Source organism: Anopheles merus, chromosome 2L (genome assembly GCF_017562075.2).
Source record: "Anopheles merus strain MAF chromosome 2L, AmerM5.1, whole genome shotgun sequence".
Classification (NCBI taxonomy): domain Eukaryota; kingdom Metazoa; phylum Arthropoda; class Insecta; order Diptera; family Culicidae; genus Anopheles; species Anopheles merus.
This window is the reverse complement of record NC_054083.1, coordinates 7,264,610-7,486,615: the sequence shown is the minus strand read 5'-3', so window position 1 is coordinate 7,486,615 and position 222,006 is coordinate 7,264,610. Positions and strand designations below refer to the sequence as shown.

General features: G+C 40.4%; 18 protein-coding genes and 2 non-coding genes across 47 annotated transcripts; 9 read left to right on the top strand and 11 right to left on the bottom strand.

Moving 5' to 3' along the window:
• The first annotated feature begins 9,029 nt into the window (after positions 1–9,029).
• LOC121594903 lies at positions 9,030–67,195 on the top strand. 8 transcript variants are annotated; one of them, XM_041918720.1, is made up of 11 exons: positions 9,030–9,449; positions 23,108–23,171; positions 41,973–42,600; positions 49,094–49,208; positions 49,465–51,028; positions 58,743–58,984; positions 59,505–59,724; positions 61,849–62,017; positions 62,092–62,328; positions 62,386–64,010; positions 64,102–67,195. In XM_041918720.1, the coding sequence occupies exons 3-11, from the start codon at positions 42,512–42,514 to the stop codon at positions 64,200–64,202; spliced, it is 4,362 nt and encodes a 1,453-aa protein (XP_041774654.1). In that variant the 5' UTR covers positions 9,030–9,449; positions 23,108–23,171; positions 41,973–42,511; the 3' UTR covers positions 64,203–67,195. The 8 variants fall into 8 exon arrangements, with proteins under 8 accessions (XP_041774654.1, XP_041774655.1, XP_041774653.1 ...); XM_041918721.1 differs by having other exon boundaries at positions 9,030–9,476; XM_041918719.1 differs by having other exon boundaries at positions 9,030–9,563.
• Positions 67,196–90,053: 22,858 nt separating this feature from the next.
• On the bottom strand, positions 90,054–100,872 carry LOC121594905 (uncharacterized serine-rich protein C215.13). Its single transcript, XM_041918725.1, has 3 exons — positions 100,024–100,872; positions 93,154–93,295; positions 90,054–91,593 (listed from the first exon to the last, which is right to left on the bottom strand). Exons 1-3 carry the CDS (start codon positions 100,065–100,067, stop codon positions 90,913–90,915), a joined length of 867 nt encoding a protein of 288 aa, XP_041774659.1. The 5' UTR covers positions 100,068–100,872; the 3' UTR covers positions 90,054–90,912.
• A 5,765-nt stretch (positions 100,873–106,637) lies between these two features.
• LOC121594970 lies at positions 106,638–106,802 on the bottom strand. Its single transcript, XR_006005078.1, has one exon. It is a non-coding gene; the product is annotated as a U1 spliceosomal RNA (small nuclear RNA).
• Positions 106,803–107,756: 954 nt separating this feature from the next.
• On the bottom strand, positions 107,757–108,720 carry LOC121592632 (respirasome Complex Assembly Factor 1). Its single transcript, XM_041914262.1, has 3 exons — positions 108,476–108,720; positions 108,108–108,211; positions 107,757–108,046 (listed from the first exon to the last, which is right to left on the bottom strand). Exons 1-3 carry the CDS (start codon positions 108,581–108,583, stop codon positions 107,851–107,853), a joined length of 408 nt encoding a protein of 135 aa, XP_041770196.1. The 5' UTR covers positions 108,584–108,720; the 3' UTR covers positions 107,757–107,850.
• A 2,161-nt stretch (positions 108,721–110,881) lies between these two features.
• Positions 110,882–111,524, top strand: LOC121592065 (39S ribosomal protein L52, mitochondrial). 2 transcript variants are annotated; one of them, XM_041913319.1, is made up of 3 exons: positions 110,882–111,018; positions 111,079–111,209; positions 111,280–111,524. In XM_041913319.1, exons 1-3 carry the CDS (start codon positions 110,970–110,972, stop codon positions 111,463–111,465), a joined length of 366 nt encoding a protein of 121 aa, XP_041769253.1. In that variant the 5' UTR covers positions 110,882–110,969; the 3' UTR covers positions 111,466–111,524. The 2 variants fall into 2 exon arrangements, with proteins under 2 accessions (XP_041769253.1, XP_041769251.1); XM_041913317.1 differs by having other exon boundaries at positions 110,888–111,018; positions 111,076–111,209.
• On the bottom strand, positions 111,412–112,890 carry LOC121592064 (uncharacterized protein F13E9.13, mitochondrial). The gene is made up of 4 exons (XM_041913316.1): positions 112,454–112,890; positions 112,310–112,392; positions 111,907–112,247; positions 111,412–111,842 (listed from the first exon to the last, which is right to left on the bottom strand). The coding sequence occupies exons 1-4, from the start codon at positions 112,524–112,526 to the stop codon at positions 111,509–111,511; spliced, it is 831 nt and encodes a 276-aa protein (XP_041769250.1). The 5' UTR covers positions 112,527–112,890; the 3' UTR covers positions 111,412–111,508.
• Positions 112,891–113,114: 224 nt separating this feature from the next.
• On the top strand, positions 113,115–113,279 carry LOC121594971. The gene has a single exon (XR_006005079.1). It is a non-coding gene; the product is annotated as a U1 spliceosomal RNA (small nuclear RNA).
• Positions 113,280–114,283: 1,004 nt separating this feature from the next.
• On the bottom strand, positions 114,284–122,911 carry LOC121592055 (F-actin-uncapping protein LRRC16A). 5 transcript variants are annotated; one of them, XM_041913298.1, is made up of 20 exons: positions 122,667–122,911; positions 121,844–121,941; positions 121,668–121,718; positions 121,416–121,544; positions 121,263–121,346; positions 120,817–121,205; positions 120,645–120,742; positions 120,390–120,577; positions 120,227–120,304; positions 119,264–120,150; positions 118,932–119,184; positions 118,664–118,839; positions 118,405–118,567; positions 118,259–118,330; positions 118,094–118,114; positions 117,598–117,859; positions 116,757–117,533; positions 116,625–116,684; positions 116,067–116,380; positions 114,284–115,834 (listed from the first exon to the last, which is right to left on the bottom strand). In XM_041913298.1, the coding sequence occupies exons 1-20, from the start codon at positions 122,701–122,703 to the stop codon at positions 115,742–115,744; spliced, it is 4,230 nt and encodes a 1,409-aa protein (XP_041769232.1). In that variant the 5' UTR covers positions 122,704–122,911; the 3' UTR covers positions 114,284–115,741. The 5 variants fall into 5 exon arrangements, with proteins under 5 accessions (XP_041769232.1, XP_041769230.1, XP_041769233.1 ...); XM_041913296.1 differs by lacking the exon at positions 122,667–122,911 and adding an exon at positions 122,046–122,629; XM_041913299.1 differs by lacking the exon at positions 118,094–118,114.
• Positions 122,912–122,957: 46 nt separating this feature from the next.
• Positions 122,958–126,944, top strand: LOC121592062 (ubiquinone biosynthesis protein COQ9, mitochondrial). Its single transcript, XM_041913314.1, has 4 exons — positions 122,958–123,322; positions 125,737–126,416; positions 126,495–126,704; positions 126,775–126,944. The coding sequence occupies exons 1-4, from the start codon at positions 123,274–123,276 to the stop codon at positions 126,811–126,813; spliced, it is 978 nt and encodes a 325-aa protein (XP_041769248.1). The 5' UTR covers positions 122,958–123,273; the 3' UTR covers positions 126,814–126,944.
• LOC121592056 lies at positions 123,334–125,617 on the top strand. The gene is made up of 2 exons (XM_041913302.1): positions 123,334–124,340; positions 124,423–125,617. Exons 1-2 carry the CDS (start codon positions 123,653–123,655, stop codon positions 125,592–125,594), a joined length of 1,860 nt encoding a protein of 619 aa, XP_041769236.1. The 5' UTR covers positions 123,334–123,652; the 3' UTR covers positions 125,595–125,617.
• Positions 126,945–127,580: 636 nt separating the features above from the next.
• LOC121592061 (cytokine-inducible SH2-containing protein) lies at positions 127,581–130,080 on the bottom strand. The gene is made up of 3 exons (XM_041913313.1): positions 129,896–130,080; positions 127,967–129,151; positions 127,581–127,894 (listed from the first exon to the last, which is right to left on the bottom strand). The coding sequence occupies exons 2-3, from the start codon at positions 128,863–128,865 to the stop codon at positions 127,600–127,602; spliced, it is 1,194 nt and encodes a 397-aa protein (XP_041769247.1). The 5' UTR covers positions 128,866–129,151; positions 129,896–130,080; the 3' UTR covers positions 127,581–127,599.
• A 158-nt stretch (positions 130,081–130,238) lies between these two features.
• LOC121592058 (lysosome membrane protein 2) lies at positions 130,239–136,179 on the top strand. The gene is made up of 6 exons (XM_041913308.1): positions 130,239–130,634; positions 133,686–133,777; positions 133,863–134,084; positions 134,155–134,439; positions 134,516–135,110; positions 135,198–136,179. Exons 1-6 carry the CDS (start codon positions 130,457–130,459, stop codon positions 135,419–135,421), a joined length of 1,596 nt encoding a protein of 531 aa, XP_041769242.1. The 5' UTR covers positions 130,239–130,456; the 3' UTR covers positions 135,422–136,179.
• Positions 136,180–137,568: 1,389 nt separating this feature from the next.
• LOC121592057 (scavenger receptor class B member 1) lies at positions 137,569–162,638 on the top strand. Of its 5 annotated transcripts, none has more exons than XM_041913307.1 (8): positions 137,569–137,631; positions 138,403–138,787; positions 157,830–158,082; positions 158,908–159,081; positions 159,229–159,421; positions 159,869–160,244; positions 160,392–160,513; positions 160,601–162,638. In XM_041913307.1, the coding sequence occupies exons 2-8, from the start codon at positions 138,757–138,759 to the stop codon at positions 160,988–160,990; spliced, it is 1,539 nt and encodes a 512-aa protein (XP_041769241.1). In that variant the 5' UTR covers positions 137,569–137,631; positions 138,403–138,756; the 3' UTR covers positions 160,991–162,638. The 5 variants fall into 5 exon arrangements, with proteins under 5 accessions (XP_041769241.1, XP_041769240.1, XP_041769237.1 ...); XM_041913306.1 differs by lacking the exon at positions 137,569–137,631 and adding an exon at positions 137,650–137,969; XM_041913305.1 differs by lacking the exons at positions 137,569–137,631; positions 138,403–138,787 and adding exons at positions 147,040–147,133; positions 153,436–153,603.
• A 1,068-nt stretch (positions 162,639–163,706) lies between these two features.
• On the top strand, positions 163,707–173,993 carry LOC121592060 (scavenger receptor class B member 1). Of its 2 annotated transcripts, none has more exons than XM_041913311.1 (7): positions 163,707–164,060; positions 167,080–167,243; positions 167,343–167,594; positions 167,678–167,878; positions 167,960–168,359; positions 173,341–173,588; positions 173,665–173,993. In XM_041913311.1, exons 1-7 carry the CDS (start codon positions 163,985–163,987, stop codon positions 173,866–173,868), a joined length of 1,545 nt encoding a protein of 514 aa, XP_041769245.1. In that variant the 5' UTR covers positions 163,707–163,984; the 3' UTR covers positions 173,869–173,993. The 2 variants fall into 2 exon arrangements, with proteins under 2 accessions (XP_041769245.1, XP_041769246.1); XM_041913312.1 differs by lacking the exon at positions 163,707–164,060 and adding an exon at positions 164,081–164,245.
• Positions 173,994–174,207: 214 nt separating this feature from the next.
• Positions 174,208–177,131, bottom strand: LOC121592059. The gene is made up of 2 exons (XM_041913309.1): positions 175,259–177,131; positions 174,208–174,628 (listed from the first exon to the last, which is right to left on the bottom strand). The coding sequence occupies exons 1-2, from the start codon at positions 176,582–176,584 to the stop codon at positions 174,398–174,400; spliced, it is 1,557 nt and encodes a 518-aa protein (XP_041769243.1). The 5' UTR covers positions 176,585–177,131; the 3' UTR covers positions 174,208–174,397.
• Positions 177,132–177,437: 306 nt separating this feature from the next.
• LOC121592063 (J domain-containing protein CG6693) lies at positions 177,438–178,947 on the top strand. The gene is made up of 2 exons (XM_041913315.1): positions 177,438–177,672; positions 177,759–178,947. The coding sequence occupies exons 1-2, from the start codon at positions 177,582–177,584 to the stop codon at positions 178,526–178,528; spliced, it is 861 nt and encodes a 286-aa protein (XP_041769249.1). The 5' UTR covers positions 177,438–177,581; the 3' UTR covers positions 178,529–178,947.
• A 2,041-nt stretch (positions 178,948–180,988) lies between these two features.
• Positions 180,989–198,234, bottom strand: LOC121591486 (protocadherin-like wing polarity protein stan). Of its 7 annotated transcripts, none has more exons than XR_006004540.1 (10): positions 198,077–198,234; positions 193,758–195,854; positions 186,672–193,368; positions 186,372–186,592; positions 185,368–186,280; positions 185,233–185,302; positions 184,244–185,156; positions 183,988–184,086; positions 183,800–183,905; positions 180,989–183,192 (listed from the first exon to the last, which is right to left on the bottom strand). XR_006004540.1 is itself a non-coding variant. In XM_041912027.1 (8 exons), exons 2-8 carry the CDS (start codon positions 195,758–195,760, stop codon positions 183,159–183,161), a joined length of 10,851 nt encoding a protein of 3,616 aa, XP_041767961.1. In that variant the 5' UTR covers positions 195,761–195,854; positions 198,077–198,234; the 3' UTR covers positions 180,989–183,158. The 7 variants fall into 7 exon arrangements, 1 of the variants encoding a protein (XP_041767961.1); XR_006004539.1 differs by having other exon boundaries at positions 183,805–183,905; XR_006004541.1 differs by having other exon boundaries at positions 183,805–183,905; positions 183,992–184,086.
• An 862-nt stretch (positions 198,235–199,096) lies between these two features.
• LOC121591675 lies at positions 199,097–200,432 on the bottom strand. The gene is made up of 2 exons (XM_041912439.1): positions 200,258–200,432; positions 199,097–199,941 (listed from the first exon to the last, which is right to left on the bottom strand). The coding sequence occupies exons 1-2, from the start codon at positions 200,294–200,296 to the stop codon at positions 199,156–199,158; spliced, it is 825 nt and encodes a 274-aa protein (XP_041768373.1). The 5' UTR covers positions 200,297–200,432; the 3' UTR covers positions 199,097–199,155.
• Positions 200,433–201,243: 811 nt separating this feature from the next.
• On the bottom strand, positions 201,244–211,429 carry LOC121591674 (protein hu-li tai shao). Of its 5 annotated transcripts, none has more exons than XM_041912437.1 (12): positions 211,315–211,429; positions 209,471–210,051; positions 209,214–209,381; positions 208,546–208,856; positions 208,239–208,438; positions 208,028–208,151; positions 206,550–206,663; positions 206,165–206,450; positions 205,961–206,080; positions 205,804–205,875; positions 204,511–204,578; positions 201,244–204,419 (listed from the first exon to the last, which is right to left on the bottom strand). In XM_041912437.1, the coding sequence occupies exons 2-12, from the start codon at positions 210,048–210,050 to the stop codon at positions 204,306–204,308; spliced, it is 2,157 nt and encodes a 718-aa protein (XP_041768371.1). In that variant the 5' UTR covers position 210,051; positions 211,315–211,429; the 3' UTR covers positions 201,244–204,305. The 5 variants fall into 5 exon arrangements, 4 of the variants coding, with proteins under 4 accessions (XP_041768371.1, XP_041768369.1, XP_041768370.1 ...); XM_041912435.1 differs by lacking the exon at positions 211,315–211,429 and adding an exon at positions 211,031–211,054; XM_041912436.1 differs by lacking the exon at positions 211,315–211,429 and adding an exon at positions 211,031–211,053 and having other exon boundaries at positions 201,244–204,413.
• A 2,249-nt stretch (positions 211,430–213,678) lies between these two features.
• Positions 213,679–216,826, bottom strand: LOC121593709 (ras-specific guanine nucleotide-releasing factor RalGPS1). The gene is made up of 7 exons (XM_041916301.1): positions 216,327–216,826; positions 215,906–216,233; positions 215,572–215,797; positions 215,267–215,492; positions 214,953–215,201; positions 214,487–214,864; positions 213,679–214,411 (listed from the first exon to the last, which is right to left on the bottom strand). The coding sequence occupies exons 1-7, from the start codon at positions 216,689–216,691 to the stop codon at positions 214,159–214,161; spliced, it is 2,025 nt and encodes a 674-aa protein (XP_041772235.1). The 5' UTR covers positions 216,692–216,826; the 3' UTR covers positions 213,679–214,158.
• Between the last annotated feature and the right edge of the window lie 5,180 nt (positions 216,827–222,006).

Below are 222,006 nucleotides of genomic sequence, written 5' to 3'. Positions count from 1 at the left end.
ATATTTATGAATAACCTATGAGGTGCAGAGTGAGGGATTCCCAGAACTAAATGCAGTTTACTCCATGCGCCTCTTTCTCCCTACACTGCGGACTCACTGGGTTAAACATTAATAACAGAATGAAGCGTCGGCGAAAAAGTCAAATAGGAACTCCCCTTGAGTGGCCACATTAGCTTTGAATTGGACGTATGATCACGAACGGGAGCTGTAACAACCATATAGCGATCATATTTTCGACCGGAAACCACAGGATATGTACCCAACACACCACTTTGCACCATGCTCATCATACTAGGTGCGACTTTCAGCTTTTTCTATCGTGTATTTAAGCAGCCACCCCAAATTCCGGACGCCAGGTCAGCAGCCCAGCATCAGAGTCACCGAAACCGAGACAAGTTCATCGCTACGAGAACCGACCCGTGCCAAGTTAATCGAAGAGCAACCCGCACCGCCACCCCAGTGGCGCGTTAAACGGTGGGCGGACTGAGCGGCCGCCAGGGGCCCCGGCGATCTAGGGGGCCCCGTCATTGTGGATGTTCGACTTCGTATCGAATCTACCCCCCCCCCCTGGATGGGACTTTTATCATCTATTTCAAAAAGACTTATTTTTAATGAATTCATTTTTCCCATCGCTTCAAGCACTGTATTACGAGGGCCCCGAACTGCAGAAAACCGGGGCCCCATACTACTCAAAGCAGCACATAAAATGTTCTAAGAAATCTGCCAATACTTGCACCAAAGTCGCAAGCAAAGAACGCTGCGACACGCGCGCACAGCTCAAATCAATACCTCATCATCGTTGGCGCAAAGTATTGGGCTGAGCGAGAAACCTTCAATTTTTGCTGGTGTGGGTGGCCTGTGCACGAGACACCCAAACCCAAAACCACGCAGAGCAACTTGCTGCTAAAATGGAATGCACAGAACGCTGCGCTTAACTACCACCGAAAACCCATTACACAACACAAGCATACAACACACCCAAACAAAAATTTAAAGGCCCCGAAACACAATATCAATACACCGGCTTGTAGCCGGTAAAATTAGCAGGAAAAATTGACTAACACCAAGCCAGCAACGGTGCTCCAGTGGGTAGAGGTTTCATTCGAGAAACGATTCCATCGATATCGATGTGTGCGCTTTTCAATTTGGCTTGGATGAAACGTGCCTGTGCTTGTCTGGGGGCCCCTTTGCAGATGTGTGCTGAAAACAGACAGCTGTTTTCACGCGAAAAATGGTATTCACATCTCAAGCCTGAGCCGTGGAGCGTGCCTGCTTTTAACCCAAAACCTTAAACTTTCACGCGGGGCCCTACTCAACTTTTGTGGTCAACTGACAAATAGGGGAAATCGGGAAGGGGTGGTATTCATATGTCCAAAAAGGATCTGGGCCATGTTAATATTAAAATGATGTTTTATCACTATTTAGATACAACTTTTTACGTGAAGACAAGATAAAAAACCGTTACAGCTATATTGAAGCCAAATTCAAAGGTGGTTTATGGGGCCCCAACGATTATGTGGACTCTTCGATGAAGGGGCCCCGTCGGTAAGGGCCCCCGTCGGTAAGGGCCCCCGTCAATAAGGTCGTTTGGTCAACGGTGCTTCAGTGGGTTGAGGTTTCATTCGAGAAATGGTTAAATCGATGCCATTGTGTGCGCTCTTGACTGGGATGAACCGTCTTGTTCTTGTATACGGGGCCCCTGCTACCGCTTTGCGATTGTGTGCCGAAAGCAGACAGCTGTTTCACGCGAAAAATGGTATTCACATTCCTGGCCTGGGATAGTGGATTGTGTGTGTCTTTTAATGCAAAAACTTAAATTTTCATTCTTGATCCTAATCGAACACATCAAATTTGTGGACCGAAGAGAAGGGGAAATGGGAAAGGTTTCAGTTAGAAGGAAGGGGGGGTATAAAAATACTCAAGGAACCTATGGACCATGTTCATTTATATATGGTTTTTATCGACTATTTCAATTTTTGTGAATACAACAAGACCAAAAACCGTTACAGCTGCATCTACATACAGCCATATACAGCCATAATACGAAGAACAATCTCCATTGCCTCGGCCATTTGGGGGCCCCGTTGATGATCCCGTCGATTGAGGGGCCCCTTCCATTTGGTGTTGTCAACCCAATATACCCCCATTTTCCCTCCGGGGGTTATGTTTACAATCAGATTTACTATTACTACCAGACCTATCAGAAGCATATTTATTTTATTTATCAGAAGCATTTTACTATCAGAAGCAGAAAACATTTGTCTTTTTAACATGTGCAATATTTTTACCTTAGTTGGATGCGCAGAACGCTGCGATACATGCCCACAGCTCAAAACAATATCATTTCATCATCGTTGGCCCAAAGCGTTGGATCAAATGCATTGAACGCTACGCACGATTTGGGTAAAGCGAAAATCCGTTACAAGAGATACCTCACGCAAACTACAAGGACATACGACATTAAAAGGATCCGAAACCGATCTCAACACAACGGTTCGTAGCCGTAGAAATTAGGAAGAAAAATTGGCTGACACCAAACACGCTCTTTTTATCTGTTGAGGTTTCATTCAAGAAACGATACCGATGTCGATGTGTGCGCTCTTTAATTTGGCCTGTGTCTATGTTATCACGCAAAAACTAAGAACTCGTGCCCCAGCTATCTTTTGGGGACTGGACGAAGTGATGGTGGAAAAGCAAGCTGTTGAAGGGTTTGGGTCAAATTTGGAAGGGTCGACGGAAAGAAAATATCGATATGAATGATCGCGTAAAATTTGAACTAATTAAGCTATCGACAGCGGTCGGCAAAGTCCGGCCCGCCACAATATGCAGTCAGGCCCGAGAAAATATTTGCCCGATTTTGAATGATAGGAAGATCCTATTTATTAAAAAGCAACTGAACATATTTTAATATGACAATTCATATAGTTAAACTCTTCCAAATTTGATCACCATAACATGGATTGTCGGACCAATCAATATGATCAAATTTGAGGAGAAATTAGAAAATAGAAACGAATAATTCCATAAAAACCTGACTGTTGATTTTACGAGAACAATGGTTACACACTATTGATTTTTAAGGATGCAATGATTTTCTAGGAGTATTTTTTAAGGAAATGCGCTATCAATTTGTCTGACCTTGCCTTACTTGTCCGTGGCCTCATAATAGTACTGAACGATTGTACGTTTGTCTCGATAATTTTTCAGCTGTTAAGGTTTTTGTACCATCTTCAGATATATCCTGAAACAAATTTGCAACATGGAAGGAAGGGTACATTGAGAAGCGATATTGCGATTTTGCTTAATTGTTTGGAACTTTTTATGACTTTTGCACACTATGCTGCTGACTCTTAATTGAAGAATCTTTGCAATTAATTTTAGTAATTGTAAGTTAATAAAACGAATTTGAAACTTGCTTGGATGATATAATAATTTAAGAAAAACAATAATATAACCAATCGCATTGTTTAATATCATAAACCAGTTATTTTGTGTATTAACTGTAATAATATAATAACGTATGTGTAGAAGAAAAAAATGCATTCTCCTGGCCCTCTACGATCGATCATTTAGAAAGCAACTGATCTAAAGCAGTGGTCTCCAATCTGTGGTCCGCGGATCACTTGAGACAAACATACTGCAATACAGGGTATTCCCAGTTACTTTCGAATGAAAATATTGTTTTTCCCACGTGCAAAAAGTTATCGCTGTGACCGATTGAAAATGAAGTGGCCGTAATTCGAAGCAAGACGGTACTTCAGTATTCATTGTAAAGGTAAACACCAACCTAAAAGCAAACTATTGTTTTCATGTTATGCTCACGATGACGATTTTAAATCAAATCGTCCGTACTATGAAACACGAGCTGGAAACTGTAAAGTAGGAAAGAAAATATCGTTTAGAACCATCGTTCTCGTCAATAAAAGACAAACGTAACTAGCTTAGCGAAAACGATAACTTTCTGACCTTTAACTTCTTTTGAGTATAAATAAAACCAACTCCGATCATGGCAGGTCAGATTTGTTCGGATTGTCAGGATAGGACTAAGCCCATCCATCATCTATCGACTTCTCATTTAAGGAGTTTACTTATGTCCTCCTACCCACGGCAAGCCCTCTAAACTCCAACGTCCTAAAGGTTTTTATGATCGCCTAGACGATCAAGTGTCGAAAGTCCGCTTCGAAACAGTATCCACAGTACCCAAAATTTGAACATACCACAAAGCCTTTCTGATATTACTGATTGTTTAGTCATTGATATCGATTAAAAATTGGCGAAAAAAAGTATTGAAATTGGGGTTTTTATTGATGCGCAGGATGGCAGTCCTTTCTGCTCATGTTCATTTCTGTTTCATAAAGTTTTATACAGATGTGAACTGTATTTTGTCGAAACAAGTTTGTTGATTTGGTATGCACTCACGGTTACCACAAAATTTATGTGAAGATTTTTCTCAACCAAAACGTTAATTCCGCAAGCCGAATATGCACCTAAAATTTTATCGGGGTGTCTGTAACTGCAGCAAACTTAGAAAATTTGCAGTTCATGATTCGTACACCATTTCACAACCCCCCCCCCCCGTCGATGGATTTGGTAAAGGGGCCCCGTCTACCATAACGCCTAGGGCCTCGGAGAGGCTTAACCCGCCACTGCGCCACCCAGTCAAAGCCAAGGGAGTTTGAACTCACAGTGTCGTACCCGGCGGGAGGTACTTCATGAATTCCCGACATCCTAATGCACGCCGGCGTGCGCGCCAGATAGTCTGACGAAACATATGGCTACCTTCCGAGTGTCGCGTAGTCCCATGTTATGGTTTACTCACCGGATCTGGATCCGTTGGGAATGCCAAGACAGGAGTATTTACCGTCCGACTTGGCCGCTGTTTTCCTCACCGGATCTGGATCCGTTGGAAATGCTAAAACAGGAGGATTTACCGTCCGCCTTAGCTTGGACAAACAAACAAATGCGTTCCGTGAGTTCTAGTTTGAAAGACAATTTATTTCGATTTTACCCTAACTTAAATACTAAATTTCTGCTGACCGATCGCGATCAGCATATTGACAATGGGGCCCTTTCCGTTTGAAGTTCGTAGGCTGAAATTTCAGCCTGTCAGCTGTTTGCATTCTATAGCAGTTTTCGAGCAGCTATCTATGTGAGTATAATATACAGGTGGGCTTATTCCAAGGTGTATGAATTTAGAAGGCTGATTTTTATCGCTTCTGCTTCTGAATGATGAGTGTGTTGAGTATTCGTCAAGCCTCCAGAAAGCTCGTTGCAGCAAAAGTTTTCACTCGCTCTGTCAAAAAGTGATGTTCAAAATTGGTTATAAAAAATGCTATGAGTCCACCTAGACTACATACACTTTGATTCTAGATTCCACCACCTAATCTCTTTAATGTACCTTGGGATAAATGTAAACAACACCGTGTTTTCGAGCAGGTACTCGAATCTAATTCTAGCTTTGTGGCTAGAATAATCTAGACTGAAAATTGCAGGCTAGTTTTTTGTGTGGTTTTGTATGGAGTGTTTACAAGATTTCAGCCTCCAACTGTCAAACTCCATACAAAAAAAAACTAACTAGAATCGTGAAGGCCCCCAATAACGGTTTTTTGTCGCCTTTACGGTTAATTGATATTGGTCAGCACTTAATTCCCTGTCGTTGGCCGCCGCCTCTACAGTCGTTTCGGTAACGCTAAGCGCGTTATGCCGTGTCGTCGACACATGTCCATCACTAGGCCCTGCCATACCAATTTGGATCGAAATGGATCGAAACTATCGACACCCCACTGGTCCTCGGCGACTTAACACTTCGGACCGTGTATGTATCTCGGACCATTACGCGCCACTACGATGGCGAAGCGTTCGCAACCTTAAAAGGCCCAACGTTCTTCCTTGATAAATCAAGATGATATCCAATGAAGCACCTCCAGTATATGGACGAAATGTCCCATATTTTTGCACTGGCTACTGCAACTGCTATTCGTGCCTCTACAGGACGAAGTGTCCTAACAGTTCGATCACCAATGCTTCAGCAAAAGACTCCCCCGTGTTGCTAGTCAACTCCACGCATCTTCGAGCTCTGCCACTCGACTTGAACCTGTGATGCATCAAAGTCACTTGCGGGCTTACTCAACAGGCGCCGCAGTGTTACCAACAACGTCTGCCTTTGGACCCAGTAAGACTGGTGGTCCGTCATGGTTTTCGAAACCGCGACATCACTTCGTAGGCCACCAGAATACGCGCCACTTTGGCTGGTACACACACAAGTGCATATACGTTCCGCGGCGTCGCAGATTGACGCTGCCTTAAGAGATGCAGGCGGCCGAAACTCCCTGCACCTCATTCCCCAACGGAGTTACTCATCTGTGTCCTTCTCATTTAGCCTAACGAGGGGGCATATCCTCGCTAGTTACCAGAAGCACCACGGGGAGGTATGAGATTGGTCTTTGCCAATGTGGATTCATGAGGTAAGCGGGCCCTCTCACAATATGTATACGATGAGAACATATTGTGAATTGTATTACAAACTATTTCTAAAATTTTTCTTTAATATTTTCCCTAATTAATTAGAACATTTTTGGTATAAACCTCTTGAGAACTTATAACCTAATTTTATTTTTTATTTTTGTTTATTTGTTTTATTTTTTATTCGAAGTACACCTGAACGGGGACCACTCAGGACTGCCGCAAGCAGCAGAACAAGGCAACCACTACAACAGCAGAACAGCAGTAACAACAGCGACAGCATCAGCGCAGACGACGAGGTGCCCCCGCCATCTATGGTTGAGATTACCAGTGCCATCAAGCAGCTTACAAACAATCAGTCTGATGGCAGCGATAGACTAGCGTCCGAGCTCTTCAAGATACCGTCGAAATACATCAGCTGATCGTGAGAATCTGGGAGCAGGAAGAATTACCGCAAGAGTGGATGCTAGGTGTCAATAAATCAGTCTACATAAAAGGCGACAGGCTGGATTGTTCGAATTTTCGTGCCATCACAGTCCACAATACCGCCTACATGATCCTGTCCCAGATCCTGTTCTGCAGACTTGCGCCCCTTGCTACAAATTTTGTCGGCAGCTACCAAGCTGGATTTGTTTGATGCAAATCGGCCATCGATCAAATTTTCACTCTTCGGCAGATCCTCCAGAAGTGCCGAGAGCGCCAGACCCCTACGCACCACCTATTCATTGACTTTAACACTCTGGGCGCTGTGTGGCTCGCTTTGGAATCACAGCTTTCACGCCATCGCCCTGGAAGGTGTCATTCGAAACGTGGAGCTAGACAACGACTTCCTTGGTACGATATTTTACCAGTCTCTCCAATTTCTTGGCTTCGCGGATCGACATCGACATCATCGGCAAGATGACAGTGAAGGTGTGTGAGGTAAATATCCAACTCAAACATGAAGCAGCAATAACCAAGCATTATTGGTCGACTGACGGTGACGAAAGCTGCCTGGATACAATGACTGGAGCATATTGTGAGGATATCGGACTCATGTCTCACCAAGAAGGTGTTCCATAGCGACCCTCAGTTCGATACGAGGAACAGGAGCGCTAAGCCAGCTCGATGGCTGGATCAAGTGAGGCAAGGCGTGTCGGTGATCGGGTGTTTTAGCCAAACCAAACCAAAACAAAATTGTTAATCAGGACAAGATACTGAGAGCAAAACAAATACGTCGGAGATGGGGGGGAGGTCAGTTCAAGGCTCCGAACCAAAGATCTTAAATTTACGGCACCGACTACAACACTGGTTCCAACCGTTCCGACCCCATCTATCATTCCAACTAAACCTACCGTATCGGCCAAATCTAACGTTCCAATGAACCTACTAAGTTCAAACATTTTAACCTAGTTCCGATCGTTTCGTTTGAAGAACGGAACGTACCTACTAGTATTTTATCTCTCGCCTTTGTCTGCCGTTATGTACGTCATTTTTTCGTAACCTGTGCCTGTCTGATAAGACTCATGATTTAAATCCACATTATTTTTCCAATAGTTTAATTTTGGAATAATCCTAAACATGATTGTTGTGATATGGATTTTAAATTGTACCATTCGAATGATTAATATGACATCTGTTTAAAAATAAGTGCTATAGCATATTTTACCGTACCTTTCTTGAAAGATATTTAAATTTTCTGAATAAAATAATTGCCAGAAGGAGGACATGTGAACAATGAACAATGAACCAATTACCATTCAAATGAAAAATCATTTACTAATCAACACAAAGCTTCCAAATATGTCATAAGTTCTCCTCCTGAAAAATTGATACTAACTATTTAATCAAACTATCTCCAACCAAATGATTTGTATAAAAATCAAAATTTTCATGAATTACTTACGGAGAAAGTAAATCTTGTTGTCTTGCCCTTTGCAATCAATGCATTTTGGTATTGAATTATCCTACCCGTTGCACCGTGTGACGATTGAGAGAGCCCTCGATAGCTTTACGAATTTCCTGGGGTGAAACACACTGACAAATGATTGCGCAAAGCGTCAACGATGCGATTTTGAAACAAGTACGTTCGAATTGCTCACACCGGCATTTTCTGACCGATGCATCTAAGATGAACACATGACTTGTAATGGGAGCACGCTTTCCATGCAATTTTTCCAGTGGTTCATTTTATGATTTCCCCTTCGTGAATAGAATGAGATCTCACTAACACACATGTGTAACTTAACTATAGATTAAATTTGATAAAATATTGGACAAAATTTGAACATCTCTAATAGTTAAATTAAATATAAAAGTCAACTAAATTTCGGATGCTATCCGCAAGAACTATTTTGGCTTTTTCATTTTTTTATTTAATGTTCCTTGAAAGAATAAATATATTGTAATCTGACTGGTGTTATGCTTTCCCCACGGCTCTCTGTGTATGTGTGGATGAACTCGAAGCAAGCAAACACCGACCTACCGAGGGAATGCTTGAACTTCGGCCTCCGGTGGGTTCTTTATTGCGGTGTTATCAATTTTATGTTTCGGCGACTGGCGCTGATGCAGTTGCCGATTGGCGGTCGTCGTGTCCGCATCGTCTAAATCCGGCAAACCACTCAATACCAAATTGCACACCCATCTGTTTGTCCGCGGTCATTTTCCTCGATATAGGACAGCAAGCCAAAGGTGGTATTATTCAGTACAAATACCTCTTAAAAAATATTATCATCAATTGTTTTAATAGATTCGCTCTTCAGGAAAGAAGAGATGTGAAATTATGTAACGGCTAGTAGTGAACAAAACAGGTTGACCAGCAATGCAATTGATGCAATGAATACTATGCAATAGTAGATTTGTGCACGGTGAAAGTGATTGATTTTTCTTGATACTACTGGATCGGTATGTGCAGTTTAGTGAAAGTGAATAAAAAAAGACGAATTATTTTAGTTTCCTGCTACAATGCGTTCCCAGCAAGAGTACCTATCGTGTTGGATTACTTGCAGGTGAAGTGAAATACGACCTGACATAACGTAGGATTAAAGTGAAGTTTCAAGGCTTTAAATTATATTATGAATGTGATGCATATTGCTAATGCATATGTTGTAAGCGGCTTTAAGGTACACATAGCTACAATACAAATAATAATCTTTTTCCAAACTGAACATTCAAGTATTACATCAAAGTTATGATGCATAATTTTTCTATATTCTTCCATCCATTCTTCTCATTATTCATCACAACCGCTGAAAGCTCATTTGCATATTCAGCATCACTTTTTGCTGTTCAAGTTTGCCCTGATAATCCTTTCCCAAGCATTTGACGGACTGAGTTGGTCGATTTTCTCATGAACATAATTTCAACCCTTCAAACAATTTTCTCCACTGATGGGAACTGAACAAAAACGCACCCACATGCACTCTTCCCCCCCCCCCCCCCTTACGTCCACATTGTCTGAGTATGCTAATGTATAAAACAGTACTTTCCTGGACGCGGCAAATGTTTGCGAAAATTCCAACTCGTGCACAAATACTCACACATGCCAGTGGTTTTGCGTAAGGCAAACCCGCAGCATTCAAATGCTACTGCCGAAAGGGATTTGCTTCGTGACTCATGGCCAATCTGAGGCCAAGCTTCACATCAATGTTCAAAATGCACAGTAAACTCTGGTTCATGTGTCTGGTTTAACCCGCATTTTTGTATACTGCATACAAGTTCTTGCTAGCTAACAGAACAAGTCTTCGTAGCACTTTCGAATCCTTTGAACTCTGTTACAGTTTTATTTTGGTAGTTGCATCCGGTAAGAGGATTGCCTCTAATGAAGGCAAAAAGCTGATAATTTTATTTTTGCTAGAAAAGATAGCTAGAGATGTTGTATCCACGGAAAATTACGTTGGCACCAAGCTGCAAAATATTCGCGAATTGGATGATACCATCGGTCGACATCAAAGGAAAATTGCTGTTGATGCATTTCCTCTCGAACCAAACGGAAGCTGCTAAATCGATATGATTTGCATTCTGCATTCACAACGATAATGGAGCTGATGTTTCAAGACGTAAATTGAATTATAACCAACCAATTTCAATCCATCATGCGTAACGATGATTTCAATTTCACTGCATTCGAGGGTATTGCCAACAGCACGATACACCGAACAGATTTTTAATTTCAAATACTTAATTCAGTTACTCATTCATAGCAACTATAGCTTGATGTATAGCTATGATTGAAACTGAAATGAAACAGAGGCTGTTTGGAAATATTATAGTTATTAAAATTAAATTTTACGTATTTTTTTTTCTTTTACACAACAAAGGTTGTCAGTCAAGGCCTGTCTTACCTACTAGTGAGCTTGGCTTTCAGTATCTTATTGTTACCACAGCAGGATAGTCAGTCCTACATATGCGAGCACAGCATATTCGGAGCTTGAACCCATAACGGGCATGTTGTTAAATCGTACGAGTTGACAACTGTACTACCAGACCGGCCCGATGTAAATTAAAGTTTAATTAAAACATCGTATTTTTTATTAAACCTCTCTCAATCAACAGGGTGTTGTATAATAACACAGAGCACATTCTGACAGTATTAAACAGTCAATTTTTTCACTTTTTTCACATCGTAACAACTCAAAAACCCTTAATACCGAGTTAAATGTTTTCACGTCTTTGGCTTTTTATTGAAGAAGTAATAAAACTGATACACCGAACAGATTTTTAATTTCAAATACTTAATTCAGTTACTCATTCATAGCGACTATAGCTTGATGTATAGCTATGATTGAAACTGAAATGAAACAGAGGCTGTTTGGAAATATTATAGTTATTAAAATTAAATTTTACGTATTTTTTTTTTCTTTTACACAACAAAGGTTGTCAGTCAAGGCCTGTCTTACCTACTAGTGAGCTTGGCTTTCAGTATCTTATTGTTACCACAGCAGGATAGTCAGTCCTACATATGCGAGCACAGCATATTCGGAGCTTGAACCCATAACGGGCATGTTGTTAAATCGTACGAGTTGACAACTGTAGTACCAGACCGGCCCGATGTAAATTAAAGTTTAATTAAAACATCGTATTTTTTATTAAACCTCTCTCAATCAACAGGGTGTTGTATAATAACACAGAGCACATTCTGACAGTATTAAACAGTCAATTTTTTCACTTTTTTCACATCATAACAACTCAAAAACCCTTAATACCGAGTTAAATGTTTTCACGTCTTTGGCTTTTTATTGAAGAAGTAATGAAACTGTTACATTTAAAAGGTAATTTTAGGATGTTTGGTTATATCGATGCTTTATTAACAAGAAAATATATCGCCTAAATCATGAAGCAATTTTTTTAATATTTTTATCTCATACTATTCAAATGATAGAGTATTTTTTGTAATTTTTAAACACTGCATTTTCTGGGACACCACCTCTCCATGTATTAAAAAAAACCTACCCGCACCTCGACCACAAATGATTTCTTATTCGTATTCCGGTCATACTGTCGTGGAAAATCTCTTGGGAAAAGCAACTAGGCAGCTAGATATCCCTGTCATGTTGTTTTAGCAACCATTTCCTTGGGACGTGTACAACGACGGGAATGTAACCAGTTTCAGCCAATATTTCACATTTTGTCATCGTGTACACGAGTAATTCTATTGTTTTGATGGGGTTTTTGTCACCCTGCCCGGTTTCTGTCAAGAGCCCCGTTTTGCTCGAGGTTCAACTTCTGCATTAAAATGAAGAAGAATTGATCCCAATTTTGGAAGCATTTTGGCTCAGGCAGAAATACTGAAACAGGACACGCTATTTAAATTGAATTGCCAGGTCTATTGAATGATGAACCAGTAGTTCAAATACCGATAGATGGTTTCTAAACGATTGTAGATACTTCCTTTTTATCGGCTTTTCCATCCGGCACATGGAAGTTTTTCATTTTCTTGTCTACTTCATCCCGTGTTTTCTTTCCAAAATTTCCTAACCTCATCGGAACCGAATCGATATGCGAGATAAATTTAAATTTATGCACAACAACTTTCAACCAAATTATGCTCACTTAATGGCCAATTGAATTTTATAGAGCTTCTGTTCAATTTATCATACTTTGATGGCATTGAAACTAAATGATACTGAACTGCCAGAACAATTTCTCAAAATTAATGACACTTATTAGCACCAGAAAGTGCGTAAATTAATCAGCAATTATAAAAACAAGCAAAAAATGACAATTAATGCTATAACAAAATAACCATTTAGTTCTATCCTTCCGCAAAAAAAAAGTTTCGTTCAATTTCCTTAGTGTTATAAGTGTAGCTAAGCGTGTGCTAAGAGTAATGTCTGAAGTTAGGAAATATGTGTGTACCCAATGAAGTTTGTGAATGAATGAAGTCTTAATGGTTACATATTAACTAACAATCTGAAAATTATAATAACATTACAATATAAGGTCGAAGAATGCTGTTAGCCACATTTCATAAAGCGTACTTTTAAATTTCATACGACTACTTATAACAAAATATTGATACTAAATATATTGCTTTCAGTAGTATGAAACAAACTGTCCAAATGGTCAAAACACAACGAACGTCCCTAAAACCAACCACAACGAACGGTTTTGACCCATTTCCCTTCAATAAGTGCAGTTCATTTATTCAACCCAACAAATTGGATTAAACTGACAACCCCTAAGCCGCACCCACGCGTTTGGTGTTTGTTTCGGCAACTAATGACAGCCAACAGTGTGCCCACAGAAGAGTGGTCCTTAATTTCAACACCTTTTGCTATCGTGTAATGTCTTGCTCTGTTTCCTGGCCACGCACAAGAACATCGATAAGTTAGCTTGCTCGGGGTTGGCCCCTGACAAAAGACCAACCGTGTAGCTCATTAATAAAACCCCGCCGACAACCGGTATTTCCAGCTTCCATTCATTCATTTACCTGTCACCAATAAACATCAATAAACTTATAGAAACAAAAAGATTTGCTTGTCTTTTGCATAAAAGTCTAAGCAGCGTATCTCATATCTAACCAGCAATCATTTCCAATCTACGACACCATAACAAATTAATGAATGAATAATTCTGTGGGTACAAACAAAAGAAAACACTATTTTTAGTATGTTTAATTGTTATTCTTTAGCAAAATATAAAAAAAAATAAAATAATTTTAATAAACATAATTGTATATTTACTAGGCGAAGAGTTTAATACACAGATAAATTGCATGGGTAAAATAATAAGAAAAACCATCAAACGAAATGGAATACCCCAAAACACGTTTTTGATATTCCAACTTGTGTATCATACTGCTTCAACGTAAAAAAATATTATTTGATTCCTCCCATGGCGAAGGGCTGTTTCGTGGTACATTCGTCAACTCATACGAATTAGCCAGACCGTCATGTGTTCAAGCTTATAATGAACCGGCTCCCCGTAGCAAGGACTGACTACCCAACTGCGTGGTAGGAATAAGTCTCAAAAGGCATGTTCACGTAGGAAGTTACTCCTCAAAATGAAAAACTTTTAAGCTAAATCGAGCATTAGAATCAATTACTTATGTATAAAGAGTTTGGTACGATTTGATTGATTATGACCATAATTTTTAGCATTTTCCGTAGAATTTTTAAATAAAGTTTTCAATTTATTTTTTATTAACATGCATTATAATCATTTACCAATGTTTATTTTAATTAACTCTCTCGATTCACTCGAAATTAACGTCCCGAGCCTGTTTTTTGTATCAAAGGAGTATCACATATCCAAGTTTCTCATAATACACGTTTCTATATCTTAAAAAAATATCATTTTGATTTTAAAACATTGCATACTAACATACACTATTCATTTTTATCATCATTTGCGCTGCTTTTGTAGTGTAAAACTCCCATAACGCCTCTTTGCTTTTTTTAACGCGCAGCAACATGTTTCTCTTCAAGGAGTTGCGCGATGGAGCACCTCCTCTTAACGGCACTCGGTCCCACCATAGACAAGTACTCAACCATTCATCCGTCCATCCATTCAAGCGCATATTGGTTCGTCACCGTCACTGTGATATGGTTGCTTCCGATGGTTCTGCCGTCCTGCAAGGAGAGCATATTAAAATCCATAAATTAACGTCATACAGGACGCTTTCATGCTCCGTTACGAGGGAGGAACACCTCTTGTTGCTCTCATTTTTTGATGGCCATGACTGCACTAAACATCTCTGTTTCCACCCTGGCCTTTTATCTTTTATTCATATGCCTATAAATACGGAATTGCACCATTAAAGTATGAATTCTTCTTTGGACCGTTATTGCCAGGACGTTGTATTTTTGACATGCAGTGTGCCAATGTCCTGGCACACACTGTAAGTTTCTTTTACCGTGGTTAATTGTGGATGGAGTTTTGGTTGCATATGCGGTCACGTTTTTCTACCCTACTTAAATCTGCCAAAACAATTCCCTTTTCAACACCCTTTGAAAGAATCACAGTGCATTTTTTGCCAGTCCTCTTCTATCATGCCGTGTGAAACATTTTGCGTTGTTTACGTTTGTCACGAAGTGAACAACTAAGCTGACAAATATCCTTTTCAGTTTTTCAAGTGCTCTTTTAGGTGTAAGTTTGATTTGGCCGTTTTTACATGGCAATTGTTTTCTTTATTTTTAATAATTATAATACAAGAATTGATATTCTTATAGCGCCGTCGTCGCTTAGTAAGGAGTTTTAATTTGTACTTATAGTTCGTAACGTTCTTTAGAAGCTGATAAACGTTTAAATACAGCCATTTCCTTATTATACTGGTTCCTTATAAGGTACCAATCCAGGTTGTAGTTGCTCAAATCCTAGATTAATTACTGAAATTCAAAAAACTGCAAGAACTACATTGGCACTCCCTAGATAATCATTTTAGCGGAGATAACATTTCGATAGACAACCAAGCTGACAAGCACGTTAGGCAGTAAGCGAATGATAAAAGAACGATATAAATAAAAACATGGCTAGGAAATATTCAGCTCTTTTGTGACACCTTATGATAATGAAAATGTTATGACACACGCGACACATCGTCGTATTCGAAGGGGAATAACCAAAACCAAGGAAAATACGTTTTGCGGAACTCCCCCTATATTACTGCATCGACTGGTTTGGCATGCACAACATTGAGGGTTGACTAAGGTGTTTTTCTAAACCATAAAAAGGAGGAATGAAACGTCCCATGTTGCCACCCTCGTTCATAAGAAATTAAATTAAACCAACCGCCTACCACAAAAGTAGAACTACGCTAAAAAACTAGTACTGTACCAGTATACCAATCAAGCTCATTCAAAACCTTTGCAGAAAAAATGTATGCATTTCAATATAATCAACAAATTGAACAAGGGTAAAAATGCAATATTTCCAGTATATTGTACAGTATATATTGTATATGAATTTTATTTGAAACGTTTTTTTTTGCTTCAATGTAATTTAATGTATTTTTCATACGTGGATATCTATATTTGTATTTGAAGCATGTTAGTATTTTTGGGTATTTTTCCTATTTGAATAGATATTCTATAAAATATATAGGCTATAAAATAGATTCATTTAATGATATTCTGACCAGTTCATTAATTACGATGAATTAACCGCACTATTATAGCTTATACACCATATACAGCTGAACTTTGACGACCACTCGATTTGAAGTAAAGATACGTTGATCAAAACATGAAAAGTAATAATTTAGGCAAATTGGATTACACCAATCAATGCAATCAAAATACAAAAATTGTACCACATGGTCGTAAGATTGTTCAACATTGTTGTTCGAAGGATTAAGACTCTCTCGCTCTGATTACTTTTAAATCATAAATTTTATCTAGTTTTGTAGAGCAAAACTAATTATTCTTCTAACATTCTACCCATACACTTAAGCTTTGGAATATTAAGCTATTAATCATAATATAATAAATCTCCCCCATCCTTACTCTAAATAATTTAACTGTAGTTTTAATTAAACCGATCTACCCAGAATTATTCATATTCATTTATTATTTTTATTGTTTTCCCGGTATTATTTTTCATGTTTTCTTATTCCGCGCAACAACGTTGATCGGCCAATGCATCTTTTAGCCAGCGTCTGATGAGCGTGGTGAACTGATTTTACCTGCAGTTAGATTTTTAGTTTTATACATGGAGGGATCTCGATCCATACAGGGACTAAACCAATGACAGGCATATTGTTGGGTCGTACGGCTAGACGACGCGCAAAGCACTGTGCTACAATCAGTGGCGGGTCAAGCCTCTCCGAGGCCCTAGGCGTTATGGTAGACGGGGCCCCTTCACAAATCCATCGCGGGGGGGGGGGGGGGTTTGTGTTCGAATCATACACTGCAAATTTTATAAGTTTGTTGCAGTTACATTTTTTACTGATAGCTATTGAGTACTGAATATCAGTATCAATATGGTACTGAATATCAGTAAAACAAATTACTGAAAATGCAGCTATTTATTCTGCCAAAACGACATGTCTGACACTTGCTCGTGATGAACAAACATTTGATTTGGTAACCGCTTACAGACACCCCGATAAATTTTAGGTGCGTATTCGGCTTGCGGGATTAACGTTTTGGTTGACAAAAATCTTCACACCACTTTGCTGTTCTTGCTGAAATTTCATGATAACCGTGAGTGTATACCAAATCAACAAACTTGTTTCGAAAAAATACAGTTCACATCTGTATAAAACTTTATGAAAAAGAGATGAACATGAGCACAATGGACTGCCACCCGCGCATCAATAAAAACCCCAATTTCAATACTTTTTTTCGCCAATTTTCAATCGATATCAATGACTTAACAATCAGTAATATCAGAAAGGCTTTGTGGTATGTTAAAATTTTGGGTACTGTGAATACTGTTTCGAAGCGGACTTTCGACACTTGATCGTCTAGGCGATCATAAAAACCTGTAGGACGTTGGAGTTTAGAGGGCTTACCTTGGGTAGGAGGACATAAGTAAACTCCTTAAATGAGAAGTCGATAGATGATGGATGGGCTTAGTCCTATCCTGACAATCCGAACAAATCTGACCTACCATGATCGTTGTTGTTGGTTTTATCTATACTCAAAAGAAGTTAAAGGTCGGAAAGTTATCGTTTTCGCTAAGCGTAACTAGTATTTTATTGACAAGAACGATGGTTCTAAACGATATTTGCTTTCCTACTTTACAGTTTCCAGCTCGTGTTTCATAATACGGACGATTTGATTTAAATCGTCATCGTGAGCATAACATGAAAACAATATTTTGCTTTTACGTTGGTTTACCTTTACAACGAATACTGAAGTACCGTCTTTCTTCGAATTACGGCCACTTCATTTTCAATCGGTCAGAGCGATAACTTCTTGCACGCGGGAAAAACAATATTTTCATTCGAAAGTAACTGGAAATACCTTGTATTGCAGTATGTTTGTCTCAAGTAATCCACGGACCACAGGTTGGAGACCACTGCTTTAGATCAGCTGCTTTCTAAATGATCGAGCGGTGAGGGCCAGGAGAATGTATTTGTTTTAAACATACATTGTTATATTATTACAGTTAATACACAAAATGATATGATATTTATGTTATTAAACAATGCGATTGGTTATTGGTTTTCTTACATTATTATATCATTCAAGCAAGTTTCAAATTCATTTTATTAAATTACAATAACTAAAATTGATTGTAAAGATTCTTCAATTAAGAGTCTGCAGCATAGTGTGCAAAAGTCATAAAAAAATTAACACAATAAAGCAAAATCGCAATATCGCTTCTTAATGTACCCTTCCTTCCATGTTGCAATTTTTTTTTAGGAAATATCTAAAGATAGTACAAAAACCTTAACAGCTGAAAAATTATCGAGACATACTTATAATCGTTCAGTACTATTATGAGGCCACGGACAATTAAAGCCAGGTCAGACAAATTGATAGCGCATTTCTTAAAAAAAAGCTCCTAGAAAATCGTTGCATCCTTAAAAAGCAATAGAGTGTAACCATTGTTCTCGTAAAATCAACAGTCAGGTTTTTATGGAATTATTCGTTTCTATTTTCTAATTTCTCCTCAAATTTTACCATATTGATTGGTCCGACAATCCATGTTATGGTGATCAAATTTGGAATAGTTCAACGATATGAATTGTCATATTAAAATATGTTCAGTTAATTTTTAATTAATAGGATCTTCCTATCTTTCAAAATCGCGCAAATATTTTCTCGGGCCTGACTGCATATTGTGGCGGGCCGGACTTTGCCGACAGCTTAATTAGTTCAAATTTTACGCGATCATTCATATCGATATTTCCTTTCCGTCGACCCTTCCAAATTTGACCCAAACCCTTCAACAGCTTGCCTTTCCACCATCACTTCGTCCAGTCCACAATTTTGACTGGGCCCCAAAGGTTAGCCGGGGCACGAGTTCTTAGTTTTTGCGTGATAACATAGACACAGGACAAATTAAAAAACGCACACATCGACATCGGAATCGATTCTTGAATGAAACCTCAACAGATAAAAAGAGCGTGCTTGGTGTCAGCCAATTTTTCTTGCATATTTCTACGGCTACGAACCGTTGTGTTGAGATCGGTTTCGGAGCCTTTTAATGTCGTATGTGCATGTAGTTTGCGTGAGGCATCTCTTGTAACGGATTTCGCTTTACCCAACTCGTGCGTAGCGTTCAATGCATTCGATCCAAAGCTTTGGGCCAACGATGATGAAATGATATTGTTTTGAGCTCTGGGCATGTATCGCAGCGTTCTACGCTTCCAACTAAGGTGCACATGGTAAACAAAAATATTGCACATGTTAAAAAGGCAAATGTTTTCTGCTTCTGATAGTAAAATGCTTCTGATAAGTAAAATAAATATGCCTCTGATAGGTCTGGTAGTAATAGTAAATCTGATTGTAAACATAACCCCCGGGGGGAAAATGGGGGTATATTAGGTTGACAACATCAAATGGAAGGGGCCTCTCAATCGACAGAATCATCAACGGGGCCCCCAAATGGCCGAGGCAATGGAGATTGTTCTTCGTATTATGGCTGTATGTAGATGCATCTGTAACGGTTTTTGGTCTTGTTGTATTCGCAAAAATTGAAATAGTCGATAAAAACCATATATAAATGAACATGGTCCATAGGTTCCTTGAATATTTTTATACTCTTCCCCCCTTCCTTATAACTGAAACCTTTCCCATTTCCCCTTCTCTTCGGTCCACAAACTTGATGTGTTCGATTAGGGCCAAGAATGAAAATTTTAGTTTTTGCATTAAAAGACACACACAATCCACTATCCCAGGCCAGGAATGTGAATACCATTTTTCGTGTGAAACAGCTGTCTGCTTTCGACACAAAATCGCAAAGCGGTAGCAGGGGCCCCGTATACAAAAACAAGACGGTTCATCCCAGCCAAGAGCGCACACAATGACATCGATTTAACCATTTCTCGAATGAAACCTCAACCCACTGAAGCACCGTTGACCAAACGACCTTCCTAGACTTTTTAAAGCAACGCGAGCTTGGTGTCAATTTTTCCTGCTAATTTCTCCGGCTACGAGCCGGTGTATCGAAATTTTGTTTAGGGGCCTTTAAATTTTTGTCTGTGCATGATTTGTGATTGTTGCTGTTTCAAGGGGTTTTCTATGTGGTTAAACGCAGCGCTGTTCTGCGTTCCGTGCATTGGATTTTAGCAGCAAGTGTCTCCGCGTTTTTTTGGTGAGCTCGTTCACGGACCATCCAAACCAAGACACCAAATGGACGGGGCCCCTTATTGATGGGGCCTCCTTACCGACGGGGGCCCTTACCGACGGGGCCCCTTCATCGAAGAGTCCACATAATCGTTGGGGCCCCGTAAACCACCTTTGAGTTTTGGCTTCAGTATAGCTGTAACGGTTTTTTATTTTGTCTTCACACAAAAAGTTGTATGTTAATAGTGATAAAACATCGTTTTAATATTAACATGGCCCAGTTCCTTTTTGGACATATGAATACCACCCCTTCCCAGTTTCCCCTATTTGTCAGTTGACCACAAAAGTTGAGTAGGACCCCGCGTGAAAATTTAAGGTTTTTCGTTAAAAGCAGGCACGCTCCACGATCTCAGGCTTGAGATGTGAATACCATTTTTCGCGTGAAAACAGCTGTCTGTTTTCGGCACACATCTGCAAAACAAATATAGGGGGCCCCAGACAAGCGCAGGCACGTTTCATCCCAGCCAAATTGAAAAGCGCACACATCGATATCGATGGAATCGTTTCTCGAATGAAACCTCTACCCACTGGTGCACCGTTGCTTGCTTGATGTTAGTCAATTTTTCCTGCTATTGATGTTGTGTTTCGGGGTCTTTAAATTTTTGCTTGGGTGTGTTGTATGCCTGTGTTGTGTAACGGGTTTTCAGTGGTAGTTAAGCGCAGCGTTCTGTGCATTCCATTTTAGCAGCAAGTTGCTCTGCGTGGTTTTGGGTTTGAGTGTCTCGTGCACAGGCCACCCACACCAGCAAAAATTGACGGTTTCTCGCTCTGTCCAATACTTTGCGACAACGATGATGAGGTATTGATTTGAGCTGTGCGCGCGTGTCGCAGCGTTCTTCGCTTGCGACTTTGATGCAAGTATTGGCAGATTTCTTAGAACATTTAATGTGCTGCTTTGAGTAGTATGGGGCCCCGGTATTCCGGTTCGGGGCCCTCGACAAAATACAGTGAGTGAAGCGATGGGAAAAATGAGTCTTTTTGAAATAGATGGTAAAAGTCCCATTCAGAGGGGGGGGGGGGGGGGGGGGGGGGTATAATCGATACGAAGTCGAACATCCACAATGACGGGGCCCCTGGCGGCCGCCCAGTCCGCCCACCGTTTAACGCGCCACTGGCTACAATATTGTTTCTGCTTTAAGGTTGTAAAAAATACAGAATACTACGGTATTTTATTCATTTTTCTTTTTTAAAAAATGTCTTTCTAACTGTACTTGATGATTCTTGATGATACTTGATAATAAATCTTACCACATATTAGATAATTCATTATGTGCCCAACATTTAAAATGCTCAATCAATTCCCGGTCTTTTCTCAGTGCAATTGATAGTATCTCACTGACTGCATGTAAAACATGTGTCAATTGATATGATATGAATCCACTTTTTCCAAAGAACCTGTTCACACAATATGCAACGAACTGTATCCCCCGTGGCAAAATGCACTCTCAAACCAACATAAAAATTCCCTAAACATGGAATATATTTCGCGCCCATTTTCTATCGATAATCGCTTTTTGTGGATGTAGCTAAAACGCTTTTTTTATATGCGACCAAACGTTTCTGAACGCCAAATCGATTTAAATGTTAATATTCAGATCGAACTGACAACATTCTTTGTCAATCTTTGCATCTATTGTCACCTTCTGGTAGTTTTAATATCACATTTTCTCATATTCGCTGTTGTTAATGTAATTCAAAATGTTATCAGTAATATTAATTATGTACAGTCCTTCGACAAGTTACGTGAATAATGCGTGCCGGAGACAGTAGCGTAACTCGGATTTTGGCTTAAGTCAAGCATAACCTTTTCCAACCAAAAATCAAGTTGATAAATCGTTATTTTTGATAAAATTTAGTACTTTTATTCACTTTATACATACTTCTTAACACTGAAAAGACAAATATTTGTTTAAATTAAGAGTCTATGTTTGAAAAATATCATTCAATTAATTATATTAGTTTAGATAAAAAATGTGATATTAATAACGATGTGATGCAAAAATAAACTTTTTTTTTATTTCCCTCACCCATGCAGGTGATAATGAAATCGTCGTCTAATCAGCTCACGACCATACCAAACTATTTAACAATGTGCTGGAGGCAATAAATATCAATGGTCTCGCCATTCCATTGCAATCCCCAAAGCGCTATATGGTAACGATTTTTTATCACCACTCAGCTGACTCCAGCCGCTCCAGCTTTCCGTGAAGGAAATCAGCATTCATCGTTTTACAGCGTCGTAAAATTGTACTCTTGAGACAGTTTGATGTAAATAATGTAGCGAGAAAAAAAGGAGCCGACCAACATGCAGCTCCGATATGCAATAAGTTCCCGCTGCCTTTTCGCGCAAAGCACGGTTCTCTTTACGCACGCGAGCGCCGCGAAATTGAATGATAGTTTATGCGAGCAGTCCCTATTTTTGGTGTGCTCGCGGGATTTGTTTGGTTCACATTCTGGCCAGCCGTTGTGCATTTTCAAGCCTTGCTAGTGACGTTATGCTTGATCTAGCTTTTCGATGCCGTTACAATTTTCTTCATGTTTATGTGGGTTTTGTTTCCCATACTCGGTCTGTGTTTCTATGCATTGTTTTGCTACCAAACCCCCACACAAAACATAAGCGAATGGTAGCGATATGTCAACCTGTACAACGAATGACACATACAACACGCAGGCGCCAGGCGTAAAACCCAAGCGAAGTATTCTCTGCTCCACAGCTCTGCCAGCAGCATGGTTTGGCGCGTGTCTTCCGGTGTTTCCGCTTCACCAAATGTGTCTTTCAATTGCCGGGAAAATAAAACATGCTCTCGTACCTTACTCGCCAATTAGCATCATTAGCAATATTCAACGATCTGTATTTCACTACCGCAATGTAGGGCATGGTAATGAACTTCACTTAACATGCTATCGCTATCGATCTTTCATTGCAGGAGGAAACTAGTTTTCAACATGGGATAAAATAATGCACATTCGTGAACGAAAGTAACCATCTTGGTAAGTGTTTTCCACAATAGGTTAAAATCAAAATCATGACCATTTGTGCAGACAGTTCCAAATAGTTTTTCATATTTTATTTTCCAATAAACTCAACACATGAGCGAGGTTGCATTCAGATACTTCAAAAAGCTTTGATTATACTCTCACGACACATATATTCTCTTTAGCTCTCCCATGTGATGCGGTAACCATCGCAACGAGTGCCACTTCACCTTCCGACTACTTTCAGTATACGATTACATTCTCTTGCATAACTTACAGGGCAGGCGCATGGTCGTTATCACTAACATGAGGAGCAAATCGTTGTCGATATCGCGAGATAGGACATACGAGAGCATCCTGCTGGGCCTCTTGTTGGCTTCACAGCACCGGCCATGATGCGTTGAAAAAGCCTGGGAGAGTGATTCTCTCAGAGACTTTTCCTCTCGCACAAATTTATACTATTCTCCTACCCTTTTCTACTTCGCACGTTTTGTGTATTTCTGTCTCTCTTTATACACATCGATATCCACGTCGCACCCTCTTTTTCACAAACACACAGCAACTAAAGATGCTTTGCTCAGTTTGTGTTTGATCTCTGGTGAAAAGTGTACGACATACCGGGAAATTTTCCATCGTTTGGTGTAATTTCAAAAAGTTTTAGCTTTATTTCTTCAATTATAGTGAGTGTTGGTGTGAATTCAGCCAAAATAGAATATAATCAAACAGTTTGTTTAATAATTTTGTGTGATTCGGTCCAAACTAATGAAGAAAACCATTATGATAGCCTATTGTCTCACAACTTTGCTGAGCTGAAAAGACATTCCGAAACATAGCGTAACTTCGTCGTCGTGTTCCGTGTTTCATCAGTACAAGCGTCATTTTATGTTCTCTTTCTCATTCTTATAAGTTCATTCTTGATTTATTTTCTCACTCTAACTTCTAAAGCAGCGGCATAGCTGCTTGTATGTTGTTGTTACTTTTCCCGGGCATTCAATTCTAACGAGGCCGGATGTGAAGCGATAGTGTATGTTAGGTCAGAGCGTTTAATGTTTTCTGAACTTTGAAACGAACGAACAAACGAAATATAACGAATAAAAGAACGTACCGACGAGGCAAGTGGGCACCAGTAGCGTTGTTGCCCTACACTAAACAAATTGCATTGCAACTAGGACTGCCAACCAGCTCCATCGATTCCTGTCGACGTGGACAGTATTCTCCATCGATAAAGGTAGGATCAATTCATTAAATTAGACACGCTGTATCGTTCTACACTGCTGGTTTTAAATTACCTTTGTCAGCGCTTGCCCGGCTGTGCTCAGCAAGACTACTGCTTTATCGATCTGGGCTTAAAACCAGCATACATTGACGACACTAACCACCTCAAACCATCGAGATGAAGAAACCAAATTTACCACCGCTACTACCTTTTCTGTTTTCAACCCCCATATCAAACTCTACTACACATGTTATATGTGTGTGTTCATGCAGGTTTCGGTATCCAAGTCACTACTCCGTTATCCTCTGATTCGTTTACCATCAGATAACTTTTTTATTTGTTACTTCCGACGAACGGGTTAACGTCCCTCACACTGATTCGTTAACATTGGTCTTTTTTTAATATAGCTCTTAGTTACATCACTGTAACTAAACATGAAAAAAATAATGTTTTTTATGTATGGATTCATTTAGTTTTTTTTATTAACATTATTACGGGTTCGGTCGTATTTTCAATACATCGTGTATTGACAGACTTCTGTTCTCAGAGCATTTCCTCCTGTGTATTTACCTTTATGGCGGGAATACTCGGTTGAAAGTATATTTTATCATCTGTTTTTGGTCCATTATACATTAGCGATTGCAGTGTACTATTATCAAACACAAGTGCAGTGTATGGTGATACGGGTTAAAGCAGATTCATATGCAACTTATCTGCTTTATTATTTATTTCCTTATTTTCTTTACATTTGTAGCCTATTTTATCGATATGATCGTTATTAACTGCTTTTTGTGCTGTCATAATAATGGTTTTTTTTCATAACCATCATAACCATGACCTATTTACAATTAGTTTATAATTATTGCATAGTTATGAAAATTATTTTTCCATTTGAAGCATCGCTTTTTTCCCGCCTAATACTGCTTAAGGAGTTTTTTTAACTGAAAAGTTTATGGAATGAGCAATTTTTCAAATCAATCAAATAAAAACATCAAAATGTCTGTGGATGTATGTATTCATGTTAAAGTGAATTTATGTATTGTTTATTTATTACTATAAACAAGAACCGTTAGTAGTGAACTTCACTCGTTCTACTCGGTTTGCATACTTTCTAATCAGATTCAAAACCTCTAGAAACATTTTAAATTGATTTTTTTTTTGGTTTTGGACATTCTATAGAACATATTTGAACAACACTCAAAGATACAATTTGTCACAATTCTGTATGTTTATTCGCAGCCAGTAGAAACAAAATCTCTAAGGTAAAGCAGAGCTCTTCTGTTGCCTTAATGAACATCCGTTATCATTATCGTTAATTTGTTCAGTACAGCAAAAGTGGACCTAGGATTCGCATCGTCTCCATCGACCACGTCTCTGCGTTTGCGATAATTAGCAAGCCTGTCCAGTGAGCAGGAAATGATTACTTTCTATTTTATCTTTCCTTCCCATAGTCTTAAGGCTTACCGACTTTAGCAACGAAAGTTTAGGCACGTTCAATAGTTTTCTTTTAAGACGTTCGCCATGTAATCGAGAGAATAGAAGAGACAAATATATCACAATATACCCGCGGCCATGTTGTGCAACTAAGTGCCTTCTTCGTGTTAGTGGTTTTAGATGCTAATCCACCGTATTTTCATAAGTCTCATTCGCTATGTGCTAATTTATCTACAAAGCCTGTGGTATCACGAGAAATAGGCTTCTCGTGTCAACTTCTTTCGTAGGTTATGTTTACCTCATTTGCACATTCGCACAGAAGAAATTACTTGAGTCTGAAATTGGTTGCTTGGCTTCAAAAATGTTTCTCCTGACAGGTAACCTTGCTACTCCCAATATCTAAGAGTGGTAATTTTTATATCAAGCTATTCGATACTCTCATCAAACGGTAGCAGCTCCCGAATGATAAATAGTTTCCCACTTTGCATCACCATTTCAAAATTCTCACTGAACTTCTTCGGACACTCGTTGGGGCAGATAGACGAATAGGGAAAGATCGACAGACATTCGCAAGATTTGTAAAATCCGAATAAGCCAATAAACAACCTCAGTAAGATCTGACCCCACCGTTTGCAATCCATGGTTCTTTATTTTTCCCGGTGTACGTAACATCTTTCAACGAACATCAGCAAATTTTATTCGCAACTTTCTCTCCCACACTTTCGTTTTCGTACTCTGGGGTGTTTTTGCACCTCATTTGCGCCTACGTGTCGCTCCTGGATTTATGTTTAGCACAAAATTATCATGGTTTGCCACAAACAGCTATCGCAAGAGTCAGTAAAAATCATGAGCAAGAGGCTAGAGAAGAGACTGCTTGCTCTTTTTTTGCTTACTAATAACACCATTAAAACGAAACAGTACCGCGAATTTGATCTCGTTTAGCTCTCCAATTCAAAAACCTTTAGCATCCGGGATTCACTGGTAAGCTAATGACATCATACATTTTCGGGAGTAAATTAAAATCGGACTAATTGATCCCAGGAGGTACGATAGTATACACAATATTCCCCTTCAATCAGCCTTAAATTAAGATAATTTGGCTCAATCTGAATATGAATCGTTGAGTAGAACATATGTATGGTACATTTAATTTATCAAATAAGTACTTACATGTAAAATCATTTTCCACATGGTATTAAAGTCGTAAATAGAATGAAAACAATCCAAACAACTATTATATTTTAATTTTTTGTATAATATCTCTTGTAAACCAATTATGTTTTATGATACATAGTAAAACATTGGCAGTCCCATGGTACAGTCGTCAACTCGAACGACTCAATAACATGCCCGTCATGGGTTCAAGCCTAGAATGGACCGTGTCCTCGTAGCAAGGATTGACTATCCGGCTGCGTGGTAATGAATTGAGTCTCGAAAGACTGTATATGCCGGCATGTCCGGGTAGGACCAAATAGAAGAAGTAAAACATTGGCCCGATGAGAGAGGCCGCTTTGTTCAAACGTATCACGAATGTTCAACAGTGTTTGACCAACAATATGCTGTCATTAAAATACATTCTCAACAAGAACTAAAATGTTACAGGCAAGAGCCGTCGATTATCTAAACACTCATTCCTCGGTTTTTGCATGTACACTCTTTCATGAGTTTGTTTATAAGCAGACGAACAAACGTGTTATACCTTTAGCAAACATCGCACCTCAACGGTCCCTCAACGGAAATTGAATGATAATGCTATCCATACCATTTGCAAACTACATACTAGACTCTAGTAGGGTTTGGTACGGCCACAAGCGAAGCTCGAATGAGTTTGCATTTCACCTGCCAATCAGATCGGTGTTACCTACAGGACATACGCATCACCTGACACTGGCTAGCGGGACACGATACGAGCGCTCCCAAAAATAGGAATCAATTTCACTGCAGCTGTCAATATTCTCAAAGCTCCTGAAGCTTCGACTTTATCCGACGCCACTCAAATTCCACTCGGTAATCCAGCACTCCAACGACCAAAGATTGGATTTGGCTCGGATGCTTCTTCCCTTTTGTGCAATATGGCTCACCATTTCCACCAAACAGTGATGCAGCTCATCCCAGGATAAACGCGACGGAATCAAAGATCTAACAAGTAACCAGCCTCGTCTGCTACTAGCTGATGCAAGAAGGGTATTGTGGATGGTGTACAGAAAAAGACACTCACTGCAAAGTGGGTAGCCTTAAAAAGGATTCACATGTGCTTCAACTACTGTCGCCTGGGGATGAAGATGGAGTGGATTCTGTGTGTTCAAGATGATAAAAACTTACACTACTATGCTGTGGTTGCATGATCCCATACAGATATGAACAACAAAAACAATCCATATACTCTGGTTTCATGTCCTAACGGTTGCAACTCGTTGAAGAATGATAATGAATAAGTGAATGTTTGGATAGAAATCTTTTGGCAATCCGGTTAGAATTGTTTCATCCCCATGGGATCAGTTAAGTTTTGTTACAACCCAAACAAGGAGCTAAAGCATAGAACATCCATCAGTCAAAATCTCTTGCCGTGTTGATCCTTGATCCTAGCTGTTTGGTGACACATGGTTCATAGCTGCTTCATCTTGCCTTCATTCGACCAAACAATGGATTTCATGAAATGCAACTAAGTCCAACCTATTTTCCCGCAAAACCCACAAGCTAACATACAGCAACCATTGTCTCAAGAGCAGCATCTTGCTGATGATGCTCAGAGAAGAGAAAGAGGATGATGAACTCTTGTAGGCTTAAATTGATTTTGCAGTCTTGGATAAGGAATTCATGACATTGTGTACTGGTGGTAGATGAAACACTTCACTCAAACACCCAACGCTCTTCAAGCTCTCTTATGAATTCAACATAACCATTATGCCCTTTTTAACCAATGTGCAAGTGCCAACTACACTGCACAGCCTTAAAGATTATTTACACAAAGAGTAATTGTTATTTATTTCTAACTCTTAACTTTGCAAATTGAGGCTCATTTGGTGTACCCCTTTAAAACCCGAAGCTCCCAGCAAGACAGCAAGATTAATAGGTTTTCCACTCGTTCCTTCCTATAGTGAAGCTTGAGCACATTTTTCACTTCCAAGCAGAGCAACGAGCGCTTCATAAGCACCTTTCGTAACTCCCGTTTACCGACGTAACTGGGTTGTCAAAATTTTGCTACATAATGCAACGTACACGTTTTATTCCCGCTATTCAAATACAACACATACTTCATTTTACCATTATTCATCCGTTTTACGAAAAATCCAGCCTTCTGAATAAAAATATCATGGGTTGCGTATTTATGGATACGTATTGCGTATTTATGGATTTTTGTTGCTATTTTTGCTATATTTTTCAATCTCGATTGACCTTGATACATCTAGTATTTCATTTGAATAGTGAATTACGCATATTGTGTAGTGTTTTGTTATATGATATCAACCTGCAATAGCGGATTCACGGTGTTGGAGGCCGCCATACACGCCCACCTTTCAAAAAAATGTGAATGTAATTTAAATTGTTGTTTTGTTTGGGTTTTTTTCTTTTGTTATATGTAAGATAAGTGTAACAATTGTGGCTACAGCACCAATTATGTTTATAACGTACCTTATTTTCACTATAACAAAGTGAATTTACGTTTTGAAACCACGGATGGGCTTTTTATTTCAAAAGTGATCATTTTTATCCATTTGTACTTCATTAATTTTCTTGCTGGCCACTTCCGGTTGTTAATTAGCACTCTTTTAAAATGTATTGCCAAGATGTATGGCATCTCTTACCAATATGCTAAGAAAAGCTTTGGGAAATTTGAGGTTTTGAAGTAACATTCTTCACTATAGTCTATCACATCATCATTTTGATGCAAAATTTTAATTACTGAACAACTTCAGATCAAAATCTACCATCACTCCATCGAAAATGTGAATCTTGAAGATAATTTGGCAATGGCTACGATACTCCATAAAAAAATTCAAACAGACCACCCTGAGTTGAGCTCCACTGCGTCTCGTGCTGAAACGGTAGCTGACTTCGGTATAGTTTCCATATACCCTTCCATAGTTTCCCATATGTTATAAATAAAATAAGATGGTTAAGTTTTAGAAGGATTAGCCCAATTAATTTTGCGATAAATTGAGCGTAGCTATAAATACAACCAGTGATAGAAAACCGAGATTTTAAACTATTATTTTGTGTCATTTAATGATGTTTGCATACTTTTTTTTTGGTGCAGTGAACTTATTTTATATGGTGTGATTTAAACGAATGTCACAAAATAATATTTCGTGTAAATAATTACAACTTTTGCTTTCAACCATAATTGGTACAGCTATGATGAATTGCTAGGAATACTATAGCTGTTATTGTTACCTTAAGATGCAATTTATAATCGAAATGTTCCACTATTTCGATAAACACTGAGCCAAAACAAATAATACTATTGTGTTTTACACATTTTAGGCATAAAGAGAAGCAAGTAATATATGTATGTATTTATAAAAATCACGCTAAAAAGCCAAAACAATCAATCTAAAATAAGTACAAAATATTGGTGTTGACCAAAAGCTTCGACTAGATGCACAAAAGATTCCACGTATCAATCGACTATTTCAACGTTCCAACACCAATCATAACGAATCTGATAAGAAAACACACTTTTCTTCCTCTAATTAAATATTGATTGATGATTGATTTTTTCCTTTAACCTTAATTGGATAAGTTCCTTCCTAGCCAACTTACCTGTCTCCTATCGAATACTGTAAGAAGCCTTCAAAACTACCAGGTTGATAGCTCATGCTGTACGAAAGCTTCAACATTATATCAATTATCATCATTTTTTGTCCGGAAGTCCGGAAATGGTTAACGGCACCTGCATGTTGCTTATAGACCATACTACGTGTACGGTACTCAGAACACCGACACCGTAGTAGTTGAAGTATATAAAAAATAATTTAGTACACTTCGCTATAAGTATAACTGCTAAAAACATTTTTCTAACATTCATTCATAAAGACATTCCTATAAAACTTTAGTTGAGAGATAAATTCCAAATCAACTTTCCTGAAAGATAACCGTAGCATAGGTGGATAGGTAGCAGTATAGAAGATATAGGCGCAACGTAGTGACACATGATGATTGATTACAGAACGATGGATAAAGGCGTGGTGTCTCGGTGGTCACGTTCCGATTAATATATCACGACGTAAGCTCATACTACGACATGAGTTGTGAACACTTTTATTCATTTAGTATATATTTTATTAGCTTCAACTATGTATTGAAATAAGTCTGATAATTGATTATTTAACATTAAAAACAAATTGGAAAAGCTGATTTTTTTATGGATTTCTAGACAATATTTTCGTTTTATAAACTATTTCACACTTTAGATAAATATATACAAAAACAACGAAATACCCAATATACAACACTATAAAATATACGTATGCTCAACATTGTATACGACCTGAAAACTAATCATCTCTTTGACGATTGTTTGCAACTCCCTATTTCCATCAAGCATACATACCTAACACACTGCCTTCCACAGTTCTTTTGCCCCTAAGAGCAGGAAAGCTACTTGTATCGCATAAAATATTCAAACATAATTTACCCTTTTCACTCAACAGTCACACACAACAGCCCAAAAAACGTATAACGGAAAATATACACCGAAAATATAAACCTTCGCCATGATGCTTTAAGTTTAAAAAATATGTGCAAAGCAGGAAATGAGTTCAAGCTAATTTTTCACAGAATGAGCTCAAGTTATTTTTATATAACAAGTATCACTGGTACTTGAACATGACTCAATTGACAGTGAATTCAAATGTATTTCAATAATGGAACACATTGAAATATTTTTATTTCACCGCAAACAAACTATTCTTATTAATTAGAACAAAAAATATAAATAACAAAGTCACTGTATACCAGGGCGCACTCTTTTCTTAACCCAATTTGATTTTTCTACCTAATTTACCATACTATATATAACATATACGTCCCACCTCCCTGTGCTGTATGTGTTACGGAAGGGCTCGATTATACATCATAATCAGCAAATCAGTGAAAGAAATAAAAAGACGCAAACCAAGCATCTGACCATCCCGAGAAAATTTCCCTACTCTACTCTAATCCAATTTGCTCCCGAAATTGACTCAGTAAAAATAAATAAACCTTTACTCGCCTGTCTTTCATAGAACGAAATATGAAACAGGAAAATAAATAATGAAAAACATCGCACAACTTCCTCTCAATTGTTCGTTTTCCAGCACGATTCTTGCATTCTGATGCTTCACTCACTTTGCCAAACAACATTCCAAATTCTTCATTCATTTGACACGACGCATAAAAAATAAATATCAATTTATGCCTTTTGCTACATACCTGCCTCATAAGTGTAACAGCAGCTGCCTTCCGCATTTCCTGAAACTGGGAACGAGAAAAATTAATTAATCGAATAATAAAAGCTTTCACGTAGCACACATAGCTTTCTGATGTAGCAAGCTTCCTGTAAAAATGATTTGTGGGTGCTTGAAACAGGATGAGAAAGCCTATGTTCTGTGGAGACGCATTTCGTGTGTTAATAACAACAGCACATCGTATCTGTCGTAAAACGTGAAGTAGTAAAAAATAGGCTCATGAAATTAGACAATTCAAATTCATTCCTAAGCCTTATGCTAGCTACAAACAATTATGCTAGTTATACAATGCTTATTCGTCTTCTTCAATTTGGCATAAACGCCCTACGCCGGTATGTCCGCGTACAGGTTTTCCAGAGTTTATTCAGTTCCATGCAGCCGAATAGTCAGTCCTTGCAATGGGGGGACGGTCCATTAGGGGCTTGAACCCATGACGGGTATGTTATTGCGTCGTTCGAGTTAACGACTGTACCACGGCACCACTCTTGCTTACATGGTTTTCCAAGTCACTTTCGAATGTGCAAAAAATTATTCACCGCATCCAAGGTGTTTTTCATCAACTGTCAAATGGTTTATTACCTCAGAATAAAATTTTATTTTTAACACATTACTTTCAACACATCACAAAGAACTGTCAAACTAAATGCAGCTTAACACGTATTGAAAATGCATGCTGTAAAAATTTTAGATTATGATGATGGAAATGAATCATCAGATTCTTGTAGATTAACATCTAGCACGCAGTGAATAGCATCGTTTGCATTCGAAACTGACTTTAGAAACCCTGTAAGCTTCTGGATAAACGAAACCCGTTCAATGGAGGCGCATGGTGCTTAAATTTTGGGAAGACCTTTGAATAGGTCAGACAATCCTACGGTTCTAATTTCTAGATTTCGTGGTATCATATACCCATAGAATTAGCTAACATAAAAGCTTACGTTGTAAATCCAAGAACAATAATTTGGACGATGTTTTCTTTTTATAACTTAATTGATTAACATTCATAATTACTATGGTCTTTACGAAGGAAGGATTTTTCATTGTCTAAGCAAGTGAGGAATTTCTTTTATCGATTTTTAATCAAATGTTACTAACCTGCCAAATGCTAAATGAAATGCTATAAGCTTTCCGTTTTTTTAATTTATGATTAAGGCGTTCCTTTAACAAATAACAAATTGTTTATTTAAGCTAGCAAGAAATTATTATCATTATTATTATTAAAAAGTGCGACGTCTGCATTTTGACTATCTTGCACATCGTAGCATGGCAATTTTCAAGCTATAAGTTTTACAACTTCTTTCACGACTGAGAACTGTCTCGTTGGCTTCCGTTTTAATTTTGCTTAATTGTGATGAATTTGTCCGCTGGTCCGCTGTTTCAATTTCGTGTCACCCTTAGAGCTTTTGTTATCTATTCATCTTTTTCATACGAATTACTTGTCATTGGGCCCTTCTTTAAACCATACTTCCCTGCTATTCTTGAATAAATGAAATAGTCATCTTTCTTCTCCGTGGTTTACTAACATTTAAAATAAATTGAGAATATAAAATTATTATCACTATACGTCAAGGAGTCCTGAATAATCTATTTCTTTTACAAATCTTAGATTCAAGCGTTTTTTCCTATTTACAATTGAATAAAAACATTTCTGACATAAAGATTAAATAAAAAAATTAAAAATCTTTAACGTATAATACATATGCTAAACAAATCTTAATAAACATTCCAGATGAAGATATATTGTACATTATTGTAGAGAAACTGTACAGAATTTTACCCCACCATGTCATTGGACCATTTTTGTGTAATAAATTGTTTTCGAAAATATCTTATTTTTACGTGCTTTTGAACTTGTACGTTCATTGTATGTAAAATATAAGAATGTAAAAAGGTGTATATGTATGTAAAAACATTGCACTTATTTTACTTTAGTCAAAATTCTACAGTCAACACGATACACTATTAATCGGATATCAATGCGGCGTGTATCAAAGCAGTAACTATTATCAAAATAAAATAGATAATCTAATAATCAAAAAAATAATGAAAATAAAACAATCCATCCTTTGCCATTTCATGCAATTAAAAGACATTCTAAATCGTAATACCTACAATCTTCTTGCTCAGAACAGATTCAGCATATCATATTATATGAGCTGTTCTATGTTCAAACTTGTGTTCAGCAGCTTGGTGGTTCATCAATCGCACTTCTTTAGCTTTTCGCATTCTAGATAACCGTCTCTCATGAATATTTCAACTATAGCTAACCATCTAAAACAGCGCTTTTTGGAAGCTTATGTTACGCCAAATTGCGCTATGGTCGCTTTTCTAAGATTGAGTAACGATCTTGGACAGTAACCTTTTCTAGCATTATTTCCTGAACTACATGCCTGGAGAGTAATCACATGGAAAAATAATCGCATTCCACTCGGAAGGAAGGTTTACGTTACATAAGCTTATTGGTGGCAAACGAAAAGCATCTCGTTAAATTTTTTGGTAGTGCTCTACCGACATTGACGGAAAATACATCGGAACAAAAAGCAATTTCAGGGCTAGAAAATCGGTTATGTGGTTTACACTCTTTTCAGATTTCGACCTTATGTCAAAGTGAATAAATCACTGCTGTGAATTAAATGCCGAGGCATATTGCTGTACACCGAGCGAACAGTTTTTGTAAGTTTACGAAAATTGACATACATTTAATGCTTACAGAGTTTTTTTTTCAGTTCTTTCGCATGACTTTTAACACGCCAAAAGCTGACCTGAGTTTGACAGTTATGTTTATCATTTTGAAAAATATGTGGAACAAATGAAAAAATATTGTGATGCAAGTACAACACGTGGCAACTATAGAAACACATCATGCGAGCGATACATGGTGTTGTTCATATTGCAAAGTGACTCGGAAAGATGTTACATTTTTAATGAATCTTCACAAACTTTGCTACGCAACAGAATGATGTCCACGTGAATCATGAAAGCATAGGCTATTTATTCTACAACCACCAAATAAACGAAACTGTCAAGTATAATAACTTAGTAAATCATTCCAACTATAAATACATGTTACACTCGTCAGTCATTTTTATTTATCTCTCTTATACATCACAAGTTAATATTTATAAATTGTTTTTTATTGTTCAACTTCATTTTGAAAATTATTTCAAGGTATTCTACAAACATTAGAAATCAATTTTTCTTTATATGTTTTTACCACGAATACCTTATTGATTTTTTATTAGATCCAAAAGAAAAAAGGTTGAATCAAATCCTGTCATGTTATGCTATCTGTCAATCCTTCTTCACTAGCCATATAGTACGTATACCATTCTTTTTCAGTCAGCGTATCATGGCGTTTAGATGCGTTTTGCTCTGTGTTTATGTGAATAATCATCGATTTTAATACGATATTTATCGCCATTCTTGGGGAGGTCTAGACTGCTTTCTATAACTTAAAGAACCAGATCAACATTTCTTCTTCAACAACCACTCCATGTTGTTTGATGTTTGATAATCAATAATGTCGCAAAATTCAGTTTCTTAAACTTTTTCATGACTTCGTCAAAATCCTCAAGCTTAAAAAAATTTGTTTACGCAGCCTAAAAAATATTCAGCTTATTTGTCGAAGCATGGCTTGGTTTAGTGACATTTTCGTAAAATGCTCATCGAAAGTAATGATTCTGATGTAAACAAATATAGTAACTACATTCAATCTTAAAATTGATTTTTTTTTATTTGCATATCTCGCATACCTTGTGTATCTTTCCCTTTGATTACATTTATGCTTCGATCCATGTTTTTTTGACGTTTAAGTCAAGAAGTAGCGGAACTTGGGGCAAGTGTGCCACCTTAAGCATTTCAAGTCATAACTCACTAAAACGTGTTTTTCAAAAGCCGATTTAAATCTCATAACCATTTTACATCTATTTCCTCACTTATAAATGAGTTTCGCTTGAAAAAAGTGCAAACAAAACAGTTTTTGAAGCGTTTTAAAAAGGGTCCAAAAAGACGTTGTTTTTTGGGCTGTGGGGCAAGAGTGCCACTCGTATGGGGCAAGACGGCCACCTGGTTAAAATAACCGTGTTTCTTAGATAATTGGAAATTATTACGTTTGTACCACTAGTGTATATATTCCTACATGTATTTAGTCACCAATGAACCCTTTTTGACCACCAACTGTACCACAATATGGTTTGTTACTGTTCTGTTTTTCTGGCGTGGAATCCGCTCACAATAGCGCACCATTCCGCAGCACGCTACAACAATGTTTACATTTTTGACAGCTCGTGCCTATGAAAGATAGTGGCACACTTGCCCCAAATAGAGATGGCTCTTTTGCCCCAAAAGTTGTAACTTTTTTGAAATGGAATTTTTCAGTGACAAAAAGAAAGTTTTTTTCAACTAACCCCACAAAAAATTTCACATTTTCTCAGCTATACGGTGGTGTAAATATTTTCTCGGTTGATTGTTCGCATGATTTTTGAGAGCTTATTTGGTTGGATTAAAAAATTATAATATTTTGCTCAATTTTGAAACTCAATATAAATCAGTTTAAAACAATGGGAAATATCAATTGGGCTATATGAAATTAGGCTCAGAATACCTAGTCATTGGAAAGCAACCAACTGTATACACAATTGATCATTAAACTCAAGTTTTTAAGGAAAAATGCTTGGTGGCACTCTTGCCCCGTATGGCACACTTGCCCCAAATTCCGCTATAAAGTTGGAACAGCACTGAGTTGAAGCAATACAAATTCATTTAGAAATCCACATGTTTATAAACTCACTAAAAGATCTCCAAATATAGAAATGTTTCTATATTATATTTATAGAAATACAATCACTCATTTTATTCAATTATTATCATCACTACCTACACGTAGAAGATGCGAGGGTGGGAATGGGAGTGATTTGGACACCACGGACTAAGACCTTGTGTTTCGTATGAATTTGCTTTCATCGACCAAGTGATTCAATGTTTACTCTTCTTTTGGGAATAAATATTCACATTCAGCGATCGAACAGGATATTGCATAGCAAACCAATGGAACCTGTTTACCTACCCAGCACAGACTTTATTGTATTGCCTAACATTCCTCAACGACTAAATGAACACTTGGCAAACACTCGCAGATAATGTATTTCATTTCGATAAAATGAATGACAACTAAAACTCATGGAATTGTTTTCACATCATCCATATAGATTGCTTTTATTCGAAGTCATGTAAAAAGAGTAATAAAAGACTAATCATCAGTAATCAAGTCAACCATGCAGGGTTTAAGAAATGCTTGAATTCCATTCATATCAAGTAAGGTTTCGTTTCCTATGTGTCTAATTTGATGGTGGAACACATCGATACATTGTTATACATTTTTCTGGTTAGTTGGATTTTTGCAGGGTTTTTCAAGTCACTTTCGAATGTGGACATAATTATTCACCACCTCCAAGATGTTTTTCAACAGCAGTCAAATGGTGTATTTGCTTCACAATTAAATTTCAGTTTTTGCAAGCTGAACACACGACAAATGATTTTCAACACATCACAAAGGACTTTCAAACTAAATCCAGCTTAACACGTATTGAAAATTTATGCTGAAGAAATTAAAAATTTTGATGATAGAAATGAAACATCAGATTGATGTGGATTTGAAACTAACTTGGAAAACCTTGTATGAAATTAATCAACTATATTTTCCCGATGCTGTAACGCGGTGTTTAAAACAGAAAAATCCTTCACTTCCATTTTAATGTAATAGATTAAAGCTATATGGAACAAGTTGAGGTTATTTTTTATGTCTTTTAATTACCTTCAGAATATATCGATTTTTAATTCAAAATAACTAGCGTAGTATCCAATATTACCTTCGATAATGCCATTGCCATAACGTGAACAGTCCACCAAACCTGTAGAGTATGAAAAATCATCATCTTTTTAATGGCGGTGCTACACGACTAACTTTCTACCCTTGGCCAAGCAAACTATATTCACTGTCTGCCTTTTCGGTCAACACAGATTTATTCGCAACACCTCAAAATACAGCCTGTTTGGTTTTGTAATATCCGGTCTCGAATATTTACGACACTTGCTACCTCGAAAAAGGCGGAAATAACTCTGCAAACGTGCCTGTGGTGAGAAACAAACCATCGTGAAAAAAAGTTTCCCACCATACACGACACTAGCCCCTTCGCACGTAATAACTGTCCGGGAAGCAACTTTCAGTGAACCAAAATGACGTCCCACGGGTACCAACACCTGTACCGAGTTTAACCTATACGCTGCTGGTCAGGAGTGTTATCGTTGGCAATTTAATGCACAACAGAACTTTTGCGCGTTTCGAAAATCATGGACATTCAATTGAACACAAGTGTCTGACAACTTTTTACGCGCCTCCGTCTTAATAGCTTCGGCAAAACTTCACTGTTCTTTGAGTATTTCCGCTCCAAAATATGTTTTCCTCCACATTTTGCCGATCTTTTTAACCACAGAAAATGCTTTTCATCTTGCAATTAACCACACATAATGGTGCCTGATGCGTCACTTTCATCGTTCTTGTAACCACCAAACGAGCTCATGAAAGCAAACATCTCACACAGCTGGTGCTTTTCACAATTACTTTCGTTCTGATGCTGAAGCAGTTTACAACAAGTATCTTTCACATGGCGTTAAGCGGTTTTATAAAACTTCTCAAGTATCAAAGATACATCTAGTACGCAATTACATCTGTCTGCTACACATGGGAAATGTGACACTGAACGATTATCTGTTATTTTAAAGATGTATAGAATTTATCACATGGAGGATTACGCCTAAAAATTGTTTTAGTTTTTTTTTTAATGTTTTCAAATCTATCAATTACACGTGTTGCGCAGTTGTCCATAATGCCCTTCCTTAAATATACACAATAACTAGAGTTTTGATTCCTTTGTTTTTATGTTTGCCATGCATTAATTATATTGATATAAGCGTTGCAAAAATGCCGTTACTTTCTATAACTTAGTATTGAAGGTAAACATATTTTCCTGTACATGTTCATACGCTTCGAACATGTTTAACATTTCCCATGCCTTCTTTGCTTCATAATTAAAATTAGAAGAGATCGCAAATTGCTCTAAAATGAACGTTCATCATCGTTCTTATCTACCTAACCGGATCTTAGCGATGGTGGTTGTAGGCAAAATCGATTTCACCTCATTCTGAGCCCTGAACGCTGCCGTTTAATACTTCCTTTGCACGATAACCCGTAGGAGACCAATTCAATTTTAACTTTCCAGTCACGGCCGCTGCAACCTGTATTCTGAATCCAGCTGTATTCAGGCGCAAATTTTCCACCGGTTTCTAGGGCCCTAAAGGCAACCTCTGTGGCTCCTGGTCGTTTTAAAGCAGGATGCTCATTCTGATGATGAACGTTTTACCGGTACCGAGATTGCTCTCTAATGAAATGGAAAATTGCGATGATAATGATGTTGTGCACAACGCGAAATAACTCCACAATGTTTATTCATTGAACCCCCGTTCATCTTTCAGCTTATTTCACACGTAATACTATTTAAACTCAGCATAGGTAAGGAAAATACTATTAATTTTTAAATAAGCAGTCAAGGTATCCTTGTTTGTACGCGCTCAAAACCATAAAAATGATTTATAGCAGCTCCAGTGATAGTAATTGAAAACCTTAAAACATCCCATGCTTATCAGTTTTCATTTACAAATCAACGGCCAGGCTGGTGTCTTGGGGGGCTCTGAACTGCCTTGACTGAAATTTTACGACACCTCGTTTTTCATGTAATCCAACGTAAGTCAGTAGTTAACACTTTATCGCTGCAAGGCTTTTCGACCCCAAAAGTTCAACGTCCAGTTATATTTTCCAACTCGCCGGGATGGGCCTATTTATCTGTAGAAACGAGAACCGAGGGGGATTCTTTTGAGTCCGCCGTCCTTATTACTCTAAGCGCTTTGTCTTTTGTACCATCCTTGGTAAAGCAGTAAAACCATCAACGCTTTTGGTAGCTTTACGGGAGTTTATTTTATTTTATCTACACTTACAACCGACACCCAGGAAGGAAAAAATCGAATGTCTGCCGTCATGGGTTCTGTCTTACGATCGTTGTCAAATATCATTCTTTGCTGGCCATTTTTTTCTATAAAACTGTAATTAAATTAAAAGTCTTTTATGTTAAAGTTTAAATGTGTTCATGCCATAAGACTTTATAGAAAGGAAAATGGCAAGTTTTGTTTATCGTCCTACATAACATTTCGTAGAAAGTGATTTGATTTTAAATCAATTTTATATCAATAGTCCATCACAAATGTACAAAGCACTTATAATGCATCTACGATGGATTATTTTGAAACTGATTGATAGATTATGCAAATGGATCGATATCGCTGGAATTTGTTTTTTTTTTTGTTTCATTTAATTCAAAATATGTTCTTCTTCTTCTTCTTTATGCTCAGCAACTGATGTCGGCCAAGGCCTGTTTGTGTTTGGCTTTCAGTGACTTGTTGATTTACCATAGCAGAATATTCAGTTCTTCGTATAGGAGCACGGTCCGGTCGGGGCTTGAAGCCATGGCTGATATGTTGTTAAGTCGTGTGAATAGTCGACTGTACCACGATACTAGCCCTTAATTTTCTTCTTTTACCTTTCTTTACTGCTACACCTACCAAAATCTCACCAACTTCACATAATCGTTACGAATAGTCTACATTGTGTGCAAGGAAATCCTTAAATTGAGCTACAGTGCTGGGTACACACAATCCGACACTTCGAATTCGGCCGCTGTTCTTACTATGAAGACTTTTTTCATTTGCCCTGTTTTTTCCTAGAAAAGAGTATTTTCGATTCTCATTATCGTGTAGATATATATTTTCGTGAAAGAAAGAAGACAAAATAACCCCACTGCGCAGTTTTCGCGACGTTTTATAATTCTAGGATATTTATATATACAACGCAAACTATCCATCGAATACTGGTGTTCCGATTTTGAATACCCAGTACTATATACATTTAAATTCAAACGATAGTAAACTTAATGCAGTGAGATTCGACAGAAAAAAGTACATTACCTTACATTTCAATAATACCACAACATATATGAAGTATTTGTTTCACTATTATGCAATGTAGAGTCGTATGTGACGATTTTCGTTAAATTCAAACATTCACTAAAGATACACTTGAATTGATGTTATTGTATTATTGTTAATTAAAATATAACCAAGTGTCTATCTCAGTCCATTATTCAACCAAAATTCGGTTTATATAGTATGTAAACTCTAAACTATCTAGTATGTTAACACCAAACTGTTGACTTGGTAGTTTCAAAACTTTGCTTTATCTTTGTCAGTATCATTTAAAAATAAGTATCTACTGAAAATGGTCGCTCAACAAAAATGCCGGAAGGCAACTTTTTGCTTCAACGGGAATTTCAAGACTCTTATTAATCTCATTGATGTCGGTCTCCTATGGAATCCTTTACCGTTTTGTTCTCCTCAAACGAACCCTACAAACCTGATAATAACGATACAAAAAATCTAGAGAATGTGAATAGTTCAGACAAAAATTTGCCCAAACAACAATACTCGACGTCAGCTCGGCGTTATCAAAGAAAGGGCCTTACAAAAAAATTAATCGTATTTACGAAGAAATGCAATTCATGTGAAATGGGTAGAAATTAAACATATTTTTTCCTTTATTCTTTTCATTTTCAGGTTACTAGCAACACGAGACGCCAAAGGCTATTCCTCTGCTCCATATCTAAAGTGGCTGACAAGCTGCCAGTGAATTAAGTGTAGCTCTTCGTATTTCATTTCGCATCGTCTGTGTTTGTTTGTTCGCGTATTTTTCGTTTACTCGCTCGGATAAAGGAAACGTACAATCACATTCAATGTAGGAAGTGTAGATTGTATAAAAATGTATGTACGAAAAAGTGCGGTTGCGTGTGCCAAAAAATAAGAGCACGTTTGACGAAAGAAAAGAGTACACTGCGAACAAAGAACGGTTACTAAAGCAAACAAAAAACATTAGCAACTTGCAGAACATTTCTAGTCTACCGAATACAGTGACACTTAAGCCAATACTAACCAACTACATTTAGCAGTGACATCACAAAACGTGCCACGAGCTCCAAGTGTTCGCTACTCTAAGTGATAGTTCGAAAAATAAGACATTCATTTTAACACAACAGCCACCATTCCAGATAAAACAAAAAGATTTATCTGCTGTGTATGAGTCTACTGGGAAACGAAAGATGTTTGGTTCCAAATTACGATCATGGATGGAAAATCATATTGTGCGACCGAGAAAAAAGGGAAACAAAAATAAATCCGGAAACAACGGGTAAGTCGAATCGGATATTACGAAAAGGATACGATGCTGGGATTCACTGATATACGCCATTGTATAACCTTCTGTCATGGAAGAGTAGAAATCTGATATTTGTAATCAAGACGAGCCTTGTGTACTAAAAAAGAACAGTTTTATCGAAAAGGATGAAGAATGCAACTTTTTTTTACAACAAATTGAAGTAGAGGTATCATTTTTATTTATAGCTTTTTGTTTGGATAGCTCTGTTTTTGTATACCTAATTTAAAAACACTGTAACCCATTGTTTATTTCACAAGCTCTAGTGTAGATATTAGCTTTTAGCCACATCACGTACAAATTCAAACATTTGCTTCGGCAGAAAGGATATATTTCAAAATAAATGCTTGACATAGAGGCTTTTGTGGTGACTTCAATTGAAACGTTCATCTGGTTCTTAAATAATTATATTTATAATTGTTTAGTTATGCTTCATGCAACAAAATTTTCTGCTAAGAGCGGTGAAGGAGCTCAATTCTGATAATAGTTGTTATAGTTATTTAAATTGTAATTATAATTTATTAAAAAAAACGGCGACTTTCGATCATAACATAACTTAATATACGTTTATACTTTAGAACAGGAAAATCGTTGATTCCAATCCTCATTTCCACAAATTTCATTTTTGAAGTAAACTGAACTAATCTGCTAAACTAAACTAAACTATGTTTTTCATATTGCTCCCGAATATGGACTCCCGTGAAAGCTTACTCTGCGTTTCTAGCAGATGGTGTCAAGTAATTTCACAAACAAATAATGAAAACGAAAGTTTAACAGATATAGATAGATAGATAAGATATGACTATGCAAAAAAAAACTCATGTCACATTCATTCTGAGCCATCATTTGCTACCGATGCACGTGCCATACGGACTCGTTCAACTTTCACTTCCCAAATGTCCTTAGCCTCTGCAACTACGCTGCATTTACCTTTCGTTGTTGCAATGCAGATTGACAAAGAGCAATTTTGCTTCACCGCACATAACATGATCAAAACATCTAACGACTATAATCAGCTTTTATGTTTTTACGTCTTGATTGGTTTCAACGTTACTCAAACTTTATTGGAATACACGTCCAAAACATAACAGACTTACTTCATAGATACAGTCTGTTGAGAGCGTTTTATAAAGATAAAATATACTTTTTACACCATTAACATCAGGCAAGCCTATACTGATTACGCCTATACTGATTAAATTGCATAAAATAAAAACTAAAATAGTTCGATTTCCATCCCATTACCATTCTTTACTTTACAAACTTCATTTTTAATGCTGTTTCATCGCCAAAAACTAACACCACTAGTTATTCAAATGTGTAACTCTTAGGTGAAATGTATATTAATATTTTTTAGTTTGTATAAACTACTATTTTTTTTACCATACTCAAAGCTCATTCGACATACTGAAAGTTTCTTAAGTTTGCCATAACAACTACTCTCACAAAAAACGAGATCCGCAGAAGCAGACTCACGACAAGTTTTCATTACTCAGCATTTCATGATTGTAGGAATAACGTACGTTGCAGATACAGACCATTTATGTACCGTTCAACATGGAACCACATTGCAAAGCGACAAGATACTTTTTGCTGTCAAGTCTGTCTTTTTATTAGACCTTGAAATGTTCACCCCAAAAGCCTTCAACAAACAATTGCGGTTTTGTCTGGAATGACTACATCTTTGGAATGCACCACATGATTACGATGAGAATGATGATGTTGATGAAAAACTGGCCAACGAATAGAATATTTTACCAACAATACTCTTCGTATACAAACGTGTGCCGACGTACTGTACGACGTAGTTATGGTGGCATGTACTCTATAGTTCCGTAAACAATTCTCAAGCTTACCCGATACTCAATAGAAAATATGTGTACCACAATGCACAAGTCACAAACTTTAAGGATATCCATAAACTGTTCCGAGCTCGCTGGAATAGTCCGTGCTATACAAGATGGAACTTTTGCTACCCAGACAATGTCTCTTATTCAAGCATCATATCCTTCCCTATCCTTGCGCTAAACAGTCCGTTGCGCAAGCTTTTCGAGACAATTCTGCAAAGGCAATCCATCATTGCTGTGCCTATGCACACACAGTTGCTCGTACTTTTGCATACCTTCGTGTATTTTTGTCTCTTTGTACAGGTTTCGATTGTTATACGTCGCAGAGTTTACCAAATATTTGCTTTCAAGCTCACAATAAAGGAATAACGACCGCGATATCGACAGTTCTGCACCATTTTTACCTTTTCTTCGAGCCGCAAAAATAGAAACTGCTGATGGCTCAAAACAATTCCGTCCTTGTTTTTTTTCAGCAAGTTCCATTCATACCGGCTTATTCCAGTCTTTATGTGTCACTAACTCGATTTGGAGCTGCCATGAGTGTTGATGGAGGACGCTTTCGTCTTTCTGTGAAGAATCTACTCACGTTGTTTTCTCCTCAGCCAGAAAATAGAAAACCCATTTTAAGCTGACAGATGTCAGCTCGCAGACGGTACGATTTGATTTTACGCCTCAATTAAGTGACATCTTTCAACACTTCAGCACAAACGATCGGGACGAGTGCGAAAAAAAAAATCGAAAAAAGCTAAGCACAACTCCCATGGAACATTTTATGAGCCAATAATAAATGAAATCGATTTCCTGATTATTTCTAACGCAAGGCCATGTCTTCTGTGTTTTAGGCTAACATCGTCTGGAACAGCGTTGAATGTGCTTCGAATGGATGATTTAAAATCGCTAGATGCTTTCTCTTCTCTTCATTCCTTTAGCCACGGCAATAAAGCCAAATTCATTGCAGAAAATCGGTTTCAGCACAATTATTTCATGGGACTGTCGATGTACCAAGAGATTTGCCAAAAGATTCCATTCCCTCGATAGCATCGAAGGCAAACCTATTGTACATTGTCTAGACAGATTTGTATTGGTATCCAATCATCCATCCTGCTGACAGTTAGCGGTTCGTTGCTGTGTTTGGCAATTTACCAATCGCTTCTATTTATCATTGACAGTAGGCGAGTAATTTCTGTCTAAATGACTCTTGATTCTTGAGCTTTATTTATTAGCAACTTTTCTTTCTCCATCTTTATGCTTGTTCATGAATGCAACAAAACACGAACTCTAAAAGTGATGCGCTGGCATTTTAAGTAAACACTTCATAACTATACATGTTATAAACAAGTTCCCAGACATCCAGGGTAATTTCAAACTATTTCAGAATGTATTCAACTCTATCCTTTTTAATTTTTCCTTTTCTATAGAATATTTACTTATTTTAAAGATTTTTTTCAAAATGGTCAGATGTATCCGAAAACACAAATATATGTATTCATATTTTTTACTACGTTTAACTAAATTTGCTTATGAGATAGCCGGTAGACTATGATACGAAATGTTATTTAAATACGAGGTTTCATCGTATGACATCTCATATTCATAGCATATATGATCAATAGCATCAATAGCATAATGACCATATACTAAATACATCAGCCCCTATGACGTAAAATTGTAAATCATGTGTATTATAATTATTCTTTCCTTCTATCTGCTACATACACACATGTAGAGTGAAACAGTCATACCCTTCTCGATTGTTACATTTTCACTAAGACCCCACACCAGCTTCAATCCAAAAAGCTAACGAACCTTTAGCCAAAACGACAACGCCGATACACTCATTCCTCCTGGTTTATACGTCATTTCTCGTGCATGAGCAACGATTCGCGACTATGATTCCATGTGTAAATGAAATCCGATTACCATTTCTGTTCCGTCACGTCGCATTTCAACTGCGTTGACATCTGCATGGATCATTCTGAAAAATTGGATGAGCGCGATGAATTTCATGTTGGATAAAATTTAATTTCATGCAGCTATGTGTGTATGATGATATTGACCGAGCTTGCATCCACTACTGATTCTAGAAAGCTTCATTAAAATCAAATGGTGTAATTTACCATTTTACGCTGTAATGCAATTTAACACATTGAATAACGTCGTGTGAATATTGATCTGAGCACGTTGCTACTTTGGTTTTCATTAATCAACACAGCTTGTTATACAAAGATAAGCATATGTTTTACAAACATCAATAAAATGTTAAAGATGTGAATAGAAATATGTCTACCTCCATAATAACTATTAGGGATTTTCCTGAATGTTCCTTTCAAGAACTCATGTCACAGGATTGCTCTTGACATCTTCCACAACACTTTTTTAATTAACGTAATGGTTTAGATACTGAGTGGTGATGGTTTCTTTTTCTCGTGAACCTCAAGTGATAACATTTATGAGCATGTTGTGATTCTTTTGTACACATGAGCTTTCTAACAAACCTTCAGCAGACTCACATACCAATACACACACACACTCACACACATACACTATATTCCAACGGTAATAGCCGACAGCAAGCTTTACACTGTTTCACTCAATGTGTATATTCTCAATCCACCAATTATTGTTCCTCCTTTGTAAGGTATTCTGATTTAATTCGTTTCATTTGTGTGACTTCACATTGTGTGTCTACCGAGGCTTCATTTTCCATTTCTAATTATTCTATCAGCTGATCACGTATTTTCAAATCATAGCTAATATCATGGTGCGATTGGTTGGATTTCAAATAACTTCATTTATTTGTATGTAATGTTCGTATCGTAATAATATCGTAGTAATTTAAAACACAAAACAAAACCTATAAAGGCATATGAAATATATAAAAATACAGAAAAACTCAAGGTTTTTCAAATGAGACAGCCATAATACTTGCCTAATGTTTTCGTTGTTGCACATTATTCTACAATATGAAGTCAGTGACAGTGTAATACAGAATTTAAATATTATTATATTTCCCTTTTGCGGTTCTTGAAAAGATGATACTCCAATCACCGAGAAAGAGTTTTGATATGAATCATATAGTACAATATTTGTCATTTATCAAAAACTATGAAAAATTTGCATGGAATCTTTCCAAGAAGTATTACAACTAGTTTTATTCTACGCATTAGTTATAATTACACGGTATACTCCGACCAGCTCTCTTCACCGTTCACTCCACTCAGAGTAGTCCCTTTGGTCTGTTTTTTATTATCTATTCCCTAAGACCCGTGCATATCGAGGGAAAGGGTTCTAGGGGGCATCTAGGTTTTATTTTTCCACTGGGAAATGTGCTTAAAAAAAATTATCGACCGGTCGGTCATGGGATCGAAATACTTTCTCTATTCATTGTCTTCTTTTCACTATCGCTCTACTGTAAACGATAAAACCAAAGAGAAAACTCGAATAGCCGCAATACAAAACTAAAACCACGAAAAAAGAGTAGTGTGAGTGCTTGCCATAGCTAAGCTAAGAATAGTGTCGAGAAAGTTTCCCCACAGAATCCGTAAAACAGGAAGTTCCTTCTAGACCTGTTTTAATCTAGGCTCTCTTGTTTGTTGCTATGTGCTCGTTTTTCTATGCTTGCACTATAGAGTAATCTAAAGGGTTGGTTTACTCGAAAAAAGATCACGAGTGGAAACGATGTATTTAACGATCCTTGTTATATTTTAGGGTACTTTTCTTCATGCTGCACAACGACGCCCAATAGATATAAGAATAAATTTCGTAACCACTACACTATGTTTGGCATTTCATTTTAAATATTTGGTAAAATAATGTGTGCAAACCATTATAAATGATTTTATTTCCTATTTTGAGCAATGTTTTTTAGGACGACAACTCAGGCCATATGTATTTTGAACAAATGTTGACATCTGGTCATACTAAAATTGTTCTAAGAAATGCTTGCCGCTTTAATATCTAACATTACGTGCTTCTAACCACACGTACTCTCTTTATGACACGTACATTCTTGTACACCATGCGGAAAACTTTCTGAAACTTCTGCAGATCCTACTCGACAAGCGGCCACAATTTGATGATACACTTGATAAGTTTTTCACTTTCACAACCAATTGAGTTAACGAATGTGAAATGCTCATAGGGGAAAGCTTTGAACAAATGCAGTTGTCGGATTCCCGATTCCCTAATCCCAGATGAGACCGTTTACACATAATAGAAAGCACGAACAATTTTTTATTTCGTTAGTAGAACTGCTACAGCTATTCTTTGCACAATTGCTAAATTTAATCATTAAAGTTAGCGTTTACTCTCTACAACCAACCAGCTACAGATTAGAAGTCAATGTTGGGCATTCATAGGGTATGTTATGCTGTGCTGTGTGCTGTATTGCTGTGTGTTGCATAATTAATTTCATGTCATTTGTTTTCCGGCGTTGAAAAATGACCACAGCACCGATAATGTATACCACTACATTTCAATTAATCCTCTTAACTATACATTTGGTAGCAATACTTAATCTTTAAACTCAAGAAGAATGCAAACATTAAGTGAATACTATAGCTCTTTCTTGTTCGACTGCTCCAATAGTTAATGATTTTTTCAATTCTTTTTTTTTTTCACAGCAATAACTTCAGTGTCTTGACGTCCCAAAATGGATACAAAAGCAGTACCTTTGGTACAGATTCCAACATCGGCAGTCCTGCAAGACGCAGTGAAGTTTCCCCTATCCAAAGTCATGTAAGTTTGATAATATTCTTACTCTAATGCAATGCAGCTACTCCTTCTTCTTCTTTTACTCTGTGCAATAAAGCTTTTAGCATCGCAAATTTGTGAAACAAATTGACTATAGTTTTAAATGAATATTGAAACATATAGCAGAGCAATTCAATTGTTCTAGCATTAGATCTGTCATTTTCTTTGGACGACATCCCGCCAATCAGATTAAAATGTTGAATTATCTAGTTAACCTAGTAATACTATCTTTCGTTTACAGACAACCAGTCGCCGTGGTTGGCATTCGCCAAATCAGGATAATGTGCCGATTTCTCCAAAATCTGATCACTATCCCGTACATCACCGAATTCACAATAAACAAGCGCATGATGGAGGTGCCGAGCTCGTTACGACCGGATATGGTGCCGTGAATGGCCTATCTGGGGCAGCGTCATTTCACAATCAACAACAGCACTACCAGCAATACAATTGTGGTGTCTCATCGCCAAAAAGCATTTCGCGCAACGGCTCATCTTACACACTAGAAACGGGCCCAACGAACGTGTACTACTCGAAGAGCGTCGATTCGTATGCAGCTGACTGTGCGCTCCCCTATTCCATGCCCGAGTTTGACTTCCACGCCGGAAACACCGGCCCCTCTAGGGGTATCATGACCGGTACGGGGTCAGTTTCCACCGGGCACAATGGACACCTGATGTCACACACGTCCAATGGTACGCGAGGCAACTACTCGGCTGCCACAAGCTCAAGCAATGAACTGCTAGAAGAGCTGCATTCTTTCGAAAGTACCCGAAACAAGCGACAGCATCCAACCTCAACACGCATCAGTTCGTCTTCCTCCTCGTCTGTTAACTCTATTCATTATAGCGTCAACAACAACAATAACAACAATAACCATCTGGCCACTGGAACGCTTTCTTCTCATTATGGTAGTTTGAATGGACAGCAACCACAACCAACTGCCAGGGCCACCATTCAAACGGCTGGATCGGGTGGAAACAGCGAAAATAAGTATGGTAAACTCCTGCAGCAACAAAATCCACCCTCGAAGCAATTCGATCCTTACTATGAACAACATCAACAACAGCACAATAACAACAACTTAGTGTACTCCTCCAACAATCAGCCAACAAATTCCACTAATGGTAACCGTGCACCAACCAGCAGCAAAAATGCTTCCCCACTTCCAGCGCGAGGCACTTCAACCAGTACCTCACCTGTCCAACGTTCAGCTGCATCTAGCGCCGGGAGTAATCGTATTGTCAATGGCAATAATAATAACAATAACAATAGCTTTCCCGTCGACGCGTCGACTTCCGGAGGTGGTAAATCGATCCTCGGTGGAAGCGCATTGACGTCCAGCTTTGCCAACAAGTTCCACAAACTGACAGGAAGCCGCTCCACCAGCGGATCGAACGCACCCGATAGTGGCACCATCAATGTTAGCAACAGTAAATTGAATCATGTAAATAACAATAATACCAACGCAGCCACCAATTCAACCGGCTGCTCCCCTAGCACGGTTCCGTACCATCACCCGCACCAGTACCAAATCAATAGCGTCACGACACATCTGCATCCACCGCTGCAACCACTTCCGCCGGGAAAGCAGCCATTGTCATCGTCGCCATCGTCATCTTCACCACCACCAGCATCGCAAGCTGGCGCCCATGGACCAACACCTTCACCGAGCGTACACCATCTGCATCATCCATCAACACACGGCCACCACCATCACCATTCGCATGGCCCGATGGGTCATACGCTTTCATCGCCGGAAAGTGCTTACTCGACCGGATATTCCACCGATGGCACGTCACCGGGTAAGTGTGTCACGGAACAACTTTTCTTCTCCATTACCTTTTTGTGGCGTCTTTGTTGTAGTTCTTCCCACTGTTCCTCGTGTCCTTTTTGTGGCCCTATGCTTTATCGACATATGGCGGTTTATCGTTCAGTAAGTCATAATTTTTATATGCAAGATAAGCTGCAGTATACTTATCGTCGGCAGAACAACGTGCTCAGCTGTTGTCTGAACTATAATGAATTTATACTATGCTTCTTTCTATCGTCAATTGCTTAAGACGGAACGGGCAGAGTTTTGGCTTCGATAGCAAAACATACTCACTTTGAACGGGATAGTATTCGTCAGAGATAAAAATGTATCTACTTCTAATCAACGTTGTAATAAATACGGCCCAAAATGTGTCGTAAACTATTCTACTTTCAATATGTCGAACACTTTTGTTTCGGTTACTAACCGGACAGCCGTTCATCGTCCGAGCTATTCACTAGCTACTGCTGGACGAAAAGCATAATAATGCTCTTCAGCTCTGTACTGCCGTGCGCTTTAGATGAATCGCTGTGTTTTCTTTTATGTTGTGCCATTATTTTTTTATGTGTCTGGGGTTGGTTCAATCAGCGAGATATGATGGATTCCAACGTTGACGAAGTCGCCAGAACAGGAAGCTCGTTTCATTTTCCTAATTTGAATAGATCGTTATAAAAAATATGAGGGACGGTACGTGCCTGATTTACGATTGCATCAAAAATCACTGTTAAGGAATCACAGCTTTTACACATAAGTAATTGAAAACGTATTGCCTATGAGGATTCATCATAATCCTTATCCCTAAAAATCATAATGTTACTACTTTTGTATTGTTTCGCTGAACGTATAATTAACTCTAAAATAACTTTTTGCTTTCATTAATTAAAAGATAATTTAAATACTATATTCCAGTTAAAAAACTCGTGTTTTTAATATATTTTTATTCTTGTTTCGCGAGAAGCGTTCGGTCTTGTATGTTTCTCGGTCTTTTATTTCGCCTAAATATACTAATTACATTTCACTGAAACGGTATCGATAGAGCAGTGTAATAGAAAACAATCATTTTTTACAGTAAATCCAACGCCAATAAAGCCGATCAGTAAAAAGGTCATGTTAAATAAAGTCAATAATATATAATAAAGTTATATCAATATAATATAAAAGGTAATATTATAAAAGCCTAAATCTGGGAAAACTCGATTTACATATGATAATTTGACTCGTAATTTGTTGTATTATCATCCTTTTTTCCACCGCTTTACTTCGCTAATTCTACCTAACATAAATCCACGAAATCCATTGCAGAATGCCGGGTTCACTTATTTTTGACTCGCTAATGTGATTCATCCACAATGAGCGTAGTGTGCTCCGAGTTTGACGTTCGAAACGGGACCCGTAGCAAATTTCCTAGCATTGTACTTCGTGTAACGCTACTACATTCCGCAATAACTGACCAGAAGTTTCTTAGTTATCCAGTCTTTTAGATGCCTGAACCATGCCTGGGGCAAAGGGTACTATTTTCCATCATCACTCATCTTGTATTTACCCAAGATACTAGGGGCCGCTTCCTGCGTTTGTTACATGATTTGCATTTTTTTTTTGCCCTTGGCATAGGGTATAGGGTATAGGGTGCGTATACTACTTCAGATTCACTGCCAGTTATAGAACGCAAGGTACGGCCTTTATGCTAATGCGATTTACTTGACTACCTTTAATGTTGGCAACATTCTCAACTATAGACGGTTATTCCGGAACGCAAGGAACAACTGGCAGACTCACTTCTTCTACAATTCCGCTTGGCATCTTTCGTGTATTGAAGATACGATAAGAAACACCAAAGATCCCCCTATTTTGCTGACTTCTATTCTATTCTGGGAATAAACCTCATTTCCGTTTGGTACAATTTTCGTTTTCCATGCCAAGCTCTACTGTGCTCAACAGTGACCTAAAGAAAACTAAAGACACTTATGTGTCTCCAGGGTATTCTTCCCTTAAATAAGCAAGGCAGATAATCTCAGCTCCCAGAGCTAGTAGATCAACACCTTCATACACGAAACAAGAACATTATCATTACCAGTTGAAGCGGTTAGCAGCGAACTAGCAAATTTACTGCTCTTCACTATCCTCAGGGACAACTATAGATTGATGAACTTCTCAGAATAGAAATAAAACAACACCAAAGACTCAACTGTTTGTTGGCGTATCAAAAAGAAAATCTTCTTTAGTTGGAATACTGAAACACGCACCGATCCCAGTCGAACGATGATTGTAGCACTTTTCCAAGCAATCAATCAAAATTCAACAAACGCAATACTGCTGCGTCACGCGCGTCGCACGCACGATTTCCATTGTCGTTGTGATTCAGTTTCTATCGGCGCCGGTCATCTTCTTTAATGATACGTTTCATTCGCTACTGGCACATTACACATTTAATTGAATTCTTCGTTCTGGAAGGTGGCCAGTCAAGTCATGTAAAGCAAATAAAATTAGCCAAGGTACTGTATCAATTGGATTAGCATTTTAGTTACTAGCAAGTCGGTAATTACTGTCCTTACCACGTTCTATCATGTTTACGGGTCTCAACGTTAAAACTGTACTGATGTAATTTTTGAACTCAGCAATTCTTTTCACGGATGGCGTTTTCAATTATCACTCAACTTTTTATCACCAGTATTCCTTTGATTATTCACTGGAATAATATTTGGCTTCACAAGTCATGCACAACTGTTGCCGAGTAAAAAAAAACGATGATACGATTAAATGCAAGCTATATTGATTTGCTTTAATCATTCTTCGTTCTGGAGATACCTTTTCAGCTACGTACATAGGCATTGATATGGTATCATACGATGCTAAATTTAGAAAATAATGGTATTTAATTTTTCTTTTTTATTAAAGAGGAAATAGTTCCTCTTTAGTTCGGATGTAAAACGAAACGACGAACTATTTTAACAGTAGAACCGTACGATTTTTGTGGGGCAAATGGGTTAATTACTTTAATTTTTATAACAGGAATGAGCTATGCAATATTTGCTCATTCATATCTCTATTATGTAAGCGTACAATTCAATGTAAATATTCATCAAAACTTAGCTTTCAGTGACGTACTGATTACACATGGCAGGATAGTCCTACATATGGGGGCACGCTCTATTCGGAGTTTGAACCCATGACGGGCATGTTGTTAAGTCGTACAAGTTGACGACTGTACCAGGAGACCGGCCAAATTTAATACTAAATATATATTTTTCGGATATATCTTTAAATAGAATATTATTATCTCTAAAATACAACACTCATTTAATTTAACTACCATCAGACTGGCACCGAAAACTTACACGTGTCTTCCACAACTTTTATTCCATTCCAAACTCATATCATAACATTACAATATATTTGAATACCAATTTTCAATCCCAAACGTACAAACTCATTCAACCCTCTGCAGGGCGTCAAATTTCAATCTTATGCTTATTGCTTATTGTTACCAAAAGTCGACAATCACTTCATTCTTCGATGTTGATGAGCCTGTCGAGTGCCTCTTTGCATGCACATGGCCATACATTAAGGCTTATTGGAAAGCATCAAAGGCATTGCCTACATGCTTTGCTAGAAGGCAAATGTTTCCATCTCTTTATGATACTTTAAGTTCTCTCCTTGCCTTTCACCATCAACCCAACCGAAACAAAACACTTCATGGAACATTTGCTGTATACTACCTAAAACAGATTCTACCCCGAATGGTGCAGGCGACATACGGAAACAGCAAAACATTCCTCAAACCATCGTGCTCGGTCGAAGTTACTGCTGGCTTCCGAGCTCTCGATACAGGTGGGAAGCGAAATGCCTATACCTTTTCAAATATAATAAAAATAATAATAACTTGTCAGAACGTAAAGGATCCCAATCTCCAGACCCATTACGCCGCACCATCATTCCCGTCTTACTCCATACAATCCGCACAATGTTGTGGAATGTATTCTACCACTGAGAAAGTTTATCGGGTACGGGAATGAAAAAAACGCATGGAGCAGAATATTTGGGAGAAGGTTTGTGACATTCATACATACTTGGAAAATTCCCTCCATTGCTGCGAAAATGAACACCCCTTTCACTGCATTGAAAGACGTAAAGAAAAATCACAGCTAACTTATCAACATTTGTATGCTAATAAACTGTTTACTAGAAACATTCTCTTGCTGTTGCCATCTGCCAACTTGCTCCTTGTACGAGGCAAACACAGTGAAACCCCAACGAACTTAGTCGACAAACCGAGTTGAAGCCATCCCTTACTGCCTACCATAAACAAAGCGCAGGATGTTACCACCTCGGATGGTTACAGACGAATAGCTTTGACCCGGGCCCAACTGCTGCTAGTTTGCTATTTTAGCACTGATGTTGACGTGTCGCTTCGTATTTAGGCTTCGGTGGAAACTGTAACTACAGCCGCGAATATCGTGAACCATTCCTTGCTCCAACGGTGACCAATGTTACATCGAGCGCTCAAATTTGTCAGCTCCTAGCTCCTAGTTGGAAACCAGGGAAGATGTTGCGTTATCCCAGGCAATAGAGGGACACGATGATTTGGGTCAGCACGTCCAAGCAAAGCCATGTTATGCAAATAACCTATCATGTTTTCATGGATCATGCCATGGTGTTGAAAGTGAATCTCCCACTCAAAATCAGAATGAGCTTCAAACAACCTACCGATGAAAGAGAGTACAAAGTGTGGGAGGTATGAGGCAATCTGAGTAACACTCATAGCCTATAAAGCGGAACATTAGCTAGGAAATAAATTTATCCTTTTGGGTCCCGAACTCGTTCCAATTCCTCGCTAAAGTATGACGAGCCTTAGAGCACTGCTTTAAACTTTGCGATGTCTGCATCGATCGACATAAATTAGGATTATGTTACATGCCCAACTACGATGCGCAACGATGTGATAGTGCCGCAAATGATACAACTTCGAAATTACACTTGTAATCGTAGTGTGTTGAATGCACCGATTTCATTTAGAATTATATGCTTACATTGGATTGGAATACATTAGAATGTTGTGCAGTGCATATTCGATGATTTTTTGGTCTTTACTCCGTACACTTTTTAGCTTTAGTTCAACACAATTGAACAATCAAATACACGAAATGAAATTGTGAATGGTCAAATTTAACAAACGAAATATGTAACGTGTGTTGTTTGAAGCAGTGGTCTCCAACCTGTGATCCGTGGCGTTAACGGATGTGGTCCGTGAAATTTTTTTTAAGAAGATTATTACTAGGTAATTACTATTATTAAGAAGCTAATTACTATACATATCGCACAATTTTTTCCCATAATCAGGATTAAGTACTCAACAGGCATGCCTAGAATAAGATAAAAACCTATTTTTGAAAAAAAAAAGAAACGTTAAACTAAGTCTTCAAAATGCCTCATGTCCTCAATCGATGTGGGCTGCGGCAAATGTATTTTCAAAGGCAAGTGGTCTGCGATCTTAAAAAGGTTGGAGAGCACTGGTTTAAAGGACACGTCCGCATGTTTTCGGATAATTCCTCCGCAATCTAGTGAAAAGACTAATTATTAGTTTAAGTTAGAATCTACCATTTATTTAATTGATCATTCGATCCGCACACTAAGACCGTCACCAGTTAAGAGCGCTGCAGTTTCTCTCCAGCTCGTTGATCACCCCGATATATTCTCCTCTTCGTCATCTTCGGCTTCGATTATCCGATCGGTCGAGCTCGTTGTCGTTGTCCGCCTCATTATCATCGGCCGCCGTATTCGTAGCCGCCGCATTACCAGCCGAAATCGTTGCGGCCAAGCCAAGGTCGCTACACTAGTAAATATGAGCTGTGTTATATTCCTTATGTATTATATATATTCTTCAGTATATTCTTGTTTTGGGTATCTCGAACCGAGATCTCTTTATTATATTGTTGAAAAAAACATAAGGCAATTAGCATTATTGACATTAGGTATTACTGGCAAGACAAGACAAACATTTTACAGTCCTAATATAAACCTACTTTATCTCCTTCTTTATCACAATAATCATTCCTAAGATTATGGTCTGGCAAATGATTATTTCACTCCAAGTACAGTATTGTTGCAGTCTTGTAGGGATCAGCAGATATGCTTAACAAACCTTCTAATTCTATACTACATAAAACTGTATCAGGGGCGGATTTAGGGGCATCTCGCGGCCCTAAGCGGGGGATCGAAATGGGGTCCCTAGTTTCCTTAAAATTTGTTTTTTTATTTATTTATTATACTGAATATATTTTTACAAATGCCAAGTATATTATCCTAAATTAGTTAAGAGTAAATTTTGTTCATCCGTGCTACCGGTAGTGATTTTTTATGTTTTTTTTTTTGATATATGGGTTTTATGTTTTTCTTTTCTAAAATAGAAGTGTGTGAAAATATGTCGAGTTTGTCTAAGCCTTCAAACATTATCTCTTAAGTTTGTTACAACTTTTGATTGCTATCAACGTTATCAACGCATTCCACAAACTTGTTTGTAAGAATGTACTACTTTGGGATAGATTTTGTTTTCTGTTCGTACGTGCATGAATAGAAAATCAATTGCTTGTAAAAGCGATCTAACATGTGGAGGTTTAAGTACAGGCCTTGTTACCCTTTAGGCCGACTCATTTTCTAAAGCGCCCCCCGCGGCCGCTCAGTCCGCTTTTAGGAAAATCCGCTGATAAATTCGAGAATGACCAACAAAAGTTATTGCTACCAACTTCAGCCCCATGGTATAGTCTTGTGTAGCTTCACTAATTCACACACCTTGATAACAATAAAGCTACAAAAAATAGTATGCAGACATCTGATCGGACCATTTTTAAAACGATTACGATTCACAACCGTATCGTTCGCTATCACTTCTATTGTATAACAAACACATCCTTATTAAATTGCATTTATTCCTACTGCCTTCCGCCACTCTTTTAGCTTCTTCATTCTCACGGGTTTTTCAAAGTATTTTTCTCACCTTGGTTGATTTAATGCTCCCTATCGTCCTCCTAGTCGTTTCAGCAATCGAACCAAAATGGCACTTTGGTCCTATACACTCGTGTAAACAAAAAAAATGCCAATATACATACACGCAATTGGAACATTTCTGGATCCTTGTTCAATTTTATTACCCTTCCCCAATTCCTCATCGACAGCCACACTCCGGGGAAAAACCGCGAGCTTTCGGAAGCCGACTACTGTGTACGAACGATGATAACAAAGCGTTTTCCTCTGCTCACATGCAGCTCGCAAGATAAAACGCTTGTTTGTGGTCGTTTTGTGCCACATCCTCAGTAAGTCACGATGAATGGTTTTATTACTTCGTTCGTCCGTTGCTCACTGGAACAGTCGCATTTCTTCCGGTGTGATTCTACATCCCCCTACGAGTAACAAGAAAAGATTCCAACGTGTCCCAACGTTTTATTGTGCCATAAAATGTGAAAACACACCCATTTGTCAACTGAAAGCTGAAGGTGGTAACGAAATTGAATAAACATCGCCAACATTTAGGATTGGTTTCCTGTTTTCCAAATAGTCCCATTCCAGATCTGCGCTATGTCATTGATCATTCCGTTGGAAAAAAAATTAGTCTTGGCTCTTGAAGCTGCTGTTTCTAGGATCAGAACAGCCCCTTCTTATGCCCTTTATAATCTATACCGATTAAATATTTGTATTCATTTTATCTTTGGCAGGTGGCTGCTCTTACACGCCCGAATACTACATCAACATCCGTACGGGGACGCACTACTTTCCCAAAGGCACGACGTTACCGGGAGCACTGCATGGGCGTACCTCGGCTGGGTTTGATCGCACTGGACCCGCGGTTTCTGCTAGTGCAGCTGCTCCAGGCCATCATGAGAACGGTTCCAAATTCAAATGTGCCCTTAATCGCATCGAGGAAAAGCACGTGGAGTTTTGTGTCGACGCGGAATCGGTAAGAAACAGATCCTTTGCGTCACGCAGTGAACAGTCCAGCAAACAGCTCACAAAAGCATGCTCTAGTTCTTATTCTGAATGCATTTCAAAACGGCTTTAATATTCTCTCCAGACATCCTTCAGCATTTTCTGTGTATGTATGTTCAAACACTTTATTTACTACTTCTATTGAGGGAATTTAATTTTCGTTTGCAAAACCTGTCTATTTTTTGTACTGCATTATCTGCTCTCGTCCAGTGTGCGTTCTATTCGTGCCCTGTTGCATTCTTTTCTTTCCTGGTTTGGTTTTGTTTAATATCACACTTTAACACTCTCCACTGCTACGAGCACGTGAATAACGTGGCATTTGTTCCGTTTGCCCATTCCCACTTCCTCCCGATGATTTCACATAAACAGACGACCAATTTACGCGTCTCTCGAAACTTCTCCCCATTTCGCACCGTGTCTCCAGTGTTGCGAAAGGATTCAATGATTGGTTTGCTCTGTTTCGTTTCTTTCCTCACACGTTTGGCTTTCAGCACGTTTCCGTACCACGAGCTCCAGTTCCGAATGCACCCAATCTGTCTAGCTTCAAGCCCACGCTCGGTGCAGCAAGCGGAAATGGCACGGGCGTTTTATCTCAACTTCAGCAACCGTCAGCGACAGTCCAACCGCAGTCAAACCAGCCTCCGAATGCAGTTGCAATGAGTCCCATTATGCAGAAGAACCTCGGCATGCAGCATTACCGTAGCATTGAATGTGAGTATAATGCAAATAAGTAACATGGCATTTGTTGCTGTTCTTTCTCCTCGCAAAGTTTCATCGTGTCATGGCGTGTATTGTTCAATAGAATTTATCAAAGCCAAACCAACGTCATTTGCATTGTGTACTACAGATTTATAGGTTATGCACATGATGTACTATTTTCCACTGTACGACAAAATGCTGCAAATGCATCCTGGAGCTACCCAAACAGTTGGAAAAAACTCTCGTACCGGGATGAGAAATATGATCCTTCCATAAGATTTCACTTGGAGGGCTGAAGAAAATAATTTTAATGCGCACATTACGTTACAGCGAGCCGAAATGAACTTTTCCAACTCTAAAGCCATCGTGGTAGCTAAAAAACTGTGGTAGCTAGCATCATGGTAGCTACCTCCATCGAACCCAACTTTTCCCCATGAAGCTGGTAGAGTAGTTTTCAACTTGTTACACCATGTGCAAAAGATGCCACATAGCTGTTAAGTTGCTCCGTCGGCTATGCATACCGGTGTTTAAATGCATTTCGCTGTAACTTGCCTTTTTGAGGAGTTTGCTCTTCCATTGCATTGAATTTAATTATACGCCCTTTAGCACAGTACCATGACGTGCCTAGAAATTCCTGATGTTTGAACAAAAAGGTGTGAACATTGCTAGCATCCCTCAAGTAGCATCATTTTGGAATATGCAAACGATACGCTTGTAGGAGAGTCCTCCAGATGGGACCATTTTTAAGCCTGAACTGTTTCTGTGCTCATAGCAATTTTTAATTTGCCGCTAGAGTACAGGTACCAATAGTGGGGTAGTTTTCAGCGATACAAATACTTTATATTGAATAACTTTGAAACGGAAAAGGTTTTACTTTCTCACTGTTTTTTACTGTTTTACATAACAAAACCAAAATAACAAGAAAAAACCAATTTTGTTTAATTGTTACGAAAATGTTTTGAAAAGAAAATATAATATAAATGTGTCTGAGTTTTGAACCTTGTTTGGTGTGATAAGCAAAGATTACTCATTTATATATGAATTATGTATTTGATTTAATTTGATTATTTTGTATGTATTAGTGATGGATCATACGACTACACTAACAGATCGACCCGGAGTCGGGTGTAGCTAGGCCGAAATCGATTCCGACACGTGGGTGCAACGAGTTTGGTAGGTTCATACGAGTTTGGTAGGTTCATACGAGTTCAATAAGTTTAGTAGGTTTGGTGGGTGCATATGAGTTCAATAGATTCAGTTGAATCAGTGGGATCAAGCAAGTTAGAAGCCGTAATAGGTTTAATGGGTGTCTTCAAGTTCAGTAGTAATATGGTATGACCTCCCTGGTACGATTGCGTGCTTACTAAGAAGTTTACTCTCTAAAGTTGGCTGTTTGCTTCTATTCATTACTTTCACCGTCTGTTAAATAACTCAACCTACTGAACACGTTTGCACCTACCGAACTCGTATGATCCTATTGAACTCGTATGAACCTACCGAACTTGTACAAACCTATTGCACTCGTACGAACCTATTTAACTCGTTGCACCCACGGGTCGGAGTCGCATATGCCTTGACGAACCTACTGAACTTACTGGAACCAAAATTACGTCCCGGAGCGCACGGATGGTTCCGACCCGGTAGGTTCGGGTCAACCCGTCCATCACTAGTATGTATGAATGTATAAAAAATATATGATTTTATTTGATGGATTCGTATAAAGAAACCCATGCGATTTTTGTTAACCGGGCCACGTCATAACGACGTCTTGGACTTGCAGACCAACAACACAAACAGAAAGAGAGAGGTAGAGAAAGGGGTAGAGAGAGAGAGAGAGAGAGAGAGAGAGAGAGAGAGAGAGAGAGAGAGAGAGAGAGAGAGAGAGAGGGATTTAAGTGGAAGTTTATTTTTACTTTGATCTTTAAACGTTGACCTGTTCTTCAACTTAATACATCAATTATGCACTAGAACAACTAAGCTAAATACTTCCAATTTATACATTAAATTGCAGAAAATTTAAAAACAATTCATGGTTTGGAATGGTTTTGCAATAATTTCCCCATCAAGTTATTGCAAACGCTTCAGTACATTTCTCCTTTCTATCACTAAACAACGCTCTATTATTTTCTGATGCAGCACCATCACCTCGCCAACGGTGCCGAATTAGAACGAACCCTTGGTTGACGACAGCCGATGGAGCTCTTGCTAGTGCAAACTGCGTCAAGCGAACGGAACCGGATTCTGGATCTACTTCCTCCGGCATCAAATCAAGCAGCGGTACAGATGACAATAAAAATAATAATAAGTAAGATACATCGGCAATTATATTTATGGCTCTTTTTCACTGAAAACAATCTAATGTCAATCGCATAATTGCAGCAAATCAAACGCACTTTCCGACACAGATTCAAGCTCGTCTACGGAGAAGATCGTTGACAGAAAGCCATTTACGCCGAAAACTCTTAAAAAGATGGCAGACCTCTCTCGCCTAGATAGTAGGTCAGCACCGGTAACGATTGGCTCCAACCAGGACAGTGACGAAGATGCTACCCTTAACGAAATGATGGGCAAGTTTGACGAAAGTTACCACTATGAAAAGGAGACTGACATTTTGAGGTGAGCAACTTTTATTCATCGGTCATTGTCACGGATTTTACATCTGTTTCCTTCCAGTTGTAGTGACTCCGATCCGACGGACTGTCCAACAGACATTGATACCGGTCAGGATGCGGGCGACGAGTGTGATACGGATGATCTTCTCGATCTCGACTTTATCGATACGGGCTCGGTGCAGGAGGTACCGGACAAGGAAACTTATCGACACACGACCAGCTGCTCGATCCATCAGTTCCCGGAACGAAAGGCGTCCTGTAAGCAGCAACGCATCCAGCGCAGTAAACGTAGTAACGAAAGTGGCGGTGGCTCCAAACGTCGAAAGAAGCTGGTACGTACGAGGAAGAAAAGTGCGGCTGATCACTCCGCCCTGAGTGTCGGGTCGGGTGCAGGAGACTCAACGGCCGTTGTGAGCCGTGGTTGTCGCAGTTTAGGCGGTACTCCTGTGTCGTTGAGGCGAAACCAGCAGGACCAAGAATTGCGTACACCCACCAGGGGCTCTCCCCTCACCAACCGATGCAACTCGCTCACCTTCACCGAAGTGCATTCGCTGCACAGCCGAATATTGGCAATTTCCGAGAGTGAAAAGGCGCTGCTTCGGGCAGACCTGGAGGCGGATGTTAAGTACAAACAATTGATTCACGAAGCAGAATCTATCCTGTTTTCCATGAAGAGCAATAGCTCCATTTGCATCAAGGACCTAGCCACAGTGCCGCCACCATTGCCTCCGCGTGAGCCGCAGCCTCCACCAACGCCGTCGCTCTCGAAAGATACGCCCGTTACCTCAACCACTATTTCCAGCCCGCGTCGCGTTTGTAACCCACCGGCCAACAAGCGGGTCGAAATGCTGCGCAACTGCGAGGCTGACTTAAAACGAGAGCTGGCCAAAACATGCTCACAAAAGTGTACCGATGGGGCGGGCAATCCTGCAGAATTAAACCCCGCCGAAGGAGTTATCGTAAATAAGCGCTTGGAGGTGTTGCGCTATGAAACTTCCTGCTCACTGTCGGCTCCAAACAGCCCCAAAAATACGCGTGTTCTGGTGCCTCGCAAAACACATGTCTCAAACTTCATCCACCATCAAGCTAGACCGCCTTGTTCACCGGAGGCACTGGCAAACGATCTTAAACAAAGTGCCAATCTTTCCCCGCCTCCGCCACCTCCGCGGCGAATGATACCAAAATCACCGACCATCATGCGAAGACGGTTCCGCAGCCAAAGCCCACATCTGAATATTGAATCAGATTCTGATTCAGACGAAGTCAGTCGAAATCTGGACAGCAAAGCTCATGGTAAATCGTATCGTTCCGGTACAACCAATAACAATAACAAGGAAAACTTAGTCATCAATCCTCAGCCAGCGACATTTCAGCAACCAACGGTCAAACCCGTCGTAGGAAAGCAGATGAATAACTTTCGCCACACGATACACGGTCCTGCCTTCACAAACGGTGAGGATGGGCAAAATGGTTATGGTTACCCAGAAGACACCAATGCTATCAGCAACCATGCATCGAGTGCCGTGGGAATGCACAAATCGCCGCTTATTTCGTTCCGCTCAGTGGACATAGGCTCCCCAGTTACCGATGATAGCTACTGTCCTCAGAGTGAGCCACTCAAACGGAAGATATACACCTGCAGTGCAGCGTTCGAAAAAATACAGCGAAGCCTTCATCATGATACAGGTAAACAAACAACCAAAAACAATACGTTGAAACAAAATATATTTCACCATTTAAGGCAGTGCAGAAACTAAATCATTTATTTTACTTACAGATGCAAAACAACAACTTCTCATCGATGCATTAGCTGAAATAAAACGCAGCCTCGAAGACCAAAGTGTGGAGTTGCACGAGCTTAACAAATCAGAAAAATAAAACAACTGCAAGCGACATCTAGTGGTCAGTCACCGTATCTCTACGCTCCGTTTTACTGCGTCATCTAGCGAGCGTTATGTTGTACGAACTGTGTCTTCGCTAAACTGCTCGAACTAATACAAAATATACATACAATCGAGCAAAGTTCCGGTATGAGCGGCTCAGTGTCGTTTTTATTAATTCTTTAGTAACTTCGTTAGTAAGTAGAAAATTTTGGAATGTTTTGTAGTGAAACCCTAAATTGGCGAAATTTCGTTTCTATTAGATTGTAGCAAAAATCTACCATACTAAAACTTCAAAAGACTATTCTACTTTAGAATTACGATATCCATCCATCCATCCATTAGGTTGTAGCAGTGTTGTTTCAATGCGCCAATAAGTCAACCAACTCTACGCAGGAAACATAATCTCGACCTCTAGATATTATCCTTAGGATAAAAAGCCACCCTTATTCGACATTACCTTAGTAATTACCAACTACTAGTTATCTTACCTTACTACATTACATTTCAATGGTATCCTCGAAAATGACGATGCGATATTAGTTTATAGAAAAGTAGCATTTATTATTATGAATGCAATTAACACAGTTATCCAGTTAGATTCCAGGCGGGGTAAGTTATTTTTCATTGCTGTGGGTTATGTTGTTAAGATTAGAATAGTACATCAAACCACAATAACATTCCTGAGTGATTTTGTTATGTATAAGTAACTATTTTATTTTTTCATCTGTAAGTAATGCGTAGTGTTGAAAAGACATTCAAATGGATTTGTTTTACAAATTCTTTTGTTTTTTATTATCTTACCATTAAATTATGTTTACATATTTTCGATAAAATCCGACCTATAGTGAATATCTAGTTTTGTGATTTTAGATTTTATTACCATTTTTTAGATAACGAGTCAATGATTATTTAGCTCAATGAACCAATTGATTGTAGGTTCCATTTTGTTATCCATTCCATATTTAATCTAACACAAAAGGACCCCAAACTATGGCGCGAGACCCAAAAGCAGTCCTTTAGTTTGAAGCAACGCGGTCTGCGCTGTGGGGAGTTTGGAGACCCCTGATCGAAAAACAAGCATTCTATGTTAATACTTAATATTGTTTAGTGGTGTTGGTAGACATTTTAGAAATAATCTTCCTTTGACCAACGCTTTTTTCCTTTTGTCTTTTAATATTTCATCGTTTAGATAAAACTCTTTTAGAGTTTTAATTAAAGTAATTATAACACACATTTTGTCTGCATTCAAAATGAATTTACAAGTAACGTTGCCTTGTAATACAGACTTGTGCATTAGCTGCAATAACGTTGCAAAATTATTCTTTGTTTAAAATTTATTCTAACAATTTTTCTGATGCCATTAGCGATCATTCCAAAATAACTGCAACCCCAATTTGAAGGACCAAGCAATGCGAGCTTATGTGCTTATTTGCATAACCGGAAATGCCTTTCCATTACGCTGCTATTAATATCTAAAATCACAAAACTATTTATTGCTATATAAGTCATGCAAACAGTGCAAGATTTGATTAATAAAAGACATCGGACGTTCTTTACATAGTTGTATAAGTTTGTATAATACAGTATAATGCCATGGCATACAAATAATAACTATAGATTTCGTAACACTATTTATTACCAAAAATGAAATGGCATGTGACGAATCAATGATAAATTATGTGGTGCATTAGAACACAAAACTAGGAACAACCAGGGCATACGCAATTAAGCGCATTTATTCGTACTAATTAATTATACACTCGAGAACAAGCGTATTGTTATTACATTAATTGTATAAAATAAGCAAAAAACACTCACAACAACAACCAATCGAAAACGCTAGTGCTTTTCCAGGACTTCCCTTGCAGTCGTAACAAGTTAGCAACATTGAAGTGCGATACTAAAACCGAAACAAAAAACAAATGATGTCATCAAGCAAAAGCTACAAAATGATAGCTGTCCAATGAGGGGCTGCGAATCCTTACCAAAACTAATTAAATCCTGATACAAAAGCATAGTGTAATATGTTACTCATCCCCGATACAAAAAAATAAATGGGGCAATAAGGAAACAAATCACACAGACAAAGAAACTCCTAAAACCGCAACAATGAAACCTTAAAAGCTAACGTACATCGTTTACATTGTAACTGTACTCATTTCATGATCGTATACAATGGCGTTCGTGCGCTACATTACACAAATAAAGTCATCCACACCATGTATTTAATAAAAAAAAGACTATTCAACTACCCGAGAAACATTTAGTTTTACTAGCTGCTATACTCTGATGATGCCACACATTTTCTTTATTTCAGTATTATATATTTGAAAAGCTCAATAGTAATCGATAAACAAGTTTGCATTCTTCATTTTTTCTTACTAAAAACTATTTGAATTCAACATAAAATCAAACCTAGCTTGATGGCAAATTTTCCCGAAATAAAGCAATAGATGAGATTTTACAATTTTCCCCCAATCTCGTACATTTCTCCTCAGATTTGATCTTTAAGATATCGAAATCTTGTATCCCTCGCTTTGGACGTCTTGATTTTTTCCAGAATAATCTACAACTTCCCAAGAACACAATACCATTTTATATGTGACAAACTTATGCCTTACGACTCAATGATGTCACAAACGGATTCGGTGTTTGAAACCGGATTTCGCACATGATCACGAGCAGCCCATGGGCATTGCCAGTGCAGACAATTCCTTTTGTAACACAGTTTTATCAGCAGTGTAAATTCTACTTACAATAAGCAACTTTGGTAACATAAAAAATATATATGTTTAGTGCTAACAATTCTAATAGTAGACGCCTATTGAGCGTTTCTTGAACTCAGAATCTCAGGGAATGATAATTTTTGAGCAAATGTTAAATAAATAAAAACCTACGGTCACGACAACAAGACCTACGTGACGAGCCACTTTTACTAATACCATCATACAGGCAGTTTGTTAAAATATTATCAAATTTACAAAATGCAAATTGGATGCAATTTTATTTTGTTTCCTTTTTCATTCTGAACTGCAGTTTCTTTATATTAAATTTGATCTTTTCAAACGAAAATTCATTCGAATTCAATTTTAATTCAAGTTCAAAAATAAACAAATGTTTTATCTTTTACGATTGTTTTAAAACAGGATTGCTACACCAACTTCCATCGTCAACGATTTAAATAGTTGCTTGTAGCCTGACTATTGCTCTTTTGTTTATTGAATTCCATTCGACTAAAATAGATACTCCTGCAGGTGGTCGCATCATCGCGCAACTTTTCTCGAATCTTTATCAAAGCCGGTTAGACGGTAAAAATGGTCAACTCAACGAGAAGCTACTAAAAACAGGATTTGGCGAGTTTATCTTCTTGTGCTGTCTTTCTTGTTATGTATAGCGACAGTTCAGCAAACAGAAAATGTGTGATGGAACACGGGAGGTAAATAATAAGCTAATAATATGGTTATATTTTCCTTCACAATTTAAAACATAAAAATAAAAACCCATACAATTGATGCGATTTTTTTTTAATTTTATATTCTGAAGTACTCTTTGTATCTGGTAAAGTCCAATTTGTGCTAATACTTTCCACTTGTAAACAATATCAAGTAGGACTTTCCTTCACGGGTGGCAACATCATAGTCTGTTGCCATTCTCATCGAACAGCTGATTCCTGGTGGGTTACGGATTTTGTTATTTATTTGGAAAGCTTACATTGGTTGCCCTGAACAAAGGGTAGTCTTGCCAGCACAGCTCGTGCAGCCTTTCTATCGGTACGGCCCTCTCTAGTTGCCAACGGTTTATTGATAAGAAAAGCGAATAAGCGACTCACCCTAAATCCCCATGTCCAGCATGGTAACAGGTGTAAGGCAATCGCAAAACCCATAAAGCAACTGCACAGGGAAGAGTATCTGCATTCGCCGATTATCTCGCCTAACTGTCTACGCTACAAGCACATCTTTGTACTGGTTTCTTGTCATGTCATTCTGCCTAATCCCAAGCATTTATACATTTAAAAGATAATTATTAAATTATGCACGTGGCTTAGAGACCTTGGTTAACAAAAAAAACCACAATACTGAACGTTTTGCATCCCATAGCAATATCGAATAAACGAAATCATACGAAAGAACCCAGGTGCATCATGATTGCATGCATACACGTTGGATCCCGAATGGTGTGTGCCCCTTATCAATAATTCTCTCTAATCATGCAAACATTTTCCGGACTCGTGCACCAAACACGTTTATTGTACAAACCTTTATGATTGACATCGGCTGCTGTTTTGTCTAATCTAATGGTTTGTAATGATTGGTGTGTAATCAAATTACTAAATCAACTTACAATATATCCATTCAATACGTTTGATCCGCGCACTCTTGGGACACTTGAAACGATTATCGAACAAAATTGCGTAAGCTATATCTCACACTATTTTTCGTCAACATTATTGTGTTGACATAGAAATTGGAAAATGGAATAGCAAATAGACCACCACAACTTGACCATACCGTACTTATGCTATATTAGGACTTTACGGGGTAGATTTACCGGTTCTATGCGTATTTACCAATAGCTGGCTAATATGTGTTTCTGAACATCTCGCAAAGTTTGCCGTTTTAGTGGCTCTCCTCCATTGATCTTTGAAATACACGCGGACGAATTTTTTTCTTAGCATTTCCGCCCCACTCTATTTCGATACAGTTGACGATGCTAACTTGTAACCCAAAATAGATAAACCCTAGACGGAAGTGAAGTCACAGTCAACACGAACAAAATAAAGCACCGGTAGCAAAAACTATTAACCGGTAGCTTAAATTTGTATATGAAACTATTTTGAAACTAAGCGATAATTAATCTTAATCCATCACAAAAATAAACCTAATTAAGGGACAAGCTCTTTTCCAATTTCAATATCAATTTCAATAATTCAAGAGTTGCTTAGACATTGCTACAAACATTAACTGAATGAATCGAATTCTCGATATTTATTTCCAATCAATTTGAAAATGCACTTTGGAACGCCTTTAGAATATCTCGTACTATACTGATTTGTAAAAATGACAGACAACAAAACTGCTGAAATGATCATTCTGCTCATAACAGTTAACAAAGCATAAATGATCATTCTTCTCATAAATAGTTCTCGTAGACAAATCAAGCACAAGTCTCCGTGATATCTTCGAAGTAATCCCGAAACATGCGACAAACATCACGTATACCTTCGAAAGGACCTCGAATAATACCTTAAAGGCGTATGCTTGCTTTCAGGTGCTATAGTAAACCATCCGATCCACCTTGATCAGAAACTTCAAACAACTCTGAAGAAAACATGAAACATAACCTATACCTATGTTGAAGGGTGCTGCCGCTGGAAGTCCTTCGGTCAACACCGAATGTGAGATTAAAACCGGACCCAGCCCACTAGGCCAGTTGCTAAAAGCCCACCATCAACACCGATACATGAGATATGTGCACTGCATCGTTGAACCAGCCTCCGGTTTTTCATGCCAGATTGTAACAGTTTCGATAAAGCCGTAGTAATAGTGATGCATCGAGTGCCCGCTACTAGCCTCATTCGGAATTCGAAAAGCGCATTGTTGTTTTACAACGAATACATTCGGCTGGGTCTCATCATAGTGTCCCCCGCTGAAGCATTAGCAAAAAAGTATTGGGTACATTAGAAGATCATTAAATTTGATCATTCACGCTAGAAACGGCTTTGATCACGCGACCTTCTCATCGACCTGACAGCTAAACCTTTCACGCTTGCAAGCATTCCAATGGAAGCTAATTATCACGAGGCCAACCTGCTATGCAAGGGAGGGGAAATCATAGTCTAGAAATTCGGTGGCCAAATAACCGTTGCCCCAAACAGACTCTTTACGTCCAACCTTCGAATCCAAGTTCATTGTCGAGATGGTTGATTGCTTCTCTCTTTGTATAGTACGATACAAACGTTCATGTTGTTACAGCACTCCAAGAACTCGTCAGTACCATGTGCTACAATTGATTCAAGGTGATGACACTTATATTTTGCCTGAAAATCGGTATTGTTAAAATCGTTATAAAAACAGACAGTTGGTACAAAAATCGATCTTGCCTCAATGGACGATTCATTCCCGCAGCAGATTGTCTAGTCTAGTCAAACAACTTCCACCCTCAATACATAGATAGTCCCCCCCATTAGGCTATCTTGAATAAACTGCACCAGCCCATAAAACGACAGATGACGCACATCAATTGAGAGCCTGGGATGGCAACACTTAAACGCAACAGCGGATGATATTGCCAGTCGCATGTTCACTCTCAATGAATAATGCAAATTAATCAATTCTCAATGTTCGAGAAGATGCCCGTGCATGATCGCCGCTGTCTTTATCGTTTGGTAGATGCCAAAACCGGAAATACAACCATACATGGAATAGTTTCTTTTTCCACTTTTGACGCTCTCGGTATGCTCTGTGAATTTCCAAACAGAAAGCAGCATACCGACAACTTCACGTGAATATTAAATTGTCGCGCCGGCATTTTTTGGCCTCGATCCATATTCCTTCCAGGAAGCACTAGACAGATGACTGATTTACATCTAATACATTATTACATTAGTATTTGATGGCGACCTTGGAAAGCATTGTTCAATGTCCAATATTTGTAATAAGAACTCTATTACGTTAGATTAGACCTGTAATGTGATTGAACAGCGAACTTAAATTGTATTGCGGACGGGGGGGGGGGGGGGGGGGGGGTATGAGGTGATGCAAATGGTTCGGCAGACTTGGGGTCCCAACGTCCACCGTCCAGGGTTTCAGTGTCCCTTGTCGCTAATACCCTGTCAATACATACTAGATACTATAGACTACCGATCAACGGGGTACCCAAACCGACGCGGCCCAGGTGACCTAGTCCGCCCACCGTTTGATCTGCCACTGAGCAAGTGCTGAATATGATATTTTAACACTTCGACGACTGCGCACACCACGGTGGAGCGATCAAAAATATATTGGTTGACAATCGAACACACCAATATGGTGTGATGCAGTTATTCGCTTCGCGTAGGTTATTGTATTGTGCGTTTTTCATTATTTCACGGCATTCCTATAGTAAATGTACTTTTACAGCTAAATCCTGCCCAAATTACTCAGACCAGAATAGAAAAGGAGAACATCCTGACGAACCGCGCAGTTTTTACAACAATAGCTTCGGCGCCTGGCGAAGAAACGAGTGCGAATCGTGCGGCCGACAAAGTATTAATTAAATAACCACATCTATATTGAGTACAGGCATTCAAAGGCATCCTATAAATGCTACGAAACACGATAAGAACTGTTTGAACAGGTACGGCGCACGTCACAGACTTTCTCACTCAATTCTGTTTTACTATATCACCACTCTTTATCGAATCATAGATTACACTTGCGTTATGGATTCCTTACTCGAATAATGAAAAACACGCATCTGCGACTTCCCTGAACAATGATCTATCGATCACACCACTGGTCGTACGATTCGACAACCGTTGACCAATCGTAACTGGTCCCATACTGCGCAAAAGCTCGCCGCGTCTTCACTTTCGTTTCATCACACCATATCAGTGTGCGTTGACCGCGATGATTTTGTAACGAAAGCACCCTTTCAAAAACGCTAAGCTCGTCAGCAAACAACCTTGACCGATCGTGCGGCGGTGGATGCTTTTGCTTTAGACCTCAGCTCAGCCGACACGCCCTAAAACATACGCATTACAGCAAACTGGTCTTCCAGCAACAACAAAAGCTCGTGTGTGAGCGTTATCTCTGATATAGTGTATTCCAGTTGCGTATGCGATGTGTCACCGTAAGTTACTTGCACATTGCATTGCTAATGGGAATGCACATACAGATTTATCGCAAACAATTCGCCGAATACGAAGGATGCGAATGATGCAACAAAAGATTAATAAAACCATTGCCGAAAACTTATTCGAGAAATGATTGAATGTTCATTTACAGTTTTAGCAAAAAAAAATGAACCAAACAATATTATTACAGTTTTTATTTTTATTGTTTCATTCATCAGGTTTGAGATCTACATCAAAACTTAAAATTAATACATGCAGAGTCGATTAATCAAAAATAGGACAGAACGTGAAAGACATTTGATTGCAGTAGTCAAGAAAGAAGTTCATAAATAGCAAAGATAAAATTATGCAACGGTATATGATACAATTCTTAAATGTAAATGATCATCTACGATAGGTGATGTACAGTATGATAGTATTCTGGATACCGCGTACCTGTCAATTTACATTATGCTGTGAAACATGGCAATACGCCTCAACTGTTTTACTTACTCACCTTCTTGCAGCTGATCAAATACTATGACCCACGATCATTTACAGTGCGTTGCTAAATGATTTGTCATAAAGGATAAAGCGCAAAAAAGCCCACGGGTTTTCAATCTTCCGCTTAGGAGCAACTTTCGCGATCTGAAGCAAAATTTACCAGTCTTTGACGTCATCTCTTTAGCATCATCTGGACACACATCACAATTACTCTTCAGGCGATCTTCAAACGATCCTGCAAGCTATGGCACGCTACTTCCAAGAGCCGGTACAAGTGCATACAACTTCTCACCACAAAATATACCTCATTATTTCTCTATACAATCCGCTGATGGGAGTCAATTGTGCTGTTAGTAATTATCCATGACTAAATGATTTAGCAGTGGTCGGTTTGGACGAGCTTAATAAAAATATCAACACCAAAATCGATTGCTTGAATACTCTCGTAATTTTTTGTTCTAATTTATAGCTGTGGAAACAAAAACAATCTATTGACGTCAAATGACACTCCTGGCCATTGCTAGATTTCAGCATTAAGTACCTCTTTATAAGATTAACTTAAATCTGTAGATCGTTCCAGTGTGCGGTCAAATTGAAACAATGGTCCCAGACATCTGAAATTGCTAAGGTGATTGTGTGCCACGAACGACATCCGACATCGACAATTAAAGATTACTTATCACGCAGCACTCAAACTTTTAAGTCTCGCTTAAATATAGACCAACATCTATCTTCGCCAGGTGTTCATAAATTCCTTGACATCATTAATTGCACTGTTACCACTGTCCGTTGATATTTCTACGTATGCCAGACGATCCAATACATAAGCCAGAAGCTTTAATCTGATGCAATCTAACCGATCGATTGCGATGAGGCCATCAATCTTGAGCGTGCAACTTTCGCGAAACACACCATCTCAGCGATGCCCCGCACGCGTTTGACGACCATTAACCTCTTTGTTGACAGGCTGGGCTCACGTGGGGTCGAATTGTTGAAGATCGCAACTAAACAAAATAAACATCCGACTTAACAACGCAACGAAAACAAACGATGAAGGAAATGTTACTAACGCATACGAAAACGGAGGCCTCGTTCCCGACCCAGCCTACGTGGGCTCTGTGTTCTTATCTTGACTAGTCTTCCGATAGTTAAAAGCCAAGCAAACCGGGTCACCAGAAATTGCACATTGTCAGGCAAACAAACAACACAAAGCCCCCCTGCGAACATGAACGCTGATTAGCTCACCAGCACGTACCTTGCATCCTGCGAACCACGCTGACCTTCTCAGCTCCCTTCCCGATCTTTGAAGTTGAACGAATAACACACCCCCAAACAACACACACACATCTACACTGCGGTACAGCAAACAAATATACGAGAAATCAAAAGTCATCATCGCATGGCATCTCTTTGATGACGAAATGGCGCAAAGTCTCTGCTTGCCCACGGCAACGGTAAACCACGAAATTATCACGCTATGACGACCAGTGTGACGTTTTCCCATCCGACGATTGATTAGACTGGGAATAAATATTATTATTGGTATTCTTCCTACACAATTACATGTGCTGCTTGTTTCCATGCCTTCCATCTTCCATGTTGTACATTTACAATCGACGGTTGCATACATCGGTGAGCTTTATGCAACTTTTCCAACGTTTTATTTACCAAGGGTTTATTTACCAATTTGTTGATGCCTTCTACTAATTCACAAACATGAATCTAATCCATTAAAAATAATAACATGAAATTCTATAATTGTACCTTTGATTATCTTACTTACTTTACTTAAAATTTTATTTTCTATGCCGCGAAGCGAACACAACCTTTTAGCTACAAACTAACTAAACGCCCATGTGTAATTAGGAGGTCTATCTTTTTGTGCCCCTTTTTAATATACCCGATTGACCTTCCATGATCAGCACTTGCACTTAAAACATTAACGTCACACAAGCTTTTATCTGCCCATCGTTCAAGATAAAGAAATTAACACTAATTCATGGACCTGCGTGCGGCTGACCTTCCACAGGGCAACTAACATTGTACAATTACCTCAATATGAAAGGACAAAAACTGAGCAAATTTAAATTAAAACAAGCTCTAATTGATGTCACACGGCATTCTATGAGTCTTTGCCATCAACGGAGATGGTTTTTGCGAAAAACAGTGTCGTGTGGGCCACTCAGTGTTTATACTTCCTGGATTTTTAAAAAATAAAAATACAAGCGTCATGCTCGTGAAATCTTTTCCTATCATGGTCCCTAAATTCACGACGTAAGAACGCAAATTGAAGCTAAAACGTACCAACACTAAAGTGCGCCATTATACGATCATTTCTATCAAAACAAAAACAACATTCTAAATTTCTTTTTGTGCGTCATGTATTTACCATTCATCGTCGGAAAACCCGTCCAACTTTTGATCGTAACAACTAACCACCACGCAAAACATGAGTGTGCCAAAACTAACAACATACCGTTGACGATCCCTCTGCAATGTTTTCGTTCGTTTGGAGCAATGTCTTATGCGCGATTGTTCAGACATAAAATGACGTCACAGTGAACGAGATTCGTGCCTTGGGAAAGCCCGTCTCCGACAGAAAAACAATGCAAGCCATCAAATCGACGCGGAAAGGCGATGAAGTATCTATCTATCGGCGCGGTCCAAGGACGCCCAGAAAAACAACGCCACGAAATCACACTCCGCTGACAGTGGATGAATGTATTCGTGTGCGATCGCGAACGCTCATCGACTGCTGTAAATACACGCCGCAGCCAATCCGCATGCAATCCGATTCACGATGATGGTGGAAGCTTCTCGAATGCGTATCGGGCCAAATGGCCTGCAGACAAAAGCTTTGCGCTTATTTGGCGAAAGCAATAGATGCTGAACTTTGGACTGGAGTATTTGAGCAATGTGCCAAAGCAAATGCTGAAGATTCCCCACTGTGCTAAGATAGCATTGAAACACACATTTCTAGATTCTTTTTAGGGGATTTAGGGGATGAGGGAGAGGGGGAAAGCGAATCTTATTCGAAAACATTCAAAAGCGAATAACAAATTAGCAAGCGATCATTCGATCCCTATACACGAAAAAAAATAATTTGCATTGATACGCTAAAACCAGTAAACGATACTAAGATAGTAAAGCTCAGCGATACCGAATACTCGGAAATGAAACAGGTCCCATTAAAGCTCAAACTGGACATTAATACTCCCTTCTTATCATACTTGTTTATTCTTCACATTATAGAAATCACAATCAGTTTTCCATCCTTCTATTCAACTGCAAAATCAAAGTAAATTACAGCTTAAAACCATCCACGCTTTGCGGAAGTACGATGCGTCTACGGAGACCTTCATCTCTGCCCAAAATTGTTCTTGGGTCAACGATCGAAATGAAGATCAAGTCAAGATCACCTGACTTCGTCAGTTTATTTGATATACCAAGCAAATTGAGCAATGTCCCCTGGAAGCTGCAACGTATCTACATCAACCAGGCAAGTATGCCGGATAACCGATCATTCAGATTCACAACATAAACATACCGTTCTGTTGTTCCGAGTCCGGAAGTGATAAACCGCTACGTAGCATCTCAAAGCGAACTCGAACCGGTATGGTCTAGAGATTACTTCCGCATTTGAAGTCCATAGATTCAGTTAAACTGGCAGTTGTATCTTTTATGTATATGGGTAAGGTATGTCACCAAAACCCGCTGCCACCGGCACACCAGTAAAAGGACAAAGACAACTCAACGATTTGCCACTTGAAGCAGGCACGCAAGATCACACCGTAAAATCGCGCGTTATTTTGTACTCTTGCTAAACTTCTCCGCACTCTAAATATGCTACCAATTTCTGTGCTACAACTATTGTGTACGTCAGTAGATACCCTTATTAGGGTTCAAGTTTTAACATTCCACAAAATAACTCTTGAGTGGGTCTTCGAGCCCACAACCAACCCGAAGAAAGCCATTTTGAACGGATTTGCGCAATAATACAAGTTGGCTTCAGATTTTCTGCAACTGACCTCCATCCGGAGAAGCGTCAAGAGAGAGCCAGAGAGAGAGAGAGAGAGAGAGAGAGAGAGAGAGAGAGAGAGAGAGAGAGAGAGATAGAAAGAGAAACAGATAGCGAAACGGAGGAAAATCTTCGAGGTCTACAATCTCAAGGCTTTCTTAACCATCTTTCAGTGGAATACCCGTGAGGTAAGTACTTCACTTCAATTACGCTACACCATGGGACCGTTTGCGTCAGCCAAAATTACCCATCACCGTCTCTAGACCTGAGCGAGCTAAAATAAACCCCGCATGAACGCGCAAAAAACCGCACCACGAGCCACTTACCCTCAATATCCCACCCTCGCGTAATTCCTGTCGATTCAGCGATCATCCCCAGTAGCTACATGGACGAATCTACGGATTGGATCTAATATCCCTAAAAGAGTTGATGCCAAATCACGCTGACAACTAATAGAAAAAAATGTACCCCACGTCTAATTTACGCTCAATTCTCCACAATGAAAAACTATGCATTCCAAACACGTCTTACTGTGCTGTGTCGTTTGCTCTACGTTCTAGCCAGTGACGTGTCCGTGCGTAATATTGATCGTGCTGTAAAATAACACGTACAACAAACTACACATCGGGATCTGTTCATTGTCAAGAATAATAACATTTGCAATTAATCGGAACAATTATTTTAAAGTGTAAACCACTCCATAAAAACTTAAAAAGAAGCGGCTTCACAGAAGATGCCAACAAATTCGCCACCACACCTCTGAGGTGCGCCCGTTGACGTAGGCAAAAGCAGACTTCCGGCTCAACGTAGCGCTAAACTATCTGCATGGTTTATTTACAGATGTTCCAAACGACAGCAGCAAATTACTTCGCAGTTTTTATACGGCCAGCATCTAACACCTGGCATCAACACTTGTTAGCAGTGAATGGTTTGCCAAGAGAATGTAATGATACTAGAAAATATCAGAAACTAGCTAATATTACAGGGTTTCGAATCATATAAGGGAATAGTTCAATCACTTAGGGGAATGTTGCAAATCGGTAGGGGAATGTTGCAAGCAAGCTGTGGATGTTTGCAATCACTTAGGGGAGTTTTGCAATCGATTAGGGGAATGTTGCAATCGTACTGTGGAGCTGTCATCAGACTGTGGGTGCCGATGTAAAAAGCAACGAATTGGTACCGATGATGTTTTTTTATAAAACATCGTTTGGAGTTGTTTTCGTGTGGGATTCTGCTGTACATATGATAAACTAAATAAATCCTGCTGCAGAGCCATAATTAAACATGATAAGTTAGTAAGATTGACGAAAATATTTTAAGGTATTTACAGCGGTACCCACAGTCTGATGACAGCTCCACAGTACGCTTGCAACATTCCCCTAATCGATCGCAAAACTCCCCTAAGTGATTGCAAACATCCACAGCTTGCATGCAATATTCCCCTACCGATTTGCAACATTCCCCTAAGTGATTGAACTATTCCCTTATATGATTCGAAACCCTGTATTGGATACTAAATAATATTATTCTAACTTTGCATCTGATTCAGTTTAATAGTATAGAACTCGATCATGGCAAAATAGTGGAGTATATGTAGCGTATGTATTAAAGTGTTCAATACAACATACAGAAATATCGTATTACCTCATTATGCATACAGGGTTTCGAATCATATAAGGGAATAGTTCAATCAGTTAGGGGAATGTTGCAAATCGGTAGGGGAATATTGCAAGCAAGCTGTGGATGTTTGCAATCACTAGGGGAGTGTTGCAATCGATTAGGGGAATTTTGCAAGCGTACTGTGGAGCTGTCATCAGACTGTGGGTGCCGCTGTAAATACCTCAAAATGTTTTCGTCAATCTTACTAACTTATCATGTTTAATTATGGCTCCGCAGCAGGATTTCTTTAGTTTATCATGTGTACATCAGAATCCCACACGAAAACAACTCCAAATGATGTTTTAAAAAAACATCATCGGTATCAATTCGAAGCTTTTTACACCGGCACCCACCGTCTGATGACAGCTCCACAGTACGCTTGCAAAATTCCCCTAATCGATTGCAACATTCCCCTAAGTGATTGCAAACATCCACAGCTTGCATGCAATATTCCCCTACCGATTTGCAACATTCCCCTAACTGATTGAACTATTCCCTTATATGATTCGAAACCCTGTATCTTCAGATACATACCACAGCAAGACCGAACCAAGACAAGAGAAATGCTAAGATGTACCTTGCTTATCTTTGGATATTGTTGTATGATTGTTGTTTTGTTTTACTATTCATACATGACGCCAATTGATACATGACATATACGCACATTTATAAGGATATGGTTCAAATACTAGTCTAATCCCTTCTATTTGCAACATGGAGAACTACATATCGAAAAGAGTTCCACCCAAGTAGTCACATCCGCCGCAGCTATCAATTGGGGAGGGTTTGCAAATACACATAGCGAGAAAATAAATGATTTTTAGTGGGTTAGGTAATGTTCATTTAAATACAAACAATTAAAAATAACATATATGCCCATATCAATTTCCTATCATCATCAATCATCCTAATAATCTATCATAACGACCTTCACAATCATTCTTACATTATTTCACGCAAAATTAATCATTTCAATAAATATAGCCATACAACAATTTATTTATTTAATAATTATTAACCTATTGCAAATATCAACGACGCAATTTAGTTCCAATTAAATAATTGTACCAATAAATAATGTTTGCTGTAACTCAAAGGCAGCTCTGCTTCCATATAACCAACGCCATGGGAATCAATCTTATTGTTTGAAACCAAACAAATATTCAATAAACATCCTCATCGTGTTGCCATAAAGCAAATTTCAAATTTCTTCGATCGTATCACGTCTTCTCGAAAATGAATAAAATGATTTCATTGTGGTTGTTTGGATTTACGAAAACGATTTTGGCAATGATGACAAAGGTGTATTTCTTATCCTAACTGTAACATTAAAAACGAATTGATTCTAACAATGTTTACAGCAACATTACGTGCTATAATAGATTAAAATGTCAGGGGATGAAATAAATCTGTACTGTTTTTCCTTACAAACATGCCATGGAAAATAAGCAATTAACTTTGTCGAACGATAATATAAAAAAATTACATTTGTTACCAAGTTTGAGCTAGATCTTGTTTGATCATCGGTTGATTAACACAGAACAAAGTAATCCTAGCCGCTCATTTGCTGATTTAAATGGTTCACATAACTTCCATCTCCATAAAACACATTGCGACTCATCCCTGAGACGGTGAGTAATTGTTTATGTGCGTGTGTGTGTGTGTTTTTTTTTTCTTTGTACCTCATATTTAATCCCATTCAGCATTCACACCCTACTACATCCGATAGCTGATCCGCACCCGTTAGTTTGATGGTAATTAACTATAGCCTTCTTTCTTTCCGCTGTCACAACGTAACTGCGGTAGAAAGGTTGCAGTTGACAAATCATGGTGGGGTTTCGAAGGCAAACTACCTACCACAATTTAATCAAACGTGCTGAATGGGTAATTTTCCGCATAAGTTCTCCGCAGTGAAACTTGATCATGTATCACCAACAGTATGTCTGGCTACCGGCTAATGTATTGTATTGTGTCTGGATGTTTAAAGTTAAAAATGTTATATATTAAAAAAAAAGCTGTCGAAAGCCAAAATGTAATGTAATCTTAAGCAAATTTCAATTCTTATAGGATGTATAAAATGACGAGAAAAGACGAAATTGTATAGTTTTATGTTTACTTTCTACTTCCCCTTGTAACCGTGATTTTTCTGAATGAATAAAACTTACGCTTCCGCTTCAAATTTATTGAATTTTTACTGAAAGATATATGTTTTACATGAACCTTTAACAACCTGAAAGCACCAACGTTATAATATTATAATTATATATACTATTATAATAAAAAAAAAAGTTTCCAGTGGTTTCAATTCATACGTTTCGCAAATACAGTCATCGTTTAACGTTAAGTTAAGTTTAACGTTATGTAAATTTGCATGTTGTAGGACACTCAATATTTACTGAGAGCTGTAATTAATTCTCCCATGTATGTATCATGGTTTAAATAAAACACCTACTTCATATTTTAGATTAAAATAATTAAGTTTCATTTTATTCCTCATTCTTAAAGGAATGCTTAAACTCTGTTTGTTGTCCAAATATATGTGTTCTTTTATGTGCAGCTTTGTGCACCGTGCATGTGCATCATTGTTCGTCGCGCTGGAATTGAAGCACCTAGTGTAACCTAGGAACTAGTGTTACGATCAATGACGCTAGTTGTCCCTTTTTCGTATCCCAGTTTGACTGGGTGCAAGGTGCATTCCGAACCAGATCACGCTTTCGCTGTGTGTCTCGTGCATTCCGTTCGATTTTACTACACGATTATGTTCTGTGCCATGCTGCGTGCACATGTTTGTAGCGCCATCACTCTCGAAAACTCAATCTTGTATGAATCGATCTAGCCTTCGACCGAAAACTGGCCGCCGATGGAATGTTGTTCCCAGCCGTGAAGAAGCCATCCTTCGATTCGAGGGTTCAAAGTCCAACATATTTTGTTGCCCGCGATGCATTCTTGCTTCTCTGCCTTCCCCTATCATCGTAAGAAGGTTCAAACTAATGATAGGCGGTAGCCGGCTAGTCAACATTAGGCTTGTCAGGCCTTTGCTGGATATTTTCAAATGGTAAACGTAAAGTCGTACCCCGAAAGAAAAGTGATGAGGACAGAATTATGTTTTGGGTCGGGTCTAGTTCAAAATTCGTTATCGCTTTCGATTTCGGACTCCGTTCGTTAGTCTGGTTTATGATTTTTTTTTCATTCTCTCTCGCACACACACACTCTTTAGATATTTATCTCTCCCTCTCTATTGCTGAATTATTTTACCCTCCATCTACCCGAATTGACCATCAATTGCATGCACTTCGTTTTGGCATACACCCGATGCTGCTCCGTAAATGCTACGTGATCAGTTCGTGTTGTCAATATAAAACGTATGTACCACCAACCAGCATCCAATTCAATCACACGCTCTTGAAGGTCAACTGCTGATTAGACATCAGCTGCATTCATTGCTCGGAGAAAGCATGCCCGCATCACATGCCCATCAAAAACCACCGAAGTCCAAAAACTACCCCAGAAAATAAGTCCAAACAAAAATTATTACCATGCGATCGCTTCCGGATCGGTGCATAGCCTTCGTGTACACAATCATTCGAACGACAACAGCACGAACCAATACGGATGTAGCTTTGAATGCACACCCCACTTCTACGATAAGCACACACACCCCGAAGATGCCTGGAGCCACGTGATCTTCACGTGCTCTTCGATGCGTTCACGAACAGCGTGAAGAGGAGCGTGTGTGAAAGCTACACGGAGATGTCGCACTCCGGTTTAAGACGCTTACTGCTCCCTTTTGTGAATAGGACTTTGATTCCGGTCGTCATGTTATTAATATTAGTCTTGTTTTTCTCCCCACCCGGACCGGCAAGGTTAGGGCATAGACCCGAACCAAATTTCGGCTGTGATGTAAGCCGCTTCCTAAGCCTTGAACAATAACCGTGAGTATCGCTAGATGCTAAACCAACAGAACCGGTCCGAACCAGTCGAACATGGAACACTCCGACTGATAAGATCATTGTTTTGAAACGTCCCTTAAAACTGAACACAGCACCAAACCCCTTCCGATGAAACTCGGTTCTAGCGGGCAATGTTTTATTTAAAAACGTTTTTATTTTTCGTACAGCTAATGTTGATGTATTATTTCCAAGAACTTTATTCAACCACTTTACGAGGCCTTGAGCCGTGTGCAAGGTGTAATTATGATCAAGGCGATACACGAACGATCAAAAAGGTTACACGTTATCAGGGCTACCGCGAACATCATGCGTGTAAAACAATTACTTGGCGTACTAATTCGATAAAAAAAACGCAAGCCCTATTCAATCATTGAAAAGATTGCAAGTTCCGGACTGAATAATTCGATTGCCTCATATCCATGCACTTTTTTAGCAATGCAACTTGCGGATCAAATCCATATAAGCGGTTCAGTGTTCCTAGGTCAGTAAAAAATTAAACTATTAATACTCATATTCATTTGGGGTAATTTTATCATCAGCAGTGCAAGTCGTAGTTGCACAAACGGTTTTAGTTACATATACAGTGGCGGCCGCCTAAAGTCGGATACCTCATATTGTCACCTTTTATCTGACTTTGTGGCACCCTGGGCAGTTCTCTAGACGACTTATCGGACACTCTTCACCTATGTCCCTGCAAAAAATCAGACCGATGTCGTTAAAAATCTTGGAACACTATGCATAAATGTGATGAACGGTATGAAATGTATACGGTCCACTGAAAGTCGGATTATTTTCATTTCATAGCAAAATGATCACGTAGCATGCCAATATTGACCTATATGGTTCCAAAACCATTTGATATCAGTCATTAAAGATCCATAGACTAAATTGGGTGGTCATGTGCGTATTACATAACCTAGGCCAAGTGCTTTACGGTCTGAATCAGCCAAATACCATTGGTGGAAGGCTCCAACAAAAGTAGCATAGTGATTTTGAAGAGAGTGTTATTGTTTTTCATAATTTTAGAATTACTTAAACCTTTAAAAGAGTCAAAAATGAAGGAGTAGTGGAAATTTGCTGCCTTACCTATCACTAAATACCTAATTGCCTCAATGGCGTTGGTCTTTATTTAGATAGAATAACTACTGCTTCGAATTGGTAGAACATTATTGTTCCTGGCTTGGTTACTGAGTATGTTTGAACATGTTAATATCACGAATCGTATTTAGCTTGAGCAAGGTAATGATTAAGAGTTTGTGATATAAGCGCTCATGCATCCCCAAACTTTCTAGATACCCGAACAAGTTCAATGTGTTTAAGTATGAATATTCCTTTTGCTAGACACTTTCTACATCAAAACTATTTTTTTTTTATTGATGCATAAATTCTAAATAAATAATAAAAATTTGAGGATTCGTTGACAGTTCGCCTTAACGTTTGAACAAAATGTCACTGCCTTACTAGCGTAAAGCCTATCGTTATAAATTTGTTACAACCGATAGCTTTAAGGCGGTCTTCAACCTTTTTTTATTGTTGTTATCAATTTATTATGCTCACGTAGTTTTAAGCTCGATGTCTGAAACATGTATCATATTTTTTTGTATTCAAACTCCCTCTAAAACGGTTGCTTTTGAAGACATGGTTTATCCAAATATTTTCTAAATATTCATTTGTCTATCGTCGTTTACTTGTATTAATTAAGGTATTATGTAGAAAAAGTGACAAAAATGTCTCTATAACTTCATTCCTGATACTATTACAAGATTTAATAACTTTAAAATAATGAATAACAATAATAACTTCTTCATAATTACGCTGCTATTTAAATTGGTTAATCCGGACCGCATAGCTCTTGGCCTAGGATATGTAATACATATCTGGCCCCCCAAAATAGTCGATGGAGCAATAATAACTAATATCAAATAAATAATAAACCTTCTTCTATTTGGCGTAACGTCCTGCGCGGACATTCCGACCTATACACAGGCTTTCGAAACTTAATTCATTACCACGTAGCCGGATAGTCAATCCTTGCTACGGGGGGACGGTCCATTCTAGGCTTGTACCCATGACGGGTATGTTATTGAGTCGTTCGAGTTGACGACTGTACCACGGGACCGTCCCCATATATATAAAAAACCATATAGGTCAATATTAGCATGCTGCGAGGTCATTTTGCTACGAAATGAAGACTGTCCGAATTTCAGTGGACCGTATACATTTCATACTTTTTATCACATTTATGCATAGTGTTCCCAGATTTTAAACGACATCGGTCTGATATTTTGCAGGGACATAGCTGAAGAGTGTCCCCACCGTTGGGTGAAAAAAAAATCCGATAAGTCGTCTAGAGAACTGTCCAGGGTGTCGCAAAGTCAGAAAATAGGTGAAAATATGGGGTGTCCGTGGTTTTGATTTGATGAAACAAGATAATCATATCTTTTTTGGTTAATATATCGATGTGAGGTGAGTATCTTTGTATGCTTGTTATTTAATGCATCAACCGTAGGACCGCCAAGGTAAATGGTCCTTAATGATCAACTTAACTTAATGATTCTACCAATGCCATTTGGGACCCTGTAAAAAAATCGAAAAACTAACTTCATCGTAGATAAATACAGTACGAGGTACTTAAACTTAAATGAAAACTATACATCTTTAACGTTACCATTTTGAAGTATAGACCTTCAGAGTACAAACTTATAAAATACATTTATTTAATTAATTTCTTTTTTTTACCAAACATATACCATTGTATCAAAACATTACAAAAGCACCATAGATTTGATACACACGCAAGTAAAGTAGACTATAAACATGGATCAAGCCAATGAAGATCATTGGACATAGTGGCACCTGATTGGATTATTTCAAATCACATACACGTTATTAATTGAAAAGTAATAAATATAACATATATAAATATAATTTCATCCTTCTCGAATCTATAAAGAGAAATCTATGAAAGGAAAAAAACTATGCACCCGTTGTTGCAGAGAGTTCGAGGGGGGTCGGATCATAGTAGGTTCAATAACCGACCCAAACTCGCTGCTCCAACGGGTCGGAGTCGCCTATGCTTTCTCGCACCTACTCATCATTCGAGTCAACTCGAACTCGCGACACCCGCGGATCGGATTTTATTCCGACTCCGACCTAGCGCACCTGCTACACCCATGAGTCGGAATCAATTCCGGCTGGCTCGCACCAGACTCCGGGTTGGGTCGGGAAATGAATTGTATGTCACACCACTAATACTTACTAAAAAAAATTATTTTTGCCCATGATAATTGTATTAAAATGGAACGAGTTTCATGTATTAGCAGTCTTTTATTCTGATATTTTAAATAATACGTTTCATATGAAATCTTAATTAGAAAAATGCTATAGCATGAAATGATTGTAATGGGAATAAACATTTTTAACTTTTAATCGCTTCATACAAGATAAGAAAACATTTCGTAGTAGCATAGACACCTTCATTGTATTTATTTTGTTGCAGGATATATATTTTATAACACTATAACCACTATCGATACGTTCCCTCATTGATGCTTATTGATATCCACATTACCCAAACTCATCTATGATACTAACAATACAATATATGTAAATTAAATTGCGAATATAAATTAGTTTACTTACCAATTAAACAAGCCGCAATGTCTTGCGGTTTGGTTCAAAAAAACGCACCCGTTCCTACAAGTCCAATCGGTAAAAAATTACATCTAATTCCTAAAAAAGAATTAGTAAACCAGTAACCTGTAACCAGCACGACCGCACGTAAAAACGAAAAGAAAATACACTTCCGCAAATACTGTTTTTTTTTTTATTATTTAAAAATGCCCATAATCTTAACCCGCTCCGATTCTCAATTACAAATGCACATTTAAACAAGACACCAACGTCCCAACGTAGTTGCCACGAAGCAGCCAACATGACATTTAACCTTTGCTTTGGCACCTTACCCGATTACTAGCACAATGCATCGAACGCACGGTGTAGTATGCAGCGCAGTGGCACGCAAAACGGGTTTCGTCTTGCCAATACTCATTTGCAGCAGTGCATTCCGCCTCGCTCATGTCGCAAAGGACGCTAAGTAACGCTCAACCAAGCAGACCACAGTATCCCCATGTATTGGTATGGTATTCTGACACACGCACACAGCCACACACAGCCACACACACAGCCACACACTATTTGTACGATCTGTATCACCCTACCTAGAATGCGATGCCACTTAACCAGGCCAATGGTCACACCACCAACGGTTATACGCACCTGCACGCACTTGTAGTGCTTGGTGCATTCAACAACAACAAACCACTTTTCACCTACCAACTATGTACTACTGTCACACTCCTCCATCTACACCATCTCAATGAGACGGTGCATATCGGACTTTTGGATACAGTTTTGCTGGTATTCCTTGACCCAGCTACTCATTATCTTTTGCTAGATTTATTCCTTCTCACTAGTGTACCGAAGCTAAAATAATCATAATAACAACAAAACCCCTTACTATTCCGTATAAGCAAACATTGAACGAACCCTGTGTTAGGTTTTGTTTAGTTTTTTTTTTTATTAAAATCAAGCAAAGACTAGCTATTCGGCTGCGTGGTACTGATAAAGTTTCGAAAGCCTGTAATGGCAAGCATGTTCGCATAGGACGTTACGCCAAGTAGTAGAAGAAAAAGAAGAAGGAGCCAGTACATATGAAAAAATATTCACTGTACACGTCACCGATTTTTTGAATCTATACTACAAATTCAGTTCACCAGTTACGCGGTGAATAATTTCCAAATAAACAATGGCAAGCAATATCAGCTAATGCGAGTAGTATTAATTGATGTTGTAAGTTTGTATAAAATAATGATGTACCACTAAAAGCTGTTTAGTAAATCCATGTTGCTACCGAATTCGTTACGTGCCTGATCTCAATGTAAAAAATATTTTGTTTGTTTTCTTCAATTCAATGTAATATTAAAATAAAAAGACAATTCATTTTGTATTTTATAATGCACTAGTGCAGCTTTCTCAAAAAACTATAAATTTTGGAAAAAAAACTCGCTTTACTGCAAATAACTGCGTAACTTGGGAACATACCGTACTCATATTTGAAAAATAACTATAATTCCAGACAGACAGTTTCTTTCAGTTTGTTTAAAAATCAAATCTAAATCGCATATATTAGCACATTAAATATGTTTCTCTTTAACTAGTTTTATATTGGGATGTTTCGAATGTGATACTTATCTCCAAAAATAAATCAATACAGATCAATGTAACACATTAAACTTTCTTCTTGCACACGGTTAATTCGAATATATACACAGAGATAAGGCCATTAAAATATATAATGTTTCGCTATGCCACGTTTTATTTTTCCATTTCATTTCAGATTCTTTTCACTAGTCTACATTTTTTCATTAAGATAGACTAACAATCTTTACACGATTTGACTTACATTGTCGGTGTTTTGTGATCATCGTGATCGCGCTGTCAATGACATCGGTTTGCAGTCGTTTGCTTTGCTTGGAATTTACGTTTGATTACTTTAACCCTCTTTTTAGCCAATTGTGGTTTTGTGTTCATCAGTTTTTATGCTCTTGCGATACATGCTTGTTTTAACGTTGCCCGAGAAGTTTTCTTCCATATAAAAGCCGGACTCAAAGCCCATTCTTCTGGCAACGAACGAACCTGAACCAATTAAAGGCAATATAGGCAAACATTACAAGCCTACAAGATATTGATATTAAAGATAATATGTCGCTCTACAGTTGTGCCATCTCAGCCACGAACACTACCTAGCTTTTGATGTTGTTTTGCACTAAGTTGATTCAAATTTATTTGCTCGCTTCTGTCCCTTTCTTTACATTGCTGTATTATCCATTTTCTAACTTTTCCCCCCCTTATCACCATCTTATCACGGTCTTTCCCTTTAGTTTTGTCCCAATTAATCAAATGTAAACAATCTAATACATTCCGTTTTTATTATTTTTCTTGTTAGTTCATTGGTTGTTTTCAATTATTTGTATTGTGCTCCAAACGTATTGTTTTCTTTAATAATTCTTAACGGAATGATTTCTTATCTTTTTGGCGCTACTTTGAACCACGAATGGAAAGAAACAATTTCTTTCCTCGGATAAACGCTTGTGTAATATTTCAGTATGCCGTTTAGCGCAACCGTGAATCGCATAAAGCACATATATACCTAACTTCTCTTCAAAACAGGCGTAAAACAATCAATTGAAAATCGAACACTTCCATTGTTATCAAAAGCATACCTACCCAGTCAGCGAAACACATCAAGCATTTTGCAGAAGAAAAAAATCCAATTATCATAACACACATTTGGAACCTTGGAAAACTCCCCTTCAGAAACATTGTCTCAGTAAATAGCTCATCACCGCATATCTATGCTTCACTTAACCATATCCCGATTTGACCCAACGACCAAATTCAAACATATTATAGTTTAATTCTATGGATTAAATCACCTTTACTGAATGTCTCCGGTTACACGTATTTATGGTGAACTTTCTCAATCCTACCATCATACGGATAGCGAAGAGACAAACAGACGAATAAAACTATAATGAATTATTTGGATTAATGAAAACTACACTAACGATCGATCATCTATGCATGACGCACAAGCATATGAATAGTGCAAACAAATCCTGAGGTGTTTTAGCGTACTCTGAGCGCTCGGTTTTTGTTACACAATTTAATTTTTGTCTCACTTATTAAATGCTTTCGTGTCTCAAATGCTGGACCTATGACCGATATGAAAGACTGGGGGCTTGGGGCTGCCTGGTTTGCTACATGAGTAGAGTTCTGTCTTTATAGTTCACTTGACGAACAAATCCATTTTAAGGGTTTTTTGCCATATTCTGACCGCTCTTATAAGCTTTCCATCGATGTTGGGTCTCGTAGCTATAGCATTATCAGTCGCATATGAGATATTTTCCAACAGCTGTCACGTATTTTGTTTCCATCAAAATAGTTTCTTTTATATTTTCCACAAGAATTTCAACACATTAGAGTAAACATTTCCTTTGCAAATTGAAATAAGTTTAAATAAGTCTGCAAGTAACGGTAACATTAATTTTGAAAATATGCTTTAAATCTTTATAGGATTCAAATCCCTGTGAATAATCGATGGAAATTCGAACTACAAATGTTTGAAAATCATGTAGAAGAAATTAAAAAGAGATAATTGTAATTAATATAAAACATGTGATAGCTGTTCGCAACAAGTCTCACGAGGGGCGAATAATTATGTTCACATTGGAAAATGACTCGGGCAAACTTGTATGAAGTTCGGTTCCTCAGAACTAAGTGCTAGACGAAAATATATCGAATATTGGAACAACAAAAGAAAATCATACATATTTTATTGACCATCACATTTGTTTGTATTCCGAATAGTGATTGGAAAAGAGTATTTTGTAACTGGGATAGGCAATCTAATAAGCCGGAATAAATAAATTATTATCTGCAAATTAATACCTTCCATATTTTGCAGCTTCTAGAAGTGTGGGATATGAGCAGTACTATTCCTTTACTCCAGAGTTTGTTGTACATACAAGGAATTCAATTCAAATGATTCGGCAATCTCATTATCTAGGACGTTGATCACTGCACTGCGAAAATCCTAAAACATCCTAAAATAGTAACTGATAATGCAAATCTCTACATATAAAGTCAGACTATCCTACTATCCGTTTTGCAGATGTTGCAGTTCGAAGGATAACTTATACCTCAATGTGTCCCCACAACCCAAGCATGTGTATTCAATGACGTATTCGAAAACATGCACCCAAACAAATCAGCGCCGGTCACAAATATCTAGCACTTCCAATATGATCAACTTTTTTGCCACAAAGGAAACAATTTACAAGAGCTATAAATAATTTAATATACGTAAAGCTTGAAGAAGAAAGTCTCAAGTACGCAACCTTTTCGTGAAAAGATCGCTATTTAGGATTGTTTCACCAAAGCACGCATGTGGGGTACATAGTAGTTTATGAAAAGAAACAACACTACATGAACTCTATCAAACAAGATTCGAAGAAAAATTTAGCAAACGCAGTAACATTGCCTATGCAACAGCATTACAGGGTTTGCACTTATATGCTTTCATGATGTTTGTTTTTACTTCCGATACTGACCGACAGATTTTGATCTCACTTCGATTTCTCTGAGCCAATCCACCTGAACCAAACATACGTCCTTTCTCTTTCTTAACCCAATCCCTCACATGCACACATCGCACACATACGAAAAAACGAACATACATTCATCAAATCTATCACCACAGTTTTGTGACATATTGCGTACCTCATTCCTTTCTTTTGTTGCTGATCAGGCACTAAAGATCATCATATCCGGTTGGTCAACAATTTGCAAGATCTTAATTTCATTGTTACACGCACACACTTTATCCATTACACATGATACATATGATCATTCTGCCTACATAGATGATGATATTTTACATCTGCTGTGCAATTACACTGCACGTCGTGCTAATGGATCCTCTTAGCAAATGCAAGTGAGTTTTCCTTATGATGAGGTCATTGAATTGAATAGCACAGATGATTGCTTTAGAAATGTACAGAATATGATCCAGCCGGGAATGTGAACCTCATCTCTGGTCACGAGAAACCAACAACAATCTCGCTTAACAGTGTACTATCAATATTAGATGTGAGCTGACAATCTGCTACAAACTCGAACAGAAAATGCAAGACCCTGTCTAAACCGGCCCAACATCGCTCTGGTACCGAGCCGTCAAATAGTTGGCTGCTTCACTCATCTGTTCAAGCGACCGGTACAGCCCGATCAGATGCATACGAAACTGTTTGGCAAGCTCAGCGCTACGATCCTGCTCTTGATTGCCCTCCGACTCGATACCTGAATCGTTTTCCGCCGACGTTTCACTGTCGGAATCGCTCAGCGTGCTCGCCGAGTTGGAGGAAGCTACTGATACCGTGCTCGGGCGTCGAATATGGCCCTTCACCGATGTCACCGTCGTCGTGGCAGGACTGATGCTGTTGTTTGCTTCTACTTTTTCACTTCCGGCCACTGAGGATCCGGTGCTGTTATTGGTGTTCATGGTCACGTCCGAGGTTGTGTTACTGCTAGTGCTACTTGTGGTGGAGCTGTTCGTAACATTGGTGTCTGTGTTATTGCTGTTAACCTTTGACGAGGTTGATTTCGTCGAACCCATAACAACCGACTCTTCCATATTATCTTCCGCATCCTGGCGACCCCAAAGCAAATCTACTTTAACTATTTTCAACATGTTGTAAATTTGAAACAGTTCCGCCGTGTTCAGGACTTCACGTATCGAAGTACGGTTTGATTTCTTTCCATGATGTGCTCCATGGTGTTGTGCTTTTGGTGCAACCGGTACCGTATCCGTAGCATCACCAACCTAAGAAAATAGAAAATATAAACAATATGTAAAGGTTGAAAGCCAGCTGTATGCATACAATTTTATAATGTATCTAAATCAGATTTATATTTATAGTAGGGCATATATTATTCAAACGGTTCTTCTGGCCAAATTTCTTCCTGCCACTATGTCTTTCTAATCTATAAAGCATTTTCTGCCAGTAAAAAAAACTAAGATTTTACAGTCATAATACACTATTAGTTAACTTCTTTTTTGTGAGGCGCATCAGTCGTAGTCAATTAAGGGCCTTATTATCACAAATGTTTGCTATACTATAAGCTAATCTATTTTTGCTGAATTATAAGCTAAAATGACTTGTTGGTTTATCCAGTCAAAGCAGGATAGTCAAACCTGCATGTAAGGCATTCGGTATGTACGAGGCTTAACCCTTGTAAAGGCATGCAGTTAGGTTGGTAACTGCAAGGATGACTTATATAGGACTTTCACTTAACAAAAGAAAGACATTTCTGAAATTCAAACTGATGTTGCGCATGATCAGCTACATATGTAGCTGCGCATGATCATTGTCTGTAGTATGCCTGCACGGCATCTTGCCATCACCTTACAATGTGCACCTACGGACTAATGGCACAAAATAACACAATGCATCTATATGAAAAGGTTTCACTTTCGTTTTGTCAAAACTCATTTTGTACAAAAGCTCTTCGGTAGCATTAATATAAACAACAAACTAGAGAAAAGAGAAATCATTCGACCATGCAACAATCGGTTAATAACTGCGGCTGTGAAAGTTTTATCAGTGTTCACAAAGTGTTTTAACTGCTTTTCTTTCTGGAAAATAGTCCACTAAGCAAATTTTATTCCTTGTAGGTGAGTTTTCCTAATGATGACGTCATTGAAGAACAACATTGGTCATAAGAAGTGTCCTCCCAACTGCTTCTGACTCATAAATGGTTAAACTTAAACATTCTTTGTTTCTACCTAATCTGCTCAAACGCCTTCGCCCAGGCAAACTATTGAATCTTTCACAATTATATTATAAATTAATTATATTTTTTTTAATCTATATTATATTGCACATCTATAGACAAAAATCACAGTGAGTGAAAGGAGGAAGGAAATACAATGCATAAGGGCCAATCAAGCTGATGCAACAATCCACATTAACCAAGCTGGCTGAAAAGAGTGTTGTAGATGTGGATTGCAAAAATGCCTCTATGGCTCCATTAAGAAGTGAAAATTGCACGCGGAACAGCCCCGGCAAAGAAAAACAAAAAACCTGCAATGGCTCGCCAAGGCCCGTGAAGCAAAACAGTCGCTATATGAGCCACATGAACAGTTTCTTGACTTTCTTGTTGTGGTGGTGGTCACCATATCGCTACTGACATCACAAGCATACTTTCTGCAAACGTTTTATTCATCGCCAAGTTTTCTACCACATTACAAGACTGTTGAAAATGGTATACAATTTTATTTATATGGATGATGATCACTCTTAAAAATGACGTTATTTATTTATTTATTTATTTATTCATTAAAGCTTAACATTATCAGCTATTTCAATGATTTTCAATTTACCTTTCGATCCATCAATCTGCAGGGAACTAATATCGTTTCATCCATCGTGTTGACAGTCTTGACAAACGTTTCCATCGCATTCAATATGCTTTGGTTAGAGAATTCTTGGTCATCGTGGCGGGCGATTCGTCGCAAGCAATTCCTAAAGTGAAACAAGAAATAAAAATATGTACTAAAACGTAAGTGTTACATGCATCGCCCACATTTACTTCATTGATATTAGAAACTCATTATGCATATAGTCAATGGGACGTGAGAATAACAACACTTGGCATATCTGATTTCAAGTGTGATGGGTGCAATAATTAATGTCATAAAATATGAAATATGTACTAGTGAATGATAAAGATATAAAGACGTATCACCTACAACATTTGTCCTTCGACGAGCGAGTTCTATTTAAAGGCGGTTAATGAGTTATTTTTTCGAGCTTCGTGAAAAACAACAATTTGTTTGCTATCACATTTCATAACATAACCTTCCGATAATTTCGACCAAATCGGGATCATAAATCAACTTTGTACAACATATTTAATAAATGTATGTAAAAAAGGCATAATTTTATTCAGAAAATAATACCAAACAATTAACGTAACGTAAGGAATAATGTAACTCAATATTAAACAAGACACTGTAATTAATGTTGATATTGTACAACTAGGGTTACAGCCATTGTGTTTGTTTTTAATCTGAAAAATTGTACAGCCAAATTTTGCAGTTTCCAGCACAGTTTATCGACTGCCAGGCTCAGAATGTTTTTAATTCTTCACAGTGTTTATTTTGCACACATTAAGAAAGCGAAAACAAAACTCGTGGAACTGTTGAACTAACCCCAACGAAAACAAGTTCAAAAGTAGCACAAGTAGTTACCATATGTGTTTTAAGTGTACAGTGAGCATACAGTCCTTGGCAAGGAATGGTGATACACCATACAACTGCCCTTAAGAAATATAATTTGGCAAACTTTGCTATCCATTTGAATCCAATGCAAGCGAATGAGATAACAAATACCTGCTTAAAAGGTACTTCAATAATAAGATCATCATTGCAGGTGAAAGATCGTTATAGATTAATTTCAAACAAGCAATGAAGAACTACCAATTTGCCTTTGGTCTGCCATGTCCAGTCACTATTTTATTAATTAATTCATGTTTAGTAGATATCCGAATGAGCTTGTAAGCCAATCAATGTGCCAATTGCATCCACAGCACCCTGGAACGTAACTAAACGAGTTGCTTTGACATAACCAACCAGGAACGACGCCTAACTACCACATGTACGACTTGTAATGGGGAGCTGCTATTTCCAGTGAGAACACGTAAATATATATAAAATAGAAAATAAGGAACTGTTCAACTGTTTTATATGAACTGTCCAAATTATTAATCTGTATGCCTTAAACCAGGGGTCTCCAAACTTTTCAGTTCGCGGGCCGCATTGCTTCATAAATAATGGTGTTGAGGGTCATTTTTCCATTGCCTGCAGCTAATGCTAACGTTTAAATTTCGTCTTTATAAGAAAATACTAACGTATAATACACAAAACTTCTAAAGCTTTCTACTTTTTAAGCTTGGTCTACGTCTCTGAAAAGCAGCAATTGCATTTTCTTTAAAAATAGTCACAATAATTAACTATTTATTAAGAAATGCGGCCGTAGTTTGGAGACCCCTTCCTTAAAACATGGATTATGCAATTTCACAGGTATTCATACGCCATGAGCATTTATTTTGTCTTCGAATAACAAGCACGTACCTAACACGTATGAACAATTATTCGTTCAAGTTCAAAATTGAACTTGGCGCATTATCATATCTTGCAAATACATTCAATCGAAACACGATTGACCTTCTCTAGTTTTGGTAGTGTGTGACGAAAATACAGTTTTACAGCCAAACGTACGTTAATTGCTCAACAAACACACGTCGCATTGCTATTGCTTGTATCGTTCCTTCACCTGTCTTGTCTACCCGCACAAGTAGCATTCAAAGTACCCGATGAAAGTGTACCTATTCCCCCGAAATGGCTAACTTTGCCGCGTTGGCACGCAGTTTTGCTGGAGGTCAATCGTCCAATTGTGTCGCCACCGAAAATCAAGTACACTCACCACAAAAGTATGAAATTCCAAAGTCCAACCATTACCATGTCGCGCTACCTACCTCCAAGGAAATGGCTTCACCAAAAGCACGCATAGGAGAGCCTGCTCTACGAATTTTGAGGCCGTTTGTGTTGTACCGTGCGTACCATTTCTGCTGAGGTCGTGACAATTTGATGGTTACCGTTGGAGGAGGACCAACAGTGCCTTCTTTTACCTAACGGACAAACCAGCCCCTTCCATTCGCCGCTGTCTCAAGGTCCGGCAGAGCAATACACTAAGTGGTGGAATAATGAGAGCCACGACCATACCCTAATCATCGCGGAACAGGTGGGATGGTTATTTTGTTTTTGATAGCAAAGGCTGTGTGCCACACGGTTCGCCAAACAAGGAAGGTCGAGGTGCAAGTGAATGTCGCGATACTGCACACATAATTTGGGGAAGTGTCTGGAATATCAAACACCTATTCCGAAATAACGGCACGCTAGCAGCAGCAGACATGTTTAAGGTTATATTAGTAATAGCAAAATTCAACCCTAGGCTAGTGGTAAGGTTCAACAACATTAAGCTAATTGCTAAATTATCATCAAACACATTAGCTTTATGCATGTACAAAGCTAGAGACCACATTGAAGCTAGAAACACATTCAAAATCCCTTATCTCTAGCAGCCTTTGGTCAGGACAGGACACCTTTTCTCATTCAATATCCCCTCAACTTGTCAAGACACTCTCACTTTCATTTACGATCAAAACAAAGTTTCCACCACCAGTGTTCGATCCCATCTCAATGTATTGGACTGGCTGGCTGCATTGTCCAGATGGTGGCGTTGAGACTATGGTGCAATGCTACAAAGATTTTCCCCACCATCTCGCTTAGACACAGAGTGCAATGCAGCAGGGGAACCGCTTTATTCGGAGTGACGATGTTGGGTTTGGGAGAGGACAGGTCGTATGATTGCTTCATCGTCGCCTCTCGCGGTACCCTAGTGGTCTGACCGGTCCACCTTTGTATGCTGCGCGCGCGCGCGCTCACACACACTCGTCGGTAGGGAACGACGTTCACTCGGTCGACCTTGGCAAAAATTAACTGTGAATGAACGAGACGCGATCTGATCGACGAACGTGCGCCACTATACAACTCACAGCCTTCTGTGACGCCGCCCTCCTAGGTCGTACGACACGACGTACGCCATGGACTGACTAAATCGGTGCTGAATTCATTCGACAGGTGAGTTGGCTCTGGCACGAGTCGTGAAAACACGCCATCGATGCACACAAAAATAAAACCATGACACACAGGATAACATGCTGCATTTGCATGCTCCTCGATGTCTAAAATATAGTGTCAGGATGATATTGCTTTCTCCGTTAACAATTAATGAGGAAAGCCATTTCTCATCATACTAGTTACTGTCCTACCATTACTAACCTATTATATTTACTGCTACTGCTATGGCATTTTGCATAGAGTGAATTTTGTATTCAATGAACAATGGGTTATCATATCTTTGATCATAATACATCTCTATCCTGCCAACTATCTCGTCGCTCTACATATCACAGCCTAACATGTGATCAAGGCATTGCACGGCATGTATGTGTGGCTATATCTAAGCGGTTACATAAAAGATTGACCAGTCAATACCGCTTAGGTGGGGAATTGGGAGCGAAAAGAGGTGTAATGCCACAAGCGCAACCCATACTCCAATGATCAGGCAATCGATGGAAACTGAAATCTTAACTGCCAGGCGAGAACAGCTTCGTCGAAGAGTCGTCGTCGTCGTGAGACCTATCCCACCATTTTGGACCACAACAGATCGGTGTATTGCGAGTCCCACTAATTTGGAACGGCACAACAAAACCCCAGGACGTAACCGGGTTACGGTGCAGTGACTTTTGCGAAACTTTCGGACAACTTTCGATGCTCTAGACATCCCGTCTCTGGCGGGAGTGTCCTCGACATGCTTAGCGAAACGAAATGCTATGAGGTGACGAAAAAAAATGCTCGTCTCAGGCATTAACTGCGGGCAATCTGAGGTGACACAACAGCTTAATGGTTGTTTACAAACAAAACATATTCTCCATCATCCACGTAATGTTCCTAGTTCCAGGAGGTAGGTAGGTGTATCAAAAACATGTCAAAAAAAACTTGGACTTAAATAAAATTGTAGGCAGTCTCCGAGCTTTACGGTTTAGAAAGTACGCGATTTGCACAGTTCAGCAGATGTTTTAATGTACAAATTCTGCTGATTTGACAGAACAATTGTCAAACGCGCAATAATATCGTAACTTTAAAAAAAATATGTATACATTATTTAAAGCCTACTAAATAAACAATTTACGGACTAAAGCCTCGATGTACCTTGGGGACAACCAGTATATTGAAATATCATTGCAGACAACAAAGTCTAGAACGGCGAGGGATTATTTCACACCACAGAAGCATTCCGGGTAGTGAGGTTTTCACATTCGCGTTGAGAAGTAAAAGTTGTTTCGATTTATTTCAACCCAAGTTTCCGTTTCTTCAATGTCCTCCCGGAGGGGTCGTTCCATTCTTCCAAGGACAGATGGTCCTTATAAACCACTGTATCATAAAGATGCCTGAAGATATTGCCGACGTCCTTCATAGATCATTTCCTACTATTCATTGCGCACAAAATTGAAAAAAAAATAATTCAATTTTTCTCATATCACAGTAACGATAGAAATGTTAAAAACAAAAAAATCAGTAATGGAAAAACGAACGAATATATCGCTCCTGCTTCACAAAGAATCGATTATTCATTTCTATACCGTGCGTTATCTACATAGACCGGAATTGGAACAGAGGTTTAATAGGCATTTAAATTTAAACTATTCAACCTGCGGGTTGATGACAACAGGTCACCATCGTTCAAACGCAAAAAGTTTCAAAACAATATTAATTATGCATACGAACTCCCCAGGGTAAGGTTGGCCTTTGTTTTGCCGTATTAAAATATCACTTAACCACAGCGAAGAACATGCTTTGAGCAGTTTGACCCAGTGATCGTATAATTAATTCACCTGCCGATTGTACACAGTCCATTTGATGTGTTGGCTCTGTTGGTCATTCTATCGTCAATACGTTTATTGTTTTTACTTTATATTGTGCAATTGAGTTGCCTTGGCCTCAAAATATAACACGCTTTCGATCAATAGAACTAAGCTATGCTTCAAGAGGACTTAAAAAACAAATCGATTAATTAGCGGATGATTTAGCAACTTAGTGTTATCAAAAATTATTTTCCGAAACTGGTTTTGCCGGTTGGATCTCTAACACGACACACACCCGTATTCCATCTGGGACACTGCCCACGTTTGTAAATTGGTAATGCTCCATAGCTACACAGACACTAATCACTCTTATCGTACTTCCCATTGCACCGCTCGGTTCGACCAGACAATTACCTCAGCGTTGACAGGTAAGTTATAAAAGGGGTTTATTTATTCTTCTTTTCTCTTCTTTTTTTACAGCAAATACCATTAAACGAAGCACCTGCGTTCGACATAACTCAAGCCATGGGCAAGCAATCTGGCAATTTCCCCTAAAGCCTGTGGGAAGCCAAAAAGTGCGGAACATTCCAGTGCCATAATATTGATGCGAACAAAAAAGCGCCGATACAGCGTGAAGCCGTTTCCGTTTGGAAAATGGAACGTTTCTCCACCACATAAGCAGTAGGATACATGCACGTGATACCCGCTTCTAGAAGGCTTTTACACACACAATATTTTTTTGTAGCCCCACCGTTTTGTAATCTATTCTTCTTTATCCTCTTGATTTTCCGTCGGACGGTCGGCTGTGCGAAGCGACTGAAGAAAATCATCTGATCGACGCGGAACCCCAATACGCAACGGCCTGTGCAGCAATAGCGTTGGTCGTATTGGTGTTAGGCGTTTTTTACACAACTAGCGTCATAGCAATCTTTGTATGTGTTCGTATCCGGCAACGGTGCAACGTATCCAGTGCGCATGCACCAGACCACACCACCATCAAGTGGGCACAGAAAAACCTTTACAGCAACCAACGCACACGCACACACATGCACTGTTCCGTCCCTGGCAAAGGTGAGGCAATTTTTGACACTTCAAAACCGCCAGCCGGGCGTTATCTCATCTGATGATACGATATCATATACCGTTTCCTAACTCATCCCATGAACTTTATAAGTACCTTTTAGGCACTAGCAAGATAGGGGCTTCCCGTTATTGAATCATCTTCTGAATCATCGTTGTAAAAATTCCCTGAACCGACACATACAAAAATGGTTATATTCTCTGCAATAACATCATTAATTTGCTTTCCACAAAACTTACATACACTTATGTGCATCGAGTTTTATCCGCACTCAAACAGCTCACTTAAAAAAAATCATTGCTATATCACCACCCCATGGCCATCGCTGAGGCATAAAGTGTATCCGAAATTCCATTTGCAACGAACTGAAACAAAACGTAGTTGCACAATTACTGGTGTTTGCGGACGGGTTTGCAATCCGTTTGCACTACCTTGATCAGTTGTACATAAGTGTTGACCTTAAGCAACGGGAGGCACACATGTCGAGCTCCGTGCATCCTCGGATCTATCGAGTCGAAGATACCAAACATTGATCCATGGCCAACTGCGATCAATCGTAGCTACATGCGAGCAAGTCCGCTAGCAAAATTCAAGAAAGGAAGCATGTGCACAACGGTGCAGACGGTACGATTTCCCCAAAACACAGCTTTAAAATCCAATACAATGGTGTTGAAAGCTTACCGGCTGTTTTCCATGTTTGTGGGCAGATCCGTGTATCCGTTCATGTCGTCCTGTCTTGGCTGTCGGGACAAATGTTTGTGTTGTGGAAATTGTTGCTCACAATTTAAGACACAGGATTATGATTAACTTTCTCCTGCCTTTCCGAATTCAATTTAGCGCTTCACGTACGGCACTTTCTCACACAATCACACACTTTTTGAGTATCAAAAAACGCAGCTCGCCTCTTCGTTTAGCAACTACTTGAATGTATGATTGGTTTTATCCCCCCGTTCGAAAGCTGATGTTTTCCTGCTAGCTGTGGTTGAATTGAGGCGATTTTTGTATATGCCTTTGCTGAACGCTCGCTCTTGCTGACTTTTACTATCCCGCTTTCTCAATTTAACACAGATATGTACGCCCTTTTCTTCGAGCAGGCACGCACAAACACACACACACACTTAGAAGCTGCTAGAAGATATTTCTGATATTCTGTTTAAGTGCAACGCTCCTAATTATCGCTTCTCCTGCCTTGCCAATGCTCATAACACACTTCAAAATTTGCACACGCACGCTACTGCAGACAAACGCACATACACGCACACACACACAAGCACACACCTCGATGAATAGGTGTGGAAAACGAAATTCTGCTGCCAAATTTTCTATCACGGAACAACGACGACAGCCTTCGCCTTATGACTTTATAAGGCGCACGGAGACTTTTCCTCGGTGGACTTGTACGTTTTAGGATGAATTTCGCTTCCCTGCTAAAGGCGCGGACCGTTTGCGTTTTCTCTCACGAACAGGCACACAACCTACGCGACGCGACGGGCGACTTTCAATTGGGAAAAATACGTTACTGCAAAGCAAAGTAAACGCTTCGCTGCTGTTCAGCTCTACAGTGCCGTGCGTGCTGTTAAGACTACTGTGCCGAAGAACTTTGGCAGTTAGTTAAAATAATGCATGAATAATTCCATAAAATCATGATAAGCTTTATTTACACAAGTTTTTGAACAAAATTTACGGTTATTTTTTAATTAGCATTGAATTAGCGTGCACTTAGATTCCAATCGTGTCATGAAACACCGACAAACGATTCTCCTAAAACATACGCTACGCACTGTACAACACACATACGCGCTCACTAAACTGTCAAGCCTTTCAGTGCTTCTCTGTCTTGCATCAACTTGCCTGGGGGTTCACTGTCTCATTCAACGGATCGGCTGATCGTATGGCGGACTCTGATTGGTTGATTTCAAGCAAGCGTGGAAGTGTGTGCAAAATTCGTGAATAAGCTGTCTGATAAAAAAAACGACCATTCGTTTCCAATGCATTGTGGGCATTCAACACTTACTGTTAGGTCAAATTTTGCTAAACAGAGTCATTTAAAAAAAGAGCAACTAACGCTTTCGTGCTCATAAAGTTTGACGAATAATCAATGTAGCATACAGAATAAAGTAAAGTAATAGCTTTTTGATATTTTAATTTTGTATAACTTTTATAGTTTAATCCGTTCCCAGATAATCGATGAACTATCGTACAATTTTTTTTAAACAGGAAAACCTCGATATACGTTACATACGAGATTTCCCAAATAGCCAGAATTGCTTAAGCAGCTCATTTTGGCACACAGCTTCCTTATGCCACGATGCCAGGGATTATTTTTCTGTGTGTTTTATTTTCAAGCAAGCGTCATCGATGAAATAAACAACAAGATTTGTTTCGTTTAAACACATATGTATATTTTTAATCCTTTGTATTGATGAATTACACTAAATTTTACACAATTTACTGATAATTCACAATCACTTCACTCAATATTCATTCTTCAATTAACGAATCTAACTTGTGCAGCAGCAATGAGATTATTGCCGGCGTTTGTCTTTGACACTTTGACAAGAGCCACCTTGAACCGATGTCATGCATTAAAAAGCTATAAAGTTCCACCAAGTTCAGTACCCTTTCTTAACAAGCCTTCAAGTTCCATCATGAACCCTACACATAGTGCTAATCAGCCGCAAAGTTCCAAAGAGTACCATGTGCCTGTTAAAAAGCTCCATAGTTCCGCAAAGTAGCGTCTATCTCTTAATAAGCCACAAAGTACGACATCGGAACGATTTTTGGTTAAACAGCCCTAAATCAGCTATAAAGTACGAGCTGGCTATTTGGGTTCGATGATGTTTCACCTGTCCAAAAGTTCATTTCGCGGTGTATTTTTTTCAGTTTGTTATAAAAAACATTCCACTTTGCGCCAGATTGAGCGCAATCATAGCGCAACTGCAATTGCTTATACGATTTTACATCCTTTTTGATAGGTGCAGTTGCGTTCAATTCGGACGTAATAGTTTTTACCACTTTTTGTGATTGAAATATTTTTGGAGGAAACTCAAACAATAATGTCGTAAAAATAAAAATTATACGTAGAGCAAAAAGTACTATCAAAGTGTTTTAATTTTCCATTAAGGTGTAAAAAAATGTTAGTTTTATATTTTACCACTCAGTTTCGCTTCGATTGCGCTGATTCAAGCCCGAAAACAATTTTCATAGTTTTGCGACAAATTGAGAGCACTGACAGCGATTGAAATCACGCTTAATGTAGAACGGCTTTTAGAAACATCTAATAATGAAGTCGATGTCGATTAGAAATAGTTCATGTTTCTAAAAGATTTAAAAAATATTCTTACAACAAACACCGATGAATATCGACATACATTTCATGCACTACACAAAATAACTGCATCTAGAGCTTACCCAAGTGCTTACCCCACAAATCCACTAAACGATCCCTAATCCAGGTCTAAAAGGCTCAAGTTCGCAGCCTAAGAGGTATTTAAAAGGACTTCGTTTAGCAGACGGTAATCAACTGATGCATTTTAAAAATAACAAAAAGCTGGTGGCGCCATCTATTGGTGGGATAGCTAGCCAGTGTATCTGTCGTTCTAATTTTGAGAGCTTTCTCTTTTTCTCTGTACTGTTGTATGGTTCCGCATTGAAGTTATGCAACGCTAGATCTAGAACGGTGATACGATTGATTTACTACCAAACTCTAATGTAAACCACCAGATCTCAAGCTCAATAATGACGATTGAGTAATGGTCGATGGTGTTGATACCCATGTATCTGACCTTGACCCACACGGCCAATTATTATAAAATTTTGCTCGAAATGTTAGATAGCTATAAAAGCTATGAATCGGTTGGAAGTAGTTGTTAGCGAAACACATTGTATGAAAAAAGGACAGCAATATAATCATGATTAAAAAGCCACACATTCATTGAACACAATCGAGTGAACCTTCGCAGCATTCTTTTTTTGTATGTCCTATCAATTTTCCAGTCGTTTAAGTCTAATTTGATGCGCATGGGTACTCATAGCAGGATAGTCAGTCCTACGTACGTCCTATGAACGATCCAGTCGGGGGTTGAAACCCACGACGGGCATGTTGTTGAGTCTTACAATTTGACGATAGTACCACGAGACTGGCCTGCGTTTATTCATCCTTGATTTGCAGTGTTCATGGAGTTTGCTTCTTTCTGCGGCTTGTATCTTGGATCTAAATTTGCTTAGAGTCTGTGTATTTACTATACAGGCGTCCCCCGAGTTACGACCCCCTCGAGTTACGACGATTCGCAGATACGACGATTTTGATTTTGACAGTTAAAAGTTGTCATTGACAAGAAATTGATGTATTTTTTTTGAATTTCTGGGCTGATAACCGTTATACACACATTTCCAAAGATTCCACAACTACCCGATCTTGAATATATGTATACTGTACGGCTTCTAAAATATAATTATTACATTATCGAACATTATTTTGAATAAAATACACGATATCATAGAGTCCAACTCTTCAACTTCGGTTATATATTTTATATTCATAAATATTCAACATACGTCTTTTTCGACTTACGCCTTGCTTTGGGACATTTTTTCGGTCCCAAATACAGTCGTATCTCGGGGGACACCTGTATTGCAATAATTGATGTGTTAATTACTTTTAAGATACTTGAGACCGTATCGATTGCCCAGATGATATGAAATGCATATTTTCATACCGGCATATCCCGAGTATCGTCTCGTGGTACAGTCGTCAACTCGTACTAATTAACAACATCCACCTCATGTGTTCAAGCCCCGAATGGACCGTGCACCCGTAGTGCTGACCATTTGGCTATTTGGCTAATACGTCACTGAAAGCCAATCCCACTAAATGGCACAGACAGGCCTTGACTGACAACGGTTGATGTATGCCAAATGAATGAAGAATAGTTTGTCTGTGTTAAATGCTTTTGTTTAAAGGCTACAGAAGGATGATAAAGAAAATTTCCTTTTAGCCATATAATACGTGTATTACAAATTATCTCCCTTGTAGTGATCTAGACACAATTGATCCAACATATATTTTTCGGGAAAAAATCGAGTAACAAAATGCATGATCATTGTATGATAGTTGAAGAAAAAATATTTTCCAGTTCGTTTTAAGTTGCGATGATTTGTTATTTCTTTGTTGATTTCTTTAAATCTAATGTTCAAATCTGTGTTTTGAAGCGTTTTAAACATGTTATGTGCTTTTTAATACACCGAAAGCCTGTATAGGGCGGCATGTCCGCGTAGGACGTTACGCCCAGTAGAAGAAGAAGAACATCCTTGGAAGAGTTTTATTATTGTATTTTTTTATGTTGCGAATTTGTATGCATTATAGTTTATAGATTGTCTTAGTGTGAAAGATACAGATAAAGGCGCAGTTTAGAAATTAACTGACATCGTGCATCTCATTCAAAAATTATCGTTTAATTGATGTGTCCTTTGCTAATTATACGGTGTTCTAGAAATCGCGAGAATGTCCGAAAGCCAGACTATCTGATTAAATAAGCACACACTCTCTTCCGATGTAACTCGAAAAGTATCATACGACAAGGAAAAGGCATAAATTGAACGCACCATAGCAGAAACCATAGTGAAAGGTGGAACAGACTAGCGGAGTAATGAAGAAAGCGAATCACCCGGGAGGTAGGAGTCATCAACATCGTACGATGCTCATTTTTTGCTTCAATTTTTGGCTTTCGTTTTGAAACCTTTCAAAGCTTGTTGCTGCCAATTCTAGCCGCTGCATAAGTTAACCCTTTGGGATGTAACGGGCCAATTGTCACAAAATGTGAGTTCTGCATTCGACAAAGTGCAATAATGAATTTGCTAGTATTAACCGAAAGCTGCTTGAAATAGCATAGCAATAATAGTTAAAGATAATGTATACAGTAATACCAAAGCCCGTCACCCAAGGGTTTGGTGAGGTAATATAGAAATAAGAACAGGAAAATGCAGTTCCCCTCTCATTCATTCGCCACGAAGTATTACGAAAGTTCTAGGTCGTCGTTTCGCATATTTTATTAATTCGATTGAGCTCGAATAGAAGAAAGGAAATGTAACAGATGTCGTGATGCAATGGAATCATGCGATACGGATCACCCATCGCAATTTACACTGGCGAGCATGATGATTAACAAAGCTTTGTCAAAAGGAACTCTCTAGAGTTAGTGCCAGTTGCCACAAAAGAATTGTCGATCTGTAACACCCATCTGTAGATGCATTATGTGCAGTAAAACCATTTTCAAACGGTAAATCAGTGCAATTCTTCGTTTATAAGCACCATTTCCGCAGAGTGAAACAGAGATACTTCAAAAGTTATGCATTATTGATGACACACTTTTTATTATCATTTTGGTGCGGGCATCATGTGCTATAATTTGTTGTGATAACAAAATTGCCATGCCTGTTGTTTCTAAACATAAAAAGCATGTTGTAGAGTTTACATGGCAAAATAATGAAACTGTATTTGATACTAAAACAAATGAGCTAGCTTTTTGTGGTGCATTGAGTGTTTTAGAGAAATCATCTAAACTAAACAAAAACATCTAAATAAGGCCGGTAAGGTGATAAAGCCAAACCCACTAGTAGTATAGGCAGGGCGACAACGGTTGTTGTGCCAAAGAAAGAAAGAAAGTAATATAAACTAAATAATAAATAAACTTTAAACAAAAAACATGTCGAGTGTTCTGGTTGAACTTCGATTCCCTGCCAACTATTGAATATGTGCTTTTTAGTTGGCACGTTTCTCCATAAAAAAAATGAAATTTTTCGCGACAGGCCATGAGGTTTTTGTATTTTTTTCAAAAACCGGTTTTCCATAAAAACGCATACTTTTTAATTGAACTATCAGCCAACTAAAAACCGTTCAAATATTGAATTATTACTGTATGTTATTAATTTTCAATCACAACATTAAAAAACAGCAATACCAGTAAAGTGCAGTGTAAAAAAAAACCAATCAACAGACCCAAAATTACAAAACTAGTTTTGAATACAATTATAATTCTATTGTTTTAATATAGCACATTCTGTCTGATGAATGCCAGCTTCTTAGCACAAGCAGTCTAGGAGTACTTGTGAAGAGCCCTATTGCTTGTAATGGTTTCTAAATCGGTTCTCTTAGTTTCATTTTTAATCAATTAGTATCTATCAAGATACCTGATATTTTCAGAATTACCTATTTCGATTTGAGTTGTAGATTTAAAATTTAATTGACTTCTAATAACATTAGTTATTCAAAACAGTTGTTGTATTTCGAGTGTAACTCGGGATGTGCGCGGACGCACTTCCCGGCTACCAAAAATTGCGCATACGAGTTATCCACATGAGGGATAATCGCAGGGGTCAACCCAACCCAGAGTGCAATGGAAGAGCCTCGCCCTGGGGGAACCGCCTTGTTGATCACGGTAACCCCTATGCCAGGTAAGTATGCTTTCTACTACGCTTTCTGGCCCTCCGCATCACTCGCCGACATGCTGCGCTAGCGATTGTTTACCGCACACACATGCGAAGGGATGCTAGCTGCCTCTTTGCCCTTATGCTCTCGCCGAGATCAACAGCTCCTCTCACCGGGCATACCTGCAGCGAGATTCTCTTCTCATCGCAAATCACCACCATCACCATTGAAACTACCAGAGCGAAATAGCGCATTTCTTTTCTCAGTGCGCAGCGTTTATTTTTGAATGGGATTCCTGTGATTTGTTCATTCAATTCATTGCGCTTTAAACTGTTTTGAAAAATAGTAGTTCTATTAAAAATCATCAGGTAATTGAAATCTATAGTCATTCAAACCAACTCAATCAAAGGTGATAATTATCTTCTCAAACCAAATAAGAGAATCACAGAAAAACATTTCATTCATATAGAATATTTGTCGTGGCGTTTTTGGGAAAAAAGTTCTTGATTGAAGTAGAGGGCCGGATTCAAGAAATTCAAGAACCATGCTCCCCAGCTTTTTACAAGAATTTTCTTATTCCTAAAGATGATCATGTAAAGCTTAGATGTTCTATGAGCAGAACTGGAAAATAGTATCTATGTTTGATTGTTAGTAAACAAAATTAGTTAGATTAATTTTTGTCCCGATTCTTCTTAGTTGTTTACCATAAAATATAAAAACACGGAATTAATTTGTACATGAACCGGAAGAAGAAATAATGAAAATTATTGATCCAATCAAGAGAAAAGCAAAACATTTATTTGTTTTGATATTAAACATACAACTATCAAAAACGTGGCAAATGTATTTTCTTATCCAGTACTATGAAAATAATATGCCACAATACAACTGTTGAGGATCGAAGTAGATTCCAGATGAAATGGTCTTGCGGACCAGATATGAATAATTGAAGATGCTTCATGTTGCCGGATTTAGTTTCTTGAGTATGTGTAATAAATTAATCAACAACGGGTGTTTTATTTTTCGCTTCAGTTTACCATTCCTTTATAATTCACTCTTTTCTTTTCTTTGTTGTTTTATCTCTATAAACTCTTTTCTATGACTACGCTATCGAAATGGATGCCGGTGTAGAAGATAATCCACGTGACCAAAAAGCACGCGAAAGATGTCATGAAGCCTTCTTTTACAACTTCCCACATGCCGCCATACGCGTCCTCGTCAATGTTTTGGAAGCTAGTGCTGTACAGATAGACGGCTCCACAATTCAGTAGAGCAAACCTGCAAGAAAATATCAGCTATGTTACTGTTACTGCATCAACGCAAATCGTTCTCCCCTTACAAAGCAAGTGCGATGAAGCCTTTCAGCGGAATGAGACCCATTACTATGCCGATGAGAATGCTGAGCACTTGCCGGGCCCAGTACACGACATCCAGAAAATCGTCCTGAAAATGAACCAAATTAGTATTATAACTTTGTAATAGATAAATTATCGATGTAATCTAATTTTGCAAGTGGGATGGCAAATGATACAATATTGAGGAATAACATGTCACAACATACAATACTGTCGGCATTTGGAGCAAGCAAGATGAGGTATTGTAAAAATGTAGAAGCCAGTTTAATCTATTTCAGTCTTGATTCATAAAATCAATGCCGAAGCGATGTAACTTAGCAGGGGCTTCTACACTAGAGCATGTGTACCATACCTTTTCAGTCCATTCTGAGTTGGATTTAATAGCACGATTCCACACTGAAGCGATGTGGGACTGTTTGCTTTTCCCCATTTTCTCGGAATTGGGACTTTTAGCTACCATTGTTACTGATTAACTCAACTCTTTTCCACGACTTTGGTATCGCTTTCAAATAGGTAAATTCCGCAAGCCACGGCACGATTTGCTTTTTTATTGTTATTATTGGCCTGCGAAATTTTATCAATTATAAAATGACAGAAATGTAGTGACAACACACATCCCGTACAACATGGCGAGGGTTTTTGACGTTCGAATATCGCTCTATCTCGCTCATTTTCTCTACCCTTCCTTCACGTGCCTACAGTGCTCGTTTCGAGGTGAGCTTTTGTGCCTTCTCTCCAACTTTGTTCATATGCCATTAGTTGTTTTGGTAACAATGATGACTGCGCCGAGGAGTGTATATTATCGCTCGATTTCTCGTGCCATCTCTTTCGCGCATGTCGACACTTTAAAAAACGTAAACAAACTCGGTCGTTGATGTGAACGTGGAGTGAACAACTTTGTCTTACTTTTTGACCTTATTCATAGCCTTTTTACACAGCAGATTGTCTAAGGCTGGGGGGGCTGGGATAACGGACTGGCAGACGAAGGCGCGTGATCGTGAGCGGTTTCGGACACTCCTGAGGCAAGCCAAGACCGCAAAGCGGTTGTAGCGCCGGATAAGTAAAATAAGTAATTGCAGGACTCCACACAGCATAACACGGAGCGCAACATAACAACTGACAACTGCCAAACGCTTCAGAAAACGCTTCTTTGCTGGTAACATGTTTTGAATATCCTTATTAGGCCGCTCATTGCTCGTAAAAAAGCTACCAACCTACTACGATGACCGACAGTTAATGAAACACTTTACCTCCTTCCGCATGCGTTTTGTGAAGCGTTTGGCTGCTGTCAGTTGTAATGTTGCGCTCCGTGTTGTGCTGTGTGGAGTCCTGCGGTAATATCCCTACCAGCATTAAACGGCTTTGAAGGCATTCAGAAGGCATTTAAGGCCTTAGTCGCCTTAGAAGGCGAATAAAGATTTCAACCGAAACTTTCACGGCTGTAACGGGTTCTCTTCGAAATCTTTCAACTTTTTGATTCAAGGAGAACAGATAGCTTGCCGCCATCTTAGCTTGTTTATGTACTGAATTTGCACCTGTACCAATGTAACTGCCAAATAGAGCAGTAATAACGCTTTTGGTTCCGAATCGAGAAAGCGTGTGTTCAAATCCAGATTTTTATGATCTTTTTTCTGCGTTTATTTCTTTTTAAATTAATTTTTTCTTACTATAAATACTTTAAACAAAATTTATGTGAAGCGAAATTAAAATAATACCTTTAAAAAAAAAATAATTACACTATGTTCACCGTTCATTATCAGGATGGGAGAAATATGTATCTCATTTTTCCTTTTATTTTAGTTATCGAAATGAGTTTGATATATTATCACCTTTCAATGAGTTGGTCTTTAACAACCGAATAATGTAGACCATCTTTAATAAAGTGAAATAGCTCAGAGCTTAACGCAAGAGAACATAACACGTAAATCGTGCTATCGAATCTCACGCTCATATCTGGGAACACTACAACAGTGCAGTGCTGAAGACGCTTGTAAGGTTTTCTTTTGACAGTTGCAATTTCAAATTTCAAATTAAAAGCGAAATTTTTCATTGACATATTTCAAAGGCATTTAATTACTGCTAAATGCACTGCTGATCGCCTTCAATTCGCCGGCGATTACAAGGCGATTAGAAGGCATTTAACGGAAATTTGCGGGTAGGGATAAATACTAAATTGAATAAAAAATTTCGAGTAATCAAATGTCATTTGACTGAAAATCTCGAAATTCGACTTACGCGAATATTCGAGCTACACGGATTCCTCGGGAACGCGCAAACCGCGTAACTCAGGAACAGACTATGTATAGGTCATAATTAGATGTAGCTTGTCGAAACACATTGCAAGAAAAGAACCGCAATATAATGATGAGTTTAATTTAATATTTTTTTGATAATTTAATTTTGTCCACCAACACAATCGCACTCCAGCGCGAGCTTTTTGGTGACCATCTTGAAACCTCAAAAACCCTCACCACGACTTTCAAAAATGCTCCGATTTGGAGCAATGGCGCTAGGAGTTCGTAAAAACCGGTTTTTGCCCTGTGGGTTCATGTGAATTATTATTATTTTTTTTTTTTTCGTTTATCCATGAAATTATGTTCAGCTGTGTAGGATGGAGGTAATCTCGCTTGATTATGAAAAAATGAGACCAGTTATGCACGTAACCTAATTTGAATTTTAAGACCAAAATGTTTTGCAAGAATGTAAATCATTCAAGAAAATGTTAATCAGAATCTGGCCAAGAGTAACTACCACTGTGTGTCATCATCTGGCTGTCAAAATACCGTGTGTTGGATAATCAAAATAAAACGAAAAGTGTGCAGTCCTCCGCTTCGGTGTCCGGCAAAATGCTTCTGCTTAAAAATCTACCTATATCTATGCGATATTTACACAAAGGTAAATGCTTACAACTCATGTTAAATACACTTTTGATAGCTAAACTTTATTCCACAGCAGTACCATCTGCTCGGGGCTCAGCCGTGCTGAACGGGGAAACGAAGAAGTGCGTGCGGAATCCGAACAAATCTAGCTTGCTCACTCATCTGCCAGATTACACTTATATGGATGGAAGAGTTACACCTTTCGGAGTAAGCCGATGTTTGGTAGCTAATTCTAGGAAAACACAATAACCATTCTCTATACATTTTCATTTCATAGGCCAATCAAAGGAAGCGTATTATTCAGCAGCGCGAAATTGCTAAGCAAATAGTGACACTTTCCAAAGAAATGGATTTTGCCGTAGAACGATATCAAAGAAATATGACCGAGGCCGAAGAAACCAAACAAAAGCTGCTAGCCGCAAAGCTGAAGCCCAAAGGTCACTTATTGTTGCAGAAAAAATAAAGTTTGATTTAGCTATATGAATAAACAATCCCATTGCTAGCCGTTAGCTTGAATGTTGACACCGTAGTGTTTCTACACCTTCCATGAAAGTTTGGACTCGTCTCTGACAAAGTGCAGCGCTCCAATGCCCGTTCTCTTTGAAATGGGATCCTACGATTGCACCGTGGGCTAGTGTCCAATAGTTAGTTAAATTGGCAAGCGTCAGTCCAGATCCGATGATTATCGGTAGATTAGTTTTACCGCGTAGGGCTTGCAAATCACCCTGTTGAGCACTTGCACCAGTGGAACTTCCTGTCACTATCAAGCCATCTGAAAGGAAAAATTCAGCCGCACCTGCCGTTTCCGTTATTGAGACATCGCTTGTAATGGCGTGCGAGCTAAAATATAAAATTACATCGGTTTCAACATTCTTCAGACAGCGTTACAAAAGAACCTTCGTACCTGTGCTTCTTTTTTATATCGGTTAAGACAAGGACATCCTCTGCATCGATTTGCTTTCGATAGCGTAGCAAAGATCCGGCGCATGCATCCGTAAACCCTTCATCAGCCATGTGACCAAATACGAATCCTTCTGCACGGATGAACTGCAACTGACATACTTTGGCTACGGCCAGAGCCTCATGATTGCAGCCGGCTAGAATTTGCACTCCGCATGGTATGTCCGGTATTGTTTCTCGCACCGCCAACGTTACTCTGGTCATCGCAGACGTAATTTCTGGACCGAGGCCATCCCTTGGTCGAATGTAAGGAATGTCGTGCATGTTTTCAACCAGCACACCATCCTAAAAGGTGGCAGGTTTGTTTCGCTAACACTATCAAATAAAAATTTAGCTTAACAGCTTACCACTCCACATTTCCGATAAATGTTCGCTTCGGCTTGCGCTTCACTAATAAGTTTATTCACATGTCCTTTGTACAGAGGAGTTCCTGGGCGCAGAAAATATATTGTAAATATTTAGCTATCAAACTTACTTCATTCACTTCCTACCTGGCAGAGCACCCACGTGGATCATTCCAATGATTGGAAACGGTTTGGCAAAAAGTGAGCGAAATTTAGACATATTAATTAAATTAATAAATCGTTAATCTAGATGCGATTAGCCGGCTTTTTAGAAGCTGTGTTGATTTGTCGGCACCAAAACAGTGAGACTTGTGCGGTGTAATGTCAAAGTGAGTTGTTTACAAACGCACAAGAGATAACATATAATTCGCTGAGAGAAATGAGGCATGGTTTTCATTTGCTGTACATTTCTTAATCAGTGTCATCCCTCGAAAGCTAATTGGTTGGCAACAAATGCATTGACTAAATATCGTCATCTATTCATGATTATTTTCAGTACAAATGTATCCCTGATTACGAGGAACATAACACATGCATTTCCACGAAGAGGTTAAGAGCATCAATGAACGCTGCGCACTGAGAAAAGAAATGCGCTATTTCGCTCTGGTAGTTTCAATGGTGATGGTGGTGATTTGCGATGAGAAGAGAATCTCGCTGTAGGTATGCCCGGTGAGAGGAGCTGTTGATCTCGGCGAGAGCATAAGGGCAAAGAGGCAGCTAGCATCCCTTTGCATGTGTGTGCGGTAAACAATCGCTAGCGCAGCATGTCGGCGAGTGATGCGGAGGGCCAGAAAGCGTAGTAGAAAGCATACTTACCTGGCATAGGGGTTACCGTGATCAGCAAGGCGGTTCCCCCAGGGCGAGGCTCTTCCATTGCACACTGGGTTGGGTTGACCCCTGCGATTATCCCTCATGTGGATAACTCGTATGCGCAATTTTTGGTAGCCGGGAAGTGCGTCCGCGCACATCCCGAATTTATCTATGCAAAATTATTTAATAATAGGACGTTTACAAACTATGAATAGTACATTCTGGGTAGTTGAAAGTAAGCAACATGATCTGCTGAATGGATCAAGATTACCGTGCGTGACGTATCTAAATGTGAGTATTTTCGTTCATCTGCTCATTTTAGTCACTCTTTTGCTGTGCTCGAGTAACGCAGTTTATGCGCTCCGAAAATATCAGTGTGGTTTAAATATAAGGTTACAGTGGCGATTTTAACGGTAAGCAAAATAAGCAATTGTGTGGGCCCCGTCGATGAGGGGCCCGGCATCTTTAGTCCATTATCTATAACAGTTGATAGAATATGGCACTGTATTAGCAAGAAGGACCCCGTGGGTGATGGACGTTGGGGACCGCGATAGACGACCGCTAAGCACGCCCCCCCCTTCCCCCCGGCAGCAACAAAATTTAAGTTTAAATGTTACATAATCAAAGACGGATACCGAGTACCCCCCGGTAATCATGTACAGAGGGCATCAACAATTCTTACTGCTTAGGGGCCCGACACTGTAAACCCGCTACTGTAAGTTTAGTTAGAATTTTTAAATGAAAACACCAATCAATTGTACCAAATGTCCACGAGTTAAATTCGCGTCACTGCCAAATTTTGTCAAACGCGCATCTCCGATTCCACGTAAGGCAGGAAATGACTGTTATCCGATATTTAGTCGTTACAGCAGAGATACAAACGGTCCCGTGGTACAGTCGTCAACTCGAACGACTCAATAACATGCCCGTCATGGGTTCAAGCCCAGAATGGACCGTCCCCCTGTAGCAAAAGGATTTGACTATCCGGGGGTACATGGTAATGAATTAAGTCTCGAAAGCCTGTATAGGCCGGCATGTCCGCGTAGGGACGTTACTCCAAATAGAAGAAGAAAAAGCAGAGATACATACGGTTCGGTAGAATTTAATATACGCCAAGTCAAACAATCAAACGGTGCGATGTGGTAAAAAAAACATCAAACAATTCTAAATCCACCTACACTACAATTACCCCTCGAGTGTATGGGAGACATGCTCTTTTCACTTCTGCTATTTATTCGAAACGACCCACAAGAGTCTAAGCTACTGAAAATACATACAATTCATATTAACGTGTGCTTCTAAGAGTCTCGCTGGAATCGATTACAGGATGCACCAAATCTCGCACGTTCATTATTCTGGGACATTCTATTGCAACGATGCTCCTCCGAATGTACGGTAGGCTTAGTCTTCGCTATGGGTATATATTTTTTCCATGTGGTATGCATACAAAACTTGGACCATAACCATAGATAGCGTATATTTGTGCTGGATCTTCACTGTCAATGAAATTATCAAACTTTATCATGAAACGGTCCCGAAATATTATGTTCAAATACGTGTAATTGATCTAGTGTGTGATCTATTCTACCATACTTTATCCTTGGGGTTTTTATTCGTGTTATACTCGATGCCATGATAAACTATATACGATTAGCGATGTCTTTAGACATTGGTTACCCTTCTATTATGTTGTTTGTAATGGTTTTCTTCTGTATTTTTCTTTACTTTATTTTGGCACAGTTCCTTTCCTTTCCTTTGTCATAATGTACACCAACGAATCGTACGAACTTGCGAAAGGACATAGACGACATTTGAATAGACCACTGTTACCTCTCCATTTGCATTGAGTGTCTTGCCATATCGAAACGAATAATGTTTCTGTTTTTGACTGTTTACCAGACCACATTTCCATGTGTACCGCACACTGTACACACTGTGTCATTTTGTATTCTGCAATCGCCATTGGAATGAACGTCGCTATCCTAAACCCTACCTTCAGACTTTTAACATTCCTTGTTTAAAAAAAACACGCCTTCAAGTGGTAAAGAAGTAGACAAACATGCTTTCATATTAATATCCGATAGATCCTAATAACGCACCATTCCTTTACCAAATTTGGAGGACAATAATAACAGTCTTTTCATGAGCTACCATATGGTGTTGCGATAGTACAGCTAGAAAGTTACAATACACTAAAATAAAACCCACTTAACCACTCACGATAGCAGTGTAAATCAACACATGAAAACGGATAGCATCTTTTGAATTGCGCAGTCAATCTTGTTTGAGTAAAAATAATACTTTTCTTGGTGTACATTGCGTTGAGTCGTTGTTGCAGGCGCGTTACAGTTATTTAAAAGATCGATTAAACAATAGATCAACGAAAACGAACGTAAACCACATAAATGGATAAAAAACCATCTGATCTGATATACCCTGCCGTACCCAAATATCCTTTGCATCAATACTGTCTCGCCTCACAGTTCATTATACCGCAGCTCTGTGTGATGCTTTGCTGTGCTTTGCAGCGCGTATTTACGAATAATGCCTTAAAGTGGGTGTTGGTAAAACTAATGTTGATTTTTTCCCCATTTTAAAACCCTCCTGCATCCCTCCACGACATGCCTACACATCCACCGTATCTTCGTCCTTATACACGGTGGACTCTCTGTACATGGTTTTTCGTGATGATTTTTGCAGACCTTCAACTAGCGTCTCCTGGATGAAAAAAGATAGGAAAAGTGTCCAAATCAATGCCGTCAAATTGTAGGCAGGTATAAGCAAATGGAATGAGACATCTGCCTTAGGTTATTAATCATTAACACCAGCAAAACTACGTGCAGAAACTATGATCGTGCTTAACATTACTGATTTCTATGAAAAATTATCGTAAAAAAATCATGGTAAAAATGGCGAGTAACTAACTATATTTTAACAAATCAAAACCAACCTCAAACAAAGCAGTAATTTTCTTCCCAGCCACGATACGTTTTACGTGCTTTTCGTCCTTTTGGGGCACACTGATAGCACCGGTTTCCTCGATATTAGCGCCCGAACTGATAATCGGTGCTCCGTCGGAAGTAGTAGAATCACCATTTTTTACGCTGCTAGTTGGACTGCTACTGCTACTACTACTGGCACTTGTCATGCTATTATTTTTTTGACTACTGCGCCCCAGTATCGAGGATGGTGAGGTACGCATCACTGCCGATGCCGAGTGCGAGGAAATCGAACTCCTCATCAGTGAATTCCGCTCGAGCTCTACTGCTTGATGCAAGATGCGGCAACATAACGCATGCCAAATTGGGTGACCATCCGAAATCAAGAACACAAACAAAACAACACAAAAGTGCGCAAACGATGAAAACCATCCATCAAGGCGTACAAGCCACAGGGAACAGAATCGTATGTAAAAAAAGGTAAAATACAAACATAAACAGAAAATAAACCAATCAAACTACATACTAACATGCAATTAACAATGGGACATTAACAAGACATGCATTACCTCCAAGTTTGTTTAGTCCTGCCGCCATGTCCCTTACGGATTTCTTTTCTATAACAGCACCTAATAAATGAAATGTAGAGTACATTAAACTATACAACTATAAACATCACGCAAACAGTTCATTGTATTTACCTGGAGTAATACCCAGTATACTTCCACCAGTAACACCAGCGGAACTTATAGCTCCGGGCGTAATGCCGACAATCGATCCTCCAGGTGTTTGTCCGGAGATCAGCACGAGATCCCCATCCGTGTCGATGCTGTCGACAGATGGTTCGTTGAATTCATTTTTCGATTCATGCCCTAGTACCGACCATGGACGGGGCTTCGGTGTAATAATCGGTGTTTTTTGGCCTGTACCATTTCCAAGTCTCGGCGCACCATGAGCTGATTCCACATGATGATTGCGTACTGATTCGTTACTAGGCGACTTACTTCCCGTTATAGGAGTAGCAGCACCATTATCGACGGATCGATACTCGCGCACCGGCGTTTCTACTACCTCCGTTGCCGCTTTTACTAATGGTGACTTGCGGTTAACAGATGGTGATACCTTTTCCAAGTTGTCCGACGAGCGTGAACGGGAGGTCCAATTCACTCCTTTTAGCAGTGGTGAAGACCGATCCAGTTTAAGAGGTTTGCGTTCTTCCAATATTGGCGTTGTTTCGCCGGAAGTGACATTGCTGAATCTGCCTCCGTCATCGCGGCTCAACGTGGGACTATCGACGAAACTTAACGAACTGCACTCCTCGGAGGTGGGAGAAACCAGTGGTGTTAGAGTCGAGGGTGTAGCCGAACCTGGTCGGAAGAATGATTCAATTCCTTCATTCACTACAGTCCCACCAGCCGTTACAGTATCCGTTATGACAGGTTTTTTAGGTGCTCTTGTTTTTGCTCGTTTTGGGCGACCTATGAATGTTAAAGAAAAATAATAAGTTTCATACAATTTGGCTTAGCTCATCCAGCTTCATACCTTTAACCAAGTGTTGCAGGGTAAGGGATTGACTTGGAAGCTCCGTAATAGAATCGCAACATTCGTCTTCCTTGGCATTGGACGATTCGTACTTTTTGGATCCACTATTGTTGCTGCTACTACGCGACACACTCGCGATTGATGTCTCCGTTACATCAGGAATGTTAGCAAGACTTAAATTTTCGATCCCTAGACCTACTACCGATTGTGGTCTTACTTTTCTTGCGATTGAACGACGTTTGTGTTGCAATTGGGGTGTAGCCTGGTAAAAAAGTAATTGTTTACATTAGTCGACATAAGAATAATTGTAGCGTACAGCTAAAGCATACATTTCATTGCTATCAACGATAAAGCTAAATTAATAGATTTTGGACATTGGGACTACAGGGCAAATTATAACTGTTCAGCCAATATTCTGTAGGTCCATGAAGGAGGCATGCACAAAGGTAGAGTGTGTGTAAGTGTATGTATGTGAACACTATTCTATAATACTCACTAGGTTTAGGTATTCCAATTTCTGTTGAATGTGTGCGATGTGGTAAAAATGGGATGAAGGTAATCGATGAAAACGTGGAATGAATTTGAATATTGGTAAAATATGATGAAACAATGGGGTACATTTTGTAACGATGTACATAAAACAAATATCCGCTCAACTTACCGTCGGTGAATCCAGGCCCAGTTTGGGTAAATCTAACCCTCTCAGTTCAAAGTTTGCGATCGGCTCAGTGCTCTATAATAAAAAGTAAGCGCGATTAGACTAAGGGGTTTAGCGTTCGTGGCTCAAGAGGATGTGAACTCAATTACCTGACTAGAATTATGTTTGCTCCCATCTAAAGAATGCAAATCGTCTGTGTAACTGAGTGGCCCCTCGGCAATTCCCAGACCTTTACGATAACGTGTTAGTGCTTCCAATACCTCATCTGTGGCTCGATCAGAAATTAGACTTGCCAATGATTGCTCCACTTCGCTATAGTGAGAAAAGAAAAAGAAACATTAAAACACTCCAGCATAATACTTGACGGTCTATGGGTAATGATGGACAGCAAACATTATGAGACTATACCTAATACGGTTCATAACCTCTCCTCCGGCGCTGTTTACGAGACAACTTTGTAGAAACTCTTCAGAAATCGTTAGTCGTTCCTCGCAACCTTTACGCAACTCGGTCAGAACTACCTGAGAGCCTAAAGTTTTTGGACACTGCTCGATTCCAGTACGTAGCATGGTTTCCATCGTTTCCTAGAAAGTAATAAATTGACATTTTCAATCAATTTCATATTTGTTTTAATGATTCGTCTTTTTTCATGTTTGTTTTAATGATAGATTGTTACCTCGAGGTAGCTTTTGATCGAGTGGTGGAGCTCTGTTTTCATTTTTCCGAGGCGCACCTCAATCGGATGAGGGTCACATCGTACCGATTCTTGCAACTTCGGTAGCAATTGTTTGCAGTTTTCAGCGTCTTCCAATAAACGCGATAGGCTACCATCAAGAGAGCTCTGGCGGGATGACATCGTTTCTTGGGTTTCAGCAACTAGCTTATCTAACACTTGATGAGTGGACGATAGTAAAAATCCATGTTGCAGCCTGCAAAATACAAACATATACTTTAGACAGTGAATATCAATCACATTGTTAAAAATACATAAAATAATCATAAATTTACCGAAAACCTTGCCCGTGTGTGCGTTTGAATCCATTTCCATTGCGGAACAACAGCTCTTGCATTTTTTTCATCAACACATCGGTACGTTCCGGATGCTGCTTCAGGCAAGGTGCAATATCGTGCAACGGGAATGGCATATTGCGCACTGAGAAATTGTTCTCCAAAGCATAAACTATGTCCGCATAACCTTGCAGCGTAATGTTGTTTCGATCTAGTGCGATGGTCTTCAGCTTGTTATTGATCTGCAGTGCTTTTGCAAGCAACCGTGCACCTATGTCACCCATCAGATTTCCCGTGATGTCCAGCATCTGCAAATGTTGGTTGCTGCCGAGGGCATTGATGAAGTTGTGCAGGTCGGTTTTTAGTCGATTTTCGGCAAGTACTAGTTCTTGCAATTGAAAGTCTTCTTTTTGAATTAGATTTACCAACGAATCCATCACAGTGCCAATGTGCTTCAGCTTCATGCCTGAGAAGCATTTGCTCATATATAAAGATCGAATCGATGGATTCTTGCCAATAGCGGTAAGAACATTGGCCAGCTCGTAGTCCATGTTGTTGTCGCTGATATCAAGACATGCTAGTACTCGTACACCGTGAATGCACGACTCCAGCACATGAGCTCCCTGTGATCCAAGTGAATTTCCGCTCAAATCTAGATACAAACCGGCCGTCGATTCATTACAAGCCAATCCAAGAAGTAGATGTTTAAGAGCTTCCAATGGCAGTTTACAGCTGGCAATGTTAAGATGCTTCAGACTTAGACTGCTCGTGAAAAATTGCTTAAACGAAGGTGGTATTTCTTTGCCTTTCTTCGTACCAAAATTGTTGTGCGAAACATTCAAGTGTAGAAGATGGGTCGCGCAGCCACGTAAAAGAGCTCCAAAAACCTACGATTGATAAGTATGTAGAAATGAACGAATGTTCCATCTCGCGTGAATGCCAATTCTATGTGCATATACTTACACTTTCCAGTGTAGTATCCGTGCGGGAAATATCCAAATGTTCTATAACATTAGGTTGGGCCAAAAAGTTGTAAAGATTCTGCAAAAACACACAAAACATTCAATAAGTTTTCAACAGCCATACTGCCAGTTTGTGATAGGCATGACATGTAACAATACATTACATTTCCGTCATCTTTCAGAATGTTACCACTGAGGTCCAGATACGTCAATGAATTCGAAATATTCTGATTCAACGAAAGCGAATGAGCCAACTGATTAACACCTTTGGCCGTAAGACCACAATGTGCAAGTGCCAGCTTCGAAAATCCTTTCGACATTTTTGCTATTGGTCCAGCCAGATGTGTAGCGCCTGGAAAAGCAACAATTGAAACATATTATTTTCACGTTACTGCAGCTTTCTTCTAATCGCTTTGTACCTTTGTCCTCAATCACATTATGGCTTAAGTCAATCGATCGTAATGCAGGCGCAGAATTTGATATCACAGCAACAGCTAGCTTATGTATAAAGTCAGACCTTTAAGAGCGAATAGCAATACATCGAGCGTGTTTAAAATGATTCCCTTATTTCCTCTGCACTGGTAAACTTACTTTAGTCCCAACGATTCTAGATGAAGTTCTTCAAGCCACAGTGATCGCCGCAACACTTGCAACACCCGCTCAAGTGTTTCTGTAGACAATCGTGTATGAGACGCCTTCAATCCACGAAAAAATGTGTTGTACTCTAGCGCGGCCACAATCGCCATCAGATCTTTCTGCTCCAAATGATCAAAGTCGCGCAAATTGAGTACTCGTGCATCGTGCGAAAGGTATATGGTATCGATGTCCCATGCTACCTCCTCCCGATATTGCACCGCATGCAGATCGCACATGCAAGCGTATTGCATGCTAAAACCACCGCACGGCCCCACATTGCGTGGATCGGATGGGCGCAATTCGTCGGAAAAAATCGAAGTACGCTCGATGGGATTCACATCAATCTGCAAAGAAAAATGAAGAAATATTAATAGATTCTACTAAGCAAACAAATGGCTTACCTTTCGAATTATATAGCGCAGCGGCACCGTGGGAAATATCTGCTTTATTGCGGATGATAAATCTGTTAAAATCACGTCTGCATTCTGCAAAGGAAGCAACAGAAAATTGAACTTACAAAGATGAACAGATCATAATGGAATACAAATACGGACCGATGTAAAACTTCCGGCATCGCCAATCGTTGAAAATGAATAGCTTTTGTCATTGGTAGTTATTGTAAAATGCGTTGGCTTCCGACTTTCGATCGATTGTATATCTAGGTAGTGAAAGTGGCAGTCTATCTGCAAGATGGTAAGCAATATACATTCGATCCAGTTAGTTAAGTTAGTTAGCAACTCTTATCGTATCCACCCGTATCGCAGTGGATGATAAAGCGTGAAATAAGCATTTGTTGGAACACCTACCCTTGTCGGTACTTTGGCTGTTAGAAGATACACTCGCACGGGCGTGAAAACCTAAAGAAACATGTCGGTTTAGTTAGATTAAAGAGAGTCCGTATCGAAAATCGCATCGCTAAAGGCTATATGAGCACCATCATTTTTTGAATGAGCATGATCATTCATTTCATACAATTACTTACCAAAACTCTGTTTTCCGTTTTATCGCTCTTTACCTCTAGTTTAACCATGTACTTTACAAGGATTTTGGTGTGGCGGCCGAGAAGTGTCTTCACACTCTCTGGAAGTTACAATAAAAGAGAAAAAAAACAGCAAATGTTTCAGCTTAGTCTGCACTTCAGCCTGTACTTCACTCGTTGGGTGATGGCAGGATTCTAACATCACCTGTAATATTTTTATTGGCACTCAAATGAATCAACTGCAAAACTTTTGCCAAATATTTCCCAGCATTTTCAACTATTTGCGAAGCCGATACTTCACTACTACGTTTCGAAAGCATCTTGACCAAACGTGTTTCAAAGTTGTACTGGGGTCCAGAAGGGATTGGGACACATCAAAGCTCTTCATATCTAAGTTTCGCTTATCAGCGAATCGATGTGATATCATTATCACCAATAGCAGAGACTTGAGGTGTGCTGCGATGTGCTGGCGTAACTCCTCAAAAACACTGCTGATATGCAAAGAATGTATCATAACAAAAAGGGGCCTGGTTGCCTGCATAGTTTTTTTAAACAGCAGTGTGACTCAATCTGCTTCCTGGTTAGGTGGGCTGTGGCTTTGTATCGTACACCAACAATGGTACGCGGTCATTGTCTGTGCAATTGAATCTTCATTCATTAAGATGAACCCCAAGAATTTCAGACTTTCTTTAATCATCGATCGGATCACAAATGAGTGATTGGAAGCTGCTCGCACGCTGCGCTCGGTAATTGCTAGCCTTTTACGACCAACATTTTGGCTAACGGTGGGTTGGGTGTAAACATTTTCTTTGCAAACATTATTTACCATTTAGATCCTTCGTTAGCTGCGAACGGGTCGACATTATCAAGCCGCTTGGAATGCACGTAACAGGCCTGCAACTTTCTCCGCGCAACACTGTCTGTACCTACATAATTATCGCGAGTTAAAGCTGTATTTTCGGTACTTTAATAGGGGTGCGAACTGGGTGCAGTGATTACAAATTCAGAGACGACCTCTCTGACAACCATCTTTGATAATCCTATGCAAAAATTCGATTGTGTCTGTTGCCAGCACACTGACAGCTGTCCCTTTGGTTTAACATACCGAGTTAAGCACTGCACTTTGCAACTTGAACTGTTCACTGATTGTTGAAGTCACTCTAATCAATAGGCATCTTACAGGTGATAATAATTTCGTTATAAAGTGACTCAAGTTTCAATACAATGATGAGAGTAAAAACCAACAACGAAAATGTGCGAAAACAACACGCAGCAGCACGTTCGACGAGGAAAATAAACATCAACATTCAGCAGTATTCAGCGTAGCTGTCAAACACTGTTGATGAAAGTATTTCACCAGAAAGCAACTCGAGATCATTCGAATTTTATCAATTCTGCTGGTGCACAAGTGAACACAAACGACAGTATAAAATATGTTTCCCCGTGCTATTATCCTCGTTCGTCATTCAACATACAGTTCAGGTAAGTTCCAGTGTTTATTTCGATGCAGAAAAAATGGAACTGTTTCGTAAGCAAATGACGTTCATTGAACCGTTTACATGCGATGGGTTCAGTCGGGCAATTCGCTCGGAGAAAATATTGTACAGTGAACGCATGGCGCAACCAATCGAAAAATTTTGATAGAAATTATCAGCAAAACCATAGTCAGTGATAAATATATTTCCTTCGTCACCTAGAAGTGATAACAACAGCGTATATATCTGCCTGTCTTGTGAGAATTTTGTGTTGCATACTGTTGAGCAATCATACAGCGTCCATCCCCCGAAGGGCTACCTCCCGGTTTCCGTAGCCATGGATGTTCTTGAAGCAGTTCTTGCAAAGCTAGAGGAGGGTAGCTATAAATCGGCTGTTGATATAATAACCGACCCTGCAAACGATATCGCTGTAAAAATGCAATCCATGGAGCTTATTTCACTCATTTCTAAAAATCTGACGGATGAAAATGCCGAAAAAAAACCCGACCTGTATTCGGCCACAGAAACGGTACTATCCCGTGTGGCTCAACAATGCAGCCCGCCGGAGGTGTTGTACGAGTTGATGGAAAAAGTGCGCATTACTACAAGCGATGATGTATTTACCAGCGTATTAAAGTGTATGCAAGTCGCTATTTTGCGGCTACCGGCGAAGCGGGCCCGTTGTATGGAATGGGTTTTTCAGACGCTTATTGAATATCTCGACAAGATAAAGTTGCCCGAAGTCATCAACAAAGACATGGATGAACAGGAAGAGGAGCTTTTGGAATGCGAAGAATCTATTCGAAGATTGTTGCAGCTGTACATTACATTGCTACTCTTTTTGGAACCAATTATAAAGCACCTGAACCAGCCTTCGAGCAATATTTTCTTCGAAACAAGCTTGACGCAGAAAAATGCAGTAATATGTTTTCTGCTTCGGTTGGTGGGCAAATTATTCCCATTTCTTCATCTCCAAAGAACCGAGCAGTTGAGAAAAAGTCTCAAACAAACGCCAAAACTGCCAGGTAATAATACTCGGTGGTAAAAACTTAACAGTAATTGTCAAAAATTTTTAAAGTAACCGTACTCTACTCTATCTCATTTTAGCTAGCAAAAGTTATTCCATTCAAGTGGCGGAAGACATGATTGGAACATTGTTGCTGCTTGTTAAAGATCCACTATTTATGCTGCCTTACGGAGAAAAACGAATCCACTTTGAAAGCAAGAAGAAGGATGACGATTACGACGAAGAGTCGAGCTACGATTGCTTTCTATGTCAGGATACGTATATGGCTGAGGGTTTTGCAATGTTATTCTACCTTTTGCTTGGCGAGGAATTGCTACCGGGAACTGTTCCTCAGATTTACAATCCTCGATACGTATTCGAAATGGGATTACGTTACGTGGTGGTCCTAATGAGCGGGGATTGGACCGTGATGTACTTCAAGGGCATTCGATTAATGCAAGCCCTGGTAAAGTTAGTAAAGGACAACATGCTTTCCGCACGTGATTTAGATGCTCAAATCCATAGCATTTTCTGCGAACACTATGTTCGAGGTTTGGAAAGGTCAGGAAGCGTGCGTAACCGAGAGGTTGGCATAGCGGTGCTCACGGATTATATCCACTCTTTCGATGATGAAGGCCGATACATGATTGTGTCTTACATGCTTAAAAAGTTCGACGATGACTCGGTTCGATCATACGCAATCAACGTGTATAAGGATTTGATCATGAACGATATGCGCCAAAAATTGCAAGAAGAGCCACTCATCAAGTGGTTTAGTGGAGATGTCTTGAAAAACATGCTTACACACCATATCTGCCTGCTAAAACAAGGCGCCAAGACCGATCTGTTGGACAATAGTTACAGTATTATCAGCGCATTGTCGGCACTCTGGGTGTTGTTGCAAACCGATCGATCTAACCGGAGCCATATTTGGAACTATTTTGAGACGCTTGAAAAACAGTTCCTACTCGAGCTCAGGACAGGAATCGACTTGAGTCGCGCACACTACCAAAACGAGATGAAGGCTGCAGCAGAAATGAAAGGAAAACAATCGAACGTAGAACAATTGCCAGAGATTACGATAAGCACATTGAACGGAAAGATGCCACCGGTTATGACCAAGGCAAAAAAAGTAGAACTATGCCAGGGAATGCTTTTGCGACTAGATATGTTGGATTTCCATTTGGCTAGGGTTAACAGTGCGATTGATCAAATGAGACGTGCTATGGGTGTGGGTAAATGTAGCTCAACGCAACAAATGGACACTGAATAAATAAACTTTAAATGAAAATCATATTATTTGGATCTTGAAACAATTTTGTTTATTATTCTTATTATTATTATTATCAGTCCGTACAAAATCCATCGGTATTAATTGCTTTATGCCCATCTTGTTCTCCCATTTTTAATTTTAGGCAAAAATGTTGTGGCGAATTTTAGGACAATTGGCAAGGGCGCATCCGTTAAAAGCGTAATTGCGATACCTACGAGGCACTTTGGAATTACTGGAACTCTCTGCAGGGCCAACGAAACCTTCGACGATTTTCGAGCTCGTGAGGAGAAAAAAGAGCAGGAGTATGTCAAACAACAGCAAGCATCGGTAGCGACAGGTACTAGCTCCAGCTCGCATGTCGACACGTTTTCATCCACCTCTAACGATCAGCAAGCACCTGATCCGGATGTGGAACGGGCAAAGGAAATGATTCTCGATGCAGCATTAGCATTTGTCCAATCACATGGCTGGTCCAAGCAGGCCATTGCTAAAGGAGCGGAAACAGTAAACTATCCTAGTGTCAGCCATGGATTGTTCCCACGCGGTGGAATCGAGCTTGTTCATCACTTTTACAAACAGTGTAATTTGAAACTCATCGACTACCTCAAACAAGAGACGGCGGATCTGGAACGAGTCCCAAATCCGTCCGAATTCGCTCGCAAAGCGATCGAATATCGACTCCGTTTGCTCGAACCATACCTGAAGTATTGGCCACAGGCATTAGGTCTTATGGCACTACCACCAAATGCACCACACTCTTTAGCAAACGTATTAACGCTAGTGGACGATATTTGCTACTACGCCGGTGATCGCTCGGTCGATGTAAGTTAACCAGAAGGCATGAGAATCCTTCGAGTGTTTCAACGTCTAGCTATATGATCTTTTTATCACTCATTACAGTTTAACTGGTATACACGACGCATAGGTTTGGCATGTATCTACAAAACTACAGAACTGTACATGTTGCAAGATTCTTCCACAGGATTTGAAAAAACGTGGAAATTTCTTGAACGCCGAATGGAAGAGGCTAGTCTAGTGCACGATTTTCTTGTCAAATCGGAAGATGCCACTCATCATTTACAAAATGCTGTAGGATCGGCTTTCACAACGGTAAGGGTTAGCAATGTTAACATAAGATTACCCAATGGCATAACATACCATGATTTTTGTTTTGTTTCAGGCGCGAAACATTCTCGGGTTAAACTTTGAACGCCGATGATATGACTATCAACATAAGTTGCACGTAGTGAAAACCGAAAAGATTCCTCGCAGTTAGACAAAGCCATTTCACGGTCACTAAAATACGACATACCAAATCACTTGGCTCAGGAATAAAATTAATAAAAACCATTTCATGTGAATGTAAAAGCATTTGTGACGGAAAGAACAAAAAGCATTACAAAATAAAGCGCATGGAACGCAATTTGGAAGTAATAATGAAAAGAAGCAACATGAACATGTGAACTCAAAGGCTTCAAAGACGGTTAAGACTAACTTTGAATCATCAGACAGAGCATTTAGTCGCACATGATTGTTCTTGCATTGGAACTGTTTTTATTGTATAGTCGATTAATTCGTTCTGCTTATCTTTGGTGATACAATCGTGACGAAGCCAACTAGCTATGTACAAATTGTGTGTTTCCATTTGAGAAGGAAAGTAATGATAAAGAAATTCATCATTTTCATGTTGAAATTTGTCTACTTATTAATTGCTGTGGCGAACAAACGGTTCTGTGTAACATTGCTTGCCGTTATGATTGATGCAACAATCCAAAGTTACGTGAGCATGTCAGAAAGATTGTGCGTTCTAGTGCACTGTTGCATTCGCGTTGCATACGTGCATGCATGTATGCATTGCAAACGTGGTTTATATTTTCTCCTTCTAATAAACATCCTCTAGCGCATTTAGACCACTTCTACAATCGCTCCAATTTTAACTTATTGAGATTTCACTGGTAGACGCCTTGTGTCAATGTTTGTTCTTGCAATACGGAACTATGCCTAACTAGAGATCATAGAAGTTTTCCTCTACATATTTTTTCAGCTTTTCCGGTAGTGGCAGTTCGTTGGTGGATTTGGCATCAATTTTTTGCCGTATAATGAACCGGCATAAATGCTGCAGGGATGAAACTTCGTAGAATCGATTGATTGGCCTTGTCAGTAGCACAGGAAACGGAGGCATTAACGTTGTGTCTTGCTTTACATAACCTATTACCCCATACTTGGACTTCTTCATAGTATCCTGTATCAAATCCACCATCGTTTTGTACGTCGTGGGTGTCGCTAAGCCAGAAAAAGACCTGAAAATCGTAGATCGTTTGTATTTTTTCTTTGGTTATCATGTCGATGTCAAATGAACAGTTTGGTCTTACCAGTAATTATTTTCAAAGTCTATACGACAGTGCAAGGTTATTCCGGAGCTTCGAAAACTCACAGTAAACTGGTATTTTTCGGTTTGCGAATCTCGTACCAAAAATGTTCCATTCACTTGTTGAGCTAGCCTTTTCTGTGCCGCTAAACGCGTAAGTTTCCCCCAATACCATCCATACTGTAGCAGGTCGATACGCATTTGCGCCATCATATCGTCTAATTCGGAGGTGCTAGGCTCGGATGTGGCAGCGGATGGGGCGGTTACTGATAGGGGTCTTCTGTCTTCCCCCGTATTTGGTTCAGTATCTCTACTGTTGATTATCACAGGTAAGTTAGCATTGGGTGACGAAAACCGGATAGGGTTTTGACTATGCCGTTCAATCACGATCCGTGCAAAATCATTTCCGTTCACGCAGGTATCGCTTGGAAGTCGTTCGCCTGCCGTGCCAGTACAGTGGCTTGAGTCATTGTAGTTTGTGTTCGAGGTGGTAGAATTTGGAGTGCCTGCGCCACCCAACGTACCGGCCACATTCGGCTCAAAGGCTTTCACTTTGACCGAGGTAAATTTCTTCTGGAACCGTTTTCGCAGCGTGTAAAACACGCTACCCCCTTCTGCTTGGCTGTCGTGATTGTTTTCATCGCTGGCGGTAAACAATTCTTCCTTGACAGTTCCTGCTCCATCGTTCTTCTTGCTGTGGGCTGTGGCCACCACAACAGTTGTTGACGAGGAACGCTTTCTTCGCAGGGATGGAAACCAATTGAACCGGCAAAGTCCATCTGCCGTTGACGCGCGTGGGGTAGTGGCCGCTTTTGATATTCTGCTTGTGTTTGCCCGTGCAGCCGAGCTCTGCCCACAAGCCCCCGCTGATCCACTGAGCCTATCTGTCTCCTCCATTGTCATTGATGGTATACCGTGGTTTGCGTACTCTAGCGACGAAAGCACACCATAATCGAGTTTAACTCACATTTAACGGAAGTTTGTTTTTTGAGCACTACAGTTAAAAATTGCTTTGCGTTCTTCTCGGATCCGTGTTAGTAGCACTAAATTGTCGTCGACATCGAAGCCATTCTTGTTGATGGAGGACGTACAGAAAAATATCGCAATGTTTAGGGGAGGGCAAGACTGACAGCAGCGATGTTGAAAGTCAAATGAAGTACAGGGCTCTTGTTCACATCTTGAACATCCTCTGAAAATAGAAAGCTTTTTGCAATATTTAATCGCCAAATGAAGTCGAACGAGATTTAGGACATGTTTTCGCTATCCAAGTTTATTTTCTGATCAATAGTAGGATCTAAATTAATATCCTCATCGACTATAAGTTAGTTTCTTTTTTAAAAATTTATTCCCGATGTCACCGGCCCTGCATTTTTGACAATCAATAATGCAGTTGGAATTCGGAATGTAAATATGTTACCAAACACGTTGGATTCAAAACTCTTTATTCAATTGAAAGTATGAAAGACAAAACTTTTTGCACGTGCAAGGAAAAGAAAAAGGTTGAAGAAATAGTTTGACGTCAAGTAGGATTGTAATTGATGTTTCAGAAAAGTAAAGAAAAAGTAATTTGTCGTGATTTTGTCCACAAAAATTGGAATAGCAACGCAACAAACTATCGCAAACTATCGAGCAAAAACGGTAAAAGAAACGATAGGGAATTTATTATTGGAATATTAAATAGTAAAAAAGCAAAAAGCAGGCAATTACCACCTTGTCTGGACCATATACAATAAAGCTCGAGTTATATTTTTATGTAATAAAGTAATAACCAATAAATATTGTTTCAATCAAAACTGTGCGCAATTAACCTGAAGGCACACGATGTGAGTTTTTCCTTTAAAAAAATCCAAATTTTGCCAAGATCATTAAAATGAATTAAAAAGACAAATTGCATTGATAATATGAATCGTATTACTATTTTGGTAAAACTTACTTTTCCCTAGTAAAACTTAAACTGTGTACAGCAAACGAAATGGAATCACATAGGAACATCACATATTTTCTTACTGCTATGCTGTTGTACCCGATCGTTGGCTAGTGGCCGTCCTCTGCACTATTTCAATGATGGGAACAGGTCTTGCTGGTGTTTGTGAATGAAGGGCGCATCAATCGATGATCGTTTAATGCCATGCTGAGCTATTTCTTTTCCCAGCTTGTGAAGTTATCAGTCTAACTGACCAATACTAACATATTCCCGCTGCAAGAGATAAGACTTCGGGGTGCGTTAACGTCGAGGCCGCGAGAGGAAGAAAGCATCAAAAGTGCTCAAAGAATAGATTAAGGACTTCAGTCTAGTGCTGCGAGTCGACAAGTGTGCGGTCTGTGATAGTAAGTTCTTCTTGGGGCCCTCGTTGATTGAGGGCACAATAAGAAGGAAGTTCATAACATATTGGACAGTGCAGCTGTTAGGTTGAGCGCAGTGAGCAATTGTAGTGAAATCAACGTCGTATGGTACGCGAGACAGAAACGCTCCGAACTGCATTTGTCCGCCAACATGCCCGAAATGGTTGCGTTCTACAGTCCAGAGACGGTTATTCCGACCACCTCCGATACTGAACCACGGAAACCGTTGAAGAGAAGAACCAGTGCGCTAAATACGATATTTTACTATCTCGGCTTAGAGCAGCGATCCGGCGAGGATGCCAAAGAAAACCAGTGGATTCGAATACTTAGTGAGTTAAGCGTGCCATTTTTACCCATTAACAGCCGATCGCACATCGTACGTCGTACCGAAGAATTGCTGTAACTTCCGAATTTCTGATTACGCACAGGGGCCTGCTGACCATGCTGCGTGAACATGTGCTTGGCAGCTGATGGCAGGTGAAATGTGACGGCTGCTCGAGCAGTAGATTTAAATAATGAACTGCGGTGACCTCTGGCGCCTTATCTGTTCGATTTATCACGGTAGGGCCCGAAAAAAGGTCCGTCAACGAAAGTGAAACGTAAATGCGCGTATTGGCCCGGTCGTACGTGCTTGCTCGTATCGCGATCGTACTGCCGTGTTACTGCCCAAGCTCCAAGACCCCCTCGCCCTCATTGAATCAGTTCCCGCGCGGCTGTGATTTGAAGTGTATTGTATTTTGCCTTTTTTTATGTCGACACAATTTTGCTTCCGCATTAGATTCTGCCCGTGCGGCGTCTCGCATACGCGCTTTTCATCGTTTCGTCTCGAAAAAGGCCCCTACACTGGCGCCTCGCACCATCTTCTAGGGTTCTGATCGTCACTGCGGCGGTATCAACAGCGCGCGGTCGACGATCGGTGATATGGAAGGAGCTCATATTCGGGACTGATACACTGCAAACTGGCTTCAGACGCAATATCAATTTTTGTAAAAGAAAACATGACATCCTGGGTCAAGGATTGGGAGCCATTCGAAGTGCTGCCAGTCCACCAAGAAACAGAAGGTTAGGTGTAACGATGGAAGCTTCTTGATTGCCTTGTTATTTTTCTCAGTCTGCGCACCACTCTAATCGAGTAGGAAGTGCGCGGCTTTAGATTACACCCCAGAGCCGCACTCTGCCAGCGTCTTGCTTAGCTATTGTATTCAATTAGCCACACAAATCCTTTGTACAGCAAATGAAATACTTTCCAGTTGATCGCTTACCTATCGATACTGTGACGCCATTTTGCACATGCACCGTTTTTGCTGATTGTTGGTCACAATCACAGCGGCCTCAAACCAGTCGCTCTGGATGAAGGGTAGTGTGGTGCACTTCATAATCAAATGTGCAGTGGCTGTTTAATTCTGTGTTATAACACTTGCATCTCACCCTACCGAAGCTTACCAGGCCATTATCGCTAAGCGTTGATCTTGCCGGTAGACCTGCATGGCATGTCAAGGGAATTAAAAAAAACATACCCTTTTGTTCGTGGCACGCTCCTGAGTCGGAAGCACTTTTTATTAACGACAATGCACATGACATACATTATTTTCTAGGAAACAAAAACATTTACGCATGTAACACATACAGCTAGGACGCCGTGTCAGTTAACGAAAAAAAAGTATGCGGCCTATCAGCTTGGAGACATAAACAAAATTTTCAACAAAATTCTGCCCTCATAGTATAGATTTACAATTTGTTCGTTCGTTTATGTGCACTCTATTGCTGCCGCTATGTGTTTGTACCAAGGCCATAAAAGGTCACTACGCACACATCAGAACACGTTGTTGATAATAATTTGGCTCCTTTCATCTAGCGCCATAAGTGATTAGCAGCTACTCTTGCTTGTGACGTTAGAAATATTCTAATTGTTTTATTTTAAAAAAAATCTAAAATAACTCCAAAAATGTGACGTATTCTAGTCTGGCCTCTAGGACCTTTCTTGAGCTATATTGCTTATTTTTACCAATAATTTCAGCATAGTAAATTTTAGAAACATTATCGGCCAAACATCCAGAATGCCAAAACGATTGTTATGGTGTGATTCCCGGGTAACAAAAGTTAACATTTTATATATGGCTTTAACGTTTGCATAAAAAATGGACATGATTTCCTGCTGGCCATAGAACAAAAAACTAAGAGTGCTAATTTCGTTCCATTAGCATCCATGAAAATGATTATTTAGGTTTTCTAGTAAAGAAATCTACGACCATGCGAGCTGCCTTTCCTCACTTATCCGGAATGTTCAAAGACTCTATAAAAGTTATCCGGAATTTTCGCCGTGGCGGACAAGCGTGCAGGCATGTTATGAATATCTACCTCGATTTTTTACAGTTTATCTTCAGTTTTCGCGACTGTCGTTCGGAGTAGATTGTTGGAGCAGAGCTTTTGCATCATGTTGGTCCAGAAATTTTGGATTTGGTCCAGGATTTTTGAAAGATGTTGGACCGGTTTGCGTACTAGAGTGTCATATGGAAAGTCAGCCGAAGTTCACTTGAAATGGTCGAATTGAGTTTTGGCGCCATTGAAGCATTGAGTCTGTGGACCCGATTTCTGCTTGCTGATATGCTTGTTTATGTTTTCCAGATACTATTTCACTGTTTGGCGGGTTGCATCGACTTCCTGGCCAAGCTAACGCAGCAACACAGCCACTTGTATCCCAGTTTTCTTTTCTGCTTTCTTTGGAACCTCACGTAGCTCAGGGTCGTCGGCCATTCGGTACCGGGCTCTCTTTCGGTGCTCTGAATGTTGTCTAATAGCGCCAAGATGTTGTGGATGCTGAAATAGGCACTTACGACGTCCACAAACTGACCCACGGAGTCCGTTTTAGACGCTACGGGATGCAGTTTTTTGATCGTGCACGCTGCTAAACAGAGTTGTTTAACTTTTTTGATCATTACGGTTAGAGTTCAACAGATAGAGGTGTTAAATTTAGTCCTGGAGCTCATAAGTTAACAAATAAAGCTAAGGATGATAATGTGGCAGAACATTTGCATTTTTTTTAATGCAAACGTTATGACAAATTAGTGATAGTGAGTAATAATTATTTTTATGTCATTAAATTTAATACAAGTACTTTCAATGCTTGTAATTTTGTAAATTATAACTATCTCAAATGCATTGAATGCTTCCAACCTAATAAAAGGCTCAGAAACACTTGGATTAAATATTTTTGTAGAACTGGTGTCGGATTAAATCCATATCTAACATTCCCTGTGTTCAGTTCGAAATACCAACAATCTAATTATCTTTCCATATTTTTTAGTTTCATTTCTCTAATATTTTGCATTTGCATATATTTCAATAATAAACGATTTAAAAAAAATATAATATCTTTTCAGCATTTGTCGTTTTGTTTGTTACATTTATAACAAGTGGTATTGGATTCTTCATTATGTGGTTCACTAACATGTACAACAATTCTCTACTAGAGGTAATTGTATACATAATTTTTCATTTTACAAAACGATGAAAAACATTTTTTTATTATTGCGATTTTTGTTATTCACGTGATTCAGAAACTAATACTTAGTGAAAACTCGACTGCAGCAGAATGGTGGGAAAACCCACCTGTATACCCTCTACTTAAGGTGCACGTATTTAACTACACTAACACTGAAGATTTTCTTGCTGGCAAAGCAACCAAGCTACAAGTAGAAGACCTCGGACCGTACGTTTACAAAGAAACGGCAAACAAAGTCGATATAACTCATAATGGAGATGGAACTATATCGTATCGGGTAAGTGGAGTGATTACTGTAACACAAACGAAACAAATGCAAAATGTGTCCCTTTATTTTAATTGATTAGGAACATCGCTACATTCAATACCTGCCGGAAGAATCGAAAGGAAAACCATTTGATCAAGTAGTGGTTCCGAACGTGGTGTTCCTTACCGGTGTTTCCAAGAAACGTTCAGAAGGAACGTGGAATCAGATCGCATTTAATATGGCCGCTAGCTCTTCCGGCTCATCGGCGTTCATCAAGAAACCCGTAGAGTCTATGCTCTGGGGATACGAAGACAAATTGTTGAGTCTGGCCAAGTCAATGTTTGGTTCCGATATTGTGTCGAGTTCCTTCGGCATGCTTATGACGGTAAGCAAGCGATAGCGTTTTTTACTTTTACGCAGCAATTCAAACATTAACCGTTGTTTCCATCGCTTCATTCCAGCGCAATGGAACTAGTGCCGAGAATTTTACAATCTTCTCCGGAGAATCTAGCTTAGAAGATTTGGCCGTCATCAAACATCTCGACGGCAAGTCGCGCCTAGATTTGTGGCACACCGACGAATGTGATCGTGTTGGTGGAACCGACGGTTCACAATTTCCGCCCCATCTGATGGATCGCAAGCACCCGTTACAGGTGTTTATCAAATCACTATGCCGAAAATTCCCGCTTGTGTACGATAGTGAGGTAACGGCACTGGATGGCATACCGGCGTGGCGATACAAAATCCCCAACAATGTGTTTTCGCATCCGGACGAGCACATGCCAAACCACTGCTTCTGCCACCTGGAGTCCGGATCATGCCCTCCTAGTGGACTGTTCAACATAACCGGCTGCTCGATGGGGGCACCTATATTCGCCTCGTTTCCGCATTTCTACACCGGCGATCGACAGTTGATTGAGTCGATCGAAGGTGTGAACCCTGTACAGGAACAACATGAAACCTACGCTGACATCCATCCCCGGCTGGCTTTTCCGATTGACGGAGCGTCTCGATTTCAGATAAACATTCAAGTGCAGAAGGCAGCCATGGTGTCTGGTAAGTAGAATGAGCCACCATAAGAACACATACACTTTACTTTACGCTTTACTTAACGTATGCATTGTTATTTGCGTGTGCTTGCAGGACTTGAAAAATTCGCCGAAGGTCAATATTTACCGGTAATCTGGCTGGAAGTCGTACCAGGAGTGATATCCGACGATCTGCGGGCTATGATTTATCACAGCACGTACAGTGCCAACGCCATCCAGATGTCGCTACGTGTCGGTTCACTAGCATTCTTTGTTCTATCAGTCGTCCTGCTGATTGCCAAATGCTTCTACAGTACAAGAAGCACGAGTAAAAAGTGACCACAACCCATTTGCTGCCAACGCACTCGAGCCGAAACGCAAACACTAGTATCGTACAAACAAAACGGATTTCGCAAGGAAATTCCTTTCGAACTAGCCACATGAATACTCACAAATTGGCTGGGCGTCTGTAATAGTGTAGAATAGCTAGCAACAGTACGTTAAGTGTTCAGAATATCGATAGCAGGTTGTCTGATACGCAGCTACAAGCGCCTCGTTAGACGTTTGCTTTATTATCTTAAGGTGAGGGATGGTTCTCAAAGCACCCCTCCTAGCTTGCTATTTTCCCGCGCTAGTGCGCATCTAAATGTGCCAGTTAGTACGAAATAAGTTAGAATATGCATTACGTAGTGTGCCTGTTTTTTTTGTTACCTTGTAAATTAGCTTCACCCTTCCCTGCGTCTTAGCCGATACCTAAATGCAGTACGATCATTCTCCCGCCGGTTCTAGTCGGCGTACGGCGTATTTTTCTACTGATCACCGATATGCATGCGCGGGAAAAATCGTTTTAGAACGTGCTTCGATGCGCTGCATTGCTTTTCACTGCAGTGTAGCTGCCGTTTGCAGCCGATTGTCGAGCTATTAGCGGACCAGAATGCTTCAGTGTTGCGTACTACAAAGCCCCGTTCATTTCACCGCTGAGAACCGTTTGGCGGTGGTCTGATAATAGGTAACGATAATGGCAGCGCCGTTTGCCGTAAGTGACGTACTTCAATCAAAGCAATAAAACAAATTCGTTGCAGTTGTGTGGATATAAATTGATCGTCTCCAACGTTCGACCTGCATTGTTCGATGAGAAAGAAAAAGGTGTCCCGGTATTTGCGTTGCTGTGTTATCTGTTTGAGCTGGTCGGTGATTAGACAATGGTATGATTTAGTAGTTAGGTTACTAATTTCAGAGATAAGTAAGTATGGTTTACAAGGATTTTTCATACTTTCAAGTGTGGTAATACCATAGATGAATCAATCAATAATAGAGTTAAACATAGAACAGGCTGAACAAGTTGAACAAGAAACATCATAAGCGATTTTCTGTTTCTGGTTCCTTCCAGTAGGTGTAAAATTACAGGGTCAGTTATAATCAGACTTCTGATAAACATAAAAAAAAACAATATTTATGCCTTAATCTGGACTATCCAAAGTATCTGAAGTTTTTTTTTAATAATTGAAAAAATACTTCTCAAACTTCATAATTCTCGTTTCGTTTTCTTGTGATAAACTTTTGATATACTTCTTCAAATGTGCATATATATACATATATATGTATTACAGCTTTTAAATCGCTAGCCTTTCTAATATAATCAACAGCAACCATTTCTCTCACCCACGGAATGGAATGCTGTTGGTGAGTTCGAGTGGGCTAGAGGACGTTATTATAACGTATAAGGTTTACTCTTTGCGGCACAGAGTTTCACCACATAACGTATGAAACAAACATTAACATTTTTGTATAATTCATCAGCACTTTTGCTCATTGCTGCCCCCGTGAACACCGCACCGTGGCGTATGTGATCTGTTGTTCTGCGGTTTAACTTTCTTTCTCAAGGTTTATGCTGTGTGGAAGAATCTAACGCTTCCGGAATGACTTGGCCAATAACTGGCATCGTTTGGGTACATCCAGCCGCTAGAATGACTGAGTACAACCAAAAAAAAAAAAAAAACAAATAACACTCTCGAACATTAGTAAACACTCTGTCCAGCCAGTATGGGTGTCCCGGTTGACTTGCATCGAAGTCTTTCGATGAGTGACCGAATCGTCGATGCCAAAAGCTGAAGGTAATGAAATAAAACCAAGGAAAGCCCCACCAGCGCATACACGTTTACATTTAACGTCCTCCACATGCCAATAGCTTAAAAGCCTGTTCCAGAGTGTATTGGAACTAGCGCTTAACCCTTCGGGGTGCATGTTGGATACAATCCATAAAACTGAAGCTTATTAGCCTTAAATGGAGCTTACATAACTTCACACAAAAAAATCATAATTCGTAATTTAACATCAAATCAAATATTTTTTAGAAATAGAATACAAAAGCACGAATGCTAGTTCCATTCAGACGAATGAATCGTAAGCAAGGGTTATGGAGAGTCAAGAAAACAAAAACTTTAATCTATACCGTGGTTAGCCCCCACGAAACGCACCACAGATCGCATGCGATCGCGCAACTTACATCGGTTGGTTCAGTCGGTTGGTTGAACTCGACACGTTCGGAAGTAAGTCTCGCGGGCGTGGTGGAACTGTCCAGCACACAGTCGGATATACGTTTTAGGTTCAGCTCCCCCAGTCCTTCAGTGATTGCTTTGCGTATGCGTACACGAGCCGGTTAGCGGTTTCTTTCGTTGTTGTGCTGTGGCCCAAGCGTGTGCCCTTTTTGCCTCCGTCATCGTCCGGTAGGCGAGTGCGTCTGTGTGTATGTGGTGGTGCGCGAGGGTGAAGGTGGTGTGTTTAGTTTTCAGTTTGTTGTTTTTTGCAGCTCGCAATCCCGTTACGGATGTTAAAATTTCGGTCGCGGTCCAAGCGGTCTCCGGATCGCGCTCCGGTCTAGGCTGAGGTAGTAACGGTAACCACCTATGATGATCAGTTCGCTTGTCATATTGCAAACGATTAGTGTGGGCAAAGAATAGCGTGGAGAGTGTGATATATTTGAATTCGCCTGGAGTGCGAAATATGTATCATTGACATAATTTTCGGGCTGTGTGGAAGCCGTCGTTAGTGAGCAATGACGTGAATGCATTACACCATCGGCACTATCTGGCCAATTCTGAAGCGCGCTCAACATCATCATCCATATTGTTGGCATTTTGCACCGCGGATGCTTCGATTTCCCGTATGCTTCTATTAAACTTCCAATTCACTTTTACTTCCGGTTGTTCGCCAAGTTGCTAAAAAGCTTTCTAATTATTCCTCCTGTTTTTTTTTCCTTCTCGCCTTATACCGTAATCTTTTTTAACCAATATTGCTTTCGTTATTACTTGTAATCGCAGCTTTCGGCCGAATTTGCGTTCGTGAGTCCATGTGCCGAGTTCGCCTGGGTTGCAAAATCAAATTCCCATATATTGAGTGTTCAGTTCAGTTTAGCAAACAAACGCACCTACGCGTGGCCTCCACTTCTGAGGTGAGGATCAAGTGCGATCGTGGTTATACGTGCGTGTTTCTGTGATTGTTGTGCGAAAACTGTGGTGTGTTGACATCATCCGACACCGACCTGCACGTTGGGCTTTCGGCGCTCGACAGAAGTGCAACACGATTTAACGATCTGCAAGCGTCTAGTATTGCCATCGGCCATATCGAATCACAAGTACCAGGCGACGAGAAAACCCCAAAAGGAACAACTCATCATGTTTCTCGGAAGGCGCAACTTTAAGCTGTGTAAGTGCTTTCAAAAAATGTATCGTAACGTAATATGAATCATCTCGCTCTTGTACGGAATCCTTTCCAATTTCGATTTGATGCAAAAAAACTATATATGACCCGTTTCGGAGGAGGGAAATTTTCTCTTTTCACAAGCAGTAGCAATAAAAAAGCAAATACATTTCCCCGATGCAGTGCGCATCGGCGTGTGGTATCAATTCTATTTTTTCGGTGCCCCATACATTCACTCTCTTTTCTATACCTGCACGAAAATGTCGTGCTGCATGCGAATTGGTTGCGTGGTCCGGATTTGCTAACTGACGCATGAAAACTGATTCCGGCGCAAACTTGAGTATAGCAAATTAAGGTAGAAAACAAAAACAACAACAGAAAACGGAACGTAGCCTCCGCTTGGACCGAGAAATCGATCAGTTTCACTGTCAGTAGGTCACATGCCGTGCTAAGATCCTTGGTTTCGCGAACCACGCACAGAGGAAAACACTGCGGCGTCTACTAATCCAAAAACGCAACCGAAAACTTCCACCGCGCTGGCATGACGGATTGAATCGCTTCGGTTCGAGCGTGTGTAGTGGGATGTGAAGCGATAATTGATCTTGCTTACATTTAGGGTTTTGGTTGATGTTGAAGGTTTTAGCTCCGCTAAAATAAATACACACCCTCTGGCTCTGCGAAATGTTTGCCACATGAGCGTGCAGATGCGCAAATGAATTCCTTTCGGGTAACGTGCTGTTAATTAGCAGTAACTGTACCAGCTTGCTTACAGAACTTTTGCTTCTGTTAATACGCTACAAGTTAGAAAAAGCTATAAAATCGTGTTGAAACATCATGTTGTTCAAAACTAAACCGTTAATTTTGTAACTTTACGCTCAATAAACCCGGTAAACTGTTTTAATGGTTTTAAAATAAAATAAAAAATATAAAGGGTTTACATACGTAGTACTGAATAAAACAATTGTTAAAAAAATCGTTAAATAAAAAAATCATTAAAATGGAAAAATAATTATGCAATGATAATGTGAAACTTTTGATGTATCCAACTGAACTTTTTCCACTAAACTACTAAACTAGTACTAAATAACCTTAATTTTATTATTTATCCCAACTTATGTTTACAATAAACCAAAATATTGGTGATTAATGAACAATAACTGGCCAATGTTCTTGTGCCTGTGCTGAAAATATTAAATAATATCTATTATATTAACTATTATTGCGAAGCTCGACATTCGATCAGGCTAATTGATTTTGGAGCAATTATTTCAACTGCCCATCAACTTCCTCATTGTCAAAGGCGCAATGTTTTATTACACGGTTTCTTATGGTAATTGTAAAGGTGATTGTTAACACTGAAGTCCAAACATGACCCTCAACGGTCTCCTTAGAAAAAAAAAAACGAAAACAAAAATGCTCGTCCATGATTTCTCGACACATAAGGTAGTGTAAATTTCAAAGTACTCCTCAAAATGTGAATGTTTTATTTTGTTGTCCATGCGAAGTGCGTTCCTAATGACCAAGCGCTGGTAATTGTGGCGGGGAAGTAAACAAGACTAGAAATACTCCACAACCTTCATTGACTTATCGGTGTGGATGCGTGACTTCGTTACCAAATGATCAATGCTAGGTCGGTTGGTGTTGCTACAATGTGCTGTAGTGTTTTTGCGTCTGCTTCAATGTCAATAGTACCAAATGGAATCTAGGCGAAATGAATTGAATGAAATAATCTATTGCTTTCATCCATATGCACTTCAATTGCGTTAGCCGGTTGAAAATGTTTACACAATGCAATATGTATGCAAACATCTAAATTTGTTTTATAGCACTTATGGCACGCGATCACTAGCAAGTACAGACTTTTGAAGTTGGACAGCACTGGCCATAAGCGCCGCGATGTATGCAACCAGAGTAGCGTCTACGTTTAGATTTGAATGGATTTGAATTTGAATTTGAAAGTTTAAATTATTGTTTCTTAACTCTTTTCATACACTGTTATTCATGCCAGTATAATAATAATTGTTCTATGCTGGGCCTAATACGAATGGTACCTTTATTCGATCATATAAACAAATACATTATTATTACTTTAAAGGTGAATATAATAAATATTTTGGCAAATATAGTCACTATATAATATACGTATATAATATAGGCATATAATATAATATAATATAGGCACTATATTTAGCAAGACCGGTTTAAAGGGCCGGTCTGGTGGTACAGTCGTCAACTCGTACGACGTAACAACATGCCCGTCATGGGTTCAAGTCCTGAATAGACCGTGCCCCCATACGTAGGACTGACTATCCTGCTATGGTAACAATAAGTCACTGAAAGCCAAGCTCTCTTCATTAGTGGGTACTGGCAGGCCTTGACCGACAGCGGTTGTTGTGCCAAAGAAGAAGAAGATATTTGCCAAAATATTTATTATATTCACCTTTAAAGTAATAATAATGTATTTGTTTATATGATCGAATAAAGGTACCATTCGCATAAGGCCCAGCATAGAACAATTATTATTATACTGGCATGAATAACAGTGTATGAAAAGAGTTAAGAAACAATAATTTAAACTTTTTAAACATCGTACGACTTACATTTCTAGTACTCTCCAACGCTTGGTGATCACGTTTTCACGCACTTCCATTAGGAATCATTATTGTAAGGTCAGTATTAGCGTGCTGATTGAGTTGTATGTGGTGATGCACAGTAACCAACCCACCAAACCGCATTCGGTATGCAAAGGGGTACTTTGACCAATCGTAAAAGGTTGCGCGCGCAGCCTGTATGCAGAATATGACCTTCGATTATGACTAGACGGGCGTACTGCGTGCGAATCCTTGTAAGCACAATGAACCATTGAAAGACATTGTGCCTATAATACCCGAGCATCACAATAGTTTCACCTTTTCATTCAAACTACGCCTTTTTCGATTTTTTCGTTGTAATAATGCTTTGCTGTTGGTGTATCTGATCTAAATGGTGCTGTAAAATAAGAGTTCGAAGAAAACCAAAGTATGTCACTATGGAGTTGCTAAATGAACGGGATCAAACAATTACTATGTAACGATAGTAATAATGCTTTGTCCAAGGCCAGCATTTTACCAATAGAATAACATTCCAATATAAATTAAGAGTCATTCTTAATCATGTCCAAATTTACAAACACAAAAACAACTTCAGTTCCTTCTAGATTGCTCTTGAACTATATTTGCTTACAAAGAACTTCTTCATCGAATAATACCACGCCGTCAACACTCGAAAAGGTTCTTGCCGAAATTCGAAAAAGCTTCGTCATTTTCTATACAGCTATGATCGTACCGTACGTCGTCAATTATTGTTCAAGAGAGAGAAAAAAACTCGTAATAACGCATCAATAACAGATTTTATTTGAGTATTGGTATTCGTTAAATTCCGCATCGCAAGATGTGATGCCCGCCGTTGATTCATAATGCTAGCTTTCTGCCCACCCCAGTTCCAGGAAGCTCTGTTCCTCACGCAAATCGCTGTCCAGTGACGTGTAACAGCGATGGTGATTGCTACCCTTAAAGTGGTTTGAACGTTCGCGTCCGGTTCAGTAACGCACCCGCCGCACGAAGGATCTACGACTTTTTCCTACTACGCCTCTAAACCAATTGAATTATATCACCGCTAGAAAACATGTTTTCCAGTGATAGCAATTAAAAACCCCTTGCCCATGCCACTTTCTGGCGCTGTCACCTCGGTGCCACTCGCTATCGTTCCTTATTACACACAATTGTTAGAAGGTCAGAAGAAACGAGTCACCTTTCAACGATCTACAACGATACAAATCGTTGCTGTACTACGGGAGGCTGAGTACGACTCACTCCAATGCATGTGTTTTTTATCAGTCAGAACAACATTTGAGATAATTAGCATAATCGTAGTCCACAAAAAAACGGTTATCAAGCTGGACGATCGAAGGCAGTGCTGGTTCAAGCGGTTGTGGTTGTTTGATTGTTTTCTGGTTTTTAGCTCTATTGCACGGTTGAGCAATATGCTCAGCACAGCAGCTCGTGGATACGATTATAGCGAATCGACAGAACGTGATGCGCTCTCAGGCTCCCTGATCGTCCGGAACTAACAGCACCGAAATTTTCATTCTGTAACTGATGTGAATTTTCCCAACCTCATCACACCACCACTCCACCACACACCATTGATCCCGCCGGCAGTGTAATTAAAAAATAGTTTGCTAACACAACATGGTCGACTGTGCGAGATAAGATGCAAAATCCGATCGTATCAGCATCGCAAAATGCACATCACGTTGATCCCGGATGATTGCACCTCTGTAAATTGGAACGATACCAGAGCAAATCAATGCGGTTGTGTTAGTAGTGTATATTCATACTTGAAAAATAATCTTAGCTCATTTCTCATCGTTAGCGAGAATCTTTTACTATCCACCGCACCATTCTCCGTTTCGTTATTAATGAACATCGAAATCCGCATCGGAGAGACACACTCGTACCCGATGACCGCACGTGGATCAAATATTACGTGATGAAGCGTAAATAATTGGCTAATTGTGAAAAGTGATAAATCTTTTCACTACATTTTACACCTAATGATGTGAATCATTTTCTTTGCGTGTTACACTGACTTACGATCTATAAGAGACGTTTGTATTTTAACGACCTTGGCTAAATGTAATTTGGTTTGTGTGATAGCATTTATTCTTCTACATTTAGGTGCTGAATTCTTAACTTTAAATACACAATGCCATTCTTTGAAAAACGGTAAAACTCTTAGTGATAGAACATAATGCTATCAATACGTAAACAGGCATCAAATCAGGAAATACCAATCCAGTTGACAAGAGCAACCTTTTTGTTAATGGTTAGATAAAATCAAGATGAATATTAAGCATGTTTACCGAAACACATCTCATCACAAAACACATATTGATTGAAGCTTCTTGCATTTCCACTATGCAAAACGCAGAATTTTAGGTAAATCGCGTTGCCGGGCGTTAAGAACTGAACCAAAAGATTAAATATTTTACGAATAAATAAACGAAGAGAACTCAGCATTGATAATGCTACCATCGGAAGCGTTTGCTAATGGATTCCCAAAAAATAAACAATCTAGTGTTTTGAGGTACATTTTAAGCCACGATCGTTCTTGCTGTCCTCCATTTGTTTGTGTAGTTTTCGCATTTCATCGTTCCGTTCTGGGGTGATTAATTTTCTGGATTTTAGCTGCCACCGTTTTGGTTACTCAGCATGCCCGCCAGCATGCGGCGAAAAAGATGAGACCATGAAATGGTGACGAGTTAAACCGATGGACAAAGTTATGTTGATCGTTTTGCGTCAGCAGTTTATCCCAATGTTGTTCGTGCTGTTTTGCCAACGTTGGTTCGTCCCAGCTAATAATACAAAGCTCGCCGAGCTTATGATTATTTTTGCTGACACCGGCAATATCTGTGTACTTCCGAATGAGAGGAAAGAAAAACAAAGAAAGAGAAGACCTTCGCTGTCCTTGCCCAGCGCTCGTGGTCCCTTTCTAAGATGAGTGCATCTTTCAACCTCAATCAGCCGCTTGACCAGTGTGAGCGTGACACCCGATGTCCGACGACCTTAAGATGGATAGAGGCCAATGGTGATTAGAAACTGAATTTGAAGTAGCTTACCGATTTTGACATGCCTGCAGTAGTGATCCAATGTCTCGTTCCATGGAAGCGATGGTAATTTGTCATCGAAACAGATCAACCATGGCATAGTGTCGCATGGTTCATTAGCGCGTCTGGTGTTGGCTTTGATCAATGTTTCCGTTGGCGTCTTGGCATCAGCAAATATATAGACAGACATTGGCAGAGTGGTTTCATTGTTTTTGACTATGCCTATTGTAAAAAGTTTGTTGTTTAGTTTCCTATTTAATTCGCACAAAGAAACATTGTTTAAACAGTTTGTCTTGCTTAAACTCACTTATTTGAAATATTTGTCTATGGTGAAACATATTAAAACGCACTTTAACAGAAAACAAAGATTACTTACAACTAAATTCATTGTTGACAATACGACCGGGCCGTAAAAAAACTAAATAAATTCTCCTATTTGCCGTAACGATCTACGCAGTCATGCCGGGCTCTACAGGCTTTCGACAGTTATTTCAGTACCAAGCAGCCAGGCCAGGAGTCGATCCATATGAGGCTTGAACCCTCGACAGACATGTCATTAAGTCGTTCAATTTGACGACTGTACCACGGGGCCGCTCTTTGTAAACTTAATAAATAAATAAATAAATCCATTGTTCAGATAAGTGACAATGGCTCCGACTGAATATACCTAACGTAAACGATCAGGTCAAAATGAAAGATGAACACGTCAAGATGCATAGCCGAAAGCATCATGCGACAAAAGATTCAAGCTTTTAAAAATTACTTTTACAATACCGCACTGACAGTAATGGAAATTAAATTCTTCCCGTGACTCTGTTCGCTTGGCGGTTGGGCGAGAATCGCTACACAGTGCGAGGTTCGTCAATTTGAGTTCAAGGTTTGATGTTTTTGTCGTCATGTTTCAACGCCTTTGGCCAGCGAAGAGCATCCACCATCCCTTTACCGCTGAACCGAGTCCAGCGAATGAGAAACACCAGCAGGGTGACAGTATCAATAAAAGTAGAAAAAACGCACGATCAACGTCAGCCGTCAACACTACCGACACAGACGCCATAAATCCAGCTTCTAGAAGCACTAAAAATACAATGGGGCAGCCAGTCCCGGGCATGGAAACATTGCTTAATCGTGCGTTAAAGAAATTAAAGAAAGCGCTTGGTACATGAGGCCGCGGGTGGCTTATATGCAGGCTCAGCACCTCCGGTTCTTCCCGGCCTGCTTACGGTCTGCACCGTACGAAGCGCACAATAGTAAAACACTGTATACCGCCCCATGTAAGTTTCCCTTCCAGCGGCCCCGAGCGATGCCTTGAAATGGCTGTGGAACATTAAGACGTTTATGGACGGAGAGCGGCTGGGCGGCAGCAGGGAACGGGCAAAATAGAAAAAAATGAAATGAACCAACCGTACTGTCCGTGCGGTTTAAACAGCTCCTAGTTGTGGAAGGTAATTCCTTCGTTTCCTTGGCGTTAGCAATCGGTCTGTGGTTTGTGGTAATGATTGAAAAGTATTTTGTATTCAAAAAAAGCGAAATGTCAGAACAATGAATGCGTGAATTACTTTTTTTTTGAGATACTAGGTCAATTTGTGAAGAATATGACTTTGTGTTGCTCTGCACTTTCGTGCATACTGCCTTGTGAACTGCAAGTGAAGCTTCTTGTTTTATTTTATTTGACATTTTCCTGAAATTTTCGTACTTTTACTTATATACTTGATTTTTTTAATTAAAAAAAATAACGTAGTCTCGTTTAGTATTTGTTATGTTAGATGTGACAATTTTAAAGATATGATCTTTTTTATAAAATGGATCGTTCCCGAAACAATGGATGGTTTACTGAATTCATTTTCAGTTCCATTACTGAAGTATTGACAGACTTACTCCGTTAAACGTAATATTTTGAAACACTATACATCTTTTTAAAATCATTTCTTTGCAAAATCAGTACAAAAACAGTTGTGACAACGAATACAATATATACACAATTCACCATTCAATATATACACACATATGTAACAAATCTTACATTGATTAAGATTACATTTAGTATTACACGATATTATTACTATTGTTATAACAATAGCATTTCGCTGTTTGTAACACAGATGTCAATAAGAACGAGTCACTATACTTGTATAATTTTTTTCCCCTAAATGATACATACACGTGTTGATAGCAACTGTATCGGTGCTCTTCCTAAGACTTATCAATCTATACCAATGAACGCGTATGCTCCGCAAAGCTCAATAAGTAGTGGAGCAGTAGTAATTTGTAGCTCACCACCAAGTCTGCAGCGGGCCACCATCATCCACACAGATGTAAGCGAATAGTTTGCACCAACACACTGACTGTGGCATACTGGTTAAAGCATTCCGAAAGGCTCAAGTCTCTACAGTGCGCCCGCTAAGTCACCGTCGTCGTTATTTGATTTCGCGCGTCTTGGTGATCGCTGTGGCTAGCGATCGAGGTTTGTCGTCGTCGTTGTGGACGACGATCGTCTGGTTGGTGATGGGGAAAACACAGCATGAGTTGGACTTCGAATTGCTTACAAGACGTCCACGGGACCAGTTTTCGAGTGAACGTTGAAGCGCGCACACGCAACGTGCTGTGGTTCGTGCGTCGCGGTTTTTTTTTTGTTTCTGTCGTTTTGTTTGTTTCGTTTGTGTTTTACAAAATAACATTCACACCTTTTTCCCACCACATTTCTACTGGTACCTTCATACGTAACCGATTTAATCTAGTGTTGTTGTTTTTTTTAGTTTAACAGTAAGATTTGGTTTGCCTTCGTATGAGTTATTTGTTCACTGTTTCATGTTTTGCTCTCCCAGGCTCGATCGAGTCAGTCCCGTAGTAGTTTCATTTCACTTGAGCACGTTTAGTGTTTTTTTTTCTTAAATCATACATACTCTCGTTCATGGTGCGAGTAACAACGGACAAACGAGTGCAGCAATGAGAACGTGGTGAATTGGGCGAACTGGAAAGGAACGTGTGACACAGCCGTTTTTTGTGAGAGGGCTGAACAAAAATCTTTTGCAATCGCCACCCTTATGTGTCATGATGAATATTTAGTGTGTGCGTTTGTGAGCATGTGTGATTGTATGTGTTTGCGTGTGTTTGCGTGTGTTTGTGCGTGTGTGTCGATGGGAAAGGGTAGATAATCGGCCTCAATATCCAAAATCCGGCAGAATAGGAAAACATAATACAAAAAATGTGACCGTTAAATAAATCCAATCTCCGAATACTCCTCTTTCTGTGGTCGCTGCTGCTAAAGGTGGAATTTTGCTAAAGTTGAAGTGTACGTTGTGCAACGAGTTTACCAGTGCCGAGAAACGGTCGAACACAAACGTACTTACACCGATCGGTTGTACATTTCGCTCAGAGCTACTGTTTCCTGAACACGGGCGTAGCAAAACTGCTCGATTGTGGGGTTGATAAATATTTAACCAGTGCAACGGGGTGTTGTGCACACCCTATGTGAATGTGTAGGATCAACGGTGCAAATGGCGAAAACATGTCCGTCCCGGTTGCCCAATAACGTGTCTGCGTATGCTTTTTTGTATTGTCTTATATTATTATACTCTGCATTGTAAATGCGACCCAGGAGCAGTGATTGTTTTATTTTCTGTTCAGAAGATTCGTTCGTTTTTCTTCATTTATCGATCAGACTTGTACGCGAATGTGTGAATATGTTTCTGGTAATGTGTGTACTACCAATCGGTTTCGGAGTACCTTTGAAAGCTGGGAAGCACTGCCACCTGTGAGCCTGAGAGAAGGGGAATATCACGTTAAGAACTGTCTCGAACGATTACAAGCGGGGTAGAAACTAGTTTTACGAGATGCAAGATTGCTGCAATGATGTATGCAATTTCTAGCCGTCAGTGTGGTGAAGTAATATTACCTATACACCTCTGTGGAATGATCCCGTGACTCGCGTAACGATTCGCTTCGAGCTGGATCCGAACGCTTGGATCGTTTACGACCTTGCATTTGACCAACCGCATACGACATATGACGAGGAAGGACCGGAAGGAGTACCTGTGCATGGTTGGAAAGCCTTCCACATGCCACAAAGATTAACTGACTGCTCGCCCATGTCCCCGTCACCGATTCGAACGTTGGTGAGCCGAGATTTGGGTCGTGTATGACAACAGCAACAAAAGACTCGCACGATACGGCAAGCGACGAACGTGGCCTCTCTCCCAATTCGTGCCCCATTAACATTGAAGTGTTTGATGAATGCTTCACTTTTCGTGGAGCTGATGCTCCACGCTTCCACAAACTCGTCTGTTGATTGAATTTGGATAAAGCAGACCGTCGTAAGCTGTTTTATCTGTCTCGCGCGATTGCACAGAAGCAAATGTAAAATGCTTTATAACAGTACAATTCTGCCAAAGGCGAGATTGCAACGCTTTTCAAACGTTAAAAAATCGTGAGAAAATTTTAAACTACAGTTTATGTGTCACGTTGTGGCCGTCTACTAGCAGGAAAGTTTACGATTGGTCTTGGTGTGACGGAAATGAATATTTTAAACCATTGGAAGGTTTCCCTTTTCATTCGATTAAAGGCGGATGTTTGTGGAAGAAATGGTTTGGGTCTTTACAAACATCCGTGTCTATATACATTATCCGTTTCGCTGACTTTCTTTTGTTGTTTTCTTTGTTGCAATGCCGGTGATTTGCCGGACCAACGGAGCAGGGGTTCACATTGTTCGGACTTTACAGTAAAGTCAATTGATGTCACGGGAGTGCAGGGCTGCTGCGAATGAGCTTCCCAGTTAGAGTACAACCCAGGGACCCAGGGGAAGTGCAATAATAATGCAAAAAAGCAATTTCCAACAGTATCAACTGAGGCACGTTTCAAACCATTTCGTTTCCATCCATCTGCTGGTGCTATTTACGGCCTGTGCCACATCGTACCTCACGATTGATGCTGCCTAGTATTATAATCCTTGATGGGAAAGAGGGAGAGGAGGAGGGGAGGGCGAGGGGAGCTACCTGTGGGTCGACTACAATTAAGTAACTTGTTCTAAGCGACGCAAGAGCAATGGTTTATATAGCCGGCAATTAACTCCCCTCCCGCGACGACACGTCTCTACCCCAATGGCGCGTTTGCTAGATAGTTTGTCAGCATCCTCCACACGTCAAGGTTCACCCTGAATGCACAGGACATAGCATCGTCGTTTGATACTAAATGATAATGACGTCGTGAGTGCAGGAGGCTGAGAGAGGGTTGGGCTTCAAACTGGACTAAGCTAACCTCCTAACGCCGTTGTGGGCAAGAAACAATTTTGTCTAAGGCCACTGAGCACGAGTAGTGCCACTCTGCTCTTGACGCAGCTTAATTTAGTTTCGTGCATTGGTGACCCTAAGTTGTGACCTCAAAACATAAAAACCTGCCCCTTGGTAGGGCATTTGAAAAGTGTTTTACCTTCCAAGCCACCCGTCACTGTTTTCAGATGCTTTTTTTCAGATAAGTACCGCCTTTTTCGAAGGATAATTACGGTCTGCGTATGATAGTAGACAGCTGTTTGAAAACTAAATCATTCTTTTGTTAATAAGCATTGCAATCCAGAAGCCTGCAAATGTTTCCCTCCGTAGCAGATTGAAGTAGCGTTTTCACTTTGTCAAAACAAAACAAATATCTCGAGCTGTATGCACTGTTCGAGCGGTAAGGTAGAAGGGCCTTTCTGACTGCAGCAGTAGCAGTTGTAACAACATAAATAACGCTATATGCAGCGTCTACACCGAACGTTACCTTTGGTTGGGTGATTTTTATGCTTTCTTCAAAGCAAAAATCCTACCTACATCACCCCTGTGCGCTGGCCGACTCATCCATCGATCGATAAGCAAAACGGAGTGTGATTTGTTCACTGAGCGATCGAAAGCAAGCGTATCTGTGGGCTGTTCGCGAGCAAAAAGCGCACTGTTAGCCTAGATATAATTAATAGAAAGCAAAGTGTAGTGATATGATGGCTATCACCTAGCGCAGACGAGGCGGCTGGTGGACGAGTGCTCTAATTAAATGCAAACGATGCAAACGAGTCGTTTTGTAGCCGCGTTCCAAGACTTACAGCAATGCAGGTGGTTTATGGATCAGCATGAAAACAACCATTACCATCCGTTGCCAGGGTGCCACACGGAGAGCGGTGTTTTGGATGATCTCACTCTTGGTGAAATTTGCTCCTCCCGCTGTTATCGTTACATTGCATAGAAAGTGCTTCATGCTTCGGTTCAGTCTTGCCGTATTTTTGTTGTTGTTGGTAAAATTAAACCGATACGCAACGAGCAGAAGAAGTAGCAGTAGATTGTTGATGGTCAATTGTGCGAAAACTGCTCAAGAAATTCCATTCCGAGTGATTCGGTTTCAGCAGACAGAATGTCCCAATCTCGGTGTCTAATGAACGGCGATGGCAATGGAGCCTTTGGTGGGATTCTTTCGATTCGAATAGATCATTCAATGGACCGATTGGTCAATACGCAGGTCGATTGCTAGTTTGATCTGAACGAGAAGTGTTTCTAACGCAATAGGAACTGTTCGGGTGACTGGCCTCGCTAGACGCAGCCTCAACGAACGGTGTGGACTTGTGACATTTGTGCCACAACACTAGTGAACAGAACAGCGATAGACGCACACAGATACACAAATCACATAAACCACATCACACACTCACACACACATACACCATGAGCGAACAAGTTTTTTCGCCGAAACCGGTGCGTGGCTGCGTTCAAATTACAACATCACACAGATGGTGGCACATTTGGATGATGGTTGATTTGATTCCGCTCCATCGTCATCATCATCTGGTCGATGATTTTGACTCGATGATTTTTCGCAACCCCAAAAAGCACCCAAATGTTTGAGTGCCATTCGTTCGTTCGTCTATATCGTAACGCCACAAGATATTGGCACGCTGCTGGCGAACGCATGCGGAGGATGTAGCGCGTCTTGAGAGGAGAAAACATGTCGCTGTGACCTTCGTTCAAAACCCACCACCACCACATAGCAGTTCTTGGCCGGGCTTGAAGCAATGAGCTCGTCTATTAGTCAATCGACATTTGAGTCGGACCACGAGAGCAGCGCCGTTTGAACAAGTTACGATCTCGACGCATGCTTCAAAATAAGGTGAAAACCGAATGTGAAAATAGTAGCCCCATGCACAACCGAAGCAGCAGACCACTCTTCAACACGTGCCGGACGTTTGGAATGAGAGAACTGGTGACGATTGCTGTTTGATATTGCGCACTGCGTCAAAAAGGCGTAATGTAGTAATCAATACACTAGACGTTGGCAAATGAAATGGCGAGCGACGAATGCATCGTCCGTTCGATTTCAACGGTGTGCATGAGATGATACTCACTAGTCCCACACTCTAACAACATCTTTGGTAGTCGTCCGCTACTGTTACGAGCATTTGTGTGTCTTTTTTCTGCGTTATGCCTGAAACATGTCAAAAGACACGTTTTAGAATTGAGCCTGCAGTTTGTGGGCCCACGTTACCACACTCGAAACGTTTCATACGGTTTTGGGGTCTTCTTCATCGCATAAGAACTTCAGCAAGAGCACATGGTGTACATTGAGTGCGTTATGGGCACGGTGATACGGTGCAAGCGGTAACGTAAACGACGTTCCAGTGCACATGGCCTATTGCTGCTGCATGGTTGCTACATACTCGGCCATGTATTGCATAATGCCGTTCGTTCGTTCGCCCAACACTGAAACCCTTGAATTGCCGCCATATGCAGACCCCGAACGTGTGCTTGAAGGCGAACGGCAAATTCCGCCCGTCCCGAACGGGCCGGGTTTTCGATAGGATATTTCTTCTTCAGTTTAGCAATCGTTAGGACCCCGTTTGCCGGTGGTATCATTTTGCGCCAACCAGTTTTATTTTTCTATGACGATGGCGATCGCAAACGTGACATTTGCACGGGGACCTGCTTCATGCGGCTGTTGCAATTCGGTTGCGCTACCATGCTCGTTCGATATCGCATGGTGTGTCGTGTGGCGTGGAGTGGCCCAACGTAGTTTATGCAAAAAGGCTTCGGAAGCTTAATCTTGGCAAGATAATGCGAAGATGATGCTGATCTTATACACAAACAACAATAACAAAAAAGGAACCAGTCTGATAACACAAAAACGTAGACAATCCCTGAACGACCTTCTTCCTTCACACAGCACTCCAAAACGGCTGACTTCCGCGTTCTACCAGTGTCGCTTTTCGAACGTATAAACAAACACAAACAGTATTGGCATGGTAGGGCTGTGGACGATCGAGTTCGAGAACTGGTTTCCGTCGGCGAAGGGTATCACTTTTCCGGGCAGCCTGCCTTCAAGCGATCGCCGTATGAACAAGGCGAACTTCGTAGCCAATGATCGACTCATTACACTGGTCGTCCGTGAGATAAAATGGCCGCAAACCCTTAACAAGAAAGGATTACCGCAGCCATGCTGCTCAAATCTGCATTAAAATTAAGCTAATTTCAATGTTTCGGTGCTGGTTTGGGGTTGATGAGAGGGAAATGATTTTAAGAGTTTTTTTTAGCTAAATACGTATGCCACGGGATCGAAGAAGTAATTAAAGTGATCATCAAAATGATCATCGGAACAAATGGGATATGCTTAAATGATGAAAACAAAACATACCCCAAAACCAAACCGGACATAAATGCAAGGTCGTGCCACGCTATCGAATCGCGAGAGAGTGAACGGATCGTTCACAGGCTCGTGTATATCGTGTAAACAAAGCAGACTAACACCATCCCTCCTCGAAAATGATCAGCAAGGAGAGTGTAGACGTATAGTGAACAATGAACACCAGTAAACGAATAACTCACGATGCTCAAAGAGTAAAACCAGTACCAGGGACTCCATTTTCCACCATTCCATTCGCATGGTGGAGTGAACGAAGCAGATCACCTTGGTTGTAAACGATTGCAATAAGTGTAGCTAAGGTATTCGTGGCACGGCTTTCCTTCCATTCATGTGTGGCTCTATATTTTTTCCGTTAAAATAGCGATAGTGTTTAGAAATTGCGGAAAATTTTGCCGCACACACCTCAACTCGCCGGAATAGATCTACAAATAACGGTCCATCTACAGCACGACGAAACAAACATAAAAAATGTACGGCAGAAGCAATCGGTTATGTGCTAAACTGTCCAGCGCTTTTCTTCGAAAGTGGTGTAAGTATGATGCGTTTAGAAAGTTTAAAAAACCCTCCAATATTGAGCTTGGTAGCTTAAAACTGTACAATTTCAATTAAAATTTTGTGGGAAACGAGTGATGCCAATCTAGTATTTAGGAGCTTAGTATGAAATTTTCTGGATGGAATACTATGCAATCAAATTAATAGTATAATTCTAAAAAAAAACATTACTAACTATATAGTTTAAAAAATCCACTAGGAAGCAATTAGATGCTTATCATGCAAGGGTTTAAATGATATAGAGTGAAAGTATTTCACTTTCCGTGCGAGTTTATTTCCTCTTGCGGTGTCATTTGAAGCTTAGTAAGCATTTATTTTACTACAAAGCATAGTATTTTCATATTATGAAATTAACATAGTACGAAACTGGAGTTTCTACTCTGCTACAAGATTATTCACATTTGCAGCAGCGCTGTAGTTAGTGGTTGATGAACATTTACCAGGGAATGTACAATTTTCAATTTTACCAATACTTCTCCACACTGCTTTCCTTCGTTCTTTCTCTTTGAGCTATTTTCTGTTTCTTTGTCTGCCGCAAACGATCGGGCGATCGGTCGAAAGCCACCTGACCAACGCGCAACGCTGCCAACCATCACTATTCCGAGACGGTGGATTTAGCAACCGAAGCAAAATCTGCATGGCTTTCTTCGCGATCGTGAGTGCAGCAGCTATGAGTGTGACCCATTCGCTGTCCATTGGTGTGCGTTTTGCTATGATCAGCCATGGCTAACGTCGAACCAAAAGTGCGGTGGTAGTGGTGTTCATTGATCATTGCTGTATGTGGTGCAGCCGCCGTCCGTCCACCTTGAGACGAAAGTTCCTTTCCACACTGTCCCTCGGTCTAGAGCGGCCGGTGTGCGCCATACGTAATGAATCCGGTTCCTTTCCCCATGCCGAAAGCACGTGGCATAGTGTTGGTGATTTGGTGCTGGGTTAATGGAAAGAAATTGCCATTGCGTAAGGGAGTTTGCGAAGTCGTGGGTAGATAGGGGAAAGGCTACGCAGACAAACGGGCGGAAAACAAAGAAAGCAAAAATATGGCACACATAAAAAGGTGTGTTTTGTTGTAAAAACACCACGGCAAAAAGTAGTAACCCCGAAATACCATGTTGGCTGCCATGCGCACACCGCAAAGAGCCGAATGCGCACTTGGTTTGTGTACACCTTTTCGGAAACTCAAGGCGACAAGTTGCCTTTGAGTTGTGTTGCAGTATCGCACATGAGTCGCAGTGCTAAAAGTAATTCATGAGAAAATAGCGCTACGACCAAGCAGTTCACACGATGCGAAAGCAATCAATCGCAACGAAGATGAGCTTTTGGGGGTGAGAAAACGGTCCATGAGATAGAAATAATTGTGTTACGTTACATCACCAGCTATTTAAATAAACCTTTAGAGTGCTTCAGATAACGTTTACAGATTAAACCTCAATCTGTTTAGGTCGTGCTTCCTTTCGTTTTTTGGACTATGCTTGCTTTCTCTCTCTTGCAATGCTGGCAAATGAAAGACCAAGTAGTATGAATAAAATTGGGTTGTAATTTTGATACATTTCTTTTTTCCTAAAATTATCCCCGGGGGAAAAAATAGATAGTTTGTTGAAACTAACAGTTAGGGGCGAAATTGAAAGTGTTCAAAATGGTCCACGAATCATAGTTATTTGTATATACTTGTGCGTACATTTTTGTCCAGAAATTGACTGTTGTTTCATGTAAGGCCATCAACGTAAGGCGTGTAAGAACATATCATCTTCACTTTGAATGCAGTCGGCTATATGAACAGTTTTTTTGTTTCATCCCAACTTAACTCAAAAATCATATGTATATGTTTTTTATATTTCTCATTGCAAAATTATATGATTTTAAAAGCAACAAAAACAAACAAACACATTCCAGCCATGTTGTGCGATATAAATTGAAACTAAAGCTTCTCGACAGCTTGCGCTGAGACTCGGCGAGACTTTGGAATTTGCATGTTAAGGAAACGAATCAGGTTTTTAACTCGTGACGCTATTTCCTGCTAAACGGTCCCCGCACGTCTGATGATGTACCATAGAACTCGCCAAGATGGTAAGGGTATTTCGGGTCAAAGACCTGTTTTCGTAGGCAATTAAGAAATCGGAGATCGAACCAGGGACAGGGAAGAGAGGTACGATGACGTTGGAAGAGGAAATCTCATCTCTTCTATTCTACAACGGCTACGACCCGCAAACGTTGATGCTTCATCCGGTTTAATTTGCCCATCTTGCATGCTGTGGTGCTGTGTTTGTGTGAGGGTAGAAACAACCTGAGATGGTGGACCTAGTGTGACTTTCAACGTACGTTTCGAGGTTTAGTGCGATGGCGTTTGAAGGATAATTTTGATGGCCGTTTCAGGGTCACCGACGGAAGCGATATCAATTAGGCAACGAGTAGCAAAGCTACGACGTTTGTTAATGATAGTGACGTCGTTACCCACTGGTATAAGGTTGCTTTCTGGTCGTCTAATGGAACGACAAGATACATTAGCCCGTTTTTTTTTCGTCTTTGGCAAATGGTACGAGAAAGTACCATGAAGCAAGAAGTTCAAGGAATGTTCAATTATGCGCAACAACATTTGGTTTAGAACAATCATATGCGGTTGGTTGGTGTTCGTAAATGAAGCGAAAAAGAATTGAGGTAAATTTTTACTGTACCCTTAACGATCATCTATGAGCAGCGTTTTTTTTTTTTTTATTTGTTGTATGCTTATGTTAACGTTAATGTTGCACAGAGTTTGTAGAGGAAGATAACTGACTTCGCAATAATTCGAAATAAAAATTTAGATAACATAAGAAAACCTGTCTTTACGAATGCTGTTGTAACTTTAGTTATGTAAGTTGATGCCATCTAACATAAATTTTACATTGTTTGAGCCATATTTACAAAACTAAATCAAGCATTAGTGTCAACCCCCGTTTGCGGTCACATACCACGTAGACGATACTTTACCGAAACACGTTCAATGCCCATGTGCTGACACGCTGCTAATGAAGCGACAATGTAAGGACGCGCCAAACGAGAATCGAAGCAGAGCAGAAACTGACACCGAAATTGAAACCGAAAACCACATGGCATACGTACTCGGTTACACAGGCAAACAAACGCCCTATTGCGCCATCCGCTGCTGGTGAGCTATCGTTTCGGCGTGCGTTTTTCCCACACATACCCGCGCACCGAGGAATTACCTTTGCGTTCGGTCATAAAACAATGCATATACCGTGCAGAGGGTTTGTTTCTACGCTCGTGGCTTACCCGCGGCCATCTCATTATCCACCTAGAAAAAAAGCTAAACCGACTCCACCAATCAGTCAGGTGGGAATTTTTCTCAGCTTTTCGCCCGTCGACCACCCCTCAAGACAGCCATGGTTACAACGGCTTCGGGTCATTTGCGAACCACAAAGGCAATACAGCGGAATGGCCGGCCTACCGGGGCGTAGTCACGAGACGGAGTGGGGTGTGAATTAGAGAGGGTGCGGTGGGTGGGTTTTGAGCCGTTGGAAAAAATGTGTTCCACAAACTGCTGCAAAACCGTACCGCCATACCGCCGACATAAGCGCATTGCATCATACCGAACCACCGTAGCAGGTGACCGGCGAGTTCGGGTTAGGTCATCCTCGAAATGCAATTCCAGCCTCTTCATTTGTTAGCTCGCAAAAAGGCCTCGTTAACCAGTGGCCCCTTGTAGTCAAGCAATCACCTTCGCCACCTCAAGGCATTCCGTCGAACAAGCCAGCGAAAGCTACCACGAGACTGAGAGAGATGCAATCAACACGAACAAAGATGCACATCTCGCGATATTTGCTATTGGAGATTAATTTATTTGCATTTGCTGGCCCGTGCGAGACCTAGTTGCCCTTAGCACCGGCCTCGCGGTGATCTTGACCTTCTGGTGGGCGAGCACTTGCACGACAACTTATCACCGCGGTGGCAGGTCAGCTGTCCGTCTAATCGATAAATCTACGTTCTGGCATCAATGCCTTCCCATGGCATCAAACTTCTGATGTGTTACATGCTACGGGCACCGGATCACCTCCAGGGGGTTTGATCGATCGTATACAGGCCGCAATATTAGAATATTTAGTAATCATTTCCATAACTCAAGGGTACCCGCTGCAAAGATTGCACTAGATAAACTTCTTATATATTCAGTGTACTTATTATTTATTTCCTATTTGTTTCCATCCGTAGGGTTCGTGATAGCGTTCGCACTAAGCCTGCTCGTGCTTGGTGCTCTAGTCACATTCGGTTTCACGGCCTTTATCAGGACGATCATTGATCATCAGGTAGCGCTGAGGGTGGGTGGACAGTCTTTTGGCTGGTGGTCGCGACCTCCAGTAGAGCCAATCATCAGAATCTTCGTCTACAACGTCACGAATGCCGACGAGTTCCTGAACAACGGAACCAAACCCATTCTGGACGAGCTGGGACCATACGTTTATGTGTAAGTCATTAAACCGCAATTACCGATGTGTACATCCAGATATCTTTTTTTCTTCTTTTTGTAAAGCACTAACCGGCGTCTTTCCATGCGCAATTGTAAGAAGGTTGACATAGTGCATGAGTTGATTGCCATTGTGACCTTCAACTTTTGAAAGAAGTTAGCTTCGCAGTGATAAATATCAGACAAAAAAAAACCATTCAGTTCCAGTATTTGTATAAGTATATCAATACTAAAAAATCAAGATCTTCTCATTTGGTGCAGTAACATTAGTCGATCTAGGCCTGCGTAAGTCACTAATGAGCTTAGCTATCTGTGACTTGTCGGTGTACTCATAGCAGAATAGTCCATACGGGCATGTTGTTACGGAGATTGAACCCATAACGGGCATGTTGTTAATGTTTTGCGAGTTGATGACTGTTAATCAAGGACTTGAAATTCAACTTTTCTTTTGTTAAAACATTTAACCTGGTGAAGTATCATTCATATGCCATATTAAACTTTTATAAGATCTGTGAACCAATTGAAAGAAGGTCATTTTCTGTTGCGATATCCTGTTCGATTTGCACATCGGCTGATTAGTCCAAGGACTTTAATTAAATTTGCAAAGCTGAGCTAGCAATTAGCATAACCTACAGAATACAGTATGTAAAGATGATAGTTTTATTTGATCATTTGGTTTCATGCTTAGAGACATAATTAGAATACAAACTGGGACTGGATGTCATTTTGCGATTTTACTTCTCATCATTTCCTTTCATCATTATCATGTGTGAGAGTGTTATTGTTCGTACGTTTCTGTTTATTTTTTCCGCTCTCTTCCTGCAGACAAACATGGGAAAAGGTCAACATTAAAGAAAACCCGAACGGCACCATCAGCTACAACCAGAAGCGAGTATATATCTTCAACGAAGACCTGTCCGGGGGTCTGGAAGACGATGTAGTCATCGTACCGAATATTCCAATGCTGAGCGCCACGTCGCAGAGTAAACACGCTGCACGGTAAGTACGGAATCGTTGGAAGAGCAGGGGTTTAGCAAACATTCCAAAAAATCCAAGAAAAAAAAATCTTTTAATATCAGCGACGGATTGGTGCCGATTGCTCCACGTGTTAACTAATGCACGGTTACGATGTCTTTTGGGGAACAGGTTTCTACGACTAGCGATGGCGAGCATTATGGACATCCTGAAGATTAAACCGTTCGTTGAGGTGTCGGTTGGCCAATTGCTGTGGGGCTACGAAGACCCGCTACTAAAGCTGGCGAAGGACGTTGTGCCGAAGGAGCAGAAGCTACCGTATGAAGAGTTCGGACTGATGTACGGCAAAAACAGCACCTCGAAGGTGAGTCAACGATCCCACCATCTGTCCCACTCACGAATGGTGAACTGGCGAGCGATGTAAACACTATCGGGTCGATCGAGTGCGATCGTAAGCATTGTGTGACATCTTCATAATAGAAAAAGCAAACGTTAAGCACCCGTCGGGGAGGTATGCGCATACACTAGGGTGCTGTTTAAAATCACGTACTTGCCGTATTAACAACGTGACATTTTACACCTCTTCTATCTGACCGATCCGATGGAAGAGTGCCGCCACTTGTGCCGCCTGAGAGCGTGACGTCAATCGTTTGACATTTGTGAAATGTAAATGAACGATCCTTCTTGGAAGCGGAAGCATAGTATTTCCGCATTCCGGGTTGAAATATGCGACGATAATCCAATTAGCCCATCGTCTGTCGACAAATTGTAATCATTTATATGCCGTTTTATTCATATCACCGATCTGTAGGACACTGTGACTGTTTGGACCGGTGTGGACGATATTACACAGTACGGCATCATTGACAAGTATAATGGCCGATCGCACCAAACTCACTGGCTGTCGGAACAGTGCAACCGGCTGAACGGCACGGACGGGTCGATCTTCCCACCGCGCATTACCAAAAACTCGACGCTCCATGTCTACGAGAAGGATCTGTGCCGACTGTTGCCCCTAAGCTTCGAGAAGGAGGTCACCGTCCGTGGAGGAGTGAAGGGATACCGCTTCACCCCGTCCCCGGATGTGTTTGCTTCGGTGGACAAGAACCCGAATAATATGTGCTACTGTCCAGCCGGGCCGCCGTGCGCACCTCATGGATTATTCAATGTATCACTCTGCCAGTATGGTACGTATTTCTGCAAATATGCTGTCAAAAGAAGGCAAGTTAGTTTGAAAGATTCGAATCAAACTGAATGTTGTGCTTTTAGTAGCGATGTACTACTTCTTCGTAACTAGCTTCCACATCGAAATTAATCGAATTGACTATTTACAGACTCGCCGATTTTGCTCAGTTTCCCGCATTTCTACATGGCTGATCAAACGCTACGTACCGCGGTAGAGGGTATTTCGCCGCCCGAAAAAGACAAACACCAGCTGTTCATTGATGTGCAACCGGTAAGTAGCTTCCGTACATGATCGACACAATATCCCACGGCACGGTACACTGAATGCCAATAACTTTCCTTTTGTATCTCCGAACAGGACATGGGCACTGCCCTGAGGGCACGGGCACGAATCCAGATCAACCTTGCCGTTAGCCAGGTGGTGGACATCAAACAGGTTGCCAACTTCCCTGACATCGTTTTCCCCATCCTGTGGTTCGAGGAGGGTATCGACTCGCTACCGGACGAGATATTGGATCTGATGAAGGTGGCCACGAACATACCGCCCCGAGCGAAGTTCATTCTGACGATTGCACTGTTCGGGCTCGGCGGTTTCCTGTTTGTTGTCGCCGTAATCTGTCTCGTGCGAAAGTCGCACCGGCAGAGTACACTGCATCTGGAAGGTTCAAATTATCTGGCCACGGCGTCCGTCGATCAAGCCAAGAAGAAGGCCAAAATGGACAATGGTATGAGCAGCAAGAGCAACTAGACTCGGTACAGTACCGCTAAGCAGCACTGTCGGTTATAACTTCTTCGCCTGTAAGCCGCAAGGCAACGATATTCGGCGATGCAACTGGTGTGAAGCAAACCATTAAGAGACTCATCGCGGAAGCAAGCTGTATGATATATGTAGGGCTGATCGCCATTTCGTGGAATACTGAATCGTGTCATGCGTGATAAAGGACATCCGATGGTCGAAATGAAACGCCGATCGCGAAAGCACGATCGTTTATTCGTAACATCCTTCGCTCAACACTCTATCGCTATCGTATCAGGAGGGATTATCTAATGCCACATTCGAAAAACAAAAAAAATATCCCAAAACAGCGTTATGGAAGTGAAGGTCATGGAAATTTCTATTCTTTTTTGCCAATTGGTGTGTAAGTAAGTAACACAGAGTCGCATGTGGAGATCAAAGCAATAACAACAGAGGTTAAAACAACTATGGAAACTGGGAAACTCGAATACGCCTAGCGTACGGATTAGAAAGAAAGTGCAAATGAACAAAAGTTTTGCATTGTTATATTATTCTATGTGATTTATACAAAAAAAGGGGAAACATTTATGCTAAGACGCATATGCCATCTAAGGTAATGGTTAAGGTCATACGGCAAAGAGAGCCTTTTTTGCAATAAACAATCGTTTACAACTATTATAGTGGATGGTGTATGTGTCTTAGGTTACGGGCACCTGCTTGCTGCAACGATCAACGTGCAAGAAAAGGAGATTTTAATCAATGGCATCTATTTTTATCATTATTGCACACATCACACTTTTGCTCAATGCATACGATTTATTAAGTGCTTGGTGTGTGTGTGTAATGCAATTCAAAATTGTTATTTTAATCATAATTTGACCTAACTTTTCACCATACGATGGGCATGATCAGGAACATTTTCAAATTTTGTTTAAAATTTAAATTAAAATGTGCGCTCAAATTCCTTTTGGAGGTCAAATTCGCTTCCGAAAACAGTTCATAACCGATCATGAAAATTAGCCAATCATTTGAAAATTAGAGGCAACTTCCTAAAACATACCATACTGCGATCCAGTTTCGGACAATCGCTCAACTCCAAGCCCGGCATTTGATTGCTGGACGCATCGGCGTAGTGCTTCAGTTGCCAAATATAAATGAACGATTTGTTTATCCTCTTGCTACTGCTGACATAGCATCGTCCATTTTTGAGATCGTACACCGCACTGTGTGTACTGGTAAAATGTAATATTTTAGCTTGTAAGTGTATAAATAGTACGGTGGCTAAGGTCAGGTGGGGATAAAATTTAATTCTTAAACAATCAACAACAACAAAAAAACAACAACTACAAAACGGGAAACGGTATGAGCAACACAACAATAAATGCAAACACACTGTACACGTAAGACTATATATATATTAGGGCAGGCAAGCGAACCCGTTACATGTGCGCTATAAGGCGAGTGATGGGTACAGATTGTATCGAATAATTTAGGTTTGATTAGAATGACTCGATGAAACGCAGATATTCCGTGACTCCCGTGGGTGAATAGGTACATTTAGACACTTTTTCTTCGTAGCACGTTGCTGACGCGTAAGATTACAGCGTTACTTTTGTACTATGGAACAAAGTGGACAGAAATAAACAATCAATAAAAAACATCTTTCGGTTTAGTTTTATTTCACCCAGTAATTAAAAGGACAGAACATTTGTAAGGTGAGTACTTGCATAAAAAAAAACCAGCAGGTAAAATATTTAACAGATTCCCCATTTCCGAAGCTTTTGTATTCTAATATTCTAATCTCATACACATAATGGCAGGCTAAAAACCCAAGATGATGGAAAGATCGTTATGTTCATCGTCCATGAGCTACTGTTACAAAACAAACAAACAAAAAAACACATCACTCTACTACTCTAATCCTATTCTATAACGACCCGCAGCGCTTGATAACACGCAGCGCAAACGAAATGACGTTTCGCGCATATTCATCTTCGTTCGATGCTTGTACAGTTCATTCCGCACATTCATTTGGTGGCAGTGGTCAATGTTGCTGCGCTAAATACGCTAGATCGAAGGGGTTCAATATCAATGGCAAATTGTGACGGCGATTGACTAGGTGACTAGCAGCGTGTAGACTGAATCTAGAGCATAATGGCGCTCGCCGGCTTACGCAACAGTTGAGCACGCTGGATCGAATGCCACGCGGTTCTGATTATGGGTACGCTTTTACTACCCGCCCCATACACACACATAAACTGTTCATATTGATAGCTCTATTGATACTTTCAGCGTTATCAGTTTCAAACAGTGCGCCCACCGGAATAACTCCAAAATAATGTATTCAATGAAATAAAAGTAACAAAAAATGCAAATAAATAAATTATCTTACTGTTACGAGAGAAAAACAGAGCGCTTAATACATACAATAAGCCACGGCATGGATGCAAAGATCTAATAAGGTATAATTATTTCGAATTCGCTGGAGGCATGACTTTTGCAGCATGGCGTTTCGCACGCCGTTTGCAAACAATCACACCCAACCGCTGGCACTTATCAATGCATGTAGTACGAGGCATTTCTGTCTTTAAAATAATAAACACAGCACTCACACAACATTACCGACTGCTACTAGCGCGATGGAGCCGCTGATCGTAAGGAGTAGCAGCGGCATCGCTTAATAGGATTGATAAGAGGCGATAGTTCAGTTATTGCGGGCATGTTTGGGTTTTAATCATAGCCGCAAGGGATGCCCACCAGTTCTTTGCCAGCAGCCCGTTGGTACAGAAGCGGTGTAACACGAGACTTTTGCTGCGGTATTGCGGGAGTTCGAGCATTTGAAGAGGATCGAATGTGCATACACATATTGTACAAACGACTGAGTGTGGTTGCCCAGTGTCCCCACAGTAAAGATCCCCTCGCATTTGCATGAAGTGGTGAAGTGAAGTGAAATTGGTGAAGCGTGAGGTTTAATTTTGCAAAACTGCTCATAATATACGCCCGACGATGGATGTGAAGCTACTGAAAACAAATAAAGTTCCTGTTCACCTTCCAAATCGAAGGAGGAATTCTAGCACCAAAGGTAATGAGCGTCATACCTTGCCTTGGAACTGTAAACCTAAACTGCTAAATTCCCAATGCGACGTTGATTACTTGCATAGGGAAATGGAATATGATTGTGTGATATTGTAGCTTACCAGGCCAGTCATTGATAAGGCATTCGCGCAATGTTCATCGTTAGACACGACACAATAACAAATAGGAAATGTGAGTGAAAAAATCAAAATAACGCTGTTCCTATCACATCAACCCAGTAGCCGCCAGATGTGCTTGTTTAGGGATTGTGAATGCAACGTATTTGAAAGAAAAAGCTAACAAAATCAAACATTTCTCAAATGATGAATGTTTTGGTTAGTAAAAATTAATATTTACCGACACTCGTCTTACTCACAAACGCGTTACACGCGATCCACCAGTGCAAACATACCTCTGCGAGCAGATTCACTTATCTCCTCGCTGCGTAAATGACCTTCGGAGTACACAGTCTACTATGACGATCAACAGATAGAATCCAATCGTTAGTTTATTAATAATTGCAAGTGTTTGCATGCACATTATTGCTACGTACATTATGTGATACACAGCATGTGCTTTCGAGATATGTAAATCGATCAAAGCTTTACATTATAACCGATTTCCTAGCCATCAATCATCGCGTAAGTGTACACTGCGCGCCTCGTGGAAATGGTACGTCCATATATTTCTTGTTGTGATACGCAACAACATCTCAAAGCTACAAAGAAGTGTTATCAACGCATAAAAAATGTTCATACGGAATTAGGCTAGCACCGATGTATCGCTATTGTGATGTTTGTTTTATTAGAATTGACCGCACTTGACAAACTTCATTCGGCATTTAATACCAAATATTCACCAAACGATTGCTGAATTCGTCCTAACTCAAATGCCTAAATATCCTAGCATATATCCCTAAACTCTAAAATATAATGGCATCAATGCTTGAGAAGCTGCAGGCCATTCAGATGAGCTGATGAAATAAAAATAAATTCCCCGTCCGCCATTTTCGAAGGATTGCAATCCAGCTGAAAGTAAAAATTGTCTTTTTCAAAAAATATTTTAGCGCTTGGCTACATTTGATTTGAATGGCATATGATAACGTGTTGCCAATAGTACTTCTTGTTTAGTTTTACCTATGTCAATTTTGTTTAGCCTATGTCAATTTCCCTGATGTCGATACAGTTTGATATCGTTCAACTGCTACTTTTTACGGCTGGTATATCACGCAGACATGCTCCCTAAATACGATTATTCAGCTTGTTCAAAGTTCTTGCTTGCTCCAAAGAGATCTGACTACGCTACTACTATTTGAATCCATTGCAATTTGTTTGGGGACTGAACTGAAAAAATTTTGTATTTGTTTCGAACCATTAGAATACAAGACAATATGTTTAAATTGTCTTTTAAAAAAATACTAATAAACTTGACACGCTGTAGCGAGAAACAGTATAAAAGGAGGAGCCGAGTACGTGTGTCTCTTTTACGTTGGTACTGTGTACAATATTAAAAATGAATTAATTAGATTGTTTAGTAGAACCGATGGAAAAGCCCAGACAGCAACACAACCGACTGTTACCGATAACTAAGGCTAGCATATTATTCGTACATACACACAAGCATTCAAAACAATACAGGTAAATTTTGGCAAAACAGCGTTCTTGTGCAAAGGAGATTCCTGATTGTAGCTGTATATTTTTATCAACATTTATTCTATCTCGGGTCATACGGGCCAGCACGGAATGCTACATTTATTTTTTTGAAATGGTGATACGGATTCTTCATATCAGCAGTCGTGGCTCTATCTATTGTTACTGGAACACAGCATCAAAACATGGATTTGTATCCTAATATAAAAACGAACTTAAGAATTTTAACTTAATTACCTATTGCAAATGCGTTGTGTGTCCTAAGCTTCAAAAAAATAAATATAATTCAAAAAACATTATCATCATGGCTCTGGCTATGTGAAACTTTGTGTCAAAGGGGACCCCTAAACCATGCTACGAAACTGATTAAAACATCCTTCTGATATTATGTTCTGTAGAAAGAAGATGGTTGCTCTTTACACTGAACCGTAGTAATGACCAGAAAAGTTTTAAAAAATCATAATTTCGAAGAAATTATGGATTTTAGTTTGCCCATCTTGGGGTATGACTGCCTTGGTTGATGCTAGTCCCGTGGTGTTGTTGGCAAGTCGTCTCATATTCAACTCTCGTCTAGACCGAGCCACTCACAAACCACAGGACGGGATTACATTACTCTGGATACAACAATAGTGATGTGTCTTCATAGGTGATTCAATGAAAATGATTGAGTGATTTTAATGTTTACTTAACAATGAATGATCATGATCACAAACTCACCATGAGGAGTTGATTAAATATTTTTATCTGCAAATAATACATGTATTGCGGCACAACAAAAGTTTTTAAAATAAAATAAAAAACAACGTCTAAATGAGTACATGAGGTATAGTATGAATTAAGAATTAGTTTTCATTACTTCATTTTTACAAGCATTTACTGTCCAAATAACCGCCAATGTGTCGTTTTGAATAATCGTTTATATTTGTGATTTTGTTGTATATCTACTTGTATTGTTGCACCTCCTGGTTACGATAATATGACAAAAACTCACATTTTCACAAGTTTGTCTCCTTTTCTTCGCTGTCATGGCCAATGGTAGTTTTAATTTATAATTTAAAGAACTTATTTGAATGTTCTATACGGCCCATAGCAGCTAAGGATTTGGCTGATTGAAGTTGCTGTAACGAATAAAAAAGATTCTAGATGCTAGAAAAATGTTATCGATTATTGATAATTGTGGTTGATCAATTGATTGAGAATTAAAACGGGTGTATGGTATCGAAGTTAATTTTTATTATTATTTACTAAAGTGTTATTAGTTACTTAATATGTTTATTTGTTTAAACATTGTTTTGTAAGACATGTTGCAGACTTCCGATGAAAAGTAGTTTAGATTTCTTGATCAATATTTTTTTTTTCTTCCTCGATCCATTCCAGCCCTTTTTATCATCTGCTTGACTACCACACTATCAATTGCGTGCTTTACGATGGGACTGTTCTTTCATATCTATAAACCAACAAAATTGATACTAGATGATCGGTTAACGATGCGTCAGATTATGCCCTATTACCGATGGTGGAAGGATACAGACGATGTTTTGGTATGAGTAGCAACATTTATCATCATTATTGCAATAATGCAACTAAAATAGCAATCGTACGATATTTTCTCTACAAAACAATACACTTATCCGCCGTAGGTCACGTGTCGAATATTCATCTTCAATGTAACCAACTCCGAACGTTGGTTGGGTGGGCTAGACGATCAGCTTAAAATGCAAGAAGTGGTTCCAATCGTGTACCGTGAAATACTGGAACACGACAACGTTACATTCCACGAGCACAACTCTACCATGTCGTACGTCACCAGAAGGCGTCTAGTGTTTTTACCCAATCGTAATGTTCCAGGCATACTTAATAAAACCATCATCGTGCCGAACATTTCATTGCTTGTAAGTTTGCTCAAATGTGCAAAATGCTAACTCTAATAGGTCGACTGTCGAGATGTAATATTAACCAACATGTCTACTTGCAGGGTGTAGCCGCGAGGATGGAAAACGACAACTTCTTCATGAAGCGTGGATTCAATTTCATTTACTCCATGTCTGGTGATACTGTATTCAGCCGCATGACAATCTATGACTACTTATGGAACACGAGACCACCATTCTTGGACCAGGCTAGGAAGTTTGTCCCGGGAATGGTGCCATCAGATAATGTGGGCGTTTTGAAAACGGTACGATCCTTCCGCATTGTTTTCGCCATCCTCAGGGAATGTTTGTTAATATACAGTATTTTCCTATCGTCATGCGCTTAGATGTACGAGGATCACGAGGATCACGTAAATGTGCGACATGGAAAGCGGTACGGTGATGATCAATTTTTTATGATGAACACTTACGAATACGAACCCACGGTGCCGGGCTTCAGTCTCGCCAAGGGCGACTGTTTTGCTTCCATCCTGAACTCCTCCGAAGGAGCTACCTATCCACAAAACTTGGACGAACAATCGGTGCTGATCTACTGGCGCAAGACACTCTGCAGGGCAGTGCCATTGTACTTTGAGCGACGAGTGCAGAAAGGTCCACTAACTGGGTATAAGTACGTGCTACTCGATAATTCGTACGATCGTCTGCCCGACAGTGACGCTGACTGCTACAAAGGCCAGTTCGGATTACTTGAGGATGGAATGACGGACACCTCCAAATGTTCCCATGGTGAGTATAAATTATTGGTAGATCAATGTGCTTAAGAATCATTTGTCATTAGCAATGCAAGCACATAATGTTCACAAGGCTTTAATCGTGACTATACACAAAGGTGTATCTGTGTTTGAGCCGGTCTCATGGTACAGTCGTCAACTCGTACGACTTAATAACATACTCATGGGTTCAAGCCCCAAATAGACCGTGCCGCCATACGTAGGACTGACTATCCTGCTATGGGGGGAATTCAATAAGTCACTGAAAGCCAACCCCACAAGTGGGTTGGCAGGCCTTGACCGGCATCGGTTGTTGAGCCAAAGAAGAAGAAGAAGAAGAAGTATCTGTGTAGCTTAACTTCATATCACTTCATGCTTCACCAAACGCAGTACAAGCGAAAATTTCCTCAATGTAGAGCAAGGTCAGCATAGTTGGTACCTTACAAGCTGAAAAAAAACGTTTCCCTTCGACCGAGCCCACAACGCGTACTTTTGCCACAGTAATCTGTCTAAAAGCAACCAAATCTCAAGAGCAGCAATTACCAACCACTAAAAACAAACGAGCTTATAAGCGAGTGAAAAGTACGCAAGCCATCGTTTTTAACGTAGAGAAAAACAAGCAAAATTGAGATGATGTAACGACGAGCGAAATGTGAAAGAAACCCTTGTTTGTGTTTGCTTTGACATGCACGACACGTCAGCAGCCTCTGCTTATACGATCGTCTAATGGAGCTAACCAGGATCGTTATGTTTCAAGCCAAAGAGTGTCAATGTCAGCCAATGCTGATTGCTCGAGTCTTGCAGGCCACGGTGTAGGCAAACAAACACGATTTGGTTCATTATCTCTGACCGTGCTTTGTCATTCGACCTTGAGGTAAGCAGCAAAAGCATTATCACTAGGTCGTTCTGATACGGATCAGTGGGTCAACAAGCCTAACCTATCCCAAAAGAAATACAGATCAATTAATTTCATTTATGTTACGACAAAAGTAGCTGCATGCATAGATACGCTGTGATTGCAAATGCAAATGGTAGGAATAATTCCCATTGATCAATAAGAGGTACTTGAAACAAAAAGTTACCGTTATCCTTAGGACGGAGTACAGTCGTGATAGGAATCGAACCCGTCCGATATTTTAAGAGTTAGTTGGTAAATCCAATCAAAAGATCTCCGATCCGCGGTCGTCAACTCGTACTTGTCATGGGTTCAAGCCCCCAATGAACCGTGCCGCCATACGTGTAGAGGATTTGACTATCCTACTATGGTAGGATTTGACTATACTATACTGACTATAGACAACGGTTGTGTTAAGCCAAAGAAGAAGAAGGATTAACAAAAAAAATTAATCTAATTTCTATTAACCACAATAGCTAGAACACTAATGCGGCTAGAATTGGGGAGACTTTCACTAAAGGCCTTTCAAAGTCGATGCTAAGCTAAAGACGCGCCTCCCTTTTCACCGATGGTTACAACATTTAATTGGTGGAATATTGTTTAATTGTTTAATTGTTTATTACTCGTTCAATGGATAACAATGGATCCGTGTGAATGTTCTTAAGTCTAATATTAGTTTATGATAAGTAGAAAGATCATCTTAATAATTAGTTTTTAAGGCTGTTTTAAAAGGATTGCACTGAGGATCCAATATCAAACAAATGACGAACTTCATTAAATACCCTAATCATGGAGTTGAGGGGGTCTCTAGATCCATATCCAGTTCGACTACGGTTCAGGGCAAGTAACGGACGAGAACGAAGCTGAACAGCAGGCACGTAAAAGTTTAACTGCTGGCGCAGGGATGAACAGTCGATGTTACTTTCCAGTAAACCAGCCACAAACAGTTGTTGCGCGGTACGGCGCCTGATGTGGAGCGGTTGCAGTCCGAGAAGCTGAAGTCGCGTTTCATAAGGTGGTAACTGACTGCCAGGTGGCCAAGGTAACAAGCGTGTTGCGTATCGGGATAAGCGACGCTGTATCGATTCCATTCTCTCAGAAAGTCTATGGGTTGAGGGCTTCCAGACAACACAGGCGTATTCGAGTACCGGGCGGATAATACCGCAGTATAATGCTATGATGCAGACTGGGTCTTTGAAATCATTCAAAGCATTAGTGCGTTCTATTGGTAAACCGTTAACTGTGTAGCTGGTGTTCCTAATTTCTTGTGCTCGTGTGAATGAAATGACTCGGCATTTTTCAATGCAGAGGCTCAGGCAGTTTCGATTGCACCATTGGTGAAAATCGAATAGGTATTGTTGTAGCTCGGAGTGGTCTGTGGCATTATTTATCGTCATGTAGATTTTAATGCCATCTGCATACATTAAATGATTTGCTGCTGGTACGACATACGATAGGTCGTCGATGAACAGTACGAACAGTAGTGGACCCAGGTCGCTACCCTGTGGCACACCAGATGCAATGAAAGACCTTGAATGGCACCGTTGGAAGGATACAGCATACGATCGATTGACAAGGTACGATTCTAACCAGCATATTAAATTTCGCCCAAGTCCCAACTTATTCATCTTGGCTAAAAGGTTGTTGTGATCGATGCTATCAAAAGCAGCCTTTAAATCCATATAAAATGGATCTGTTTGCATCCTGCTATCCATGTTACGGAGGCATTGTGATGTAAAGTCACCAAGGTTAGTAATCGTCGACCGCTTTGGAACGAAACCGTGTTGTTGAGGGCTAATATAGTGATATGAAGCCGTGAGTAAACTTGTTTGGATCACTTTCTCAAAAACTTTGGCCCCAGCACTGAGTGACGTTATGCCTCTATAGTTGGTTGCATCTTCCTTGTCACCTTTTTTAAATATGGGGACAATCCATGAACTCTTTCAAATAGAGGGGAATTCTCCTTGTTGCAGTGAAAAATTAAAAATTTTGGTGAAAATCGGCGCTATGGACTCACAGCATCGGCTGAGAATGATGGCAGGAATACCATCTGAGCCAGGACTAGCTTTGGGCTTGACTGCTTAGAGCACATTTAGAACAGATTCTTGCGATATATTAGTTAAATTAAGGTCGATGACATCATTAGGAGTATTAATTAAAGCATTGGTGATAATATTGTCATCAGTAGTTGAGATTGTGTATGCTTCCTCGAATCTACACGCAAATATGTCACAAATATCTGAAGAAGTTGAACCAGCTCGGTCTTTGTGGTAAATCGATTTCGGTGTCACATTCGTATTATTGTGTTTCTTACGAAAACTCCAGAGAGCTTTGGGTCTTTTGATGAAATTCTTCTCCAACCGAGACAAGTAGCGTGTAGTACCGTAGCGTATTTTATTGTAATTACGGTACAAGCGAGTTGTTTCATTTAATATGCATTTGTTAACAGGTGATCGGTTCTTCGTATATTTTTTTAATGCAGCTGCCTTAGCTCTTTTAAGTTTTTTTAGGTGGCGGTCAGACCAAGCAGGGTCGCTCTTTGGTGTGATAATTGGTACACACGTATCAAACGAGGATAAAAGAAAGCGTATAAATATCGATAAAGCTTCATCAACAGAATTAAACTGGCTAATTCTGAACTGGCTATTAAAATTGGTTAGGAGCTCATCAAGCCGAGTAAAATTGGTTTTATAAAAATTCATCCTATAATTCAACCGTTAAATCGATGGCTGGTGTTGGGCAGGGGTGCAAATCGATGCAGTAAGTTGCGGCAATAAAATTTGCGAATACTAAGTCGAGCTGCCGGTTAAGCGAGTTTTTGATACCGCTTATTAATTACCGGAATATGGTTGGTATTTTTTACAAATATAATGCTCTTTTCTACAACAAAGTATTGAGGAATATGAGTTTTTCGCATTGCAAATAATGGCCACTACAATAGAGTATTCAGACGTAGAATTGAAAGTTAGTAAAATTAAAATATTAAATATTAATAAGTAATAAGTAAGCAAATAAGTAAATATTAGAAACAACGGCTTATTAAAAACAAATATGACAAATTATACAAGATATGTAAGCTGAATAATGTCAAACTTGAGTTATTTCAGCAGTACAATTTTACAAATTATAAACTCCAATCTGAAGTCCTGAAAATTACAACAGGGTTGTGTTTCCAACGTCCAATCCTCATTAGATATTCAGGAAAAACAAGGATCCATACAAAGACCACTCTATCTAACAGACATTGCTCCCCTCCTGCTATGCTACTATCAGTCACCCACGTGTAGTCCGACCTTGGCTAGGCCAAACCTAGCGTTGTGAAAACGTTGAATGATTAGGAACGGAATGGAACACAATTTATATGAAAAGAGAACGGAACGACACGTGTAGATTAACAGGTATTACAGGTATTGAGATTTAGGTATGTTTTTGTAATTATTTATGAGTTTGGTGGGACGTGAGGAGTGGTTAACTGAAAATTTTGTCTGACATAAAAAAGATCTATATTAAAATCCACAATGAAGTATAACTATGTGTGTCAGCAGTGAATATTTTATTTTATTTTATTTATTCTATTTGTGGTTTACTAGTGACCTTGCTTGCATTGTGTTTGAGCGTTCCAATCTTTCCGATCGATGCGAATTTTTCGATCGATTCGACCGTTCCGTCCGAACCTATTTGGTTCAAAATTTTGTACCATTCATAATGAAAGCACTTGTAAAAATTATGCTATTATCATTCTATTAACCTAATGTACTCAACTTTCACGGGCTGAAAAACTGGGTTTCTATGTTTGTTTTACTTTAAACGAATATAAATGCACTGTATTAGTATACCCCGTTTGTATTTCTGATCCATACATCCATCTGATCAGAATGCTGAACAACAAGTGAGGTTTCTTGTTACGTCCTTTAATTACTTAAAAAAGGAAAATAGTTAGGCATTTAGACATATCTTTTACCATCATCTCTTATCACTTGTCTGTTACCATATTATGTCGGTGTAGTCCATGATTTTAATACATCCTTTCCAGTTTTAAAACTTCCTAAATCAAATATCTTCCTTGTGATATGATGCGTAACGATTTTTACTATTTTCCCAGATGTTCCAATCGTAGCTACAAGTCCACACTTTTATGCACGCAACTTCTCCAACGCCCATAAGATTACAGGAATGATACCAGATCGGGAAAATCAACACAGCTACGCAATTGTGGATCCATCCTTCGGAATTCCATTGGACCAGTGCGCCCGTACCCAAACGAATCTTGCTATACCAGAACTCACCGGCTACTCGGCAGACATCAAACGGTTCAGTGACATGATCATTCCAATGTTCTGGATTGAATATGTACGTTTATCTGACAGTGCTCTGACTGAAATGAATGAGAAATAATGTTACTTACTTTTCCCTCCTCTGCCAACAGCATCAACAAGAACTGCCCATCTATATTATACGTACACTACAGGCATTTTACGTCATACGGGATGTGGAACCATACTTGCCTTACGTGTTGTACTTGTGCTTTCTGTTGCTACTGGCGGTCGCGTTCCGAGAGGCAGCACGCTACAAAATGCAAGGAAAAATATCTCCAGCAAAGTATACCAAACCTCAACTAACTAGCCTCTAGCACGCCCAATAGTAACAGACAACCTACAGTGTCAGTATGCCGCCTTTTCACGGTCATCATGAGCCATCTGATTTGTGATAATTCATTCATTTAAAAGCAAACAAATAAAACCTTCTAAAATTTTACATTGTTAGTTCTATTGTTTTCATTCTTAATTACCACAGGTTCACTTTATTTTATGCTTTACATAGGTGTTTAAAATTATCAACGATCCTGAAGAAGCCAGAGGTTTGTTCCTAATTCGTGACCACAATGCGAAAATGTTTGAATTTTCTTTAACATTTCCACATGGATAGGAATATAAAACAAAACTTTGTAACGTTTAAATTAAAGCAAAAACTGTTTTTACCGTATAAATATAATGCAGAAACTTTACTTATGGGCTACCCTTAGAAAGCGCATGTGCAGTTGTGTGGGGGAGTAACCGTCTGTACAGGGCAGATGTGTAAAGATGCCAAAAGCAAACAAAAACAAACTAGCACACACATGTAACTCTAGTAACGGGACTCCTCTTGGGTTTCTTTCACTTTCAGTTTAAGATCTTGCGCGTACTTTCCTCCCCGCTGAACCGTTCGGAGTAAATTTTATCACGTAACGCTGGCTGTAGTGCTGGACATAGCAAAGGTTCTAGTTCGGCGATGCGCTTCCGGAATCGCTCTCTATCTCTGGCTGCCATCTCCCATTCCCCTTTGCGTGCTTGGCGGTAGGCAAAGTCCCATGCTCTCATAACGTGCACCACCGGTTTTGAGTTGAACCGAACCTAAACGACGAAATAATGATACGAAACAGGACGATACGATACGCCATTAATACATTGCAAAATACTCCTTACTATTATAGAATGCACTTTATGGAACACAATACCAATAAATAATGGTTCCTATCGTATGGCATTCTCCTTACATGCTCTAGAACCTAATGTTATACTCGTTATGACCACTTAAATGTTTTATTTTTCACATGGATTCGAACAAACATATATTTCGTTAAGGGTGTTATTAACAGAAACAAACAGCAAATGAATGAAATATGTCTTGTAGACAAATTAACTGCACAAACCATTCAAAATTGCGTCAGTAAAAAATAACAACTAATGACCTTCAACCGACCGTTCGTTTCACGGGGGAATGGCTATGATGGGAATTCCAAGTGATCGCTGATTCATGAATGACGAAAGATCAAAGCTAGCTGCATGCAGTCTTCGACACAATCTATGCACATTGCGAAATGAATAAACTTTTTCGATACTTTATATCAAGTTGTTGTTTAGATGATTGTTTACTATTTATCGTCGCTACGGCTTTGTTGTTTGATATGTTTTCTGATTAAAACAACGCACACACACTCAAAGAAATATAGGTGTAAGAAATGATGGTAAAAGTACACCCACCTTCTTCTCCTCGAATCCGGACGAAGAGTTGGAATCATCGTTCAGGGCGTCATAATCTTCGCAGAAAACGATACTATCGTCATCATCATCGTCATATTCAAGCCCATCTGCGCCATCCGTACCCTCGTCATCCGAAATGTCCTCGCTCGTGTAATCACTCTTGCCGTCTTCCTCCTCGTCATCATTTTCCTCTTGGCTATCGTCTGAATGCTGGTGGTGCCAAACATAACTAAAAGCTGGACAAAAATTACGACGAGGAGGACGTCGTCGCGCAGGGCTGGCAGATGGTGTAGTAAACACGTCGTACTCGCTAAACACTACATATTCATTATGGTTGCTAGGTTCGATATCACATTTTAGTTTGCTTTGTTCGCCGATCCTGTCCACCGAATCGGGCGCAACAGTAAGCGCTTGTTTGGCAGGGACGTTTTGGTGCCACCCGTTGACCGACAACGCAGGTGCTGCGTTCATACTGTCGGAAGACGCATGAAGGTGCATATTATCGGTTGGAACGATGTCTTGCAGTGCATCGTGAAAGCTTCCAAGACTTCCATTCGATGACGGGCTGAAGCTCGACGACAAACATCGTTGGGGCAGCGAGTGTGTTTCCATCACAGGATTGCTGTACACAGCTTCCCGGAAATCGTAGCCATAGCTGCTATCGTCCATAGATAAGGCTAGATTATCGCTCAAAATGTCTCTACGCAGCGCGTGTCGTTTCTTATCTTTTCGATTTTTGCCACAACCTTTGCTACTGCCGCCCTCGCTTCCTGCATGTACGTACTGGATGCTTTTGGATGTGTCTTTCCTTCGCTTTCGCCGCCCAGGGCGTGACGCGTTTCGATCGCTATGCGCTATTTCCTCGAAATACACACCAGCTGGGGTCATGGAAATATCGTCGACCGTGCTACTGTAGTCCAATGGCACCGTAAGTTGACCCTTTCCATTACTGGTCGTTTCGAATATAGGAATGCACGACGATGAAGCGTTCGTCACTTTCATCGCCTGCTCCTCTTTCTCCACCATGGTTTGCGATACGTGTGCCTCTGGTTTCGTTCCGTTAAGAACAGACAGTTGACCAGCTGACCAGTGAACTATATTTAAAAAGGTGCCCTTAAGTGCCGTTAACACAGCGACCGCGGGAGATTTAGAGGCACCCATCTTAAGGTCGGCTAGCTTTTCGCTACCATCTGTAATGGAATAGTTGTGCTGCGGAAGTCGATGTTTTGACCATTCATCAAATGCCACCTCCTTCATGGGCGGAACTGAACCGTTGATATCGCCAGCCGACGAAGGGTAGTAAGGTTGCTTTCGTTCGGACAGCATTGCGTACGGGGTGAATATTTACACTGTTATTGCTACGAATCTTTAGTATCACCGCCAGAACGGGTTTCTATATACAGAATATTTTCACTAACGATTGCGATGCAATGCACTGGGGAAATCTCCTATTATTCCCAGCGGTGCGACGTCACGGTCACGATATTAGAGTCCAAACGTGCGTTCTTAGTCATCGTGATCGAATTTAGCATCAATAACATTGGCATAATTACGCGTAGAACGGACTGCCCGTTGTTCGACGACGTCGAGAAAACTCGAGTGCTTAAGCACGAATTCTTTTGTTCCGTCACACCAACACCACCAACAACATCAACTCGTGGACCACAGTTATGCGACTTCCAATGCACGATCGGTTGCGAATTTTCAACACTATTCAGAATACACCCTTTCCAGATGCAGAATGTTTCGTCGGACACTATATTTTTGGCTGGTATTTCCATTATTAATCGCGCTTTTCGGATTATTTCACTTGCGTTGCTGCTTATTGCTGTTTTCTTTCGCCATTTTGTGCTGAAAATGCTGAATTTCGTTTCTGATGCAATCCTAAGATGACAGCTGTCAGCGTGAAGCGCTGAAATATTCAGCACAGCCCTGGACAATATCGCACGCAACGAAAATATACACTAGATGGCGCTACTATCGATTGATGTAAAAGTTTAAAATTAAATCTTTTTCTACGAACTAATCCTGTGGACCGCTCTTGATTGTTCAGCACTATTTCAAACTTTGTTTCAAATTATTATTTCTATTAAAAAAGACACAAATATCACCAACTGGAGGAGCCTTTTTGGCGCTGCGATTCAGCGCCGCTGAAACGGGCGAAATTTGGCTGCATAACTAGCTGTCAATCTTTACTTTTCCCGCTAAAGTCGATTGGCTGGGAGAAATAGTTGGATATTTACACTGAATTCATTGTTTGTTTGTTGCTTGTCGCTGTTGCCGGTAACTTTGAGCGATTCTTGAACCAACGCCAGTGAAAATTATGTCAACCCTCGAGGTGTGTGAAAAGTACTACGGTACGAAAAACATTTACGAACTGTTCGGCGTCGAAAAAAGCGCGTCCGATCAAGAAAGTAAGTAAAGCTTTGTTGTGCCCGATCTGGCAAGGGAAGCCGTTTTGACGCCGAATGTGCCTTCTTGGTTCTATTATTTCTTGCAGTAAAGAAAGCTTACTACCGACTGTCGCTACAAACTCACCCGGATCGTGTGCCGGAAAGTGATAAGCAAGAGGCGACCGAAAAATTTAAGGTTCTAAGCAAACTGTACAACATTATCAGCAACAAAGACTCGCGCGCGATCTACGACGAGCGAGGCACCGTCGATGATGATGACAACGCTAGCACGAACTGGTTAGCTAGATGGCAACAGTTCTTCAAACCACTGACTACAGAGGACATCGACAACTACCAGAAAAGCTACGTCGGGTCAGAAACGGAGCGAAATGACATCAAGCGTGCGTACTTGCGTGGAAAAGGTTGTAAAAACTCGATGATGTGTACGGTTCCGTTCATGCAGTGCGAGGACGAACCACGCATTGCAGCAATTGTGCAAGAAATGATCGACAGCAAGGAGGTCCCAGAATACAAGATCTTTACGAATGAGCCGGAAGCAAAGCGCAAGCAACGACACAAGAAGTACGCCCGCGAAGCCAAAATGGCCAGCCAGATGAAAAAGAAGCAGGATGATACGTCCTCGTTGGAGCAGCAAATTGCACTCAAGCGAAAGAGCGCTTTCAGCTCCTTGATTGAATCGCTAGAAGCAAAGTATGGCAACAATGACGATGATAGCGACGAGCTTTACCAGAGTGAAGAGGAACCGCCCAAAAAACGGAAGATGCAACAAGCAAAACGGAATGTTCGTCAGGCAACGAAGACAGCTGCGAAAAAGAACGTTACGGTGTCAGCAAAGAAGAGAAAATCATCCAAGTAGGTTCGAGACCAACACAAATAACACAATTATGATAAAATGTATCGATGTATCGGCGGGCCAACCGACAGCTGGTTACCGATTATAGCCGGTTAACATAAATCGCTCTGCGGCAAAACGAGTATATAATCCAACATTATTGAAACACCTATACTATTTGTACGCTTCAAAATCACTAGTATTTAAGCGAATTAATTTAAATTTAACTCGTGATAAATCAGTTTTGAAAGACACACGAATGTGGCTTTCTTGGCATATACATTACGGTTTCGGTTCTATAATCATCTTTGATGCGATAGTTGAACAGGATAAGTTAAGAAAAATAATTGAAACAAATCAAACGATAATGAAGCAAACCACTCTCCTCTTTTGTAACTGGTAATTACATTACAATAAAGCAATTGCATGCAGTATACTACAAACAACAAAGATACATCGTCCTTAACGAACAGGATTCATTGATTTAACAATTTTCCAGAAATGGGTGGGGGGAGGGTATTCGGTCTTTGAATCGTTTATCTGCCGGTTGAGGTTCTCAGACGCCTGGTCAATCCATTAATAGACTTTAGCTACATAGTAGAACCAGATGTATTTACAAATTAATTGATTCCATTGCTTGAATCAGGTAACAGACATTTGAACTAGTGTTGGGAATTTCGTTAAAAAAAAGGAACGGAACGGAACTAGTTCATTTTTCAAAAAGAACGGAACGTGAACCTGGGGTGCAAATGAACCGACCCAGGGCTTAGAAGCAAAACTGTCATCCGGGGGGGGGGGGGGGGGATAAGAGACAGGATATGAAAAGGCATGCATCATTCTGAAATCACCAAATCCAAATGGGTTCAACCTGATGTCCAGGAAGCTGTACCAGCTGTGCTAATATAAAGCATGCATTTATTATCTAGCATTTTTAAACTTTTTAGATGCGACGACCATTTTCGGTCAAAGCCTTCCTGTACCACTAATAGGCTTGGCTATCAGTAACTTAAATGCCCATAGCAGGATAATCATCCCAGCGTATGGGGGCACGTTCCATTCTAGGCTTTTACACATGCCGATGTTATTGAGTGGTAGGAGTTGACGATTGTATCACGAGATTGACTAATTATTTGAATTTCACTTACTACTTAGAACAAATAGTTTTTTTTCACATAAATCGTTTACAACATCACGGCACTCGAACGGTTGTCGAATGGAACAGAATGCTTCGAATCGAATGGCTAAATATTGGAATCATGCCGAGTGCCAAGATCAAGCGCGGATATCGTGGCATAAAAAATAAATACATTTTATTTTTCGTTGTTCATAATCGCATATTATAATACATCTCTTCCAACCCGTTCTGCCATATGAGTACAGATTTAAATTTTATAATAATTATTTGTCTGGTTAGGATAAGCTAAATTATAACAAAAAGTATAATAGATGTTACAAATTGCACCATAACACCAAATAACATTTTTGGTCTCGCTTATCACAATTTTTATAAACGATACGCGACGAAGTGCGATGAATATTCCTGTGAGCATGGGAGAGTGCACAGACAACACATACTGTGTGCGAGAAAGAGTGAACAGTTATCTTGCACGCAGCAAGCAACAGCCGGACAAAGCCGGTTTTTTTAAAGAACGGAACGCACCTTGCTGACAATATTGAACCGGCAAAAACCGGAACGGAGTGAACGGAAAGAACGAATTGAACGGAACGGAATGAACGGAAAGAACGGAATGAACGGAAAGAACGAAATGAACGGAACGGAACGGAATGAACGGAATGAACGGAACGGAACGGAATGAATGGAAAGAACGGAAAGAACGGAATGAACGGAATGGAACGATTTTGTATAAAGGATCGGAACGGTACGGCCTACATAAAGAACGGAACTTTTTTACTAGGTTCGGACCGGAACGGCCAACACTAATTTGAACTAATGCGTTGGAAGTTGGTCGATTCGAAGTCCAGAGGAAGAACCTTTTAGATTGAACGACTCGATACGACATTTCGAATGCACTCCATGTACAAACCGTTGATCATCTAAGATCGATCTATTTATTTTTAATTTAACATTTTAATTAACTTAAAATTCCAGTTCAAGCACACATAAGATTATTCTGCTTCTTCTTCTTCTATTTGACGTAACGTTCTACGCGGACATGCCCGGTCTATATTCAACAGCCTTTCGAGACTTAACTCATTACCACGCAACGCAGCCGGATGATAGTCAATCCTTGCTACAGGGAGACGGTGCATTCTAGGCTCGAACCTTCGAGTTCACGACTGTACCACGGAACCGCCCCGGGACACAAGATTGATACGATTTCTTAAATAAACTCCCAAATAAGCATCGCATTTATTTCGGATTGAAAACTGCAGAATTATAAAAGAGCCGAGTATATAGATTCCAGAAACGCAGAATTGCCAGAATTCGGATGACTGCGAGTAAAAGATGTGTTACACATACGCTATCGTCACATATTCATTCATATTTATTGATGCAATCTCTTCTTTGCATGAAAATAATTCATGTTTCGTGGAATGCTTTAAAATCGCAACCTCCTCCAGCTTGTCTTACTATTACTCTTTTCCTTGTTTAGTTGTGCACTCTTCATCGTCTTGTGAGTCGAGTTAGCAGTACACACGGAATGTTACATGTTCTTACATCTTGCCTAACAAATGCTAATATACTAAAGCAATTTAAAAAAATCTCACTTTCGCAGTCCACAGTCAATATTATTACTCGGTTACACAACAGTTTCAGCACGCAGACTTGAAAAGGAAATAAAACCTCCCCCCAATGGAGATTGGGTGTGGTTGAGCGGGTAAAGCAGTGTGTAAAGTTAAAACACGTAAATCGTTATACTGAATATAAGCACACATACACCGACAATATACCGTTCTTAGTGTAGAGAGATGAATTTGTAAACTTAAAAGTGCGGTTTTGTTACGTTTAAAATCTCAAGTATAAAAATATATCACTGGAATGTCGCTTAGCACCCATTATTGTGTAGCCCTTAATTGTACATCTACATACATACAAGGAGAGCCTGCACAACGCCGGTGGTTATGTTGAGATAAAACTAACTAGTTAAACTAAAGCGTTGAGATAAAATCATTGGATGGAATGTGTGTAGTATATCGTGCTAGACTATCACCACTGGGAACAGGTAAAATTAAGAGAGTACGACGTTCGATGGGAACAAGGGAACTTAATCAATATTGTTGTACAAATACCGTTGAGTCTAGTTGCTAAAATAATTTATCTGTTAGCGGATTTCCTAAGTTGTATGGCATAAAGCAGTAAGGATTACAATAAGTCTTTCAAATGTAGAAGTTTTTCTCCCCTTCCTCCCCCTCCCCCCCAATTACTTCAATAATTCACTTCTCTGCTGCACTACTAAGCTTGTTTCGTCTGCGATGCAATAATCCCTAAGCTGAGTCACTCACATAATTAGGAATGTCTGTAAGAGAGAGAGAGAGAGAGAGTGAATATCGAGTACGGGATCGTATTCATTGGAGTAGGATTGGAAAATTTCATTAAATACCGAGAAACTGGTACACTGGTAATGTTTTAGATAAATGTTTTCCACTAAAACTTTGCCACCATTTTGCTTCATTCAAGCTTGCAAAGTTGCAAATTAAAATCGATGATAAATGAGTACTAAAAATGCAGCTGCATAAATTCATTCAACCACGTTCAAAATCAAATCTAAAAAAAATTCACCTACTTTCAGGCACTTTCAGTAATCGTGTAAACGTACTTTCGTTTCTGTTTTTTCCTTTCTTATTTTCAAACATTTCCTTGCAATAAATCCCTTTTACTGTTTTTTACTGTCTCTGAACCATTCCATTGCTGCAGTAATTTAGCACTCAAAATAACCTAAGTATCGTATAAAAAGCACATTGCGCTACAAATTCTTAATGTCTACCCCGTTCCTGCTGCGTGTGATGGGTTCGAGTGCCTTTCCCCTCTAACTGCAATAACAATGAGTATAATCAAGGCAGTGGTCGGATTTTGCTCCCTCGTGTAGATGGCAGTTGGCTTCAGTTTATCGATCTGCTGCGTGCAGTAAAGCGTGCGAATATACATAAATAACCCTATCGCACGAGGTTCGTTCAGAGTTGCTATTCAGGCGTTGCTCGTTTTAACTACGTTTAGAACATCCACAAATAAGTGAGTAAGTTGCTGTTGATGTTTTGTGTGTGCTTCTTTTGCATAAAAAGAACACACGTTCAGGAAACAGGATGTCAGTTCGTTTGCATTGAAAACAAAGCAAAAGCGGTAAGGGAATAGCCTGGTACTTAAAATACAACCACATTCATTGTATATCATATATCGATCTGTATAAATATATACATCCAAAACATGAATGCAGCACCACTCGTTGAGCCATGTGGCTATATTCATGCTATTGTTAGTATAAATATATTACAAAACTTTGTTTCTTGTTCAGTTGTTGCTTCTTTTTTTTGCAAGTCCCATTTTTTCACAAATATACATGCAACCGAATGGATCTGCGGCGGGAAGTATCTATTTTAATGTAGAGAGCTTCTCGTAAGAGAACATGCACGATGATGTACACACGTTGCGCAATCCAATCAAAACATGATTTCACGCTCTTTCACTGCTTCAGGCTTACACCGTTGTTTCATCGTCATCATTGGGTGTACTGTGAAAAGTAAAATAAATTCAATCCATTACTTTATAGTTAAAAATACAGTGCGAATCACACATTTTTAAATACTAAAATAATACTACTAGATACCCTACCTATACGTGGTTGTATAACATTGTTTAAGATGTTAAAATTAAAACAAAACGATCAATATACATACAGTGAAACCAGGATGTTAGATACTCTGAGAGAAAACTCGATAGAATTTTAACAAAAAATTGAATGTTAGAGGTTAATAGATTAAAAGAGAATAAAATTAAAAGCTCATTTCATTACATTTATACATTTGTGGTTATAAGCTCCATACGTTCCCATTTTTGTATTATCTGTGTACGATCACATACTACTAATTTATTTATTTATTTATTTAGCTACAATATTTCCATTAACACTTAAAATGGAAAATAAAGTAAAAATTTACTTTTTACTACAAAGAATTGAGAAAAGTATTTAGTAGATGTGAAAAAATCTCCAAACTCAATAAGCGACAATTTTATCCACTTTCATGAGATACACTTTCTGCTCTTATCCAGCTTTCACTGTATTGTAGATAAAAAAGACTAATAATTCAACTAATGTGTTGTAAAATACACGAAAATACCCAACTGCCATTTTTTTCTCAAGTCTTCTACTTTTCGTTACTACTGTTACTATATACTGCCATGTTACTAAGAATTTTTGGTTTGTTTCGTTAGGGGGTTTGCATGCTACAGAAATTATTACGATAACAAAAGAATTATGTAATAACCTTAAATTAAAACCCATACCCACTACCCTCACCCTACTTACATACAGGTCGATCGCTGTTGTTCTTCAGATGTGTTATATAATTTCCAGATCCAGCTGTTACGGTTTTACTCTAACATTTTTAGACGGTCCCAACACCAGCTAATCCAATGTACGCACAGTCAATGTTATGAGTAAACAGAAACGGTGTAGCAAAAGTTAGCTCAGTTTATCATTTAAATTACTGAATTATATCAATCATTCAATTGCGACTCGCCATCTGGTTAGTGGGTTTAATTAAGCAGCAGAGAATACTTACTCGTTAGTAGCACCATTCAACTGCCCTATCGATTGCAGTGGTGCCGGAGAAAGCCCTTCCGGGGCTCTCATTAACAGCTGTGGTGGCGAAGGCGACGACGAAGCGATATGCTCCATGTGTCCAATATTTTCCATCCCTCCAGTATGGTGCATTCGCGCTGTACCATTATGCACTAGGTGGTCCTCCTCGGCGGTGTAGGGAAAATTGTAAGGATTTTTATCAGAGCCTTCCGACATCCTGTCTGATTCGCCCCCGTTGCCTGTTTGGTGGTGCTTGTATTGTTGTCGTTGTTGCTGTTGATAATCGTTCTTGAGTAGCGATTGCACACTCGACTTGAATGACATGCCGTGTATGCCTCCGGGTGGGCTGTACAGATCGTTGGGAGCGGTTAGAGGGTGGCCGTGGTACGGCGACTCTGCGCCACCTGCACTAGTACCATAGCCGAGCGTTCGTGACCGTTCGTAGAGTGATTCTTTCAGTGCGTATGGGTTTTCATGCTGGTACGCACGCATATGATTGATGACCTGCATCGACCCTGTGTGCCTTGCTTCGGCAATAGGCACTCCTCCACCAGTACTACTACCGTTTACCGATGATGCGTAATGATGGGGTAGAGTGCTGGAAGGATTTACCGATGCTTGCGAGTCGTACCGTTTCGCGTAATCAGCCGGAGGGACATAATTATCCGCATTACCATAGTTGCTGTAATTTCGATCACTGTGGAGGTCCGTGTTTGAGTATCCTATGTTATAGTTTTCCTGAATGTTTTCCAAAATCGACGGTGGCATGTTCATACGGTTCTGATGCAGATATGACGTTTCCGTGATATCCGGGTTTGGGAGCGAGCCACCGTTTGTAGGAGATTTATGTGGATGTGCCTCGTTATCCGATGCCGTTTCTTGTGACCATCGACCTGTAAAGATAGAATTGTCGAATGAAACCAACATTGCCAACATTTGTCTAAATGGATTGTTTTCCAATGCACTTACCATTTCCTGGTGGCATGTAATTGTTAGCATTTTGATTTGGCCATCTTGTAGGTGTTACGTTGGGGAATAGCTACAAAAATCAAGGGTCGCTTAATTAATTTCATAAAGATGCAAATAAAAGCAATTACTTCTTACCTGTGGACTCTGCACTACGTGCAATTCTGGTGGAGTTGTAGCAACGTGCTCGGTTATGTTCGGTAGGTAGGATGTGCTGCACACTCCAGTGCTACGATGCGTACTACTGTTGCGTCCGACGCGAGATTCTTCATCATCGCTCGAGTGGCTTGAGGCAAGCTCTAGACTTCTCCCATCAGTCTCACTGCCAGAGTCGGAATCTCGGCGATGCCTTCTGTGACTTCGACGTTCTCCGTCCCGTCCTTGTCCACCATTCTTTATCTTACGCAGTGCACTTTCCTCGTAATGTCCGCGCATATACGAAGCCACTCCGTCGCTGTTGTAGTTGGAAGTGGAAGTTGAAGTGTGTCTAAATTGACCATCGCTTCGATAGGGACTAGAGCTTGTTTTAGCCGTGCTGCGAGAAGTGGTGCTCGACGTGCTAATTCCAATGTTTCTTCTTGCCGTATCGTACTGTCCACCAGAGCTACCGGCGAACCCGGGTGTTTTCGGGGATCCTACGTTTTGTGAGCTATTGCTGATGGCGATTGAAGACTCGAGTAGCGGTACTTTGCGCCCCATGCAGCGTAAAAACGCGTTATGTAGGTTTTCACGCACCCGTTTGTTTATAATGCAATATCCAATGATGGAAAAGAGCGAATGCATAATGACCACGGCTGATAGGAGCATATTGAGCAGCTGGGAATTTTCTGACGCAGAAAGCACTGCAAGCACCCACATTATACCCAAGAGCGGCAGCGACACAACTGACAACCAAAGCAGTGTACGTAGATTGCCAAAACCTAACACATGATCCTTGATCGTAAATGCTGCTTTTACCGACAAAAATAGGATGAAAAGATCGAATACCGACACGATTGCGATTGGTCCAACCATCCACCAGATGACCGATTCGTACACCGACAACCAGCAGCTGTAGTGCAACGATATGAAACGTTTGTTGGAAATTAGCCAATATTGTAAAAACTGCGTACCAAAAAACACATTCTATCAACAATACTTACAACAAACTGTTTCCATATTCATGTACACGAACTCCAACAGAAAGGCCTACAAGCAGTGCGGGCGCACCGTAGCCTATCGTATGATAGAAACCCATCGGTCCATGGTTGATGTCACGCATTTCAGTTAACATTCGGTATAGATGCACGCAATCTACTGTCGTCCACGCGAATGCTGCCAGCCACGTGTAATGCAGCGCAATAGCAACCAGTTTGCATGGGAACTAGAAAACAAATGTATTGTTTGCATTAACAATCCAACAATCCACTATGAGCTATTCTGAACAAAACACAAACACTTACCTCATTGTCCAGCAGATCCCTGCGCGCTTGAATGGCTACGAAGAACAGCAACTCCGCAGTGAAGATGCAAAACAATAAATTCTGATGAATACTGTTCGAGTTTGTCTGCAGGCCGCGTAGCAGTGCCAACGACACTATTACCGCAAAAAGGATTGGTAACGAAAGCAGGAACGCAGAGTACGAGGTAATCTGTACCAGCAGCGACGGTTCGGGGATGTCTTCCGGATCGATAATGTCTACTAGTACCGCATACGTTGCCAGCTGGTTGCACGTACAGTTCACCACAATTGTATCATTATGTCCGATCATCTCATAGTTCGGTATTTCCGTCTGGCAGCCGATGCGCGTCCAAAGGTTTGCATGCGTATTCCACCGGACGCACTGGGGGTTGGAACGGGAAACAAATCGATTCCGGGGTATGTTTAACCACATCTGCAACTTGATCGCCTGCTTCAGATGTGGCTGACCGAGGGGGACGTAATTCGTGCGGGAAGCTGAATCCATCTCAACCGACTCTGGAATGCCACCATCGGCCGACACAATACTTCTACGCCGCTTTCGGATTGCTGTTTCTGCTGTACGTTCGATGGAGGACATCTGTTCACTACGTGCTAGAACTACCGTTTCGGGGAGATCATCGTCGTGGAAGAAGTCTTCGCCATTCTCCGCCGTATTTACCATCGGCACTTGTGGTGCATGCTGATCCAGCGTATCTAACCCTTCCTCCCGGTCGCTCATATCATGAATTGATATTTTAATCTCATTCAACGACAACTTTTCATTGGTTCGTTCCGGTACAGGTTTTGCGGGCGGAGGAGCGATCGTTTCCACTTGATTATTGCCACCCGACTTCTCTAGTCCTCCCGACGATGGGAAGGGTTGAGTATAGGAATCTTTGTCCAATTCCGGTGTAACGATAGCGATTGACAGAACGCTACTGGCAATTTGCATTTCTACGCCCCAGCGACGTGTGACGGTTTCGTCAAAATTGGTCGGAAATAGTTCGCCCGCATCCTTGTACTGTGCGTAGGTAAAAATGGCACGATGCTCAGCGATTTGATTGACCACCTCGTTCTTGTCGGGCGCGGTGATGCCCAACATATCCAGCGGAATAAGCACCTTTGTGGAACGATCAAATTTGGACCGATCTTGGATGTAGTTGTTGTACTTCGGAAACGAAATCAACGGTTGCTTCTGTTTTGGCGAGTTTTGCAAAAATGAGCTCGTATCGGGCAAGATGACTGTTTCCGCAGGATGCCCATGATGGTCCTGATGCCCTTTGGCTTGCTTGAATTGCTGCTGTTTTACCATTTGCGATTCATAACCGAACAACGACTCGGTAGTTACAATGTCCATTCCGAGCACCATGTTCTTGTGGACTATCTCGAACGGATTTGTGTAAGTGTCGTGTTGTGAGCGAGCCAGCACGATCATATATTGATTGAACGCATCCACCAAATCATCCGGTCCACGCCCGGTCAAGTCTTGTACCCTTTTCCATTCGCTCGCGTATCGTCTATCCAGTATCTCTCCGGCGCTTTCCACCAGATTCCGAACGTAGTGCTTGTCCTGGCTGTGGGAAAGGTTCAACCCATGCTGGTACGCCTCGTAGCGCATTAGCTCGTGCAGGAACCGATCGGTAATTAATAGGTCTGCCCCATACAGCTTGCTTTGTACGAACGATTGACCATCGTTCAGTAGGTAGTCGAGCTCGAAATCGTCTTCTCGCCAAAGCGACGCCGATGAACTGCCCATCGTCTTTTCTGAACCAATTGCGTACAAATCGTTCATTCTACTATCGCGCAATCCATTTCCATCCTTCTCACTAGTCTGGCCACCTACACTGATACATGCCTGCTGTAGGCTCGCGGCTACTTTTACAGAAATAAACGTGTTCAGCTCCAGTCCATCTACCTCTATTTGCGATAGTTGCTTTCGCAGATCTAAAAACGCTTCCGATGTGCAGTTGAACATGTCAGGGGCACCCCATCCACTTTGTACCTGCTCGCAGCGTCTAGTACCTTTGCCTCGAGCCGGGGCAGGGCAGTTTTCGACCGCTAGCTCTCCAAACGCTGTCCGAGGCCACCACAAACCAGCTGAGTGTGACTTGGGACAACCGTCGTAGACGACCTCGCACCCGTTTAGAGTAACTTCCGCGTACGGATTGGAGCACGAATCGCATCGCCTGCCGATGACTCCTTCGCGACATTCGCACTGTCCCGAGCTGTTGCAGGATTTGCCATACGATCCCACCGTATAACATTCACAGGGCAAGCAAACCGTGTCATTCACCGGTTGATAGTGGTTCTCCCGACAGTAACACTGGCCTGTGCTTTTGTCGCAGTTTGGATGGTACCCTTGTTTAATGTTGCATTTGCACGGTCCACAGCTACGTTCGCCCCACCACCCGGCAGGGCATGGTTGTTGCACAGTGTTCTCACAGTACTCTCCGGAGCTTAAGCTGCTATTGCACTCGCATCGGTAACCCTTGGTGTTGACCGTATCCGCCCGACAGATGCCATTATCGGAACACGGTTTTACTGTGCATACTGGTTTGCACTCACCGCCAACAAATCCATGCAAACACTCGCAATACGCTTCATCCCAGTTGCTCACACAAATGGACTCTTCCGGGCAACCATCCGGACACTTTGCATTGGAAGCACATCCGTCAAGCACGTTCTCACGCACTGTTGGGCGCTTCAAAACGGATTGTACTCCTCCGACACGCACATCTTGAATGCATCCTTCAAAGTTTTCCGACGGCCCTCCGTAGTGCTGCCCGATCGTGCCTTCCAATCCACCGATCACAATTCTACCGACGTACAGACCCTGAATCTTTTGTGTCACGGGTAGCACGCCGCTTCGCTGACCGTAGTCTACCGTGAGCGAGACCTCGGTGCCCATCCATTTAATTTCCACCCGATGCCAGCGCCCATCGGCCAGATCCGCACCAGCCAGTTGCAGCGGCTCACCGTTGTACAGGTATTGCAGGATGCCATCTCGCAGCGAAACCACGGCTGAGCTGTTCTGCCCTACCTGTATCTCCATCACGAACGAATCGCGTTTACGGGTCCGCAATGAAAATACAGTCAGCCAGGGCAGTTGAATCGGACGCAGCAAAGGATTGAAGCTTAATATGCCATCGCCATGAAAGCGCCACGGTAGCGCAACGGACTCCTGGCATGCGTTACCAGTGAAACCATCCGGACAGTCGCACTCCCACCCTTCTCCCCAACCTTCACGACAGGTGCCACCATTGAAGCAAGGCTCCGAAGCACATGATGCTGCCTTCTGCGGACAGCCAGCCACTGTACCGTTGTCGGCAATGTACGCCCCCAGATCCACGTACCGCTGATCGATGTACAGGTCCGAGATGCAACCGACAAAGCTGTGCGAGCGTATCTGAAAGTAGGCTGGAATTTTCGGCAACCCGCCGATCTGCAGAGGGCCAGTTAGGTCGAAAAATCGATGGCACGGTTCCACAAGCGAAGCACATCTTCGGTCCAGCACGAGAGTCGTTTGATTCGCACAATTCCACCGCTCGCCAAGGCCTGCCAGTGCCGTAGCAGTGTCACAGTTGTCCAGTGACAGCAACACGGTGCGGTTGAAGTACTTCACCTCCACTGTGTGCCAATTGCCATCCGACACCTTGCGCTGCTGGTTGACCGTCACTGTTTCCACCTTGTCGCCTAGCGAGAAGGAAAATACCACTTTTCCGTTGATGATTTCGAGAGCGATGAAATCATGCTGCTCGTTATAGCGACCATTGTACAGCAGGAGCCCACTGTCGCGTACGGTCGCAAACTTAAGCCGTATATTGAACCGGTGCCGTTGCCTCATCCCTGGGAACGTGAGGAACGAATTTCTCGTAAACGATCGCGACATAAGCTCGCACGTTTTCGTGTACGGTGGCCAATGTCCGCCTTGCCCGCTGGTAAGACAACTATAACCATCGCCACACACCTCTGATATGCACGGTTTCAAGCCGGCTATCGACGTTTCACAATTAACCCCAGTGTATTGCTCGGTACAGACGCACGAGTATCCTCCTTCTCTTCGCATACAACTTCCGCCATTCTGGCAAGGATCCGAGTAGCACAGGTCGACCTCCGTATCGCACAAATAGTGTTCCCTACTTCCGGTGAATCCTTCCGGACACTTGCAGGCAAACGTGTTGACGGGATGGATCGGACGAAACAGAACCGTGTCGCTGTGTATGAACCCAGACGCATTGCCAAACTTCAACACAGACAGACATTGTTCGTAGTTTAGGCATGGCTCCCGTACGCACAGATTATCATCAAACGGTAGCACACGCACCGTCGCCAACCGTGCCAGTATGGCTCGGTTTAGGTAAATCCGTTCCTGCAGATACTGTGAACTGTAGTACTCTTCGAACGCCACATCCGGTCTGCGTGCAGAGAAGCTAACGTTCAGTATCTTTCCGCTTACGTCGATGTCTTCTTGTATTGAAAACAAAAAGATATTTTCCTTGGGACACGGTATGATTGCAGCCAGCCCATCGAGGAAGAAGCTTAGCAGCGGCGATAAAAATGCTTCCTCCGTCATCTCGTCCAGCCGTACCGTTACCGAGTTGAACAACATGTCCTCCGTTATCAGGCGCACAATCAATTGCATGATTGCTTTTGCCTCATTGATTCCGTCCGTTACCGATACCTCCATGGTTGCAAATTTCGGTACATTCGTGTTGAGTTGCGGACTCAATGTTAACCCACCGGTGGAGCTGTTCAATCTTAGCAGGTTTGCATTGTTTCCCGAAAGGATTCGGTACGTCAACTTGTCCGTTACGTCTGCATCGAACGCTGGAATACGGCCAATAACTCCACTCGGAAAACAGTCCCGGAAGTTGTTGAAAATCACTTGAAAGTCGCGTAATACGGGAGCATTGTCATTGACATCCGTCACCAGAATCTCTACATATACGTCGTTCCGAAGCGGTGGACTAGCAGCTCGTATGATTAGCTCGAACCGTTTGCGTGGCGATTCATAATCCAGCTCCGTCATCGTTAGTAGCTGCGCTCGATCCGAACCCGGTCGTGTAACGAGCGAAAATGAGTTCGAATCATCTCCTCCAATAATCGAATAGTGTACGATTGCGTTCACACCTTCGTCGGGATCGTGGGCGTATATCTCCCCGACCACGGATCCCACTGGACTGTTTTCCGGCACATACAGCGTCAGCTTATCGGATGCAAACGTCGGCGGAGAATCATTCACATCGTCCAGCCGGATCTGCACTTCAACGCTACTGCTCATTGTGGGCGTACCTTTGTCACTAGCGATGGCAGTCAGGTGATACACCGGAATGCTCTCACGATCGAGTCCTTTATTGGTGCGTATCACGCCGGAGATGGGATCTACCACAAATGAACCTTCGTCCATGTCCTTCTGACCGAGCGCATACTTTACGCGCCCATTAAGCCCCATATCCAGATCGGTAGCTGCAATCTGTACCACCGACGTTCCAATTAATGCATCCTCTGGAATCGTCGCTTGATACAACGGAACTTTAAACACCGGCGCATTATCGTTCACGTCCGTCACGCTGATTTCGACATCCGTTGTATCGCTCAGGGACGGGTTGCCCCCGTCCTTTGCCGTTACGGTCAAAAGGTATCCGCTCGTACTCTCCCGATCCAGTTTAGCGTTCGTTATGATTGCGCCCGTTTGTGCGTTAATGGTGAACGGTTCATTCGCTCCGAGTCCATTCACTGACTCATCGTTCAGTAGGTAAGTTATTTGTGCGTTGATACCTACATCACTATCGGATGCAGACACTACCAGCACGGTTGTACCGATGGGTGCATCCTCAAAAACGGAAGCACTGTAGGGGGCGTTCTCGAAAACGGGAGCAAAATTGTTAGCATCCGTAATGTTTATATTCACTATCGCAGTATCCGTCCGCTGGCCACTGTCGGTAGCAGTGATGGTAAGCGCGAACCTTCGCTCTTGCTTATAATCCAACGGTTGTGCAATGGTTATCAATCCCCGGCCGTTTTGCGACGTTATTGCAAACCGACCGCGCGTATTGCCGGCCGTAATTTCATAATGCAACCGTGAATCTTCGTCAGGATCGGTGGCAGTCACTGTCGTTACCGGTGTACCCGGCGGTTGATCCTCTGCCAACATCGCTTCGTAGTACTTGGGGCTAAACGTTGGATCGTTATCATTCACGTCCTGGATCGTCACTATCACTGACGTGCTGGCCGATTTCGGAGGGATTCCACCATCGACCGCAACCACCTGAAAGCTGTACCGGCTTTGCTCTTCGCGATCCAGCGCCTTGGTCGTGTGAATCCAGCCAGTGCGTGGATCTACTGCTAGTGGCATCCCATCGTCGCGGTTCTGTATACTGTACGTTATCTCCGAATTCGCGCCTTCGTCGGAATCGTATGCCTGCACGCGCACGATATTATATCCCACGGGTACACTCTCAAGCACCGCCTCTTGGAACTGGGAGGTATAAAAACGTGGTGCATTGTCGTTCGCATCAAGTACGTTCACCAGTAGCTGTGTTGTGTTGGAGCGTGAAGGACTTCCTCCGTCTTGAGCACGAATCACCAGACGATAGCTCCTGACGTTTTCGTAGTCCAACGGTTTCACCAGAGACACATCACCACTCATCGAGTCAATGGAAAACTGTGATTGCGTATTTCCACCGATTATGGCATAGCTGTACAGAATGAAGCGTGCGCAAGGAACATGAAAAAAAAGGACATGAAAGTAATTAGCTGCGTCTGACTGAGGACTCTTGGCTAGTGGCTGACATCAGCAATAGAATTGATTAGCAAGCAAACGAGAGGGAATTGGTTTTCGATGACTGAAATGGAATTGTTATTGCAAAATTTATTTTTTCTGTTTTGCAAATTTTATAGGTTATATCTTTTGACAAGAGTTAGAGAAATGATTAATTTTAAAAAAGAATTGAAGCTAACTAATAAATGAAAATGAAAAAAAAATTAAGGTAACTTATAACTGATGACATTCGCATATAAAGATATAACAATATGCAACAAAACAATATTAAACAGATTTTTTAGCATAATTGAAGAATTTACTCACCGAATTGCAGCATTATTTCCCTGGTCTGCATCCGACGCTTGTATATGGGCAATCACATTATTTTCGTTGGCCCACTGATCTTCACGTACCTGCACCGTGTACGTTCGCTCACTAAACTGCGGATAGTTGTCGTTGTCGTCTAAAATTTTCACCAAAACCGTCGTGGTGGCCGATTTGCGTTCCGATTGTGGCGTTGCCATATCGGTAGCAGTTACCATAATCGTGTACATTCCCGACACTTCGCGATCTAGTGCACTTCTTGTCGATATGGTACCACTGCGCGCATCGATGCGGAACTTTTGTGAACTGCCGTCATTATCACCCTCGACTGGATTGCCCTCGTTGCTACCGTTGGCCGCCGTCCCCGATTGTTCCTGGTTCTCGCCGAGGATACTTGTGATGGCATACTCGATGTCAGCATTTTTGCCTATATCCTGATCCGTCGCTCGTATTGTAATGACGGTCGAGCCAACACTCACTCCCTCGCGCACTGTAGCATGGAATTGTTCTGCCTCGAACGTTGGTGTATGGTCGTTGCAGTCGAGCACATTAACCTGCAGCGTGGTGGTGCCGGAACGAGGAGGAAAACTGTCATCGGTTGCTATCACCCGAAAGTAGTGTACGTCCATAAGCTCACGGTCGAGGGTGGAGGAGGTTGTCACCACACCAGTGCGCGAGTCGACCTTGAACATTGCCTGGGATCGTGAGTCCAGCAACGAAACGAGTGAATATACCACTGGCGAGTCTTCCGGATCACGCGCGCGCACCGTAATGACATTTGCGCCGGGCGGTTGCTCCTCCAGTACCGATGCCACGTACAATGCCTGCTCGAAATAGGGACTTTGATTTCTCAACTCTCGTCGCACGCGCTTTGCTATATCGGTATCATTTAGCTCCTGGTGATGGTATACGATCTTTAGGCGATGATCGGCATCTATGATATCCTTCCGATCGCATCGCACATTGTACGTTATAATCACCTTCCATAGAGTTTCCGGTATGCATAGATCTCCAGTAGCAATCAAATCGCCTGTGCGAGTCTCAATCTCGAATCGCTCATCGTTCACATCTAGGTAACGAACCGTACAGTGGTGTAGTACCGTTTTCGGCAAAAATGCACCAATCGAGTTGATATACTGTGACTTCTTTAGACAAATGTGTTTCCACTTGTCAGTGGTGTGAATAGCATACGATGCGTACGTTTCGGAGATCCACTGCTTGGCGTCGGCAATTTTGCGATGTATTCGATCGGCCGGTAGATCCCGTATTTCACGGCGCTTTCGCGAGATTATGCCGTGTCGATATTCATTCTCAAGCACGGTATCGAACAGGATGTCACCTTCGCGAAAGGTCGTGTAGTTAGTGACACTCGTAGCCGCCAACCACGGATATTCGGAACGATAGTAATAGAACCGATCGCCCAAGTACTCGCCGTACATGCGTTGCTCGTATTCTTCAGCATCATCGTCTTCCCGCACTGGCAGCGGAGTATCCTTGGCGGTTGCTAAGCGATACACTGCTTCTCGTCTGTGTCGCTGGTGATGATGATATCCGGTATCATCCTCTTCGAAGAGCTTACGAAAACTAGCTGCAACCGCTTCGTCCTCGTCGGAGCAATTGCGCCCAACGATGAATATCCTTATCGGTAAACTGTAATAGTCTATACTACGCAGTCTGTTCGAGGTAGAATCGACGTAAAACGTAAATAGTGTAGGATAGTAGATGCCATCACATTTAAGCTTTCGCTTCAAGCTCACTTGCCCATTGTCCGGATCCACCCGGAGCAGATGGTGCACGTAGTGGGCAGATTTATGGGCATTGATTTTGTATTGCCGTTCCGATCCAAGTTTGTAAACGGAAGAGTTAAACAGTATCTTCCCTGGTTCGTCGTCTTCACTTGCTATTATCATATATCCATTGCAGGTGCTGCAAAGCAACAGAAGCTGCAAAAGCACCGCTATCAGAGCAAGCCTTGCCGCCAGATTGCACCGTGGCACGTTCATGGCGAAATGTTTCCGGCACTACCGTTTGTTGTTCCGCGTATCCAGCCTAAGTTTTGTTCACTAGCGTTCTACACTGCCGGACATGGTAGACGATCTGTGGAAAAAAAGAGAATCCCACACAATCGGTCAACAAATGCACGCCACTAACACCATCCGAAAGAATCCGCTATACCGAACTAAAAATTAACGATAACCACTAGCACAGCGCACACCCTACGGATTTGAAACTTTTTCCAACCCTATGGTAACGAACGAAACGTAGCCTTACGCACGAACCGTACATAACGCACGGCGATTGGTCGCGTATTAAATGCACCCCTAGCAGTAAACGCTTTTCTTCTTCGTACGCCCCGAAAACAGGATGAATCATCAACGCAAGCGGCGGCGTTTTCCCTAACATGCCGCTGACCCGAGGGAAATATCGATTTTCCCCCATTTCTTGTGTACAGCAGACAGCCGACAAGGATATACAGAGAATTCGCTCTCCCGGTGCCGTTACGTTCCGAGAAATCGGTAAGAACGTTAGACAAGCAATATAGCAGGGCTCTCGCTCACCCCATTGGCGAGTGTAAATTATACATACAGAGGAAGGTGGTACACAGTTTGCTGTTCTTTGGTTTATCAAGGGCTTGATATACATATAATACATCAATCCATCGTTCGCTTGCGAAATGCAGAAACATTTCCCCACATAGCGTGCAAGCATTACGGGTTGGGGGGCTTTCGGAGCAGCGTACACGCGAAGTTTGCTTTTAAATAAAGTAATCTCACAGAGAAACGACATTTTTGCACATGTGAACTCTGAACCTGGGGGAACGGTATCCCTCCAAACAAAAACTACACACATCGGTATTTTTAACACAAGATTTAAGGTGCTTTTAAAAATAATATTACTACAAAATTGGAGCAACAGAGTAAGTTTTTGTCTTAAGAGCAGTACTTTCGCAAGGAATAGTTAATGTTTTACTGTTTGTAGAAGATTTCTTAATGTGTTTATAGAACAAGCTCATAACTCTTTTAACAAAACGACAAGCAGCATAACAGCACTATTTCACAGCCGCGTTCGATTCCGGCTTTCAATAAAATGGATTTAAGTGTCATAAAACAGGGTTTAAATAACTCACACCCCGTCTATACGCATTCCACAATTCGGTAGCAAACAAACCAATTTGAGCCCATCTTCATTATCATAGCATTTCCTGTGCCAAGACCAACCGCCCTACATTTTCCCGCTACTCTCCAGCGAGCACTGAAAAATGCTTATCTCAAACAGGTTATCCACCATCCAGCCGCACAGCATCTTTCACCCTAGGCATGCTGCGAAAGGAAAATATGCTTGCGTAAGCAAAATCACGCGAGAACTTCGCGCTTCGGGTTGCGGAGAGCAGAAAGCAGCCTCACGAGCCTACAGCATCATGCCAGCGCGCTCGCGTATGTTGGCTACAGCATACGCAGCACCGTACGCTTGATCTCCCCGTGCAGCACCTCCTAATGCCAGCCAGCCAGACATACACACACGGCAAACTTAATCTAGCGGTAAACTGTCAATGACCGTCGCCACTTCTTTCTTTAACCACTTTTTGTTGGGGTCGTCATGAGCAACACATACGGGGGGATGTCTTGCGGATCTGGCTTAACACTATCTCCAGAAAAGCATGTGTGCGTGCGTTTGTGTGTGTATGTGCCATTCTCACTGCACAAATAAGGGAGGGGGGGGGGGGTGGGATTGTGTGCATGGTCCATCAAGAGATGTGGCGTTTCTACCCCGTCCTGCTTTCGGGAATTCATTCATTGAATATCGTTCTCCACATTTCGCTCACTACGGCGTAGGTTCACATGGTTGAGCGTTTAATGGAGGCTCCAGGCGCAGGTTGATCTTGAACTTTTTTTTAACATCTTTCCATCATCTAACCTTTTCAATGAATTCTCACAAATTGCACTTGTGAAGAACACACCTTTAAATTAAAAAAAAAAAACATACACACACTATACAACGTAAAGGATACACCGCACCGACAAGTGCAACTTCATGAACCACTGTACGCAGGAACCACACGCATTCTTATGTTTTCTCTCGCCCCTTTTCTTTGCCACCTTTATTGCACATACTCCAGTTTCGTTTTGTATCGCGCTTCTCGTTGGCTTTCAAATAAAGGTAACACAAACACCGGGAGTCACGCACACCACCACACACATACACACCAAGGAACGCTACCCTCGCAAACAAATCTCTCCCTCTCCTTTTTTTTCGGGAAACAGGTTCAAACACTGCACACTGCATGAACGGAATATTGAATTTACTACCCAAAAACTTACTTTTCCGAAGCAACCCTTTATCACTGGTTCTTCTTAAACCTTTCGCGTACACTTTACAACTTGATTTGAGAGTTAAAAGTTAGGATTTCATTTATTTTACTCCATTTAAATGCTACTCTACGACGACCGCCCTCCTGCTCGCCTGCACTGTGCTCGAACTATGCTGAACTGCTCGAATTTCGCGCAGCCTGCTAGGCACATGAATCGCGAACGTGGATATGTTGGTTGACATAACATAAATGGAATTGGCTTTGCGTAGAATTATGTTGAGAAAATTTTATTTATGTTAATGCAGAGCATAAGATAGCTGAAAAAAATGCAATCTCCTTTGCGTAAATTTTTGCTGAACGTGAAACAGAACATTGCCTCTTTTCGGTATTTGATTTTTTATATTATTTTTTTTTCGATGGCATTTTGTATTCCTCATATCCGTGGTCCGTGGTGGTCCATTACAATAATGATTTTTCTTAATTTTATGGTACTTTAAGAAAAAATCGTCCCAATACGAATACAAAAATTCCTTATAGGTCAAGGAATCACAGTTCCACCAGTGAGCTCGTAGATGAACGTACACGCGTTACTTAAAGGGGTCTAGTAGTATGTTCTTCGTGTATTACGCGTCCCACGTTACACCATAAGACAGTGACGAATACGCGTCGGTGCGGATCAAATTCATATTTTCTCCATCACTATCACTAGCCAAAAAAAGAAAATGTTAAAGCTCTCCCTCTCTCTCTCTTTTTTTTCTTTCTCTTCTTTCTGTCTCTTTCTCTCGTGTTTCCCTGAATGAAACGATGGAAGTTATCACCCCCTGTGCCCGTTACGTTACTTAAGGATCATCCCTTACAATTAAACGCGTTCGTTACAATTTCGATAACTTCGTTTAGAAACGATAATGTCTACGTGTTTCATCTGAAATGAAGCTATTGGCATTGTACAAAGTAGTTCGCATTTAACAGCATTTCTTTTCTTTCTTTCAATTTATGATTCTACCATTCGCACAACTTATTTGTAGCCATCTCGATTCGCAAGTGATTGTTTATTGCAACATGAAGTAAACGGCAACTAAACATTTCCTACTAGCATACTCCCAACACACACGAGAGGGTATTCTCATTGAAGAAAGTTCCTTCTGGGCATTGTAGATGCGTTGCGACCAGCTCCGCGTTACAGCTGTAGTAGTACCGACAGTGGGCAGGATCAGCAAACAACCCCGGGCGTACGCATTCGTAAGGAACTATCGTACCGGGTGGCATGTTGGACCAGTCACGCTGCACACACTGTCCTTCGACGAACATTTGATTGGCCGGGCAGCGGTACAACCGTGGGCGCAGTAGACGATTTCCCTGTACCGTTTCCGCTGCACAGATGTAGTAGATGTTGTTATTTCCCGGCCAGGCCGCCATTTGTCCCACGAAGCTGCAGTTGAATTGTGGCGTTAGGCAGACGGTATCGTTCAACGGTAGGGAGCAATCGCCACTTGCTGGTGAAAAGGCCGCCCCTCCACAGTCCATATTGATCGCCACTGGATTGTTGCCGTTTAGGAAGCACATGTGGTACTGCCGACAGTTGAACGGATCCGGAAACACGCCGGGCGTGTTACACTCAAAGCCACCTCCCCCGGTCGGATTGCACGACCCAATGCTGGTAGAGCATCCTCCCTCGAACTCGTTACAGTACAGCCCCTCGTCCGCGTTGCACGCTTCGACCAGAGACGGTTCCCACACCGAGCCTATCTTAACGCAAACGGCCACCGTGTTGCAGTTGGCACAAATTATACCGGGCGCTTGGCGGTCGGCACATGATGAAGTTTGAAATTGTGTCACCGACACTACATGGCTTCCACCGGTGGCACTAACCAAATACTAAAATTGTAAGTTGAGAATGAAGAATTATTTGAAGAATTCAATCAAGCAAACACTAAATTATGAGTTCAATTTCAGCAATAAATTTGTCGTATACTACAACAAGACAACAAATTACAACTGCAATACATGCAGTATTCGCTTGATTTACTTCTTATTGACGATGTCCACAAAAAAAATTCTGTCGGCGTTTTTTACCGGTTGCCCTTTCTTGTAAATGGTTTTGATTAGCGATCGTGTTCAGTGCATATAATGTTGCCGATCTAAGATTGCATCACGACAAAGTTTGTATCCCGATCCTACATGTTAGACGTACCACGACAAATAAAGCCAATCGCACCGGCAGAATTAACATTTTACGATGTTGTAACCCTTTTTACACAACTGCCCAAATGTAACCTCTACGGGGCAACAACAGCTGCAAGTGATAGGACACGTGGGCGAAAGCACTGGAACGAGTATGGAACTACAAATGAAAGTATATCGTCAATAAGTTTTTCTTTTATACTGCATCATTTTGAGTCTATCTCCTCGAATGAAACAGATAAAAAAACAGCCTGATAAAATCATGTTCTACGCCTGGAAGCAATGTTTCTGATGCAAAGGGAATTCTTTAACGGTTCGTACTTTATCACACACGCACGATCACGCAACCAGGCTAGCAAGAGGAACACCAAAAAGGTTACCATTATCAGTACATTTTGTACCTTTGTTACAATCAGTTCACGGGTTCAGCTTGGAATGGAAAAATAATGTAATGTATTGGAAGATTTTTTGGAAAGACGGTAAAATGGGGGATTTTTGCTTTCCAATTGCTCAATGTTGATTTTGTGGCTGTGCCTTAATGTCATAAACCTGTACCCCACCAGTCTATTTGCTTTTTTAGTTCTATCATTTTGAGTTTAGTGTGGTGGGTGATCGACAGAGTTGCCATTTCTCTTCGAACATGTCCATTCCCTCCAAACAGGAATCTAGAAACGTTGAGGGTCATGTTTCCGGTCCCGGTTAGCATTTGTAATGGAAAAGCAAGCAAAACAAACACGCAATTGTTGGAGTTGTGTCCCAGTTAATCATTGTTTCCACACATTGTCGCAGCTTGTTAACATTTCTGGTAAAATGTGTTATCTTTTGCCAATTTTATTTACAAATTTACAACAACAACTTACCTGCTCCTCAAAAATTAGGTTTCGGTGTGAACTGTTCAGATTCTTGTGACTTATTAGAACATAATATAATACAGTATAAATAAAGAAAAAAATGTGTACTGTAAATAAAAAAAGCCGTTATTAAGTCGAAGGAAAATCAAGCTTTATCTCTTAAATGTAGGACTTTTTATTGATCCTCTTCTGCCTTTTTTTTTTGTTTGCTTCACTAACGGCTAAATTTGTGCCAGCAAAGATAATGAACAAACGAAAACTAAAACCATAATTCAAATATTTAATAAAAACCGCAAAACGAATGATCCTGGTTGCGAAATTAACACATTTGCACGCGCATGCTAGAGGACCGGGCCGTTGTTGAAAACATTCGGTTTACATGTACGCAACTGAAATGTAATTTTGATTATACTCTTTTTCTTTTTTCCTCTCCGATTGCATGCCCACCCTCCCACAATTACACACTCGATCGATTCAAAGCATGTCTCTTTACGATAAGCAGCCATGTATGCAGTAACGCTAGAAGTTATAATAAATATGTTCTGGCCGATGTATTTTTACGGGATGCTTTTGTTCACTCCGATCAGTTTGTAAATAATATCTAAGCATCGAAATACGTTTCGCTTTTTCTCGTGGCATTATTGGTGTCCCCCCCCCCACACACACACACACAGCTGCATACAAGTTTTAATAGGAAAAAATAAGCACAAGGAACGTGTGAACTACAAGGATATACATTTATATGCGCGCTCACTTACAAAAAAAGCAGTCATTGTGGATTTCTTATTTCCATTGCACACAAACACACACAAACGCTGCACAAAATACATTTCTCGATGCATAATTGGATGTACTGCGCTACCATCATCGGTGGTCTCTTTCCCCACTATGGTTTGGTCGACCAGCTCGTCCACGAACCTTTTTAATGCCATACCCCACCCCCCGAGTAATAAACAACACACACTCACACGTTCACAAAATGCGTTAGTTTCATCTATTACCGATTTCATTTCATTTGTAAATATCCTACGTACTGAAGGGTTTATAAGAAAAGCACTATGGAAAGATTATACAACACCCAAGCGCTGTGTATTGTTTTTTGCTTTCCCCGGGGAAGGAAAATCAAACGTAATCGTTTTGCGTGTAAATGTTGCGGCCCTTGTGTGTATCTACGCTTCATGCAACAGAGGAACCAATTCAATGTAAAATCCTGCTACTTATTCGGGTTTTATGGTTTCATCGGATAAATTAAACATTATACATTTAAACCGACTCGAAAAGCGTTCAGGTAGCGAAGGTCACATTGTTTCCTGCAGTTTGAAATTAAAAAAGAAATTATTTGCAACATGTACGAAAAACTAAATAAACAAATCATGATTTGTAACATAAGAAAAATAATCCATTTTCAAGCAAATAGAGCTAACGACTTCGCTCGCACGCATGCCACACAATGTCATAAATAGGTGCAAAAGGTTGAAGATAAATTGCGAAAGCGCACCTGATGCAGCAGATAGGAAATTGTATGTTTGCAATTTAGGCAAGGATTAACACTATTCTTGCTTCAAACAACTGTCACGAAGCCTTCGCATTCCGGTTTAGAGCGTCATGCGGTAACGCAACCAGCAAGACGTTACTATACACAGTCGTGTGTATATTCACGCCCGAGAATAATAGCACGCAATAAGGACACTCACATTAACTCACATTAACGAAGAGAACAAAGAAAAAGGACAGTTCATCGGTAGTAAGAAGCTATTTATGCAATCAGAGTATGCAATGCAAATGCGCATCATCCACGTTCTAATTCTCCACTTTCAACAACTTGAGGGATATCCTGCTCAACTGACTTTTAGCTATAAATGTAACGTCTTGTTCGTTATGATTTTCATTTCTATCACGCCCCTTCCAAGTTTTCGTCTCATTACAAACGTTGCTTTCGTTTTCTCACGCGCGCACACACACACACACAGCTTGATTGAAGGGTGACAATGATGCAGTATTGCGTCGCATATTGCAGCGCCGATAAAGATGCAAATTGTAGGAAGCTATTAGCGGGGTGTTTTTGATTTTATAATAAAACCTTAGTTTTCGCGAATTGTTCGTCTTTCTCGAATCCCTCCATGTTTTTTCTCGTTATTTTGTTTTCTTCTTCTTCCGTATATCAACTTCGATTTATCGTACTTGTTTGCTTTCGTCATTCATTTACGATGAATAAGCTGGCATGTTTCTTTTTTTCCGGTCATTGTTTAATATTATGAATAGCTCATTGTCCACTTTTATGTGATTTCATTGCCATCGACAATGGGAAAAAATTCAATGGATCTCTGTTCGGACTGATTTTAGGCTAGATCAGTGACTACATTTCAGTTAATGAGTAATGTTGTAGTAGTTAAATAAAAAAGGAGAAAAAAAAGTCGTACATCATTTCGGCGATTGCATGTTCGCATTAACATTTTACGGCAGGATGATACACAGATGAGCAGAGCAGTTGACGAAAGCCATTGGTTTTCCGGTTGCATTGACATTAATATCCAATAATTGAATTATTTGATAGTATTGCCACACCGATGCAATGCCGTCCCTTACTAAATAACAAAACAGTATGTGCGATTTGTCATTTTTTTGTACCCTTGGTTGACTCGCGATGTTCTTATTCATTGCCCAAAAAAAAACATAAATATGTAACTAAATCCTGCAAACTGCGTCGATACATAAATAGTATTAATATTCACTTACGTTTGCTAACTCAAAATCTGTATACTTTAAATCAGCACTTGTCCATACATTTTACACTGTCTCCTTGGCTAGAGTTTAACTGTTTTCTCTGTTTAAATCATCATTCGTTACGATCATCGAATTACTTAGCGTCAGCGGTATTTTCGCATTATAAATCCTAGGCTCACGGAGAATAGCTTTCAACAAACAATACGGGAATATAAAATGTAAACAATAAACTCAAGAAAACAAAATACAATTTGTTTTCTTTTGAAAAAAACTTACATACTACAAGGGTATAATAATGGGCATTTGTATCGAGTCGAGCGGGGTTCGGCTCACGTTCAGGAAATCGTGTGATGGATGCATCTGCTCCTTGTTCTAATTTGACAAGCGAGGGTACGCCGCTGCTGTGCTTCCAATTGATTAGGAAAAAGGTTTGCTGAAAAAAATCTATCCTGCTGCCTGCATAGTGATGTTGGTCGAGTGTGTTTAGGACTCAACGCGTTTCTTGTCCTTTCGCTTTTTCAAGAACGACGGAGTTCGCAATCCTTTCTTCTTCTTTTTGTCCTTCTTGGGGGATCCATCGGTTGAAATATCCTGCAACTCAGAAGGAAAGCACATTTTTAGAATATCGAATGCACAAATCCAGTCGTTGTGATTATGACTAAGCAAATGTTTAGCTTGCGTCTCTTACCTCTTTGCTGCTGTGGGAAAATGTGCTCATGTGTGCATCGGATTGTTCGCCATTTTGTACTTGTTCGCCTGGGACAAAAATTATTGAAAATTGTCATGATAAATTTCATTGTTTTTTTTTTTAATTCTAATACGGCACACTTTTGAAAAAAGCAAAATTTTATCAACAAAAACACAAAACATGCTTCTACTAATCGTCGCATTCAGAAATATTAATTCTCTTATTGTTGTTCTCTCCCATAGTCTCGACGATCGTTGTAAATGACTCCTGTAACTCTTTCATATCATGCTCCATCTTACAGAACACTCTGTTAATTATTCCGACGGTGATAAAGACATCGATAGCCGTAAGCTTTTCATGCTCTGAATCAGTGTTTTCTACCATATTGTATTCCTGTACTGACCAGTTATTTTCCAAGAAAAGTGTATTATAATTCACGCCGGCAGCATTGTTATTACAGTCTGTTCTATAATGCCAATTTCGTAATGCACCAATTTCGTGAGAGTTTCGAAACGTCGGGTAACGAATATTTTCGCCATACGCTTCTGGTACATCAGTAAATCTGGGCATGCGCCAAAGAGCGCTTCCGTCTGTTAAACGCCAAATAGGCACCGCAAGTTCATACGAAAGCTGTGTTAAGGGATTGTTTCTATTCGCACAATGGAAATGATGCACTTTTGCCATATTTGTGGCTACACGAAATCCATTGTAATTATGTGTCCTAAATGTGGGATATGCGGCACCTAGATCTAAAAATTCACAATATAGAATTGTTTTTTGGAGTTTGTTGTTCAAACAATTTTGGTTTAAACATGTTTAGGAGAAAAAGAACAAAAATGTTAGTTTAATTCATTTTTAATTTATAAAAAAAAACATTGAAATACATACATGTACCATACACGAAGTATAGTCACTAAAACCGTCTACCACATTGACAGCAACCAATCTGGTGTGCCCGGACAATGGAAAATTACTCTTACAACATGATATTTTCTACCGTGAACATAACCGCCATGCATTTCGAAAATCAACTTGAATTTCCGATGCTTGGAAGTTCAAAGTAGCGATAGATCACTTAAATCGATTTTTTCTTTACTCACTGGTAGAGTTCCTTGCTAATTCATACACCTGAAACTGTACTTTCTGAAGACAAGTTTAGTAAAATATAAAATAACAGATTCTGTTCCAACCAACAAGCAAAACACAACACATAAACATTTTAAACATAAAACAGTAAAGCGATCGATCGATCGCCTACCAAAATGGTATTTGTAGTTGTTTTTTCGTACTTACCATCGCTTAGTACCACCTCCGGCTGGCTTGGTTTGGGCGCTTGCTTAGTTTCTATTCTTAGGACGTGATGTTCTACAAAACAACCAAATCGAACGTAAAAAGTGGTTACGGTCACGTTTTTTGCCTAACTTTATCTCACAAAAATAAAACAACTTACCTGCTGTTGTGTCTTCCTGCTCCGACTGGCTAGGCGGGCTAACGAGCGAGGCGCCCTTGGCAGGGCCGCTGATCTGCAATGAGCTCAGTGCTTCCGATTCGGAGAAATCAGTATCCGTGCCTGTAAGCACGTGATGAAGGTCATTGGTTATTTGCATTACGGATGCGTGTATACAAATGTCAGGGGCAGGATAATTTTACTCACCGTCACCATGTCGCTTCTTTTCGACCGTTTTTTTGTATTCGTTCAGCTCGTCGTCAGTTACGGAATCAAATGGATTTTTCGCGTACGGTGCCTTGTAGACAGTGGCGTTGTGCTGGTAGCCACGTTGAATAATACCCTTAGAAGCGGCACCCATTAGTACTACATGATCTCCAGCGGCCGAAACATTGGCATCTTTCAGCCGGTTTGCCTCATCCCACGAAACTCCTTCCAGAATGTGGGACTGTGGTCCAGCCGATATTTTATCGGCTCGGCGATTATCTTTTATCTATGCACACGATAGTATTGCAAAAGAAAAAGAAATGGATCGAGTATTTTAATCAGCTAACCTATGGTCAAATATCTTACTGCCGTTAGAGTCGCTTACCTGTTGCTGAATTCTTTTGAATTCCCGCGGGTTCGTGTTTGTCGGCACAAACTGATGGGCATGTTCGATTTTAACAGGTGTCGACGAGTGCGTCGGAGACGGTTCGGCGACCCACTGCACGAGTTCAACCGATTGATGAAACGATAAAGATGTTAGAAAGATTTGGGTTAGACCAAACTGTACGATATATCATTTGTATTTACATTTATAGTCGAACGATGTAGTGGATAACAAGATGCACCATAATGCCATCATCATACAGTGCGGTGAGAAAAACTGAGTGTTGTTTTGTTTTAGAGCTAGATTTTCATGTAGAAGCTACAATAAAGCTGAATTTCGACGTTTCGAACAACATTTAACAGTTCAAACACAAAAAAACAACAACTTCAGTTTTTGCACAAACCCACCGGCATTGGTTCACACAAGTGGCTAGTGGCCTTTTATTGTTAATAGATTAATGTGCTTGAAGTTAGAGTAACAAGGTTCTTTTTGTAGTGCCGCAAGTTATCCATGTTCTGACACTAGTTGCTACTATATGTGCTTTGCTAACAACTTTTCACGCTAAATACACTGGGCGTTGAAATGTATGTTATATTTGATTTTGTTAAATAAAAATCTATTTCACTTTGTAAGACGATCAATTGGCTTTTGCTTTGTTTTTGTGGCAGAGATTAAAATAAAACCCTAGCATTTGTTTTTACGCTGACAACTAAATATATGCATCTAAACACATTCAATGTACGAGTATTAATCTGTGTTGTGTAACTTTTGCACAATGAATATTCTATTGTTTTCACCGTGGAATGTTAGTTACTTTCATTTGTCAGCAATAGAACATTTATCTTCACTAAAAAAAGGAATGTTTTTAGACATTGGTAATTGGTGTTTGCGATGAATAAATGTTTCGAATCACAAAAATAAAACAAATTAAATAATTCTTTGGTGTGGTTTGACAGAATAACAAAATATTGCAGCTTGTCTCATACCAAATACACCAAATATGTTAAAAATAAAACTCGAATAAAATAAAACATTCTTCGCAGACCGACAGTGTCGTTTTTTGGTTTTTCATAAATTGCTAGTATAATCGAAATAAAAGCACAACTCCTGTTATTTTTTTGTTTTGCTGGAATAGCTACAATTAGTTTGTGCATTAGAATGTATAATAATATAACACAAGAGCCCTTTCCAACCTTTTCCGAAAGCAAGTAAAATCAAACTACAATTATTTGTTAGTAGCATTGAGTAAATGTTGTGTAAAGGAGAAGACAAATACGTGCGAAAGGGTTCCAAATCCAACCGACGAAGTGCTAAGATCAAACAGTCAAAATATCAATCTCATGACCGTTAGTTGTTTGGACCGAAGGCGTTATTAGACGAAGCCATTATAAAGTATTTAAAAATCGCTCATTGCTTAGTGTCAAATGCTATTAATAGCTGCATTAGTTTAGATTTCCTTCAATGGTAACAATCTCTACCTTGGTAATCTTCTTCGGGTCTGGTGTACCAGTTTCTAGCACCTCCACCTTCTGGTACACATTAGGCGAATTCAGCCAACGAGTGCGATCTCCAACCTTACGCGGATCACCCTTACGCCAAATGCTGAAATGTGAGAAGAAAGCAAAAATATAGTTTTTTTTTTGTTGTTCAAAGTTCATAATAGATCCTGTTACCCTTTTTTCAACATACCCTTGCTTGAACAGCTCCTCTTCTTCGATTAAATAGCCTAATGATGACACAGCTGGTGGTACCTCAATGTCGTTGCGTGGTTTGGGAACATCGCCCTTTATCAACGGATTGCGGAAGATGTATCCGGTACGGAAGCCGGCGTTATCGAGCATTCGCATAAGGGCTTCAAACTCGGAACCCCCAACACGCCACTTCGGGGTCTGAAAACGTTATGGAATTGAATAAACATGTTAATCAGACAAATTCGGCCATCGCATAAGTATCGCGCTGATTTATAATAGATATATTGAAAACCTAATCTGGTCACCTTAGTAAGTTGTCCCTCCTTATTATCCGCCGTTTGAGCTGATGCAGCCTCCTGTCCCTCGCCCGATGGTTTGCGAGCAGCATCGTAGATAGCTTTACGGGTTTCCTCCGGGATTAAAATCAAGTTTTCCAAACCAACAGGCAACAATTTCAACTGAGCTTCGCAGGCATGCACCATATGGGTGACATGATAGAACGCTTCTTCAATAGTTTCTCCACAACACAACGCTCCGTGATTGGAAAGCAGCAATACCTTGGACACTGGTCCCAGGCTGCGCAACAGTTTATCCTTCTCTTCCGGTTCGTTCAAGGCTTCGGATATAATAACAATCAAAGTCATGGAAGAAAAGAGTGTACAAAAATATTCGTAAAACCATTAATGAAAAGCTGCCAAAATGTCTAATCATTGAAAATCGTATGTAGCTTCGTGGAGAGATAACGAAAGATACGAAAAGTGCCGATCGACGCATTATTCTTTAATTATTATTCGCTAAGTTTTTCTGTATTCATGAGGATAGAATGTCGAATACAGCCTTCTCTTACGAGATTTGGTTTTGGTATGTTTGTATGATTTGTGTATATTTTCATGTAAACAAAAAAAACTGTGTTCTGGTTAAAAACAGCTCAAAAGAATATTCGTGTAGTATTTAGCATCAGCAAGGTTCTTACCTCCGGCATACGTGTGGAAGGCTATTTCTCCCAGGAGGGCAGTGTGCTTCGTGAGCGGTTGCAATCCTTGCTTCAATGCCGATATCGCGGTTACGGCACTGTAAGCTACATATATTGCACAACGAATGTCCGGTCTGGCAGCATGTATAACGGAGTGGAGGGTGAACTCTGTGGAGTGGACAGGATACAAATATAATGCAATAACAAAATGGAAAAAGCTCAAACACATTTCCCGAAATTAACATTCTGCTACTTACGATTATTGTTGATCCCGAAATTAGTAGTGCCATGTTCGACGATCTGCCCCTGCATGTTCACCTTGTTCAGCGAAGAAGCAGTAACCTCATGAAACAGCATACCGTAGGGGTTGACGAGGAACAGTTCCTGGTCGGCATTCAGGCGTGCCGTTATCTGGCACGCAATTCCTTGCGTCCAGCCAAACAGATCCATCAGCCTAAATGTGGCCGCAAGCTTACAGCGAAGGATCTTTTCCCCCTTTTCGTAACCCATCGACTCTACGCCACGAATGTCGTTGATCGGCACTACGCAATTGGAGCTTTTGAATACGCTACCAATGCGAGCCGCCGGCATACCCATGATGTCGGAAAGTTGTTGCAGTATCGTCGATGATCCCTCGCGCATCTGACCGTCCACGATTCGTTCCAGTTCCTCCCGGAACAGGCGCGAGTTCATGATTGATTCCACGCGCTTACGTCGTTCCATCTCTCGCATGTCCGCCTCGATGTCGGCCGGGCGCGGCTTCATGCTCTCCTCTTCGGATACCGTTTCCAGGCCTCCATTTGTATGAATTGTTGCCGTTTCGGTTTCGGTTGCCATCCTGCAATGATTTTTTTACCCCCAATATCTATTAGCGATAACATAGCGATACCTTGAATCTTTTGCTTCTTGCGATGCTCCTCTTCTTCACTGCTCGCGAATGATTAAATATTGACATTTACGATCGCCTACTTGATTTCTGCACTTGGCGATGTTATTAGAGGAGTAGGCCCAGCCCTGGCCCAGCCCTATGGATGATGATGGGTTGTTTCGGTTTTGTAACTTTGCCCAGCACTCTACTGTTTATTTCTACTCGAGATCAGATTCGATTATCTAGCCGTTTAACGCAATCTGACACGATTGCGAGAGTTCAAAAGAATCGAACACACAACAAGTGCAAACGACTGACAAACACCAACGCTGCGCCGCGCATACAGACTGTTCCATTGTATGTCGGAGCCACTCTAAACTTGGTAAATATATAGAAATGATGTCATCTCTATCAATCTATGAGCTCTTCGGGTCATTTATGCTCTCGCGCGCCCCCTGTTTATTGCTGCATTTTTTATGTTCCATTCAATCTCGTCACCCCGCTACGGCGAACTGCACGCACACACACACAGGCAGGCGCGCGTTTCCTCTCAATCTTTTTTTTCCTTCACTCGCATACACCGAAATCCACCTCATGACCGCATTCACCCTAAATGTATATGCTCCCACCATCCTCTTTTCCTTATCGATGGGGCATGTATAGCGTGTGACATATATATTATGCATACATAAATCTATACGCCCGCATGCGTACGTATGGGTGCGCAATAGAGAAAATTTGGAATCCTTAAAACAACGCACACACAAAAGCACACGCATGTCGCGTATACACGGTTGCGGTGCATAGAGCTTCGTTTCACCCCATCTTGCCCTCTTCAGCACAACACCACTTGGGCGAAGTTGTGCCATTCGTGTTTCTTTTACAGCTAGTCAGCCAAACTTTTTCTCCTCATAATACCCATCATCATCATCATCATCATCATCATCACCTCATCTTCTTTTTGATTGACCGCAACGACTAAACACACGCACACATGAAATGCCGCTCGCACATAAGCCGTTTCCAAATTCGAATGATATCGCACATACAGCGGCACGCCCATCCGCGAGAGCCCCTGACAATTTAGATTCACTTTTTGACCTGAGCCCACTGTTGGCTCGGGGACCTATTTTCGAGCATATCTATTCACCAGTCAAACACTGCACATATCAATTGTATTACGCTAGCAGCACCCCAAGAAAGCAGATATATTTTGGTCTAAATATTATTCACCTGTCTGCACTGTTTCCGTTCCCAAATTTTCGTTCAATTTCGCCTCGGCGTCTTCTTTCTCTGAGCACTTGAAAAATTTTCTACCGACGAATGTTGCGGAAATAAGGTTAGCTCATGACGGCCATCTTGACAGATGATGTGTATAAAAATGGTTGCACAATTTAAGATACGATGTGCGTGGTTTAATTCGGAACAGGGTAGTCCGTAAGTATCTTCGGTTGAATAAATTACACATGACAATTCGAGAGAGCTTAACTACTGATCAATATAAGAATTTATTGTGCAAAAAAGCTAAGTCGCTTGGATAATTAAGATACATTTTTCTTCATTAATTACAAAACTCTTCATCTGAGCGTTGATTGATTCTTACAGGGGTTTTCAGGGATAATACGGCCTAACAATTATTGTTGAACAAAAACTAAGTTCGAAAATATCACTAGACCAAATATTTATGACGGTAGAACGCCTGCTCAATTCATTATCTTCTTCTATTTGGCGTAACGTCCTACGTGGACATACCGGCCTATTCAGGCGTTCGAGACTTAATTCATTAGCACGTAGCCAGATAGTCAATCCTTGCTACGGGGGGATTGCGACGGTTCATTCTAGGCTTGAACCCATGACAGGCGTGTTATTGAGTCCTTTTAGTTGACGCCTGTACCACAGGTCCGCTTCCTGTCAAATTCATGCGCACGGTTAATCCGCCCCCGGATAATCAACTTTCTCTTTCTTTCTTTTGGCTCAACAACCGTTTTCGGTCAAGGCCTTCCTGTACATCAGTTTGTGGAGCTGGCTTTCAGTGACTTCAGGGATTACCCCCCCCCCCCCATAGCAGGATAAATAGTCAAGTCCTACATATGGCGGCACAGTCTATTTGGGGCTTGAACCCATGACGGGCATGTTGTTAAGTCGTACGAGATGACGTCTGTACCATGAGACCGGCTAATAAACTTTCTACTGTGTTTAAAAAAAGTGTATTTGATTGAATTCTGAAATTTTATCAAATTATTATTTATGTACTAGTGTTCTTTAAGACACATACCATCTCTTCATTGACTTCAAAGCCGCATATGATAGCATAGCCAGGGTAAAACTGTATGACGCTATGAGCTCTTTTGGAATCCCGGCCAAACTGATAAGGCTAGTTAGAATGACTATGACCAACGTCACATGCCAGGTGAGGGTGGATGGAAAACTCTAAGGACCTTTTGCTACCACCAAAGGTCTGCGCCAGGGGGACGGGCTTGCTTGTCTCTTATTCAACCTGGCGCTAGAGAGAGCCATCCGTGACTCGAGGGTGGAGACTACGGGAACCATCTTCTATAAGTCAACCCAGATCCTGGCATACGCTGATGATATAGACATCATTGGTCTGCGGCTCTCCTATGTAGCAGAAGCCTACCAAGGGATCGAGTAGGCGGCAGAGAACCTCGGATTGCAGATAAACGAGGCAAAGACCAAACTGATGGTGGCAACATCAGCGGGCCCGCCAACAAATAATCAGAATCTACGTAGGCGTGACGTGCAGATAGGTGAACGCACTTTTGAAGTCGTCCCACAATTCACCTATCTTGGGTCAAAGGTCAGCAACGACAACAGCATGGAAGCTGAGTTGCGCGCAAGGATGCTGGCTGCCAACCGGTCATTCTACAGCCTGAAAAATTAGTTCACCTCAAAGAACCTGTCGCGACGGACGAAGCTGGGACTATATAGTACCTATATAGTTCCGGTACTCACATACGCCTCTGAGACATGGACACTGTCCAAATCTGACGAAACCCTCTTAGCCGCGTTCGAGAGGAAGATGCTCAGAAGGATACTTGGCCCCGTATGTGTGGAAGGACAATGGAGGAGCCGCTATAATGACGAGCTTTACGAGATGTACGGTGACCTCACTGTCGTGCACCGTATCGTTCTCGCCCGGCTCCGGTGGGATGGCCATGTTGTACGCATGGAAACGGACGACCCAGCCCGTAAAGTCTTTTTAGACCGTCCACAAGGACAGAGGAGGCAGGGTAGGCCCAAATTGAGGTGGCAAGATGGCGTGGAGGCGTCCGCCATTAAGGCCGGGATAACGGACTGGCAGACGAAGGCGCGAGACCGTGAGCGGTTTCGGACACTCCTGAGGCAGGCCAACACCGCAAAGCGGTTGTAGCGCCGGATAAGTAAGTAAGTAAGTAAGTTCTTTAAGAAAATTAATGTTTTTTACTAGTTTTAGAAATGCCATTTCAAAATGTAATTTTGAATTACATTGTAATTACATTAAATTGTAATTTCTAAAATATTGAGTTGAATAATCCTTCTTCCCGATACAATGATTGATTTTTCTTTTATGAAAACCGTGCGTTTCAAATGAAATATAGTGAGTCCTTTTTTAAACATTTTTGAAACACCTTTATTGGTACTTGTAAGCTTGATAATTTGTTACACGATCATGCAGACAGCATACATTGTTGTTCCTGCTGTGAGTTATTTCTTGCTTTTCACCGTTCATCTACGCTATAAACGAGGTTAAGCCTTTTCAAAATACCACAACATAAAGAGAGGCCTGTAATAACAACTATGGATATTTAATTAACACCATCGATATCAATACTAGGTACAAAGCAATTCATGTCCGAACTCGCCGTGGAAACTATGTGGGTAAAACAAATCGTAAGGATCACAATGCAAAAGAAAACTAAACAAGTGCATTTTGTTCATTTTGAAGAAATCATAATGCATAATGTCAACCAGTCTTGCTAAATGTATCTGTACTGTGAACATTTTGTTGAGTACACGTGCAATATCAGGAGTAGCCTTTTGAAAGCAAACGTCGATGCAAGTTATGGAAATAAGCGCGCACTATTCAAAGGATATAAGATTCAGTGAGATGGATAATGGTTCCGCCGGTTTAGGTGTTGTGACTTGTTTCAGGGCCGCAAGCCATCGATTAGCGGAAGCATTCGAACCGGATTTGAAACGATACGCATGTCCATGGTTGTAGTTTACCAGCTGGAAGAACTCGTCCTGAAGCGGAAGATCCGATTCTTCGGCCGTCCATCCTTCGAGGGGAAATATTTTGGATGGTTCCTTTTTGAAGTTGCTTCGTTCGTTGCTGGAAGATAAACCATGCATTTATTTATTTATTTTGTAAATTACACCGAAAGAGATGTTTCGAAGTCTATTATACCCCTTGAATGTTTTTGGTGGAAAGTATATCATCGTGTTGGACCATATCAACACCCAATACCGCTGCCAGGATGCTACGGTAGGTTTGCGACCATACTTGAGAACGGTTTTACGTTTTAAGTATCCTTCCACCAAGTTTCCACTCGTTATTGGCTCCAGCTCGACCAACTGTAGGGCCGTCGGATGTTCAGATTCCTGGTCGCTACTGTGACTACCCCCGCTTCCTGTTGCAGCGATACTGTTTGCGCGTTTCGATTCGACATAGGAATCATCGAGCAGGTGTCGCATCTTATTCAATCCATCTGCCACCTTTGCATGACGACTGCTCGATGCCGATGAGGAGCTGCTTGACTGTTCGGAAGATCTAGGGTAAAAAATGCTGCGGCAAACATCAGAAAGAGGAACATCAAATTAATTTTCCGCACAATATCAGATATACAGTACAGCAGCTTATCGCCACATCATACTTTGTTCCTAAACTATAGCATTTCCTATGGCCAGGTATGAATTGTCGTGCGCTCGAAACGATAGTCTGGCTAGTGTTTGGTGCGCATGTCGTCGAGTCTGGAGAATCTTTACATTCCGCCAAAGCGATAGTAGGTTTCACGTTGCGGCCAATGTTATCACTCTGCTCTGTTTTTGGTTTCAGTAATCGCACAGTACCGGCAGACGACATGGTTGATGCACCGGCGGTAGGTTCCAAGTTGAGAGATTTTCTAAAAAAGAGATTTTTAGATTATGTTCGATTGATTGGATTGATAGCCTCAAAAGCAATACATACTTATATTGATCCTCCTCAAATATATTCTGTAGCTCGTCTATATACCGCCGAGACTGTAGGTAACGTAGCGTCGGAGGTACCGGACTGATGAACGTATAGTTCGAACTTTGGTAGCTAGACAACACTCGCAACACGTTGTTCATTTTGGTTTCGCGTGCATAACTTTCCTCTCCCGATTTGTTGGGATGCATCAAATCGATGTAGATAATGTCCGTAAGAAATATACCTGAGTACGAAGAAAAACAGTACACAAAAAATAGTAACAATAATGTATCGCTGTTTCTTGTGAAAGGAGAATTGCTTACCTAGGTATGGTATACCCGGAAGTTTGAATTGATTTAAACATTTCCGCAATGAGGACCAATTATCGCTTTCATCAAACAGGTGGCTCAACCTATCCAGCTGTTGCTGATCTTTTCGGGACACTAACAACCAACTTTCTTTTAACCGATGAACGCTGGCACTTTTCAGTGCAGATATAACGGCAAACAGTGAGTGAAGATTGTTGATGTCATGTAATTTCTTCGCCACCTAAAACAAAACACAATATTAACCATAAAGCAATCGCTAATTGCTCTTTCTGCTGCAGGAAGCTGTTCCATTGAAGGCACATGTGTAATGACAGCTAGTAATTCGTACCTTTATAAAATGACTGATGATCTCAGCCCGATCTTTCGGGCTAACGCCGTTGAGTATTTCCTGTACAGTCCAAAATGTCGTATGATTGAATCGTTTCGTGAATGCTACCACATTGGGCGCTAGAGTATGTTTGTTTTTCTTCGTCCAGCCGCAGCTGGTCAGCTCCTCTGGTTGTATTGCATTAAAAATGGGAAAATCCAAAAGTGTTATCTGAGCGGCCAGCTCAGCCGGCGACACTTGCTGGCAGCTGAATACGATTGAGCCGACGTCACTAATCGTTGTATTCGGCGGTAGACTGTATGATTTTTTGGAATAGCTATGCCAAGGCCTGTAGGATGAAATGTTAGGTCAATGATACTTCATTATCTAAACACATCAACACTCTAACAGTCGTGTACACTGATTGACTTTGTCTATTTACCTAAATGACGACGTTGCTGAACATCCATCGTTGAGACTTTCGATCGAGCCTGCGGTCGCTTTATGGCACAAGTGTTTATCATCGGGTTGGCGGTCGCGATGGCGCTCCGGTTTTCGCTTACCGTCTTCGATCAATGGCGTATCGATGCTTCCGTCTAGTGCTTTCTCCTCATGCTGGTTCGGTTGCGAAACGTTTCCATCGGAGGAGGAGAGTTGCTCATATCCATCATCACCATCGCCATCGTACGATTCGTTGTGACCGCCTGTTGACGATAAGCTCCGACTAGTTTTCGTATCTCGACCTACCTTACTTTTGCACGTGTGTCTGTCGGCGAGATCACGCGGTATTTCAGAATAGCGCATCATTCGACAACGTACGCAGGCGAGATGCAATTTAGCATCGTATTTTGGTCCAACTTTAGCTAGAGTTTTTCCTTGATATCTACGAGTGGCGAGCTATTAATGTGTTGTTGTTATTCGATACCTCTGGCAAATTGTCACCCGTATAACATGGCGAGGATTTTTGACGTTCGCATATTGCTGCATCTCGCTCATTTTCTTTACCCTTCCTTTACTTGCCGACAGTGCTCGTTTCAAAGTGAGCTTTGGAGCCCCCCCCCCCACCATTAGCACTTTACATCGAACGCTTCGTGCATCTTTTGGTGCGTGGCCACGGAGGTTACTGTAGAGATCAGGAATAGGACACAGGAATAATAAAAAAAAGAGGAAAAGACATTAAAACTATCAAATTAGAAAATGAAATAAGGGAGTAAAGCGGTAGGATTCGTCAAAATCATCTACGTTAACGTTCAATTTGAGTACCGATACTGCAAGATAATAGTAACAAAGGAAAATAAATCAAGCAAGAGCGAAAACGAAAAGTGGCGAGAAAGCACGGAAAAAAAGGAAACGCGGATACCGGATCGTCAGTCTTATGATTGATCTGAGCAAGGAAGCAGCAAAAGCAAAAAAATGCAGAACTCGGCAAGCAGAAAGCACCACACCCAAGTGCCACAAATCCACTAAACGACCACTAAACGGCTTCTAAACGACTCAAGTTCTCTACCTAAACGGAATATAGAAAGACTTCGTTTAGCAGACGGCAAACGACTCATTCATTCTAAAAATAGCAAAAAAGCTGGTGGCGCTCTCTGTTGGTGGGATACCCCAACCAGTTGAGCTTCATCGCTTGGAGGAGAGCTTTCTCATTTCCTCTGTACTGTTGTATGGTTTCGCATTGAAGTTATGCATCGCTAGAACTAGAACGGCGATACAATTGTTTAATTACTAAACTCCAATGGAAACCACCAGTACTCAAGCAAGTGAGAATTGAGTTATGGTCGTTGGTGTTGCTACCCACGTATCTGACCACACGACCATTCACATAGATTTTTGCTCAGAAAGTTATAAGGCTATATCCCAAATAGCCAGCTCGTACTTTATAGCTGATTTAGGGCTGTTTAACGAAAAATCGTTCCGATGTCGTACTTTGTGGCTGATTAAGAGATAGACGGTACTTTGCGGAGCTATGGAGCTTTTTAACAGGCACATGGTACTTTTTGGAACTTTGCGGCTGATTAGCACTATGTGTAGGGTTCATGGTGGAACTTGAAGGCTTGTTAAGAAAGCGTACCGAACTTGGTGGAACTGTATAACTTTTTAATGCATGACATCGGTACGAGATGACTCTTGTCAAAGTGTCAAAGACGGACGCCGACAATAATCTCATTGCTGCTGCACAAGTTAGATTCGTTAATTGAAGAATGAATATTGAGTGAAGTGATTGTGAATTATCAGTAAATTGTGTAAAATTTTGTGTAATACATCAATACAAAAGATTTAAAAATATACATATGTGTTTAAACGAAACAAATCTTGTTGTTTATTTCATCGATGACGCTTGCTTGAAAATAAAACACAAAGAAAAATAATCCCTGGCATCGTGGCATAAGGAAGCTGCTTAGGCGCTGTTTGAAAGACCCACATAGAACTTTGATGCTGTTTATCTACTGCAAAAGGCGAATTAGAGCAGCGATCTTTAGCGTGCCAAAATGAGCTGCTTAAGCAATTCTGGCTATTTGGGATAGGTCATGATAAGATGAAACTTGTCGAAACACATTGCAAGAACAGGATAGCAATATAATGATGAGTTGTAATACGCCATCTATTGATCAAACCAATGAAGCTGTGGAGCTTTCATTTTTTTATATGGATATTCAATTTTCCAGTCGTTTAAGCTTAATCTGTGGCGCTTGGGCAGTGACAAATGTTGACATTTTTTTCAACTTTGTCAAAACTGCTTGCCATCTTGAACCCACAAAAAAAAACTCGCTCGAAACGTCAAAAACCGTCACAACGACTTACAACCCAAGCGCCACAGATTAAGCTTAAACGACTGGAAAATTGAATATCCATAGGAAAAAAATGAAAGCTTCACAGCTTCATTGGTTTGATCAATAGATGGCGTATTACAACTCATCATTATATTGCTATCCTTTTCTTGCAATGTGTTTCGACAAGTTTCATCTTATAATGACCAATATAGCCTTCTAACTTTCTGAGCAAAAATCTATATGAATGGTCGTGTGGTCAGATACGTGGGTATCAACACCAACGACCATTACTCAAATCTCACTTGCTTCAGTGCTGGTGGTTTCTGTTGGAGTTTAGTATTTAAACAATCGTATCGCCGTTCTAGTTCTAGCGATGCATAACTTCAATGCGAAACCATACAACAGTACAGAGGAAATGAGAAAGCTCTCCTCCAAGCGAGGAAGCTCCACAGGTTGGGTATCCCACAAACAGATGGCGCCACCAGCTTTTTTGCTATTTTTAGAATGCATGAGTCGTTTGGCGTCTGCTAAACGAAGTCTTTCTATATTCCGTTTAGGTAGAGAACTTGAGGCGTTTAGAAGCCGTTTAGTGGTCGTTTAGTGGATTTGTGGCACTTGGGAAAAGAATCGCAAGCGAGGGAAATTCGCACCAATTGTAGCATTGGCGAGCTCACGAAGACCGGTTTTGACCGCTGCAAGCACCTTGGGATAAATGAAACCTTAAAACCTCCCAAGTGCCACAAATCCACTAAACGACCACTAAACGGCTTCTAAACGACTCAAGTTCTCTACCTAAACGGAATATAGAAAGACTTCGTTTAGCAGACGCCAAACGACTCATGCATTCTAAAAATAGCAAAAAAGCTGGTGGCGCTATCTGTTGGTGGGATACCCCAACCAGTTGAGCTTCATCGCTTGGAGGAGAGCTTTCTCATTTCCTCTGTACTGTTGTATGGTTTCGCATTGAAGTTATGCATCGCTAGAACTAGAACGGCGATACGATTGTTTAAGTACTAAACTCCAACGGAAACCACCAGCACTGAAGCAAGTGAGATTTGAGCAATGGTCATTGGTGTTGATACCCACGTATTTAACCACACGACCATTTATATAGATTTTTGTTCAGATAGTTAGAAGGCTATATAGGTCAAAATAAAATGCAACTTGTCGAAACACATTGCAAGAAAAGGATAGCAATATAATGATGAGTTGTAATACGCCATCTATTGATCAAACCAATGAAGCTGTGGAGCTTTCATTTTTTTTCTATGGATATTCAATTTTCCAGTCGTTTAAGCTTAATCTGTGGCGCTTGGGCTGAGTCTATGAACAGCCCAAGTGCCACAAATCCACTAAACGACTACTAAACGGGTTCTAAACGACTCAAGCTCTCTACCTAAACGGAATATAGAAAGACTTTGTTTAGCAGACGGTGAACGACTCATGCATTCTAAAGATAGCAAAACAGCTGATGGCGCCATCTGTTGGTAGGATACCCAACCGGTGGAGCGCTTTCCTCGCTTGGAGAGCTTTTTTTATTTCATCTGTACTGTTCTATGGTTTCGCATTGAAGTTATGCATCGCTAGACCTACAACGGCGATACGATTGTTTACCCAAATAGCCAGAATTGCTTAAGCAGCTCATTTTGGCACGCTAAAGATTGCTGCTTTAATTCGCCTTTTGCAGTAGATAAACAGCATCAAAGTTCTATGTGGTTCTTTCAAACAGCGCCTAAGCAGCTTCCTTATGCCACGATGCCAGGGATTATTTTTCTTTGTGTTTTATTTTCAAGCAAGCGTCATCGATGAAATAAACAACACGATTTGTTTCGTTTAAACACATATGTATATTTTTAAATCTTTTGTTTTGATGAATTACACAAAATTTTACACAATTTACTGATAACTCACAATCACTTCACTCAATATTCATTCTTCAATTAACGAATCTAACTTGTGCAGCAGCAATGAGATTATTGCCGGCGTCCGTCTTTGACACTTTGACAAGAACCACCTTGAACCGATGTCATGCATTAAAAAGCTATAAAGTTCCACCAAGTTCAGTACCCTTTCTTAACAAGCCTTCAAGTTCCATCATGAACCCTACACATAGTGCTAATCAGCCGCAAAGTTCCAAAGAGTACCATGTGCCTGTTAAAAAGCTCCATAGTTCCGCAAAGTACCGTCTATCTCTTAATCAGACACAAAATACGACATCGGAACGATTTTTCGTTAAACAGCCCTAAATCAGCTATAAAGTACGAGCTGGCTATTTGGGTAAATACTAAACTCCAGTGTAAACCACCAGCACTGAAGCAACCCAAGCGCCACAGATTACCCAAGTGCCACAAATCCACTAAACGACCACTAAACGGCTTCTAAACGACTCAAGTTCTCTACCTAATCGGAATATAGAAAGACTTCGTTTAGCAGACGCCAAACGACTCATGCATTCTAAAAATAGCAAAAAAGCTGGTGGCGCTATCTGTTGGTGGGATACCCCAACCAGTTGAGCTTCATCGCTTGGAGGAGAGCTTTCTCATTTCCTCTGTACTGTTGTATGGTTTCGCATTGAAGTTATGCATCGCTAGAACTAGAACGGCGATACGATTGTTTAAATACTAAACTCCAACGGAAATCACCAGCACTCCCAAGCGCCACAGATTAAGCTTAAACGACTGGAAAATTGAATATCCATAGAAAAAAAATGAAAGCTCCACAGCTTCATTGGTTTGATCAATAGATGGCGTATTACAACTCATCATTATATTGCTATCCTTTTCTTGCAATGTGTTTCGACAAGTTGCATTTTATTATGACCTATATAGCCTTCTAACTTTCTGAGCAAAAATCTATATAAATGGTCGTGTGGTTAAATACGTGGGTATCAACACCAATGACCATTGCTCAAATCTCACTTGCTTCAATGCTGGTGGTTTCCGTTGGAGTTTAGTATTTAAACAATCGTATCGCCGTTCTAGTTCTAGCGATGCATAACTTCAATGCGAAACCATACAACAGTACAGAGGAAATGAGAAAGCTCTCCTCCAAGCGATGAAGCTCAACTGGTTGGGGTATCCCACCAACAGATAGCGCCACCAGCTTTTTTGCTATTTTTAGAATGCATGAGTCGTTTGGCGTCTGCTAAACGAAGTCTTTCTATATTCCGTTTAGGTAGAGAACTTGAGTCGTTTAGAAGCCGTTTAGTGGTCGTTTAGTGGATTTGTGGCACTTGGGCTGAAGCAAGTGAGATTTGAGCAATGGTCATTGGTGTTGATACCCACGTATCTAACCACACGACCATTTATATAGATTTTTGCTCAGAAAGTTAGAAGGCTATATAGGTCA

Coding starts and splice junctions, on each gene's coding strand:
- LOC121594903 (XM_041918720.1), top strand. CDS start 42,512: ATGTTTGGTTCCAAATTACGATCATGGATGGAAAATCATATTGTGCGA. Junction 42,601..49,093: donor AATAAATCCGGAAACAACGG/GTAAGTCGAATC, acceptor TTTTTTTCACAG/CAATAACTTCAGTGTCTTGA. Junction 59,725..61,848: donor GCATTACCGTAGCATTGAAT/GTGAGTATAATG, acceptor TTTCTGATGCAG/CACCATCACCTCGCCAACGG.
- LOC121594905 (XM_041918725.1), bottom strand. CDS start 100,067: ATGAACGGATACACGGATCTGCCCACAAACATGGAAAACAGCCG. Junction 93,296..100,023: donor ACAAACATGGAAAACAGCCG/GTAAGCTTTCAA, acceptor GTTTCACTTTAG/GAATTGCTTGCGACGAATCG. Junction 91,594..93,153: donor GCAGATTGATGGATCGAAAG/GTAAATTGAAAA, acceptor CTATTTTCTTAG/GTTGGTGATGCTACGGATAC.
- LOC121592632 (XM_041914262.1), bottom strand. CDS start 108,583: ATGGTAGCTAAAAGTCCCAATTCCGAGAAAATGGGGAAAAGCAAACAG. Junction 108,212..108,475: donor ACTCAGAATGGACTGAAAAG/GTATGGTACACA, acceptor GTTCATTTTCAG/GACGATTTTCTGGATGTCGT. Junction 108,047..108,107: donor GGCTTCATCGCACTTGCTTT/GTAAGGGGAGAA, acceptor ATTTTCTTGCAG/GTTTGCTCTACTGAATTGTG.
- LOC121592065 (XM_041913317.1), top strand. CDS start 110,970: ATGCTTCTGCTTAAAAATCTACCTATATCTATGCGATATTTACACAAA. Junction 111,019..111,075: donor TATGCGATATTTACACAAAG/GTAAATGCTTAC, acceptor TTTATTCCACAG/CAGTACCATCTGCTCGGGGC. Junction 111,210..111,279: donor GAAGAGTTACACCTTTCGGA/GTAAGCCGATGT, acceptor TTCATTTCATAG/GCCAATCAAAGGAAGCGTAT.
- LOC121592064 (XM_041913316.1), bottom strand. CDS start 112,526: ATGTCTAAATTTCGCTCACTTTTTGCCAAACCGTTTCCAATCATTGGA. Junction 112,393..112,453: donor CCACGTGGGTGCTCTGCCAG/GTAGGAAGTGAA, acceptor TTCTGCGCCCAG/GAACTCCTCTGTACAAAGGA. Junction 111,843..111,906: donor GATATAAAAAAGAAGCACAG/GTACGAAGGTTC, acceptor TTTATATTTTAG/CTCGCACGCCATTACAAGCG.
- LOC121592055 (XM_041913296.1), bottom strand. CDS start 122,160: ATGCTTTCGAAACGTAGTAGTGAAGTATCGGCTTCGCAAATAGTTGAA. Junction 121,545..121,667: donor CAGCCAAAGTACCGACAAGG/GTAGGTGTTCCA, acceptor ACCATCTTGCAG/ATAGACTGCCACTTTCACTA. Junction 116,381..116,624: donor AGGACTAAACAAACTTGGAG/GTAATGCATGTC, acceptor TGCATCAAGCAG/TAGAGCTCGAGCGGAATTCA.
- LOC121592062 (XM_041913314.1), top strand. CDS start 123,274: ATGTTTCCCCGTGCTATTATCCTCGTTCGTCATTCAACATACAGTTCA. Junction 123,323..125,736: donor TCATTCAACATACAGTTCAG/GTAAGTTCCAGT, acceptor TTTTAATTTTAG/GCAAAAATGTTGTGGCGAAT. Junction 126,705..126,774: donor TAGGATCGGCTTTCACAACG/GTAAGGGTTAGC, acceptor GTTTTGTTTCAG/GCGCGAAACATTCTCGGGTT.
- LOC121592056 (XM_041913302.1), top strand. CDS start 123,653: ATGGATGTTCTTGAAGCAGTTCTTGCAAAGCTAGAGGAGGGTAGCTAT. Junction 124,341..124,422: donor ACAAACGCCAAAACTGCCAG/GTAATAATACTC, acceptor ATCTCATTTTAG/CTAGCAAAAGTTATTCCATT.
- LOC121592061 (XM_041913313.1), bottom strand. CDS start 128,865: ATGACAATGGAGGAGACAGATAGGCTCAGTGGATCAGCGGGGGCTTGT. Junction 127,895..127,966: donor GACTTTGAAAATAATTACTG/GTAAGACCAAAC, acceptor TACGATTTTCAG/GTCTTTTTCTGGCTTAGCGA.
- LOC121592058 (XM_041913308.1), top strand. CDS start 130,457: ATGCCCGAAATGGTTGCGTTCTACAGTCCAGAGACGGTTATTCCGACC. Junction 130,635..133,685: donor CCAGTGGATTCGAATACTTA/GTGAGTTAAGCG, acceptor ATATCTTTTCAG/CATTTGTCGTTTTGTTTGTT. Junction 135,111..135,197: donor GAAGGCAGCCATGGTGTCTG/GTAAGTAGAATG, acceptor GTGTGCTTGCAG/GACTTGAAAAATTCGCCGAA.
- LOC121592057 (XM_041913303.1), top strand. CDS start 146,947: ATGAGTTGGACTTCGAATTGCTTACAAGACGTCCACGGGACCAGTTTT. Junction 159,082..159,228: donor CAGAGTAAACACGCTGCACG/GTAAGTACGGAA, acceptor TTTGGGGAACAG/GTTTCTACGACTAGCGATGG. Junction 160,245..160,391: donor TGTATCACTCTGCCAGTATG/GTACGTATTTCT, acceptor GACTATTTACAG/ACTCGCCGATTTTGCTCAGT.
- LOC121592060 (XM_041913311.1), top strand. CDS start 163,985: ATGGATGTGAAGCTACTGAAAACAAATAAAGTTCCTGTTCACCTTCCA. Junction 167,879..167,959: donor ATGTGGGCGTTTTGAAAACG/GTACGATCCTTC, acceptor TCATGCGCTTAG/ATGTACGAGGATCACGAGGA. Junction 173,589..173,664: donor CAATGTTCTGGATTGAATAT/GTACGTTTATCT, acceptor CTCTGCCAACAG/CATCAACAAGAACTGCCCAT.
- LOC121592059 (XM_041913309.1), bottom strand. CDS start 176,584: ATGCTGTCCGAACGAAAGCAACCTTACTACCCTTCGTCGGCTGGCGAT. Junction 174,629..175,258: donor CCGGATTCGAGGAGAAGAAG/GTGGGTGTACTT, acceptor TTCGTCGTTTAG/GTTCGGTTCAACTCAAAACC.
- LOC121592063 (XM_041913315.1), top strand. CDS start 177,582: ATGTCAACCCTCGAGGTGTGTGAAAAGTACTACGGTACGAAAAACATT. Junction 177,673..177,758: donor AAGCGCGTCCGATCAAGAAA/GTAAGTAAAGCT, acceptor TATTTCTTGCAG/TAAAGAAAGCTTACTACCGA.
- LOC121591486 (XM_041912027.1), bottom strand. CDS start 195,760: ATGAACGTGCCACGGTGCAATCTGGCGGCAAGGCTTGCTCTGATAGCG. Junction 186,593..186,671: donor GGGATCTGCTGGACAATGAG/GTAAGTGTTTGT, acceptor TTTGTTTTCTAG/TTCCCATGCAAACTGGTTGC. Junction 183,193..184,243: donor TTGAATGGTGCTACTAACGA/GTAAGTATTCTC, acceptor TACTTTTCACAG/TACACCCAATGATGACGATG.
- LOC121591675 (XM_041912439.1), bottom strand. CDS start 200,296: ATGTTAATTCTGCCGGTGCGATTGGCTTTATTTGTCGTG. Junction 199,942..200,257: donor GATTGGCTTTATTTGTCGTG/GTACGTCTAACA, acceptor TTACAATTTTAG/TATTTGGTTAGTGCCACCGG.
- LOC121591674 (XM_041912435.1), bottom strand. Junction 209,382..209,470: donor TTTCGGGATCAACAATAATC/GTAAGTAGCAGA, acceptor TCCACTCCACAG/AGTTCACCCTCCACTCCGTT. Junction 205,876..205,960: donor GCAGGAAGACACAACAGCAG/GTAAGTTGTTTT, acceptor GTTGTTTTGTAG/AACATCACGTCCTAAGAATA.
- LOC121593709 (XM_041916301.1), bottom strand. CDS start 216,691: ATGATGCGCTATTCTGAAATACCGCGTGATCTCGCCGACAGACACACG. Junction 215,798..215,905: donor TCATCAGTCATTTTATAAAG/GTACGAATTACT, acceptor GTTTTGTTTTAG/GTGGCGAAGAAATTACATGA. Junction 215,202..215,266: donor TTTGAGGAGGATCAATATAA/GTATGTATTGCT, acceptor TCTCTTTTTTAG/AAAATCTCTCAACTTGGAAC.